The 246,254-nt window shown below is 42.2% G+C and overlaps 1 protein-coding gene across 8 annotated transcripts; it reads left to right on the plus strand.

Annotated features, from left to right (window-relative positions):
- Positions 1-27,394: 27,394 nt before the first annotated feature.
- On the plus strand, positions 27,395-134,653 carry ARHGAP12 (Rho GTPase activating protein 12). 8 transcript variants are annotated; one of them, XM_057730827.1, is made up of 20 exons: positions 27,395-27,548; positions 42,262-42,300; positions 43,952-44,706; positions 45,142-45,198; positions 82,301-82,564; positions 90,340-90,420; positions 97,466-97,591; positions 100,714-100,788; positions 101,116-101,130; positions 110,204-110,265; positions 114,712-114,793; positions 119,730-119,831; positions 122,134-122,232; positions 125,144-125,246; positions 126,737-126,853; positions 128,521-128,619; positions 130,405-130,482; positions 130,586-130,720; positions 130,954-131,056; positions 131,896-134,652. In XM_057730827.1, exons 3-20 carry the CDS (start codon positions 44,023-44,025, stop codon positions 132,068-132,070), a joined length of 2,457 nt encoding a protein of 818 aa, XP_057586810.1. In that variant the 5' UTR covers positions 27,395-27,548; positions 42,262-42,300; positions 43,952-44,022; the 3' UTR covers positions 132,071-134,652. The 8 variants fall into 8 exon arrangements, with proteins under 8 accessions (XP_057586810.1, XP_057586818.1, XP_057586816.1 ...); XM_057730835.1 differs by lacking the exon at positions 45,142-45,198 and adding an exon at positions 89,038-89,178; XM_057730833.1 differs by lacking the exon at positions 128,521-128,619 and having other exon boundaries at positions 131,896-134,653.
- Positions 134,654-246,254: the final 111,601 nt, after the last annotated feature.

Consider the following 246,254-nt stretch of genomic DNA (forward strand, 5'->3'; position numbering starts at 1 on the left):
GTGGAACGATGTCTGGTTTTTATACCCAGGCTTATGGATTTATACATTTTAAAGTATCTTTTATTTTTATTGTAAAGCTGCTGCTAAAGAAAATTGGCTTTGATAAACATTCTTTTGATATAGGACTCCGTCCTCTTTCTTTTCTTCCTTGGAGATTATTTTAAGCTTTTCATCAGGGAGAGGTACTTAGGTAACCTACAAATACAAGACATAAACAGATCTCAAAGACAAAGTCGTGTTGACCTTATAGGGATCTTCACTTCATGAAGCTCTGTTTCAGATCTTTTAAAGGAGTCAGAGGAAACTTGGCAAAATGATTCTTTTTAACCTCAAATTACAATTGAAAACCTTATGTGAACCATGAAAAAATTAGAGGAACAGTCCAGGACATAGCCAAATAACATAGTCTAGACTTCACCTAGCTATAAGATGCTGTAATTGCTGAATCTTGATTTAAGATTTGTATTTAGTAAGATGCAACACAGCTTCTATAAAGTCAGTCTATTTATAGATAAAAAATAATATCCCATCGTTTCATCTAGGGAAGAAAAGTTCATTTTCTTCACATTCAACAGAAAATATTCAAACATATGGCAGGAATCACATATGACATTTTAACAGATTCGTTTGCCTGATCCTGTATGTATTTGTCTATTTTTGGCCCTTTGTACATAAGAACATAAATATTACCTCACTGCACCAATCCTCATGTATTAGTTACTTATTGCGTTTAACAAGTTGCTCCCAAGCTTAATGGCTTTTAAATGAAAATGTCGATCTTTCAGTTTTTGTGGGTCAGGAACCTGGGCACAGCTGCGCTGTCAGCCAGGTCTGGGGTCTCATCTAAAGACTAGACCTGGTTGGGGTGTGGGGAGGAGCCGCTTCCAAACTCACACACCTGGTTATTATCAGTCTCAGGACATCAGGACTTCCAAGCTCACTCACCTGGGCCTCTCTACACGGCTGACTCGAAACACGGTCACCGGCTTCCCCGAGTGAACCAGGCAAGAGAAGGCCGGAAAGAGGGCGTCCAAGATGGAACCTGCAGTCCTTTGTCACCTAATCTCAGAATTGACGCCATTGCCTCTGCCGTATTGTTTGCTCTAGAAGTGAGTCACTAAATCTAGCCCACGTGGAAGGGAGGGGATTACAAAGGGTGGCAGGGATCAGCGGGCGATTTATTTCAGAGCCTCCTACCACGACCAGAATCAGGCTGTGATGACCTTATGGGGAGGAACTAGCGTGTTGTGCTCTGTTATTTTTATCTGCCTACCGTCGATTTGGGAGATGACTCCTTCCTCCTTCTCAGTCCGTGTGGCTCTGGAGACTGAAAGCTCCCCTCACCCAGGCTCTTGGTTGGGGGCAGCTATGGTGTACCCAGCCTGGTCAGGAACAGCACTTCGACTTTGTGGCCAAAGTGTGTGCTTCAGGGATGAACCACTCAGGGTCCTTTTTCAGGAACTGACACGGGTGCTGGGAGAAACAGGGTCTCCTAAAATCACAGGTGCTGTGAAACATCGAAAACTGGAATTCTTCCATCTTCTATGTCTATATATAGGGCTCCTTCGCGCCATGTGAAAAAAAATGCTTAGAATAAAAGAGAGCTGAGAGATGCAGAGTGAGTGAAACACACCAAATCCTCATAACATCTCCTGCCTCTCTGTGCCCAGTTCTGCCTGGAGTTAGGCTTAACTTTTCTTTTTGTAGTTCGTTTGGAATTGAGTTTTTATCACTTGCAACAATAACAACGAAATGGTTCTAATATATCCAGATGTTATGGATGTGGTCCCAAATACTCTACCTTCGTTTAATAAAACCATCACAGCAGTGCCTTTTATGAAATTATCTAAACACTTTCATTGTGTTTACAAGTTTCAACCTTATCAGCATAATGCTTAGAAAATCAAGTTCCATGTGTTTCCTATTGTGTGAACTACTTCCTTTATTCACCTTGAATTTACTTTTCTCAAGATTCAGGAAATGTCTTCTTGTTCCATTTAAGTTCCCTAAGAGCAGGGAGAAATGCCTTCTTAATTATTATTTCCTGCCCAACTTGTAGCACAATAGCTGGCCACAGAACAGATCCTCAGTAACTGTTTAATGAATGAACGAGTACATGCATCTTTCAAGTATCCTTTAGCTTACTGCTCCCTAAGTTCAAGCTTTATTTTTGCCCATATGAAGACCAGTTCAGTATTTTCAGGTTAACTTTCTATATACTTGATTATATTCCTATAATCACTGCTCCAATTAATTCACAAAAGCATTAAAGAAGGGACTTCCCTGGTGGTGCAGTGGTTAAGAAGCCGCCTGCCAATTGCAGAGCACATGGGTTCTATCCCTGCTCCAGAAAGATCCCATGTGCCTCGGAGCAGCTAAGCCCGTGCACCACAACTACTGAGCCTGCAAGCCTCAACTAATGAGCCCGCATGCTGCAACTAATGAAGCCTGTGCACCGCAATGAAGAGTAGCCCCTGCTCATGGCAACCAGAGAAAGCCTGCTCGCAGCAACGAAGATCCAAGACAGCCAACAAATAAATTAATTAATTAAAAGAAAATTAAATGAGACTAATCATAGGGGAACACCACTGTTTACACTTCTTCCTCAGGAAGTGCCCTGAGTCCTAAACTATTGTTTCTTGTCTCTAAGCAACTACCCTCTGCATCACCCCAGTCTCCATCACACCACAATGACTCAATTTTTAAAATAGCCTTTTGTGTAGAGCTTTGTGAAGGGCTTTTTGACTTAATGGACACCATTCATGAGCTTTTGTCCATCGCATATGTGCCTCCTACAAGAGCTTTGTTAGATCGATGAGGCCCGATTTCCTCCTGGGAAACCATACGATCCCCTCCAGCTCCTTCCTTGCCTCCCCCAGCTGGGTCAGTATAGAACTGTCTTTGCTCTTCTCTGTGGATCTGCTTTGATGGGCCTTTGATCTTTGTCAGGTATTGTAGAATAACGTAGAATAATGTAGGGCAGAGATTGCCAACCTCACACTCTCCTAAAAGAGGTGAATAGCCACACTTAAGTTAGCATGTTGAGGGAGATCAACTTGATGGTGGGTGATGACTCAGAGGGGTGGGATAGGGAGGGTGGGAGGGAGTCGAGGGAGGGAGGGGTTATGGGGATATATGTATAAATACAGATGATTCACTTTGTTGTACAGCAAAAACTGGCACAACAGTGTAAAGCAATTGTATTCCAATAAAGAGCTTTAAAAAACAAAAAGGGACTTCCCTGCTGGTCTAGTGGTTAAGACTCCATGCTTTCAACACAGGGGTTGTGGGTTCGCTATCTGGTCAGGGAACTAAGATCCCACATGCCGCACAGTGCGACCAAATGAATAAGTAAAAAATTAAAAAAAAAAAAAACACAAAAAGTTAGTATGTTGAGGTCAGAAACAGGGAAATAGGGGCTCAGGTGTGGTCAGTCTGGGCAGGAAAAAGGAAGTTAGGTTAGAAATATAGGAAGTGGATGGTGGCCAGTCAAGGGTCAGGAATGTCTCAGGTGCTTTAGGAATTTGAGCGTGTTTCCCCTTCCTTCAGGCTTCCATCCTGGCTTGGAAAAGTTTCCTTCTCAGTTGTTCGCTGGAGACTTTTTTTTTAATAATTTTATGTATTTATTTATTTTAATAATTTATTTATTTATTATTTTTTAAGCTCTTTATTGGAATATAATTGCTTGACACTCTTGTACCAGTTTTTGAGGTACACCAAAGTGAATCAGCTGTATTTATACACATATCCCCATCTTCCCTCCCTCCCGCGACTCCCCCCCATCCTCCCCGTCCCGGCCCTCTAAGGCATCACCCATTGTTGAGTTGATCTCCCTTTGTTACACAGCAACTTCCCACTGGCTATCTATTTTACAGTTGGTAGTATATATATGTCTATGCTACTCTCTCATGTCATCCCAGCTTTCCCTTCGGCCCCCGCCCCCCCAACCCCCATGTCCTCCAGTCCATTCTCCGCATCTGCATCCTTATTCTTGTATTTATTATTTATTGACTGCATTGGGTCTTTGTTGCTGTGTGTGGGCTTTCTCTAGTTATGGTGAACAGGGGCTACTCTTTGTTTCAGTGCATGGGCTTCTTTTTGCAGTGATTTCTCTTGTTGCGGAGCACGGGCTGCAGGTGTGCAGGCTTCAGTTGTTGTGGAGCTGGGGCTTAGTTGCTCTGCGGCATGTGGGATCTTCGCAGCTCAGGGCTCGAACCTGTGTCCCCTGCAATGGCAGGCAGATTCTTAACCACTTCGTCACCAGGGAAGTCCCCCCTGGAGACTCATTACGTCTCTTTAAAGTGATTGTTTTCCAGGTTGCGTCCTTGGTTTTATTGTGTCTCCCTCTACATGGTCTCCATTGTCAATTTCATGTCCTTCCTTGGATTTCAGTTGTCTGTTTATTCTATAGACTGATAGAAATATGAGTCATAATAATAATACATAAATGCGTAAATTTGGGGCACACACTTCTCTGAGCTTCAGGTAAGTCTATTCACCTGTCTAGTGGACTTTTCCATGTTAATAGTCCACAGATGCTCCAAACCTGTGTCAGAAATCAAAGAACATCTCAATATGTCCAAAATCAATCATGATCTCTGTATAGTTTAAGGCCTTTTTTTTTTCTCCCTTGGCTGAACCGTGCAGCTTATGGGATCTTAGTTCCCTGACCAGGGAACCCATGCCCCCTGCACCAGAAGTGTGGAGTCCTAATCATTGGACCGCCAGGGAATTCCCGAGGCCTTTTTCGTTATAGGTGACCGAAAGAAACGAACAAAACCTCACCATATTTCATGGAATCTAAGGAGAATCTGAACAGGATAGCGGTACAACGTGGCTCAGAAAGACCTGGAAGCAGGACCTAAAGTCTTGATGATTTCTCTCTCCAAATTATACCCCTACATTCCCCATGTATCTGTTTCATAGTTCCCCTTGATACAGACTAAATGCTTCTGCTTCTCAGTCTACCTGGTGGGAAACAGTGAAGATTTCCATTTTCCCTGCTTCAGTCATGCAGAGCAAGACTGACCTGATGCTTTCTGGGTCTTCAATTCAAAATCCCAAAGAAGAAAGTCATTGGCCTGGCCAGGGTCAAGGTGATCACTCATCTATCAATCAACTTTGGCCTCACATACAGGGTTACGATGTACATAATTTGAAGTTTCCTGTAGTTGACTGATGCTCTGCTTGTTTTGCTTTCAACACTTTTCCTCTGTGTGTTCCATTTTGGAAAATTTCTATTACTATGCTTTCCTCTCTTTTCTTCAGTTGTGTCTTAATCTGCTACTAATCCTCCAGTATATTTTTCACTGTAGATATAGTATTATTTTGTGTCAAGAAGTTGCTTGGTTTTTTACTTTATTCCATTTCTATACTTAATGTGCTTAATCTTTTGTTTGGATTCTTAAATGTATGGAATATATAATTCATATATAATTATTAATATAATAACTATTTTAATGTCTTTGTCCTCCAATTCTTTTTATTTGTTTATTTTTGGTTTTTGGCTGCATTGGGTCTTCGTTGTGGTGAGTCAGGGCTGCTCTTCATTGCAGTGCACAGGCTTCTCAGTGCAGTGGCTTCTCTTGTTGTGGTGCACGGGCGCTAGGTGAATGGGTTTCAGTAGTTGCAGCACATGGGCTCAGTAGTTGTGGCACGTGGGTCCTAGAGCGCAATGGGCTTCAGTAGTTGTGGCGCACGGGCTTAGTTGCTCAGTGGCATGTGGGATCTTCCCGGACCAGGAATTGAACCTGTGTCCCCTGCATTGGCAGGTGAATTCTTAACCACTGTGCCACCAGGGAAGTCCTCTAATTCTATCTTTGCCTGATTTAATGTCTGTGTCATTTCTGGGTCTGTTCCTATGGATTGCTTTTCCTCCACATTATTCATTGTATTTTCCTGCTTGTTTGCATGCCTGGTCATTTTCCACTGGATGCCAGATGTTATAAAATTTACCTTCTTAGGTGCTAAGTACTTTTCTATTCCTATAAATGTTTTCTTGAGCTTTATTCTGAGAAGCAGTTACATTATTTGGAAGCAGTTTGATCTTTTCAATGCTTCTCCTAAGCTTTGTCAGGCAGGAGAGAACAGCCTTTATTCTGGAGTTCATTCTGCCATTCCGCTGAGGCAATGCTCTTTTGCATATGCTACCTGATGCCCTGTGATTTACAAGGTTCTTCATTCCAGGATTATTCCCTCTGGTCCTATCCTTGAGTAGTTTCCCATACTCAGGGGCTGATCAGTACTCAACTGGAGGCTCTTGGGGACCCTCTGCAGGTCTCTGGAGCTCTCTCCCTGGGCTGTGCTCCCCTCCTTGCAATGCTGCCTGAGATCTCAATGCCAGGACCTCCCCGGGCACCCGGACTCCACGTGGGCTCCCACTCTCTAAGTTTCCCCCTGGAAACTCTCCAGGCAGGATGCTGAGACAATCACAGGGCTCATCTCATTTGTCTCCTCTCTCTCAGGGATCGATGTCCTTTGCTGCCTGATGTGCAGTGTCTGGAAACACTTGTTTTCTGCATTTGCCCTCCTTCTGAAATTGTTTCCATTAAGAGGAGGGTAAATCCAGTTGCTGTCACTCCAACTTGGCCAGAAGTAGAAGCCCAGTTGAATCTTTTGGAACTATTTGCAGCTTTTTAAAACTTTGTGCTCTTGGGACTTCCCTGGTGGTACAGTGATTAAGACTCCATGCTTCCACTGCAGGTGGCACGGGTTCCATCCCTGGTCAGGGAACTACGATCCCATATGCTACACGGCACGGCCAAATAAACATTAAAAAATAAAACTCTGGGCTCTTGAATGTCTGTACTTTTTTTAAAAAATTTATTATTAATTAATTAATTTATTTATTTATTTATTGGCTGCTTTGGGTCTTTGTTGCTGTGTGGGGGCTTTCTCTTTTTCTCTAGTTATAGTGAACGGGGGCTACTCTTCATTGCTATGCATGGGCTTCTCATTGCAGTGGCTTCTCTTGTTGCAGAGCGTGGGTTCTAGATGCTCCGGCTTCAGTAGTTGCAGCACATGGGCTCAGTGGTTGTGGCACATGGGCTCAGTAGTTGTGGCGCACAGGCTTAGTTGCTCCGCGGCATGTGGGATCTTCCCGGACCAGGGATCGAAACTGTGTCCCCTGCATTGGCTGGAGGATTCTTAACCACTGCGCCACCAGGGAAGTCCGTGTCTGTGTACTTTTATGTCCGTTTGAAATGTCCTTCCTTTCCACCCTGTCTGCCTGGCAGGACTCAGCTCTGGCTTTGGCTCCTCCCAAACCTTCCCAGAACCCCCACCCTGTACCAACGTCCCTCCTCTGTGTTTCACAGCATCACTCATACACCTGCAGGCTGGGTCCCCTCAATGAACTCCAAGCCCTGTGTGCACAGATCAGAGCTTATTCATCTTAGTATCTTGGAATTTAACACAGCAGGTGCTCAACATATGCTTGGTGAAAGGAATTGAAAACTGTATATAATTATACCCAAACAGAGAATAATCTTCACTGTTTATTTCACAGTATTTTATAAGCTGTTACCTGTAAAAATGGGCTATCACTTAAGCATTCCTATATCCTGAAGTTCTGATATTGCATGTCTTTGACTCAAGTGTGTCATTAGCAAACTTAGCCATCAGACTGAGGTGATTCTCAACGAAAGCAGTTTAGTTAGAAGCGTGTCTCTGAAGCCCTCCTACTGAGCAGGGTGGCAGACGGCTGGCATATGTCTGTGCATTTGGTTTGTCGCTTATGCTGAACATGAGATCTTTTCAGTGTGTCACAGATTTTGAAAAAGGGCCTGTGTATTTACAGCTCATGCTGAGCAGAGTGCAACCGCGAACGCCAAGCAAACAACCTCATCATTTGCTTCTTCGTGTGGTGAAACCCTTCCCTAACTCAAAACAGAGTCACAGCACAATCTCTAGCAGAGCGTTAGAGCCTATGGGAGTGTGATGGCTGCTCAGCGGAAATAGATGCTACGTTTGCTATTAGATTTGTCCGGAGTTAGACCTCTGAGAGTCCATCATGGGCCCTTCGTGGACTACACGTGTTCTCCTATGGTAAAATCCCCCTACTGCTCCCTTCCCAGACCTCTAGGACACTGTGTGGTTTGAGCTTAAACCTTCTTGAGGCCTCGATGCTTTCTTTTCTAACATAAATAAAAAATTTACTGGGACTTCCCTGGCGGTCCAGTGGTTAAAGACTCTGCGCGTCTACTGCAGGGGGGCTGGGTTCAATCCCTGGTTGGGGAACTAAGATCCCACATGCTGTGCAGCGTGGCCACGAAACAAAACGAAACAAAATAAAATGTACCTGAAAAATAACTGACATCAATAGGACACGTTCACTGTAAAAGAAACAAAATATGGGACTTCCCTGGTGGAGCAGTGGTAAAGAATCCGCCTGCCAATGCAGGGGACACAGGTCCAATCCCTGGCCTGGGAAGATCCCATATGCCATGGAGCAACTAAGCCCGTGCGCCACAACTACTGAAGCCCATGTGCCTAGAGCCGGTGCTCCACAGCAAGAGAAGCCACTGCAATGAGGAGCCCATGCACCACAATGAAGAGTAGGCCCTGCTCGCCGCAGCTAGAGAAAGCCCATGTGCAGCAATGAAGACCCAATGCAGCCAATAAATAAATAAATAATTAAAATAAAATAGATAATCAACAAGGACCTACTGTATAGCACAGGGAACTCTACAGTAAGTCCCCTACATATGAACGAGTTCCCTTCCGAGAGACCATTTGTAAGTCTGATTTGTTCGTAAGTCCAACAAAGTTAACCTAGGTACCCAACTAACACAATCGGCTGTGTAGTACTGTACTGAATAGGTTTATAATACTTTTCACGCAAATAATACATAAAAAACACAAAAAATAAAGGAAACATTTTTAATCTCACAGGACAGTACCCTGAAAAGTATGCTGGTGCAGTACAACAGCTGGCACACAGGGGCTGGCATCGAGTGAACAGGCAAGAAGAGTTACTGACTGGAGGAGGGAGGGGAGGTGGGAGAGGGTAGAGCTGAAGGATGGTCCGCAATAGGACACGGAAGGCAGGTGGCAATTTCACTCGCGCTTGATGCTGATGGAACACACGTTCACATCTTTGAAAGTTCTCAACTTGAAGGTTCGTATGTAGGGGATGTACTGTACAGCTAATCTGGTCCCTCTCCTGAGTCAATACTCTTCTGAGTATTCCACTTAATATTTATTAGTTAAGAGGTTTTCATTCTGGCTGGAGGTTTGATCTCTGAGGAGTGTTCCTCCTCAGGTAGTACTTTCTCTAGCCTCAGGCCGTTTCCTCAAGGAATGTGCAGATCACAGCTCAGCTGAAGACCCGAAGGGAACCCTCTGCAGTTCCCTAAAGCTCTGTTTTGTAGGGCCCTTTGCTCTCCAGCACTCAGCCCTGCAAATTCTAACCACTTTTACCTCTATTCTGTCATTTTCAACTCTGTTTCCTCAACTCAAAGAATCCCTTGGGTGCCATTTGAGTTTCTCCCTCCTTGAGCTACAGCCTGGAAAGTGTAGGCAGCAAGCTGGGACGACGGTAAAGCTCCCCTCACGTGTCTCCTTCTCTGAGGGAACACTGTTTTGTTTTGTTTTTTGGCCACTCTGCCCGGCTTACCAGATCCCAGTTCCCAGACCAGAGATTGAACTCTGGCCCTGGCAGTGAAGGTGCTGAGTCCCGACCACTGGGCTGCCAGGGAAGTCCCAGGAGCATCGTCTTAAGATTCCTGTGGGCCAGTATCTGTGAACCAGTGTTTCATGTATTTTGTCCAATTTCTCAGTAGGTAAGGTAAGATTCCTACTCTACTCCATTGGTTAAGAATCCGCCTGCCAACGCAGGGGACGCAGGTTTGAGTCCTGGTCAGAGAAGATCCCACATGCTGCAGAGCATCTAAGCCTGTGTGCCACAACTACTGAGCCCACATGCCACAACTACGGAGCCCGTGCATCTAGATCCAGTGCTTCACAATAAGAGAAGCCCACGCACAGCAACAAAGACCCAATACAGCCAACAAGTAAATAAATAAATTTATTAAAAAATAAAGTTTTTTTTAAAGACTAGTCTCTTCAGTCTTTTGGGTCCCAATTTTTTATTTTAAAAAATGTGAAGCCTATGGAAAATTTTTAAAAAATTGAACAATGGAAATCCATAAGCCCTTCATCTCGATTCACAAATTATTAATATTTGATACATATACTTCTTTTCTCTCTATTTTTCAACCAGTTAAACGTAAGTTTTACACCTAAATATTTATCCTGCCTCTTCCAAGAAAAGGACATTCTCTTACCTAACAATAGCATTATCGTCCCTAAGAAACTTAACACTGATACCATCATGCTAGCTAATATATAGCTCCTATTCAAATTTCTCTAATTACGCTTTTTCCAGAATCACAGTCCAATCAAGAATCACTCACTGCCTTTGGTGATTATGTCTCATTAAGCTCTTCTTCTCTGAAACAATCCCCCTGCCATTTTTGTCTTTTATGATGTTGACAGTTGTGAGGCGCTCAGGCCTGATATCTTGTTGAATGTAGATTTTTATAAATTAGAATAGTGTTAGTACATTTTATGACAACTTGGGAAAAAGAAATGCCTCACTATTTTGGAACTATATTCATCCTGTCACTCTGAAGACTATGCTAAATTTTGACTTGAACAAATCTCATGTTAAGAATTAATGTATCAGAAAATTGCTCAGTGACTCAAGTGTGCCATTACAGAACTTAGTAATGGAAGCTATGTGACACTGCATGTCTCCCTGGCGAAGGGAAAGGCAATTGAGACATTTTAGCTGTTTTGTCATTTTCTGTCTAACAGTCAGGGTTACTTAAAAAGGTGGCGCAACTTTTTCACAAGCACTGTTCTTGTGATCATTATAGAAAGTCAACACTTTCATCTCTTGGAGCTGAACTTGTTGCATACTCCACCCCCCGCCCCCCCACCATGAGATGGAATAGAAAGTACTTGTTTTATTACTTTTTTTAATTTTTATTTTCTATTGGAGTATAATTGATTAACGATGTTGTGTTAGTTTCAGGTGTACAGCAAAGTGATTCAGTGACACATATACAGTTATACATAGACAAGTATCTATTGTTTTTCAAATTCTTTTCCATTTAGGTTATTACATGATATTGAGCAGAGTTCCCTGTACTACGCAGCAGATCCTTGTTGGTTATCCGTTTGGTTCAGTGATGAAGACTTCACCTTCCAGTGCAGGGGGTGCAGATTTGATCCCTGGTCAGGGAGCTGGGATCCCACATGCTTCAGGGCGAAAAAAACGGAATATGGAACAGAAGCAATATGGTCACAAATTCAACAAAGGCTTTAACCATGGTCCACATCAAAAAATCTTTAAATAAGTAAATAAATAAAGCCGTGTCGACATGTCAATCGCTTGTTGTTTTGGAACCTCAGAATATGCACGAGAGAAATGAATGTATTTTTCCCTCGATGAAAATGACTCCACTTTACTTCCGGAAATTTCAAAACTACCATCTGGTAGCCAACCCTGTTTTTCCACCAGATGGCAATAATCCATAATGGCTGAGCACGATGAATGGAATGTACACAAGGGCGTGAGCACTGAAAGGGCTGTGAGCTCTCAACGAGTAATGTGAGAAAAATAAGTCCCAGGAGAAGAGGATAAACAATGGGTTGCTAAGTCGGGCCCGCTGGGGGCTCACACCCACCATCCTACAAGGGACCACGTCATTCATCTTTAATTTATTAGGGTCGAATTATAGACGGAAACTTTTCTTTTTTTGTTTCCAGAATCACGTAATAAAGAACAGCTGATGGAGCAGAGAGATGTTGATATTTAAGTAGAATTCATCACATTCAGGGCCCAAAAGACGTTGCATTTTTCCTCACAGAAGTCACAAAGTCAGGGAGGGTATTTTAAGAAAAAGGAGGAGGAAAGGAATTTGCAGGAACTGCTGATGAAACCTGAAGGCCATTTCTCTGTCCTGCTGACGCGTCTTCGCTGGTCTTTCAGAATCTGTGTAGTCAGTATATCTACTTGTTTTCCATTTTAGGTGGCATCAAAAAATCCAAGCCAACACAAAAATCCAAGACAACTACACAGTCTCACGCAAATAATCCACGGTACAATTCTATTCCTTGACAGGCCTTATGTGGAGGGACTTTCCCCCTCCCACTGAATATCTGTCATTTTCTCCTCCTCTGGGTTCTTTGTTTCTAAGTACTGGATATTCCTCTGATAAAGGCCATGCTGTTCTTTCTGAAGACTAAATAGTACCGACTTTTATCATTGTTTTTACCATTTTCCTTTTTTTCTTTTTGAACAATAACAATATGGTCATAATGAAATTTTAGAAAGAAGTTCTGGCTTGTGAGCCGAGATGAGAATTTTAGAGTTCATAGTAAACTGGAAAGAACTGAAACAAAGTCGTATTTCAGGGCACATTCATACAAAACTTCTAAAGAAACTGTTAGGAACATTTTGTTTTGGTTAACAGATTATCTATTTAATATAGGTGAGGATTGTATAGAAATCAAAAAGGAAAAAGTAATAGTTATGAGAGATGTGATCCAGGGAAGTCAGTTTTTCCTTCAGACAATATGTTTTAAAGGGGACTATACTGAAAAATGTTAAGCTTTTATCTTTTGTTTGCTTGTTTTTTGGCCACACCATTAGGCATGTGGGATCTTAGTTCCTCAACCAGGGATCAAACCTCTGCCCCCTGCATTGGAAGCGCAGAGTCTTAACCTCTGGACTGCCAGGGAAGTCCCAAGCTTTTATCCTATCTAAAAAAATACTTTTATCATTATGAAAGGTCCCAAGTGATCAATATGAAACTATTGAAAATACAGGAAATTAAAGAGTTACCAGTTTGAAGACAACCCCTATTAACATTTCAGTGACTTCTTTTATTGTTTTTCTAGAAATGTTTTTTTCTTTTTTTTTCTTACTGTGCTATTTTAAAAAAAAATTATTTCTTTGTTTAATTATTTATTTATTGGCTGTGTTGGGTCACTGTTGCTGTGCACAGGCTTTCTCTAGTTGTGGTGAGCGGGGGCTACTCTTTGTTGCGATGAGCAGGCTTCTCAGTGTGGTGGCTTCTCTTGTTGTGGAGCACGGGCTCTAGGCGCGTGGGCTCAATAGTTGTGGCTCACTGGCTCTAGAGTGCGGGCTCGGTAGTTGCGGTGCACAGGCTCAGTTGCAGCATGTGGGATCTTCCCGGACCAGGGTTTGAACCCATGTCCCTTGCATTGGCAGGCAGATTCTTAACCACTGTGCCACCAGGGAAGTCCCAAGTTTTTTTTTTCATCTTTAAGAAAAACCTATTTGTTTTCATGGTTGTTTCATGGTTTCGATGACCTAATTTCTCACATTACATGATAACATATGTATTTTCCTACGTGATTAGAAACACAATGTTAATTGCTTCACAATGTTTTTGGTAAGGATGAGTCATACCTAAGCAACCTATTATTGGACATTTATTTAGTGTCTCCTTTCTGGTTTAATAAACAGCCCTATGACGAACACATTGGTGTAGACAAAGTGGTTTCCATATTTAGATTTTCTTAGAATGGACTCCCAAGAGTGGAATTACTAGTTCAAAAAGTATAACATATTTTAATGCTTCAATTTTAATTTGCATCACTGCCAATTTTCTTTTTAACAGAGCTAAATTGGTTTCCACTGCTACTACCAATGAGCAAGAAAGCAGCTTTCACACTGATGCCAGTGCGGAGTATTATCATAAACAACAAACAACCAAGCACTTCGCTAAATGGTCTCTCATTAGTGTGTTAATTTGCATATCTTTGATTGCTAGTGACATGGAACCTTTTCCCACTGTTTGTCAAACAGCTGAATTTCCTCTTTTGTGAATTGTTGACTTATGTCCTTTGTCTGTTCATCGCTTGGGGTCTTTGTTATCCCTACTTACAAAGAAGACTAACAAGCACTGCCCAGAGAAAGCCTTTCTGTCTGCGACACTGTCAATTCTGCCCCTTTTAAGTCATTTCAGACTCAGCATCCGAACAGTGAGTGAAGGGGAAACTGGGAAGAGTAGGAAGGATACGTGATACCTTTCTCTATGCTGTACCAGGGAAATGAAAGTTCGTGTTACCGTGATGAAAAAGGCTCTGTTCCTTCACAAACCCAGTTCTCACTTTAATACTGCATTCTACACATTTTCAAATATCGTGTTACGTATATTATAGAATACCAGGAATATGTCTCAGCATGAGTCACTGTGAAGCCATGGTGGCTCCACAAAGTGTCACCATTCCAGGTAGATTTTTAAATGAGTTAATTAGATGCTATTTAACTTAATAACTTGGAGTGGCATCCTTTGTTTTGTAACCACTTCCTGAAAGGCGGGCACTTCCGAGTATTTTTCTTCCCTGGATGCAACTAGAGCAAGTACAAGACAGGGTATAAATACAGACTCCTTGGCTTTGCAGTGATGGGACAGGAGCCGAACTATTTATTCTCACCTTCAACTGGTGACTGTTGAGAGCCAGCCTCAAAAAATATGCCTCTGGGGACTTCCTAGGTGGCCAAATGGTTAAGAACCTGCCCGCCGATGCAGGGGACACGAGTTCGATTCCTGACCCAGGAAGATACCACATGCCGAGGAGCAACTAAGCTTGTGCACCACAACTACTGAACCTGCGCTCTGGAGCCCATAAGCCACAGCTAGTAAGCCCATGTGCCGCAACTACTGAAGCCCACGAGCCTGGAGCCCGTGCTCCACAACAAGAGAAGCCACCCCAATGAGAAGCCCGCGCACCACAATGAAGAGTAGCCCCTGCTCCCTGCAACTAGAGAAAGCCTGTGCGCAGCAACGAAGACCCAGTGCAGCCAATAATAAGTAAATAAATAAATAAATATATTTAAAAAAAAAATGCCTCTGACCAGCAATGGCAGAGCTTTAAGACCAGTAAAAAGGACTCAGATGCTGATAATGACTCTGAACTCCTGATAATAATGGTTCCTCTTTATTTATTTATTTGGCTGCACCGGGTCTTAGCTGCATCAGGCTGGCTTCTTAGTTGTGGCTCGTGGGCTCCTTGGTTGCAGCATGCATGTGGGATCTAGTTCCCTGACCACGGATCGAACCCCGGTCCCCCTGCTTTGGGAGTGCGGAGTCTTAACCACTGTACCACCAGGGAAGTCCCAATGGTTCCTCTTCTTACCCCAGGAGTATTTTAAAGATTACATTATATGAGAAAAATATTTTGAGGTTGAAAGGAAGAGCATTACATGTTATTCTGTTGCAGTGTTATTTTAAAATTTAAGACCCCCAAACGATTTCCTTTGTCAAATATCTTGAGGTCATGGAGAGAAACCAGGAATACTGGGGACGAATAGCATCTTAGAATCGTCCCAGCCAACTGAGGAGGAAACTGAGGCTGTGAGAGGAACTATCCAAGATGACACCTGTATAAAACAACACTGCTAATTAATGACAGAGCTGGAATGCTAATCGAGGAGTCCTGAATTCCCTCAAGAAATCTTTCTATGGCCTTCCCATCCCCCCCCACCCCATCCAGTGGGTAGAAGGTTACTAAGCCCCATCAAGTAAAGAATTCAATTTGCTGTCCTTATCATCTTTGATAGAAACGGTTTCCAGTCCCCTTTTTATTCTCTGAGACCTACATTTTTATTCCTTGTAAAAATAATTACTTCACATAGGCTAAATTATGGTTATAAAGATTTCTGACAACAGAATGCGAGTTTACGTAAACGTAAAACATTGTATGTCTAACTTTCAGAAACAAGCATCAAAGAGCAGATTGTAATCAAACTGAAGCCTCTTTTGAGACTCCCACTTGCAAGGCACTAACCTTCTCTATCAACCTTTGCAGGACGGCAAACACCCAGGAGAACGAAGGTCACTGAAATGAAGTGGAACCAGTTTGGCAGAGGGTGTGCAATCTCATTTCACCAGGTTGATTAGCACCAGAAGAAATAAATTTGCTAGCTACTCCGGAAGAGGGCTGTGGAATCTTTGTGGTTTAAGCAAATACCTCCTTCTTTTCAGCTCATCGTTTAAAGAAAAGTGTGTGAACTCTTTTCTTTAAAAGAACGATGTGGATTACCATAAGGAAATTGAATGTCAGTACATCAGAGAATCTTCTACATTGAAGACTGGATGGACAGGAAACAAGCTGGTTTATTTGTGTGATGCTATGGGAAATTGTGTTGGTAGATACATTCAAATGGTCAAGAGTTGACACATGGTGCTAACATGCTTAGAGGGAGAACTGAGACCATCTGTCAAATCGCAGGAGTTTTTTTCTTTTTCTCTCCCAATATCTTTAACTATTAAAGAACTGTCAATTTAATTTTGTTATTTTTTAGTTGAAGTACAGTTGATTAACAATATTGTGTTAGTTTCTGCTGTAGAGCAAAGTGATATATATGTAACTGAATCACTATATATTCAGTGAACTCAAACACTCTATAACTGAATTCAGTATGTAACTGAACCATATACATATGTATATTATATATATATATGCACACATTCTTTTTTATATTCTTTTCCATTATGGTTTACCCCAGGAGATTGTATATAGCTCCCTGTGCTATACAGTAGGACCTTGTTGTTTATCCATCCTACATGTAATTGTTCTCATCTACTAACTCCAAACTCCCAGCCCATCCCTCCCCTTCCTCCCCTCCCCTTCCTCCCCTCCCCGCCCCCACCTTGGCAACCACAGGTCTGTTCTCTATGTCTGTGACTCTGTTTCTGTTTTGTCGAGAAGTTCATTTGTGCCATATTTGAGATTCCACATATAAGTGATATCATATGGTATTTGTTTTTCTCTTTCCGACTTACTTCACTTAGTATGATAATCTCTAGGTACATTCAGCTATTAAAGAAATTTTGCTTTCTTTTTTTTTTCTTATTTATTTATTGACTGCGTTGGGTCTTCGTTGCTGCACGCAGGCTTTCTCTCTAGTGTGGCGAGTGGAGACTACTCTTGTCTCGGTGTGCAGGCTTCCCATTGCAGTGGCTTTTCTTGTTGCAGATGGACTGTAGGTGCTCGGGTTTCAGTCATTGTGGTGCACGGGCTCTAGAGCACAGGCTCAATAGTTGTGGTGCACGGGCCTAGATGCTCCGCGGCATGTGGGATCTTCCCGGCTCAGGGTTCGAACCCATGTCCCCTGCATTGGCAGGCAGATTCTTAACCACTGTGCCACCTAGGAAGTCCTCCCACCATTTTAGATTCTGTGATGTTATACCAGGAAATGAAGACAAAAAATACCTCATTTTAGCCATCAGTTTCAATCTTATCTTGCTTTCAAACAAAACTGGTAAGGCAGCAGAAAGAACCATTTTACTTTCTCACTGATCTTACAACCAAAAGATGAAAATGAAAAATATGTTGTAAATATGTAAAAAAAAAAAGGGGGGGGCGGGTAGAATTCTCTGGGATCCAGAGGTTAGGACTCAGCGCTTTCACTGCTGAGGCCCGGGTTCAGTCCCTGGCAGGGGAACTAAGATCCTGGAAGCCTAGAGGCATGGCCCCAAACAAACAAACAAACAAACAAACAAACTACAGAAAACACACCTGCAGCATGTTATTTAAAAAAAGAAAAAAAGAGTATGTTTGCCTAAAAGGCAAAAAGAAAAGTAAAAACTGCCCATCAGCACAAAGTGAAAATTTGTCTCAAAATCAATGAAAATAGACTTTATATAGAAATATGTAATGATGCCAACACCTTGCTCTTGTGGAAAGTGTCACAGATGACACAGTGGCTGTGTTTTATGTCTCATATAAGGGTGCCTCTACAATGCTGAGTGAGAGCTCTGGTATTTTCCTGACTCACAAGGACAGGAGCGTGCCACCCGCTGAGTCATCCTTCTTGCTTCCTGGGGCGCCTGGATGTTCCAAGACACTAATGGAGGATTAAATTCTGGTTACCATGACAGCTACCTAAATGCCATCAGGATAATATCAACAGATGTAATACAGTGTTCCCTGAAAGTTGAATTTTTTTTCCCCTTTCAAAACCTGAATAATTTCAATCACTGCAAGTGCTTCAATAACTAGGCAAAGCTGATCTAAGGAATTGGTAATGTCCTTTTGCTTAACTAGCTCTATTAAGATTACAGCTCACTTCTTTACTTAAAATATATTCCTTCTAGTGAATGGTGACTGACATACGATGGTGCTTATTGTATTTTTGGAAGTTAAAATGAGTAGTATCTAAGTAGAGATAAAAATTAAAAGTGTAATCAACTGCCTTAAAGTTATAGAAACTCAAATTTGAGAAAACAAATCCGAATACCTAGAGCATCAGCTGGCATCTTGTGGTAATGGGCTGGTTACCTGTGCCAGTACTCATGTAAACTATGACATATAAGCACCTGATGGTGGAGACTGCATTTTTGGTGGGACGCTGTTCTGTTTCTCTCCTTCTATTCCAATGATTAGAGCCATCCCTGAGAGCAGAGAAGCAGCCATAGAGGTTCCTAGCGAACCTGTACTTTATTTTAAAAATCTCCCTTTTGGGAGGTTTACAATATCTTTTAGGAGGATTGCCTGAAGCTTCAGCTACTGAGGAGCACTTAACAATCCTCCAAATAAACATCATAAAAAGGTCAGTGACTTCGAGGGTTCTCGAAAACCTTTACTAAATGTTTTCAAAACGGCTTGAGCACTAGTTGCTTTTTTTCCCTCTTTTTATATAGTGTTTTCTCCTTTCATTTCACTTACCCTCAGGATGTTGGTGGCTATTATTATTATTATTATTATTATTTCGCTGAAGTATTCCTTGGAATCCTTCTAATTTCAGTGGCACAAAAAATTACCAAAGGTCTGCTATATTTCTTTTTGTCTTTTATTTTCTTTTTTGGCTGTGCCGTGCACTAATGGAAATCCCAGTTCCTTGACCAGGGATTGAACCCTGGAGTGAAAGCCCAGAATCCTGACCACTAGGCCGCCAGGGAACTCCCAGGCGTGTTATATTTCTCAACTGTTCCTGGTTTAGGAAGACAGTTAACCAAATGTACCAGCCAGGGTCCTATCAGGAAAAGGTCCACCTAAATGAATTTAATGGAAGCAAATTCAGTGATGGAACTATTCCCAGAGATAGGGGCAGGGATCAGGGAACAGATAAGGGGGCGGTGAGGCCCGCAGACATTAGTACAGCCAGGAGCCCTTCCCAGGCCTGGGACTCTAGGTGGAGGAGGAAAGATCAGTATTCCAGAGCCCAGAGAGAGCAGGAACTGTGACGGGGGCTGGGGGAGGGGGGGTGCTTCCTAAGGGAACTGCATTCATGGAGGGCAGCAGCTACTTTTCCACCAGAACCTTCCAGGCAGGGAGTCGAGAGGAATGAATACCCTGACCTTTCTCTCTTTCCACCCTCTAGCCTTTGTCAGTGCCTCCCAGCCAAGAGCCACAAGGCAAGGAAGACTGGTTGTGATGCAATTCCAAGGGATTTGCCTCCAGGACAGAGAAAGGTGGAGGATGCATCTGGGAAAGGTGGTTGCGATGGAGGATAACCAGCCTGTTGAACTCAGAATTTTGCATCGAGTAAAAGTTTTGTGCAAGCACTATGCCCCACCTCAGTGCTGTCTCCCGCCTACTTTTTTTTTTCTTGTTTTTTGGGTCTCAGCTATTTGGATAGTTTATATTTGCCAAGATATCTGATTTGTAGTTGATTTGATTTATAGGTTTTTTTTTTGAATATTTATTTATTTATTGGCTGTGTTGGGTCTTTGTTGCTGCACCGGGGCTTTCTCTAGTTGCGGAGGGCAGGGGCTAGTCTTCTTTTCGGTGCACAAGCTTCTCATTGTGGTGGCTTCTCTTGTTGCAGAGCACGGGCTCTAGGCGTGCGGGCTTCAATAGTTGTGGCACATAGGCTCAATAGTTGTGGCTCATGGGCTCTAGAGCACAGTCTCAGTAGTTGTGGTGCAAGGGCTTAGTTGCTCCATGGAAGGGGTCTTCCTGGACCAAGGATCGAACCCGTGTCCCCTGCATTGGCAGGAGGAGTCTTAACTGCTGCACCACCAGGGAAGCCCCTGATTTATAGTTTTGTAATCATATCATCACATTTAGATTGATGCCGGGAAATGATACGGTTCTACTTTATGTAGCAATAAAGATGACAATGTGCATTTTATTTTTTAAAATGTTTTTAAAAAATTAATTCATTTATTGGTTGCATTGGGTCTTCATTGCTGCGCGTGGGCATCTCATTGCGGTGGCTTCTCTTGTTGTGCAGCATGGGGTCTAGGCATGTGGGCTTCAGTAGTTGTGGCACACAGGCTTAGTTGCTCCGAGGCATGTAGGATCTTCTTGGACCAAGGATTGAACTTGTGTCCCCTTCATTGGCAGGCGGATTCTTAACCACTGTGCCACCAGGGAAGTCCCAACAATGTGCATTTTAATATTCAAATATTTTTAATATAATTCTGACCACACAAAAACATATTACTTCCTTTTTTTTTTGTTTCTTTTTAAAAAATCTTTTTTATTTTATATTGGAGTATAGTTGATTTAGAATGTTGTGTTAGTTTCAGGTGTACAGCAAAGTGATTTAGTTATACATATACCTATATCTATTCCTTTTCAGATTTTTTTCCCATGTAGGTTATTACAGAGCATTGAGTGGAGTTCCCTATGTTATACAGTAGGTCCTTGTTGATTATCTATTTTATACGTAGTAGTGTGTATATGTTAAGCCCAACCTCCTAATTTATCCCCCCCCAAAAAAAACCAAAAACCAAAAACAAACAAACAAAAAAATCTTGTTACTTTTGAAGTGTGGAACTGAGAAAAATTTCCAGGATTGATTCCTCAAACAAACATCATACATGATTATAAGGGTGAACTGGCAGTACAAAGGCTGAAGTAATGTAAATTTCACAGGCTCAACTAAAAGTGGCTCAGGCCTCTGCTATTGTGGAGGTCAGGACTCACCCAGCATCTTCGGGAGAATACGATTATGATGGCCAGCTCCATGTGCACATATGTTTTGAAAATCTCACAAAATTAAGTTTGTTTTTGAGCTTAGGGCTGCTCAGTTGTATTTGAAAATAAAAGAAAGGTTATTCTTTCTTAGCTCTCGGAATTTCCCTAGTGGGATTAACCTCCAGCTGCCTGCAGGCTGGATTCAGCACCTGGGATTGACTGCCTTCTTCCCTAACTCACTTCCTCACTCCCCATACCTGTGCTCCCATTACCTCCCAAATAATCTTGCACTTTAATAATCCTTGCCTCAAAGTCAGCTTCTGGAGGAACCCAAACTAAGAAAGAGGTATACTTTCATCTCCTGCATAAATCTGTAAAGGTCTGTCTTCCATGACTTTATAACAAATTACTGTTTTACTAAGAGTCGAGAAACCTTTAACTTCAGTTTTATCATTCACTGACCACCTGCAAATGTCAGGTGGCACCAAAAGGGCTAGGTGCTTTTATCTCCTTTCATCCTCCCACCTGCCCTGATATACCTATCATAGGGATTTTAGTAAAGTGATTTGTTTGGCTGTTTTATCTATTATACCAAAGTATATAAATTTACATAAAGTTTTATCTGCAAATTTACTTATCGCCAGTTACTTGCTATAACCACCAGTACAATGTTGACTAGAAGCAGTGAAAGCAGATATCCTTGCCTTGTTCCTGAAGTTAGGGAAGTAGCTTTATTTTCAGGAAATATTATTTCTACGTTAGCTGTGTTTCACAATGAAACATTGCACTACTCTCTAGTTGCGGCAAATATTAAAGGTTGTTCATGCAATGTAAATTGGCTTAAAAAGTGAAGTACTGATTATTGATTTTTATCAATTTTAGGGTCATTTTCTTACTGCCTTTTTCTAAGTTGGAGTTATATATATAAAAGTGAAATGAATGCATATTTTATTTAAAGGCTATATGCAGAAAAAATGATCAATAAATATATATCTGAATTATTGATTGGCTGATACTAGTTTAAATTTTAAGGCCAACCACTAATTTTCTTGTCTTAGAAAGCCCTGTCTATATGATTTTGAAAAAAAGCTCTGGGTGGCAATTTTTCCTTTGAGTTCTAATTATTCACGCCTCTACTTGTTTTTTTTTTTTTTTTTTGGCACACGGGCTTAGTTGCTCTGTGGCATGTGGGATCTTCCTGGAGCTGGGATCGAACCCGTGACCTCTGCATTGGCAGGCAGATTCTTAACCATTGCGCCACCTAGGAAGCCCCTCTACTTGTTTTTAATGGGTAAAAAAATTGATCATGTAAATTTAAATAGTGAAAATGGTGAGATTTCACAAGACGATATTAAGAATGCTCTTAGGTCCCTCCCATCAGGAAGCATGCACAAGAGTCCTCCACAAGAGAGCAGACAGCAGTATCAAGCAGTATCAGCAGTATTTCATCTTGTGGAACTCAAAACCACAGCCACAGAAAGACAGAGAAAATGAAAAAGCAGAGGACTTTGTACCAGATGAAGGGACAGGATAAAACCCCAGAAAAACAACTAAATGAAGAGGAGATAGGCACCCTTACAGAAAAAGAATTCAGAATAATGATGGTGAAGATGATCCAGGACTTTGAAAAAAGACTGGATGCAAAGATCGAAAAGTTTACCAAAGACCTAGAAGAATTAAAGAGCAAACAAACAGAGATATGTAACACAATAACTGAAATGAAAAATACACTAGAAGGAACCAATAGCAGATTAACTGAGGCAGAAGGGCGAATAGGTGACCTGGAAGACAGAATGGTGAAAATCACTGATGCGGAAAAGAATAAAGAAAAAAGAATGAAAAGAACTGAAGACAGCCTAAGAGGCCTCTGGGACAATGTTAAATGCACCAACATTCGCATTACACGGGTCCCAGAAGGAGACGAGAGAGAGAAAGGACCTGAGAAAATATTGGAAGAGATTCTAGTTGAAAACTTCCCTAACATGGGAAAAGAAACAGCTACCCAAGTGCAGGAAGCTCAGAGAGTCCCAGGCAGGATAAACCCAAGGAGAAACATGCCAAGACATATAGTGGTCAAACTGACAAAAATTAAAGACAGAGAAAAGTTATTAAAAGCAACAAGGGAAAAATGACAAATAACATACAAGGGAACTCCCATAAGGTTAACAGCTGATTTCTCAGCAGAAACTCTACAAGCCAGAAGTGAGTGGCAAGATATATTTAAAGTGATGAAAGGGAAGACCCTACAACCAAGAATACTCTACCCAGCAAGGATCTCATTCAGATTCGACGGAGAAATCAAAAGCTTTACAGACAAGCAACAGCTAAGAGAATTCAGCACCACCAAACCAGCCCTACAGCAAATGCTAAAGGAACTTCTCTAAGCAGGAAACACAAGAGAAGAAAAGGACCTACAAAAACAAAAACAAAACAATTAAGAAAATGTCAATAGGAACATACATATCAATAATGACCTTAAATGTAAATGGACTAAATGCCCCAACCAAAAGACACACACTGGCTGAATGGATACAATAACAAGACCCATATATATGCTGTCTACAAGAGACCCGCTTCAGACTTAGGGACACATACAGACTGAAAGTGAGGGGATGGAAAAAGATATTCCATGCAAATGAAAATCAGAAGAAAGCTAGAGTAGTGATACTCATATCAGATAAAATAGACTTTAAAATAAAAAATGTTACAAGAGACAAGAAAGGACACTACATAAAGATCAAGGGATCCATCCAAGAAGAGGAGATAACAATTATAAATATCTATGCACCCAATATAGGAGCACCTCAATACATAAGGCAAATGCTAACAACTATGAAAGAGGAAATGCAAGGTAGAAATAGAGACAGAGATGTAGAGAACAAACACATGGACACCAAGTGGGGAAAGTGGGGAAGGTTGGGGGGGGGTGAATTGGGAGACTGGGATACCAAATTGTACACTCTAAATATATGCTGTTTATTGTCTGTTAATTGTATCTCAATAAAAGTTCTTAAAAAAAAAAAGAATGCTCTTAAAATCCTTAAAGAGATGGTGTTATGTAAATTTGAATGCCATGCTTATGATTATAATTCCCTTTGATATGTCTGGAAATTAAGCCTATAAATAAATACAATTAAATACTGAATCATATTAGGCAAAATAATTTACAGGGTATCTCTGTAACCTGTGGGAAGAAGGACGGAGTTGACATTACAAAGTGGGCAAGCAAACAAATACACACAGAAACACGTGCCTTCAGTGTTTTTTCTCGACCTCAATTAGGAGGTGAACAAATGGTCCAGAAAATTCTAATTTTATTGTTTAAAAGAGAGGGTCCAAGTTGTTAAAACTTCAGTAAGTCCCCACTTTAAGAAAAATAAAGCACTCTTGAAAATGTACCTATATTTGATAAGATGTATCCTAAGCCTCAAACTGAAAATAGTGATTGGATATTTATTTATTTATGAATTTTTGGCCGTGTTGGATCTTCATTGCTGTGCTCAGGCTTTCCCTAGTTGTGGTGAGTGGGGGCTGCTTTTCATTGCAGTACGCGGGCTTCTCAGTGCAGTGGCTTCTCTTGTTGCGGAGCACAGGCTCTAGAGGCGAGGGCTTCAGTAGTTGCAGCATGTGGGCTCAGTATTGTGGCTCATGGGCTTAGCTGCTCCGTGGCACATGGGATCTTCCCAGACCAGGGATCGAACCCCATGTCCCCTGCACTGGCAAGCGGATTCTTAACCACTGTGTCACCAGGGAAGTCCTAGTGACTGGATCTTAAATTATTATAGTAAAGAACAGATATTGGAACCTAATGAAAATAACTCTGAATTTTTAAAAAAGGTTACCTGATATGTGTACTAATTTACCTGATATTCTAACCAGGTAAACTTTGATAAAATAGATGAAGCCTGAATATTTTAATAGCAAAGATATTGGAAAATTTTTAAACATTTAAATTTGTTTGGATGACTCCTTCTCATGGTTTGAATATCAAACAGTTTAAATATGCATACAGTGAAAAGTCCTTCCTATGCCGGATTTCTCATACCTCAACAGTTACTTTGTCCCAGTCTGATACATATACAAGCCAATATATTATTCTGTTCCATTTTTCTGTTTTATTCACTGAGCAAAAAAATCTTGGAGATCTTAATATTAAAACATGAAGAACTTAGTCTTTTTTTTAACAGCTACGTAGTGTTCAAATATATGGCTATAACACAGTTTAACTACTGTTTTGTTGATGGATATATTTAGGTTGTTCCCAAACATTTGCTATTCTCAGCAAAGGCTAAGAAATACCTTATCACTTCTCCTGTGTGGAACTACATCTGTGGGCTAGATCCCTAGAAGTGAAATTGGAGGTTCAGAGTATGCACACATTTGTAATTTTCACAGATACTGCCAAATTTCTGTTTCTGTATATTTTAGCCAAAGCAGTGATGCCAGATATAATTTTATGCTTTTTTCACTTCTTTCAGAAAAGCACAGTGAAAAGTGGGTTACCTATTAAAGAATAAGGAAGAAAGCAGGACAAGTTTATTTGGCAATTTACAGAGTACATTTTCACTCAAAAACACATTCAACAGAAAATTTTGGGCATCTACCACATGCCAAGTGCTTTTAGGCTTTTGGATATACACATCTAAACTAACCAAACTCAAATCTCTGCCTTTGTGGTGCTTACATTTTGGAACTCCATGCTACTTCTTAAGAAGCAAGTTAAATGTCAATATCCTGAAACTGATCTGTTGAGATCCTGAAACTGATCTGTTGAGATCCTGAGCACAGGCGCCAGACATATGCTACTAGCGTTATTTAAAAACTAACTAGAGACAATGTTGCATATGATTTCATAGTTCCATCAGGTTCTTTTAAACAACACACTTGGGCGAGAGCTCTTTTTATCTGAGTCCATCTGCTGTTGGTAGTGATCAACATACTGTGGGCATTGTGGTAGCATCTGAGATTGGGTTGTGAAATCGGAAGTGGAGTTACGGGCAGATCAGCAAGTATGTGCAACCTGTTTAGTTCTACCTCTGGCTGAAACCAAGGGTGTCCAACTCAGGCTTAGGGAGTAGGAAAGATAAGGTTATCAGCACATTCCCATCAGGGCAGTTTCCTTTTTGCTGTCTGTCTCTGTTTTGGTTCTAGAAAGAGATCAAAAGGGATTTTATGGAAAACAGTGTCAGAATCATACAGCAGCAATACTCTGCTGAACAAGGGCATGGAAAAGGTTGTTAGAAACTGAGGGAGAAAAGACCATTGATGCCAAGGAAAGGGGGTACAAAATGTATTGTCAGAGATACAATAGGATGGTCTCAGGGGTATGCATCTTTTCTAAAATGAGAATATCTTACAACTTTAGCCTCTCATTAGATTTAATTTTATAAGGAGGTAGCAAACTACAGTCGTTAAAGTCTTTAGTGGGTTCTTTGCAATCATTACAGAACAATTGGGAGTTCAGCTTGTGACAAGGAAGCCAGACACGACGGCATCGTCAAGCATGAAGTAAAGAATAGAAAAGAGCCAATTCCAGGGAGTGGCTCTTGAATCATATCCTGGCCCTTTTTCTTTTTGTTGTATTATTAAAATTTCATCCTGGCCATAATAAACACGATCAATAATTGGTTACTAATGAATGGTTTCTGCAGTCCTAATACATCTCTCTTATTTTTCTCAGTCATTTAATCTTAGAGTTTAGAAGGAGCCTTTGGAGTTGTCAACATGCTCCTTAGACAGCTGAAGTCGAGAAGAGGGAAGGGACGATGGCGGAAGCCAGGTCTCTCTCCAGATTCCCTGTCCAGCAGAACTCTCGCCCCAGGATCCCCATGGGAAACCTGTTATGCCTCTGATTTCTGGATTCTGAGCTGCCTTCCTGCAAACGCTGCAAGCTGGCGTGACTCTGGGCAATGACACCGTGGCCCGTACAGGGCTGACACACTGCAGGCCCGTGGACCGCGGGGTGCGGAGCGGGCCGCCCTGAAGCCGCCCACCGGCCCGCGGAGTGTGCGCGCTGGCCCCGCACTCTGGCCGGGTGGTCCCGGCGAAGGCCGGCTCCGCAAGGACCGGGTCACGGATCAGGGTCCCCAGAGTTCCATTTCGCCCGGCTGAGGCCGCGTGCGGACTTCTTCCGAGCCTCCCCGCAGGGTTTCTGGGCCCGCGAACGGCGGACCGACGCCGGCAGCGCTCGCAGCAGGCCGAGAAAGGGGGCAGGCGGGCCGCACTCCCGCCACCTCGGTGCTCGGGCCGTCTCCCGTCCGCCCGTCCCCGGTTCACCCCACCAGCGCTTCCTCCCCGTTTCCCGCTTCGCGTTTACAAAGCGCCACCGCCCCCTCCGCGCGCAGCTCCAGCGCCCGCCGAGCCCCTCGACCCCTCCCTCGGCCGCCCCTCCTCCTCCCGGCTCCGCGCCTGTCCCCCCCGCGCCCGCCGGGCCGTCACGTGCGCCGCGCCCCGCCCCGCCCCCGCGCCGGCGCGCTCCGACGTGCCCTGGAACTCACCCTCCCCGGGAGAGCCGCCTGCGGGGACGCGCCGGCCGCGGCCGCCGCCGAGTGAGCGCCCTTCGGGCTCGCCTGGGCGCCCCGTCGCCGACCGAGCCGGGCCAGGAGGGAGCCGTCCCCCGCGAGGCCGCCGGGCCCTCGGTGAGGTGGGGGGGGCCGCGGGCGGAGGGCAGGTCGGGGCGGCGCTGCACAAAGGCGCCCGGGGCTGGGGCTGCGGGGCCGGGGGAGGCGTGTGCGGGCGCTCGGCGGCGGCGGCGGCGGCGGCGGCGGCGGGGTGCGCGAGGTGCGGCCGGGGGCGCGGCCGGCGGGGTCCGGGCGCGGGGCGGGCGCGGGGCGCGGGGCGCGGGAGCCGCTGCGGGCCGGTCGGCCGACGGGGGCGACGGCGTTTAAATGGCTGGAAGTTGTGATTTCTCTGCCCCCCGGGTTTCCTGACTTCCTGTGAGAGGGCAGTGCCCGGCGCCCCGCCCCGCCCCCAGGAAGGAGGGTGTCGGGGTGTGCGTGTGTGTGTGTGTACAAGGCTGGCGGTGCCGCCCTCCTTCCTGGCCTCCCGCCGCCGGCGTGCCGGCTCCCTAGCCGCTGCAGGGGTGCAAGCCCCCGCCCCCCCGGGAGGCGACTTGGGCCTCCAGTCGAGGACCGGTGACCTCAGGACGGTGCGCGCGGGGCCCCGCAGCCCTCCGAGGTGCCCCGCCCCTGCTCGGCGGGCTCCTGCTCCTCTCCAGCCCTTCTGCGGGGAATCTCCTCCAGGTCCTTGAGTTTAAACACTCGTCTGCGCTGTGCTTGGGGGGTGGGGGTGGGGTGGGGTGGCGGATTGTTTTCTAAGAATGACTGTCCTTGACGTGGTGCGTCTTCACTGACCGCAGACCCTTTGAGACGAAAGGGCCACAGGGTCATCAGCCGAGAGAAAGGCACGGCCTCCTGGCGTTCTCGAGGCGTGTGATGCTTCGCTTCTGACTGCAGCCGCAGTTTTCAGTGCACTCGCGAGGGCGAAAGCAACAGTGTTCAAAGCGTGGCTTGATGAAAGTTCTAACGTCTTTGCAAGCGAAGTGTGTGTTGTCGGTAGAGGCAGTGAACGCTCGTGTTGCTTTATGGTTCATCGTGACGCGAGGAGGTCGATTTTATGGAGCATTTAGGCTCGCGCTCCTAAAGGGCGGTGACGTGGAGAGGAAGGAGCTTTGGATGAGGAGTCTCTCGGGTTGAGATTCCGCCACCCCCTTCTAAAGGTGAGACCTTGGAAGACTCTGGAAGGCGGTTAAAAAGTGTCCAGCTCCTAGCCACGCCTCTTCCATAATTAAACGCGGGGAAACAGTGACCTAGAGGTCTGTTTGTCCATATGTTGTGTTTCTTACCTGATTCGCAGCAGGATGCGTTACAGGATGGGGCATCTTTGTATCTTTCGGTCCGAGTAGACAGTCTGGCTGCTGATGCCAGTATTTGCTCTTTTTCTCTCTGTTTTCAAAATGCCTTGGAAATGTTTCAGAGCAGGGATTTGGGAGCCCAGAGCAGCGACCCGGGCTCCGAAGACTTGACCCTGAGCGGGGCAACCCAAAGAGCCAGAGAAGCTGGGCACGTAGGTGTGACCAGTGGTTGCAGGTAGCTCTGCTGCTCTGGAGGGGTCTCTCTGTGGGGAAAAATGAGTTAAATACAGTCTAATGTACCAGAATACGTGTGCATGCCCCAGTATTGGGTGATAGGTTTCTGTTCCTACTTGATCAGCGACAGACGTTGGAGAAGTTTGCTAACTCATTCATTCTTAATATGCCGTCTGTATAGAACAGTTGTTCATATATAGTCAGTATTCTATGTATCTGATTTTTTTACTTACACACGTTGTGAGGCACAAGCGAAAATATGTGAATGCTGCAGAAAAACAGTGTAATATTTGTAGTCAATCATTTGGCTTTTCTTTAATTAGAAAGTATTTGCTGAGTGCTTTTTTAATAGGTTGACAGAAAATGGGTTTTACGAATGTAAGTTCTTTAAAACGTGCAGTCGACGTTTCTGAGCATAAAAGGGTAATGAACAGTTTAAGTTAATTAAAACTGAATGTGGTGATATGTAAAATTAAGTGGTGGTACTAATTTTTGCTTATCTGAGAAAATTGGTACTAGGAAAAAGCAGCTTAAGGTAAATCTGCCTGAAATAGGCATTACAGTTTTATAATAGTAGGAGAGAAAAGTGAAATTAAACTTTTATGTTATCTTCTATATAACAATTTTAGTCATAATTGCAAATGTGCACTGTTTTGTAGAATGAATCGGATGTGAAAAGGCAGGATGGTACCACATAGCATCATTGTGCTTCAAATCATGCTTTTCAAATCATTCTCTTGAGCAACCCATTAGGCCACTATCTTTGTGGTTTCTTTTCTTCAATTGTTAACTGTTTTAATTGTGCCACATCCTCATTTGTGGATGGCTTTGCAGTGATTCAGCTATTTACCTATTTTATTGACTTAATATTTTGCAGTTTCAGTTTGCAGTTGACCAGCTTTTTATTTGAACTGAACTGCCAGATCCTGACGTCTCTAAGCACCCCTTCTGTTGTCGATAATCTAGTGCTTCTCACTTTTCTATGTGCATGCGAATCACCTGAACTTCTAACAAGCTCCAGAAGATACCAATGCTGCCCGGACCTCGACTATGTCGAAATGTGATGCCAGTCACCTGTGTAAATTTCAAGTTTTTAGTACTCAAGTAAAAAAGAAAGAAACCATGCAATAAATTTCACTGTCATTTTGTCTACATGATATCTTCAAAGTCTCCTGTGTATTTTACAGTTATAGCATGTCTCCGTTTAGATTAGTCACATTTCACATGCTCAGTAGCTACATTTGCCTACTGTATTGAACAGCATGGTTCTGGAGTCTAGACGCCATATCAGTGCTGGTCTAAGTGTGTATTCAGATTGGCCCTATCAGCAGCCCTTGGGAACTTGTTAGAAAATGTACATTTTGGGACCCCACCTCAACCCTACTTTCAATAGAATATGTAGGGTTTCAGTAACTTGCAGCATATGACTGCAAAATGTATATGTGGTGTTTTGGATGGGATCCCAAACAGAAAAGTTCATTAGGGAAAAACTAAGGAATATGGACATTATTAGGTATCAGCATTGATTGGTGCATTGATTGTGATGAATGCACCTTACTAATGGAGGATGTTTGTAGTAAGGGAAGCTGTGTGCAGGGTATGTGGGAACTCTGTACTACCTTTGCAGTAATTCTGTAAATCTAAAATTCATCTAAAAGAATGTTTTTTTTTAAAGAAGATCTCCAGGTGATGCCATCTTTCACTAAAAGTGAGAAGCAGTGATCTAGATCATTAATATGACCTGCACTGCTGCAGCTTGGGTGGGCGGGATGGAGGGTCCCATTAGGTCTTGTAGGTTACTAATAGTTGGGGGGTGGTGGTTTGTTTTTTTTGGCCACACCTCGGGGCTTGTGGGATCCTAGTTCCCTGACCAGGGATTGAACCCAGGCCTGGACCACCAGGGCTAAAAATAAGAGCTAAAACTTATAAAGAACTTGCCATGTACCAAGGATTATACCAAGTGCTTTACACATATTTACTCATTTAACTCTCCCAGTGTGTGATACGTACTATTAATAAGCTCCCTTTCACAAATGGGAAAAATACTGAGGCTCAGAGAGGTTAGGTAACTTGTCTTAGGTCACACAGCTAGTTGAGAGGCAGAAACAGGGACATTTGAGGAGGGACTAATTTTTTTTTTTGTTGTAAATAAATAAATTGCCTGAGTTGGGTCTTCGTTGCTGCGCATGGGCTTTCTCTAGTTGTGGTGATCGGGGGCTATGCTTTGTTGTGGTGCCCGGGCTTCTTATTGCAGTGGCTTCTCTTGTTGCAGAGCACAGGCTGTAGGCTCAGGTTCTTCAGTAGTTGCAGTGGGCTCAGTAGTTGTGGCTCATGGGCTTAGTTGCTCCGAGGCATGTGGGATCTTCCCATACCAGGCTGGAACCCGTGTTCCCAGCATTGGCAGGCAGATTCTTCACCACTGTGCCACTAGGGAAGTCCCAGGAGGGGCTTATTTTAAAAGCAGTCAGTTCATTTGTGAGTGTTTCCTTCTCTGTGCGGTTTGCTGCTTTGAGTAAGCGATGATTAATGTGGATGTTCTGTATCATGTCTTGTAGCTTACAAAGTACCTTTTCCTCTTTGCATTTTCACAAGGATCTTTTGAGGTTTGTATTGTTTCTTTTGTTTTACAGGTAGTCCATGTGCTGAGGGCCTGAAAGCTAATAAATGGCAAATCCTAATTTAAATTTCAGTACTCTGACCCTGAGTTCTGTGCTCCTTTTACCACAGGAGAATTCAGAATATGTTTACAAGTTAGAGTGATATCATTAAAAGTTAGCTGAGAATTACCTGTATTTTGCTGTATATCACTGGTTTGTTTGAAAAAAATCACTTTTATTGAGTTAAAATGTACATACACTAAAATAAAACACTCAACAATCAAATGGGGTGAACTGCAGATACGTACAATGATGTCGATAGTCTCAGAAGCTTTGTTCTCAGTGAAACAAGCCAAACCTGAAAGGGTACATACTGTCTGTATATATGCTTTTCTGTCTCCATTTGGCTTCCTTGAGTAAGCTGTGATTAATGTGATGCTTTTTATCACGCTTTATAGTTTACTAAGTACTTTTCCATGTTTCCTCTACCCATTTTCACAGGGATCTTCTGAAGTTTGCATTGCTTCCTGTTTTACAGATGAGTGTGTGACAGTTAGTTGAGGCATTCACCAGTTGATAGGCCTCTAGGTCATTTCCAGTTTCTGGCTATTATGAATAAAGCTGCTATGGATGTTCATGTAAGGCCTTTGCAAGGACTGCGGTTTCATTTTTCTAGGGTAAACACCTAGAGGAGGAAATGCTAGATCGTGTGTTAAATGTATGTTTAACCTTATAAGAAACCCCCAGAATGCTTTCCAAAGTAGCTGTACCACTCTGCATTACCACCAGCAATGAATGAGAATTCCAGTTGCTGGTATCCTTACCCTACAAAATATCCTTTATGTATATATATATATATGTATATATATATATTTAAAGACATTTTAGTAGGGAAGTAGTGATATCTGGTGGTCTTAATTTACATCATAAGGGTTTTAACAGCTTTATTGAGGTATAATTGCTGTAAAATAAACTGGATGTATTTTAACTGCGCAGTTTGGTGAGTTTGGACATATGAATAGGCCTGTAAAATCATCACCATTATCAGGATAATAAACATTTCCATCACCCACCTCCTAATTTCCTTGAGCCCAAAGGTAATTTGTTGCCCTTGTTCCCTGGTAACTACTGACCTGCTTTCTGTCACTATGCATTACTTCATTTTCTAGAATTTTATGTAGATGTAGTCATATAGTATGTACCCTTCCTGTCTGGATTTTTTTCATTCAGCAAAATTATTTTGAAGTTCAGTCAGTTTGTTATGTGTGTCAGTAGTTTGTTCCTTTTTATTGCTGAGTGATATCCCATTGTGTGGATATTACACAATTAGTTTATCTGGTCGCCTGTTGGGGGATTTTGAGTTGTTTCAAATTAGGGATTATTACAAATAAAGCCACTGTGAATGTTCACATACAGGTCTTTGTGTGGACACGTGTTTTCATTTTCTTTGGTGAATACTTAAGGGTAGAATCCTTGGGTCATATGGTAGATGTTTATTTCAGGTTTTTAAGAATCTGCCCAACTTTTCCCAAGATGGTTGTACCATTTTACATCCCCACCAGCAGTATGTGAGAGTTCTGGTTGCTCCACATTCTCAGAAATACTGGTATGGTCAGTTTTTTTTTTTTTTAAATATAGTTTTAGTCATTCTAGTAGATGTGTGGTGTTATTTTTTTGTTTTTAATTTGTATTTCCCTAACGACTGAAGATGTTGGGCATCTTTTCATGGACTTATTTACTATCTGTAGATCTTTCTTGGATATGAATACTGTCCGTTCGTATCTTTTGCCCTTTTTTAATTGGGTCATTTGTCTTATTGACTTGTACAGTTATATATGTTATAGATATGAGATCTTTGTTGGACATAAGTTTGTGTCTGATACATTTGTGTCTCTGTTGGTGAGGGATATTGGTCTGTAGTTTTTCTTTTTTATAACATCTTTGGTTTTGGTATGAAGATAATGCCAACTTCATAAAATGAGTTGGAAGGTTTTCCATCAGGTTCAATTTTCTATAAGAGGTTTGTGTAGAATTGGTATTATCTTCCTTACATTTTGGTAAAATTCACCAATGGAGCCATCTTGGCCAGGAGTTTTCTTTGTGAGAAGATTTTTAAAGACGGGTTCAATTTATTTAATAAATATAGAACTATTTAGGTTATTGGTTTCTTCTTAAGCAAGCTTTGCTAATTTGCCAAAGGAATTTATCTCGTTCATCTAAGTTGCTGAATATATCGACATAAAGCTGTTCATGATATTCTTTTATCTTACTTTTAATGTCTTTAGGATCTGTAGTTATATCTCCTGTCCCATTCCCAATGCTGGTAATTTGTGTTTCTTTTCTTTAGTTCTTGATCAGTTTGGCTAGAGGGTTGTCAGTATTACTGATCCTTTTGAAGAACCAGCTTCTGGTGTCATTGATTTCCTCTAACATTTTTCTGTTTTCTCTTTTACTGATTTATGCTCTGATCTTTATCAAGTCTTTTCTTCTGCTTGCTTAGGGTTTAATTTGCTCTGTATCTGGTTTCTTAGAGTGCAAGTTTACATCACTGATTTGAGACCTTTTTTCTTTTCTAATTATGGGTATTTAGTATATAAATTTTCTCTAAGCACTACTGTAGCGGCATCCCACAAGTTTTTGAGCTGTCACCTTTTTGTTTTCATCTGGTTCAGATTTCCTGTTTGATTTCTTCTTTGACCTCTGAGTTACGTAGAAGAGTGTTGTTTAGATTCCAACAACAAATTCATGGGTTTTAAGATATCTTTTTATTAATTTATAGTTTAATTCAGTTGTCAGAGAACATTCTTTGTGTTATTTCAGTCCTTTTAGATTTATTGAGATTTGTTTCATGGTCCAGAATATAGTCAACAGAAAATGTATGGTTAGGGACTTCCCTGGTGGTCCAGTGGTTAAGACTCCATGCTCCTAATGCAGGGGGCATGGGTTCCATCTCTGGTCAGGGAACGAGGATCCCACATGTTGCACGGTGTGCCTCCCCCCCCCCCCAAAAGAAAAGGGAGAGAGAAAATGTATGTTTATATGAAACTACTGAACTTCCTGCTTGTACCATTTAGTGCTTCCATGAGCACTGAGTGTGTCTCCATTTGTTGGTATCCTTGTCAGCACTTAATATTGTCTTTGTTTTTTGTTTCTATTTTTATTTTATAATTTTTAGTTGGTGGGTAGTGATATCTTGTTTTGGTTTTAGTTTGCATTATTGGATATTTAATATTTTGTAAAATAATTTAAATTTGAGTAAAAATTAAGAATCATGGAGTTTTTGTTGTTGTTTTTTCTTTTCCCCAGTAGAGGACAGGGACCTCTAAGGGATTGCCAGCAGTAATAGTTCATCATTGTCTATGTGCTACAGAAGTGGTACTTTTCAGTTTTCTAAAAGGTTGAATGTTTATTTGCCTTTTAATATTTACTTTGAAAGAGGGTCTGTAAAAGCTATGTGAGGATTTTAGTGATTTTTATGGTTTTGGGGTTAACAGGTATAACATGCTTTAAATTGTATTCTCCATTTTACTTTCTCAGGAGCATTGCACAAGAATTGCAGTTTCTCTATATCCTCACCAACACTTTTTTCTGTTGTTACTTTTACAGTAGCCACCCTAATGCGTGTGGAGTGGTGTCTCGTGGTTTGGATTTGCATTCGATTTGCTTATTGGCCATTTGTGTATCTTCCTTGGAAAAATGTCTATTCAGGTTTTTGCTGACCTGACTCTGCTTATCACAATTTAATTTGAAGTAGATTGGCATAATTTAAGCATTATAATGAGTACTTTTTTCCTTTTTTAAGTAAGTTACTGATGTCTGACTAGAACTTCGCAATGACCAGACCATAATAATCACTATACTTGTAGCTCGTGTTTGTTTTGTGGGCTATGTCTTTTTTTAAAGCATGGCATTAGGTAAAGGTTTGAAAGTGGTTGAATGTAAATAGTTATTTCAGAGATTAAGAGGGTAATGTGTATAGTTTCAGAGGAATATCTGAATGGGTTGGGGTGGTGGTTAATGTCTGGGTAACCAGTGGAGTCGTGAAGTGAATGGAGTATTTCTTCTAAAGTGAATTATTAGAGGATTGGAAATCCTGTTAAACTTCATAAAGACCAAGGTTATGTTTTTCTCCTTAATGCATAACAATTTGAATAATGATGTGGACTGAGACCTTGGGCGTGGATGCTTCCCCAAAGGAAAATCAGGGTGTTGTTACAACAAGCAGGGTGGGCCAGATGCCACAGAGGCAAGATGAAAATTATGTGAACTGTAAAAATGTTAATTTCTTTCTTCTGGGTTTTTTTTTTAAGCTGATTATTTTATTTTAGTTATTTATTTTTTTTGGCCATGCCGCACATCAATCCGTGAGCCATGGCAATGAGAGCCCGGAATGCTAACCACTGGGCCGCCAGGGAACTCCCTTAGCTGATATTTTAGAAAGTTCTTAGTGAGAAATTAAAATATGGGACTCAGGTGTTGAGGATGTAGGAGGAAGAATCCATTGATTAGAGTGTGTGTAGAAGGGAGTAAAGAGCTGAAAAATGTAGAAGCTGAATGATGATCATAGAAGGCTAGTTTTAAAGGTTAATGTGAAGCTGTTGGTGTAGGTAGCTTTTGATGACATAGAATATGAAGGAAAAGGAAGTTTAACCTATTGGCTCAGGAAAAAATTATTTTCGTTCCTTAGACTTTTTACTAATTATGCATTTTTTTTACCTTTAGGCTATCTTCTTAGTGTCCTACATCATCTCAAAACTCTCAGTGTGTGCAACTGTATTGAGGGGTTTAAAAGCCATTTTAATGGTTTTTGGTCTGAAAGGGCTTGATCAGAGCTATGTACTAAAGTACTGAATTTGTGAAAATTTTTGGAATACATAGGCTCCCTCACTTTCTGTTCTATGTTAGTTGGGTCAGTAGTTACATTTTCATGTATAAGAAGAGATCATTCTAGAATGATTTTGAAGCTGTGACAACCACTGATAATGGAGAACTCCTGATACCTCTTAGATAATTGTAATTTGTATTTTGTTGAGAAAAGGAGTGTGTAAGAATAAAGGACAAAAGATACCACTTTTAATTTGAGTGATAGTTTAAAAAGACTGTTGTCTAATGATAGGAAGCATTTAAATCAAGTGCTTAAAAACCAGATGGGGATGGAGTCAGCTCCAGGTTCTTCTTGTGTATTTTCTGCCCCACCCTTTGAATCCGGCATTTCTCCAGAGAGCTTTGGTTCCTTTATTTGGAGAATGGCATTAGAAACCAGGTCTGGGTGCTAGGTGTGCTTGTTGCTGCTAAGGTGTCATTTTTACTGACAGCAAGGATTTATGTGTGGTGTCCTCAGCAATGTATAGACATATATGTGATAATTCTTTATGTAATCATCTGTATCAGTGGTAAAATAAAAGTGAGTTCATATTTCTGTCTCCAAGTCTACTGTGTTATCCCAGGACCATTCTAGCCTTCTGCCTTGCATGTCTGTAAATTCATAGTCCAACACTGGGAAACTTGGTGCCCACCATCTACATTCTGTGTACTTAATTATTCACATACAATGTGCGAACATGTGTAATAGTATCAGAATTTTTAGTTCATACCCCCATGGGCAATGTTTTTTATGTGTTAGAACGTAGTACTTACATGTAGTTCCTTTATATGTATTCTCACAAACTCACTTATTTTCATAATAAGTGAGGCCAGCTTCTCCCTCCATCCCCTCTCCATACAGTGAGGTCATTCCTCCATGTATTTGTAATACCGTTAGACTACCTTGTCACATCTGCTTTCCATCCTGGGATTCCCTCAAGCTCCTAAATGATTGTTTAGAATTTGCAAACACTGAAGTTCATGCTTGTGTTGTAAAGATTAATGGGTTTTGACAGGTGCTTACTGTCATGTGTCCACCATTACAGGACCATACAAAATAGTTTATTGACCTAAAAGAATCCCCTGTGCTTCACCTATGGGACCCCCCCCTTCCTTCCTCCCACCCGCAGCAATCACTGTCTCTCTGGTTTTGACTTATCCAGAATGCCATGGTATAATCATTCCATATGTGGCTTTTTCAGGCTGTTTTTTTCTTTCACTTAGCAAAATATATCTAAGATTCATTTCTGTCTTTTTATAGCTCAGTCGCTCTTTTCTTTTTATCACTGAATAGTATTGTATGTCTGGCTCTCTCACAGTTTATCTTTTCTCCTGTTGAAGGATATCTTGGTTGCTTCCAGTTTGGGGCAGTTATAAAGCTGCTCTGAACATTTGCATGCAGGACTTTTTGTGGAAATAAGACTTCAGCTCATTTGGGTAGATACCTAGGAGTGTGATTGCAAGATTGTACGGTAAGACAGCATTTAGCTTTGTATCAGTATAAACTGTTAAACTGTCTTCCGAAGAGGCTGAACCATTTTGCATCTCCATCAGCAGTGAGTGAAAGTTCCTGCTGCTGTATACGCTCATCAGCATTTGGTGGTGTCAGTTTCTCTGGATTTTAGCCATTCTAATAGATGCACGGTGGTATCTCATTGTTTTAGTTTGCAGTTCCCTCATGACATGATGTTGAGCATTTTTTCATGTGCTTATTTGTCACCTGCATATATTTCATGGTGTGTCTTTTCAGATCATTTTCCATTAAATAATTTGGTTCTTTCGTTGAGTTTTAAGAGTTCTTTGTATATTTTGGATAAAAGTCCTTCATCGGATATGTATTTTACAAATATTTTCTCCTTTTTTGTGGTTTGTGTTTTCATTCTCTCAGCACTGTCTTTCACAGAGCAGAAGCTTTTAATTTTAATAAAGTCCTATTTAATTTTTACTTTCATTGATTATGCATTCGGTCACTCTTGTAACAATCCAAGAAAACTTCATGTTCACCTCATTTTTTTTTAAAGATTGATTTTATTATTTATTTTATTTTTGGCTGCATTGGGTCTTCGTTGCTGCACACGGGCTTTCTCTGATTGTGGAGAGCAGGGGCTACTCTTTGTTACAGTGCAGGGGTTTCTCATTGCAGTGGCTTCTCTTATTGCAGAGCATGGGCTCTAGGCGTTTGGGCTTCAGTAGTTGCGGCATGTGGGCTCAGTAGTTGTGGCTCTCGGGCTTCTAGAGCGCAGGCTCAGCAGTTGTGGCGCACGGGCTTAGTTGCTCCACAGCATGGGATCTTCATGGCCCAGGGATGGAACCCATGTCCCCTGCATTGGCAGGTGAATTCTTAACCACTGTACCACCAGGGAAGCCCCTGTTTACCTCATTTCTAGGAAGGACTTGATGGCGCAAATCTTTCTGAAATACCCCATGCAAATATTGTTTTTATTAAAATATGCTTGCTCTCCCAAGTACTTTTTTTGTTGTTTCCTCATTTTTGTTTCATATTTAAATCTGGTTTTGAATTTCCTTTAACAGTTTATGCTTGACTGTGTTCTACTGCTTTCCAGTTACCTGATTATTTCCTGTATTCTTTCTTCTGTTCCTATTGCTATTTCTTTATGACTAGAATAGTTTATAATAGCAATCAGTATATTTTGCTTCTCTTCTATCAGCCTAAAGAAATATATTCTATATATTTTTATTCTTAGAAAACAGGAATTATGCATTAAGGAAAAAATCTGAGGTGCCCTATCATGGCCTATGATTTCTTGTTAAGTGTACAATCTACAAAATTATTTGGTGGAATAATTTCTTACTCTGGAACTTATGCTGGAGTTGTTTTTAACTTTTTTGTTGTGCTCATTAAGTTTAATTGATTTCTTTAGTGAAGGGCTGTTTAGGGAGTGTTAATTTTAAACAAGTACTTTTAAAGCTACTGGAGGATCCTGTGTCAAGAATTGATGCTTGAATTGTGGTATTTTTAAGTGGGTTAATATATGTGGGAGGCTATATTAGCATTTTGTTGTTCATGGTATTAGAATTGCTAAATATTTTGTATATATATGTATCAGACTTAAATTGTAAGGTCATTAATTATGGATATATTTATCACAGTCCTCTTAAGACTTTGTTTACTTGTTTACTTTTTGACATACATACTTGGTAAGGATCTCATGCTGTGAGGTGTAGTTGATTAAAGCAGATGTCCTGGGGGAGGAGGATAACATTTGCTGAGCTGTGTAATTTGTGCTAGGAAAGAAAATGAGAAAAATTGGTAGACAGAAAGGAGGAGGCCATTAGATTTTAAAATAGCATGGTAGAAATGAATCTTACTTGGGGGGGTGGGAGAGAAGTAAAAGCTGTAAACAGTTGTGTGTCGCCGGGTGTGTTTGTTCTTGTTGAAACATGAGGAAGAGGACCACTGGTAAGAGGCTTTTCATGCCTCAAAAGCAGTGGTTGTTACTGAACAGTAGATGTACAAAAACTGTATTCTGGTGGTTGGTACAGTACTTAGTAGTTGTGTGTGTGATGAAAAAAGGTGGAGGAGTGTGGTGGTGAGTATAGAATATATTTCAGTTGGAGGAGTGTTGTGCTCAAGAGGGCGTTGTGGTTGAATGAGTAAGACTCTAACCGAAATACTTGAGAGGTTAAGATAGCAGGACAACATTGCTCAACCTAATCTAGAGAGAAGAATCCGCAGTGGGGAGAGGGATAAATTAGGAGACTGGGATTAACATACACACACTACTCTGTATAAAATAGATAATCAACAAGGACTTACTGTATAGCACAGGGAACTATACTCAGTATTATGTAACAACCTATAAGGGAAAAGAATCCGAAAAAAAAGTATATATATATAACTGAAGTGCTGTGCTGTACACCTGAAACTTACATGATATTGTAAATCAACTATACCTCAATAAAAAAATTAAAGAATCTGCAGTTTGGGGAATAGATGAAGAAATAAACCAAAATTAAACCTACAAACATTTGTTTTTTTTTATTTAAAATTTTTTTTCTTATGTATTTATTTACTTATTGGCTGCATTGGGTCTTTGTTGCTGCGTGTGGGCTTTCTTTAGTTGCGGAGAGCGGGGGCTACTCTTCATTGCAGTGCGCAGGCTACTCTTCATTGTGGTGCGCATTCTTACTGCAGTGGCTCCTCGTTGCGGAGCTTGGACTCTAGAGCGCCGGCTCTGCAGTTGTGGCGCAGGGGCTTAGTTGCTCTGCAGCATGTGGGATCTTCCTGGCCCAGGGATCGACCCTGTGTCCCCTGCAGTGGGAGGCAGATTCTTAACCACTGTGCCACCAGGGAAGTCCTGTTTTAATACAACTTATGTTTTTAAATAAAAAGAGGCAGTGTATGTTATTCACATATTTGCAGGTAAATTTCCCGTACATGCAAGTTTTTAGAGCTACCCATAATTATTTTAATTTTATTTGGGTCTGTAGCTTATAATAGGGCTTTTCTCTTTATATTTATTTTATCCAACTTTTCCTAGACCTTGGATTGTAATACGTCATTCCTGCTGTGTGACTTTCTAGAAGTTTACTATTTTAATCATCTCGGGGGCTTCCCAGTTCATTCCCCCCCCCCCGCCCCCCCCGCCCCACATCCCCATATTAACTAGAAATCTTTCTCAGCTCCTGGTACCCTGTGCCCACTCTTGCTCATGTCATCTGCCTTGTGTTTAACTACCTGTTCTCTCTGGATGTCTTTCTTCTGCTTCTCCATCTTTCTTGTCCTCCCAGTTCTCCTTTCCTTTTATGAAAACTTTAGTTTGGGTGTCCTGTGTTGAGCGTAGTGAAACTGACATCATTTTCCCTGACTCTTGCTCCTTCTTATCTCTGTAGTCAGTGGGGCGGTGTGGTTGTAAGGCCTGGCAGTGAGAGGCCGCTAACCCCTGTTGGATTCCACCCCATGGCCCCTCCTCTGCTGCTGTGAAACCAGGCAGTTTACTACTTACTCTGCATACTTCCCTTTTCTCCACTCCTGGGGACCAGTGTCTGACCAGTGCTGATAACACCTGAGTTCCTGCAGCCTTCTGTGTATTCCCTGACTCCTTTCAGTGTCTTCAAAGGTGTTTCTTATTTTATTACTTACTGGAAAGTGAAAGAAAAAAACAAATCACCCGAGGATAAGTATTTCAGTATGGAATTTTGAAAAGTTGTAGGGAAAAACTTTTATGTAGGCAAAAGGATTAAAGTTCATAGTGACTAATGCCCTGGTAATGCCTGAAAATAAAGGCTGAGCGCCATGCAGCTTAGCATTTCTATTTACTGTGTCGGGAAGGACCAGGCAGGTTAGGCAGGGCCGGGGTAGATTTTGGTACCTGTTAGAATACTGAGTGGATTTGGTTGTTGTGTGTCGGTAGTCGGCTTTAATCTACAAGAATCTCTCTCTTTCATTTTTCATGAAATTGATTTTTTGAAGAGTTCAGGTGTGTTTCTCATAGGATGTCTCACATTCTGGATTTGTTTTTTCCTAACAATTGTACAAAAGTTGTTTCTCCTGTTATTAGAAGTTTGAAAAGATATTTCTGTTAGGATAAAAAATAAGGGCGGAAATGAAGTTGAAACAAAGTAGAAATGAAGTAGGAGGGACAGTGGTAAAGCATAGTTTGTGTTTGTACATGTTTGGAGGGTGGCCTGGAGTCGGTAGTGATGTGTAAAATTGTACTGTATTCCTTATAGCTGTTGTAAAAAAGTGACGCTTCTAAAACTGCAAGCAGCGTTGCATTCTTAGCCTTCTTTATGCAATCCTGGTTAAAGTTAATGAACTTTGTAATTTTTTTTTTCCTTTAGGTTTAAATGTAAAACTGGATGTTTAGTTCTCCTCCTGAGGTAAGTTTTAAATTTTTATTATTTTTTGAAACAACACTGTTGAATTTATTATTCAAGTAGTTTGTCTAGAAAGTAAATTGTAGTTGCTGAAATTGGATGACTAATTAGTTATCACCTGGGCTTTATCTGTTTCAGAGGATTTTGTCCTCAGGGGTGTGGTGGTTACTGCACATGCAGGGTAAATAATGTCATGCCCAGTACTTGGGTGCTGAGGAAAATTGATACGTTACGGGACCTTGTGTAAGCATTTCTGGTCCTCTCAATTGTCAGAGTTCCTCTGGTTTGCCTGAGGGTCCTTGAATGTTGGGTTGAGTGTGTTCTCCTAGGGTTGCTGTAACAAAGTGCTACAAACCTGGTGACTTAAAAACCACAGAAACTTATTCTCTCACTGTTCTGGAGTCAGCCCTCTGTGCTCCCTCTGGGACTCCAGGGGAGAGTCCTTCCTTGCCAATTCCAGCTTCCAGGGGTTGCTTGCAGTTCCCTGGCTTGTAGCTGCTTCACCCCCCGTTTCTGCCTCTGCCTGCACGTGGTCTTCTTCCCTCTGTGTGTCTCCTCTCCTTGTCTCCAATCCCCCCCCCACCCCTTATAAAGACACCAGTCATTGGATTTCAGGACCATCTTAATGAATGTGAACTCATCTCAGATTGATTGCATCTTCCAAGACCCTAGTTCCAAGTATGGTCACATTGACAGGTCCTGTGTTAGGACTTAGACATACCCTTTTGGGGAACACAGTTCATCCCATAGTATTTCAGGCTTGACTTGAATGGTAGCAAAATCGAGAGGCTGTGACCATTTTGAAGCTTGAATGCTGTGTTTTATGAGGTACTAAATTGTTTGGAATTGGTGAAGAAATAAAAGTGAATCCTAGGTTTCTCAATCCAGTGTAGGGCTGTTTCTAGTAGACTTTGAATGGTGTGTGTGTGTGTGTATGTGTAATTTATTTTTAACATTTACAAATAAAAAGACTGGTTATTTGTTGGGATTTGTGGGATTCAACTTAATGAGGATTGTTGTCCTCCTAGGGTGGATGTAAGTGGAAACAAACATAAACTGGCAGTTTCTTTTCTCTGTGTGTATTTTGCCTAAAAATAACAATGCTGTTTTTTAATGTTTATATTAGGAAATGAAACATATATTTGGATAACTTTTTTTTAAGTTCACTAATGCACTTGATCATTTTAGAAAACAAAGAATACAGGGTCACTGAATGAAATTGAGGGTCATTGCACTTCAGCCTCAGTTTCAGAGAGGGTTTTAGGTAAGGCATATGGTGAACCTAGTGCAATGTTGGGCCTTGGTAAGTGCCTAATATGTATTAGTTATTGTTAGTAAGCCTTTCCAAGAAAGCAAAGGAGGTTTGAGGTGGTCAGGAAAGGAAGGGGAGTTCCTCTCGCCTCTTATTTTTGATAGTCATCTGTCTGGCTGGTTAGCGTATTTACCGTTCCAGTCATTGGTTTGGTTTTGGTCGTAAATGACTGAGAGCATCTGTAACACAGGACAGTACATACGATACTAGACACAGGTTTATGTTCTGGGTTTGAGATTTGAAGGTGATGTTCTTTATTCTTCGGTGCTTGTGAGTGGATATTAAAAATCCAGACTGTGGTAACTGTTTTCTTCATTGTCTTCCTCCGTGTACATAAAATAGCCATATTGCTCCAACAAGCCACAGCGCCATAATGTGGCAAAGCGTCCTTCTTGAGAGGTGAATATTACAGAATGAAAATGGCTGACAGAGGTGGGAAGATTGTTCCAGGGCAGGTGTATATTGAAGTGGAGTACGATTACGAATACGAAGCGAAGGACAGAAAGGTCGTGATAAAACAAGGGGAGCGCTACATCTTGGTGAAGAAGACCAACGATGACTGGTGGCAGGTCAAGCTGGATGAGAACTCCAAAGCGTTTTACGTGCCCGCCCAGTATGTGAGGGAGGTCGGCCGCCGCGCCCTGATGCCACCTGTGAAGCAGGCCACGGGGCTGCCAAATCATGCTGTGAAAACGCTGCAGGGCCTCCACCTTCAGAGGTCAACAGAAAACGTGAATAAGCCTCCCGAGCTTTCAAGTTTCGGAAAGCCGTCGCCGTCTGTTCAAGGAACCGCTCTCATTCGTGATGCCAATCAGAATTTTGGACCAAATTATATTCCCGGTCAGACTCTCAACCTCAGTCTGGACCTGACCCATAATAACGGAAAGTTCAACAGTGACTCGCATTCTCCCAAAGTTTCTGGCCAGAATAGGACACGCTTATTTGGTCACTTTCCCGGTCCGGAGTTCTTGGACGTAGAGAAAGCTGGCTTCTCCCAGGAACAGTCTTGTGATTCAGCAGGAGAAGGCTCGGAACGGGTACCTCAGGATTCGGAGTCCGGCGATGAGCTCAGCAGCAGCTCTGCTGAGCAGATAAGGGTAAGATTGAAAGTGGATGATGGAACACTTGTGTCACCTTCATAACCATTGAATTATAGGTGTCACTATTTTTTACTTTTTTAAAATTTACTTTATTGAAGTGTAGTTGATTTATAGTGTTGCATTAGTTTCTGGTGTACAGCAAAGTGATTCAGTTGTACATATATATACTTTTTCATCTTCTTTTCCATTATGGTTTATTACAGGATATTGACTATAGCTCCCAGTGCTATGCATTAGGATCTTGTTTATCCATCCTTAATTATGGGTTTTATTTTAATTAAAATCTTTGTAAGACCTAAGAATTGTTTTCCTTTATGTTTTCGGAGTACGTGGGTTTATCGTGACTGAGAGAGACAGAGAGTATGTGAAATAACTTGTGGGATGATGGAGGTTCACTTTAGGGTTTCCCTAATTCTTCTTGTTCCTTTATAGGACTGGAGCTGCCGGAAGTGTGGACCTCCCCCCCACCCCCCATCGATTACCCATAAGGTGGAAAGGATTTACTTAGTTTATCCAGGGGTGATTTTTTTTTTTATTAGAAAAAGTTTATTTTCTAGCTGTACTCATTTTGACTTTTCACTAAGTCTTCAGGTAATAATGGATATAAGAGGAAAAATGTCACAGGAATATTAACTAACTCTTGTTCTTTGAAACTTGTTTATTAAGCGTGAATATTAAAAAATGTATATTTACACCGAGAGAGAATGCACAAACCTTTACCTCTGTTCATGCACTTTTGTGTCTTAAGTGTCTTGCATTGAATATTAGCCTTGAAAAAATTTTGCATCTATGGTTTGATTTTTTTCCCCCTCCTTGCCTAACTTTATTTTGAGATTAGTCTGTGTCAGTTTATTTGTCAAGTAAAGTGAAGTAATTTTGTTTCTTTAAGTGTTTATTTATCTTTAAAAATATGTATTTAAAAAAAGTGTGTGTGTTTATTGGTTGTGCAGGGTCTTAGTTGTGGCACGTGGGCTCCTTAGTTGGGGCATGTGAACTCTCACTTGGGGCATGCATGTGGGACCAGTTCCCTGATCAGGGATTAAACCTTGGCCCCAGCATTGGGAGTGGGGAGTCTTAACTGTTGGACCACCAGGGAAGTCCCAAAGCAAAGTAATTTTAAAAGCACGTGTGTGAAATTGAAACTTGAATGTATTTAGAAAAGTTTAATTTTTAGTGAATTTGATAAGTTTTGGGCCTAAAGCTCTGTTGTGAGATTTATTCATCAAATTAAGTCAGTGAGGCAGCTTTTAGGTGTGGTCTGATTGTAACAGAACTAGTATGTTCTTTTTGTTCTGTTTTGTTTTCTTTCATAGGTGTTAATTTTTCTTGTGACATTTTGAATGGAGACAGAAAAAAGGAAAGTTTCTCTAGAAAAACTTCTGATGCTTGAGATCAAGGCTGTTACATGAAGAGTGCTGTCAGTTTATCATCATTTGTCATAGTCTTTTCTTCAGTCCTTACTTAGTACTTTGATGTAGAATATAGTGTGTCCTGGAATTTTTCTGTACGTGGCTCCTTATTGTTCTAGTTGGACTTGGGAAAGATATGTGTTTTCTTTTCCGTCTGGCCATCACCACTGTCTCACCCTTGAAATTATGCTTTATGTGGGTACAGTAGCAGCCCTGTGTTCTCTTCATTGTCCTCATCTTAAATTCACTGCGTGAAGGTCGTGGCTCCTAACCTCTCCTGGACTGCTGGGAAATCCTGTTAGATTTCTCTAGCCAGACCTCATCCTGGCTCTTCATGGCAGCTGTTTCAAACCTTTTGCATTTAATTCAGTTCTCTCATTCACCTGCTTTTCCCTGCTGTCTTATCAGATAGTCTTGCCTTCTGTTTCATGGCAGAAATGAAAGCCATGGGATGGGAACTACTTCTCCTTGGGGAGCTCGTATGCACAGCAGTTCCTTGAGCTGACTTTAGATTTGAACCTGGGTCCATATCACTTACCAGCTGAGTGATTATTGGGGCAAATTACTTAACTTCTGTGTGTCTCAGTTTCCTCCTCTTGACATGGGGATCACAAGTGGGTTACTATGTACCTAACATGCTTAGAACTGTGCCTGACACTTAAGTACAGTAGGTATCTACTGCTGCTTAATAAATAACTCTCAGGTCTCCTGGCTTAAGACAGTAAACATTTATAATCTCACAGTTTCTGTGGGTCAGTCATTCAGAAGCAGCTTAGTTGGTGGTTTTAAAGGCTTCGGGTCTCTCACAGGGTTGTCATGTTATGAAGGCTTGGCTGGGCAGGAGCAGCTGCCTCTAGGATGGTCACTCATGCGATGCTGGCTGGGCCTCTTTGCAGATGCTTGAATGTTGTGACCAGCTTTCCCCCAGAAGGAGCCATCCAAAAGGGACAGGGTGGAAGCTGCATTGTCTTTTATTGCTCATGTTGGAAGTTGCACACTGTTGTATCTTATCACACAGTTCAGCCCTGCCGTATGTGGGAGGATATAGTACAGGGTGTGAATATCGGGATATGGTACATTGGGGGCCACCTCGGGGGCTGGCTATCGTGGTACACACTCAGTACCATAGAGCTGTCTTACTGTTGTTGTTATTTCTATTGCTGTTACTTCCACCATGAAACCTGCAGGTGCACCTGTGTCAGCAGTGATCTCCCCGCCCCCAGTACAGGCAGTGCAGGTGTGGCCTCTCATATTAGAGGGTGGTCTCTTCATATTTGCTTCTCCCACTTTTCCACAAACCTTTTGTTAAACATTGTATAGTGTTGTGCTCATATGGGTTTAAACTCATGATTTACCAAGTTTTTTCCTTCAGGATGTACATTTGCTCATGTTTTCCTATTTTAGTAAAGCTCTTCAGCAATACCTTCCCCTCTGAGTATCACCTTATCACTCTTTACTGGCAGCTTCTGGAAAGAGTTGCCCGTATTTGTTTCTCTGTGTTTGCTCATTTCCTGCTCATTCCTTAACCTGGTCTCGTATGGCTTCACCCCCTCACCTCAACAGGTTCTGCTAAGAGCTGCCCATGGTTTCATTGTTGATAAATTTACAGACAATTAAAAAAAATTTATACATAATCATACCATGATTACAAGTGAGCAAGATTAATAATCAGAAGGCAATTTAAAATAAGTGTTCATTGAGGCATAGCATATAATCAAGTGTGTAAGTTGTACTAATCTTAAATGTATGGCTTGATGGATTTGTGCTTATGTACAACCATGAGTCCCTTCCCAGTCAGTATCCACACCCCTGCCTCCTGTGTCTCTGCTAGGAGATTTACATTTTTCTGGCCTATTGGCATTGATCAGTGTTTAATTAAACTTTTCCTTTTGAGATGATTATAGCTTCATAAGCAGTAGTAGGAAACCATATGGAGGGATTCCCTCTGTCCATTTACCTTCAGTGGTAACATCTTGCAAAACTGGGCTTTATCACAGTCAGGATGCTCACGTTGGTACCGGCGAGATGCTGAGCATTTCCATCAACACAAGGACCCCAATGTTGCCCTCTGATGGCCACTCCCACTCCCCTCCCACCCCCAACGCCACTTCACCCCTCGCTACCACTAATCTGTTCTCCATTTTTATAATATTGTCATTTCAGGAATGTTATGTCAGTGAACTCAGAGCCTATTTAGCTTTTTGGGATTGGCTCTTTTCATTCAACATAATTCTCTGGAGGTGGATCCAGATTGTGTGTATCAGTGTTTGTTCTTTTTGTTGCTGACTAGTATTCTATGGTATGGATGTACCCTACTTAAAAATAATTCACCTATTGAAGAATGTCTGAGTTTCCAGTTTTTGGCTGTTGCAAACAAAGCTGCTACATATAAACATTTCTGCACAGGTTTTTGTGTGTATGCACCTTTTTATTTCTCTGGCATAAATGCCCGCGTGTATAATTGCTGATCGTATGGCAGTTGCATGCTTAATTTTTCAAGAAACTGCCAAGCTGTTTTTCCAGAGTGGCTGTGCATTTTACATTTATATCAGCAATGCTTGTGATCTAGGTTTCTCTATATGCTCACCAGTGTTTGGTGTTGTCACTTTTTTACTTCAGCCATTCTGATAGGTGTGTAATAATCTCTCCTGATTTTAATTTGCATTTCCCTAATGGCTAATGATGTCGAACATCTTTTATGTGCTTATTTGTCATCAGTAGATCCTTTTCATTGAAATCTCTCTTCATGGCTTTGGCCATTTTTAATTGGACTTTTGTACTGTTGAGTTTAGAAGAGTTTGGGTGTTTTTAGTATAGTCTAGATACTAGTCATTTGTCAGATATATAATTTGCAAATATTTTCTCCCAGTATCTTTTCATCCTATTAACAGTGTCTTTTGCAGAGCAAAAGTTTTTGATTTTAATAAAGTCCAATTTATTAATTTTCCCTTTTATGGATCATCTTCTTGTGTCAAGGCTGAGAACTCACTGTGTAGCTGTGTTAGTCAGGGTTCTCTGGGGAAACAGCAGCAACAAGGCGTGTGCATACGTGCGTGTGTGCGTATATGTATGTGTGTGATTGGAGAGACTTATTTTAAGGAATTGGCTTATGTGATTATACAAGCTGGCAAGTCCAACACCTGCAAGGTGAGGTGGCAGGCTGAAGACCCAGAGAAGAGCCAGCGTTGAAGGTCAAGTCCGAAGGTTGTCTGCAGGCAGAATTTATTCTTGCACTGGAGGTCAGTTTTCTGTTCTATGCAAGCCTTCATCTGATTGGGCGAGGCTCACCCACTGCATTGGGGGGGGCTGCCTGATTTACTCACAGTCCACCGATTTAAATGTTAATTGCATCCATTTTACAGTTGGTAGTATACAAAACACCCTCACAGAAGCATCTAAAATAATGCTCCACCAGTTAGCTGGCCCAGCTGAGCTGGCACGCAGAATTAACCATCACAGTAGGTTTAGATTCTAAATATTTCCCCCATGGTTTTTTTTCCTTACAAGTTTATAGTTTTACATTTGAATCTGTGATCCATTTTGAGTTTAATTTTTTTATTTGTGATTCTCAATAAAGAATTGCTTTAATAATTTCTATGCTGACCGGCAAAAGTAAATTAAAATATCTTTTTTTTCTTAATAGCATTCTTTTTTTTTTTTAAGCTCTTTATTGGAATATAATTGCTTTACACTCTTGTAGCAGCTTTTGAGGTACACCAATGTGAATCAGCTGTATTTATGCATATAGCCCCATATCCCCTCCCTCCTGAGACTCGTCCCGCTCTCCCTGTCCTGGCCCTCTAAGGCATCACTCATCATCGAGTTGATCTCCCTTTGTTATACAGCAACTCCCCACTAGCTATCTGTTTTACAGCTGGTAGTGTAAATACGTCTATGCTACTCTCTCACCTCGTCCCAACTTCCCCTTTGCCCCTCACCCCAGCCCGGTGTACTCAAGTCCATTCTCTACTTCTGTAACTCCACTCTTGCCTGTCACTGTTTTCATCAGTACCATTTCTTCAGATTCCATATATATGTGTTAGCATACAGTATTTGTTTTTCTCTTTCTGGCTTACTTCACTCTATATGACAGACTCTAGGTCTATCCACCTCATTACATATAGCTCCATTTCATTCCTTTTTATAGCTGAGTAATATTCCATTGTATATATGTGCCACATTTTCTTTATCCATTCATCTGTTGATGGGCATTTAGGTTGCTTCCATGTCTTGGCTATTGTAAATAGTGCTTCAGTGAACATTATGGTACATGTTTCTTTTTGGATTATGGTTTTCTCTGGATATATGCCCAGTAGTGGGATTACTGGGTCATATGGTAGTTCCAATTTTAGTTTTTTAAGGAACCTCCAAACTGTTTTCCATAGTGGCTGTACCAGCTTACATTCCCACCAACAGTGAGTTTAATTTTTGTATAAGGTTAAATCAAGGTTCATTTTTTTGGCCAAGAGTTACCTAATTTACTGCAGTACTGCTTGTTGAAAAGCTATCTTTCCTTCAATAAATTGCTTTTACACCTTTGTCAAAAATCAGCTGGCCATACTTCTGTGGGTCTCCTGTTTCACTCATAGATGTGTCTTTCCCTCCTCTAATACCATGCAGCCTTAATTACTGTGGTTATATAATAGTCTTGAAATTGAGGAGACTGATTCCTCCTACTTTCTTCTTTTTCAAAGTTGTCTTTCCTGTTGTAGGCTTTGCACTATTTGGTGGATATTTTTCAGTATCCACCAAAGATATCAGGTCCTAATCCCTGGGTCACGTAAATGTTACATTTTAGGGGGAAAGGTCTTTATTTTAATTTATTTTTTAAAATAATTTTTTGTTTACTTATTGGCTGCATTGGGTCTTCATTGATGCACGTGGGCTTTTTCTAGTTGTGGAGACTTTTGCTAGTTGTGGAGAGCCGGGGCTTCTCTTGTTGTGGAGCACGGGCTCTAGGCACAAAGGCTTCAGTAGTTGCACCATGCGGGCTTAGTAGTTGTGGCTCTCGGGCTCTAGAGTGCAGGCTCAGTAGTTGTGGCACATGGGCTTAGTTGCTCTGAGGCATGTGGGATCTTCCCAGAGCAGGGATCGAACTCATGTCCCCTGCGTTGGCAGGCGGATTCTTAACCACTGTGCCATCGGGGAAGTCTGGGAAGAAGGTCTTTGCAGATATGACTAAGGTAAGGATTTTGAGATGAGGAGATTACCATGGACCCTACATGCAACCACAAATGTCTATAGAGAGGCAGAGGGGTCCCACATAGGGAAGATGTAAAGATGGATCAGAGGGAGGTTTGAAGATGCCAGCTGGAATTTTAATAGCGATTGTCTGTAGGTTGAATGGGGGAGTAATGCCATCTTAACAGTATTAACATTTCTTGTAAGCAGGTCTGGGAGTGCCGAATTCTCACGTTTTGTGTGTTCAAGAAAGTGCTTATTTTTGCCTCATTTTGATGCATGATTTCTTTAGATACAGAGTTCTTGGTGGTGATTTTTTTTTTTCTTTCAGCACTAAATATTTTACCCACTCATTTTTGTATCTATGGTTTCCAATGAGAAGTATGCTGTAACTCTTGTTCTTCAGTAGTTGTGTTTTTGCTTCTGGCTTCTTTCAAGATTTTCTCTTCATCTTTGGTTTTCTGTGTGTGTTTTTTTGGTATTTTGGTATTTGTGTAGGTTGTTGGTATTCTGCTTTCAGTTTGGGAAATTTCTGTTGACATATCTTCAAGCTCATTGATTCTTTTTCCAGGTGTGTCCAGTCTACTGATCATCACATGAAAGGCATTTTCTCTTTCTGTTACAGTGCTTTAATTTGTGGCATTTCTTTTTGATTCTTAGATTTTCCATCCCTCTGCTTGCGTTACTCATTTGTTCTTGTATGTTGCCTGTTTTTTCCTTTATAACCCTAAAGATATTAATAATAGTTATTTTAAATTCCCTGTCTGATAATTCCAACATCTGTGCCATATTTTGATGCTAGCTTTCTCTCTTTAGGTGGTTTTTCTTGCCTTTTGCCAGGTGTCTTAGTTTGTGTTGAGAGCCAGACATGTTTTATTGGGTAATATGAACAGCAGTAGATAGGCCTCTAATGTCATTGTTACGTTTAATCTGGCTGGAAGGTGGACTGTGCTTAATGTTTGATGTAGTGGTAAGTACCAGAGGCTGTAACTTCTTCAAGTATCCATTTTTGGGGCCTTTTTGAAGGGCTCCTCATTAGTGCCTGGCTCCCTGCTGCCTTCCTGGGAGTGGGGGTGGGGGGGCTAAGTGCCTCATGACTCACGCACGTGACCTCTTCTGACATCCTGGGCAGCAGATGGCCTCCTTGCCGCTAGGCAGCGGTGAAAGTTCTGGCTCCCCACTGAGCCTCCTCTGTGTGTATGTACATGTGTGTGGGGTCTTGTGACTGTCCTGGTTCATCCTCTGCCTTCTCTGACACCACCCTGACGGGGGTTTTGGGGTGCCTGTTACAGCGCTGCTCACACCGCTGGTGGTCTGTGGGTGGAATAGTTGGTTTGTTCTGTGGCATGTGGCTGGACTAGAGTGGCAATATCCAAAAGCTTTCAGTCTTGTTGTGGTCTTCCCCTTTTCTGGTTCTTAGGCTAGATCTAGAGCAGGGATTTGTTGGGGCTTTTTTGGTCTGTGCCTGTTGGGGTTTCTGAGTTGCTGACTTCTCTCTTCAAACTTGGGATGTAGGAAGCCACAAGTAAACCCAGGGAACTCACCGGAATGTTGTTCATTGGGTCCTGAGGTCACAGTTGGTTTACCTTCTCTCTGCCTTTCAGAGTCATCTTCTGTTTGTTTCATACTTTATATCCAATGTTTTTATTTATAGCTAGTGTGAGGAATAGGTATAAAAATGGAAAAAGGAAGGAAAAACTACATTTCCTCCTTTTTCCCAGAACTGGAAGTGATTGGAAAGTTTTTAATGCTGGTTTTTAAATATTCATTGTCTTGACCACTTAGCAGTCTCAGCAGTCCTGCTTCTGTGGGCGGGGTGGGGGAGGGGGGTGGGGTGGAGAGAGTCCTCCCATCATAAGCTTCCATCATGCCTGTCCTCTTCCTTTGGTGTACTCATCACACTGATGATTGTTTTCTTTCTTCTCACTAGTCAGTCTGGTAATCTCCAAGGCCAAGCTATCTACCATGACTTGTTTATTTCATATGTCTGGTGCCAAGCACAGTACCCTGGCTGGTATAGGAGATGTGCTAAATGCTTCTGAAATGATGACCAGTGTTTAGCCACAGATACATGGAGGGGGAGACCTTGATTAATGTCCCATCAAAGATGCATGTTTCTGTTTGAAAATTAGTCACCCAGAAGTGCTGTGACCCTTGACAAAGCATAGGCTTAATGAAGAATGTTATTAGAGATGGAGTTGGGGGTAAAAAACTGTATTGCAATATAGAGATTCCAAAATTTGAGTCCAAAAAATCATAAAATTCAGCATACCCCTGCCCCCCAAATGGACACATTATATGCAGTGTCTTTATCAGAGCAAAAAGTTTTTAGGTCATTTCAAAGTTTATACTGATGGTTGATATGAAGGTGAAACTGGAACATCTGTGCTAGTTCAGAGCTCCAAACCTTAGAACAGCTTTAAAAATTATATGCTTTGCTCTTGATGCCCTAATTTTCTCTCATGATCTCATTAATGTTCCTTTAATACGTGTGTTTTAAAAGCCTTGAGAATCAAGTTTCCTGGTTCCCTGTAGTTATAAAGTGAGGTCCAAAGCTGGAGAGTCGAGACGGTAGACTTTTGTCTGTGAGGCTGACAGGATGTGAGAAGGAGAAGTGATGACTTTAGGAAGAAGGCCAGAATACTGTAAAGCTTAGAATCGTTATTTTAAAAACACAACATGAATATTTATGATGACTATAAATCTAGAAATGTTTACATTATGTTTATACTAGCTTTTTATGTTGGCAGATATATTTATAGAAGGTTTCTTCATTGACAATGCTAAACCAGTGTATTTCTGGCATTTGAAGTCTAATATTAACTTAATCTGGAAAATTTTATATATGGAACAATTCATCAACATTTCAAGGTGTTATTATAGTGTACTGGGTTCACAAAGTCAATTCTCTAATTTGTTATAGATTTAAGCTTTGTTTTTAATTGAAAAATATTTAAAGATTTCCTTTCAGTCTTTATTCCCAAGTTATATGGACTGTTAATATAGATGTTTATTGTATTTAAAAACACAGATTTTAATTATACAATCATACATAATTCTGTGTATTTACAAAGTAAGAATCATATTGTATGTGCAGTTTCACCATACAGAGTATTTTAAAAATACCTATTATGCAAACAGAATATTTATTAAACAAAGAAGAATACTGAGATCTGTAATTTTTCAGGCTAATTGGGTTTTCTGGTTAACTCAGGATTAGGTATAAAAGGTTTCAGTGTTAGAGATTTTCCTAAATCTGTTTCCACAAAGATGGTGCTGAATCTAAAAACAGATATAAATTAGCTTTGTATAGCGACGGCTAATAATGTCCCCTTTCATCCAAATCCTTGCTCTCTGTTGGTAGATCTTTTTGTTAAGTCCTCCCCCTGCCGCACTGCTGGAACCAATGGAGTCATTACTTAGTGTTCTTAAAATTCTCTAAGTGCTGCTTTGTCACCTGCTCAGACTTACCACAAGCTTCCTATTTAATTTCTTTATTGCTTAGAGCAGTTCCGAAATTAGAGATTTTAGGAATTTTAGGAGATTTTTATATAGCTTGAATTAAATTTTAGTGAATTTGTCTGAAAACCTAATCTTCAGCATTTATATCATAATTTTTTTTGATAAGGTATGAAGTTCCATGTCTTACTTAGAAAGCAGTTGGAATTGTCTCTTGAGTAATGGTATTGTTCATTTCACTTTTTAAGTTTAGGGCAGTGTGGCGTCTGATCTTCAGTTAGGGCAGATGTGGCTTCTGAGATTTGAGATCTGCTGCTGCGTAGTTGTGTGTCCATGGACAAGGCACCTAATCTCTGAGCCTCAGTTTTCTCACCTCTGAACATGGAACTGAGAGTAGTTGTTGCATTTAAATGAAATGCTGTGTGAAAGTCCTCATGTATCTGGCATGAAGGGAAGCCCCTAGCCACCTGGTTCTCACTGCTGGGGGTCTTAGAAACTGCTGATATTAGAAAGTAAGTGCTTTATTATCTATCCTTAGCTTCCTTCTGCAACAAAGAACCTGCTTTACTTTAGCATCGATGTGTTTATCAGGCCCCTTCCTCTTTGTTTGGTTGTGACCTCTCTCAGGAGCTGGTGAAAGCCGTAGACCATCTTTCCAAGAGAATGCCTGCATGTGTATTCATGCCTGTGATGCCACTGGGCTCATGGTCCACATAAAACTCTTCATGTCCACTTCCCTTTCACCTCTTTCCTGACCCTTTTCTCACCTTTTCCTTTTCTAAGACGAGTTGATCTCTTCCTTAACCTTTCTTCTAAACTTTACCTGTCCTCCTACCTCATGATTCCTAGATGCATTTGGCTTTATTTTACCTTTTTCTGCCTTAATTCCTGTCTGTTTGTCAGAACTTAGTGGTAGGAACCCAGCTATGCCTAGTTTAGGCAGAAGGGAATTTATTGGCTCATATAACCAAACTAGAGGACGGGTTTATTCATGCAGGTGTTAGGGGTGCTTGGAACCAGGGTTTTCTCATTGTCAGGCTTCCTGTTATTCTTTCTCTCTCTCATCTCTGAGTCCCTCTCCATGACTCTGTCATTCTTCCAGACAGACTTCCACATGGCTGTAGACAAGTTGCTGCCAAGTGCTAGGGCCACACCCTTAGTTTTTGTATTAGAGCATCTATTTTTCCTCCCTTAGTGGCATCAAAACCGAGTCCCCTGCAGTGGAAGCTTGGAGTCTTAACCACTGGACCACCAGGGAAGTCCCTTTTCTCCCTTAGTTCTTTTTTTTTGCTCTTGAATATTTATTTATTTATTTATTGGCTGCATTGGGTCTTCGTTGCTGCACATGGGCTTTCTCTAGTTGCAGCGAGCGGGGGCTGCTCTTTGTTGCAGTGGCTTCTCTTTGTGGAGTATGGGCTCTAGGTGCACGGGCTTTTAGTGGTTGTGGTGAGGCATATGGGATCTTCCTGGACCAGGGATCGAACCCATGTCTCCTGCATTGGCAGGCGGATTCTTACCACTGCACCGCCAGGGAAGTCCCTCTTCCCATAGTTCTAAGTCAGAAAATCTTAGAGAAGGAATTGGCTTGGCTTGGGATATGCTTATGCTTATGACTAGAGGCATGGTTGGCGCAGACCCAAACTGCATAGTTGGAATTTGAGGGGAAGTAGTTCCCCCAAACTAGCAGACATGCTGTTCCCAGAATAAGGGAGAGGGGCCAGGCAGGCAAATAATAGTTGTCGACCATATCCTCTTCTTCTGAGGTCTTCCTCCTTCACACCCATTCTGTGGCAGGTCAGTCATCAAGTGCCATGAAGACCAGGGGGAGAGCTGGCCGGGATGGGGTTACCACACTGATTCTAGTTGAGCATAGGAAGAGCAAAGTAATATTCCCTTTGTAATTCTTCAGATTGTAGTCTTTGAAACCAAAGATTGTATCCTGCCTATTTCTGCCAGCAAACTTCTGACAACAGATAATATAGTAAATAATCTGTATAGTGAAGACAGTACTGATTTTTTAAAAAAGCAACTTAATATGCTTAATATGATACATCTGCAGTTGATAAGAGGTGAAGTTGTGATGGTTAATTTTATGTGTCAGTTTGACTGGACCATGGTGCCCAGATATTTGGTCAAATGTTATTCTGGATGTTTCTGTGAAGGTGTTTTTTTGGATGAGATTAACATATGAATTGGTGGACTTTGAGGAAAGCAGGTTGTCCTTCATTATGTGGGTGGGCCTCTTCCAATCAGTTGAAGGCATTAGTAGAACAGAGACTAGAACCTCCCCTCGGTAAGAAGGAATTCTGCCACCAGACTGCCCTTGAACTTGAGCTGCTATATTTCCCTTGGTCTCCAGCTGACCAACCTGCAGATTTTGGACTTTCCAAGCCTTCAGCATTGCATGAGCCAATTCCTGAAAATAAATCTCTTTCTATATATATATGTGTGTGTGTGTGTGTGTGTGTTTTCATATATGTATATGTCTTGTATCTGTTTCTCTGGAGAACCCTAATTGTATATTATAGTCACTGACTGCTCCATGCTTTTATCATCACAATTAGATCCAGAAGAAAGACCTGAAGTTCATATGTGAAATCCTTTGCAGGGACAGCTCACCTTAGCTTAATTAAGTCTTGTACTCATCTCTGGACCAGTTCCTCTGGCAGGTAGGTTGGGCACTCTGATATGTCGGAACTGTACTTATTGCCAACCCCATGGCAAGAAGGTGTGAGGTGTGCGGGGGAGTATGATTGGCAGTCCCATCAGAATCGCATCATTTGGGGGAGGGCAGATAACCAAAGGAAGGATGGTGGTGGTGCTAGTACCTGGAAAGGGGGCTTGCTTGGCAGTCAGAAACAATACATGTTCCTATGGCACAGTTATTTGCTACACTTTGGAATAGAGCTGTCTTTTGGAATATGGAATGAATGCATTCTTTATGTTTTAGGATTCTTGGATACTGTGTAAGGTCGATTGCATGTAAATTTCTTCACACCTGTAGACCGATTCTGATAGACTTTAATGCCTCAATTTTCCAGTCTATTTCTTTCTTTCTTTAGACTTATTATTTTATTTATTTATTTATTTTTGGCTTTGTTGGGTCTTCACTGCTGCGTGCAGCCTTTCTCTAGTTGTGGCAGTGTGCGGGCTTCTCATTGCAGTGGCTTCTCTTGTGGAGCACGGGCTCTAGGCACGAGGGCTTCAGTAGTTGTGGCACTCAGGCTCAGTAGTTGTGGCTCGCAGACTCTAGAGCACAGGCTCAGTAGTTGTGGCGCACGGGCTTAGTTGCTCCGTGGCATGTGGGATCATCCTGGACCAGGGCTCGAACCCCTGTCCCCTGCATTGGCAGGCAGATTCTTAACCTGAGCCATCAGGGAAGTCCCCAGTCTATGATTCTAAAATGTCTTAGACATTGTGTTTAAAGATTTAAGTCAGAGTGTCAGTTGACTTCAGATATTGGAAATTTCTCTCTCTGTCTTTTAGATATATGTATGTATGTATATATACACACACAACACAATTTTAGTATGATTATAGTAGAGTAGCAGTAGAAAACGATGGTTAAAAAGGTGACATTTTAAGAGTCATTAAAAAATGTGTACATTAAAAATGTTCTGTGTTTTCACCCTGTTTTCTTGCTAGGAAAGAATTTGCTAATCTAGGTGACATAACAACAAAAACAACAGATGTGGAAACATTTTTGCACTTTGGTTGAGAAAAACCTCATCTGTATGCATAGAATATCTTTAGCAGTTGCTTCAGTAAATGCCAGGCAGATGGTTTAAACTCAGAATGACTCTTCAAACAGTTTTATCACAACAATTATTTTGAAGTGTGTTATAATAACACTCGAGCTCACATTTCTGGAAAGTCATGAATGTAACTGGGTACATTAAAGGAAGAGGGAAAGGACTAGCTTCTAAACCAGAGAAATTTGTGTCTCAGAGCCTTTCTAGAAGATGCTTGACTTCTGAAGCCCTCTTTCGTAACCTCTGGTTAAATACTACGCCTGTTTTTCTGTCTAATAGAGTGGAATTCAGTAACTTAAAAGTGGTTGGAAAGTGCGTAACAACTTGGTTATAGATGAGAAATAGAAAAATAAAGAACTAGAGGGGATTCGTTAGTACTAATATTATAGTGAGAGAGAGGATGGTGGAAGGCACTAACCACTGTTAGTTGAGCATCTTTACTGTGTCAAGCACTGGAATAGAAAGCCTTTATTTATAGGTTCAGGGTATACGTTAGTGGTTCAGGGTTTGGTGATGATAAAATTTTTTGGTGAAATGTTTTAAAATTTGGCCACATTTTGGCTAAACTCTATTTTAGTTAGAAAGATGAATTCTTTATTAAAATCTATTATTGGTTAATTTAATAAGCATATAGTCAGTGGTCTTTCAACAATGCATAGAATTAAATTTAATTTTTTTATTGTAAACATATATGCAGTATTATGTACTATATTAATATTAAAAAGTTGGAAATTTCTTGCATTGCAAATAGTTTATACTTATATTGAAAATTATGTATAGTATACATAAAGTCCCATCCCCACATGGAGGGCACAAAATAAAAATACTCAGTTTCAAGATCTGAAAACCTTGAATATGCAAAAATAGAAGTGACAAGAAGTGAAAGACTTGTGTCTCTAGTAAGGCTGGAAATGAGGAAGGGAAGATTTCCTGTAGTCTGACAGTTTTAATTATTTTTTTGTGCTGAAGATAGAAAATGGAAAGCTTACAAAAGGGACAGGGGGAGGGGGAGGTCTGCCTTGTGTACCGGTTTTTCCTTAGGTATGATACACAGAGTGAGAGATGCCTCAGTCAGTGGTGGGATTGTGTCTTAGTACTTTCATATAAGATGAGTTAACACCATTTCTCTTCTTTTAATCTGTTTAGCTTGTTGAACTAAAACTTGAAGCAAGCTTGGGCAAGGAGATAATTAATGTGAGTCTTAGGGAATAAATATATGTTTTTTTAGTGCAGTGCAACCTCAGTCAGTTTTTCTGGGGGATAGACATTTTTGCCTTATTGAATATCTAGTGTATATGTTTCATTCACCACCTATTAAAGGCTTTCTGTGTGCTAGAACAGATGCCACGTCTAGTGTCGTTTCTGCCTTTAAGGAGCTCATAGTTTACTGTATTTCACTCTGCTCTTCAGTAGTAGTAAAGCTAGTGTATGAAAAATTATTGAACCTTTCTTTAAAGAATTAGACTTTTGTAGTCATCATTATTATTACTATTAGTTGTCTTTATAGTAGTATATTTGTTAGTTTGTAGTGTCTCCAGGACATACTCAGTGTTACTTTTGGAGAAAAAAAATAATTGTACTATGAGGTGTCATTTGTCTAATTCTGCTAAAGTGAAACTGTTGAAAAATTCCAGGTAACAGTTTTGGTTAGATAGGCTCTGACTACTAAACCGAAAAACAGCTTTCTCCTACTCTGTGATCTCTTTATTTCTGTGTTCTTTATTGTGACATTCATTTAAAAATCCTATGATGTGAACTTATTTTGGTGACTCTACCCTTTGAATTTTACTTATCATTTTGGCTTCTTAATGAGAGCCCAGAGCATATGTCTTGGTCTTCTCTGTCTTTCTTTGTAGTAGCTTCTCAACAGATGAAGACACCATAGTCGTGTTAGAGTCTCAAATGTAAGTACCCAAGCACATAATGCGGCGGAAGGTGCTCGACCTCTGTCTCTTTGAGAAGCTAGTTGAGTGGGAGGGTGTCCCGCCCCTGGCTTTGGGAGAGCAGGCAGGTGTAGCACTTGTAGGCAGAAATGTATGTGAGGGTCATTAAAAAAAAAAAATTGGTGGATGTGTCTTGGCAGTTATTGTATAATTCTCAAGTGATTGTGATTTTTTTTTTTTTGATCACTTCGAAATACTGAAGAACCATGAAGGTGAATCTTGAGAACTATTTTTTTTTGCTTAAAACTAACTGGTGCTCCATATTTATAGGTGCTCAGTGACTTGAGGTATTGAGTCAAGTAATCTGTTTCCTAGTGGACACACTTTCTCACTGTTAATCATCCTGCTTTTACTTTGCATCGCAGAGTTAGCTGGAGAACTGCCAACATTTTGAGCTTGGATTTTTGGTAATGGCATGGTGCAGCAGCCATACTTTCCAAACCAAAAATGACAACATTTGTTCTGATGAGTATAAGTGAGAATGTACTTCTGGGGATGAGTGGGAGGTAATATTTGAAATCTGAACTGAGTTGAATGTTGCCATGCTCATAGAGAGGAGAGAGTTATTTAATAAGTTAAAATATTTATTGATTACTTTTTGCTGTGACAGGCATGATTTAGAAGTTATAGAATGGTATTCTCAAATCTTCACTAAAAGATAGCAAAATGAAATTAAAGTGGAATAACATAGCACTTAATATTTCTTGTTAGTGTTTTTCTGTTCGTAACTTTAGGGAGAGAAAATGTGTCAGTTCTTTGAAAATATTTTATACTGTGGTAATGAGTATTCATTAAACACAGCTGTAAGATATGATTACTGTTATTTGTACTTGGTAGGGACAGTATAGGTAGGGAGTAATAGCCTGGACTTTGAAATCAAACAGACCTAGTTTTAAATCTAGGTTCAGCAACTTCCTTGTGGGCAGGAATCATGAAACTCCCAGGTGCTGAGAACTTTAATGAGATGAGTAAGTGCCTCGAATAGAGTATACTTAGTAAATATTCATTGCTATGTAGTACTTTTTGTTATTGCTAAAGGAAAATTTTATTTAAAAAAAGACAGTTCTAAACTCTGTAGGTTTCTATTTGAGACCTTTCCAAAGAGATTTTCTAACTTTTAAGGAGGCAAGCAAAAATTTTAAAGAAATGCATAGTTGGCACATTGGTTTAGAATCAGCTTTTTATTTGGATGTGTGCTTTATGTACTTTGTATACTGTATTGGGCCTCTTGTATTTGTGGGCCCAGGACATTAATCGTGTTTTTCGGCCTATAGGGATAATGTTACTGTCTTAGGCAAGTTTTTTGTGTGTTTTGTTTTTGTTTTTTTAACATGACGTTGGTCACTGCATTTATATTTGATAATCCTTTGTCAATTTTAATGTTCTTATGGAAAACTGGCATGTTATAGTTTGTGGGGGGAAAGCCTATGATGTAAAGTCTGGGAAATACACTTTACTGCTTTGAGCCTTGCTTCTCATTCCTGAGTTGCAAAGCTTGTCAAGGACAGGGATTTGTCTGTTACTTTTTTCTATCCTGTCAATCAGGGGGTATTGAACATTTTATGAATTACAAGTAAGTGAATGAAGGAGAGCATAAAAGGCTCTAGTTAAATCAAAAGACATTAAAGAATATGACTTCTCAGTTCTGTTTCTCAATTAACATGTGTTGTGAAACAGAAGCCTTATTTTATTCACTGGCACAAGTCCTTTTCTTGCTTTTCCAGTTTAGTGTGTAATGTACTTCCAAAGGAGACTTGAATTTTTGTGTGGTTTACGTTTTATAGCTTATAACTGTTAACCCTTTCTAAAAATTCAATATTATATTTATAACTTTAATAAAATTTTTACCCATTAAGGAAGTGTAGAGGCAGCATAGTGTATGAGAGGCAAAGAGCAGGTTGCCTGGGTTCAAAGTTCAAATCGATCAGCTTCTAGTTGTCTAAACCCAGACAAATACTCAAATTTTTCTGAAACTATTTCCCCATCTGTAAAGTGGGAATAATAATAGTACCTACGTCATGAGGTTTTTATGAAGATTAGTTGGATTTATATAAGTTCTTAGAATTAGTGCCTAGTCCACAAATATAACTATGTAAGTGCTTTCTATTTTTATTTATAGATGTACTCTTATTACTTTGATCTCAAACATACCCATAGCACTATATATTTTTGACATTTTAATTAAAAAAAGAAGAAAAATAGCAAAAGCCTATTTTAGTTATGTAGGAAATAAAATTTACTTAGGTGAATGGATGAATATGTAAGTCATAGAAATATAATTATCTGATCGAAATATTAAAGGTGGAACTTAATTACTGGGGTTATTTGATGTAGATACTTACATATGTATCTATATTTGGTTCTTTTCTGTGGAGTGATGTAAGAATTTTTCTACATAAGAATTTTTCTGAGGCCATAATAAGGCAGGATGTTTGAAAATAGAATCTGCAGTGTCTTCCCTGTATTTCAGAGAAGTTTAGACACATCAAATTAAATAGTAGTTTTTTTTCTCTTGCTGTTGTATTGAGATATAATTGACCTACAGCAGTGTAAGTTTCTGTACAGCATAATGATTTGACTTACATACATAATGAAATGATGACCGCAAGAAGTTTAGTGAATATCCATCATCTCATGTAGATACAAAATTAAAAAAAAGGAAAAGTTTGATGAGAACTCTTAGAATTTACTCTCTTAACTTTCATATGTAACATGCAACAGCATTAATTATATTAATCATGTTGTGCATTACATCCCTATTACTTATTTCTTTTAACTGGAAGTTTGTACCTTTTGACCACCTTCATTCCAATTCCTCCTCCCCCCAACACCCTCTTCCTGCCTTTGGTAACCACAAATCTGATCTCTTTTTCTATAAGTTTGTTTGCTTTTTGAAGTATAATTTTGACCTACAACACTATGTTAGTTTCTGGTGCACAACATAGCAATTTGATATTTCTATACATTACATAATGATCACCACTAAACAGTAGCTTTTTAATACCCACTGTAAGCTGTTGGCTTTAATAGAACTGTTAGTTTTTTTTGTACATATTTGTTAAATATTTTAATCATTTTTTATTTAGAAAGGAAAACTGATGGAAAAGAATAAAGCAAAAATCATAACTTTAGATTTACTGGAATAATTAAATAATTCATGCATTCACTAAATATTTGTTGAGCACAAGCTGTGTGCAAGGTTCTGGGGATTTGATGGCGAGCACAGAGCATATCTTGTAATAGAGCCCTACTGTATGAATGAATACAGGATACCTATGTTGAATACTGGATCATTTCTGTTGCTTCCTGTTATCTCCCATAAGAACCTGCTGTATAGCATAGGGAGCTCAGCTTGGTGCTCTCTGGTGACCTAGATGGGTGGGATGGAGGGGGAAGGAGGTCCAAGAGGGCGGGGATATATGTGTACATATAGCTGATTCACTTCACTGTACAGCAGAAACTAACACAGCATTGTAAAACAATTATACACCAATAATCAACTAAATGCTTGGTGATGACCTGGAGGGGTGGGATAAAGGAGGGTGTGGGAGGGAGGCTCCAGAGGGAGGGGATATGGGGATATATATGTATAAATACAGCTGATTCACTTTGTTGTACAGTAGAAACTGGCCCAACACTGTAAAGCAATTATACTCCAATAAAGATCTAAAAAAAAGAAGCCTTGTAGAAGTGTGTAGGAGCCATTACTGTAACCATGGAGGAACTATGCAGGAGATTCTAATATGACTCTGGTAGTGCAGGTGGTGGTGACTTTAGTTAAGGAATTTATTTGATATAAAAACTGCTAGCCCAGTGTCAGTCTGTTAGTCTGTATTGACTTTTTTTTTTTTTTAAACTGGAGCCAAATGTGAGCGTGATTTGTGGGGGTGCAGGTAATTAGTAGGATAAGGCAATGAATTGGGTAATACAAGATAAAAGGTAAGAGGAGAAATACGTGGGGAAGGATAAGTTAAATAAGTTGGACAATAAACAAGCAAGCTAGAGATTCTGCACTTAATTTTTGTGACTATTTGACTTAGGCTAGGTTCTAATGAAGCTTTATTTTTTAAATAAAATTTTCCTTTTTTAAAGGAAACCACTGAAGTTCTCTGTGATAACTGTTTATTTCCATAGCTAAGGAAGAGAAATTTTCTTGTTTTTGAAATAGGTATTAAAACTCACATGTGAATTAAGAAAAGCCGTTGAAACTCACTGTCAACATGGAAGCGACACTTTCACAAAGCTGAAGATTGCATTTTCTGTTCATCCTTTCTGAGGTTTCTATAGAAGGAGAATGTTCATGTTGAAGGAATCTAAATTTTGTAATTATTTGAAGTAATTACTTTGGAAGAATGCAGCACAGTGCATATTCGTCTAACTTTTGTATACTCGTTTTGTTGTTGTTTTTGTTGTTTTGTTTGTGTTTTTTGGGCTGCATTGTGTCTTTGTTGGGTCTTTGTTGTTGCGTGGGCTTTCTCTAGTTGTGAGTGGGGGCTACTTCATTGCAGTGCACGGGCTTTCCATTGAGGTGGCTTCTCTTGTTGCAGAACACAGGCTCTAGGCACACAGGCTTCAGTAGTTAGAGCACATGGGCTCAATAGTTGTGGCTTGTGGGCTCTAGAGCACAGACTCAGTAGTTGTGGTGCGCGGGCTTAGTTGCTCTGCGGCATGTAGGATCTTCCTGGCCCAGAGATCGAACCCATGTACCCTGCATTGGCAAGTGGATTCCTAACCACTGTGCCACCAGGGACGTCCCTGTGTACTTGGTTTTAATAAAATCTAGTTTAAAATGGGGAGGGCATTTTCACAACAGTTGGTAAACTTTTTCTGTAAAGAAGCAGAGAGCAAATCTTTTAGGTTTTGTGATCTCTGTGGTCTCAGTCACAAGTGTCAACTCTGTGATCGTGGCATAGAACAGCCAGAGAGAGCGGGAACAGAGGAGCTGTGCTTCAGCTGAACTTCATTTACAATAATAGGCAACAGACTGCGCTTGGACCCAGTTTGCCTGTCCCTGTAACTATAAGGAAATAGGGAAATGGTACAGTTTTTTTTTCAATTTTAATATTTTTACCTTATTTTAAAAAATGTAAAAATACACTGAAATACTGAAATACAAAACTGCAGAAGTATTGCTGTACAGATAACATCTGAGGCTTCTGAAACAAAATTGTTGGCATTATTTGCTCAAAATGTTCATCAGCCTGTATAAGACAGTTCAAATGTTATGTATTAAAGGAAGCTTAGGAGTTTCATTATGAAAGTATGGAAGTGCAAGATGTTTAAAAAAAGTTAAAAATTCTAAGCAAAAAGTCAAAGCCTGCTTCTATTATGATTACAACTTTATTGGAAATATCAATAGCTTATACTTGAGTAGATTTCTGGAAGTTTCTTTTTTCTTTTTAATTCTGTTCTCTAGTTTCCATTTTTTTAAATAAAGGGAAGATGGATTCCTTTTTTGCTTTTTATGTCTGTATTTTATAATTAAAATCTAATATTTTGTGCCTTTTATTAGTATATCACTTTTCTAGCCAGCAAAGTGCGGTTTTAAAATTTTATCAGTTATCTGCAAAATATCTCCCTTGAGTATGTAAGGTTTCCCTTGACTTGATTTATTATGCTTACTATAGAAAAGCATTGCAAAAGACCTATGTCATGTGGATGTTATTGCTAAATATTTAAGTAATGTGACATATACATAGAGATTAAAACTTTTTGTTTCTATAGAAAAACCATCTATTTCATGTTTCAGTTAAAGTAATTTTTCTCATCGACAGTTTTGTTACTATAATTTAAATGAATTTATGGAGAAAAAACAATCTGTTTATTCATCAGTTACAATAACTTAATAGCCAGCTGTTAAAGAACACGACATAATCGAGTAGGGAGGAATATGATCTTTTTATCTTTTTAGATACAGCTTTAAAGATTTAAATAAGAATTAATGTCTCATTGTTCCTCTGAAAACTAAACATACTGTAATTAGAAAAATGGTGTGGATACTCTTAAAGTAGTTACTTGCTCTAGTATGTATGTGTCATAGATTTTTGTGTTAGTGCATTCACCAAAATAGAATATGGAGCCTGAAAACTGTGATAACTAGACTTGTTCCTTCCTTTGGCTAACCTTTTCTTCTAGTAAAAGGAACCAGGCATCTTTATGCCACTTTCAGTATGTTTCATTCTGAAGAGCAACAGAGTCCCGAAAGGATGAACTCGGCAAAAAGTTAGTAATTATTTAATTCTTTTAGGTCTCTGCTGCAGATCTTCTCATTTGTCTGTTTTTGTATGTAGAGACTTCTGAACCTTGAATGAAAACCTTTTATTTCTCCTGTCAATGTTCAGATACCTGACAAAAAGGAACAAGCATATAAATAACTGATTTGGAATCAGAGGGAGCCGCCATGTCTCAAGTGAGCCTGGGAACAGGGTAGAGTAATTGTGAGTCTTTAGATGAGGGTTGGGGTTAATTTGACTTATGGGAAGCATGTCTTGTATTTAGGAATCTTTTCTGAAAAGTCTGAACTGAGAACTAGTTGTGATGAAGAAGAGAGGTTGGAAAGGCCCTGAAAGGAGACCAAGAATCTTGGAAAACAAACTTCAGCTTTGATGAGTATTAACTCTCTGTAGAATGGCGTACATTTATTAGGTGGATTTCATGTCCTGCGCTTTTAAGTATAAGTGGAATGGTTTACATTTTTCTCCCTGGGAATGGGGCTGTATGAGGAGGTCGAGAGAAACAAAAAGAAATTGCTTTTAAACTTAGTTAGGGATTGATTTTCCCACCTCTTTTGGATTAATGGTCTGCAGTGTCTGGAAGGTGTTGGGGCATGGAAAACGTGTAAAGTATCCATGTTATTTTTAAGTAATGACCTCTAAAGGCAACCGGAAGTCTTACTTAAGCAGTTTCAAGAGAAAAGAGCTCTGGGTATAAATCTATCAGTCAGGGTTCTCCAGAGAAACAGAACCCACAGCATGCATGCGCGCGCACACGCACGCGCACACACACCCCCCCACCCCCCTACGTACATATATCAGAGCATATTTATTATAGGACTCGGACTCATGCTGTTCTGGAGGCTGAGAAAAGTCCCACAGTCTGCCGTCTGCAGGCTGGAGAACAGGAGAGCCGGGAGCGTAATTCAGTCGAATTCAGACACCCCGAGACCTGGGGCAAGGGTGGCATGAGGGGGGTGTCTCGTGGTCCAAGGCCCGAGAACCAGGAGAACTGTTGTCCTAGGGCAGGAGACGTGGAAGTCTCAGCTCAAGCTGAGAGTGAATTTGCTCTTCCTCTGCCTTTTTGTTCTGCTGAGGCCCTGAGCTATTGGATGATGCCCACCCTCCTTGGTGAAGACAGTCTTCTGTATGCAGTCTGCTGATACAAGTGCTGATGTCTTCTGGAGACACCCTTACAGACACACCTAGAAGTAATGTTTTACCGGCTATCTGGGCATCCCCTTAGCCCAGTCAAGTTGACACATAAGTAAATCATCACGATACCCAAAGGGATTGAAAGCAGGGACTGCAAGAGGTACTTGTATATCCATATTCACAGCAACATTACTTACATGATAGCCAAAAGGTGAAGGCAACCCAAGTTCCATCGATAGATGTATAGATAAACAAAATGTTGAATGTACATACAGTGTGATGTTACTTAGCCTTAAAAAGAAGTAACCTCTGACACATGCTGCAACATGGGTGAATTTTGAGGATGTTATGATAAATGAAATAAGCCATTTACAAAAGGAGAAGTATTGTATGATGCCACTTTTATGAGGCACCGAAAATAGTCAAATTCATAGAGACTGAAAGTGGAGTGTTGGTTGCCAGGGGCTGGGATAGAGGGGAATGGGGAGAGTATTGTGTAATGGGCACAGAGTTTCAGTTTTGCAAGATGAAAAAAGTTCTGGAATGGATGGTGGTTGCAAAGAAAGAAGAGCTAGGAATGATTATCCAATGTCTAGACAGGCCTCAGCTTGTGAAACTTTAGAATGAACGGCTCAAGGAGGTGCTAGACTTTTGACTACTGTCATCATAGAACAATCCCATTCTACACGTTCCCCAGCCTACCCTGCTTTTATCCATCAGCTACTTGGAGAACTTGCTAAAGGGAACTGTATTCGCATTGTGGCTTATTATGAAGATCGTAATTCTAAGCTCAGTGACTACATATTTTACTTAAAATGAACCTAAAATATCTATGATCATGAACAAGCCCTTCCTCCTTGCCTGCTCTAGATTTTCTGGGTAAACTTCAAGTATTGAGTATTGACCTTCATGGATATCATAAATGTTCTTGACTTTGTACCTTAGGCTGTAGAACTTCTTTAAGGTCATTCCAGAATTGTTTTGTGAGTTTAAAACTAATAGCCTTTTTTCTTCCACAAATTTTTAATCTTGCTTCAAAATAAATGTACTCATTGAAGGATAAATTAAAAAATGCAGATAAACAACAACAAAAAAGCCAGCCATAATTCCATGAAATAAATTGCAAAAGCTTACGTAGTCTTCTTTCATGCATATGTCTATGTGTGTGAATGTATACATGTGTTTTTATATTTATAAATTCATACTATATGTATTTTTAAATACTTATTTTGAATGTTTTTTTAAAGGAAATTCAGGGCTTAAGTATTTCTGGGCAGTCAGAATGATGGAAATCATTTAGTTTTTATTCACTTTGTATACTTAGAAGGTGTTCAATATAACTTTAAGAAAGTAATACTTTAAAACTTATAACTAACACTCAGTTTGGAATTAATATAATAGATTATCCAAGGAGTTGAATTCAGTGTTTTCGTGCAGACTTGTTAATGAATTAGGACATGTGGTAAGTTAGAAACCCATTTATTTAGTTGTGTTTATTTGAATTAACAATTTATAAATTCTTTTCCTTAGATAATGAAAGTTTTTCAAAATATTTTATTTTTGAAAAAACAAAAGGAATGGTCATTTATCAGAAAATGAGAGAAAAGATAGTATGTCAACCCTTTACATTTGTCCCATATTATTATGGATTAATTTTGTATCTTTTTGAAATTATTCTATTTTTTGCAGATACTTCAGCTTTTAAGTTTAGATTTGTACATGTAGTACATGCTTTCAGTAATTAAACACAGATGCATTTTTTTCCCTTTGTAATTGTACCGTAAACTTTTACCCTCTAGAAATTTCAGCAACAGAGTATTCTTTAGTCATCCCCTGGGTGCTGATCGTGGAGTTAGCATTCAAGTCCCCAGGGAGGGAGATTTGTTATAATGACTGACAGTGCACCAGGCCATTGCACCCTTGCTTCATCAGCATAAAATAGTCACTGAGTCTCATTATCTCAGCATAATGTCCTGTTGAGGAATTTTGTTTGCTTAACTGACCAAGGACAAGCATCTCTGGTTGAATACTTTCAACACAGATTAATGATGAAGTTTCATCAATAAATATTAGCATCTAGCAACTATCTCCTTTACCTTTCTACTTAAAACATTCTGTGGACTGGGAAAGCAGTTACTGGGAAAATAGAAATCATTAGAGTCTGAGATTAGGGCTTGAGAAGGGCTCTTCAGTTATAGACTTTGAAAGCATATGATGACTAAGACGTGGTCTTGCTCTGAACTCTTCAGGGGCCTACAGTTTACTGTGAGGCAGAAGAATAACAACTAATTACTATGTGACGTGCTGGGGAGAGTTAGTGCAGGTGGATACGAAGTGCTGCAGGTTGGCCCTGTTCAATCCAGCAGCCACTGGGCAAGTGTGGTCATTGAATACTTTGAAGGTGGCTAGTGAGGCTGAGGAACTGAAATTATTTTATTTTATTTCAGTTACTCCAAGTTAAAATTTTAAAACTAATACTTGGTTCATTTATTGGAAAACTTTTAAGACTGTTCAGAATCACTTGAGTCTGTGAATCTACTTTTCAATTGTAAATTTTATGAGCTCTATATAGAGATCAAATATTTTTGAGGAAAGTTTAGCATCTGAATTGAGATGTGCTATGAAACATGCTGGATTTTGAAGACTTAGTCCAAAAAAAAGAAACCTCAGTAATTTTGATATCCATTATACAGTAAAATGCTAATATTTTGAATATTGGGTTGAATGAATATACTATTAGAATTCATTTCACCTCTTTACCTTTTTAATGTGGCCATTGGAAAATTTTAAATCACCTGGCTTATATGATATTTGTGTTAGTGCTGCTCTAGATGCACAGGAAATCTACGAATTCTACCCTTGAGGACTAGAGGAGCATCTCAAACAGAAAGTGACCTTTGGGCCAACTCTTTATGGTTTATATGTGGTTCACAGGTTGGTGGTTGGGGACAGTATATCGTAGATAGAGGGATAATGATTTGAAGGTGTAAGAAGGGAAAAATAATGTGACATTAATAATTGTGAGTAACGGGTTTTGGACAAAGAATGTAAAAACTGTGACAATAAAAGACAGAAAAGATGGTTTGGGACTGAAGTTTTTAGGAGCCTTAAATTCTCTGCTGTGATATTTGAACTTCTACAGTCAGTGAAATATTCATTGATGTTTTTAAAGTGGGTGAGTAATAGGATCAGATTTGTTCTCAGAGAATAACTCTTGGGACTGGAGGATCAGTTGGATGAGGTGGAAAAATGGGGCTTGTCCTCATTCAGCACAAAGTGGTCGTCTCGGGATAGGAAAGGAAGGAATTCAGGATAGAGTAGGAGGAAGAGTTAGTAGAAGCTCACTGGGGCAAAGAGAAGAGACTCAGGGTGACTTTGAGGTCTCCCTCCGAGGAGTTCATGATGACGTTGTTTGAACTGGTGAAGATACTAGGACAGTGTGTTACGGGCAGAGGTGGAGGCTGAGGAGGTGATGAGGCTGAGTGTCTGTGGAGGACCCACACTAGTAGGTCTTTCCCAGCACATCTGCTGTTCAGGGACGGGCGGGGGCGGGGTTAGGAGCGGGTGTTTGAGAGAGGGTTTGATTTTATTGAAGCAGTGGAGTCAGTTAAGATTCCCCAGGGAGGCTGTAAACAGGAGTAGGAAATTAACTTCAGTGCATGGATTTCATGGTAGCTTCTTTAGTTCCATAAACGTGATTTTCCTTCAGGAACATCCTGAGTGCTTTCCGCACGCGGGTGCTGTGCTTGGCGCCCAAGAGGGGAGAGACGAGGCAGACGTTTCTGCCGGAAAGGGGATCAAGCTCCCGGGGGAAAGGCCCACGGTCCCTCTGGAATGACAGTGCAGTAAGTTCACCATGACAAGCTGCAGAGTAGTCAGGCCCAGGAGGGACACACGTGGGGACAGCAGAAACTGACACTGGAGAGGGGTGGGCTTGATCTCCAAGGGGAAATTTGTCATTTGTCCCTTTTTGGCAAATCTGTTACTTACGCTAAACCTCCCAACTGTACACACACCCCCTCACGACTGTGTATGTGTTGGTCCCTGGGACCCCAGGCTCTTCACTGTGGTATCTGTCAGCTCCTCTCTACCCACACTGTAGGTCCAGAGTCCTGAACCACAGTGATTTTTGTTGATGGCCTGGCCTGATTGCTCGGTAGGCAGTGGTTACTGCAGAGATGGTGGCACAGGAATGACTCCATCAGTGTCTGTGTGGTTCCCAGAAACGAGTATCCATCAGGCCTCCCCGCTTTCCTGCCTCGTTTATGTCTGTCCGGGAGGAGGCAGAAAGGACAGACCTGTGCCATGGTGTGGAGGGGTCGTTCAGGTTGTTGGCTGCGGTGATCAAAGCAGGGGGAGGAAGAAGCCTGGTGAAAGTGGAAGCCTTTAGTAGATGGATGTAAGGCAGCAGGCTGCGGAGGAGTTAAGCAGCCTTGGGTTGCAATAACTAGAAAACCAGTAAGAAAAAGAATTTATTTACCATGAAAATAATATCTATGAAAGCTTTTCACAGCACTGAACTCACTTAGCTACCAATTACGTTTCATTACTGAAAGGCTGCGTTTCATTTCCTTGTGTTATGTCAGCTTAAAAACCTAAGGCAGCAGGTGTACCTGGAGGGTCCTCACCACTTCTCGGAGTCCCTGGCTTCCTCCTGCTTTCCTTAAAGATGCAGTTAAACTTGCCGGGAGCCTTTTCCCGACCACCCCATCTCACCTTCTTCTCTCTGTTTAATGCTGCTTCTCTGTACAACACTCAGGTCCTGTCCCTGGAGTTGTTTTCTGCCTGTCTCTTCTTTGCTAGGTTGCTGGCCCTGAGGACAGGGACCGTCTTATGTTCATCTCTCGCCTGGCTCATAATTAGTTCTTAAATGATAGTTAAATAAGTGAGTCACAGGAAATATCAGAATACTGTATAGAGCTTGAAATCTCAATGAAGCCTTTAAGATATGAACACTACAACTTGCAAGTTTTTGTACTTAAAAATTATTAAACAAAAGGTAATGTATTTCTCCCCTCCTTCTAAAATTTGACTTTAAGTGAGAAGATTGTTTTTTGGAAAGTTACATTTTCCAGTTTAAAATTGATGAGCAGTTTTCAGTTGTGAAACTAAAACAAATTTCAGTCCTATTTTAACTGAATGGCGGTTTGTTGGCAATATTTTTTCTTTTTGTCCTCATTGTTAACTGCCCCAATGCTGTTATAATTAGCAGTTATGGTAAAGCAGAGTTTAAGCAGGTAAATTACCAAAGACACATAAATGTCTTTTTCCATATGAATTAAAATAGAATTTAAAAAGTAATTAAAGTTTCATTTTGGAATCTGATACTCTGGTGAATATTCTTTTTCCCATAAATCTAAATCTAAAGGTATGATTATAGGCTGCAGGGACTTACACTGATTATTCAGTAATAGAAAGATAATTTGACATTTATGGTAAGGTAGTTATAATACTGAATACTTAAGTATTGGTACACAGTAGCATATGCTAATTAAGAAACGATGCGTAGCTAATACATATTTTGTTGTTTTCTGAAGTTTATTTTAGAAACGATTATTGAACTAATGTCAAAAGTAAAGAGGATAGGACCTTCCCTGGTGGTCCATTGGTTAAGACTTCCAGTGCAGGGGGTGAGGGTTTGATCCCTGGTGGGGGAGCTAATACCCCACATGCCTCTGAGCCAAATAACCAAAACATAAAACAAGCAATATTGTAACAAATTCACTAAAGACTTTAAAGAAAAATGGTCCACATCAAAAAAATCTAAAAAAAAAAAATAGGACACATCTCAATATTTTTGGTATTAAAGTAAGGATTCAGGTATAATCGAAGTTTAAAGTTACCTCCTTTTAATATGGTTCCCCAATTTTTCCTTTCTGTGGATAGTGGGAAGAATATTTTCGTCTATGTATGGATAAAAGTGGAACAGGCCACGTCTTTTTTTAAATATTAAATTGGGTCATGTGCAGAGGTACTGGTCCCAGTTCAGTTGTTAATTAATGACAGATATGACCCATAAAATTAATTTTGTTTCTTTGTTCTCCTTTTAAAGTTTTTTTTTTTTGTATGAAAAGTCCACTTATTTTTGTTGGTGACAGTTCATGAACAAGGCTGTTCAGTGAGGTTTATAATAGTTTTATAGATATTTGAAGACTAATTTTTATTTGATTCATATGTTAGAAGTACTTCTTGTTGCTTATTCTTTTAAGTCTTTTGAACTGTGTATAGAGTAAGAAGCAACTGGTGGTATGGACTTAAGAATTGTCTTTAAGTTTTTTATAATACAAATAACAGTATGTTGGACTGAGGGACCAGTTTGCCCTAAGTCCATTCCGAAAGATTGAGTTTTATCAGTATCTTCCAAACAGTAGTATACATAAAAATCACATAGGGTACTTAAAAATACAGATTCTTGACTACCCACCATTACTCTCCAACCTCAGGAATAAGACTTAATCAGTACCCCTAGATGAGTCTGTTGTAATGATCTATTGACCATCCCTTAAGAAATACTAATTTTTATAGTGTTAATACTATTGCTGTCACTTTGTGAGTCCAGTGGACCTGGCAAGTGCCCCAGATTCTTGTCCTAATCAGACTCTGGAGGTGATAATTCTCATTGTGATGAAATTGGAAAATAAAACACATAGAAAAAATATCCCATTATGCAGAGAAAACTGATTTTTTAAAAAATTAATTTTTATTTTTAGATTTTTCTTCCAGTTTTAATGAGATACAGTTGACATAGAGCACTGTATAAGTTTAAGGTGTACATTGTAATGATTTGGTTTACGTGCATCATGAGGTGATTATCACAATAAGTTTAGTGAACATGCATCTTCTCATAGATACAAAATTTAAAAAATAGAAAAAAAATTTTTTTTATGATGTCAGGATTTACTCTTAACTTTCATGTATAACACACAGTGCTGTTAATTATGTTTATCATGCTGTACATTGCATTCCTAGTACTTCTTTATCTTTTACCTTTGGACCACCTTCATCCTATTTCCCCTGCCTCTGGCAGCCACAAATCTCATCTCTTTTTCAATGAGTTTGTTTATTTGTTTTTGAAGTATAATTGACCTACAAGACTATGTTAGTCCTGTTACACAACATAGTGACTCAGTATTTCTGTCTGTCTGTGATCATTTTAAGTTGCTGATCTCTTAAGTTCAAACACATTTAAACCTTGCATTGTTACTCCCCTGACGTTGTATTTTATACCTTTTTGTTTTTTGTATCACTTAATTACTGACTGTGGATATAGATGATTTTACTGCTTTGGTCTTTTAACCTTCCTACTAGCTTTATATGTGGTTGATTTATTTACCTTTTACTGTATATTTGCCTTTACCTTTTGTAATCTTTATGTTTCTAGTTGTGGCTTTTTTCCCATAGAGAAGTCCCTTAGCATTTCTTGTAAAGCTGGTTTGGTGGTGCTGAACTCAGCTTTTGCTTGTCTGTGAAACTTTTGATCTCTCCATTAGATCTGAGTGAAAGCCTTGCCAGGTACTCGTAATGTTTTAGCTTGTTTTTCTTCATACTTTAAAATTCTAAGTTGGAAGTTAGATGAACTTTTGTATTTTGCTTTTCTCATTAACCTCGTAAGATTTTTTTTATCATGTTAAGAAATCATTAACATTTCATTGCTTTTATAGTATTGCCTTGTATATTATATCATTATTTACTTAACCATTATTCTGTTGTTGGATATTTAGATTGTTTCTAATTCATTTCTGAAAAATAACATTGGAATGAACATCTTTGTGGGAAAAGTTTTTTCTATGTATAGAATTTTTTTCTCCCCTTTCCCCTAACAATATTTTTAAAAGCTTTTGAAACATACTGTCAAACTGTTTTCCAGGAGGGTTCAGCTAGTTAAACTTAACAGCAGTAAACTAGTTGACATTCATCTTCACCAGCATTGTGTTCATTTAAAAAACCCATAGTTTTGGTTCACTAGACAAAATGGTATATAATTATGTAACCATCTCTTGTGGTTAGCACATGTTTTGTGTGTATGTAAAAATGTTTGATATTTTATGCTAAGTATTTTTTCTACCAAGAGTTTAAATTCTTAAGAGTTCTTGAGGAAACTCATTAGTGATCAGTGGTAATTCTCTTGAATTTTTCTCAGTGGGTTTAGCAGTTGATAATAAACAGGGACAGTGTCTTTTTGCCAGAGATCAGAATATTAAAACTAACAAGTCCTCTTCCATTCTCTTTTTTACACATTTTGGAAATTGAAGGTTTAAGCGGGTCTTAAATTTGGAGTTAATTTACTCAGAAAACAGAGTTCTTATTTCTATTAGAAGCTATTTGTAACAGCAAATGAGCAACATTTCAAATGAACATGTGTCCAAAAATTTAGTGATAAGTGTGAAATATTAAAGTTTTACCATTCATCCATCATCAGTAAACCTCTTCTAATTGTATGTTCTACTTAGAATCATTGTTGTATCTCTTGATTTCAGACATAACTCTTGCCTCTATTTCTTGATTGATCAATTTTGAAGATTCCCTGATTGAAAAAAATTATGGGCCATTCTGTTCTCCTTTCCCTCTCTTCTCAGTGTTTGATATTTATGTAAGTATTTTCATTTCTTGTATAATTTCCTTTTTTACTTTAAGTAATAAATGAGAGCCTGTATCTCTCTCTCTGTTTCTCTCTTTCTCTCTTTTTTTTTTAAACTTTTTGGCCGCACCATGAGGCGTGCAGGATCTCGGTTCCCTGACTGGGGATTGAACCCGCGCCGCCTGCAGTGCGAGCTCAGAGTCCTAGCCACTGGACCCCTGGGGCAGTCCCATGAGCATGTATCTCTGTTAGGTTACTCACTGAGATTTGTAGACCCTGGGTTTCCCCTTGTGCTGCTGATTTCTGGGAAATGCCTCCAGGCAGAAGGGCTGGGGGTGGTGGGTGCCCATCCTTTGTTTCTTCTCTCTCAACTGCTTGTTTTGTGATGCAAGGCCTGAAAATACTTGTTTTCTATATTTCATTTACTTTTCTAGTAGTTTACAGCAGGAAGGTAATTTTGGATCCTTGTGACTGGAAGCTGGAGTCTTTTAATGTCTTAACTCCTGAAGTTGTTTCATGGCTCTTGTGTTAAGTCTTCACAGTGAAACAAGTTCCTCTTCCTTTGAAATTTTCCGTCTCCTTGACTTTTTTTAAATACCATCTTTTCCTGTCAGGCTGTCTACTTCTGACTTTGTTTCCTTTACTAGATCCTCTTACTTTGTTTGGTACCTTAATTATATCAATTGCATCAATAATTGTAATAACACCACCAGAGGTCACTGTGCCAGACCCCATGCTAACTTTATACCTGTGTTCTCACTTTAATTCATAAAGCAACTGCTAGTATACTCCAGGGGTCTGTTTTCTCCCTTCTCTCCTTCTGTGCACTCTCTGAATTTTTTGATCCCACATGTATGCTGATCACTTTTATATTTTTAGCACTGATTTCTATACTGAGCTCCCAATCTGTGTACCTGTTAGTCTGGACATTTCCACCTGGACTTCAAAAGGAGTTCCAACCTACTACAGTCTAAATGGAACTCGTCTCTGTTCCTCTCTTTATCCTCTTCTTCATCTTGACATTATTTAACCCATGGTTAAACACACACACACCAAAAACCATGCTTCACATAAACAAACACACAGTCTGCATGTTAATTTAACCTTCTGTTTCTTGCATCTGGCCCTGCTTCTCCATTCCTGCTCTCCTTGTCCTGCTGCCCTTCTTATCTTCTGTCTCTACCGACCTCCTAACTGATTGCTGCTTCTAGTTGTGTTCATCTAAAATCAGCAGTATTTCTAAATTTTAAATCAGAATGTACTTCCTGGCTTAAGTTCTCCAGTAATTCCCTAGATGCTGCCTGGTAATGTCTGCTTCTGAACATGACATGCAAACTCTCCTTGTTCTGGCATTTGCTTCTTTGTACATCCATCTTTCTTGTACTGCTCCTTTTACCTGGCATCTCAGTTGGCATCCTTTCCTGACTGCACCATGCTTTTTTCTTTCCCAGATGTTTGTTCTGCATCCTGTATCCCCAGCTGTGAGCTGGCTAATACTTAGTATTCATTTCCGAGGCTCATTCCCTTGTTTCCAGGTCTCTTCGTTTTTGCTCCCACACTGTCCCAGGTGCAGCTCTAGCATTATGTCTATTACGCATTTAAATAACCTTTGTTTCACTTTCTTTTGTTATATTCTGAGGTCCTAGAAGACAGTACTAATCTTTCAGTTCATATCTGTAACCTTAGCAGTGCTGAGAGCTTGACACTAAGTCCGCTTTTACATGGTTCCTGTCTTAAACGGGGACACAGTTGTCCATCCTTGGTTCTCAGACTAGAAATCTGGGTGTTTTCTTAGTTTGCTTTCTTCATCACATGTAACAAGTTCCAAGTCCTTCACTTTGCTTTTACTTGGGTATATGTGTTTACCTTCTTTTGTTTGTTTGTTCATTCAGCAAATTTCCTTCAGTGCTACTGTGAGGTTGTGAACTAACTATACTGTGTGCCAAACATTGCATTGAATTTGTAGAATTTATAGGTTAAATTTTGGAGAAGGAACACGTTTACAAAATTAAGATTTTCTGTTTAGGAACAAAGGTTTATCTATTCAAGTATAATTTTAGGTACCTGAGGAAAGTTTTATAAGTATTCTTCATTTTTTTAAAAGCTTATTTGTAAGTGTTTTAACAGTTCTCTTTTTTTTAAATTAATTGATTAATTTATTTATTGCCTGCATTGGGTCTTTGTTGCTATGCGCAGGCTTCCTGTAGTTGTGGAGAGCAGGGGCTACTCTTCGTTGCGGTGCTCAGGTTTCTCATTGCAGTAGCTCCCCTTGTTGTGGAGCACGGGCTCTAGGTGCGCGGGCTCAGTAGTTGTGTCTTATGGGCTCTAGAGCGCAGGCTCAGTAATTGTGGCACACAGGCTTAGTTGCGAATAAAATTTTTAAAGTTCTGTTACATTTTCTAATTTGTAACAGAACTTTAAAATTAAATTTCATGTATCAGAAACTGATTAAATGATCTTTTTATCTGGCCAACTTATTAAACTTCTTAGTAGTTTTCATGGACTTAGGTTTTCAAATATTTGTTATGTCAGTGACAAATATCAGGGTTGTTTTCCTACTGGGGATTTACAAGTTAACTCATTTTTCATGTCTTAGTACATTTCGTATCTTAGTATTGTACATTTGTTGAATAAAAACAGTGATACGTGGCATCTTGGAATTATTTTTCTTTTCGACTGTGCTGCATAGCTTGCAGGATCTTAGTTCCCTGACCAGGAATTGAACCCAGGCCCTGGCAGTGAAAGCTCCAAGTCCTAACCGCTGGACTGCCAGGGAATTCCCTCTGAAATTTTTCTTGACTTTAATGAAAATGCTCCTATCAGTGTCTTGCTGAGTATGATGTTTATTTTGAATAATAATTTAAAAAATCAATTAAAGAGACGTCACCTATTCCTCACTTGCTGAGAGTTTTATCCTGAATCCATGCTGAATTTCCTCAGTAGTTTGGTTGGTATCTGTGGAAATGATCAAGTTAATTTTAAAAGATTGTATTAACATTTACATTAACATGTAAAGAGTTATAATAAGAGATTTCCTGAAGACAGACTCCCTTAACATTTCTGCTTTTTCCTGATTTATTTAATACAGTGCTAGGTTTGAGTGCTAATGTTTTATTTAGGGTTCATTTACGTTTATAAGTGAGATTGGTTTATACTTTCCTTTCACTTAACTCTCCTCTTTTGTTTCAGAATTATGCTAGCCCTATAAACTTCATTAAGGCATTTCTGTTTTATTAAATTGGGAAAACTTTAAATTTGAATTGTTTAAACAACAGGAATTCGTTATTTCTTGGAGCTCCAGTAGAATGTGTCTATAAAATCGTTTAAAAAATAGCTTTCTTGGCATCTTTATTTCCCCAAGTCTAGTAAAGTATCAGGAGTAAAGAACTTTAACACTTGTTGAATTCTCTAGGTAAGGGCCTAGGAAATGATTTACTATATAGAATTGTTTGTTATATTAACAGTTCATTTTAGTCAGAGGCGCATTGTTACCCAGCTCATTCATCAGGATATGGAATTAGTCTGAAAGAGAGATACCTGGAAATCTGTCTTCATGGACAAATTTTCTTCATAGAAAAATGCTGTTTGGTGATAGTCTAAATTCAAAGCTAACATTTATAGGAAAATGGTCTAATTTGTATCACTGAGTACAGTATTTACATAATTACCATGTTTAAAAAGACCAAAGGTAACGATTTTAAAAATGTATTCATGTCTTGGATTAGTTTTACTGTTTTCTTTTATAAAGCTTATTCTGTGATTTAGATTCATTTTAATTAATTTATAGGCAAATAGTATTTTAGAATTTAGAAATACTTTAATCTCAATAAAACGGATTCAGTGTATCCATCCACATTTCCCTTTTTTAAAATTAATTTTTATTGGCGTATGGTTGATTTACAGTGTTGTGTTTCTTCTGTACAGCAAAATGAATCAGTTATACATATACATATATCCACTCTTTTTTAGATTCTTTTCCCATATAGGTTGTTACAGAATATTGAGTAGAGTTCCCTGTGCTCTATAGTAGGTTCTTATTAGTTATCTGTTTTATATATAGTAGTGTGTATATGTCAATCCCAGTGTCCCTGTGTATCCCTCCTCCCCTTCCCCCTTGGTAACCATAAGTTTGCTTTCTACATCTGTGACTCCATTTCTGTTTTGTAAATAAGTTTATTTGTACCATTTTTTTAGATTTCATATATAAGTGATATTGTATGATATTTGTCTTTCTCTGTCTGACTTCACTCAGTATGACAGTCTCTATCTAGGTCTGTCCATGTCTCTGCAGATGGCATTATTTTGTTCTTTTTTATGGCTGAGTAATGTTTTATTGTATATATACACCACATCTTCTTTATCTACTCCTCTGTTGAATTTAGGTTGTTTCCATGTCTTGGCTATTGTGAATAGTGCTGCTATGAACATTGGGGTGCATGTATCTTTTTGAATTAGAGTTTTCTCTGGATATATGCCCAGGAGTGGGGTTGCTGGATCATATGGTAGCTCTATTTTTAGTTTTTTAAGAAACTTCCATACTTTTCTCCATAGTGGCTGCACCAGTTTACATTCCCACCAGCAGTGCAGGAGGGCTCTCTTTCCTCCACACCCTCTCCAGCATTTGTTGTTTGTAGATGTTTTGATGATGGCCCACATTTCCCTTTTTTTAATTCAGTGTTTTCAAGTGTTCATAAAACTGTGGGTATATTACAGAATTGGACATCTGAATAATTCTAGGACTCATATGGCAAAGCAGTAGTTCTCAACCAGGGGCAGTTTTGTCCCCACGGGACATCTGGCAGTGTCTGGAGTCTCTGATTGTCACCGTGGGGGGAAGCCACTGTCATCTAGTGGGTAGAGGCGGGAGATGCTAGTGGACATTCTACAGTGCACAGGATAGCCCCCCACAAAAAGAGTGGTGTGTCCCCACATGGGAATGGTGCTGAGGCTGAGAAACCCTCTCGTGAAAGGAAAGGTACATACACAAATACAAACACACTATTAAAAAGGCATTCTCAGAAGTGCACTTTTTCTTTCAGCAACTGTAATTCTAACTTAATACAGTTTACAGTGCCCTTACGCAAAGTGTATAAAGAGTATTCTGCTCTTGACTGACATCTAGTGAGGCATTTAAAAATACAAAGTAAAACTGAAGGTGGAGACTAAATAAGCATGTAAATCAGAGAATTACTACTAACTGTTTTTCCATGCTTAGGAAATTCTCAAATAAATAAACTAGGAAGAGAGTAAAGATTTGTTTATGGCTACTGAGAAATTATTGCTGAGAAGAAGTAGTATGTGGTAAATTCTTAGCTGAAGTATAAAGTATCTGCTTTATCTTTTACTTATATTCTTGATTTAATGTTAGAGCTTAGGATATGAAATCTTTCTTTTGATAGTTTTCTGAATAAATGCTAGCTTACCCATGTGTAAGACTTTTTATATTTTAAAAATTGCCTAAAATCATAGAATTTTAGAGCCAGTGGGGACCTAGGCGGTTTACTCCACTTTCTTCACTTACAGAGATCAAAACATTAAGTTTCAGAGGGATGAAGTGATCTATTCCACCATCTTACAACTTGTTAGGCCATATGTTGAACTGGAACCCACAGCTCCTGACTTCTAGTCAAGTATTCTTTCAGGGTGAGGGGAAGTAATTTAAGCACAACTTGGATTCTCTTTAAAGGTTTTATGTTGTTTTCTAACTATGAATATTAAAACTGTTAAATTCTTACTTTCAAACTATAAATATTAAAACAAATTCTTATGTCCTTAAAAATGAATATATACACCTGTACATACGTTTTAAAATGAATTAATGTTTATGTTTATAAATCTCATGTTTTATTCAGTTTGTAAGTGTTACGCCAGTTTAAACATGGATATTTCACATTTTTCACAGGCGACAACACCTCCAAATCAAGGGCGGCCAGATTCTCCTGTCTACGCCAACCTGCAAGAACTGAAAATATCCCAGTCAGCTCTCCCCCCGCTCCCTGGAAGCCCAGCAATTCAGATTAATGGAGAATGGGAAACCCATAAGGATAGTTCAGGGCGTTGTTATTACTATAACAGAGGAACGCAGGAAAGAACTTGGAAACCCCCTCGTTGGACTCGAGATACAAACATAAGCAAAGGAGATTCCCAAAGTCCAGGAGATCAAGAGGTATGAGGAGTTGGGGGTCAACCAGTGAGTTACTGAGCTTTTTCTCTTTTTTCATTCCTCAAAGAATTGTGAATAGGTTTGCTTCTTATCCTTGAGATCTCTAAGATACTAAATCTTCTTTTAAGTTTTATTATATTACTGCTTGTTGCTTCCTAATCTCTAACTAGGAGGCAGCGGCTAGCCTTGTAGCATGCTCACTAGTTCCAGAATTAACTGGGTTAATGTTGCCTAGGGCCTGTGGTTTCCCTCACGCGTGGAACATGCTAATTCAGTCGTCGTTATTGCCCAAGGAGTGACATTTTTTAGAAGAAGAAGGAAAGAAAATACGTGATATGATTTAGCCAAACAAATAAAACCAAAATGAGTTAACTGATACTTTTCTTTATGGTTTGGTGGAGCTAGCAAGAGACGTGTCAGTTTTGGTTAGAGATACAAGATCACTGTTTATCTCTGTGTAGGCGAAATGAGTGTAATATATAATTCCTTTGCTACAAATGGACCATCCTCTATGTGTGGCGATCACTCTAAAACCATTATTTTCTCTAACAAGGGTCCATGCCATGTCCCAACCCACCTTGGTTTCCCCACCCTCTCGGAGGGTGGTTCGGTAAATTGGCTGGCAGTGTTTTGAGAAACACTCATCTCTGAGCCCCGGAGAGACTCCTTGGGATTGTTCCGATATGCAGGAGAAGCTTGGGTAGGATGGATAGAACGGAGTTAAAGCCTGCTGTTTGGTAGATGGCGGCCCTTGCACTCGCATAGGACACCTGCTTTTAGAGAGAGCGGCTGGCCTGTACAGTAAAAAGAATTCCAGTTAGGTAGGAGCTGGAGAAATCAGGTAACATATCCTGTATTTAGCAGAATCTGAAAGTTTTTTATAGTTAATAACCCTCCTTCTTGTCCTATTTCTCAGGTGGCTATTTATAGCTTTGCTTTGGTGGTAACTTGTTCTTTTAGTGTTCAGGAATGAGGTGGAGGATAGTGAGAAATTGTTCATGTGTTACTATAATAAGGAAATGTTAGGAAAGTTATTTGAATTTGTGTCTAGAAAAATTTGAAAATAAGTTGTCCTGTGTCAATAATAAAGTAAAATCTGATAATTTGGAAGAATTAGGGAAAGGGCTAAATTATAGAATAATTTAAAGGAATTTAAAGTACACATGAGAACTTTAATAACCGTTCTTAGCTTTCTGTTTGTGACTAGATGGGAGTGATTTGTATATCAGAGTCTGAGCTTACACCACTGACTGCACGTATTGTGTAAAAATAGGTATTTCCACAGTGGCTGGAGCACATCTTCCACTGCCTTCTTGAGAAAGGTTGCATATGGGAGGTAAAATTGAGACTTTGTGTATGAAAATGTCGATATTCTGCTCTCATATTTAATTGATAGTTTGCCCAAGTGTAGAATTCTAGGTTGGAGATAATTTTTTCTCACAACTGCAAGGCATTTTGAACTTGACTGTATTATGGTGATCTTGGTCAGCTGCATGTTAGGCGTCTCCAATATTGGAACCATTTGGTCTTCCCTTTCAGACTGACCAGTACCCGTAGAAGTCTTGCTACCTGGACAGTAAGGGCCACCTGGGTCTTGGTAGCCAGCATTTAGTTTGCACACAGTCCTTTCGTCTCCACTCTTTTCGTTGGGTACCAGTCATGCCTGTTTTCTTCCAGCTGAGCATCTCTCCTGAGAGGGAGTAAATCCCTGCACTTCCACTGGAATAAGGGAGGGGTGCACACCTAGTGGCCAGGCATGAGAAAGGGGATTCTGGCGATTTTAGTCCTCAGTTTAGTACCCTGGGTTCCAGGAGGACCTGGTACTGTCAGTTCCTGAGCAATTTGAAGATTTTGCTCCATAAACTTGTTGAATTTCATTTTCCTTCCCCAGCCCCCACCCACCCACCAGTTTAGATTCTGCTTTCTTTGTGGATAATTTAGGTTTTTGTTCATCTGTTTCTCAGCCTCCAGAGTTTTGTGGCTGTTGTGTCCTCTTGTGTTCTCCCTGTTCTTGAGAGTTCAGGTCTTTTTAAGCTTATTCAGTACTTTTCAGTGCGTTTGAGAGGGAGCAAGCGTTCGCTCTTTCATCCTAACTCAGAAGCTTGTTATTTTAGTGGTTGTCCTAGAACAGCGGTTCTCACCTGGGGCAGTTCTGTCTCCTGGGGGACATTAGGCAATGTCTGGGGATATTTTGGGTTGTTAGAACTTGGGGAGGGCTACTGGCATCTCATGGATAGAGGCTAGAGAAGCTGTTGAGCATCCTGTGATTCACAAGACAGCTCCCACCATGAGGAATAATCTAGCCCCAACTGTCCATAGTGCTGCTGCTGAGAAACGCCGCCTTAGAAGTTGTAACCAGCGTACTTATCAAAGTCTGCGATTAATCAGCATCTTCTTCTTCTTCTTTTTTTTTTAGCTCTTTATTGGAGTATCATTGCTTTACATTGCTGTGCCAGTTTCTGCTGTCCACCAGTGAATCAGCTGTATTTATACATATACCCCCACATCCCCTCCTTCCCAAATCAGCATCTTCTTGCTCCTTGAAACCATACAAGAAATATAAGTGCTGTGGTGCTGTTATTGTTTATTTCTGTTTTTTAGCCCCCTCACTACTGTGACTCTTAAAAATTATTCCTCATATTTATCACTCTTTTTTTTTTTCTCATTTCTTAGGCAAATTAAATTATCTTGGATAACTTTTTATTGTCTTAAGTACATACTTTTAAATTTCCTTAGTGAACGTCTGTTAGCAGTAGAATCTCAGTTTTCATTTGCCTGGAAATTTATTTTTCATCCTTATTTTTCAAGAATATCATTACCTGGTACACGGTTCTAAGCTCATTGTTTACTTTTTGCTTTTCCCTTGTTCATTGAAGACTTTATTTGCATGTTTTCAGGCTTCCATTGTTGATGTGGAAAATTCAACTTGTAGGTCTCTTCTTGCAGGCAGCTTTGAGCATCCTGTGTCTGTAATTTTGCTATGATGTGATTAGGTGAAGTTATCTTTTTTATTTCCTGCTGGGACTTTGTTGGGAATCCCAAATTTGAGGAGCTTTGTCTTTGATTAGTTCTGGAACGTTCTTAGTCATTGTCTGTATATAGCTCCTGTCCCATTTTCTCTTTCCTCTCGTTTTGGGACATTGACTACATGAACATTTAATCTGCGTACTCCATTTGTCATGTCTGTTGATTTCCCTTACACTTTAACATTTTATTGCTATGTCTCCCACTGCTTTGTTCTCAGTCATTTCCAAGTCAGCTTCCTGTTTGCTGTTTTTCTCTTCATCATGTATGTTTATTTGATATTAAACCAACCCTTGAATTTAAAAAATGTGTTATTTTTAATTTGTTTGGGGGAGCTTCCCCATCTTGTTACTTTGAAAAGTTTGAGACATACAAAAAAGTTTGAAACATACAAAAAAGTAGAAAGAATAGTATAGTGAGCTTCCATATGCCAGGTACCTTCACCTGGATTTACAAGTTGTTAACACTTTACCACATTTTCTTTACTTCTTTCTTCCTCCTTTCACCTTTCTAACTCTCCAGTAATTTTTTTTTCTTAATCATTTGGACCAGACAACATAATATTTTGTTCGCTAAGTATAAGGACTTTTTTCCAGCAAAATCTTTTTGTGTGTGTGTGAAAAATACATTTATCACACTCAAGCAATTTAATATCAGTATATTATTTAATACAAAGTTAATGTTCAGTGTTTCTCACTTGTCAACAAATATTTTTTTTAATAAATTTATTTATTTATTTAATTGGCCGTGTTGGTTCTCTTTTGCTGTGCGCAGGTTTTCTTTTTAGTTGCGGTGAGTGGGGGCTACTCATCGTTGTGGTGCGCAGGCTCCTCGTTGCCGTGGCTTCTCATGTTGCGGAGCATGGGCTCTAGGCACGTGGGCTTCAGTAGTTGCAGCACATGGGCTCAATAGTTGTGGCTCACGGACTCTAAAGTGCAGGCTCAGTAGTTGTGGCACACAGGCTTAGTTGCTCCGTGGCATGTGGGATCTTCCTGGAGCAGGGATCGAACCTGTGTCCCCTGCATTGGCAGGTGGATTCTCAACCACTGCGCCACCTAGGAAGCCCCAACAAATATCTTTTATAGTTTTTTTCCTGCAGTGAAGGATCCAGGGAAGGATCTTATATTGCATTTACTTGTTATATCTTTCTTAAGTTTTATTTTCTACTTTATTTTTGATAATTTCAGTATAATAATATCTTTAAGAGTCTGAACATGCTGTTTTTCTGCTGACTCCCACTCATGGTGTTTGTTTCACATCGTGTGTGTGTGTGTGTGTGTGTGTGTGTGTGTGTGTGTTTTAATGTGAGATTACAGTTGTTGGAAATTCATTAATTCATTTATAGCAAGTCTTTAATGCTAAGGTTGAAAGTTAGTTCTGTCAGAGAGGATTTGCTTTTGTTTCTGCAAGGTCCTTGGGGAAACTAGTATCCTAGGAACATTTGAAACTGGATTTTCAGTTTTAGTTTTCACAGGCCCTCTAGATGGTAGTAATTTTGGGTTGTGTGAAGCCTGGCTTGTTGGGATCTCCCCCAGTTTCCCCCAGTTATTCCTGTGGTTTTCCTAGTGTGGAATAAAGGGACAAGATTTGTTTCTGGTTCACCCCACAGTCTGCAGGTGTAATTCTTTGGGGTCCCATTTCTTTATTGTGGGGCATCCTCTTAGACGCCCTGCCTTAGGTGGTTGTGAGTCCTGTTCCTCAGCACTTCTGCATGGCCTTGAAAACGAATGTTCTAGTTCAGGGTTTGGCAGATGCCTTCAAGGAGGAAGCTGCCTTTTCATTATACTTATTTACCTTGCTGGATTCTTGCTTGTACTTAGTTTTTGTTCCTGAGTATTTCTTAACCTCTTGCTCCTTGAATGATTTAAAAATATTTTTTAATGTAATATGATATGAAATTTGTATATATTGCAGAAATGATCACCACAGTAAGTCTAGTTAACATCTATCACCATACATAGTTACAGAATATTTTTTTCTGGGGATGAGACCTTTTAAGATCTATTCTTTTAGCAGCTTTCAAACCTGCAATATAGTATTGATAACTCTGTAACCATGCTGTATGTTACATCCCCATGGCTTATTTATTTTATAACTAGAAGTTTGTGCCTTTTGATTCTCTTCACCCATTCCCTACATCTCTGGCAACCACCAATCTGTTCACTGTATCTATGAGCTTGTTTTTTTTTGTTTTCAGTTTTTTTTTCTTTTTTAATTCCACATATGAGTGAGATTGTTTGGTATTTGTCTTTCTTCTGTGAGTTATTTCACTTAGCAAGATGCCCTCAAGATCATCCATGTTGTCACAAATGGCAAAATTTCATTCTTTTCTTTTTCCAATGGCTGAATAATGTTCTCCTGTACAGATTGCCTTCTTTTATTCTGTTTCTAAAAGATTTTATTGTACCTCTCCTATATGAGCTTACATTTTAAGTGGTCTCAAATTAAAATAAATCTTGAATTTTGAATTAGGTTTTCCATTTTTAAAAAACATTACTGTTAAAGCATATACAGCTCACTCTATGCAGAGCTTCTTTCTGTGAAGTTGTCTACCAGTTTTTGTGAACATATTACTAACATTAGGATGTTTACGTCTGTTACTTTTACAACATTGAGAATCCACACATCTTAGTGTCTTAGAGCAAATTATGGTAGAAAATCCAGTCTGATTGAGTAGGTTTAATTGCAGAAGCTGTTTTACCTGAATGTGACCCTGGAAGAATCATTTGCACATTAGAGTTAGCCTAGTAAATATTGCGTACTAAATTTCTTAATCTTTCTGTATTGTGTTCAGATTTTCTCAGTATTTTTTGTTCTTTCGAAGTGTAGTTTTGCATAGTTTTAAATAAGCATTTGTTTGAGTTAGGAAAACTTGACAATAAATTAGAACATAAAATATAGTGTTACAAAGCTAGGGTCTTTTGCCCCCCCCCCCCCCCCCCCCCCATCCCACATGTTTTAAAAAGGTAGTTCAAGATACATTTATTGAGCATTTGGCTAGGAACTTGAGATAAATTAGTGAGAAGTTTCTAGAATCTCAGTCTAATGAAGTGCCCTCACCTCCTACTTTGTTACACATAGATGTACGTACATACACACAAACACACATAAACCCTGTCATTTTTAAACCTGATTTCAGTTCAAAACCAGCAGTAAATAGAAGGTAGCATTTTGTCTCTCAGTCTGAAAGCATTGTTCTTAATTTCATTATAGTGAATTTTTCTTGGCTTGCATTAATGTGATAAAGTAACTTATTAATCTCACCTCACCACTTACAGTGTACCATTAAAAAGACTAAACAATTCGTTCTGAAAATTAAATATTTAAATATATTCAAGATATATTAGTACATATAGCCAAATAAAGTCAATTGCTTAGGTTTTCAGCTGCTGCATATATATATATTTTTTTTTCCAAAGAAGAAAAATCCTTATGTTTCTGACTATTTGTAGCTTTTTTCATCAGAAGAAAACTACCACAGCATTTGTTACAGCCAGTCAGATAGTCAGTGTGGTTCTCCTCCAAGGGGTTGGTCAGAAGAGTTGGATGAACGTGGGCATACCTTATATACCAGTGACTATACTAATGAAAAGGTACTTTCTTTTTTTCTCATCTAGTTTTCTTGGTAGATTCCTCTCAAAATCATTGTGTACTGAAGCTTTAGCAGTATTTTAAAAACTCATGAAAATATTTTCTTGTAATTCTGTAATCATGTCAACTGACAGTATGAAAACTCAATGTAACTACTGATTCATGGTTTTAAACTGCTTCCAGTTACAGTAATTTTTGTGGTGTCAACCTGTTTAAGACAGACCCTTTGAAGAGTAGACCCTTTGAGTGTCAGTTGGCTTATACTTCTTCAGTAAACATATTTGTGTTTTTCTTGGGGAATACTTTTTTGGAAATAGTTTCTCAACATGCCGTTATGATATACCACCTCACTTCCTACACTCCTTTTTCTTTTATAACCAAGTTATGTAAAACAAAAAACCATGAATCTAGTATTTTATGATTAATTAACTAGTTTGAGAGTGCATGTTGGAATTTTATGAATTTATCGTCAGAGAAGGTAATTGATTATTGAGCTAGTTTAAAGAATAAGACCCTTGGGAATAAATGGAGATAGGTTTTTACTCCTTATTCTTGCTTTAATTAGTTACCACTAGAACGTAAGGAAGCAATAATTTTCATTTATTTCACAATCAAGATCATATGTTTGTATCTTAGTCTTTCCTCCTCATATTCACTGTGTTATATTGTGTGACATTTTGTTGTTGATGTTATTCAGCTCGTATTCAGTAAGCTGTATTGGTTACAGGAGGTAATTCCTAAGGGTTTGCATGAAGTTTGGCGTAAATCGTTTAGTAGTTTTATCCTTAAAGATTGAAGAAAAATTCTCTTTTGTTAATTTCTCAACCCTGTTTTCAGGGTGGGTGTGGCCCTGTTGTATAGTGCATATATACATTTGTGTATCTTTATGTTATACATTTCTTGTTGTTAAGTGGTGATTGAATCACTAGCTTGACATTGGATGAAAGAGAGAAAATAAATTTACATTTAATATTTAGTTTAACTTATTTTTACCAAACTTAACACTGCAAGTCTGTTAGTATAAATTTGTTTTATATTTCTTTTGCAATGTTCTTGAGCAAATAGAATAAAATTCATAAGAATGTCTTCTAATATCTCTGGTTATATAAGCTTAAACTCAGTTTTATTTACATTTCAAATTAACACCTGTTTTGTTTCCTTAGTGGCTCAAGCACGTTGACGATCAAGGTAGACAGTATTACTACAGCGCAGATGGATCTCGGTCAGAATGGGAGCTGCCGAAGGTAATAAACCTTAACACTGAATTTCTATTTAAAATAGTAGACGAGATAATAGCTGAAAATGCTTAACAGCTGATTTATTTTAAAATTTTTATTCAACTTTTAAAGAGCAGCAGTTCTAGTTTTTTTCAGAATTCATTGAGAATTCTTTGCCTAAATTATTCTAAGACATGCATTATCTTATAGCTATATAATACTGATAATCCCTATTTAAAAATTCTTTTGGTTTAACTTGAAATCAGTTTTTCATTGTTCCTGGAAACAGCGTTCCCTTCAGTGCCAGTAATGCCAATGGTTCTCTTGAATATATTGAGTTTCTACATGAAATTGGTCTTATATTTATTTTTTTAAAGAAAGAAAAGCAACTCAGTATTCAAGTTAATTCTTACATGTAGATGTGTGCTGTAATTGAGTCAATCATTAGCAGCTTGTGGCAAGATCTAGGGTCTCACTGGCTCTCTTCAGATAAGTGTACCAGGGCTGAATTTATCCAAAGCAGTAGGTTTCAAAGTGGTCATATACTTATCACTGTTAGTATTAAGATAATTTTAAATAATATCTGAGCAAACATTTAAGTTTTAATTGATAAATTATTTTAATGTTTTAGAAGACAACTGTAAGTAGCAGACATATCTGTAGTGTCAATTATCAGATAGACTTTAGTTTTTAAAGGAGATTTTTTTTGTCCCAGAGTAAGTCAATTTAAAGAAAAATATTAGTATAAATATACATGGATAAGAAAAAAATCATTGAAATTGCAGTGGATAGTGTAAACTATAGACGGAGGGACAGGAAGGTAACAAATATTAAAGCATAGTTAAGAGAAGTGGAAGATGGCTGAAAAGTTTCCTATATTCATATATCAGGAATTCTAGAAGAAGAAAATGGTAGGGAAATAGTATTTGAAAATATAACTTCTGGCAGTTTTCTAAAACTAAAGGAAGGCATGCATTTTTAACTGGAAAATATGCCTTCAGTACTGACCAGAAGAGAGAAAAATAAATACACATGTTGACAAATTTAACTGGATCTGTGGAACTTCAGTAGAGGAGACAATCTTAAAAGCCACCAAAGGGTAAAAAACCACTTTGCATATGCTGGGATCCATTCCTTACCCATTCCTATATCAGTGCTCTTTGCTGTGTACCTTTGTAGCAGCCTCCCACTGTGGATGGGGGTGTATAGTCCTCTGTTACCATGACTGAATCCGGTTTAGTTATGTGACTGGCTTCCACTGATGGGACTTGAGCAGATGTGTCACAAACATGGTATTGAAATGGGCTTGTGCACCAGGGCTTGCTCTTCCACTTCTGCCACTGTCATGCACCAGGCTAATGTCCTGGTCCTACGAGGAGTAAATACATTTTAAGAAAATGAACAGAGCCCCAGAGATCTGTGGGAAAATACAGAAGATCTCACATTCATTTCATCAGAATTCCAGAAGAAGTGGAGAAGGAGTGTGAGGCTGAAAGATATTTGCAGAAGCAATGTTTGAAAACACCCCAAATTTGACAAAAGACAAACCAAAAGATTCAGGAAGCTGAGTAAATACTAAACAGGATAAACTCAAAGAAATCCACATCCAGACGCACTGTAGTCAAATTTCTGAAAACTAAAGACTTCCCTTTTTCCCCTCCAAAAAAAATCTTGGAAGCAGCTCAGTGAAACAACACAGTACCTGTAGGGTAATAGTGATTTGAATGGCAGTGGATGTCTTATCAGAAACCATGAAGCCAGAGGAAGTGGTAAAACATTTTACAAATGATGAAAGAAAAAACTGTCAACCCATAAGTGCCCATCCAGCAAAAACATCCTTCAGAAATGAAAATAAAATAAAGACATTTTCAGATGAAAGTAAACTCAGAGATTTATTACCAGCAGTCTTGTTCTCAAAGAATTGCTATAGGAAATCCTTAAAGCGGAAGAGAAATGATAAATGAAGAAAACTTGGAACATTAAAAATGAAGAAAGTATAACGGGAAGGGTGAATATCTGAGGAAACTTTTGTCCTGAGTTTTGTTTTGTTTTTTGAATATTTATGTATTTATTTGGCTGTGCCAGGTCTTCCTTGTGGCATGTGGGATCTTTGTTGCCGCATGTGGGGATCTTTAGTTGCGGTATGCGGGATCTAGTTCCCAGGCCAGTGATCGAAGCCAGGCCCCCTGCATTGGGAGCGTGAGTCTTAACCACTGGACTACCAGGGAAGTCCCTTGTCCTGAATTTTAAGGGGACGGAAAAAGGTATTCCATGCAATTGGAGATCAAAAGAAAGCTGGAACAACAATATTCATATCAGACAAAGTAGACTTTAAAATAAAGACTGTTACAAGAGACAGAGAAGGACAGTACGTAATGATCAAGGGATCAATCCAAGATGAAGATGTAACAGTTGTAAATATACATGCACCCAACATAGGAGCACCTCAATATATAAGGCAAATTTTAACAGCCATAAAAGGAGAAATTAACAGTAACACAATAAGAGGGGGGGACTTTAACACTCCACTTTCATCAGTGGACAGATGATTCAGACAGAAAATCAATAAGGAAGCAAAGGCCCTAAATGACACGTTAGACCAGATGACTTAACTGATATCTATAGAGCATTCTATGCAAAAGCAGCAGACACACATTCTTCTCAAGTGCACATGGAACATTGTCCAGGATAGATCACATACTGGGCCACAAAGTGAGCCTTGGTAAATTTAAGAAAACAAATCATATCAAGCATCTTTTCCGACCACAATGCTATAAGCTTAGAAGTAAACTATAAGAAGAAACTGTAAAAAACACAAACACGTGGAGGCTAAACAATATGCTACTAGGCAACCAATGGATCACTGAAGAAATCAGAGAGGAAATCAAAATTATGTTTGACCTTTAAAAAAAATTACATTTTTGAAGAAGTACTCATCGTAGGTAGAGATGATATTTAAGACAACTATCAATATATTGTAAAGAGGGGAGAGTAGTGTCATGTAATTGTTGGTAAGGTTTCCACATTTCACTTGAAATAGTAAAATGCTGATATTGGTAGACTGTGAGAAATTAAGTATATAAATTATAATCCCTAGGGCAAGCACTAAAAAACTGTAAGGAGAGATAGACTCAAGAAACTATAGGTAGGGACTTCCCTGGTGGTCCAGTGGTTAAGACTTTGCCCTCCAGTGCAGGGGGTGTGGATTCAGTTCCTGGTTGGGGAGCTAAGATCCCACGTACTTTGTGGCAAAAAACCAAAACATGAAACAGAAGCAATGTTGTAACAAATTCAGTAAAGACTTTAAAAATGGTCCACATCAAAATAAGCTAAAAAAAAAATTTTTTTTTTTCAGAATGACCAAGTCCACGACCCAACTGCATGTTGCTACAAAATGATCACTTCAAATATAATGATATATTACATCATGTTAAAGGTTATTTATCATATAATCTACAGTAAATCTCACACTTCACAGTGTGATTACAGGAGCTTTGCCAACAGAGTTAGGGCCTAGGCTATAATCTTCCCGTCAGTGTTTCTATTCAACAATAAGAAAAGAAAAAAAAAGAATTGAAAGGTAAAATTGTTCTTTTGATTATTAGAAAATCAGGAGATTTGGCAAACTCAATACTGATGATGGTTCACCAAGGTTGCTGGACATAAAATCAGCCTAAAAACTACCCATTTCTCTAGTGAAAAGTCAATTTAAAAATGTGATGGGAATAAAGATCTTTTTTACACTAGCAGCAGCAGTAGCAACACCAAGAAGAGTCGTGACTAAGAATACTCCTGTAGAAGGTTTGTAAGATCTTAATGAAGAAAATTTCAGAGCAGAATTGAGGGACATAAGAGATGACCAGAAATGGTGCAATACACTGTTATGATCTTGGATTGGGAAGCTTAATTTTATAACAGTGTCCCCATTGATCTGTAAATTCACAGATCAGTAGTAAATTTCCACTTACTATCCCCAGTTTTTTGAACTAATGCTAAATTTTGTTTGCAAACAAAGGCCTATGAAGAACCAGAATATTCCTGAGTAGGGAGAATGTGGGGGAGGAGTGGAGTTCCTGCGGTAGTGGTTACGTTGTGGGCACATGTGTAGAGAAGTAGACCAGCAGAGCAGAGTATAAAGCTCAGATGTGGCCTCACAAATCCCTGGGTAAAGTATGGACTGTGCAATAATGCTGTGAAGATTATAGTTATTCACAGGAAAAAAAATGAAAGAAACGTAAATGTTGACTTCATACCTAGTGGTTAATTCCAGGTAGATGACAGTTGTAAATGTAGTTAAGTAAAACTTTAAAGGCTGTAGTTTTATATCAAAAAATATCTTTGACCGCAGAGTGAGGAGGATTTCTTAAACAAGACTGTAGAAGGAAAAACTATAAAAGGAAAGATTGACAGATGTGACTACATAAAATTCAACAGAACACCTTCTAATACAAAAGCTACCATACACAAAAGGGAAGAGATGAGCTTCAGATTCAGAAAAGATACATTCAACTCACGTAACTTATGACACCTTAGAAGCCAAAATATCAATATACAAAGAACTTCCTGGTTCTTTCTGTACACAGTATTGAGAGATAGAACCGAGTCAGAAATAGGCAAAATATATGACTAAGCAATACAGAGAAGAGGAAATACATGAAACAAGTACCTGAAAAGATGTTCATATTTTAAGTAATCAGGAGAATGAAAACAATGAGATAGCATTTCACCCTTCAGATTTTAAAAAATGTGTGCATATGTACATACATTTGTTTTATATACACAAATGTATATAAATTCAACAATAACCGAGTAGGGTAGTCCAGAGTATTATGTTCTGCTGGTAGGAGTGTAATTAGTACCACCACCTCGGATATGTCCACTTATAGTCGGACGGTTAAATCATGGTATCCGCATGTAATGTAGTGTTACATAGAAGTGAAACATACGTGAGTTAGAGCTGCACACTCACCAGTAGGGATGCAGGATGTTTTTTATAAAAACATATTGAGTGAAAAAGCAAGTTGAAGATTGATGCATGTGATATGATTTTATTTATATAAAATTTAAAAGCCCACAGGTACTATGTATTTATAGACACATGTACTAAAGTGTAAAGTGCATGAGAATGGTGAGAACTGAGCTATGTGGTACTGCTAGGAAGGCAGGGAGAGGAATGGAATCTGGAAGATGTATTCACAGGACTCTAATATTTGATTTCTTTAAAAAGAAAAAGGTACCTGTTTTATGTTAGATGTGCTAAAGCTTGGTTGCTGTTATTATAGTCGCTGTTCTTTTTGTATGTTTGAAATAATTCAAATAAAAATGCAATTAAAATTCTTAAAAGAAAAAAGTTGTTTTTAAAGGATTTGTAAAATGTTGTTTTAGCCATCTTCTTTAACTAGATGTGTGTGTGTATTGTAGCTGTGGTGTTCTCTTATTTTTCTTTTCTCTAATTATGTGACAGTTTTTTTTTGTCTTCTGTTTACACTAGATTTTATATATGACATTTTATTTGTGCTTTATTTGCTTTTATGTACATAACTGTCGCCTAGTAAAATTATCAGCACCTTTAGAATTGTGACTATTACCCAGTTTAATTTTATACTATTTTTCTTGCCTCTTGGAAAGGATTTCTCAACAATTGTAATTATAAAGCTCAGCAGCTAGTGTGGGTATCCATTAAAGTTCATACACAAGCTTACACACAACTACACATTTTAATTATTGCTAACGATGACTGTATGGAAGGGAAAATACAGCTCTGCTTAGTAACCAGGTCTCTTTTCACTTAGAGATTTACGACATAGAATTTTGGGGGGGAAGCCTTGAAGCTTCATCTTTGGTTATTCTAAAAGTGATCCCTTTGTGAACTCCTGTGACAGATCTTAAGATTGCTGTTTGTTAAGTAACAATGAATGAAAAACACACCCGTATGTGATTGCCTGGCTTTGGCAAATTTTAATGTAAAAAACAAAGTAACAGCTTTGGGAAACAGTTTGGGGGACTGTCTGGACTCATTTTGGATAGTAAAGAAATGGCATATTGTGGAGAAAGATGTTGGAAGCTTTTAAAATATTAATGACAATATAAATAATATATTGAAATTTAATATAAATATATCATAAAATAATATAATTTCACTGAAATTATGAGTCATTAAAATTTAAGACACACGGCTTTTTAGAGAAGAAGATATTAGGTATCCTTTGGTTTCAGAAGAGGGATGTATCCCTTAAAAAGTAGATGGATTTTCTTTTGTCATTTTATTATAATTCATTATTTATAATTTATTAAGACTGCCTGCATAAAACAGCATAACTCTTAAACCTAAGATTTCTCAGATGTTTATGTCTGGTGGTCTACTTGACATTTCAAACACTGGTAGGACTTAATACCTTATTGATAATGTGTTCTTAATTTTATGTGTAATTTTCATTTGACCGTTGTTACTTATCCTTTGTACACAACTGATATGTTCAGGTTTGGTGTTTGGAACTAGTAACCATCTCTATCTTTTGACTTGGTTATGTTTTACCATTTCAGAGAAACAAATAATAGTGTGTTTGGCCTATAAATGGAAAGTAAAAGTAAAAACAAAAACCCCTTTAAATGTGAGAATACTGTTGTATATGAAAGCATCATTTTAAAAACCTAAACCAAAAATTGAATTCATGTGGAATTTTGAAGTAGAAGGAAACTTAAAAAAATTAATTTGGTGACCTCATTTTATAAATTGTAATAACTAATATTTATTAAGAACCCATCAAGGCAACATTTGGCACTTTTTATTCTGTTTAATCCTTAGAACTTTATTTCCATTATATCTGTTTTACAGTTGATGAAACTTAGACTTGGGGAGATTAAGTGTTTTGCCAAAGATAACAGTAACTTGGTCTCTCCAACACCCAAATCTGTGATCTTCTTGACTGTGCCTCAGTGCTGGTCAGAAATGAGAAGACTCATGACAGTGTCACATGGTGAACTTTGCTGATGCCATGTGTCACTTGGAGCCAGCATGTTTAGATTCCACTTTTGTTTCTGTTATTTATGAGGTATAATTTGTTTTCTTTAGTATAATGCTTCATCTCAGCAGCAAAGAGAGATTATTAAAAGTAGGAGTCTGGACAGGCGGCTGCAAGAACCAATAGTGTTAACAAAGTGGAGACATAGCACCATTGTGCTGGACACCAATGACAAGGTAGGACTCTCTGAGAAAACCTGCCGAGAACTTTGGCACATTCCTTATTCTTTATTTTCTCCTCGGCTGAAGCTCATACCTTGGTGATGACTGTTTTATTGTGTGTCATATCAGTTTGTCCCAAGTGGGGTTTGGTTTTGAAGTTTTTTGATCTTTGCACAATGGACTGACTTATGTGTGGCATAATGATGTGTTCCATGATACATTTGGGCCTAGTAGGTGACAGGTAAAGTCGCATATCCATTGTTGTTTGTCTGTGATCTCTAGGAGATCTAATGGTAAAGGCGTTTAATTAACTTTCCCTTCCCAGGGAATATTGGAGCCCTGCTCCTCCTGTTTCCCTAAGTGCCCTCCGCACAAGTGCTTCTGAGAAGTCGTGTTCTCTGTTTTAAATTGGAAATGGATTTTGATGCAAACATGCGATTGGAAAAGCCATAAAGTTTTAAACTTCCTTGTGGGTTACATCTTCACATTATGGCTTCATTTTGGGGATAGACTAGGAAATTAGTAACGAATATGTAGAACATCAGACACACTAATGTTAAAATGTGACGGTGGTGGTAATACCCTAGAACTAAAATATTTGTCACTGGGGACGCTCTTTTATTTTACCACCAGAATGTTAGGTATGTTAGTGAAAACAGGATGAACTCTCCTGAGGCGTATTTCACTGTGTTTGGATACTTTCAGTCTTAAATTCCTTTATAAATTATCTCAATCTGTCAAACAACTACTTCTAATTTCTATTTGTAAAGATGTTATGTGAGAGCATATTAAAGGAATGAAATTTTGGAGTCTGTGCTATTGAAGAATGCTTGAAAATATATTAGCATTAAGGTTAACCTGTGTAGTTAAGTCCTAGAGATTTTAATAGAAAAATTCATTTAACTCCCAGAACCAGATTATAGTTGAGTGTGTACAGGAAGCTCCTATACTGTATGTAATGAAAGCTCCAGTGTAAAAGCTGTTGTTGAGCCAACTCTACTGCCTCTTCATACTAGGACAAAAACGATGGTAATTTTGGTGACGTGGACTTAAAATTTATTACTCCTTTATAATCTTTCTTGAGATTCATTTTCAGTCTGTTATTAGAATAACCTGCATGAAGTTCTTATTTCATATCCTTTTTCACCTAATTGTTTGAGAGTGTGATAACATGATTTTCTTGAGACCAGAGCTTTGCTTATTTTTGGTAGAAATGTCCTTTTACCCCTCACCTTTATAAATGGAGTCATAGATAACAACTTCACCAAGTAAACTCTTCTGTTTGTCATTAACTAGTTTATATGTTTTTAAGATTTGAGATTATAAAAGAGGGACTATTCCAGAACAAACTAGCTAAGATATGATAAGGGGTAAAATGTGTATAACTTGAAAGGTAATCAGAGAAACCTAATACTATGTAGCAAATGTTGTTATGATGATATAGGTCCTAATTCAGTTGCGTGACAACCTTGGAGGAGGTAGGGGTGGGTGTGTGTGTGTGTGTGTGTGTGTGTGTGTGTGTGTGTGTGTGTGTGTGTGTGTGTGTGTGTATCTTTGTTTCTGCCTATGTGTGGTTTTTACTAAAACCTGCTACTTGTAGACATTTAAGATGTATTTAAATATGCATATACATTTATAAACATACATAAATAAGTATATAAATGTAAAATTGTTTCTGTTTATTATAATTGTTGTGTTTACATTATTACTACATTTTCTGTGGTTTTCATTTCTGTAGTACTGATAATGCCATGAAAAATAGATTGTAATTACCATTCATTTTATTCAATTACTTATTTTCTAGTTTATGGGCCATCAGATCTTTGCTCTTTTTCCCAGACTGTTTTAATATTACATACTCTTTTAGAAGTCAAGAAATTGAAATGTAAAACATCTGAGGCTGTCAGAAAAAAATACTTATGAGGCTAAACTGACATTAGGGCATTAAATGTAATTTCTTTTTATGAAGATATATTTGATATGATTTTAATGTTTTCTCCACTTAAAGAGTAGGCCGTGAATTTTGATTTTAAGGTTGTATCTTCAAGGATTTTCCCTGTAGTTTCACTGCTACCTGGTTTCTGTATTTATGAATTATATAGGATATAAACCTGAAAACTTTTTTCTAAGTGAATCGGTTTTATTAATGGTTTTTGTATTGTGATTTAATACAGATTCTCAGGCTTGTTGACAGTGCATTATCCAGTTTCATAAGTATAGAAAAGTAGATGATACAGATGTGAAGGTGAATGTCCACATAAATTATTTGGTTTTATAGGAAAATTAATAATAGATATTGGTGTATGATTTTCCTAATTCTCTTTTCCCGAAATTATTCAAAGCTTCTAGGCGAACAGAGAAAATTTAGATGGAGGTTGGCTGTTGGTACCAAAAAATGTTTTTTCAGTCTTATTCTCCACGAATAGTCTTACAGATATCTGAGTTAGAAATCACATACCATGTTTTAATACTGACAAAGCAGAATTGCTTTAAAAATGCACATTATTGGTTTGTTCCTATTATATTCTTGTAGGCTTAGACATTAAAACATTTCTTTGTTTTTCCTGGTGAGTTATTAATCTGCAAATCTGAGGTTTCTTCTTTGTATTTTAAACAATCTTGCTTATTTCTAGTAATTGGAAAGTTAGCTATAAATTACATTAAATATTAATAGCAATTTAATTTCTTAATACAAGTGCCCATTCTGGCGGTTGCCAAATAGTTCCTGTGACTATTTTTTGCCTAACCCTACCTGGATTCATACCAAGAGCAAGTTAGTGTGGGGACTGTTACATTTTCATCTGCAAGTGTTCAGATTTTACTTATTTTAAATGTGGTTAATTTAAGCTGATGCAGCATCATGATTTTAAGGTAACATGCATCATTTCTTTTGAGTAATTCTGTATGTGGTATTTAAATTTACTGTAATTGGTATAACATATGCTGTATTTCATAAACTTTATGACATCTGTAGTTTTCACATCTGTACCATATTAGTTTCAGAGCTGAATATAGAAGGGAAATAACTAGGAAAACATTTTTCTTAGCCTCCCTTATTAAGCTCTCCCACTGTGAGTAGAGGGAGGAATATAATTATATGAAATAGAGTAACATTTCTCATTACTTATTTCTTGTAGGAATCTCCAACTGCCTCAAAACCCTGCTATCCTGAAAATGAGTCTTCTCCCTCTTCACCAAAGCACCAGGATACAGTTAGTATGATAGCAGCATATAGATAATACAGTCCAATTATTTCAATCAATTTCAGTAAACTAATTTTCTCTGAGTGTAATGTTTAAGTATTTCTTGGGCTTCTATTAAATTTCATTGGTCTTTCAAAAAATAATCAGATAATAAGTTTAAATTAAAAATCAGATTTTATTGATTTAAAAATTCCCCCTTTTGTGCAAAATATGGTACCTTCGTGATCAATTTTTATACCATATTTGTAAGCGATGAATTTATGTTTGTTTTTTAAACACAAATATGAAAATCCCTGCAGAATGCTATCAAATTACACTTTACCCTTCCTTCCTCAGGCCAGCAGTCCAAAGGTAAGATGCATTTCCCTCCTCCTTAATGAGTTTAGATGCCCTTTTCCCCTCTCTGCTGTCAAATGCATTGCCCAGCCAAGGCCAGGTAATATTGGTCCTACGTAACTGAGCCTCAGGTTTCCTCTAAGCTGGAAACCGCCAGGACTTCTCTTTAGTCTTCACTTTGGAGGAATTCTGCTTGATCTCGGTGTTTGCAGCCCTCCCTACCCCCCCCTCCCCTGTGATTTGCTGCTCCTGCTCTTCCCCTCCAGTGGCTTCCCTCTCCTTCTAAAAGGAGGACTCAACTTTGTGATGAGGTCTACGAGACCGCGCCTGTCCCGGGGCCTCATCCCCTCTCCGTGCGTGTTCTCCTCTCTGCGAAGGAACCTGCTCTTCAGCTCCAGGCCCTTCACGCACTGAAACCTGTCTCCCCCTCATCGTTGCCTGGTCAACTTCTGATCATTCCTTAGAGCTCAGTTCAGACTCAGAATTTTCTTCAAATCCTCTAGATTTGGTCAGGTTTCCCTGTGATACTCTTCATAGCATTTAATTATGTGTTATTTGATTCCATAAAATCTAGTAACTCTTCTCGTTTCTTATTTCTTGTAGGATTTTCCAACCCTCAGTTAATGTCTTCCCCACTAAACAAAGAAAGGCTTCCTTAGAGCAGGACCAGAGTAACCCCAGTGCCTAGAGTAGTTGTTCCGTGGAGTTTTGCTGAATGAAGAAATGAAACTTTTAAAGCTTTCCAGAAGACAGACTTTTATTGCTACTTCCTTGATATTGAGGAACTATAATAGACTCTTGTTTGTTAGGATACCTCTGATTTCTAGAGGCACACATTTTCACAGATACCGTTTTCCTTTTCTGCCTCTTTTCTCTATCCCCGGGGCAAATCCTGTCTTGGTTTATATCATGAGTTGCCCATCTGTCCTGACATTGTTTAGGTGGTTTCCCTGCCTGCATGGTCCTTGGCCTTTCTGCACCTGCAGTCAATCCTGTGCTGGCCTGTAGGATGACTCTATAGGGCCTGCCCACACTCACCTCAGCGTAATAACATCTCTTCTTTTTCTCTCAGCTCCCAAGTCACTGATGGCATCAGTGGTGAGAAAGTTACCTCGTGTGCCCCTCAGCTCCCTGCTAAGGTTTTAAACTCCGAAGGGACTCATAGGGATAGATAGGGGCTGCTTTCTAATACTTTTTATCTTTTGCATTATTTAACACAGTTCTGGATACATAAGCATTAAATAAAGATAAAAGCGAATATGATTTTAGTGGTTTTGTCAAGAATTACTGTTTGAATGTAAGGTGCTATTACTGTAGTACTCTTAATCTATCCATCCATCTAGAAAAAAAGCAGAAGCCTTTTTTAACTTATTTTAAAATGGGTGATATATAACTTCTGAGAAGACCTTTTATAAATTATTTACATTTTGGTAAAAGGGAACTTCTAGGTAATCCTAGAAACATGAGTTTATAAATGTTCCACGTGGAGTTACAGAAGGACTGTTTGCAAATTATTTCCCCAAGCAGTTTCCTCTTTCTCAGCAGTTTGCCAGTAATCTGACCACTCTGGACTCAGGGTCCTCTTTGATGGCCGTGGCAGGGAACTGCCTCAGCAGCATTCTGTTTCATTCTTTCTTTACCTTCAGGTGGGAAACAGGAACAGCTCTGTTAATTCTGCTGAGGCTGCTCTGTTTTCCCATAAGTGTGCAGGGTCCTTTCCCCTACCCACAACCCGGCCCCTCCCCTCGAAGGCCTCTGCTCCCCTTGAACCTCTTCCTCCCTCAGCCTCTGCTCCCTGATCTCCACTTGCCCTGTTTCCACTGAGTCTCTTGCCTGTCTTTCCCACTCTTACCCAAGCAGATATTTTTTTAGTTTTTTGTGAGTTAAGATCTGATTGGTATAAAGCCATGGTGGTAAGAAAAAGGAAGCTACAAATTTAGACATGAAACTGACATCATAATCAATGTTAGTTACCTGATGTCATCTTTAAATCTCTGCAGATTGCCTATCTACCTCATGAATCTCTTTTTTTAATTAAAACTGTATTGAAATATAACTAACATACTCTACAGTTCACTCATGTAAAGTGTACAGTTCAGTAGTTTTTAGTATGTTCAGATAATTGCAACCATCATTACAGTCATTTTAGAATGTCTTCATCACTTAGAAAAGAAATCCTCATCTGCTGTCACCCCATCTACTTCCACATCCCATCAAGCCCTAAGCAGCCAGTAATGTACTTTTTCTTGTCTTTTCATTTCTTTTCAAGAATATATATATACACACACATGTATATATATTTATTTATTTGACTGTGTTGGGTCTTTGTTGTTGTGTGCAGACTTTTCTCTAGTTTCAGAGAGCGGAGGCTATTCTTCATTGCAGTGGCTTCTGTTGTTGCAGAGCACAGGCTCCAGGCACCCAGACTTCAGTAGTTGTGGCACATGGGCTTAGTTGCTCTGTGGCATGTGGGATTTTCCCCAACCAGGGATTGAACTCGTCCCCTGCATTGGCAGATTCTTAACCACTGTGCCACTAGGAAGTCCCCCAGTAATGTACCTTCTATCTCACAAGATTTGCCTCTTCTGGACACTTCACATGAGTAGAATCATACAACACATAGTCTTGTTTGACAGGCTTTGTTTACTCAGCATATGATGTTTTCATTCAGTCTCCTCTAATCAAAGCAGATGAAAATTTCATCCCTTAATATAAATTTTAAACATGTTCATTTTTTCTTATTTTATTTCCAGTTTTAAAATGCATTATTATTTTTCATAGTCACTTCAAGTCCTTATTTGAAGTCGTATATACATTTTTTTAAATTGATAATATTTCTCTACAACATGACTACGACATGGATTAAATAGAATTTTGTAGGCTGATCGAAGAACCTCATCTCTGTTTGTCCCAATGTGCCTGTGAGGATATGCATTTTATTTTTATTTTTTTAAGCTCTTTATTGGAATATAATTGCTTTACACTCTTGTACCAGTTTTTGAGGTACACCAAAGTGAATCAGCTGTATTTATACTTATATCCCTATATCCCCTCCCTCCCGGGACTCCCTCCCACCCTCCCTGTCCTGGCCCTCTAAAGCATCACCTATCATCAAGTTGATCTCCCTTTGTTATACAGCAACTTCCCACTAGCTATCTATTTTACATTTGATAGTGTATCTATGTCTATGCTACTCTCTCACTTCATCCCAGCTTCCCCTTCGCCCCCCAACCCAGCCCCATGTCCTCAAGTCCATTCTCTGCATCTGCATCGCCACTCTTGCCCTGTAACTGGGTTCATCAGTACCATTTCTTCAGACTCCATATGTATGAGTTAGCATATGGTATTTGTTTTTCTCTTTCTGGCTTACTTCGCTCTGTATGACAGTCTCTAGGTCTGTCCACCTCATTACATATAGTTCAATTTCGTTCCTTTTTATGGCTGAGTAATATTCCATTGTGTATATGTGCCACATCTTCTTTATCCATTCATCTGTTGATGGACATTTAGGTTGCTTTCATGTCTTGGCTATTGTAAATAGTGCTGCAGTGAACATCATGGTACATGTTTCTTTTAGGATTATGGTTTTCTCTGGGTATATGCTCGGTACTGGGATTACTGGGTCATATGGTAGTTCCAATTTTAGTTTTTTAAGGAACCTCCAAACTGTTTTCCATAGTGGCTGTACCAACTTACATTCCCACCCACAGTGCAGGAGAGTTCCCTTTTCTCCACACCTTCTCCAACATTTATTGTTTCTAGATTTTTTGATGATGGCCATTCTGACCGGAGTGAGGTGAAAGCTCATTGTGTCTTTGACTTACATTTCTCTAATGATTAGTGATGTTGAGCATCTTTTCATGTGTTTGTTAGCCATCTGCATGTCTTCTTTGGAGAAATGTCTGTTTAGGTCTTCTGCCCAATTGTGGATTGGGTTATTTGCTTTTTTGGTATTAATCTTCATGAGCTGCTTATATATTTTGGAGATTAATCCTTTGTCCATTGCTTCGTTCGCAAGTGTTTTCTCCCATTCTGAGGGTTGTCTTCTTGTCTTGTTTATGGTTTTTTTTGCTGTGCAAAAAAGCTTTTAAGTTTCATGAGGTCCCATTTGTTTATTCTTGATTTTATTTCCATTATTCTAGGAGGTGGGTCAAAAAGGACCTTACTTTGATATATGTCATAGAGTGTTCTGCCTATGTTTTCCTCTAGGAGTTTTATAGTGTCTGACCTTACATGTAGGTCTTTAATCCATTTTGAGTTTATTTTTGTGTATGGTATTAGGAAGTGTCCTAATTTCATTCTTTTACATGTAGCCGTCCAATTTTCCGAGCACCACTTATTGAAGAGGTTGTCTTTTTTCCATTGTATATTCTTGCCTCCTTTGTCAAAGATAAGGTGCCCATATGTGTGTGGGTTTACCTCTGGGTTCTCTATTCTGTTCCGTTGATCTACCTTTCTATTTTTTGCCAGTACCATACTGTCTTGATCACTGTAGCCTTGTAGTATAGTGAAGTCAGGAAGCCTAATTCCACCAATTCCATCTTTCCTTCTCAAGATTGCTTTGGCTATTCAGGGTCTTTTGTGTTTCCATACAAATCATAAGATTTCTTGTTCTAGTTCTGTGAAAAATGCTGTTGGTAATTTGATAGGGATTGCGTTGAATCTGTAAATTACTTTGGGTAAGATAGTCATTTTCACAATATCGATTCTTCCAATCCAAGAACATGGTATGTCTCTCCATCTGTTTGTATCGTCTTTGATTTCTTTCATCAGTGTCTTATAGTTTTCTGCATACAGATCTTTTACCTCCTTGGTTAGGTTTATTCCTAGGTATTTTATTCTTTTTGTTGCAATGGTAAATGGGAGAGTTTCCTTAATTTCTCTTTCTGCTCTTCCGTTGTTAGTGTATAGGAATGCAAGAGATTTCTGTGCATTAATTTTATATCCTGCTACTTTACTAAATTCATCAATTAGTGCTAGCAGTTTTCTGGTAGAGTCTTTAGGGTTTTCTATGTATAATATCATGTCATCTGCAAAAAGTGACAATTTTACTTGTTCGTTTCCAATTTGGATTCCTTTTATTTCATTTTCTTCTCTGATTGCTGTGGCTGAACTTCCAAAACTATGTTGAATAATAATGGTGAGAGTGGACACCCTTGTCTTGTTCCTGTTCTTAGAGGGAATGCTTTCAGTTTTTCACCATTTAGAATGATGTTGGCTGTTGGTGTGTCATATATGGCTTTTACTATGTTGAGGTAATTTCCTTCTATGCCCATTTTCTGGAGAGTTTTTATCATAAATGGATGTTGAATTTTGTCAAAAGTTTTTTCTGCATCTATTGAGATTGTCATATGGTTTTTAGGATATGCATTTTAAAGTTCTCATTTACTAAATACTGAATACAGTTTTAAGTATAAACTTTGGAAACTTGAGCTTTTGACCTTGTGTTTCCAATTATGGTATTAAAATACTTTACCCACTTTGGAGAAAAGGACATTTCACTTCTTTAACAGAAGTGTTTAGTGGACAAATGGCTGATTTGTTTTCATTGAGTATTACTATTCTAAAGCCCCTTTTAAAAACATGATTTAAACATTAATTTTTTTATAATGCCAGTTCTTTAAACATTTTTTTAATTAGAGGTGAAATTCACATAATGTTAAATTAACCATTAGCCATTTTCAGTTATATAATTCAGTGGCTTTAGTGTATTTACAGTGTGTGCAGCTGTCACTCCTGCCCAGTTTCAGGGTACTTTGATCCTATCAGAGGGAGACCCCTACCCATTAAGTAGTCACTCCACCTTCTCCCCCCCCCCCCCAACAGCCTGTAGTTTGAAGATCTGTATGGATTTACCTGTTCTGGAAGTTTCAGCACACTGGTTCTTTTTCAACCTTATGTCACTGGGCAAGAGTACTCTATATATAAAGAATCTTTTTATTACATGATTATAACATGATTAACTGAAGATAAAGATTTTAATGGGAGGTATTGATTTTGATATATAATAATTATTAGCCAAAATTGGGAAATGCTTATTTTACTAAATGAATGCAAAATCGGTTAGAAATTCTGGAGCCTGCAAGGTGATTGTGAACCTGTGGAAGTTTTCCCAGATTACTCAGTAGAACTGACTTTTTTTTTTTTTTTTTTTTGGCACACGGGCTTAGTTGCTCCGTGGCATGTGGGATCTTCCTGGAGCTGGGATCGAACCCATGACCTCTGCATTGGCAGGCGGATTCCCAACCACAGCACCACCTAGGAAGCCCTAGAATTGACTTTTTATTGTTTTCTTGTCTTATTGGGATAGGACAATGTTTTTGGCTAAAATTTAACCATATTTTGCCAGTTCTTATTAAAACATTCCTGCTTATTTTCAACATGAAGTTTCCTTTGGAATATCGACATGTTTAGAGTAAGAAATAGTTGTGTGTGAGTATGGGCAATTTTTACAGGACTGAACAAGGTATTTTTTTGAAGTTATTTTAGTAAGCTACACAAAAACATTGGTTGATTTTCAATCATATTAAGAAAAGTACACCAAATAAAGTGAAATAAAAACCTGTCTGAATTTACACCCCCCCATCCCGAATAGCCAAGCCTGTATCTGCCTGCTTGTCACTTTTATGTCACATTCAGAACTTCAGTGTTTTCGAGTTAAAGCGTTAGTTTCTCCATCACCGCCCTTCTCTTACACTAGGTAGTAGTGTGATAGCACAGCTGCTTTGTTGGTTAATTACTTCAGTAGATATTTGCTGAGCCCCAGCTCCATGCTGGCCGCTGTGCTCGGTGCTGCCATACGCGAAGAGCGCAGCAGATGTGGTCCCAGCACACAGCCTGACTGAGTGGACGGTGAATAAAAATGTGTAATTCTGCTTTGCGTTAGGTGCAACAAAGGAAACAAACTGGGGGCCGTTGTCAGTCATTGGAGGGCGGAGGAGCTCCTGCTTGAGGGAACCCCCCAAGCGTGGGAGTTTCCCCAGATCTCCCCTCTTACCTGCCATCCCTGTCGGTTCTGTCTTCTGAGCCGCTCTCATGGTTGTCTCCTCTTCACTGTCTCAGGGCTGCTGCCTTGGTCCAGGCCTTCAGCATCTCTTACACTGATAGAAATTATTGGAATAGCGTCCTGGTTGGTTCCATGTTGCCCACTCCTACTTCATTCTCTCCACCGCCTTGCTTCTTGCTGCTTTTCCACCCCGCTCCGTACGTTGAGGGAACTTAAGGCTCTTAGAGATGATGCTCTTCTAGTTTCTGTGCCTTTACCCGTCTGTCATTTCCGTCTCCTGTGTGTCGGTCTAGCTGACTGCTGTTCCTCACTCCTGGGTCCGAGTCTCCAGGAAGCTTCTCTTGCTCCCTCCTTCCTTCTCAGGTGGAGTTAGGTATGCCTTTCTTACAGCGCTTCTCGCACTGTGTGGTAATGGTTGTCATACGTTTTGGATGTGGCACGTTTTGTTCTTCGTTTACGTTCATGTTAGAGTACTTACTACGTAGAGCGTTAGTGCTTGGCTCTCGGTCCCTGTGAGAGTTTCGTGAGAGCTCTGGGCCTTTCCCCTGAACGACGCGTGTGCATGGCCGTCTGTCACTGCTACTGTCCCTTCCGCTTTTCTTCCTGTTTTGATGCTGGCATTTTCTTCCTGTCTCTGCTTTTCACCCTGCACAGTTCCAGTTTTCGTGTTTTTAATAGGCTTATTCCCACCTCTGCCCTTCCAGTTCTTCTGCTCGCATCACCCGTGCCCATCCTCTCAGATTAGTGTTGCTTAGTTCCTGGACCATTGAGAGGTTTTTCCTGCCCTCCGTGCTTCTGATGGTAAATTGGGAATGTTCTTACTTAACATCCTGTGCATATTTATCACCGTGTAATTGATGTTTTCATTGAGAGGCAACAGAGCACTCTTCAGAGAGGTGTCAGACTTGAACCTCTAAGGAGATCCAACCTGTGCTTTGTGAAAAAATTACAGGAATAGGGATATTCCCGAAGTTCCCAGTATACTGAAAGTGAATAATATAACAGTTTGTCAGCTTTGTCTATAGATGTGGATTATTATCAGACCAGGCAAAACTTTCAAACATTATCTTGTAGACATTAGTGGGAAAATAATACTATGTCTATCTCCCATACGAGAAAGAGTTTTTTTTAAAGTATATTGAGAAAATAGCTGAGGTGTGAGTTAAATAGTTAGAAATAAATTCTGAATTGAGACTATTTTTTCCTGTATGTGTGTGTATTGTGTGTGTGTGTTTTAGTGGAAGTAAAATTGAGTGCTTTGTCGTTTTCATACAGTGCTCACTAATGATGATTGCTATAGGCATGAACTCATTTTGTGTAAATTCATTTGACTGTAGGAGACTAGAGCAGTGAGAAAGTGCCTTTTCAGTTCTACCTGGAAGAATTTTAAGATAACATTTAACTTGAGGACAGGGGCTTTTGCCTTCCTAAGGTTTGGTAATAAAGCTGTGTCACTGTTTTTTACATCAGCTGACTAATAGATCTAGTTTGTCTAGAGCCCAATTCACCATCTGATAATATGTTTAATGAAGCACATATTGAATACTTTATGCCACATTAAGGCCAATTCTATGCATAGTACCACTTTTAAGTAACTTATTAAATACAGTCACTGCATTTGTTCTGCCTAGTTATTTCCACACTCTATGTGGGTTGGTATCTTAAATAATTTTCAGACTATACTGTTGTAAAATGACAGCAAAGTAAATGATTCCGTTTTTGTGGTGTTTGTCATTATAGCAGTGTATCACTTGCTTTGATCAGGAAGTCATAAATCATTTTTCCAGTGCTGACTTGTGGCGTTCATCTGGAAATCTAATTTGATTTTACCTTTTGGCTGTTATTACTTGAGAAGACCAAGTGTTTAATTATAAAAATAACTGAAAAAAAGTTTACAGAAGTATTAGGAAATTATATTCTTAACGTATTCTAGAACTAGATGTATTACATACTGACTAATCTTTTCTTTTAAGCAAATTTTTAGGGTACCAGATCATTTTGATTCAGTCATATGTAAGAATTTGGACCTCGTTGTCTATATGAATGATGTTTAAACAGTAACATCTCTGTTCCATACCATAGGGTCAAGAGAAATATGGATTATTAAATGTAACAAAAATTACTGAAAATGGGAAAAAGGTTCGGTAAGTACACAAATCATTAAAGTTCTCACACATTTCATCTGATTGATATAAACAGAAACTGAATATGATTATATTCTAGTAGAAGTGATTAAAAGGGTCAAAGAATTCCCAGTGTATTTTTCAATATGATTGTATATAAGATTGTCAGGAAGTGTTTCTTTGTCTTGACTTATTTCTTAAGGTAAAATTAAACTCAGAGGTGATAAGGCAGAGGATTCTGAGCAGGTAGTAGCTTTATTAAAATTTTGTTTTCAATAAGTAATAAATGCACATGGCAAAATACAAAAAGTCAGTCACCAGCCATCAGTTTCCCTCCCCAGAGGCATCTAGTTATGTCTAGTGAGATGTACTGTTTTCCTCCAGAGATAGAAAATAGATTTATTTGTATGTACGTAGGGTAATTTTTTAACACAATCTTTTATTTTTTTAACAGTTTATCTTGGAGATGGTGCTGTTTCATTGCACGTGCAGCTGGCACGTTGTCTTTAAGGGCTGCATAGTTATATGTTGTATGGCCGCCTCATAGTGTATTTAACTGTTACTTATGTGCAAGTATGTAAATATGCCTGTCGATTGGTAGACATGTAGGATGTTTACATTTGCTGCTGTTAGAAGCAGTATTACACTCGGTGTTTTGCAAGTATGTAGATATGCCTGTAGAATAAATTTTATGAAAGTAGAATTGCTAGGCCATATGCAGTGGTCATTTTGGTGAATTCCAAATCATGCCCTAAGCCCTCAGTCAGTTCCAACCTCAGGAGCCTCAGATTTCTCCACACCTTTGCCCATTCAGTATGTTTTCAAACTCTTTGATCTTTGCTAATAGAGATTAGAGAGAAAATGGTATTTTTATTTGTGCTTCTTTTTAGTGAGGTAGAGTATCACAAGCCATTTATATTTCTTATTTGTTGTTGTTGTTGAATTATCAGTTTATACCCTTTGTCTCTCTTTCTCTTGGGTTGTTGGTTTTTTTGGTTAATAAATTAAGGAAATTAACCCTTTGTAAGGTAGGTTGCATTTTCCCCAGGTTTAAAAAACTGCTGAAGTGCTATGGTTTAATAGCTAAAATGAGATCAGTCTGTTGTTTAAGAAAGAGTTTAAAATTTACATGTAGTTTAGTTTTTTAGATCTGCTTTAATTGAACTGTCTTTGTCAGATTGTGGTACTTGGAAGTTTTTCTTTTAAGTGTTCTGAAATAGCTTTACAAATACTGCAATTAGCTGCTCCTTAGGCTGTTCCTTGGTAGAGGTCATGTGAATTGGATCTCTTTTTCTTTTCTCCCTTTTGGGCATATGTAGTGCAGATAGGTCTTTGGCCACTTTCTCTGTTTTCGTTGTTCCCATTTTTCCTGTGATGATTAGTCTTTTAGATTTTCTCCTTCTTTTGAAATACTTTTTGGAATACTTTTCCTAAGAATATCATCCATTTCATTATATTTGAATTTATTAGAGTTGAGCAAAATGGTGTTTCAGTTTTCTGTATTTTAGTGGTTATCAAACATTTTGCTCTGAGAACCCCTTTAAACTCTTAAAAATTACTGGTTACTGCAAAGAACTTCTGTCTATATAGTTTATATCTAGAATTATTTACTGTAAGAAATTAAAACTGAGAAATTTTAAGGATCTTTATGAACTCTTTAAAAACTAATAACCTGTCACATGTTAACATGAATATCATTTTTTATGGAGAAAAACCCATGTATTTTCTAATGCAAAAGATTTCCATGAGAAGCGTGGCATTATGTTTTCAAAAATCTTTACTATTTGGCTTAATGTAAGACACCTGGATTCTCATCTCTGCTTGCAGTCAGTCTGTTGTGATGTATTATTTGGTTGAAGTATATAAAGAAAATTCTGCTTTACATGGATAAAGTTGGAAAAGGGAGGAATATTTTAATAGCCTTCTCAGATAATTGTGCATATTTTTTCGGCTAAACCAAAACTCCATAAACGTTAGTTGCAGTGAAGATTCTGAAAAACTACCCTTGAACTTTTTGTATTCAGTTACATTAAAACCCATGGGTCTGTGTTGCATTTTGAATGAGTCTTTACCCATACATAATTTTGTAGCATCTTGTAGGTCATTTGGAAATGCTGGTTTACTAAGGTTTGCTGATATTTCGGATGTTGGCACATTTTATTTTATAGTATCAAAGAATCATAAATCAGTAATATCGTCAAAATCACTAAGTTTTGGTATATTGTCAACCTCACAGTGGCAGATGTGCCAAGTTTTCCAAAATTCTGCTTTCTGTTTGAAAGCTTCAATTTGTTATTGTGAACATATACTATCATTTATTTTCCTTGAAATGACAGGCTCACGTCATTTATTTTTGAGATAATGTCTGCCTGCCAAATAGGCAAGTCTAAATGATCACAGAGTATCCGCCGGTTGTTCTTTCAGGAAAAAAATTGGTTCCATGAAAAAAATATGACTAATTCTGCCTGCAACTCAGTCACACAGCCCTTGAGGCAGCTGTCATTTTTTCAGTATTCAAATATTCAGTATTTGTTCTGAGATACACATATTCTACAGTTTTTTTTTAAATTTTGAAAATTAAACTCAAAAAGTTTAAAGTGGAAATATATATATATTTTTAAAGTGGGAATATATTTTAACATTTTTCAGAGTAGAGACGTTAGATATTATCTCAAGAAATATGATTTTCTATAAAATAAATGTACAAATGAAAATAAAACCTTCCAAAATATCTTGAGATCTACACAAAACAAAATAACAAAATAAAATGAAAATATAACAAAATGATGACAGAACAGGTACCAGACATATGTGTCATATCAGTATTATAAATATAAATGCACTGTATTCATCTCTTGAAAGAAAAAGGTGCTCAGACTGAAGCACAAAGCAAAACCCAACTCAGTAGTACATACGAAAGAGACATCTGAAAAGTGATTCAGAAAAGTTAAAACAAATGAAGAGGCATATCAAAGGTATAAAAAGTAAAGCAGCAACAGGGATCTTAATAGCAGATAGGTTTAACTCAGGGGCAAAGCACTAAGCATCTTTAAAATGATGAGCTCTGTGGATCAGTCCACAGTGAAGATCTCATCATTAGAAATAGCCATTTACTGAATAAGTAGTGTTAATGAGCATAAGCAAAACAACGGCAAATAAAAGGAAAAATAGAGACTCAGTAGGAGTAAACTTTATTTCACTTTTCAAGTTCAAGCAGACATAAAAAGTTATAAAATAATAAAGTAGGTCTAATTGATAGTTATTAAATTCTACATTCTGAATATGGAGAGTAAACCTTTTTATTTTTTAAATTTTTTATGTATTTTTGGGGAGGGAGCACTGACTGTTTATTGGCTGTGTTGGATCTTCATTGCTGCTCACGGGCTATCTCTAGCTGTGGTGATCAGGGGCTACTCTTCATTGCGGTGCACGGGCTTCTCACTGTGGTGGCTTCTCTTGTTGCAGAGCGTGGGCTCTAGGCTCACAGGCTTTAGTAGTTGTGGCACATGGGCTCAGTAGTTGTGGCTTGAAGTCTCTAGAGCGCAGGCTCAGTAGTTGTGGCACATGGGCTTGGTTGCTCTGTGGCATGTGGGAATCTTCCCAGATCAGAGATCTAACCTATGTGCCCTGCATTGGCAGGTGGAATTTTAACCACCATGCCACCAGGGAAGTCCTGGAGAATAAACCTTCTTTTGAATGCCTGTAAAGTTTCCACAAAACTGGCCATATGTTTGGCTATAAGGCAAGCCTTAATAAATTCCTGTGGAAGATATATTTGATGTTCATTTTAGCCTGCCAGCAGTTAAATTGCCTTATAAGGTGAACGTTGGTTACCTCTGGAGTGGGGATTGAAGGAGAAGAAAGGGGCCTTTTTCTTTATACATTTCTGTGTTCAGAGTTTTGATATAGCATGTGTGTTGATTTTGTAGTTCAAGAGAGGTTTTTTAAAAGCCTCATTTTGGTAATAGTAGCCTTAGTGATTGATCAGCATGTAGTTTATACTTAGAATGTGCCTACTATCTACTGCTCACCTAGTGTAGCCTTATTAGGGGAAGGAAGATAACTAAGAAATATAAAACAATCTGTATCTACAGAGAATGAGGTAAGATAAGCATGTTTTTGTCTAATTTTTAATTGTGAATAAGAATTCTTGCCAAATGCAATGTTCGGTTCATGTGACTTTAAATTAGTGCCCTTGATCACGGATGTGCTGGATTACTTCCATGCAAACATAACTAGGTGTGTAGTTATTCTGATAATTTACATCTCTAATTTACTTCATTTGTTTTGGGGCTATAAAATGATTATAATTTCCATTAGAATTACATCCCCAGTAAAAACAGTTAGAATGTCAGTATGACTATAAATTGTGGACAACATTGATAACAGCTACGTAGGCTTTAATTTTTTAAATTTGGTTGGAGAAACTGGATACGGAGCTTTAATTGGCCATCTTTATCATTACAGAAAAAACTGGTTGTCTTCTTGGGCCGTGTTGCAGGGTTCATCTTTACTCTTTACCAAAACTCAAGGAAGTAGCACAAGTTGGGTAAGTACTTCTTTTCCTTGGAGGCTTTCTACATTTAAATTATGTGGACAATGTTGCACCTGAACTTCACCAAGTATTCCAGAGTCCTCCTAGCTACTGCTAGTGTGCAAATAAGAGTAAATGAGGTTTTCTTAGTTAAAGATGTTTTGACTCATAAGAGAAAGAAAAGGGCTACTTAGAAAAGTCCTGACTCATATTGTTAAAACCAACCAATTCTATTTTATGCATTGAAAGGTGACCTTACTGTACTTGGGCATTAGAGAACAAATATATTTCTTGGTTTGTCTTCAGGATGCCAAAGCTTTCCTGTGATTGTGGTCTGGCTCTTTCAGATATTTTGTCAGAAAATAAGTGGTCATGTGGCAAGCCCCACCTTGAATTGTGATCCAACCACCCCTTGGATACTAGTCAGGTTTCCATGTCTGTCTATCATATCAGTCAGCTTTTAGAAAAAGAAAGAAATGTCACTGTTGCTTGTGGGACTTTGAAGCTTTTCATATGTTTGAGTGTTTACTGTCGTTACTCCTTAGTTATTTGTAATACAAATACCAAAAATTATAATTTGTGACATATCATAATAGCTAACATTTTTTGAAAGCTGAAAGTGTGTTAAGTACTGTTCTAAGTGTAGGAGGTGGTATATATATTATCCTCTTAACTCTGGGAGAGTACTGTTTATCATCCCCTCTCCCCCTGTTGGAGATGAGAAAATTAAGTGTAAAATAGCTCCGTGACTCACTCAAGATCTTATAGCTACTAAGTGACAGACCTGGCTCCAGAGTCCATGCTCTGGGTATTTCCAAAAAGGCTTTAAAATGAGATTAATCTAATGTCTCTACTCTGCTTTATACCCTACTGAAACCAATATTTCTCACAATCACTGAGTTGCTTCAAAATTAGTAGGACCTATTGACCTTACGTTCGATAAAAGAGAAATCTGTTTGTAAAATTCAAGCAAATTTTAGCCATCTGCATTTACAGTGCAGCCATGTAACACTGTTTTGAGCTAGGAGTGCCACAGAGCATGTTAGTCCTCAAATACTTTGATATGACAACCCCCAAAATCTGCTGGATTGAGCACAGATATGAACATTTTGGAACGTTTCTTCTCTTTTGCTTCACTGATGCTTTGATTTGCTCTCCGGTCAGCCAGTAGAGTGGAACTGACCTGTGATGTGCTTTCCACATTAAAAGATTGAAATTTTTGTTTGACTTTGTCGTAAAGTAAATTGATAATTATTTCTCCTTTTTCCCCTGAGGTGAAGTATATGGTACTTCTTTGTTTATATTAATGCATTTCTAGATGATGATGCAGTTATTTCTTCTTCCTACTCATGGCTCAGTTTTTATTTGAAATTGAGTGAAGGAAGTGAATGAAAGAAAAGGAATGGAGAAGCAATTAGAGATTAAAATAAGAGAAAATTCCTGAAGAAAGCTGGACAGTGGTTGGTTGTTTGATAATTACTGATCCCTAAAGATTGAAAGTTGTGGTATATACAGATACAGCGAGTAGATAGATCACTGTGGTAAGTGAGGCATCGTTGAGGTAGGCAGATGTGTATGTGATTTAAAGGAAATGAAAATTTCTTTTTAAATTTGAAGATGTTACGTGAATACCCCAGCACAGAACCATTAGTACAGGCTGGTTGCATTTTATGAAGGTCTTTTGAAGACCTTGCATAATGCAGAACTCATAATTAAAACTAATGCCAGCAGAAGGTGGGGTATTCTGTTCATGAGCTAAAGTTGTATTACTGTATTACCATGTGCTAGTATGGTTCTTTACAGATTAGTGCAAAAACCTTTACACTTAATGCAAAAACCTCTACTGAGATATACTGGAAGAAATAGCCAGTTCAGGTCTTACACTTACTCCAGGACACATACTCATTGACAGGCACTGAGCAAAATCATCCTTACTACATGAAGCTCTGCTGTTAGAAGACCATTCATGCTTCGTGTTTATCTCTGGTTTTACGGATAGTTAACATTGAGTGAATGAAACGTGCAGACGCTGCATGCAGCGCCACTGTAGATGACTTTACACAGATGCTGTCATCCAGAATCCAGCGAGCCTGTCCTCCTCCTTCCGGATAGGTAGGCGTCACTTGTTTCCTGGAAAATATTAGTTATCCCCCAGGTTGTTATATCAGTGACTAAAATTATCCTTGCCCTTTTCTTACCTCCTTCACCTCATTTGTTCAGCAGATATAAAAGCCTGCTCTGTTCTGGGCCTGGTGTTAGGCTTGGGGGTTCAGAAGTGAGTTATGTGACCCCCGTATTTAGAGCTTACCCTGTAACGGGAGACCAGCACGTGCAGGTCACAGGATGACACAACATAAACTATGTTCCTTGCAGATTTTGTTCCTCATATTCCTTGAGTATTTCAGGAGTCACCCCACAGATATTGGTGGCTTTTCAAATTCGTTTATATGGTGCTTTCAAATTTCTAAAAATAGTCGCTTCTTTGGACCAGATAATACTTTGTTGTGGGGACTGTCTTATGCGTTGTGGGGTGTTCAGATGACAGTAGCTCCCCCACCTCCACCTGAAAACATCTCCAGATGTTGCCAGATGTCCCCGAGTGACAGAATCGCCTCTGGTTGAGAGCCCTGTCCTAGAGGAAGGGGCAGGCGAGCTGGATGGCAGGGCCTCTCCCGAGAGAGGACGAAGACAGGGACCAGAGGATGTGGCCCCGCAGGCCACAAGGGGGAGGCTCAGGGATTTGTGAGGAGGGGCTGAGTGGCTCCATCCCCCCAAGGCTTTCCTTGTGAATATAAGGGGAAACAAGTCTGTTTAAAGTAAGTTGTGTAAAGCATTCATCTGAAAAATAAAACATGAATTTATAGAATAACAAAGTCAGAAAATATTCTAAGATAAACTCTAGGGCCTTTGAAAAATATGTTGGAGATGCAGCTTTGCCTGTGTTGTGTCTGCTTGCAGAGTCATATTTTTGTCCTCTCTGGTTCCATTATGGTTTTCTCATGTATGTCATTTTGCCATTGTGCACTGTAATGACATCGTCATTTTCTTCCCTTTTCCCATCAAGTCATTCTGCCGGCAGGGCTCAGTCTCTGAGCTCCTGCTCTCGCTGCTTTCTTCTTGGAAAAACTCTGTCAGCCGCCGGCCTGCTGTCGCATATGTAAAATCTGATCCTGTTTCCGCTGTCACTGTATGTGTTCTTGTCGCATGTCCTTTGCCACTATAGTTCTATTTTCTTTGCTATGAATGCGTTGAAGCAATGATTACAGTAGAGAAAAGCAGGACTAGATTTTGAGAAATAACAAACACAAAATTTTGCCAACCACATTGAAGCATTTTTATAGCATTTCATGTCATGTGATTGTATTTGGTTGCTATAACTTATTTGATTGGTTTTTATATCTTAACTTATAGCTAACTATCTACAGAGCATGTCATGATGACAAGTTAAATTGATTTTTATCATTTTGTTAAATGTGTCCATTTAAGTTTTGTAACTTTTGAGATATACCACATTTGCTCAGAAAGTTATCTGTGCCCATCATAGGTTTATGATTAATTACATGTCTTTTGAATGACAAAAGGCACTAAGGAAGGCAAAGACTTTGTAGAATTGTTAAACTTTTTGTTGTGGTTTTTGTTATGATTCCACTAATAAAATCCATGAAACATCCTAAATTTTGTTTTGATTCCACTAATAAATTCCATATAATATCTTAAGTTTTGTGTAGTTATAACAAGTATATTATTTAAGTCCACACTGAAAAGATGAAGTAAAAGGGAACAGATGAAGTCAAACCATTTATTAAATGTGAAACTACAGAGCAGTCATTGATGTTATAAATAGTAAGTTATCACAAGGTTGGTGGGTAAGATCCATTTCCAGTGATGAACATAATTTGAAAATATTTTAGCAAATGAAATTTCCTGTAACAAATCTTTATGACTTTAAAGATTACAATTCATCAGCCCTTAAAGGCTTTAAAACCCCCAAATCCTACAGTAACATAGGAATGCTATTTTCTATTCTCAGTTAACAGACTAAACAGAAATTTGTTATGATGGCAAGATACAGAGTAGGTGTATATTTAATATAAATTCTCTGATCTTTGCTAATCTTCTTATCTGGTTAACAAAACATAATAGCTAACTAGGTGCTGCTGCTTCTCAAACCACTCATGTCAAAACTGTGTTCCTGTTCACCGTTCCTCATTGAATTGCTGAGGCTCTAGAGCATCTGGCTCTAGTTTTTATTTCTAACAGAGGCTGAATAGAAGAACATGGGGCTTAGGATTTTGTTCTTAGAAGTTATTGTTAGTTGTTAACAACATAAATAGTTGATAAGGAAATAACCCTCGAAAGCACAAAATCAGGATTAGAGAATATTTATTAGGTGGAAAAGAACTTGGTTTTCTGCCAGATATTATTTAAATGTATATAAGAATATTGCCTTTTGAACACATCATTTTACCTAGTCATAGATAGTTTAGAATAAATTCCAAAATATAGAATTGCTAAGCCAAAGGATACATGTATTTATAAATATATAATATAGTATTACCAATTTTTCCTCTCTAGGAGCTCCAGTTTATACCCTGCTTGCAAGTGAGGGCCTATTACTCTACAGCCTCACCAATGTAGTTTTTCATCAAACTTTTGTTGTTGTTGTTTTTGCACTAATGGGTGAAAAACAATTTTAATGTGGCTTTATTTTGTATTTTTCTTATAATGATGGCGGTTGAGCCATTTTGTTTCCTTTTCTATGAATTATATATAATCGAGTCTTACAGATGTTAAGTTTCAATTTAAAGTAGGAATTGTTATAAAAAGAAGAATTTGAGGTAACCACCCATTTGGTTTATTGTTAATGATATAAAATTGGTATTAATTCTTTTTGGATACACCTCTGTACATGAATATAACATAAAGGTTTCTCCTTTTTTCTAAAATGAAGTTTGGGAGTAATCAGTCCAAACCAGAGTTCACAGTGGACCTTAAGGGGGCAACCATTGAGATGGCTTCAAAGGATAAATCCAGCAAAAAGAATGTTTTTGAGGTAATAAATTATTTTCTAAGTATAATCCACATTCTTAACCATAGTAATTTTATGTTCTGAATTATTTTGGGAAATAGTCTTTCATTGTGACTAGTTAAGGCAAAGGTAGTCATTAAGTTAGTTTGTATCATAATTTAGGGAGAAAAGCTGATATAAAAATCTGGCTTCATTTGCGTAAGTCATTGAATCTCGGACTATATATTACAAGCCTTTGTCCCACAAGTCTTGCCTTTCCCCAGCAACAATAAAAGGGTGTGGTTCCCTTTACCTACCAAATCTAATATTGAAAAATAAATTAAAACCTTCTCATTTGCATTAAAAGCCCTCCACAGTGATTCTTGATCCTGTATCAGTTACTTATTGCTGCCTAATAGAGCACCCCAAAACTCAGGAGCCTACGAATAGAACCGTTCTGCTTGTTCGGTTTGGCCTGTGTGGAACTGAGTGGTTCTTCCAGTCTCACCTGGGCCCGGTCACCAGGCTTCAGTCGTCCAGTGGCTTGACTGGGACTGGATGGTCTAGTTCCCATGTCCGGGTTGGTGCCAGCTGTCGGCTGGGCTCCTTCTCACTGGGTCTGTCCTCCTCAAGGAGGCGACCCCAGGCTTCTTCTCATGCCAGGGTTTCCAGGAGGCCAGAGTGGGAGCCACAAGGCTTCTCAAGGGCTGGGTGTAAGCGTCGGACACCAGCGTGTGCTGTGGGTTAAAGCAGGTCGGGAGGCCAGCCAGGATTCAGGATCCCCTGCCGATGCGGGAGCAGCGGCCACGCTGCACAGGGCTGCGTACACAGAGAGAGAGCAGAGGGGTGTTCAGACCATCTTTACAGATAATCTCTCCTGTCTCAGGCCTTTCCTACTTGTTGTCTAGGCAGGTTGAAATGGTTGATATTCCCTGCGTGGAGCCCAGGTTTTCCTGTCTTGATGATTTTCACTCCTGATGAATCTGCCTTGAGTACCAGTGGCTGCTCGTCTCCGCTGTCAAATGTTCCCTCTCTTCCAAGACCTGGGAGAACATTACCACAGCACAGATGCTGCTGCTTTATGCTTTTCAAATAGCACTTGTTTTCATGTACCTGGAGTTATCATCATCTGTAAATTATTCCTCCACTAGATAAAAAAAATTTTTTTTTCAAGCAAAGAGCCTGCATTTCCCCCTTATTTATAAGTGAGAACCTGCAGCAGTGTCCACCTGCAGTGTATATTCAATATTGGTTGATTGCTTGGCCTGCTCTCTAGAAAGAAATGCAGGAAAGGAAGTCAGTGTTACCTGAAGTGGCCTTGTTTCATTCCAGAACAGAGAGATTTGGGAAATAGTGTGTATTTTATTCCTCTGTTAGGAAGTCACAGTGTACCCTGGAATATCAAAACTCTGAGAAGTCTTGAAGGACAGAGTCTTATTTAACTCGCTTCAATCCAGCGTTTCCCACATTAGCATCACACAATGAATTCTTTGTTTATTATTTGAAGAATGCCTTTTAAAACATGACTTCTGGAACTGTTTGAGGAATATATCTCAGAATGTTGTTGGGGAAACATTGCCATATGTTCCTCTAGGAAAAAAGAAAACCAAACATTTAACAACAGAAAATAGAAGGAATGCTTTCTATAACTACCTCGAAATTCTTCCTCAGTCAAGTGTGAGGAACTTTGAACCAAGGAGAGCATACCTGAGTTGGTTATCGCGTACGGGTAGAATCATATATAGTATCCTTACTTTTGTTAGTTCATGATTCGACAATTCAGTGATGTTTCTGTCCAGAGGGGTTGTGACATCTACTGTCTGTGCCCTCTCTTTGTCCTGAGTCATTATATTGTCCTATTGAATAGGAAACATTGGAAGTCTAACTCTTGTCTATTCTCCTTCTACATTTTTTTAACCAGAGAACACATTTCTCAAATTTATGTAAGAATATCAGATTTTATTTCTTTACAAATTATGTTTCAATTTTCTCATTTAAAATGCACAGCTTAGCTACTTGAACTTACTTTTTAATGATAAAGTATTCTGGATTTCAGCAAGTTTTATGGTGTTTGTGTGATGGAGTTTGGGATACTAAATTGTTAGATTTTCATTGAGAATTTACTGTGAGAAAAACATTGTTTTGTAAAATAATCCAGCTGGTATTCTTATATGCTTAAAATAAAAGACAGTTTCATCACTGGGGAGTACTATAACCTTTCATCACTATTATACTGTATGGCATATAATCTTCTACTGGTAGTTTTGTAGGCTTTAAATTAAATGTATTTATTTACTTGATAAAAGCACTAACCATAATATTTTTCCCCCCCTTCTTATCTCTAAAGCTGAAAACCCGTCAAGGAACAGAACTGCTGATTCAGTCTGATAATGACACTGTTATCAATGACTGGTTTAAAGTTCTTAGTAGTACTATCAGTAATCAGGTATGTGTTCGACTTAGATACTTTTTTTTTCTAACTGGTTATTGTATATCTATTTTCCAATTTTATATGTGAAAAAATACTTTTTAAGAGTACATACATTGACAGAGGTAGGAAAGACAGTGATCCGTTTGGCAATTCCCAGGGGCTGATGAATGATTTAACATTGTCTTTTATAGGATATTTGCCACCAGTAGATTTCACATACCTTTCACTTGAGGCATTGGTTCAAAAAGAAAATAGCTCAGGAGGTAGGGACAGTCTAACTGTGCCAAATACGTAGTATTTACTCATTGAGCGAATGCATTGGAAATTGTACTATTTGGTGGAAACAAGTACTGAGCAAAATGGTGAGATGCATGAAGCTGCTGTCTCGTCATTAGTACTTTTTCTTTCCTAATGACCTTTCTACTCACAGTATCCTCATGTTCCTGGCGGATTTCTTCTTGTATGTATTACAGCCAAAAAGAATCTCACATTTATATTCAGAAACTGTGTTTGTGAGAGCAATAATAAACAAGTAGAGGCTGTATGTTCTTAGACTGTATTCTTACCCGTCACCATATGGGGACGTGGCTCCTGATTACAGGTCGTGTGACAGAAGTGAAATGAAAGTGAATACTTACAGGAGTATGTAATGGTTTTAAACTAAATGGAGATGGAAAAAAAGTTAGGAAATCACTGGCTTTAGTAGAGATTGAGAAGTCTTTCAGAGACTTTGTAGGTGATGCTTCATTATTATTAATAAGGTTTGTGATCACATCGAGGTGTTCTCCTGTGGGTCTTCACTTATAAAATAGATTGGACTGGATTGTCTCTAAGCATCCTTTTAAGCTTCAAAATTTTATGATTCACCCAATTCAAAACACCCAGATTTGGAATATGAGTATTCTTTAACTCTTCCGCCTCTAACTTCTACCTCTTCTAGCAAATTACTTACCAATCTAGATATGAATTCTTTCTTTGCAGTTTTTAATATTGTGTGATATTTCTGAAGCTTGTTCCTTTCTTTCCCTTTATTCCTGGAACCATGGACAGGCCTTTCGATGTTTATACTAAGATAAGCATCACCTCCTAAACAGTTTTCCCATTTCATCTCATCCCTTACCATCCATTCATAACACCACTACCATATAAACTTCCTAATGTCACTGTTATAATCCTTCCCTGCACAGAAACCTTGTGTTACTCCTATTAAAATTCAACAGCCTGAGCCGAGTCCATCTTTTCAGATGTACCTTCTGCTCTGCCCAGTATGGGCTTTCAGGTCTAGTCACTGTAATCTGTTCGCTATCCCTTGAAAGCAAGGATGCCTGCGTTCATTTAACAAACATGTGAGTGCCTTACGCACTGGGGTATAGCAGTGCAACTGGAGGCTACACCTTTATGATTGGAGCTTACAGTCAAAGATAGAAGATTACTGAGGACAGACAACTGAACAGTTAATATAATGAATATATAAAAACTCTGATTAAGTAGGGGCCAACCTAGTGTAGGGATCAAGGGAGGCCTTGCAGAGAAAGCAGTTTTCAAAAATTAAGGCCTAGGGACTTCCCTGGTGGTCCAGTGGTGAAGACTCCTTGCTCCCCATGCCGGGAGGCGGGGGTGGGAGGGCAGGTCAGGGAACTAGATCCTGTATGCCACAACTAAGAACCCACATGCTGCAACTAAAAGATCCCTCATGCCACAACTAAGACCAAGCATAACTAACTAACTAACTAACTAAATAAATGTTTTGTAAAAATAATAAAATTAAGGCCTGTAGATTCAGGGAATAAGCCAACTGACAAAAGTGGAACATATTACTGACTAAAAAATTTTAAATGTATATTATTTACAAAGTGGCAAAAGATACCAAGGGCAAGAGATGGGCAAGACTTCTTTAGGGAGAATTACAAAACTTTATTAAGAGACATTGGCAAAAACTTAATTAAATGAAGTATATCATGTTCATAGATTAAAAGATTCAATTTTGTAAAGATATAATCTTCCAAATGATTTATGAATTTGTAGCTTTGAGGTTTTTGAATCTCATTCAAAATCTCAGTAGGTTTTCTGGTTGAACTTGACAAGCTTATTCTAAAATTCATATAGAAACGCAAAGGGCTAAGGATATGCAAGACACCCTTGCTGTAGCATATGTCAGGACTGTATAAAGCTATGTATCCATAATGGGATAGGTACACACACCTGTGGAGCAAAATAAAGATCCTGGAAACAGAGCCACGTGCCTTTGGACAGTCTGCCAGATGGGGCACATGCGGGGTCAGCTGGATGTCCACAAGGAAATTGGAGCCTTTCCTTAACATGTGCACAAAAGTAAATTCTGGGTGGAATAAGGACCCCAGAGTGAAAGGCAGAGCAGTGTTTTTAGCTTTGAGAATTCAGTCACTTTTTAACTTGTGAAAGTGACCTTAGTTAGGCTGTAAATGAGTTCTAGGATTTCTTTCAATTCCTGACATCCATGGGTCTGTGAGTAATGATTAACTATTGACACAGTGCAATTTTAAAAGATTGTTGGTGGAAGCAGTTAAGGTACCGTTGCTAGTTAGCTTTATCTGTCCTGTTATCAGCAATTTAGCATCAACCTGTTCTGTCACCACAGGTTGTAGCCTGACCTTTTAACTGTTATTACTGTCACTTGATCAAAATGAGGCAAGATAGCATCACCATCAGTACAAACCCATTATCCTTGTGAATTATTAGTAATTTTTTCTTTGTTGAAATTCAGATTTAGTGCTATCAATGGGGGGAAAAAGTGTTTTTAAAGATTTACCAAATATCTAAATCATACATCCTGTATACTAATTGGTTCCCTAAAATCATTTGGAAGAGTCGATTACTGATCATCCTGAGAACTACATCTAAAGTAACAGCAAAAGTAATATGTGTTTGGAAAATCTCTAACCAACAGCCAGTAGAACCCGACGAAGCAATTGAAGAGGAGGTACCAGATTCACCAGGAATAGAAAAGCACGATAAAGAAAAGGACCATAAGGATCTGAAGAAATTGCGTTGTAAGTTTTTCTTTCTCTGTTTTGCTAGTGGTTCGAGTGAGCTTATTCTTTTAGCTCTTTAGAGGTTTAGAGTAAATATATAAAAGCTGAGTGGACTCTCCAGTGTTACAAGACTTGTAAGATTAAGTAGTTGCAGTCTCAGTGTCTCTCTCCTCATTAACTCAGCATCATTTTTCAGCCTAATTGTATCACCCGGATGGTATCGTATTAATTTTAAGATATTATGATACCTTTTCAAGAGAAAAAAATGCACACAACAGAATGTGCTTATGTTGAGGTCTCTAGGAAGCTGAACTTTATTGATTGAAAAATATATAATTACCACTTAAGATTCTTGATAGACTCTTAGACATTAAGAAGGCAGAAGTCTTGGGATGTGTCCCATACTCGATGCCAGGCAGCCACCTCTGGCCGGGCTGTATCTGCATTTAATCTCCAGACCACATACGTGTACAGGACCAGAGTGACGACATCAGTTGTAAGGATTGCATTTTCTTTTTTTTTTAACCATCTTTTTATTTATTTTTTGGCTGCTCCACGCGCCATGCAGAATCTTAATTTGCCATGAGGGATTGAACCTGTGCCCCGTCAGTGAAAGCCCATAGTCCTAACCACTGGACCGCCAGGGAATTCCCAAGGATTGCATTTTCTAACACAGGCCTCCTGTGAATTAGGTGTTTTAGATAGGCCATTACCCGTGACTTGAGCTTTGTTAAATCTAGTTTAACAAATCCACATTTAGCTGAGAACTTTTATTCTCCCACATTCTAATGAAGTTTAGCCCTGTTACTGCCACCGCCACCATATAACAGTGTAAACCATGAAACTTTTGCTGTAATTCTTCACTCACATATTGTTTGTACTCTCAGTTTTCTTCATTCATAGTTATTGTTAAGAAATTTATTTTTCAAATTTTTATCATTGTAACCCAAAGAGAAACCAGGTCTGTAGGCAGTGTAGCAATCTGGGTGGTCCCATCCTTAGCTCAGAGTAGAGATAATTAGGATGAGTTTTAGTCAGCTTGAAGTAAAATCATTGTGATAAGTGGGTATACATGTATACCCCTGACTCCTAGTTGAGTAAGGGTGGGGAAGGGTTTATGTTTTATGGGTTGGTTGCTTTATTTTTTGCTGGTCATTTTACCTTCTAAACCTGATGAGTTTAGAGAGTCCAAGACTATAAGTAGAATCATTTATGAAATAATGAATATAAGAATAACTTACAAATGTCTTGGCACATATACTAAAGAAGGCAGTTTGCAGTCAGTGTTGAGTGATAAAAATGAAATGTTTTATATGGTCTGTCGCTTTGAAATTGTGTGAGTTTGACTCTTCACGTGTTACTCTTCAACCGTATTAAAGTTAAAATAACTGAATTTATATACTGTGACTTTTTATATATGAGATTAATATGTTTTGATGCTAGGTGGAAAAATTTTCATCAAAAAAGTCTTGATTTTTATAAAATGCTTAATGTCTGTCTGTCTTAAGCCACAAAAGTATCTAGCATAGATTCTTCAGAACAGAAAAAAACCAAGAAAAATTTAAAGAAGTTTCTTACACGACGCCCCACTTTGCAAGCTGTTCGTGAAAAAGGTTATATTAAAGGTAGGTAAAAGTGATGTTTATGGTAATGAACTTTGGCCCAAATCAGAAGTAAGACATTTTACATTAAAAGCTGAAAAATTTCCAAACAATAACAATGTTCTCATTCTTTATTCATAAAGTTATCAGGTTCAGTGATTAAAATACATTTGAGTAATTAAAATTGATTTTTTAAATGCACACGAAGAGTTTATTTTTTACTAAAGCATTGAACAGACATAAATATCAAATTAACTTTTTAGATGCTCTGTACCAGAGGAACTACTCGGATGTGATAGGTTGGGTGGCAGATTTTCAGAATGACAGATTTTTAGTTTCGAGATGCACAGATCAGAAGAAATTTTGAATAAATAATCACTAGCGGTAGAAAGAAAGAAGAGAAATAATGTAAAATTTTATTCTTGATTGTTTGCCTTCAGTTCTCATTTAAGGTAATTTTAAAATTAATATGATTTTTTTTAACTAAGTTTTACATTTTATTTTCATGTATAAGAACTATAATGTACTAACAGAATCTTTTCTTAATAAGAAAACATTCTTTAAAATCACATGTACTTGTATATAGCTTTAGTTCTTACAAGCATGTTTAATTCCAAAGATAAAATTTTTTAATACCTGACTCAAAACAGAGACATTTGTTCATAAATAAAAATATAGGAAAAGGTAACATAATATATACCTTATATGTTATACCTGTCTTTGATTGTGAAGTTTGTAACAAAGACCATTGCTGAAACATCTGTTTGCAAAGCATCTAAATTAAAGTACACAAATGAGTTTCATTAAAAAGATATTTAAATCTTCTAGGAAGAGTTCAGCTAATTAAGTGATTCAAATTAGCAACCTTAAGAGTTAAAGGTAAACAGATACCCCAGATAATGCACGTGAATTTAGCATATTGAGCTTAGACAAATAAATGAATAGAAACTGCTGCTCGTTTGTTTGTCAGACCTTTTCAATGAGAAATATTAACTCTTGCCACTTTCTGGTTTTGTTCATCCACTTCAAATACTGTATTTTATTTGTTTGTTTTCCTGGATATTTAGTACTAATGTGGAATTTCAAAACTATTCGGTTGAAAGATTGCTAGACCAGACTTGGATATATTTTGTGAAATCATATGTTGGCACGTGATGGGCATGTTTTAATAGTTTAAAAAAATATTTGAGTATTTGCCAAGTGGTGGGCATGAGCCTTGGTGCCGTGAATACCTATTGGCATTCAAGAATTAGAGGGTCCCTGCCTGCACAAAACTTCTACAAAGATGAGAGATGGACAAAGTAAATTAGAATACTGGTGACTTCCATGAAGAATCTGACATAGTGATAAAATAGAGAGTGACTGGAATTGGGTTGCCTTAGGTAGGATGGTCAGAGGCTTCTTAAAAGGAGGTGACATTCTAGCTGAGACTGGGAGTGATGAGAAGGAACCCTGTTTGGGGGAAGATTGATTTCTGCCCAGGAGAAGGTAAGAAGGGAGCCAGGCAGGAGTGAATGAGGGTGTTCGTGGAGCTTGGAGTTGGAAGAGGTAGGCAGAGTGCAGATTAGGACATGCGTGCATCGTGGTGAAGTGTCTGCCCGCAGGGATGTCTTCTCTTGCGCTGTGAATGGTTTAGCCATTTCATGAACTAAAATTTAGCAAGGTGACTCATTTCTTAAAATCTCTTTCAGATCAGGTATTTGGAGCCAATCTTGCTAATCTGTGTCAGAGAGAGAATGGCACAGTGCCAAAATTTGTGAAATTATGCATTGACCATGTTGAACAATATGGTAAGAAAATGATTTCTTCATTTAATGTTAAGCACAGCAAACCTATTGTTTTGCCGTCAAAATCCCTAGGATTTTTATGATTTTGAGTGTTGCAACCAAAAGTTCTTTACACTTGTAAGTTGTCAAGAAAAGCATCTTTTTGGCAAGAAAACTGGTATTTTTGTATTGTTTGAAATTAAGACCTTTGCAGTCATCTATTGAATATTCGTTACTTAAGGTTGATTAAGCATATGGTTTTCCTTGAAGCCATTTGGAGTTGACATTTGCTTAAAATGAGGGTGGTGATTATGAAACAGTGTTTATTAAGAAATGATCCGACAGTGTAGGAGATATGAGGAGACAGAGTTTACTTACTAAGAGAAAGTTTCTTCTGTTTATAATAAAAATGAGACGACATTCCAAAACTGCTCAATCAACTGTAAAGTGTCCAAATAGACAAATCCTCTTTGTGTCATTTCCTGTAATTCTGAAGACTTGAACTATAATTTCTGTTTTGGTTAATTTTAACATGTTTATAATATTTATACTAGCTTTTATTTTTATTTTTTATTTTTTTAAGAACTTCTATTGAAATATAATTGACATACAATAAACTGCATATATTTAAAGTGTACAATTTGATATTTGTTTTCTTATTAGTAATGTATGTATGGCAATCCCAATCTCCCAGTTCATCCCACCCCAGCTCCCTCCGCTTTTCTTCCTTGGTGTCCATGTTTGTTTTCTACCTCTGTGTCCCTATTTCTGCCTTGCAAACCAGTTGATCTGTACCATTTTTCTGTATTCTACATATATGCGTTAATATATTTGTTTTTCTCTTTCTGACTTACTAAGTTTCTTCTGTTTATGATAAAAATGAGATGACATTCCAAAACTGCTAAATCATAGTAAAGTGTCCAAATAGACAAATCCTCTTTATGTCATTTCCTGTAATTCGGAAGACTTGAACTAATTTCTGTTTTGGTTAATTTTAGCATGTTTATAATATTTACACTAGCTTTTAAAATAACAGTATCTTGACTGCAATCACATTAACTTACATCAGTTATCAAAAATATCTTGTGTAATTAAGATATTTCCATAAAATGTAATTTCTGCCAGTGACAGATCTCTTGTCTGACTCCTCCAGCCTTATAGTAGAGACGCCATCCTGCTTGGCTTTACTGGAAGTTAAATGAAAAGCACTTTAGATGATGTTAAGTGTGTGTGTGCATCATTGTTGTTTACTGAATATTTGAATTTTTTGGCTTCGTTGTTTGAATTTCAAATGATTCTATTCCACATATAAAATAAATTAATAACTATATTAAATTATTGTTACAGAACCATTATTTTAGTTACTGGCTTGTATTGTTTATTTATTAAAAGCACTTAATAGGACAAGCACTTTTCAGAAAGTGCCTTAACGTGTACATTTAGAATATCAAATGACATGCAAAGAAACGGGTGGGCTGATTTTATCTACCAGCTTCCTTTACTTTCCGAATTATCCTCAGGTGTTTGTCAGAGTTTACCTTAAATTCTAGTATTTCAGGTTGGAGATGATTTCCTTGAGATGGTGACCCATAGTCTACATGATAACGTAGATTTGTTGTTGTTTACCAAACAGTTCAGGGTGAATCCACCCCTCTCTCCCTGCCAAGCATCTGTAAAAAGCCTTTTAGAGGAAAAGAGTAATTTTATTTTAGGCTAATGTTAATAAATAAGAATTCTGAAACATGAAAGCATCTTTAGAGGAGGCCAACAAGAACTTTAAACATAAAATTACTGTTGTTTGTCTCTTAGGGTTGGATATTGATGGGATTTACAGAGTTAGTGGCAACCTTGCAGTGATCCAGAAGCTGAGGTTTGCAGTCAATCATGGTGAGATCAGATTCCCTATTGTTATATACAGAATAATCACTCTTGACTGTTAGAATTGATTTAAAATAATTTCAGAAACTTTCCTATTCCTCCTGTTTTCCAGATGAGAAATTGGACTTGAAGGATAGTAAATGGGAAGATATTCATGTCATCACTGGAGCACTCAAAATGTTTTTTCGAGAATTACCAGAACCTGTCTTTACATTTAATCATTTTAATGATTTTGTTAATGCAATTAGTAAGTATGTAATTCCACTCAGTTTTTCCCCTAGGTGTTGAAAACCCTTTACAGATTAAGCTGCTACAATACTGTTTGAGCTTATTTTAAACAAGTTTTTTCAAAGGATTGTTTTACTCCAGAAATTTTAAATGTGACCACCAGGTGTCACTGTATATTACCAAATACCAGGTTCCAGAATAATGTCACTGCGTTCAGTTTCATGCACTCTCAGTGTCATTGTCTTTTTTCAGAACAGGAACCAAGACAGCGCGTCCCTGCTGTGAAGGACCTAATCAGACAGTTGCCAAAGCCAAACCAGGACACAATGCAGACTCTGTTTAGACATCTCAAAAGGTAAGAGTCTCATCACAAGAGAGAAGGAGTGATTAGGGGGAAAGGAAGGTTGGAGAAGCGCACAGGTATGAGCTGTGGTGTAGGACCCCCGGGGCCAGGGCCACGCAGACCTAGCTTCGAGCCCAGCTGTGCTGCTCCATGTCTTTGTAACGTGAGAGAGAGAACTTCTCTGAGCCCCAGTTCTTCGTAGGTAAAATGATTTGGTATAAAGAATACATTAAAGTAGATTTTATATGTGAAGCATTTATATAATGTCTAGCACATAGTAAGTGTTCAGAAATTTGTGCTAAAGTTAATTATTACGAAGATGATATTGATTATTAAGTGAGGAATATTCAGTTACCTTGAAGTCAGGGTAATTAGGTCTAAGCTATTACATAGTCACTGTGAATTTCTGATAGGAAGAACACGAGATTACTAAAATAGGTGATAACAGCATGAGAGGTTTTAAAAAAAAAATAGCATAAAATGAGTAAAATTCAAAGTTTAATCTCTGTGCTCTAATGAGATTTTCCCCCTGTCACCCTAGCGGGGGAATAATCATTGTTACCTAAATTGTAACAGGTATTCAAGTCTATGTCATATTTTAAAAACTAAGCTGAAATACCACATTTAAAGTTTGTCAGAATATGTATAATTGTACCTTTCAGCTGTGTTTATCCATAAGGATGCTTTACATGCTATTCAGACTGAATTCTGTTTGGTTAAATAGTTTATATGTACCTTAGGAAAATGAGCATTATTTCTCTTTTCTAAATGCAGACCGTTTATAATACTACTGGAAGAATTTCTCCTATTTTAAAATTTTCTCCTTTAACAATTTTTTTTTTCCCTCTTAGAGTGGTAGAAAATGGAGAGAAAAACCGAATGACCTATCAGAGTATAGCGATTGTTTTTGGTCCCACTCTGTTAAAGCCAGAGAAAGAGACTGGTAACATAGCGGTTCATACCGTCTACCAGAATCAGATTGTAGAGTTAATTCTTCTCGAGATAAATTCCATCTTCGGACGTTGACTCCTACTGAAGACAACCTGTGGAATAGAAGCCGGATTTCATCAGATTCCAAGTCCTTACACCTGACGTATTTTATGTTTGGACCAAGCAGTGACTCTTTGATTTTGCACTTTTCTGAGGGATCAGAAGGGAAGGGGAGAGTCCAGGTGTGTTAGGCCCTCATATTTGCTGCTTTGTTGCAAGTTGATAGAACTGTGTGTACTTTTGGATTAATTTTATCCTGAATGTTTGCATTTCATACTCTGAATTTCCGTAAAAATCAAAACTTGCGATTCTAACCAGTCATATACACTGGATAATTTGGTAAGAATACTACATTTTTTTTTTCTCCTCAAACTGGATAATGTAGAATTTCTTCTCATGATTCAATAGGTTCATGACTCAATAGAACAATACTTACTGTCAGTTATTTTGAAAACGCTCCTGGGCATTTTAAACTAGATGACGTGTAGCTGTTTGGAAGCCTGTGTGTTTCTCTTCCAGGGCTTCTGCGTGCAGTGGCAGTCTGAGTGCTAGGCCCCGTTATAGCCCAGATACGACCCCTTGATGAAGGCTTGCTGTCTTTCCCGTGAGCACAGCGGCGCACTAAGAGTATTTAAAACACTGTGATAGACTGGAGTTTAATTTAGCATTAGCCAGTTCAGGGTATTTTGGGGCTGTCTGTGCTACACTGACTTGTAGCTAACAATCCTAATTCTGTCTAGTGCCATACTGAGTTCTTGGTATGACCCTGTGGAAACCAACGTTATTTGATGTAAATACAGGCTAAAGACTCACTGTCCGTTAGCTTATGTATATAACTGTGTTGTATAGTCTCAGAGTACATTCTAACCTCTTGTTTCTAATCACGATATTGGTAATTCTTCTCCGTGAATGTTAGGTTTCCTCCAGAGATAGGCCGTTATTTGAGAACGTTAACTGTGTGCACTTTTAGATTTTAATCACATTTACAGGCAAATCACTGTAATGCAAATGGTACTGGAAAAATGCTGAATAGACTTGCTAAATGGTAAATGCACTACAAGAGGAACCTTTTAGATTATTTAATATGTACAGAATACATTAGAAGAAAATTTATTACAGAATTCTAACTCTGCAATATGAATAGTGGAAACCTATATGTAAAGTAGATGGATGTCAGATCGAAAATGACATTGCTAAATTTGAGAATTTCTTTTTACATTACTAATGTAGATTGGTTTGTATAATAAAACAGGGTTTGGAAGGTTTTGTTACAGAGAGCATGGTCTGCTAAAGATTTTTTTAAATGTATTTTTCTAGATGAACTGCTGTATATGAAACGTCTAATCTGAATAAAGAAAACTATAAGAGGTTTAGAGATTTTTCCATTGGAAATGTGCATTTTGGCTTTTAATTTTGTCTTGTTTTTGCATTTACTGGCACGCTCTTATAATACCTCATTTTTTTTTAAAAAGTCAACTGAGTCCAATATTTCCTGTGGCAAATATGTTTTCCTCATTTCATACCTTTTCTGCTCCCTGCCATGCGAGTGCCTCTGCCACCCACCCCACCCGCCCCTCCACTCTTTATTTCTTCATCAGTGTGTGAAAGCGAGTGATTGGTTAACAGAGACTCTTTTTCTTAGGATTGCATTTATAATTTACAGGTTGCTTTTCTTGGGAACAGATATTTTTTGTATGACCTGTCTAAAGACCTCTCACCCGAGCTTTGTGGTGGAAATATTGTTTGCTGTTGTGATAGTTAAATTGATAACAAAACCAAACTACTTGACAGCGATGGGAAAGCGGATTGTTTGGGGCAGAGAGAAAAAACCCCCAAACGAGAATGTTTATATTTGCCTAAAGATGTCCTTAACAATATACAGTATGCTTTAGGCCTGGCCTATATAGTGATTGTACGCCAGGAAAACAATTAGACTCAAACCAGTGACGTTCTTTCTCTTGGTAGTTATGACGTATCAAAGATTAAAATTGTCCTGTGTTTCTTGTTTCAAAGTACACATGTATGTATGTGAAGTCTTAAATGTTTTAATAGTCCACAGCTAATCAGCTTATTGTAATACTGTGTGTACAATATCAATGTCTTGTGTTTTCATCCTTTGTGAATTAAAAATTCCCACTTGTTTTTTGTCATAACAAAACCAGTAATACCTTCCTGTCTTGACAGCTTGATTTTTAGTAGAAAATATATTAAAGGCTGAAACAAATTGTCAGTGGAATTTCATTTACTAATAGGCTTTCCTTCAGAATGTCATTAAAAAAAAAAGATGGAAATTGAAAGAAAAAAGTATATTCAAGTATGTTATTATGTTCCAATAGAAGGAAAATACTATTTAAATTTTACAGCAGTAAGAAATTTTACCTTTTACTCTAGAAAAAGTTAATTATGAACTACTTCTGGGAAAAAACTGTTACATTTCAGACAGAGGCAGATCTATAGATTTTTTCTATGTTAAAAGCACAAATGGAATAATTCAGCCAAACTTTGGGCTTAGGTAGTTGTGTTATATACACATATGCACATATATGTGTATGTAAATGTGTGTATGTATTATGCTTACTTATAAATGAAAACTTATCAATAATAATCATGGCAGATACCTGGAGACCTTTGTACTATTTTAGTTTTATCCTGTGCTTCTTTGTAAGTCTGTAATATTAGATATTAAGATAGCAGTGAGAGGAAAAAAAGTTATTGCAGAATTGCGCCAAGAAATTTTTTCCCCAGTTCATGGGAGAGGCTTCTGATTAAATGCTTAAAGTAAACATGCAGTTTCCCATGACATTGATTTCTTCAACATCTTTAAGCATTTAAAAAAAATACACAGAGGAGCCCACAACATGTCATTTTACTAAAAAAGAAATGAGAATAGTCAAATGGGTGTCATCCTCTCACTTATAAAAGTCAACTGCTCAAATATGGCATCTATATAGAGTTGAATATGGGTAGAAAATAAGATTTTGTTGAGTTTACTGGTCTCTGAACTCAGGCCCTGAGCTCGAACGGTCCTCTTTTCTAGAAGGCACACCTCTGGTTTGAGACAGAGGTGTCTTAATTAGTGAGTTCAGCCCGTATGTTACAGTCTTGGAGGCAGGGCATCGTTTCTGCCTTTTTTTTTTTTTTTTTGCTTTTGTTTTAAAGAGTTTTCCAATATAACTAATACAGTTGTGTTAAATGCAACTTTAGTTTGAAACAAAACAAACAAACAAAGCAAAGGAGCTGCAAAACCAAACCATCAGCCTTACAATGATGGGGATTAGAACCTGTTGGAAATTCACAAGCCGTGAACCCAGGCCCCGCAGAGTCAGACTTGGCCTTCTAGAGAAGGGGAGGCCCAGAATGCTAATGAGACATCCTGTAACTGCCGAAGGCCCGGGGCTCTCCTAAGAATCTCAATTAGGCTCCTCAGCTGAAGTTCTGTGGACCGGTGGTGGCTGTAAACGTATTCAGAGGGATTGAGCTTTTACAAATTAGCCTTATGTGAATGTGGCACTTAAATGAACTCTTTCATTTCCCTCATTGCTTCCCTTCTCCCACAGGAAAAAAAAAAGAGAAAAGCACTTTCATGGTACTCAGAGCACTTCCAGAACAAGGTAACTGTTTAACAAACCACTACAATACGAATTTAGGAAAGTTTGGTTTCTTCCTTTTTCTCATCAACCCACCCCTCCCTTTGTTTTCCTTCCTGTCTCCACATTTTCAGAAGAGCAGTCTTTGGTAGAGATTTTTCCCGGCGGCCAGATCTTCTAGGTAGTTCTAATCGTTGTGGCTCGCACTGCAAGTAGCACCGAAGCTTGTAAAGTTGTCGTGCATGAACCGTGTAATGTTGATGAAATCTGTACTGACATCAGAATGACGTGATGCTGTGGAAGCTCATATCAGCAGGGGCTGTGCGGAGGTAGAAGTCAAAACAGCTGTCAGGTCAGGGTCGTGACTAGTGGAGTTAGAGTATGGCATTCGGGGCCTCCTTCTGTGCATTTTGAGAGATTGTTTATATATATAGTGAAGAGAAATGGGAATGTTAACAGTCAAGCAAAACTGAGTCTCTTTGATAAAGCAGGCCAGAACCACGGGGACCCTCACATTCCTGAGTGTGCCTGCAATCTGATGGCCAGTTAGAGCTCAGAAGCCTAAGGGAAGAAACGTCTTGATTAGTTATTTCTGTTTAAAGTTTGTGATGGAGACTTCCCTGGCAGTCCAGTGGTTAAGACTCCACACTTCTACTGCAGGAGGCTCAGGTTCAATCCCTCATCCCTGGTCGGGGAACTAAGATCCCACATGCCAGATGGCGTGGCACAGATTAAAGTTTGTGATGAATTTAAGTAAAGCATATTGTGCCATGTTCACATAATATCATTTGAGGAAGAAACATGTAGCTTGTCTACCTATTGTGGGCATCTGTTTTCAAGCTACATTTTTATTTATGGGGCGTATTGAAACTTCTCTTTTCTTTATGTGTCCTGTACATCTCTGATAAATAGGGAGGTGGCCTGTCTCAGCCCTTGCTGTTTGCCTTGGACCGTCAGATGCGTGGCTACTCACACAGGCCGTATTGAGGCTTACTGAGGCCCTTGTGTCCACAGTGTCCATGTTTCCTGGCGAGGGTGGACTTAAAGAGGAATCAAAGGCGTCTAGGGAAGCCAGCACAGCTGTGTTGTCCCCCTTTTATAAGGGGAATCCCGATATCTTCAGTTCTGACTGTGAGGCTCCCTGAATTCAATGCCTTATGTTGGGAACCAGATCAGATGTGACGTTTCTGACACCTGGCTGCATCACGGTCCTCTCTGAACACAGCCCTGACTCTCGGCCTGTTTCATTAGCCAGACTGATTGCCTGAGCAAGGCCAGTACCAACAACTCAGGCTGCTTACCCATCTTAACACTCTTGGGGGCAGCTGGAGCATATTCAGTGGGCGTCAGTGGTTCCACGAAGCCAGCATCAGACAATATGAAACTGCCACTTTGAATAGTGGGTAGTGCTGAAACATTTCTCACTGAAGAGTTTGGGAAGAACGTTTAATATAAACAACCTGCCAAGATCCCATTTATTCATTCAACAAACTTAGTGACTTTGTTTCAGGTGTTTGCCCATGGTGTTAACCTCTAGAGGTATAATGGTAAGCGAAGGAGAGTCCCTGCTCTCGTGTTTATTTTTATTTTTTTGAAGTTTTTTTTTTTTTTTTTTTTTTTATTGGCTGCATTGGGTCTTTGTTGCTGCACATGGGCTTTCTCTAGTTGTGGCAAGTGGGGGCTACTTTTCATTGTGGTGCCCGGGCTTCTCATTGCAGTGGCTTCTGTTGTTGCAGAGCACAGACTCTAGGCACGCAGGCTTTAGTAGTTGTGGCATGTGGGCTCTAGTTGTGGCTTGAGGGCTCTAGAGCACAGGCTCTCGTTGCTCGGTGGCACGTGGGATCTTCCTGGACCAGGGATTGAACCCACATCCCCTGCATTGGCAGGCAGATTCTTTTTTTTTTTTTTTAATTTTATTTATTTACTATTTTTTGGGGGGTACACCAAGTTCAGTCAACTGTTTTTATACACATATCCCCGTATTCCCTCCCTTCCTTGACTCCCCCCACCTCGAGTCCCCCCCACCCTCCCCTCCCCAGTCCTCTAAGGCATCTTCCATCCTCGAGTTGGACTCCCTTTGTTATACAACAACTTCCCACTGACTATGTATTTTACAGTTGGTAGTATATATATGTCTGTGCTACTCTCTCGCTTTGTCTCAGCTTCCCCTTCACCCCCCGCCCCCTCCCAAACCTTGAGTTCTCCAGTCCATTCTCTGTATCTGCTTCCTTGTTCTTGTCACTGAGTTCATCAGTACCATTTTTAGATTCCGTATATGTGAGTTAGCATACAATATTTGTCCTTCTCTTTCTGACTTACTTCACTCTGTATGACAGACTGTAGTTCTATCCACCTCATTACATATAGCTCCATCTCATCCCTTTTTATAGCTGAGTAATATTCCATTGTATATATATGCCACATCTTCTTTCTCCATTCATTTGTTGATGGGCATTTAGGTTGCTTCCATGTCCTGGCTATTGTAAATAGTGCTGCAATAAACATGATGGTACAAGTTTCTTTTGGGATTATGGTTTTCTTTGGGTATATGCCCAGCAGTGGGATTACTGGATCATATGGTAGTTCTATTTGTAGTTTTTTAAGGAACCTCCAAATTGTTTCCCATAGTGGCTGTACCAGCTTACATTCCCACCAACAGTGCAGGAGAGTTCCCTTTTCTCCACACCCTCTCCAACATTTGTTGTTTCCAGATTTTGTGATGATGGCCATTCTGATTGGTGTGAGGTGGTACCTCATTGTGGCTTTGAGTTGCATTTCTCTGATGATGAGTGATGTTGAGCATCTTTTCATGTGTTTGTTGGCCATCTGTATGTCTTCTTTGGAGAAATGTCTATTTAGGTCTTCTGCCCATTTGTGGATTGGGTTATTTGCTTTTTTGGTATGAAGCTTCATGAGCTGCTTGTATATTTTGGAGATTAATCCTTTGTCCGTTGTTTCATAGGCAATTATTTTTTCCCATTCTGAGGGTTGCCTTTTAATCTTGTTTATGGTTTCTTTTGCTGTGCAAAAGCTTTTAAGTTTCATGAGGTCCCATTTATTTATTCTTGATTTTATTTCCATGATTCTAGGAGGTGGGTCCAAAAGGATCTTGCTTTGATGTATGTTATAGAGTGTTCTTCCTATGTTTTCCTCTAGGAGTTTTATAGTGTCTGGCCTTACATGTAGGTCTTTAATCCATTTGGAGTTTATTTTTGTGTATGGTGTTAGGAAGTGTTCTAATTTCATTCTTTGACATGTTGCTGTCCAATTTTCCCAGCACCACTTATTGAAGAGGCTGTCTTTTTTTCCATTGTATATTCGTGCCTCCTTTGTCAAAGATAAGGTGCCCATATGTGTTTGGGCTTAATTCTGAGTTCTCTATTCTATTCCATTGATCTTCCTTTCTGTTTTTGTGCCAGTACCATACTGTCTTGATCACTATGGCCTTGTAGTACAGTTTGAAGTCAGGAAGCTTGGCAGGCAGATTCTTAACCACTGCGCCACCAGGGAAGTCCCCCTGCTCTAGTGTTTATAGTTTTTGAGATTGGTATGACAACCAGTGTATGTTTAGTTCTGACGTAAACCCTTATTGAGTGGGTGAGTTGAAATTGGTCAGTCTCAGTAGTTTTATTACAAATGTGCCTTCCCAGTCAGCTACTAGTGTTGTGGTCAGGCCAGTTTGATGAAGTTGAACTAAGATTTATTGCAGTGTGATTGGGTAGCATGAGTTGAGAGTGACATAATTCTTGAGAACTTGTTGAGTTGAAGTCAGGCAGGTTTGTCAGGTAAATACAGGAAATGTTGAAGGCTTTGACGAAGCCTTGTTTCAGCGGATGAGGCCTGGTTTTAAACAGCAGATGGATCGTCATGTCATGAAGCATAAAATGTGAAGTGGAACATTCTCAGCTAAAGTGTCAGGAAAAGCGTGGATTTAACACCATTGTTAGTGGACACACACAAGTAATCCACATCACACCTCCTGTACGGAAATGAATATGTGCAAAGGATTCTGGGAAGATGGTGGCAGTGATGGCGTTTTCCAGTTCCCACATTAAAACAACAGCATAATGACGTTGACAGCAAAACTAAGTAACGAGATATCCTCAGAGCCCCCAAAATATGAGCAGCTGGGAATAAAGTACCACCAGCTCCAAGATCTGCAAGGACACGGTATCTGTGAGAGGAGCAAGAAGGAGGCAGTAGGGTATCACATGATAGATCCCAGGTGGGAGAACCACAGCATAGCCACCAGGACTGAAGGGGCTGAGTCACTGTGGCCTGGTAATTCTCAAATCCAACTTGCCAGAGATCCCTTCAGGATCAGGCCTCACACTGAAGAAAAGTTGCAGGGAGTGGAATCCGAATTGGGCAGGATAGGGACAGTAGATAAAGGAGGTTGTCTAGATCAAGATGGGCAGGGGAGGTAGAGCCAGGAAGTCCCAGGAATCAAACCCGCGCCCCCTGCACTGGAAGCGTGGAGACTTTACTGGACCACCAGGGAAGTCGCTAGCTGCCATACTTTTTAACATGACTCAGAGACAACACAAGAATGAATTTGTGAAGTTAATGAAGCTTTCCTAACTCCTTAGTCCAAAAGTGCAGGATAATTAATTTTACATAAAAATGAGCAAAATAACAGCATCAAGACCAAATCCTATATGAAATTATAAGGGAAAAGAATTAGTAAAATAACATCCTTATGGAAAATAGGAGCATTCCAGAAACTTGTGCCCATAAAAGAAAAATGTAATTTTCTATTGTGAAATGAACTCAGAGTTTTTAAGGAATAGTATAAGACACAAAAGAACATTAAATCAGAATTATAAGATGACAGAACTCAGGAAAGAGAAATATTTCAGAATTGTAAATAGAAACGTAAGAGCAGATAAAACAGATAATGCATTAGAAAAGTAGGTGTAAATTTTTTAGTCAAAAATGAAAAATTTAAAGATATTTTAAAAGATTAAAAAGTGACACTGAAGATAGAAAAAGAAGATCAAATATAGAAAAAATAGGAGCTCATAAGAAAACCAAGGCAAGTAAAAGACATTAAAAATATTTCTGGAGTACTTTCCTGATATTGGGAAAGAAATTATGTATTCAAAGAGCATACCAAATAACTAATATTGACCTAAAATAACCATCAGCAAGACATATTCTAATGAAATTACTGGACTGTAAGGAAGAGCAGATCTTCTGGGCATGTGTTTGAAATGGCATGTGACTTGTAAAGGAAATTATTAGATTATCAGAATTTTTAACAGTAATACTTTATAACAGATGCAAATGAAAGCAATATATTTAAGATTCTCAAGGAAAGTCAATCAAGGATTTTCTATCCAATGAAACGGACTTTGAAGTATAAAATGCACAAATTGTTATCAGCGTTTAAGAATTCAATAAAGACTCTTCATGATCCCATCTTTAAGAACTGATTATAGAAGTTTACAGATTACAGTTTCAGGCTACGAAAATGTCTTGGAGACATCAGCGTAAGGACTAATTGTTGAGAATTTTTTTTTTGCAAGTGCCTTTTTAAGTCTTATTTTAATTACAGGTAAACAGTGTAGAACTCTGTCTCAAAAGCATTTTGATAAATACAAATATTCATTATCTTAATACTATATAAATGTGGACTTTCCAAAATCAATGAAGGATATTATATCACCAGAGTATATAAAAGTAAGATACAGTTTTAAAAAAAGATCCAGAAAATGTGTCAAATATTATACCTTTAAACCATACGCAGAAAGTTCAAATGGAAATTTGCCTTAAATTTATATAATTTCCAGTTTACCCTAGAACCATTTTATAAAAGACATCAATCAGTATTTATAATTATTACACATTACAATTAATATCCTAAAGTTAAAGCTCCTTAATTAAAAAAATTTAATTGAAGTATAGTTGATTTACAATGTTGTGTTAGATTCTGGTGTACAACAAAGTGATTCATTTATGTATATATATTTTCAGATTCTTTTCCCGTATAGATTATTACAAAATACTGACTGTAGGTCCTCGCTGTTTATATGTTGTATATATAGTAGTTTGTATCTGCTAATCCTGAGCTAAATTATCCACCCCCCTTGAGTATTAAATATTTAATTGCTTATAGAAATAAGACTGAGCACCAACAGGGAGGATATACAGTCCTTAATGACTGCATTCACCCTTCCAAATGAAGATTTAGTACCATTGTTGCAAAGAATGGGGAGAACATATGCAAAATTTAAAACTTTTTAGTAATCGTATTGGTGGTATTATTCTGATTGTTGTATATGTAATAGGAGATTAAACAAATGAATACTTCTGGGATAACCTAATTCTGTCATCCCCTGAGTCCTTGAGAATCAAGATTTTCAGAATGGAAGAAAGGAGTCACAGCCATAATAAGTAAAAACTCCATAGTCTTTGATTGAGATTAGGAGTATCAGCACGAAGTCATGAGCTAGTTTATGTGCACGTGTGTGGGTAATCTAACAACTGTCCGCTGAAAGATTTAAAAGAAAACAACCCACCCAGGGAGCATCTCTAGCACCCAAATTTTGACCCTGAAATGTAATTTCTTATTAAAAGAAACAAAGGCTTTTTAGAGATGTGGCTGATTCCAGGTCTGGGACAAGAAATGTAGAAGATGACCCTGGAAGATCTTGTCCTAGCAAATAGCAAAGCAGCTGTCAAAAATGACTAGGATCTTGTCAAAGGGCAACTTGAAGAGGACTCCACTGGCCGAAGATAGGGTAGCATGAGCTTCAATGATGAGAATAATCACAGTGAACTGAGGCCCGGTAATATGTTTTAAGCCATGAATTCATGATGGTATTTAAAAAGATAATCATCTTAAGAGGATGATCGGGAATCAATTAGTATTTTCTAGAAAACTGGTAAATGGAAAGAAAAATTTATCCTCTCTTTGCTGTATGCACTTGACCACTGGGAAACGAGACGGCAGATGAGGAAAAGTATATGTAAAAGTATTTCAACTAATGGTTGAAAAAGGAACGATATAATATCACCCATTTTACACCCCTGTCGAGTTAATAAACATAGGTGTTAAGTGTCAGTGGCTACTAGCATCATAAAAAGAAGTAACTCGATGTTTCATGTCTTCTGACGAAAGAATACAGACTTCTTACAGTCTTGTCAAAGGAATTGAACTTTGAATCTGAGTCAGGCTCTGAGTCCAGCTTTCAGTTTGCAGGAAAAACAGAGGATACAGAACTACATCATGAATATGAAATCAAGAAATTCCAGGCTGTGAGAAGCTACTAGTCAATGGGCCTGAATTCTTCTATAAATAACACTGTAAGGAAAAGGGGTGGAGAGGGACCCTATAGATTCACACATCATTTGTTTTGTTTTGTAAGTTGAAATGTGGGCATCATTTAAAAACAAAGACAATAGCCAAAACTTAGCAGTTCTTTATTATTTTGTTACATTTTACTGTTACCCATGTTTTTAAGGTTATATTTTATCTGTGTGGTGGAACTACTTTAGAATAGTGTCCTTCACACATCTTTTCCCAATTTTACATTCAATAACATCGCAGTAATCTGAAGCTCGCCATGATGAAGACATTTAGACTGAGAATTGATTTATTGTTTTGTTTATTTGTCTAGACTTAAGTGATGGAAAAAATACCAATACAAATTAAACTTAAATGTCTTGTGTCTGTAGCCATGACATTGTGAATGACACAAAAAATTGAGGAAATAATCCTCCAAGATTAAAGAAAAAAAAACTATTATCCAACTCAGCAAAGAAGGCAGATACATCATGGACACATGAGTGAACTTCTTACGTACGTGTTTAATTGTTCACTTTTGTCCAACTCATTAACGTAAATGAAAATGTCAACCAGTGTTCATACCAGATTATACTAATTTGTCAACTTGCAATCAGAGGATGGCTGCAAGAGTTTGCCAAAAATAAAACATTCTTTGAGAATAAATTGGTATGTGGAATTTCCAATAAAGAGTATTCTATATTTTATATTGTCTATGTCAGTAAAATTTATAATAAACATATGTGTATGTGTGTCTTCTTTCTTTTCTGTCTTTCTCAATATAGTTGATTTACAATGTTGTCTTAGTTTCTGGTGTACAGGAAAGTGATTCAGTTACTTTATATAAAATTTTCAGTTACTTTATATACTTTATATAATATAAAGAATGTATATTCTTTTTCAGATTCTTTTCCATTATGGTTTATTACAAGATACTGAATATAGTTCCCTGTGCTATACAGTATGACCTTATTTTATATATAGTAGTTCATATATGCTAATCCAGAGCTCCTAATTTATCCCTCCCAGCTTTTCCCCTTTGGTAACCGTAAGTTTATTTTCTATGTGAGTCTGTTTCTGCTTTGTATGTAAGTTCATCTGTATCATTTTTCAATTTTCATGTATAAATATATCATATGATATTTGTCTTTTTCTGTCTGACTTGACTTAGTATGATAATCTCTAGGTCCATCCATGTTGCTGCAAATGGTATTATTTCATTCTTTTTTTACGGCTGAGTAGTATTCCATTGTATATATGTACCACATCTTCTTTATCCATTCATCTGTTGATGGACACTTAGGTTGCTTCCATGTCTTGGCTGTTGTGCATAGTGCTACTATGAACATTGGGGTGCATGTATCTTTTGGAATTATGATTTTCTCTGGGTATATGCCCAGGATATATGCTGGATAATATGGTAGCTCTAATTTTAGTTTCTTGAGCCACTATGTTCTCCATAATGGCTGTTTGTGCCAGTTCTTAAACAGTTACCAGCATACCACTGGGAGTATGGTACGTGTACAATAAATGTTAATTTTTATTAGTAGTAATAGGTATGGCAGTAACAGAATGATGGGTACCTGGGAGGGAATGATGTTCATAAACACCAGAAAGAATGTTTGGCAGGAAACTAAACTCATCAAGATGGTTTAAATTAAATTTTCAAGGGAGTGACAAGAAAGCCCTTGTATAACCACTGAATTGAAAGTAGGAAGAACTTATGTAACAGAGAGAAGCACCATGGTGGTCGCCTACATAGCAAATCTTTGCAATAAGGGCTGTTGCAGACTAGCATTTTGCTTTTGGGTATCTGTGATATACAGAGTATTAAAAAATAGGATGAACATATTTTGTCATAAGCTAAATATAATCCTGTACACATTGCAGAGGTTTACAAAAAGAATTTACAGAATTCATAACCATGAAATGACGACAGATGCATTACATTCAAATGCAGTAGATGAAGTTGGACAGGCAAGTTGTGATACTTAAAAAAAGACATTCATTTGCAAGGAAATACGTGAATGTGAGGATTGGAATAAGTGAAGCTAAAGGAAATCTGTGGCACTTTAGGATAATTGTATGATGCCACTTACCTGTTTGGTGATCCGAGTGATGTCTGCTTAATATGGATTGTATAACATACACAGAAATGACCCATCACATTAAGGCCCTCGGCCATCCTGACATCTGCTACAAGTGAGCCTGGGGTCGAGTCCCACCTTGCGGACACTTTGAGGAGAGGAACAGATGTGGATAACTACATCCCTGAATGCTTTTGCTTCTTGAAGAACTTGTAGATGGAACCCAACAACACATGTCGGTGATGTTTCATAGATAATAGAGAAAATATTTGAAAGTCTCAAAACTGACAATTTTCCCCCCAAGGGGAAGAAAGGTTGGTCGATGAAAGGACTGCTCTACATCCAATCTTGCATTCAGCAGAGTCCTTGGTGAGATTGCACACAATGTCCTGTGGATAAAGAGAGAAAAATAAGTTAGCTTCTGGTACTTTTAGATAGTGAGAGTGTTGATAAAGTTGCTTGTTGGTATACTACAAGAATATCTTTGAGTGACCTAAGACCTTGTCTTAATACCCTATTGTTCAAAAATTCTTATTAATGACTTAAAGCATAAAAACCTGCAGATAATATAGAACTGGGAATAGCAAGCAATAGGGCTGACGTAACCAATATGCAAAATTATATTAGCAGACTTATGCTTCTGGCTGTGGCAGATGAATCCTCCAGCTGAGAACAACTGGAAAACCTGGTAACATTTAAAAAATCAACATTATTGAGGTACAATTTACATACAATAAAATATGCCCATTTAAGTGTATAGTTTGATTAGTGACAAATATACATGCCTGTGTAAATCATTAGCACAATCAAGACAGGCCATTTCCATCACCCCCAGAAGCTCCATGGGCCGCATTTTGGCCAATATCTATTTTCCACCCCTGGTCCCAAGCAAATACTGATGGGTTTCTCTATAACTATAGATTAGATTGGACTCTGCTAGAGTTTCATATAAATATAACCATTATGCAGATTTTTTTTTTTTAATATTCTTTTCTGTCCAACTTCTTTGATTCAGTGTAATGTTCTGTGATTCACCCAGGTGTTTGTAGGTCTTTTTATTGCTGTGTCTCTATCACATTTTTTATACAATCATCTCAATATTTATTTTGTGGGGAGAGGGAATTGGGAAAGAGGCCCGAGGAGTGATCAAATGTGCCATATTTTGATAGGTGTGGGTAATGTGTTTGTCGCATTTCCCTGTATGTAAATTATGCCACGATAAAAGAAAGGCAGCGGGGCTGGGGGGCGGGGGGCAGTGTGTGTGTTTAAAACTTTTAAAAGAAGCTTAGCCTCCCTGTGGGACCAGAACATCCACCACATCTAAGTCACAATTTTTCATACACAGTGTTTGGCATTCAATTGAAAGGAAAAAAAAAAAAAAAAAAACCAGAGAATAAAAGCAATAATTGACCAAAATCAGTAGAGAGAACAGACAATACAAATAGTTACATGTGAGTTCCAAATATTGAAATTGTTCTATTTTACAAAAGCCGTGATTAGTATGTATAAGACAATGAATGAAAAGATCAAGAATTTCAGCAAACAACTAGAAATTATAATAAGATTCAAATGGAAATTCTGGGGCTTAAAAAATACAGTAACAAATTAAGAACACCATAAGTGAGTTTACAGATTAGACACAACTAAAGAGAGAATTGTATCAGGAGATATCTCAACAGATAATATCCAGACTGAAACCTGGAGAGACAAAAGGATAGAAAAGAAAGAATTGGACATAAGGGTTATATGGGAAATGGTGAAAAAAAGTTTAACACCCATGGAGTAGGGGTTCCAGCAAAGGTGAGAGCAAATAGGGCAGAAGCACTATTTGAAGAGAGAATGGCTGGGAATTTTCCAAAATAGATTGAAAATCGACAAACCATAGACTGAGGAAGCTCTATAAACACTCAGGAAAAATATGAACAAAACCACATCATTGTAGGGATATCATAGGGAAACTGCCAAATGGTAAAGACAAAAGAAAATTGACATGTTACCTTCAAATGAGCGATAATAGATTGGCTACTGACTTCGCAACAAAAATAGTAAAGCACTGAAGGTAAGCTGCCAACCTAGAATTCTCTGCTTGCATTATTGTGATTTATAAGAAATACATATTTGGTCATTCAGATATATTTTGGTCATATATATTCAAATATATATGAAAAAATGTTTTCCGTATGTATTTGGCCTTTGTCAGCAATTCCTGGCTCACAGCTCCCCAAAACCCTTGAAATTTCCTGAGAGGTAACAGCAGCAGGAGCGTCTTTTGTTATAATATTTGGTCTCTTGTCCTCAGCTCCTGGAAATGTCGAAGCCGTAAAGGTGAAATGTCTCCCCCTCCTTTTTAGGTCTTCTTATGACTCTGGTAGTTTTCAATATTTCACTTCTCTTACTGTAGCTATTAGCTGTATATTCTTTTACTTTTTTTTTTATGATTACTATGATCTGTCATAGATGAAGAAATAATCTCCCTAATATTTAAAGAGTTCTTAGAAATTAAGAAGTAGAAGACCAATAATCCAGGAGAAAAGTGAACAAAAGAAGAAAGAGAAGAGTAGCCATGAAAGTAGCAAGCAATTCGTCACGACGCATCAGTGGATGCTGAACCAGCAAGTGGAGGGTGATGAGCAATGCGCTGTGTTCCTCCCTCTTGCAGTCAGACCCCATACTGCAGGTGCTGTGGCATCTGCAGGCTCTAGCCCTCGCTACAACTCATCATTTTTTGTTATTGTTATTTCTACTATTCTCCTCCCCCTCCTCTTCCTTCTCTTCTCATGTCAGCCCTCAGTGTCTCTGTGGTACAAGGAGATATGATTGACCTTATTATTAAGCCTTAGAAACTGCCTTTTACCGTCTTTTGGCACTGATGTTCTTGCAATGACTATCTTTCCACTTCTAGGAAGACACTATCTTGAAACTGAAGCTTTTCTCAGATTCTCAGCTGCTTTGTTTGGTAGCTGGTTATAAAGGCCATAATGCTAAAATTCGGAAAATTGAAATTACATTTGAAGTATAAGGAATCTACATTTTTTCAAAGTTGTATTCCGTGATTTTTTTTTTCAAGACAGAGCATTGGGAAGAAAAATTTCCCCATATGACAGGGATATTTGTGTGTGAGGCTAATCTCAAACAATGTACCTGTTTTTGAAAACTCAATTTCTGAAAAGTCCGGTAGGCAGGGCCAGCTATTAAGACTCTTGGCATCATTTTTTTGGATGAGTTTTCACCTGGGCTTAGGGCACCAGAGCATGTGTGATGTTTCTTGATAAATCCCATATTGACATAAGACTTTTAACAGCTTTATCCTATGTTGCTTTGGGTTGGGATAACCAACACAGAACTATCAACTCATTTAAAAAATGACTACATTTTGTGTGACATTCGAAAGGGAAGGAGACAAACATCTTTCACTGAGTGGATATGGAAGTTATTTGTGTGGAGAATGCCCCGTTTCCCTTCATTTCACCTAAATGGAGTGATAAATCTGCATGGTTTCCAGCTGTCACAGCGATCATCAATAAAAGGCACATGGTCTCTTTCTCCAAGTAACTGAGTCTGCTTGAAACTTTAATAGTGCTATTTTATTAGCTGAACTGCTTCACGTTTTTCTCTTAGAGAACGGTTATATTTTATTGAGAATAATTGTGCTGCCAGGTAATGGAAAATAAACATTAAACACTGATACTATCATCCTCTTGACTTGTCTAATTTTCCTGGTTCATAATGCATCGCGGCTAGGCTGGTGAAATCAAACCGTTAGTGGTAAATTACCCGTCAGCCTGATTTGTCTACTCTGTTCATTGTCTTTGTGAAAACACGGCTGAGATGGGTGTGTGTGTGTCTGTGTGGTGTTTTAATTTCCTTGAGCTTGGAGTAGGAGTTGGAAATGTCTCTTTGAAGAAAGTAAACTTAGTATGTGTATATTTAAAATAAAATAGCTACCCACTCATAACCTACTTAGATGTTCAAAATATAATTATCAAGCTCTTACTGTTTTGACTTTTTCTTGTTTATAGTCATTAATCTTAGGGCCCTAGAAAACAATAATGGAAACTCTTCTGGTTGTCACTCTTTAAAAAAAAAATTTTAAATATTTTTTTCTGGTTGTCACTCGTTACTCATGAGACACACTGAATGCAGAGGGTTTTTCTGCTCCTTGGGTGACTGACATTGAAAACAACTTTGCCATAAACACAGGAAGGCCTTCCAAAGAGCAAAATGGAAGCTGTAAACTGATTCCAAAGTGGACTAAGTGCGGCACTAGTCGAAAACTTAGGAAACGGTACTTTTGGATCTGGAGTCAGTGGCAAAAATTTAAAGCTGGTTTTTGTCTTAGGTTGAAAGAGCACTTTTAAAAAACCTTTTGTAAATTGAAAAAGAACTTCCTTTAGTATCACCCTCTCCTTCCACCATCTTTTAGACACTCAAGAGCTGCTTGAACATGCCTGTGATGGGAGGGCAGGGTGAGTGATTGTGAACTGAAGCAGATCTGGGGCAACACGAGGCCAGTGGCCCCCTTCACCGAAGTCAGGGAGATTCTCCACAGAGCTGGGTGTCCCCAGGAGATCTGGGTTCTTGCCTAGCTGCCCTTATACTAGGGAATGCTGTGCTCTGGTGACTCTAAACTTCTCCTAGTGAATTTGGGAAGGATGTGGAAAGGAAAGACCCTCTTGATTCCAGCCAGCTGGATGGTCGGTTCCAGGGCAGCGCTGAGCGAGGGGAAGCTCTGGGAAGACCCCAAGGCTGGGGGTCAGGAGAGTATGGGCCCTGGGATCAGAGAGACCTGAGTTCCAATCCCACATTTCTCAGCTGAAGTCAAAGCAAATTTCTTGAACTTTTAAGGACTTCAATTTCTTCACGTGTAGGATTCAGACAATCTTACCTTCTTCACAGTTTTTAAGACAGGGATTAAATGAGATGTCTTGGAAGCACCTTGCATAGTGCCTGGTTTACAGTAAGTGCCTAATCAGTGTTACTTACAGAGCAAAATATGATATTACCCCAGCTGCAATCCTATAATAAAACTCCTTACATTTTTCATATATTGTGTTTCATTTGGTTCTTAGAAGAACCCCAGGAACTGTGATGTTTAACAGACACCCTTGCAATTTAAGATGACACTTTTAAAATAAAATCTCTCCTGATGATGACTTCAGCCCTGACACTCCATGGGAGAACCAGCAGGACCCGTAGCATCTTATCTGCAATTGACATTCTCTATTGTAATTTTGTTCCTATTTATTTTTCCATTTTTCTTTTTGTTTCACTGGAAAGGAAAGAGGAGGCTCAGTTTTAAATGTTGCGTACAAGTTGCTTTGTTAACTAAATGTGTACACACACAAAATAGGTTGTATTAGTCCATTACACGAGAGGGGAAACTAAATTTCAGCAAGATCGGTGGCTGACAAAGGGCACGAGGCAAGTGGCAAAGTTGGGACAAACCCTGTCTTCCGAGCTATTAGTTCAAAAACGATTTTGAGCCCTTCCAATGTGTTAGACGTGGGAGTTATGATGAATGTGACCAGATATGTTTCCTGCTGTCAGCGTGTGTATAGACTAGTGGGGGATAGGGTATGAATCAAATCATCCCAATAACGTATAATTCAAAAGTGATTTAAGTGCTCTGAGAGCAAGGAACCAGGTTTACAAAAGTGTATTTACAAAAGGGTTTAGACGTGGGGTCAGAGCAAGCTTCTCTGAAGGAATGCCTCTGGGGCTGAGGTCAAAAGGATAAGTAGGGTTAGGTGGTCGCAGAGAGAAGGTCCAGCCCGTGCGGGTGGTTGGGGGGTAGGGCAACAGACCAGGGGACTCCCAGGAAAAGGGAGGAAGCCGAGCTGCGGACAGAAGAGGGAGAGGAGGAGGAAGGGGCGTGGAGGGGGTGACGGGGAGGCCGTCATGGTGGCGGGCCTGGCTGCTCGCACCCCTTTACCTGTGTCTGCTGAGCAGGCGGGGCCCGTCTGGGACCACCTGACACCACGTGCTTGGCTCGAGTTTCCCTGTGAATCAAGGCTGCCAATCCAGTCTGGGGCCAGTGGCCAGACCTGGGTCGTCCGCTCGCCTTGCCTTGCTAGCTGCCAAGGCCACTGTCACGTGGGCCGCTGCAGTGTGTGTGCTTCTGGGAGGAGAATGGGCGTAGCCCTGCCGGCAGGCCTCCCTGCGGGGAGGGTCTCTGGCTGGGTGCCCTATCACGGTGGTGGGGACACACCTTGATTTCTATTTCTTTGCCCCAAGAGGCTGTTAAAGCTAAAACCCATCAGTTTGCCCATTTTAGCAACAGCTGTCAAGGTGAGAGCGGCTGAGGTGCTCAGATGTTCCGTTACCTCTCTAGCTGGTCAGCATGTTGATGCTTCGAAGGACCTTGGTTCTATTTTCTTAGTGTTGTTTTTCCAGTGGACAGCGTGGTCGGGAAATCCGGCGTGCCCTTGCGGAAGTCAGAAGTCCACCTGCCGCTCTTGCCCGCTGCTTCTCTCCCAGCCTGTGGACGCCTGAAGCAACCTGGGAGTGATGTGGGGTTTTCCCCCCGAAGAGCTAAGTAACTGAAGAATTTCTTGTTCTGATTGTGGTAAAATATACATAACGTAAAACTGACTGTTTTAACCATTTTAAGCGTACAGTTCAGTGGCATTAAGTATATTCACAATGTTGTGCAACCATCACCGAAATCCACCTCCAGAACATCTTCACCATTCCAGACAGAAATTCTGTCCCCACTGAACAATAACTCTCCACCCCCTCCCCCAGCCGCTAGTAACCCCTCGCCTACTTTCTGCCTCTATGAATTTGACTCTATGAGTATGATGCCTCGTACAAGTGGAATCATACAATATTTGTCCTTTTGTGACTGGCTTGTTTATCATAACATCCTCAAGATTCATCCGCATCGTAGCATGTGTCATTTTACTTCCTTTTCACGGCTGAATAATGTTCCATGGTGTCTACACTCCCTGTTCACCATCCACTCATCCACCGACGGACACTTGGATTGTTTCCACCTTCTGGCTGTTGTGAAAAATGCTGCTGTGAACGTGAGTGTAGAGGTATCTGAGTCCCTGCTTTCAAATTTTGTAGGCATATGCCTAGGAGTGGAATTCCCGGGTTAACGTTTTGAGGATCTGATCATGTATTTTTTTAAATTGAAATATAGTTGATTTACAATATCATGTTACTTTCAGGTGTACAGCAAAGTGATTTGGTTATACATATGTATGTATACACCTGTAGTCTTTTTTTCAATTCATTTCCATTATAGGTTATCACAAGATATTGAACATTGTTCCCTGTGGTATACAGCGGTTCCTTGTTGGTTATCTATTTTTTTTAAATAAATAAACTTATTTATTTATGTATTGGCTGCATTGGGTCTTCATTGCTGCACTCGGCCTTTCTCTAGCTGCGGTGGGAGGGCTACTCTTTGTTGTGGTGCGTGGGCTTCTCATTGCGGTGGCTTCTCTTGTTGCAGAGCACAGGCTTCTAGGCGCACAGGCTTCAGTAGTTGCGGTACACGGGCTCAGTAGTTGTGGCACACAGGCTCAGTTGTTGTGGCACTTGGGCTTACTTGCTCCACAGCATGTGGGATCCTCCCGGACCAGGGCTCGAACCTGTGTCCCCCGCATTGGCAGCCAGATTCTTAACCACTGTGCCACCAGGGAAGTCCTGGTTATCTATTTTATATATGGTAGTTTGCATCTGTTAATCCCATATACCCAGTTTATCCCTCCCCGCTCCCCTTTGGTAACTGTAAGTTTGTTTTCTATGTCTGTGAGTGTTTCTGTTTTGTAAATAAGTCCATTTGTACTATTTTTTTAGATTCCACATATGTGATATCATATTTGTCTTTTTCTGTCTGACTTTCTTCACTTAGTGTGATAATCTCTAGGTCCATCCCTGTTGCTGCAAATGGTATTATTTCATTCTTTATTATGGCTGAGTAATATTCCATTGTATATATATACCACATCTTTTTTATCCATTCATCTGTTGATGGACACCTAGGTTACTTCCATGTCTTGGCTATTGTAAATCAAATCATGTATTTCTGGAAGTCAGTTTTTATGACATGAACTTCATGCCCTGGGCCCCTCCCAGCACAGGTCCTCAAACCTAGTCCTCTCTGCAACAGTGTCCTGCCTGTGTACTCCTGGAACCCCTACACTGGCCCTATGACCACACAGAGAGGACCTAGGTGCATCTCCGGTGGGTTCCAGCAGGGTGAGGTCTGTGTCTACTGGACACGGTTCCTGGCAGGCTGAATGAATTCTTTGATGGCTATTTTATACTCTCCCTTTCAAGGGTTGTGGACATGGCCTCTGAGAACTGTTTCCCCGTCAACTAGACTTGGTGCAGATGCAGCGTGGTCTGAGTGCTCTGAGCTCAGCCCTGACCTGACTCTGGCCCTGTGGACTTGGCAGCCTTGGAACTGCCCTGGCTTCTAAGGGTGCAGGCAGAGGGTGCAGCAGGGTGCCTCAGATCGAGGCATGTGCATGCCAGGTACCACTCACCCGCCGGGGCTGGGAGCTTGGCTGGGCCGGCCCTCTGGGCTCAGTGCTGTTCCAGGCTTGTGGGATCTCTCCAGAGGCCAGATCTGGAAACCATGGACCAGTCTTCTCTTTATTCCCATTAGGGGTCTCCCCCATTTTAAAAACTATGGAAAAGTACACAGAATGTAAAATCTACCATTTTAACCCTTACGTGTCCTGTTCAGTGGTGGTAGTGCACTCACAGTGTTGTGCAGCTTTCCCATCCGTTGTGGAAAGAACTTTGTGCTCAAAAGAGTTTTTGCCTTTCTAAATGCTAAAGGGTTTTACCCCAGGAGGCAGAGTGCCCCCCAGCGTGTGTGGTTCACTGGTCCGATGAAGAGAGCGTGTGGGGCACAGAATGGGCGGGGCCATCTCCCCTGTCACCGCATCTTGCCTCTCCTTCCCCCCACTTTGTTTGCACAGTATTGGAAGTCTATGTTCATCTCCTCCTGAGGCTTCAGCATCTTTGAGAGGCAGCAGGAACAGTGCTGCTCTGTGAATAGTAGTGATTAATTCCTGCTTTTGTCTGCAGGAGGTGGTGGGGGTGGGGAGGGGGGAGGCCATGGCAAAACTAAAGAGCTGGAGCTGAAGGCTTCCTTATTTTTACCAAACAATCACTATTTTAAGCTATAAACCTGTTCGCTTTCATTTCAGCATCATTGTTTCAGAGCCCAAGTGCCATTTCTGAGATTAAGCCGCCACAGAATGCAGCCTTGTTGCCTTGGGCACCGGGAGGGCCACTGAGGGGCCTGGGTCCTGCTCTCAGCTTCATCCTTAACCTTGGGCACGTCCGTGACATCTCTGCAGCTCAGGTCTCCTCTTCTGCAAAACACAGCAGGTGGGCTCAGCACCTGGGAGGGGGGTCTCTCCCTGCTCTGACGTGCTGGGACCATCTTCCTTTCCACTGGGGGAATCTCTGCACGGTCGTGGACTCAGAACTCAGAACTGGAAGGGTCAGAAGGAACTAATCCTGCACCCATTTTGCAGATGAGTTCATTGTGGTTCTCGGGGAGAACCTTTTAGCTGCTGCAGATGCAGTAGCAGAAGTAAATGCCCCCGAGGGAACCAGCACACCATCTCCCCAGCAGCTGTAGGACTGTCTGCACCAGTTTGGGCAGCTCTGGGCCCAAGTCAGCTGCCCCAGGGGTTCTATTGCCAAACTGAACTTGGGTCCACTTGCCCTCCATGCAGCAAAGCCAATGTACTGACAATGGGTTGTGGTGAAGGAAGGTACAGGGTTTACTGCAGGCATCAAACAAGGAGAATGGGCAGCTCATGATCAAAAGATCCAAACTCCCTGATGGTCTTCAGGGGAGCATTTTTAAAGGTCACATTTGAGGGGAGGGCTGCAGGATGCATGACTTTCTTCTGATTGGTTGGTGGTGAGGTAACAGGGTGATGCTTCCAGAATTTCAGTCTTCAGCGTTCTGGTTCCAACCAGTCTGGGGTCTAGTGCTTGTGGTCAGCATCCTCCACCTGTGGGCAGATGTCCTTAGTTCCTAAAGAACAACTAAAAGATACCCACCAGATTGTCACCCATATCCCTAGAGGAGGAACTAGGACCCTGCTTTTTGGGTTTTTTTTTTTTTTTTTTGGTGGGGGGGGGGTGGTGCTGCTGTGCCATGAGGCATGCAGGATCTTAGTTCCCCAACCAGGGATTGAACTGCAGTAGAAGCTCAGAGTTTTAACCACTGGACTGCCAGGGAATTCCAAACTAGGACTCTGTTTTATCTCTGAACTATTGTCATTACTTTTGTTGTTTAACTGCTTTTCCTTTGTTTCTGCATTTCCTCACTTCTCTAATTAGTAAGTGCTTGAGTCTGCTCTTTGGAACTCAGGGAAGGCCTAGAAGACTAAAGCCTTTTTTTCTACAAACAAGAAACGGGGACACAGAGGGGTTTTTTAGCTGGGGGCCCCACAGGGTACTTATTGGTTTCAATCCCCCCTTTCCTTTGACACGCCACAATCTTGAGGGGAGTAGGTGTAGGACAAGAAAGGGAATAAGGTTTTGGATAGAGAGGGTAATCATAAAGCCAGCAGAGGAACCTGGTCTTAGGGGGATTTGGTTTCAGTTCAGAGCCCTGGGATTCTCTGAGGGGCTCAGGACTGGGAGATTGGGGACCTCTGGGGTTCTTGCCCGACCTCTGCCCTCAGGGCCCTGTTCTCAGTGTTGGAGGACAGTCACTGACCCCTTCTTCCTTCCCTCCCCCGCCTCTTTTCTGAGGCAGGAGGCCTGTTTGGGCCCCGGGCTGGCAGGAGTCTTCCCAAGACTCGGGCCTGTTGTTGATTTACCGGGACACGGCTCCCCTGTGTGCCGGGTGGCATCCCTTAATGAGATCTGTCACCTTCCCTAGCCGCCACGCATCCCGGGGGCCGGGGCAGCTGCCGTCTGTGCCTCTGTCTCTGCTCCTACCCGCCCAGCAGCAGCCCCTCTCCTCCCTCCGGGGATGAGAGCTGACAGCCCTGCCCACCAAGTGCTCGCTGTGCACACAGTTTACGAGAGAGTGACGGTGTGCAAAGGTCCTTCGTAAACAGAGAGTCGTGGGTGGTAGCATTAGCTCTTAAACATCATAATCAACTCTCCTGGTGGCCTCTTAAATTTGCGTGGGGCTTTTCTTCTCCGCCATAAAATAGGAGGAGACCCCAGAGCTGGTGAGAGTGGAGAGCACATGTGTGGCCTTTGGTGCCTCAAACTAACATACAATCCCCGACTCTGGCCGGTGAGAATCTGGGTCCCCCTTAACATACACACTGTCACACACTCACACTCACATATGCACACATACACACACACAGAGCACATTCACATATGTACACACACACACACACACACACACACACAGTCCCTCACATGCATCTCAGTGGGCTGAGCTGGGGGCCCGCGAAGCCGGTTCGCAGGCCGCGGAGGCTCATGGCAGACTCCCCTTACTTCGCTCCATCCCGGCCCTCCCCCTCCTATCAAATCCCAGAGAAAATCTGGTATCGATTGGGAAGGCCTGGTCCGGGGACTGCGGTGCCGGGCAGCGCCGCGGGGGTCTGGGTGAGAGTGAAGTCTCACGTGTCTCTGAGAGTCGCCTGCCCCACTGCTGCCCCCGGTGACCACGTGCCACGCCGGCCCATCTGCCCTGTCCTCGGTGGGCGCCAGAGTGGACCTTGGGACAGAGTTCACGACAGGCCCCCGAGTGACCTGCCGCCTGGTCAGAGCAGCACTGCCTGGAGGACGGACCGCAGGGTCCCCAGGCACAGGCGCCGGCCTCACAGGTCCGGCTTGCCACTTCCAGGCTGCGAGCCTTCGGGCGACTTATTTATTCACCTTCCCTGAGCCTGTTTCCTCCTCTGTAAAAGTGAGGATGAAAGAGCCTGCCTTCCCGGGGCTGCTGCTGGGATTGACAGACAGCACGTGTGTGAAGGGCCTGTGGTCCAGGGCTCAATAGACGGCAGCTGCCATAAATAACATCTTCAGTTTCTCATCTCTCTGGCCCCAGGCTTTGCCCCGGGAAGAGGCGGCACCTGTCGGCCCCACAGGCTGCGGGGCCAGTGGAGCCTCAGCTTTCAGGTGAGAGTCTGAGAGGGAGAAAGCCCAGGCCGTGGGGGGTGACGGCAACTCAGGGCCCCCGGCTCACCCCGTCCGCCGCCCAGTGGGCGCTGGTCTGGAGGGGGAGGGGGCGCGGGGTGGGGCGGGGTCTGAGGCCACGGCCAGGGACACCGGGTCGCCCCAGGCATCTGCGCTGGGCTCCTGCCAGGCCTGGAGGGCCTCCCAACGTAGAGGTCAGGACAGAGGCCGGGTGTTCGCATCAGCTGTTCGAGGTCAGTCTGGGCTGGAGGCCAAAGAAAGCCCGACTGCAGAGGAGGCCTGCGGCTGAGGGTGGGAGGAAGGCCCACGTGAAGAGGAGGCCGGGGTGGGGGTGGGGACTGGAGGGCTGAGCAGACCCAGGGGGAGCAGGGAGTGTGGGGCCGCAGCCCTGGGCCAGGAGCTTCATGTTTCCCACATGCTGACGCCTCACGTGTGCGTCGCTTGTGAAGAGCGACTCTCGACTCTCGCCTGACTCAGGACCCAAACCACGTTGTCGGACACGTGAGGCCAGGATGTGACGTCTGGTGAGGTCCCCTCGGAAGAACCGTGTTAGACTAGCACAGGTCGTTGCTAAGACCAAGCTGGCAGGCACCCTGCCTGCCGGGACAGGGCTGGAAGCTGGGAAATGGCCCCCCGCCGTGCTCCCCCTTCCCCGGCACCTGGTACCCGGCCAGGCTTCGGGCAGCTCCTGGCTCACCTGTGCTGCATCCTCCATCCCCCACCCATCCCCCAAGCACAGAAGCTCAGCTCTGCTGCCCGTTCGCCCCCTCGTTCCCGTGAGGACGTGGGCACCCCACATCCACTTAGCCCTGAGGGTTGCCAGTCGACACAGGTGCTGACGGTGTGAAGCATGTGCACCCTGCCATTTATGTGAATAAATGTCACGTGTGTATACACTTTTTCTTTCTAAATTTATTGAAGTATAGTTGGTTTACAATGTTCATTGTACAGCAAAGTGATTCAGTTTTATATTTATATATATATAGGATATTTTCCATTATGATTTATTACAGAATATTGCATATAGTTCCCTGTGCTATACAATAGGACCTTGTTGTTGAATCCATTCTATATATAATAGTTTGCATCTACTAACCCCAAACTCCCACTGCATCCCTCTCCCAATCCCCTCCCCCTTGGCAGCCACAAGTGTGTTCTCTATGTCTGTGAGTCTGTTTCTGTTTTGTAAATAGATGGGTTCATTTGTGTCATATTTTAGATTCCACATATAAGTTATATCATATGGTATTTGTCTTTGTCTGACTTACTACTTCACTTAGTATGATAATCTCTAGTTGCAACCATGTTGCTGAAAATGGCATTATTTCGTTCTTTTTCATGGCTGAGTAATATTCCATTGTATATATGTGCCACATCATCTTTATCCATTCATCTGTTGATAGGCATTTAGGTTGTTTCCATGTCTTGGCTATTGTGAATAGTGCCTGCTATGAACATAAGGGTGCGTGTATCTTTTTGAATTATAGTTTCATCTGGGTATATGCCCAGGAGTGGGATTGCTGGATCATGTGGTAGCTCTACTTTTAGTTTTTTGAGGAACCTCTGTACTGTTCTCCATAGTGGCTGCACCAATTTACATTCCCACCAGCAGTGTAGGAGGGGTTCCCTTTTCTCCACACCCTCTCCAGCGTTATTTGTAGACTTCTAATGATGGCCATTCTGACTGGTGTGAGGTGGTACCTCATTGTGGTTTTGATTTGCGTTTCTCTAATAATTAGAAATGTTCAACATCTTTTCATGGGCCTGTTGGCCATCTGTATGTCTTCTTTGGAGAACTATTTAGATCTTCTGCCCATTTTTTGGATTGTGATGTTTGTTTTTTGTTATTGAGTTGTACGAGCTGTTTATATATTTTGGAAATTAAGCCCTTGTTGGTTGCATCATTCATAAATATTTTCTCCCAGTCCATAGGTTGTCTTTTAGTTTTGTTTATGGTTTCCTTTGCTGTGCAAAAGCTTATAAGTTTGATTAGGTCCAATTTGTTTATTTTTGCTTTTATTTCTATTGCCTTGGGAGACTGACCTAAGAAAATATTGGTATGTTGTATGTCAGAGAATACATACATGTTTTGCCTATGTTCTCTTCTAGGAGTTTTATGGTGTCCTGTCTTTATTTATTTATTTATTTTTTGGCTGTGTTGGGTCTTCGTTGCTGCACATGGGCTTTCTCTAGCTGCAGCGAGTGGGGGCTACTCTTCATTGTGGTGCGCAGGTTTCTCATTGTGGTGGCTTCTCTTGTTGTGGAGCACGGGCTCTGGGTGCGAGGGCTTTTTAGTAGTTGTGGCACATGGGCTCAGTAGTTGTGGGTCGTGGGCTCTAGAGTGCAGGCTGAGTGGTTGTGGTGCACGGGCTTATTTGCTCCATGGCATGGGGGATCTTCCTGGTCCAGGGATCGAGACCATGTACCCTGCACTGGCAGGCAGATTCTTACCCACTGCACCACTAGGAAAGTCCCTTTATTTTTTTATTTTGGTTGCGCCAGGTCTTAGTTGCGGCACACTGAATCTTCGTTGTAGCATGCCTGATCGTTTTAGTTGTGGCATGCATGTGGGATCTAGTTCCCCGACCAGGGATGGAACCTAGGCCCCCTGGTGTAGGGAGCGCAGAGTCTTACCCACTAGACCACCAGGGAAGTCCCATGTCAGTGGGATTTGTCGCTTCAAGTTATGGTGACATTTTAACAATGAAAAATAATGGTTTTTGAAAGAAGTAGTGAGAACATTTTGATTTTCAATGTTAGGCGATTTTATTGCTGGAAAAAAGTACAATTATCTATAAATACTGTCCTATTTGCTCACTTTAAAACATGAAAACAGAATTTTCTAACTTGTTCAAAGGTCTTCCCATGAAATTCTTAGTGTTTTGCATGCATTTGTTAAAAATATTTTAAAAAGGTAGGATGGATTGATTGACATCATAGAAGTTGGAAAACTTAGCCCAATTCCAGTACAAATCTCTGTATGCATAGTATATAGGAATGAACAATTAATTTGATTTATTGTGTGCCCAATTATGCCTTTCTCCTATTTGTATCTGCCTTCATAAAAGATTATTTTCAATGATGGCAGCTTTATAACCAAGCAGAGACATCTACTGAAATTTCAACAGTTGCATCACAAAGTGGTAACTATGATTTTAAGAAATAATTGAGCATGTCCAAAATCACATTGCTCTCTCAAAGCCTAAATATTGCTCTGGTATGAATGAATAAAATAAAAGTTAGAAAATTAAAATATTGCTTAAAATGCCCATATCGTATGTTTTTAAATATGCATAACATTTTTAGTGCCATAGTACCCACATACAACTTATTATAAATAAATCCACATTTATTTATCAGGCTGTGTGCTCACAAATTATGTTTGCTAGGGGTCTGTAACTGTTGACTCAAAGTACAGGAGACCATTAAATCCCCTGTGACTGGGCACTTAGGTTGTTTCCCATTATTTCTGTTTGCCATGTTCCTGGCTTATTTTCTGGGGATGGATTCCTAGAAGTGGAAATGCTTGTTCAGAGAGCCTGTCCATTTTAAGGGAATGTTTTATATTTATTTGTTTATTACAGCTTGCCTGCAGAGACGTAGGAAATCCGTAATAACTGATGTGCTCAATGGCATCCGTGAGGGTGTTTCTCCCCACCCTGGGTTTCTTGTCATGTGATTTCATCTGCCTGCTGGAGGGGGGGCGGAGATCTGTCTTGGGCAGTCATGGAGCCCAGGGGCCCTGGCAGAGGCAGTTCTGGGCGGGGAGCCTGGGTGACCTCAGACAATGGCCACCAAGAGCATCCTTTGCCTCAGGCCCGTCCTCACTGCCAGGATGAGGGTGCTGGCCCCAGGTGGTCAGAGGGGTGGGTACAGGATGATGTGGGGATGAGGTCACCTCCCTCAGAGGCGGGAGTGGGGTCAGCCAGTGAGATTCTGTTTCTGGAAACTGTCTGTGGGATGATGATTGTTTACACGCTGTGGTGTCCAGGGATCAAATGCAGGGGGAAAGAAGCCTCCTGCACTCAGACCATGTGGAAAACATTTCTCCCACTGGACTCCTTGCAGGAGAACAAAAGTAGACCTTGCCAAGTCTTTGGGCCCTGTCTATCTCTCTGTCTCCCTTTCTCTCCCTCTCCATCTGTCTTTTTGCTAACAGAGCAGAGTGGGACTTCCCACCAGAATCCAAAAAGCCAGATTTCCCAAGCAGTGTGGTCTCACAGCAAAGTTGTGACATTTTCTTCTCCATTTCTTACATTGTTCCGCATCGAGCTTGCTTCTCTGTCTGGAGGCCCCGTCAGTGCAAAGGGACAGCTGATCTGGCACAAGATTCAGACCAAAGTATTGAAAGCGGCTCGTGATGGAAGGTGTCAGGCAGGTGCCTGGAGGCCTGGATGCGCTGCACAGGGGCAGCCTGGGTGGTAGGGGACGATGATGCGGTCAGAGAGCCTTTGGCACCGCCTCTCACTGCTCTGGCGTCCACCTGTGTGCAGGGAGGGTCCTTGGGAATCCAAGGATCAGCCTTGTGGTTGGCGTGGGGGTGGATCCTGCTTCCATCTTTGTCTCTGGCCCCACAGGGAACCCTGACTGGGGGTCTCAGCAGCCCACACCCACCTTGTTTCTTCCTGCGTTCTCCGAACCCCGCCGGGGCTGGAAAGGACATTGGGGGAGGTGGAAAGCCTGGGTTCCCAGAGCAGGGTGGATGCAATTGTGGGGTCTGAAGAGAAGGTGATTTATTTGCCCTCTAGGAGCAAAGCACTTGGGGGAGATTGTGACACTTGCTTCAGGCCACTTACTTAGGTCTCCAGGCAGCCAAAGAGCCTGGAAGGCAGACTGAGGGCTGTCCCAGAATAAGCAGGCAGCCGCTTAAGAGGTGAGATCAATTTCTCCACTGGCGCTCTCGCGCCATCGCTTCTCCCCTGGGACCCTTCCCCAGCCACCTCCAACATGCCCTCATTCACTTTCTCTCTCCACACACCCACATACACACTCCTTCCATCCTTTCATCCACCTCGCTGACCAGAAAGCAATCAACTTGTTTTCTCATTGGTTCATTCAGCAAACATGACAGTGGTTTAAAGCAGAGGCTGGTAGGAAAGAGGGCTCCAACCCACTACTCACAGGACCTCAGAGGCAGGTCTTTGAACAGAATCTAGTTCATGGCTTTGTCTAAGAGACTGATTTCCAAACCTGGATGCCCAGAAGCAATTATACCCCAGCTAGACTGTGTGGGATAACCGGCGCCTCCCGGGGCAGATTGAAATGCAGAAGGGCATGTCTGCTCGAGGCGGCTGCATGGACTTCTTCTCATGCCAAGAAGATGCCTCTCTGGATAATGCCGCAGGAGCCCACAGCAGCCACAGCGGGGTTTACACACGTAAATCAGATCATGACTCTCTGCTGCTTAACCCTGCAAAGGCTTTTCACTGGACTTAAAATTCCAACTCCTCACACTGAGTACGAAACTCTGGGAGATCTGGCCCTGCATCCACTCTGAGCACTTGGCTTCAGCTATGCCTCCCTCCTCTCTGCTCCTGCACCGTCCAGCCTGAACCCTGAACGCTGTCCTGTGCTGGGAGCCCAAGCCTGTGGGTTCTGTGAGGCCTGGCCTTGCCTGTCTCATCCGCCAGTGCACCCCCAGGGCCGGCACAGAGCCGATGCTACAAGTGTTGGTTAAATGAAGGAACGGTGACAGTTAGTGATGGGGTAGGCTCTGCTTTGAACCTGGTGGTAAAAGATTTTGGGTTTTGCTCTGTAGGGTGGAAAGGGATACATTTTATTTTATTTTTTATTTTTATTTTATATTGGAGTATAGTTGATATACCATGTTGTGTTAGTTTCAGGTGTACAGCAAAGTGATGCAGTTATAGATATACATATATCCATTCTTTTTTAGGTTCTTTTTGAAAGGGATGCATTTTAGCCCGTTGCCTTTTTTTTCCTTCTTCTGTTCCTTCTCCTCCTCTTCCTTCCCACCCCACCTCCCTTTTGGTTAGACATCGTGATCAGCTTCCAGCTTCTATGCAGGTGGTGAAACAGTGTGGCTGACTGCTGTTTGGCTGTCTCAGAGCAGCACTGGACAAACTATGGAGGCAATTGGATTTCAGGAACCAACCAGAAAACTAGGAGAAAACCATAGGAAGCCTAAAAAGTGTCCTGAATTGGCCCATGTGACGGGAAGGCAGGAGGTGGGCAGAGGCAGCGGGGCAAGGATAGACCTGGGAGGCTTCTGAGATTCTCCCCTTGTCTCATAAGTGCTGAGATTGTATTGGAGCTCAAGAAACACCTGACGCTGGATAAAGGAGGTTGCCCAAGATGACAGGGAATGAGCTGGATTTAGTGAAATAAAGCAGTCTATTCTGGGATGGCTGCAAGACTTCGCAGGTGCCCAGTCCAGCGCATTCTCTCTTGTGGATTTGGGACATTTGGGAAATAAGAGGATCTGCTATACTGCTGACCTCCAACACTCTGCTCTTTAAGGCTTCGAACGTTTGTGAAACCAGCTGCAAGTCCTGTAAAGCTGAAGCCTTTGTGTTGCAGAATCACTGGAATTTTCAGAGCTTCAGATTGTAGCCAATAAAGCCTCTTAAAAAAAAAAAAAAAAAGAATCCACCAGAAACTCAGCTTGCTCCTGGCCTCTGAGGTTTCAGGGCTGGACTGTATGTTGCCAGTTGTTACTGGACAGTGTGCGAGGAAGAGGAGGAAGAAGAGGGGGAGGCACACCTAAAGGGGGTCACCATGTGGCCACACCAAGTTTACCATGTGGGCCAGAGCTGTCCATGACGGTGTGGCAGAAAGGACAGTGATTTTCACCTGGCCCTGACAGCTGGGCGGCCTTGCATAAATCCCCTAGAGTCTCTGGGCCTCAGAATCCTCATCTGTAAAGCCAGGGGACTGGATGGGATTGTTTACGGCCGCTGTGGGCTCTGGCATCTGACACTTCTATCAATCCTCAGCTCAGAGCAGTCCCCCATCTCCTCGGCTTAGATGGGAAATTCATCTCCCTTGCAGATTAAACACCTATTGATTTTCCTCCGGCAAAAGGGAATGAGACAGCTATTTCTTTTCCTGCAGACAGAGGCAAAGAAAAAAACCGAAGTTAAATCAGCCTCACATTCCGTGCTTCCCTGTTCAAGTCTGAACGCTAAACAGCATTAGCTCCCGGCGCGGGGCCGGGGGCGGGGTGGGGGGGTGGGGGTGTAACTCAGACTCTGAAGCTCAGAGAAATCGGGAGTTGGAAGGGTCCTGACAGACTATGCAGTCCTTCTCTCTAAGCTGAGGAAACAGAGGCCGCCGATGGGAAGTGACAGGGAATTAGGTAGTGATGGAGCCTGAACTCCAGTCTAGACAGACAGTCCAGGATCAGCGCAATCTGTTGGTTCTCCGCACAGACACCTTTCTAGGGCCGGTCATTAGGAGCTGATCGGGCTCTCGGATTGCTGCCTTATATGTACGCGATCCTGCTCGCCTTTTGCTTCTGCGATTGGAGTTTACGTTAACCTCAAGCCATCAGCCTAGGTTTCGTATACAGAGCACGGCTTCTGGCCTGAGGTGTCTCTCCACCCTTTGTAAGAAGACGTGGCCGGTGATTGGTGGCTTCGGGGAGCGCCGGGGCGTGCGGCCAATAGGGAGCGCGGGGAGGCGGGGGCTTCCCGGGGCGTGGCGTGATCGCGGGGCGGGGCGTGATCGCGGGGCGCTGGGGCGTGATCTCGGGGCGGGGCGTGGGGGTAAGGCGTGATCGCGGGGCGGTGGGGCGTGGTCGAGGGGCGGGGCGTGGCAGGGCGGGGCGGGCGCGCGGTCGCCGTGGTTACTGCTCCCGCTGCGCCGCGCGGTGGACGCCGGTTCTGCCTCCGCCCTGGTGTCAGGCTGCGTGCTGGAGGCTGAGAACGCCTCAGCCCCGCCCGGACTCGGCTCTGGTTTGAATTTCACGGCTCCTGTCCTCGAGTCTGTGCGAGTAAGTCTGCATCATGTGCAAGGCTTCCCGACGGGACTTTGACGGCTGTTGCTCGAAGGGAGGCTGCTTTCTCGGTCACAGCAAAGCCTCCTCCACAGGCCGGGTGGGCGAGCCCTGCTGGAGCAGGAACACCGCTTTCTGTGTGAGGGCCGTGGTCGCCCACCCGGACGCCCGGTAGGGATGCGGAGTCGGGGCCTCAGGTAGAGCCCCACCCCCTGTGCCCCTCCTGTTCTGCCATGGCCACGCCCACTCACGCGCGCAGGTGGGCGCTCACCTCCCCCACCCATAGCCCCTCCCCGGGGGCGGGCGCTGAAAGGACTGGAACCGAGCCCCTCGGCCGGACTTCAGCGGGCTTGTTTCTAAGCCTTGTGTGTTTATGACGCTGCTGACCCCTGGGGCGAAGGCCGCGCAGCCAGCCCGTCTGGATGCTGAAGGTCAAGGCAGTGCACGTTCCCCAAGACTGTGGCTTCACAGTCCTTGTTCTCACGACAAAACCTGGCAGTCAGTATTTAAGGAGATTTCCCCTCATATCTTCCGGCGGCTGAGAGAATAAAACACGGAAAATAAAACGACCCCGTAATTAGAGTGTAGACGTCAGTCTCCCGTCACCTAGGACCTGTCTTCCGTCCTCAGAGTGAGCGCTGACGTGAGGCGAGTTGGTCGGCATCCTCTGCTTTCAGGGCTTGTTTTCCTTCAGAATTTTAGAGAATTTCATTTTTTCCACTAGCTCTCATGACACAGTCTAACTTATGAATTGCACCAAGTAGAAAATGGACCCATTTCTAATACATCAATTTTGTAATTTTATTGTATTTTTTAACTTTTTTTGGCCCTGATGCATAGCATGTGGCATCTTAGTTCCCCAACCAGGGAATGAACCCACGCCCCCTGCATTGGGTGCTCAGAGTCTTAACCCCTGGACCGCCAGGGAAGTCCCAATTTTGCAATTTTAAATTTCACTGGACTGGATGGCCAGGAATAAGATGTGTGAGCCTTTCAGGGCCCTGAACCTCACCTCATTCCCACCCTGGGAAAAAGTGTGCTTTCATCATTACTTCTGTGCTGAAAAACCTAAGCTGATCCCTGGTTTTGCCCTCAAGTACCAAAAACACAGACTCCTGCCTCTACCACTTGAGGTTCTAATGAAACCAGGCAGACATGCTATGATGTCCCACTTCCGCGCTCAGCCCCGCCCAGAATCCCTTCCCTTCCTCCCTTGATTCCTCTACACCCTGCAAATTCTCCCTTCTCCATCGGCACCTGGTTAGTCCCATAGTCCGGCCCTTAACGGCCTTTGCCTCATTAAGTATATACTAGAAGAAAGGGCCTTTCTCGTGGGAGGGTTCGTCCAGTCCTGGGTGAGAGGACTCCAGTTCCCACAGGGGCTGCCTCTGCCCTTCCTGTGGTGCTGGGTTTGGGGAGCAGCAGGAAGGGTGGAAGAGGAAGAGATCCGTTTGTCATCCGTGAACAGCTGTGAAGGTGAGATGGGAAAGTCCAGGGAGGTGGCGGCCTAGGTTAGCATCCTTAACAGCTGAGACCTGTTTGGGGTTTGTCCCAAGCTCCATAATAACCCTAGACAAGACACCAAAAGAATTTGGAGAGCTGGGTTTTCCCCTGTCAATTTACGACTGGCTGTGTCTGGCCAAGAAAAAGGAGCTGGAGGAAGCTTGCCAGGAGCGCTTTTCCAGCAGGCTCTGCGGCCAAGGCTGAGCCTGAGACCCAGCAGGGCCAGAAACTGCAATTAACGTGGAAGGGAAGATCTTTTCAGAAAAGAAAACGACCCCAGGGTAGGTTCCCTCTTGCCTCTCCCCTCCCCTGGCGCTCACCCAGACGGCCCTGAGACGGCCCTTAGACGGCCCTTGGGCTCACAGACCAGCCTCCAGGACCAGGGGGAGTATCCCCCACCCTCACCTGCTCGTGGAGCTGCTGTGGGCCTGTGGCCGGGGGAACCAGGCCCTCAGACTGGTGGGAGGAGGAGGGTCTGCTCCCCTGGGGTCCTTGTACTTTTGGCTAGGGTTTGTAGCAGCATCCCCAGGAAACCCTGTAGCTGAATCGTACAGAGTTTAAAACAGCATCTGGAGACCATTGGCCACCTCTTCGTGGGATGCTGAGCTAACGTCAGAGGATGCAAAGTTTTTTGTCCTTCTTGGCGGTGAAGAGGCTCAGGTATTTTTTCACTTTCATCCTCAATTTGCTGGTAGACTGCGGGTGCCTTATAGAGCAGTGGGTGAGCTGACTGGACAGCTCACCGCCCCCCCACCCCTGGGCACATGCCCTCCATGCCTCCCAGGCCCTCCCCCTAATTAAGTACTGGGGTAACAGGTGATTGTGAGTGGGCTCTAGTCAGCTTAGGGAGCCCCCCACCCCCACCCCAGGAAGCCCTCCCCTAAGTCCAGGAAGAGAACGAGGTAGGTGGCTGTGTGGAGTAACAGAGGCTGAGAGAAAGGCAAGGGTTTTCTCGGAGCCGGAGCCGGAGCCGGAGCCGGAGCCGGCAGCGGCATCAGGGCGGGCCGGCACGGCTTTCTCCTCTGGTGGAGCTGCCCGCCCAGCCCATCAGGTGTCCCCCGAGAGCCGCCAGGGGGGACCTGTGGGCCCAGTGACCAAGCCAGACTTCCTCCTGCTGGCCCAGTGCAGAGATCTGGCAAAACCAGAGGGGTGGGGCGGGAGGGGCTTCTGACCAGGTCAAGCTATGGCCACAGAGTGAATGGGTAGCTTCCCTGATGCCAGCCCAGCAGGACAGGTCCTTGTGCTCATCCAGCTGTGGGCAGCTGCTTAAAAAGTACAGGCTTCTTGTCCCCAGATGATGGGCCATCTGGGACTGGGAGTTAGACAGACCTGGGGTGAGTGTTGATTCTAGCATTATTGTCTGTGTGACATTGGGCTGTTCTAACATAAAATGAGGAAAATGAGGTCTAAGGAGACAGGGATAAAGTGAGGATTAAATGAGATGACGCCTGTGATGTGCCTGGCGTTCAGGGGTCCGGCGAGCCGCAGCGGAGTCTGTCAGGGTCACATGCAGAAGCCGGAATGGTGTTTAAGAGCTCCCTGGGGAAGGCAAGAACCCAGCTGGGCATCTGGAAACCTGGCTCCGGCTCGGGTGGGTCACGATCCGGGAAAGACTACCCGCCTCGAGACTGGTCTCCTCCAGCTGGATGGAGGGGCTTGACCTCTGTGACCCTCTCGGTGCTTTCCAGCACCGATATCCTGTGATTTGTGACTCTGAGCAGAGATCATTTTTAATGCGGCTCCACTGAAGACAGGAAATAGCAGGCAAGGGCCTATCAGATGTCACGAAGCAGGTTTCAGAGGTTTTCCCCAGAGTTGGGGGGGGGTGTCTTTTTTTTGGGTTTTGTTTGTTTTTTGTTTTTTGGCTGCATTGGGTCTTTGTTGCTGTGCACAGGCTTTCTCTAGTTGTGACGAGCAGGGGCTGCTCTTCATTGCAGTGCATGGGCTTCTCAGTGTGGTGGCTTCTCTTGTTGCGGAGCACGGGCTCTAGGCAAGAGGGCTTCAGTAGTTGCAGCACATGGCCTCAGTAGTTGTGGTGTGCAGGCTTTCAGGTGTGTGGGCTTCAGTAGTTACAGCGAGTGGGCTCTAGAGCACGTGGGCTTCAGTAGTTGCAGCCTGCAGGCTCAGTAGTTGTGGCATGAGGGCTCTAGAGCACAGGCTCAGTAGCTGTGGTGCACAAGCTTAGTTGCTCCACAGCATGTAGGATCTTCCCAGACCAGGGATCAAACCTGTGTCCCCCCATTGGCAGGTGGGTTCTTAACCGCTGCACCACCAGGGAAGTCCCATGGTGGCGGGGGGGCATTTTTGTGTCGATGCACTCTGCCCTTGGAGGAGCTGTTGGTTATTTATTTTATATATAGCAGTGTGTATATTTTGATCCCAAACTCCTGATTTATCCTTACCCCCCTTTCCCCTCAGTAACCATGTTTATTTTTTATGTCTGAGTCTTTTTCTGTTTTGTAAATAAGTTCATTTGCATCTTATTTTTTTTAGATTCCATATATAAGTGGTATCATATGGTATTTTCTCTGTCTGGTTTATTTCACTGAGTATGATAATTTCTAGGTCCATCATGTTGCTGCAAATGGCATTATTTCATTCTTTTTTATGGCTGAATAATATTCCATTGATATATGTACCACATCTTCTTTATCCATCCATCTGTGGATGAACATTTCGGTTGCTTCCATGTCTTGGCTGTTGTGAATAGTGCTGCTGTGAACATAGGGGCGCATGTCTCTTTTCGAATTATGGTCTCCTCCAGATATGTGCGCAGGAGTGGGACTGCAGGATCGCATGGTAGCTCTAGTTTTCGTTTTGATCCGTCTCCCCAGGTGATGCTGACAGCTACACGAGGACGCACATTCGGGACGCCCTGGAGCACCACCGTGTCTGAGAAACACAGGCTGTGTTAGTAGCAGGACAGAAATCACCCCTGAAGTGGCCTTTGACTCAGAGTGTCCTGCCTGACAGGTGGGGGGGCGCTGCGACCAGGCGGCGTGACTGCATAGCAGAGCTGGCTGGGGAGCACTTCTGTGGCACAGCCCCCAGTGGGGCAGAAGGACGAGTCAAAGGCAGGAAGGGGCTGAATCCGTTCACAGTGGCACAGGCGGGGGTGGGGACCTGCGGGGGGAGCCTAAACAACAGAAATCCATCTCCACACAGTTCCGAAGGCTGCAAGTCAGAGATCCAGGGGCGGGCAGGGTAGGTGTCTCCTGAGGCCTCCCTCCTTGGCTCGTAAACAGCCGCTTCCGAGCCTTTCACGTGGTCTTCCCTCTGTGAGCATCTGTGTCCCGTCTCCTTTTCTTATCAGGACACTGTCATATTCGGTTCGGGCCCACCTTCACGGCCTCGTTTTAACTTGATGACCTCTTTAAAAATCCTGTCTCCAAATACAGCCATGTTCTGAGGTGCTGGGGGTTCGGGCTTCAAGCTATGAACTTTAGGGGGACGTGCTGCTAGCCTGTGGCAGGAGCAGCCTGGGGAAGAGGTGGGGCCGTGTCACACTCCCTTCCTCGGGTCCCAGATTTGTCCCGGGGCCCACCTGGCCTTTCCTGTGCCCCGGCCTGTGAGGGCTCACCTTCCCTTGGAAGGGAGCACGGGGCTTGCTGAGCCTTCTCCTGGTTCCTCTCCCATGTGTCCTCCACAACCATCCTTTGAGGCAGGCAGGGCACGTCTGTCTTTATTTTTCAGGGAAACAGAAGTTCAGAGAAGTTAAACAGTGGATCCGAGGATGCTGTGATTGGCACCCAGAATACTTGTCTTTCCGCGGGCCCACTGGGCACCTGCTGTGCCTTCTGCGTCCTTATCCTTGGCTTTCAGGACTTGGGTGCAATGTCTGAGGACAGCTGAGAGCTTCAAGGGGCCATGCAGGAGAGATTCCACTTCTCTTTTCTCTGATCACCTCTCACACTCCTGTCTCTAATGGAACTCCTGGGAGAATTAAGCCCATTCTGTGTCTGTGGCTAAGTGTTTTTCCCTTTTTGCCCTATTAAAAACACGGGGCTTGTCTCATTCATTAAAAATACATGTTCCATTTGCTGTGGTGTGGATGCTGAGATGGCTGAAGAGCCAAGGAAACCAAGCTGGCGCAGTTGGCTGGGCCCCAGGGGCAGGACCTCAGGGGGTGGATAGTGGAGCTGGGGAGCAGTGAACCACCTGGAGGATTCCGTTCACCCCACAAGCGCTGAACAAGTGCTCTCTGTCCTAGGCCACAAACAAGCACCGCAGCTGCTGCTGTCCTTCTTAGAACTAGAGGGGGAAGCAGTCAAGTAAACAGAGGTTGACGTGGCAGCAGTAATGGGAGCAGAGTAATGAGATGTGGACATCAAGGTCCTCAGTAATGGCAGCGCGGATGGGACAGCAGACAGGGAGGAGGAGGCAGTCGGGGAATTAAGAAGGAGCTGGGCAGGGAGTGATGCTTAGCCCAGCTGTGTGTGTGTGTGCGTGTGTGTGTGCATGCAAACACACGCACACACTCCCGCTGGCTCTCGTGATGCCTTAGCGTGCACGCCCTGTGTTCCCTGGAGCCTGAGCCGTGCAGAGGGGAGCTCTGTGTGATTCACAGAATTCCCAGGCTGCCCACCTGCCCTCCGAGGGGGCCAGTGGGGGGTGCTGCAGGCAGCAGAGGAGCAGCGGGCGAGGTGACCAGGACTGAAGTGTCTGGGGCTCCCCGCCCTGTGCTCACCTAGTTGACAAGTTCCTCTGCCTAGGAGTTCTCCTGATGCATCTCTGAGTCCCCGGGGGTGGGAAGGAAGGTGGAGGCGTAATCTGCAAAACCCCCCAGAAACCAGCAGCGAGTGGGCAGCCCTGATTCCAAGCCAGCAGCCTGGGCAGGGCTTGTGAGCGCAGTGTGGCCGACTCTGCTGTCGCACCCTGACCTGGGGACCTCCCCAGAGGCCCGTCCCTGACTGCTCAGACCCTCCGGACAGGACTTTCTCCTAGACATGGGTCCCGGTAGTCACCGGGGATGAGGTTCCTGCAGTGACAGCGCCTGGAGGTCAAGGTCGGCGCCACCTCCCCTCGCGCTCACTGCTTGCTACGGTGCCACCATCAGCCGTCGCCTGGAGAGCTGCAAACCCCAGGTTGCCCGAGAATCTTGGGCCACAGAAGAATCTGGGCCCCTCAGTCAGTTTATAAACTGCTCTCTCTGGCCAGGCCAAGGGCAGAACTGCTTGCTTGTTGATTTTAACATCCTTGTGCTAATCAGGGGGTGATGATAGACATTTACTTACTTCCAACCAGGCTCATAGAAGCGGGTCTGGATCCTCCTCGACATAGTTTTCATCCAAAAGCCAATTCAATCCGCCCCCCCCCCCTTGCTCCCAGGACCGGATCCCCGCCCCCTGCTTCCCCGTTTGGTCCTGGTGCTTTGGCCAAGGGCAAGGGAAGAGCTGAGCAGGGCGGGGGTGTTGCTTCTTCACCAGCTGCCAGGGAGGCTCCAGATTGGTGATTTAATGAGAGGGCCCCTCATTCACCTGTCACTTGTGTCCACAACCCTGTGACCGCCCCGCCATCCCTGCGTCAGACCAGGCTGGACGGGACCCTGCCCCGACCTGGCTGGGGCCCAGAGCTGCACGTCAGAGAGAGGCCCGAGGTTGGGGGCGGGGGTGCAGGGGACCCGGGCAGCCTGGACGGCCGCCAGCAGACAGCTTTGTTTGTGATGCTTCTCTTTCCTGAGACGCCAGCTGAGGGGGGGAGGGGAGAGGCGACAGGCATGAAAGGGATGGGGTGGGAGCCAGGCTTGGCACAGCTGCCGGGTAGGGGCTGTCCCCTCGGAGCTCCTGCATCCGCCCTTCAGATCTTGGGGCCAGGGGAGCAGATGTCCTGCCAGAGAGGCTCCCGATCAAGACCCCCCCCTCCCCGGCCCCCCCCACTCCCTGAAGCCCAGCGGGGCAGACGCCGGCCTGAGGGATAGCCTGCCAGCTGTTGGCTCGCTTGGGCGCTGGCCTGGCCCTGCTTTGTGTGTGCCAGGCGGCAGGTGCTGTGCAGGGGGTGCTGCACCCTGCAGCTTGGGGAGGGGGCTGGAGTGTGCAGGGGGCCCCCGGAGGCGGGGGTCGCGGGGATCAGGGGCTGCTCAAGGGGCAGCAGGCTGTTGAGACAGAGGGCAGCTGCCTCTTCAGGATTCAGGCCTGGAGGGAGTCCGGAAGGTCCCCCACCAGCAACAGCTCTGACACAGACTAAATACTAGGTGGACAAGGGGATCAAGTCTTGGCCTAAACCGAAGAGGCCACGTCATTCCCTTTGCACTTGAGAAAACACCGCCTTCCAACCGTGGTCCCTCCCCAGGCCTCAGACTTTTCCTGGACAATGAGACACAGAGGGGAGCCTGTGAGTGCCCGCAAAGCCAGCTCGAAGCGGTGCCTGAATTCTGCTGGGGCGGCAGGACAGGCTGAGCAAGTGGCCAGGGTTTCCCGAGGCTTCAGGCCTCTGCCGGGACCGCCCTGGCCCGACCTGCATAAGAGGCCCTTCAGACACCTTCCCGAGGGTGGGGACCGAGGCAGCTGCCGGCTGTGAGGTCACCATGGTGACAGGCGACCGCCGGCAACCCCTGCCTGCAGACCCCCCACCTGGCAGGCCTGCTCCCATCCCCCCGGGAGCCATGGGGCTGCAGGGCCTGCCTCCCGGCTGCCTTGGGGCCTCTTTTCAGCAGGAGCTTTCCCTCTGGCAGCGCCAATTCAAAAGCAGGCTTCTAAGTTGAGTCAAATGGGCATAAAAGTGTCTCTGGAGGAGAACTGTACGGCTTTCCAAATGTAAGCCGTTGTCCCTGTTATAAATAAAATCAAACTCATTACTCAGGTGATAATAAAAATTACAATGTTAGAAGGAAGCTCGCCTGGTCAGAGTAGCCTAATTTTCCTCCTGAGGGTCCCCAGGCCTGGTGATTTGTTCGTCTGTTTTCTGGTGTCCTGCTGAAATCTGTGCTTTAAGATCGTTTACTTTCATTCTGGCTGAGGTGCAGAATGACTGATAAACTCCCTTCTCAAAAATCTTCAGCTATTTTAAGACCAATCAAATCTCCTCTTCCTTAAGCTAAGCCACCCCAATTATTCTGACTCATGTTTTTAACGACTGAACGTCTTTTTTTCTTACAGGATGACACTGACATATCTGCTCAGTAAATTAACATCAGCTGACTTATTTGGCTCTTGCAAGTCCTCTTGCCCATAGGAAAAAGGGAGAGGACCTGAGGATTAGAGGAAGGGGGAGGGAAGCCGTCTCACTGTTTATCAAGGTAAGAGGACCAGCACCCGTTTTTTTTAAAAAATGCATTCCTCAACCTTTTTTTGAGAATGTATTTCTCATATCTTTAATCATCTCTATTGCTCTTTCCTGAATCCCCTGGTTCTCAATGTCCTTTTGAAAGGATGTTCATCAAAATTCCCCATTATTCTGATCAGGGCTCAAGGAGCTACATCGACTCATAGAAGAATTACTTTCGAATCTCCGTGAGTCATACAAGCATCCTTTATTATAGCCCAGGTATCAGGCTAGCTTGCTTTCACTGCATCTAGTAACACTAACTTGTTACTTCACATTCAGCTTGTGGTCAACTGGGGCCCCTGGGTTTTGGTTTTTGTTTTCTCTCTTCTATACCTGTGCCTAACTAGCAAGGGTTTTTGTGTTTGTATGATCCCTCTGCCATTGTATTTAAAATATTTTCACTGAAGCAGAATAAACACACGCAAAAGCGCTCTATTACAACTTTATAACTTTTCACAAACAGAAAGAGCCTGTGTAATCAACATTCGGATCAAGTGACGTCACAGTGTCAACAACCCAGAAGCCCTTCCTGTGGTGCTTCACCACCTTTCCCCCGTCGGCCTATGTTAACCACCCTCCTGGCTGCTAATGCCGTGGATTCATTGCGCCTGTTTCCATTCCGTATAAAATGCAGTCAGAGTGTGTGCTGGTCTGTGGCTCGTCCATTCACGTTGCCCTTTATTTCCACTCTCCTTTATTGAAATCACCCTTCTCATTTGTAGGCCCAGAAGGATCTAGGGACCTGAGGACCAAGGCATTTCAACCTCAGACGTAGTCCCTGTGACACACCAGAGTTCGAAATTAGAATTTGACTTGAACCATTTACTGGTTATTTTGTCTTTCTTCCTCAAACTCAACTATCTCCTCCCAAGCCATACTTTTATGTCAGGGTAATCTCAGAAGACACTGTGTGTGTGTGTGTGTGTGTGTGTGTGTGTGTGTGTGTGCGCGCGCGCGTGCGTGCACACGTATTACCAAATAAAAACCCAGAACAGGGATTTTAACTCTATGGGGAATTATTTCTGCTACTGTGAGGGGAATGATTATGGAGAATTGAGGCTGTGTTTAGGGAGGTGTTTAATTCAGGGATTCCATTTGGCGTTTAGTCCCTACTTGTGGTTTGTCTAGTATACTGCAAGCGGGGCAGGTGTCAAGGAGGGGAAATGAGGGTCCCTGATCTTAGGGCAGAGCTTCCCCACCTTTCCCACAACATGGCACCATAGAAGATGATGCTGTTTACATGGAAAACTGGGTACACGAAGGAGATATTTTTGTAGTAGTGGGTGACAAAATGCAATACAGTGTTTTACACCATTCAGATATTTACAACAGTTACATTTATGTATATATTTACATATAAACAGATATATTTAAATATATTTAGTAAACATATGTAATATGTGTATTTCTATTATTATATGGATTTATATTTAAGAAATCTAATAGCTCCTCCTTCTCGTGACATGTATAACGTTGACTTTAGTGTAGGTGATGATGTGAATAGGATTTCAAATCCAAGCTAATTTATTTCCCATCCACTGTTTTAGAATACAGCAGTTCTAGTTTGCAGAAAGAACATGCCTTCTTAGAGTGACGCTTCATCAGTTAGCTTAGACATGACTCAAAGGCATGTCACCCAAAAGCGCAACAGAACTGTCCAATATAAGTGACACTGGCGGTTGAGCTGCGCCTGGCCGGAGCCCCTGCCCACCCTCACAGGACTTCTCTGGGCACAGGGAACACAAAATCCTCCAGTGGCTCACGGCCAGGTGGTGGAGCCACAGGTGCAGGGCGTCGCTCTTGTGTGCATACCTGCAGGACCATGAGGCATGCCATCAGAACCCCCCCTCCCCCACCAGCTGCCCATCCGGGGGCCTTCGGTGACACTGCTCCAGCCACTCAGGTCCTGCCCAGCTGCCCTGGGTCCTCTCCGGGGGCCTTCCTGGAGCTTCCAGTAGGCCCACCATTTGGGACCTTCTTCCTAAGATGTTTCAGTGACTGATCCCAGTGCTCCAGAACACTTGGCTCGGTCTGTCCAGGCTCCTGTAACAAAGTGCCACAGACTGAGTGAATTTATTTCTCACAGTACTGGAGGCTGGAAGGCCAAGATCAAGGTGCCAGCATAGTTGGGTTCTGGTGAGGGCCTCTTGCAGTTTGCTGACTGCCAACTTTTGGTCATAACTTCATCCTCATATGGCAGAAAGAGAGGATGCAGCTCTTGGGAGCCCTTTGACAAGGACCCTAATTCCATTCATGAGGGTACCACCCTCATGACCTAATCACCTCCCAAAGGCCCCACCTCCATATGCCATCACATGGTGGTTAGGATTTCAACATACGAATACTGGGGGGACACATTCAGTCCATGGCACCCCTCCAGCAAGCAGGCTAGTGTTTGAACCAGTTGAGACCAGTAGAGCCTCGTTGGACAGCTTCCTGATTATCTATTCAGAGGCTGGTGAAAAGTGTCTGAATGTGTGTGGGGCTGAACACCTTTACCCAGGATACAGACAGGTGAATCATGGATTTACTTTAATTGGAATAAACCCTCTGCTGCATTTTCTTTGCACTTAAAGAAATTTTTTTTTCCTGGTCTTAGGCAACACGTGATCTATGGTAATGAGTAAGGCATTCTGTAGGGAGTGAGGGTGCTGGCAGTGGGCTGTGATCATGGAAAGCAAAAACTTATGTAGACTATGTGTGTGTTCATACAAGGGCGGATGGCTGCCCCCACCGTGATGGCAGGGACTCAGTGTCACCAACCTGCCACCAGGTGACTGGCTGTTCCGTTTAGGAACTAATACTGTATTGGGACCTCAGCACTGACCTGTGCTAACGGCAGCAAGGCACTCAGCAGCGGCGCTGCTCAGGTAGGTCTTGGTGAGGTGAAATCCATGCTGTTGAGACTAGCAGAGTTTCCATCCCAGAGAGGGGTGGGGTAAGCTACTTTGCACCTGGTCCCAATGATTAAGCCGCAGTTTGCCCTCTCATAGGCACTCATGTGGAACACAAACATCTTTACATTCTGGTCCCATTCAGTGAAGTCTATCCATATACCCTTCCAGTCCTCCTTGTCACCAGTCTTCCAATCTTGTTCTTTTTAAGTCTTTGACTAGTTGGCCAACCCAATAGTCTCTGCTCATGAATCGGTGTAGATCTGTACTTTAACTGTTTCCCTTGTAATGGGTCAGAGCAACATACCCAAGTGCAGTGTGTGTTATCCCCCAAAACCCACAGGTCTACCAAATACTGGATCTCTTTCTTTGTATTAGGAAGTGCACTTCGTCACTCATACCAGACATCTTTCAGACCCTTGGGTCCCTAGAAACTTCATAATATGGAATGCCTCTAAACTTTCATGGGATTTATCCCCTGTCCCCTGAAATGCATGTGTCTTACTAAGGCACCTAAAGTATTTGCTACTTCCTGCTCACCAGGTCCAATTCACACAATGTCGTGAATTAAATACAGTGATGTTCTCTGACAATCAAGATGATCAAATGCTTGTGGACTGTAGTACAACAGGGAACAAGGCAGCTGATACAGCCCTGATGTAAAGCCTCAGGTGAACGTGTACTGTTGTCCCTGCCATGTGAAGGCCATCACCTTAGCTGCTTGGAATTGAAGAAAAGCTTCCTCTAGGACGGTAGCTTCATTGCAGGTGCCGGGGGCGTTTTTGATTTGTTCTCCTAAAGACACCCATCTGGAACTGCAGTTGCTCGTGGCATCGCCGCGTGACTGAATTCTCCGTAACCTGTAGTCATTCTCTGTGATCTGTCTGGGCTTTGTACCGGTCAGACACGAGTTAAACGTTAATGCGGTCAGAAAGCCACCACTGCTGCATCTTTTCAGTGTTTGATGGTTACCCTCACCGGTGCGGTTCTCCCAGGGTGGTGATATTTCTTTGGGTTCACTGTCTTGGCAGCGGGGGTGGGGGAAGTTCCACCTGAAAGGAGACCGTTCCCACTTGGTCCTTCCTGCCATGATGGGCTTCGGTCCGTGGGTCAGGGAACCACCGTGAGATTGTGTTAGTGATGTATCTATTACTATTATACATTCTGGGGAAATAACAACAGGATAGAGCCTCAGTCCTGTTGGACCCACTGAAAGACAGGCCAGGCCTGATCTCCATGAGCTCACACTCTGACTCGGGGACCACGGTGGAGATTTGAGTCTCCTGTGGTTAGCATGAGTGTAGAAACAGTATCTAATAGTCCCTGGAAGGTCTGGATATTTCCCCTTCCCTGTTCTGTTCAATGGTCCCAGGTCTCTTTTAGGGAGGACTGGGGAAAGATTCACGGTGTAGACCTATGGCTGCACTGCACCTGCTTGCTCAAAGAGGTCCTTACTGCCACCTCCAAGTCAAGGGATTCTGGACCTTTGGGTCCAAACACTGGATAAGTGTTGATTCTCCACTATGATTTTGCCCAGCAGACCCAGAGTTTTTCTGCTTATATATGTCAAGCAGCATCTTAATAGTCTGCACATCTACTGCAGGTCTAGGGACCCCATGATCAGTTAGCCAGTGCTGCAGACCCCCCGAGGCCCAAACATTCCAACTACCACTGCAGTCCTGCCTTACTGTAGTTGTGCTTATTGTGTCTTTAAGACACTCAACCCCTCCTCTGCGGGGATCCCACTGTTCCCATTAACTTCAAGGAGGCTGATTCCATTGCAGCCTCTCCCACTGTCATTTCCTGCCTACAGAACACAGCCAAGAGGAGCTTTTCAAGGAGGCCTGTGAACACTTGACAAGGGAATTCTTCTGGCCTCCTGAAGGGAGTTATCCTCTGGCCCTCCCGGGGAGTATGGTTAGGCGTGGCTATGATGTTGTAGAGAAGAGACCCCTCCAACTTCCTGAGGCTTCACGTTTCCTTTCCTTCAGGATGCTGGAAAAGTCCTCCTTCACTGCCAGGCACTGTTGAGCCCCGTGCAGCTCCGAATGCCCCTCCCGGGGGCTCACGCCAGCACATGAAGTCCTGAAACTTCAGTGAGCACGACTGTATCATTACATTCTCTCCGACCCAGTTTTAGATTTTATCCATCTCCACCCATCCAATGCCCTTAGAACTCCCTCCAATAGATGCTCCATGGAGTCCTGCTGGTTTCCCTGCTAACCTTTTGGCGTACAGATCTCTCCTCCTGTGCCAGTCTTGGTCCTTCTCCATCTGGGCCGCCCTAGGATAAAACTCTGCTTACGGACCTGGAGACAGTGCAGGGTGTGGGATGGGCCCTGAGGTGACTTGGCAGCCACATCAGGGTCCCGTCTTTCGCAGCCAGTAGAAAATGTAAGAAATCTGTTGGGGTTAAAAATCAAATTGGCTCTGTATGTCTGTCGCCTGGTCCCCTTTATAATCAGTTCCTGGGCATGTCTGCCCAACAGGAGATCAGTGACTCCCCCAAGGCTACCCTGGAGGATTTGGGGGTTTCCACCCAAGTTCCAAGTTGGGCATTCAGGACCTTCTCTTTGTCCCTTCACTGTGTATAGATGGTCTCTGGGGCTGTCAGAAAAGCCGTCTCACACCACACACCTGTAATCACCATTGTTAGCACAGCCAACCTGTCCATCTGCATTCTTCCAGTGCACCACTGGTGATAATTTGAAAAACTTTGATGGCACCATATTTTATAGAGTACCTGCATTTTATTTCCCTCTGGTAAGGGGATCATCCCTGTACACCTCCAGTATGTGAGCAATCCCATCCTAGAATCTCATATGAGAGTTATTTTCCTCTGGGGCCATCTCTGGTACCAATGACTTCATCAGTCAGGGTCCCAGCGGAAAAGGGAAGGCACTGTGAAGTGGGGTAATTGAAGAGGGTTTTTACAAAGAGATGTTTACCAGGTGTGAGCAGGGTTAAAGGAAATCAACAGGGTGTGGTATAGCACCCTGGGGCTGGAAAGAGCTGGGCTCCCTTGTCTTATATAGGTCTGAGTGGTCCCCAGAACCTGGAGAGAGAGCTGTAGGTGTAGGAAGAGGCCACACAAGAGGATCTGTGGTCTAAGGAAGAGGAATGCTGTTACCCTCAATCCTCAGCTCAAAAGGGCGAGATTCTGGGAGGAGGACTGCGATGCTGTCAGGCCTGGGCTGGGGAGGGGATGCGGAGGGAGGGGGACCAGCCTTTCATCTGCATGTTCTTCTGGGCACAGAAAACCTAGGGGACTCCCACCAGCACATCACCCTGGAAATCCTCAAACTCTGTCTAGACTAGTCATCTCAAAACTGGCAGTGCACACTTCCTGATTTTAAAAAAGTCGCCTGTGAGAGATCTTTGGGGGGAAATTGGGGAAATTATAATTAGGTAATGTTGAAGATTGAAGTCTTCATTAGAACGTCTTTAGAAGATGTTGAAGATGTCTTGTTGAGTGTGATGATTTCTTGTGGATGATAGGCAAATGTCCTTAATTTTTAGGAGCAGTTTAAAAAATGTCACTGTCTGTAACGTACTTTAAGATGGTTTAGCCAAAAAGGAAAATATGTTGATGTAAATATAGATGCAGCAACACTAGCAGTTCTTTAATCTGGGTGTTGAGTCTGTGGGTGGTCATCGATGTAGTCTTTTTCTGTATGTTTGAAATTTTTCAAAATAAAAAGTCAACAGCATGTAGGGCGTCTGTGGCTTCCCATATCCTCAAAGAAGTGGAAGCAGATGGAAGCATTCGACAGCTCACAGCTGTCCGGCAACACAGGTGGGGTGGCGTTGCACACTGAGGTGTCACTACACCAGCCTATGTACAAATAACAAGGGAGCTGGATGAAACGCAGATTCCTGGGCACTGCCTGCCTGAATCAGATTGTCCTGTGGGTGGGGCAGAGGCATCTGCACACGTAACAGATTCCCTAGATGAGAAGCAAAACAGTGGTCACTCAACCAGCTGAGGGTCAAGAGCGTAACATTTTGATTCTGTTTCCCACTAAATGGCTGTGTGACCTTGGGCAATTTGCCTAACTTCCCTGAGCCTCTGTAGTGTCATATGCAAAGTGGTGATCTTACATAAAAGCTACCTTCCCTACCTCACTGGTTAGTTTAATGCCGTATAGTATTTTTCTTAATGCTTTCTAACATGCTGTCCAGGTAAAGGTGATAAGGTAGGCGGTGTGGAGGTGTCATTTATTGAATGCTCATTATGTGTGTTTGTAAGCATGGCGTGTACAGCATTGGGTTTGGTGCTCATAACAGCAGGGCAGGACACAGTGATGACCCTCTCTGTCCAGATGAGGAAATGCGCATGTCCAGGGCTGTGTCAGTTTCCTGCCGCTGCTGTAAATTGCCACAAACATGGTGGTTTAAAACTACACAGATTTACTCTCTTACAGTTCTGGAGGTCAGATGTCCTAAAATCAAATTCCACAGGGCTGTGTTCCTTCTGGGGGCCCTGGGGGAGAATCTGCTTCTTTCCCTCTTCCAGCTGCTAGAGACAGCCGGCACTGCTAGCGAGGGCCCCTTCCTTTATCTTCCGCCCAGCAGTGCAGCATCTTCACATCTCCCTCTTGCTCTCTCGCTGACCTTTGCTTCTGTTGTCACACCTCCTCCTTTGACTGTGACCGTGCTTTTCCCTTAAAGGACCCTCTAGATTACACTGCCCCCCCCCCCCCCCCCCCGATAATCCAGGTATCGTCTCACCACCTCAGAATCCTAAATCACAACTGCAGAGTCCCTTTTGCTGTCCAAGTTGCATCGTATGCTAGGCTTACACTTTAAAATCAAAACGTAAAGCAAAAATCCAGTACAGGTAAAATTAACCTTGGAAAAGACCCTTAAATCAACCTTTATTCATTAAGCCCACTGGAAGCTCCAAGCTGAGAATTAACCATTTGTAGGTCTCTTTGTTTTTCAGCTGTAACTTCTTTCCCCGGGGCAGTGGGGAAAATATGGTTGACTAGGAACGGTTAATGGAAGAAAGACATTTTCCTCCCTCTCTCCCTTCCTGTTTCACTTCCTCTCCATTCTCTCCCTTCCTTCCTCGGATGTCGTTAAATACACAACCGCTCCATGTTGGGATCTCTCCCCTAGATGGATGCTTTGAAGGGTAATGCCGAGACAATGCACGTGCCGCGGGCATCAGCGGCGCGTTCTGTGCCCCTCTTCCCACATCTGTGATGAGCCTCAGCGGGTGCAGGTGCATCCTGACAGCGCCTCCCTGGGGCCTCTAGATCGCTGTCCTGGGGCTCTTCTGAAGCCTTGGCGTGGGCAGCCGCTGTGAGCTGCTTACAGCCCTGGGTGTGCAATCCAGAAGTGTCATTGCCTAAGAGGCCACTTGGACCTGTGGCGACGGCATTTGCAGGATTGGGTACCAGCATCCACATCAGGAGACTTGCTGACACATCCTCGGGCTGGCTTCCCTCCCTGCCTGTTTCCAACCCCGTGCTCTGCACTGCTGCTTCCTGGGAACACCTCCAAGCCAGCCGTCTTGGGCTCTGCTTCGGGTGAGACAGGCTGGGACATGGGACCTGGGACCCTTTACTGCAGGGCTTGCACCTGGACAGACATCTCCTTGAGTAACAGAATGCAAAGAAACTGTATGAGACTAAAAATAATTGCATGCAGGTGCAGTCAGGGCAATTATGAACAATAAGATACAAAAAGGCCACAAACCAACGGCCACTTCTGAGAGCCTGGGAGCAAAACAGGGGGGTCCTGCCATGATCCCTGCACACAGCATCACCAAGGGGGTGGAACGACCACCTCCTCCCCACCCACCAATCTGCCCCTACGCTCACGCCATTTAAAGAACGAGCCCGTGCTCCTCGCGCGTGAGCAAGGGCACCGGTTACTTGCTTCCACTCCCTCCTGCTGCAGCACGAGTCCCTGTAAAGTCTTGCCTGAATTCCTTGTCTGGCCTCTTATCCATTTCTGTTAATTAAAGAGTCCAAGGACCCATGTTGGTAACACAGAGACACCCAAGGCAGACTCCAGGTGTGCCCTGCTAGCAAGGTGACAGGGGTGGTCATCCTCCCTCTTCGAACCTCGTGCATCACCCCCCTTCTAATCTTCAGTAATGGTTACGCAGAACAAGGGACCCTCACTATTATCCAGACTTACATTTCTTTCACTGATAGTGAGGTTGAACATTCTTTGTCCGTGGAAAGATTTTTTCCCCATGTTATGTAATTCCTTCTTTTATGCTTTAATTATTGAAAGTATACTTATAATTCTGGGGTTCTAATCTCACTGCTAATGGAGAATTATTTTTTCATACATGTTGTAATTCAGATCAGGTACCTTGCATCTGGCTGCCTGGGGGACCCTCAGAGCAGAGGAGGTATAATTGACGTATAACATTATATTTGTTTCAGGTGTATGACATAGTGATTCGATATTTGTATATATTGTGAGATGATCACCACAGTGAATCTAGTTCTTGACCCCCTCCACCCTTTTTGCCCTGCCCCCACCTCTACCTCTGACAACCACCAATCTCTTCTCTGTAACTATGAGTGTTGTTTTAGTTTAGTTTTTAGATTCCACATATAAGTGAGATCATATTGTACTCATCTTTTTCTGTTTGACATTTCACTTAGCATAATGCCCTCAAGATCTATCCATGTTGGTACAAATGGCAAGATTTTCTTCTTTTTTATGGCTGGATAATATTCCACATTTTCTTTACTCATTTATCTGTTGATGGACACTTAAGTTGCTTCCATGTCTTGGCAATTGTAAATAATGATGCTGTGAACAATTGGGGGAGGGGTGCATATATCTTTTCAAGTTAGAGTCTCTTTCAGATAAATAGCCAGAGGGGAATTGCTGGATCACGTGGTATTTTTAATTTTTGGAGGAACCTCCATACTATTTTCCATAGTAGCTGCACCAATTTCCATGCCCACCACCAGTGTAAAAGGGTTTCCTTTTCTCCACATCCTGGCCAACATGTTGCATTTCCATTTTCATTTGTCTCAAGATTTTTAAATTTCTCTTTTGATTTCTTCTTTGACATGTTGGTTATTCAGTAGCATGTTGTTTAATCTCCACGTATTTGTGAGTTTTCCAGTTATCTTCTTGCATTTGATTTCCAGTTTCATACCATTGAGGTTGGAAAAGATGCTTGATACAATTTCAGTCTTCTTACATTTATTAAGACTTGCTTTGTGGCCTAACATATGATCTAGCCTGGAGAGTGTTCCATGTGCCCTTGAGAAGAGTGCGAGTCCTGCTGCTTTTGAATAGCAAGTTCCATAAATGTCTGCTGTGTCCATCTGGTCTAATGTGTAGTTTAAATCCATGTTTCCTTATTGATTTTCTGTCTGGATGATCTGTCCATTGTTGGAAGCAGGGTATTGAAGTCCCCTGATATTATTGTATTTCTGCCTATCTCTCCCTTTAGGTCTGTTATCTACCCCTTTAGAATATAAGCTCCATGTAGGGAGGATATTCTCTCTTGTGGTCATTTCTGGGGCCATAGCATCTAGCCTGGTATGTAGTCTGCACTCAATAAATATATGTTGAGAGAGGGAGGGAGGGAGGAAGGAAGGAAGGAAGGAAGGAAGAGAAGGAAGGAAGGCAGAAATGTGAGTTCCCTGAAGGGTTCAGCATCCTCAGCTATCACCCTGGCTCTCCAGCTCCTCTCTCTCTCTCTCCAGCCTCCTCTCTCTCTCCAGCCTCCTCTCTCTCTCCAGCCTCACTGCCTCCATCAGCTGCCTCCCCATCCTCCTCCCACACCACTTTCAGGTATTCTGTGTTCTCTGCATTTTCACTGAGTCCACCTAACTCACCTCTGGGAAGGTTCAGGACCAATCACTGTCTTGTTAATATCATGCCTGCCACTGAAACACATAAAACCCAAATTTGCTGTGACTTAACACAGTAGCAGTTTATTTCTCACTCACATTCTCATCCAACGTGGCCATGTTTATAGGTGACTATAATGTGTTGAACCATGGCCTTCAGAAAGGTGTGTTGAAGTTCTAACCCCTGGTCCTTGTAGGTGTGACTTTATTGGGAAAAAGGGTCTTTGCAGATATAATTCAGTTAAGTAAGGCTCTTGAGATGAGATCACCCTGGATTAACTGGACAGACCCCCAGTCCAATGACAAGTCCTTATAAGAAACATGAGAGGAGAAGACACAGAGGAGAGGGCCACGTGAAGATGAAGGCAGAGATTGAAGTTATGTAGCTATGACCCTAAGAACACCTGGAGCTACCAGAGGCTTGAAGTTGCAAGGAGTTTCCTCCAGAGCTTTAGGAGAGCATGCCTTGATTTTGAACTTCTGGCCTCCAGAATGGTCAGAGAGTGAATTTCTATTGTTTTAAGTCACAAGCTAAGTGGCCCTTTGTTTCACAATCCTAGAAAACTAACACAGTGATCTTCCATGTGGTCTCCTGGGACCCAGGCCCCTTCCATCAAAGGCTGTGCTTTTCTCTAGCTACACAGAGTCCTCTCATTCTGCCACTGTATGGGGAAGAAGACCACAGGGAACGTACCTTGATTTCTTAACCCCTTTAGCCTGGAGGCAGCATGCAGCCCACCTACTCTCCTTCATTTGGTAAGAACCGATCTGTCCGGGTGCAAGGCCATCTGGAGAACAAATTCTTTGCTGGGCAGCCACTTCCCAGTAACTGCTTGTCACCATGAAAGGGCAGCACAAATCTTTGGTGGTAACTTAGCTGTTTCTACCAGGGTTGCTTATATTTATTGTACATTCGGATCAGTGTTTAACCTTGGCCTCAGCTATTTGTCCTTTACTGTTTAGCCTGATTGGAGTGTGTCTCCTGTTAAGGAAATTGATGGTAGCAGCAGGCAGCTGGATGAGGAAGAGTCCTTGAGGGCTCTTCCTCTGGCCTCTGCGATGTGAACAGGAGGATAACAGGTTAGAGCAGTTGTCAAAGGCAATCTTGAAAGGGGGAAGGGAGTATCTCAAAAGCCCACCTGAGCTCGAGAAGTTTGTGAAAGGGGAGGAGGAGGACAGCCCCGCTCATGCAGATCCAGGGACCATGGTCTTGGCTTAATACCACCTCCCCTCTTCCCGAGAATTAAAGTTCTAGTGTTACTTGGTGCAGCTACAGGGGACTCAGGGCAACTACTGGGACCCTTCCTGGCCCAGGGCTTAAAGTGGGAGGTGTCGAAGACTCGGTCATTCCCATCACCTCCCGGGGGGCAGAGGCAGGTGCCCGCCCACAGCTATGGTTGTGTAACCACTGCGTTCACAGGCAGGACTCATGGGTATATTCACAAAAGCAATTCTGATTTTGCCCCCGCACTGTTCTCTGAGCTTGCTCACAGCCAGTATCCTCCTTCTGCCCTGAGTGAAAAATTCCGGTGTGTGCCCTGACTTTTCCGAGCACTGTTAGACCATTAAAATTGCTGTAATGAACTTAAGTCCCAAACAGAGCCTGGGTTCAATAACTCCTAGAGGAGACCAGTCCGGAACCCGGAACAAAACTCCATCTCCACCATCAGGTCAGTCTCCCCTCAACTCCCTCAGGAGGTGGCCTCCATCCCAACGGCCTCCTTTTCTTCCTTGATTTGCACGTCTTTTTTCCCCAGCTTGGTGATTCTGCTTCTGCCCCCTCCAAGGTTGGAGGCGAGAAGGGTGGAGAGAAGGGGGCCTGGAAGTTCTTACTCTGGTGGTGCCTCTGACTCACTGACACCACCTCTCTGGCTTTTCCAGGCCAGAGTCAGCACCAGTCCTGGGCCCCCAACTGCTGGGTCACATAAAGCTTCCTGATGGTCCCATCAAAACCTATCCTAAGGCAAAGGGCAGAGACCTCCCCCCTACAAGGCACCCTTGGGATGAAGATGGGACCCTACTCTTGCTGTGAGTGAACGGATTCAAGGTTGGGTCACCAGTTTTCAATTATCTACTTTAAGATTCTGCAAATGGTCTAGGATCTCCTTGATAAATGTAGCATTTACTATAGCTTGGTGCCTTGGCTTAAATGTCCAATTTTACATTCCATTAAGATAATCACCATATCAAGGTGCTACACTAGGGATTTTAGAAGCTTATATCTTCACAACCAAATTTTGAAGTAAGTGTCGTTATTCCCAACTTACAGATGAAGAAACTGAGGCTTGGGAAGATGAAATAATTTCCTCCTGGTTCCTCAAAGAGCCAGTGCCAGAGTTTTAAGCCTAATGTCTCCCGCTGTGTGTGCTCCTTGATGTGCCGCACCCCTCAGAAGGGGTTGAGAGGAGGACCGACCCCCGCACCCCTCTGATGAAAGATGAAATGCACTTATCACAATTGCCCTTAATTATTTATGTAATCATTTGCTGATAATTCATTATCCTGCCAGAATGTCAGCTTCATGAGCTTCCCCCCTGGGTTGTCTGTCTCTTTTTTTGTTTTTTGTCTGCGCCGTGCAGCATGTGGGATCTTTAGTTCCCCGAACAGGGATCGAACCTGTGTCCCCTGCAGCAGAAGCACGAAGTCTTAACCCCTGGACTGCCTGGAAAGGCCCCTGGCTCTGTCTCGATTACAGCTGTTTCCCCAGCCTGGTCCGTGCCTGGCAGCTGCGGGGGGCTGCCAAAGTGTTTGTTCTGTATCAGGCAGGTTCTTAGAGTGGAGACGGGCAAGGGTGGGTTCACGTGGGATGTTAAGGAATTGGAGGAAAAGGGGAGAAAGAAGAGAAGAGAGGGCATTGCTCTGTGAGAAGGACATTGGGTTGAAAGAACAGAGGGGAGGGGACTTCCTAGGTGGCGCAGTGGTAAAGAATCCGCCTGCCAATGCAGGGGACACGGGTTTGAGCCCTGCTCTGGGAAGATTCCACATACCATGGAGCAACTAAGCCCGTGCGCCGCAACTATTGAGCCTGTGCTCTAGAGCCCATGAGCCACAACTATTGAGCCCATGTGCCGCAACTGTTGAAGCCCATGCGCCTAGAGCCTGTGCTCCACAACAGGAGAAGCCATTACAATGAGAAGCCCATGCACCACAATGAAGAGTAGCCCCCACTTGCAGCAACTAGAGAAAGCCCGTATGCAGCAACGAGGACCCGACACAGCCAATAAATAAATAAAATAAATAAATAAATTAAAAAAAAAAAAAAGGAACAGAGGGGAGGGAGGATTAGTTTGCTTGGAGGAGAGGATGTGTCACCAGCAGAACTGGGAAGCAAAGCCTGGAGAGAAAGGTTGGGTGACAGTGGGAGAGACCCTCGTTCCAAGGTCCAGCTCCTCCAGAAACCGAGGCTCGGAAGGGGCACCTGGGGTGGGAGCGTGGGTTTCCCAAGACGGAAACGCTTTGGGCTTTTCTCTGGGTTTTACAGCCATTAAGGGTGAAATCAACAGAGGACAAGCAGGGCAGCCCATGATCTGTAGAGACTGTTATCTCTTGGAGATCCTGAATGAGATCCGCCCTGATTTTCTTTTTTTTCGACAAAAAGCCTATTCAAGGCCAGCACTAGAATTCTTCTTAGGGAGGGAATTTTTTTGTTTGGGAAAATATCTTGACTAAGCTCTTTGGGACACAGAATGAGACTATGAAAAGCATGGTTTTGGCAGAGACCCAAGCATTGAAAGAGCTATTTAAACCAGACTGCAGGAGAAAATGAAGAGAACTTGATCTCAGTGTTAGAGGAACAGAGAAGAGAGGAGAGGACTCTTGAGTTAGTGAAAGGCTGTGTGGCCACAGGAAGCAGGAGGTCTCTCAGAGTGGCTGGAACATGGGAGTTTAAATGGTCTCACCTGAGGAGGGGTCCCCAGGTCAGGGATTCTGGAGGACCCAGCCTCTTCCCGTGTCTCTGCCCCACTGTCCTCAGCGTGGGGACTCTCCCTCCTGGTTGTGCCGTATCTGACCAACTCTGGGCAGATGGTCCTCATGCAGCTGCATTCAAAGGCAGGGCAGAAAGGGGAGAGGGAGAGAGCTTTTCCTTTCATATCTTATTTTCACCAAGAAGGAAAGTATGCTCCAGGAGCTTCTAGGAGACTAGCACTGGATAGCTCTGATTTCTCTGGTTTCATGAGCCCACACCTTTACCCATCCCTGGCCAAGGTCAATGGGATTGTCAGGCTCACTCAGGCCCATCATGGTTGACCCCCGGTCCTGTTGAAGGGCTCACCTTTGGAGAGCAGGGCCCCCATGCTTGAATAAAAATGGGATTTCATTAGCTGGGAAAAGGCAGGAGGTGGCTGTTAGGAAGACATCTAATGGTGTCTGACGTGCGTGAAGAGCTTGTGAGGAGGGGGCCCTGTTAGGGGCATAGCCACAATGACTTTTCCAGTAAGAATGATGATCTAAGATCGTTTGGTACACAAATGAACTCTCCTCTCAGCTGTCAACAATTTGTAAAGCATGCTACTTACCAGCGCCTTGTGTGAGGACTCTGCCTCACTGGTGTTCAGCTGGTAGCCGTGGTGGGCTCGCCCTGATGTTAACAGCTGGCACCTACTCTGATTGTCAGTGCCTGTGCCGTGATGGGCGGGTATGTCTAGTGTCACCCTGGGTGTATGTAAGTCAAGGATGGTGTGACCGTGATGTCTTGATCAGAAAGATGTGAGTCCAAGATTTCAGGGGTGGAGGCAGAAATGACATGACAACTGAAGCCTCCAAATGCATGTATGAAATCTCCAGGAATGCTTTGAACACCTGTGAGTCATGGAGAAGAAGTAGAGTCAATCTTATCTAGCTTTTTTTTTTTTTTTATCTAGCTTTTAAATGGCCTGAAAATTTAGCTGACATGCAGGTCATGACTACTCACCACTAAGTAGGAAGTACAGGCTGAGGGCAATTTTCAGAGAAGACTCAGCAGGGTTTCCCAGGTGTTAACAGTTTAAGTACACCTTCCTCATCTCTCTTTACTTTTTCTGGATTCTTCTTACTCCTTCTCCCCAGAGTCCACCAAGGTTTGGGGGAGGTGTGTGCACCTGCAGCCCCTCAAGTCCCATCAGCCGCAGCTTGGAGAGGAGTTGAATCCTGTTTCCCTCTCCCAGCTCTGGAAAGAACAGTGGCAGCTTCCACTTGGAGGGACCCCCTGAGAGTGTGGAGGCAGGAATCAGGGGTCCAAGGCTGGGAGGATGCTCCTGAGGGTGTCAGATGGGCGTCCCTACACCAGCGTGTTTCCCGTGAATGGGGCTCCCTGTCTAAAAAGAATTTTCAGGCACATCTGTCCTCCCAAATGAGCTTCTGGGGCATAGCTGCATTTGATTCTCTTGCATGTAGAGCCAAGGAATTACTTGAGAGCAATTGTGAGGAGCTCTGAATAAGACCTACAAAGACAGTTATTAAACTAATTCAGGATAAAGGCAAAAAAGGGTGTTAACTGTACCTGGCTTGTGTTAATTGTACCAGACTAACATCTCTGGCATTTTTCTGCAAGTTGAAAGTGGGTAGGAGGTCCAGCGGATGCAAAGAAGAATGGCATCAACAACAGCTGATGTTGCTACTTTAGGAGATCTGCATCTCATCCCAGCCTTTGGTGGGAGGAACCTTAGCAAAGAGGAACCCAGATACCTCTCCCAGCAGGCAGGAGGCAGAACCTCCCCTGAGGAGGCCAATACTGGGCCTCCACCTTCCAACCTCTTCTCCTTTTTGGTGGCCCCAGATTCACACGGCCTTTGGGGGAGTTGTGCTCACCCTAAGGTTAGACAGCTACCTGGGTTCCTTATAGCTTACTGCTTCACTGTTTTGGGCTCTGGTCCCGAAGTTTACCTCATGGCCCAAGATGGCTGCTTCAGCTCTAGCACTCATGTCTGCACTCCAGCCAGCAGGAACAAGAAAAGGGGAAGATATGGGCCTGTCTCCTCCTTTCATGACATCTAGAAATTGCACGCATCCCTTCTGTTAATATCTAATTGGCCAGAACCTAGTCTCGTGGCCCCTCACAGCTGTAAAGGAGAAGAGTTTGCAAAATGGGACAAAGAGGCACTTGAGAGTAAAAATTATAATAAATGACAGAGGAGTCAGGAGCAGTGGGACAGAATAAGCACAGGACCTGGGGGTAGAAGGCAGCAGGGGCTCTGGGCTTAATAACAGCATATTCTTGGCCCATCCAGACCTGGCCCTGGGCTTTCTAGAGGTCTGGGAAGCAGAAACTGAGGCGTGAAAGGTGTTCCCTTCCAGAAATGGGCACCTGACATCAAGGGTAGGTTGGCAACACCTCTTTCTGCAGATTTCATGATTAGAACTTTTGAGGTAAGAGCATATAATTAGGCTAATCATATAAACAGTTTTGTTCTGAAAGCTTTTCATCATAAATGATAATGTTACCAAGTCCAAGCTCACACTGCTCGCCACATGACAGGCTGATAAATTGAGAGATAAGCTGTTGGGGGAATGAATAGCAACTTTATTCTGAAAGCAGTAGACAGAGAAGATGGTGGACTAGTGTCCCAAAGACCCATCTTGCCCAAGTTAGAATTCAGGCTTTTATACTAAAAGGGGAGGGGGTGTGATAGGTTGTTGCAAACTTCTTGGTGCCAGAATCCTTTGTTCTTGCAGCTGTCCACATAGGTCAGGTCACGATGTGCCTATAAACCTCCAACAAGACAAATATTATTCTCTGTTCTGCAAGTTTTTAATCTCTGTGCCAATGGAAAAGTGTTTTGCCTTTAAAGGTCAGGACCTTGAGAATGAGCTATCCTGTATGTTTCAGGCAATAGGAAACATTCTTATAGCAAAAGCAATACAATACAAAAATTAAAGTAAAAGAAACAGCTCTAATATGGAGTCAGATTTGTTTTTCCCTTTTGCGATAATGCTACTGGCAACCAAGTTATACCCTTCATGGTGTACCTCACACTCAGGAGGCAGAAACATAAAGAGTTGTTTCCAGAAACGTTTCACACAACACTTTCTGTGTCCGCTTCCTCTCACAAACTCCACTCTCAGCATTAGTGCGTCTATTGCCAGGTGTGTGTGTGTGGTGGGTTTGTGGGTGGTGAGGTGTTGCTAGAAGGATCTCACTTCCTTAAAGGCTTCACATCTGTTCTTGGCATTATCTCCACATGATGCTGTAATAGTGTTGCATTCATGTATATTTTTGTAAGTAAAGTACTTGTTAAATGTTATTATATTTGAAAAATTGCTTTGGCATTTCTTAATTTTTTCTTCGTATGGAGAGGAAAAATGGAAGTGACTCATATCTTCCTGTGTCCACCCTGCTGGGTGTATCTTGGCATTTCCTCTCTCTCTGACCAGCACCATTGATCAATGACCTGGATGGAGTACCTGCCTCTCAGCAGCCCTGTTCCTCCTGCACCAAAGAGTCTCTGCCCTTCCCTTGCCTGTTTTCTTTCCACCTTCATTAGATTTTGATGTCAGGGTTATGTGATTTATTAAGTAAGTTAAGTAACTTTCCTTCCACTTTTTTGTACTTTCTGAAAAAGTTTACGTGACATTGTGACATAGGAGTGAATCGCACATTGACAATTTAAAGAAATCTACTAGGAAATCCATCAGAGTTCCCGGTCTGCTCTGAAGTTGGTTTCTGCATAACTTTCTCAGGTCTTGTTCTTTTCAAGCCTTCTACATCTTGTTGCACTGATTTGCATTGCAAAAACATTAGTTATTTATATTTTCAAGGAGAAGAACTTTTTTTTTTTGGTGGAGATTTCCAAATTTATTACCATAAAATTGTGAATAGTTTTAATCTCCTTTGTACCTTTATCTCAGATGTTTACTACTTTCTCATTTCTAACTCATTAATTTTTTGTTAAAATTGTTTTCTTTATTATATTTGCCTAATGTTTATAAATTTTGTTTCTTGTCAAAGAACCAGGTTATAATTTACTTATTTAATTCATTTTTCTACTAATTTATTTTTTTCTGCTTTTATGTTCATTTTAAGGATAATTTTCTTTATTAAATTAAAAAAATAATATTTCAGGGTATGATGTTTCCTTTGAGTTTAACTCTTTATAAAAAATTTTTTAGAGCAGTTTTAGGCTCACAGTAAAATTGAGTGGGAGGAGGCATCCTAGGTGGCACAGTGGTTAAGAATCTGCCTGCCAATGCAGGGGACATGGGTTCGAGCCCTGCTCCAGGAAGATCCCACATGCGGTGGAGCAACTAAGCCTGTGTGCCACAACTATTGAGCCTGTGCTTTGGAGCCTGTGAGCCACAACTACTGAGCCCATGTGCCACAACTACTGAAGCCCATGCACCTAGAGCCCTTGCTCCGCAACAAGAGAAGCCAGGGCAATGAGGAGCCTGTGCACCACAACAAAGAGCAGCCCCCACTCACCACAACTAAAGAAAGCCTGTGCACAGCTGCAAAGACCCAACACAACCAATAAATAAATAAATAAATAAATTTCCAAAAAAAAAATTGAGCGGGAGATACAGAGATTTTCCATAAACTCCCTTCCCCAACACATACATAGCCTCCCCCATTATCAACATCCCTCACCAGAGTGGTACGTTTGTTACAATTGTCTAACCTATGTTGACACATCACAATTACCCACAGTCCATAGTTTACAATTAAGTTTGATGCTTAGTGTTGTACATTCGGTGGGTTTGGACATGCAAAATGACATGTATCCATCATTATAGTATCATAGAGTATCTTCATTGCCATAAAATCCTCTGTGTTCTACCTGTTCATCTCTCCTCCCCTTTCATCTCATCTTTGAGGCCAGTTGGTTTCAATAGTGATCTCATTAATGTTTTTTTTCAAAATAGTCTGCCATTATATTCTTAAATTTCTTAAACCATTGCTACTTTGAGGAGTATTTTTCAATATCCAGGTGATTAGGGTTTTAAAAATCATTGTTTTAGTGTAAAACATAGAATTTTCAATTTTATCATTTAAAGTGACAGAAGATAGACTGAAAATTTTATGACCAAAATTTTATTAGGAGATTTTTGGTTAATTAGCATTTTATCAATTTTATAGCTGTTTCACATAAACTGCAAAGAATGTGCATTATGTATTTTTAAGAGCCATCAAATAAGTCAACATAATACTATTGTGCTCAGAAAATACACTGTGTATTATTTTAGTCCTTTGATGTTCATGGAGACATTTACTGCCCAGTTTGTGGTCTACTTGATGAATGTTTCATGTACACTTAGAAAGAATGTACACTCTAGAGTTGGGAGTTGTGTTCTAAAAATATTAATTAGATAAAGCTAATTGATCATGTTGTTTTAGTCATCTATATTTTTACTAGTAGTTTTTCCTACCAATTATTGAAAAAAGGATGTTAAAAAATCTTCCATTATCTTTGTGGCTTTGTCTGTTCTTCCTTTAGTTCCTTTGATTTTTAAAATGTGTTTTGAAGCTCTCTTATGAGTTGCATACATTTTTCTTCTTGATGAATTAATTCTTTTGTTATTAAGAAGGGATCCTCTTTAGTAATACTCTTTGACTAGTAATACTCTTTAACTTAATACTCTGACTTAAAGAGTCAATACTCCTCGACTTAAATACTCTGGTAATACTCTTTGACTTAAAGGCTTCTTTGTTTGATAAGTATATAGCCATACCAACTTTCTCATGCTTAAAATTTGCTTGGTATGTTTTGTTTTCCACCCTTTTACTTTTAACCTGTCTGTGTCTTTATATTTGACAGTATGTATTTTATCTTGCTTCCATATTCAGTCTGTCAAACTCTGACCCTTAACTGGAATGTTTAGTCCATTTTCATTCAATGTCATTATTATATGATTGGATTTATGTCTCCCGGTTGGATTGGTTATTATCCATCTCATTAGTTCTTTATTCTTTTGATTCTTGTTTCCTAACTTAAAAAAACACTTTATTGAAATATGGTTGACATACAAAAAACTGTCCATATTTAATCTACACACTTCATAAGTTTGGAGATAAGTACACATCTGTAAGACCATCACCACTGTCTATGCCTTAGACCTATCCATTACCTCCAAAGGTTTCTTCCCACCTTTTCTTTTCATCTTCTTTTTTTTTCTTTTTTATTATAGGAACATAACATAAGATCTGTACTCTTAGCAAATTTCGAAGAATATAATCCAGTATTATCAACTGTAGGTTCTATGCTATACAGCACATCTCTAGGACTTATTCACTTTGCATACCTGAAACTTTGCACCCTTTGACTAATATCCCCCATTTCCCCCTCACCTCTATTTTCTGCCCTCTTTTGGGGTGTGGGTGAACTGTGTAATGTTTAGTATTCCATTTTATATCCTGTATTGACTTTTTATATCTTCGTGATATTTCTTGTACTGGTTGCTCATGGTCTACCTTCTAATAATACACTACTTCATGAGCTATATAAGAATTCCATTTGCTCCAGCCCATGTTTTGTGTTCTTATGCTATAAAACCCATGATACATATTATTATTTTTGGTCTAAATGGTCAATAATGTTTTCAAAATTATTTTATTTATTTTTTCAAATTTATTTATTTACTGGCTGTATTGGGTCTTTGTTGCTGCACACAGGCTTTCTCTAGTTGTGGCCAGTGGGGGCTACTCTTCATTGTGATGCGTGGGCTCTTCACTGCGGTGGCTTCTTTTGTTGTGGAGCACAGGCTCTAGGCTCTTGGGCTTCAGTAGTTGCAGTACACGGGCTTGATAGTTGTGGCTCACAGGCTCTAGAGCTCAGGCTCAATAGTTGTGGTGCATGGGCTTAGTTGCTCCATGGCATGTGGATCTTCCTGGAGCAGGGTTATAACCCATTTACCCTGCATTGGCAGGCAGATTCTTAGCCACTGTACCTCCTAGGAAGTCCCTGAAAATTATTTTAAAGTATTACACACATGCATGCATATACATACATGCATTGCTACAAAGATGAAGTCTTTTATATTAACTATTTGCACTGATATTTACCCTTCCTGTTGGTCTTCATTCCTTCCTGCAGATCTGGAGTTCAATCTGTTCTATCTGTGTGTTGCTTCCCTTCAGAAAGTTATAACTCTTTAAGTCTTAAAAGCCTTTTACCATTTCTTGCAATGCAAATATGCCAGAGACAACTTTTTAAAGTTTTTATGTGTCTGGAAATACCTTCATTTTGAATTCTTTTTTAAAAATTATTTTATTTTTATTATTTATTTTTTGGCTGCATTGGGTCTTTGTTGCTGCATGTGCAGGCTTTCTCTAGTTGTGGGAAACAGTGACTACCCTTAGCTGCGGTACATGGAGTTCTCTTGCTGCAGAGCACGGGCTCTAGGCGTGCGGGCTTCAGTAGTTGTGGCATGCAGGCTCAGTAGTCATGGCTTGTGGGCTCTAGAGTGCAGAGTCAATAGTTGTGGTGCATGGGCTTAGTTGCTCTGTGGCACGTGGGATCTTTCTGGACTAGGGATTGAACCCGTGTCCCCTGCATTGGAAGGTGGATTCTTAACCACTGTGCCACCAGGGAAGTCCCTTGACTTCACTTTTGAAGCAGCTTTGTATTGGGTATAGTATTTTAGGTTAGCAATTTTTTTCATTCAGTATTAAAAAAAGATATTATTCCATTGCCTTTTGCCCTCCATTGTTTCTGATGAGAAATAATATGTCCTTTCTCTCTAGTTGTTCTTAAAATTTGCTCTTAATATTTGATTTTCTGTAGTTTGATCATGATGTGCTGAGGTGTCGTTTTCTTTTAATTAATCCTGCTTGAGATTTGCTGGGTTTCTTGGATTTGTGGATTTGGAAGTTTACTGACCATTGTCTGACCAAATATTTTTCTGCTCATTTCTTTCCTCTTCTTCTGGGACTCCAGTTACATGTATATTATATTAAAATGTTTGCTATTTGATATTGCCTCACAGATCTCAAATTCTTTGTTTTGTTCTTTTCACTCATTTTTCCTTTTGTTTCAGTTTGAAAATTTCTATTGCTCTGTCTGTAAGTTTACTGATTTTTTCTTTGTTGAGTCCAGCCTGCCATGAAGGCCATCAATTGAGTCTTTTATTTGTAATGTTGTATTTTTTAATTTCCAGCATTTCCATTTGATTTTGTTATAGTTTCTATGTCTCTAGAAATTCCTCATCTCTTCATGCATGTTTTCCACCTTCAGCATTTCTATCATAGTTATTTGTTGTTATTGTTGTTTGTTTGTTTGTTTTGGCATACAGGCTTAGTTGCTCCGTGGCATGTGGGATCTTCCTGGAGCAGGGATCGAACTCATGTCCCCTGCACTGGCAGGCAGACTCCTAACCACTGCACCACCTAGGAAGCCCTCTATCATAGTTATTTTAAAATCCCTGCCTGAAAATTTTAAAATCTGTGTCAGAGATGACTATCTGTTTTTATTCATTATTTCTTCTTTTTTATCACAACTCATATTTTCTTGATTCTTCAGCTGTCTTGTGATTTTTTAATTGATGCCAGTCAGTTTGTATAAAATAACAACAGAGAGTGCAGTAAAGAATATTTACCTCCAGGAAGGGGTAGTAGAAGAATCTAGGGGCTGAGTTAAAATATGTGTGATTGAGTCTGGGTTTTATTGCAGATTTATCTGATTGACAAACAGATGAAAATATTTTGAGTTTACAATCGGGACTTTCCCTTCTCTAGGCCTTGGGGATCTGAGCACTGGTAAGATTCTGAGAATTGTTTGTTCTTTACCACTGGGTGACCAGCTTTCTGAGCCATAGGAGGTATCTCTCACTGCTTTACAGGTTGTCAGAATTTTGAGTTACAAGGCGTTCCCTTTGCTCTCTGCTCTTGCCCCAGACTTTCTATACCTACATAGAAAGGTATACCTAGAGCAGTTTCTCTTAGCTATCCTTCCCTGCCTCCATCTCTTGGCAGCTGGAAACCCAGAGTACCTCATATTGATTTTTCTCAGCTTTCCTACTCTGTTCCCACTCCACCTTCACAGATTGGTTGCCTTGAACTTGGTGGGGGACCCACATACTTCAGGTGATGTCTCTCCTAGATCTTCTGTCCTGCCTCTCATCCTTTGGCATATTGCTCCTGAGAACTCAGTGAAATCTGTGGGAAAGCATTGGTGGTTGGGAACAGACTTTGTGGCTGGGACTCCCTGGAATTCTGATCTGTGATGCCAGTCCACACACAGTTGTCAAAAGGCTTTTACAGTTTCAGCTGGTTTCTCTTTATCCACAACTATGGAGGATTCTTCCTCCTCCTGACCTTCACTAGAGACCAGGAATGAGAGCAGCTGTAGGTATCTTATCTCCCTCAGATAGCTTCTCATTTTTTGGTGGTTGAACTCACTTAGAGTACTTTGCATCCTCAGCTCCCTGATAGGTTCCAAAAAACTAGGGTTTTGGAGTTTATCCAGGTTGTTTTGGTTCTTAGTGTGAGAGTGAGAATCTCTAGCAACTTTTTACATCCTAATCATAAGCAGACTCAATACAATATATTACCATTATTGTTTAAATCTGTCTTTCAAATTACTTTATCCACTATTGGTACATCACAGATCTATTGGAAGATCCCCTAGCAATTGTGCTTCTGTCAATATGTATTTCTAGTTTTGTTTTGTTTTACATTATGTAATTTGTTTCCCTATTTGGCAAATAAATGTTCAGATTGCTTTGCTCAGAAAGCAATGGAATGAATAAATAAGCCCCAGAATGGTTCTTTGGCACACCCCTAAACAAACAAATGAAAACCCATAAAAATACATAGTTCTCTGGCAAATTCAATTGATTTTACCCTTGACAATATAAAATTATTTTGATTTAATGATTTGTCTTCAATTCTACTTTTTTTGCTGTCTTAATATTGCCAATTCTCTTTTCTCTGTGCTCATTTTTCTTTTTTACTTTTGATTACCACAGTCTTTTTATATTAGCACTTTGAGGCCATTTATTTTATGTTTTAGATATGACTCATAAACAGAAAAATTTTAGATTTTGCTTTTTGGTTTAATCTGAAATTTTGGAGGAATTTAAGCCATTTATATTTATTGTCATAATTTGGTGCTTAATATGACTTTATATATTTATAGAACACCTTTATTTATTTACTTAACACCTTTCTGGAAATAAACATATGAACAAAGCAAACTCCTTGCATAAAGGAGTTTTGGATCCTGTACTCAGTGTACCATGTTGCTGGAAGAATAATTTTATCTTTGCAACCACTTGGATCATCTCAATGTTATTTCAGTATAATGTTTGCTGAGAGGTTGAGGATAAAGTATGTTATAGAATATTATCTTGTAGTCCAGTGCAGTGTTTCTACCCTAGAAAGGAATAATATTTTTTTCGAGTGAATGAACTAGTTTCCATCAAACAGTTAAGAACTTTTTGATTTTGGGAGGGGGTCTGAGGAGAGAAAAGTTGAAATATAATTACTTCAGAAAATTTGCCTCTGAAGATAGAGGAAGCTGTCCTTTGTAAAACTGCTGGCCAGCTGGGTTAATGGGAGGCCTAGAAGGAGATGGCGTCTGATCCTTTAGCCTAGCCTAGAGCAGTGGCTCTGTCACTGTGTCTGTTAGAAAGGATGATGGAGAATGCCTTTGCTCTGGACCTTTGTACTAAAAGTCAAGGATGAGTAAGTGTGGTGGCCCTGAGTCTGTCTTCTGACAAATGCCACAGAGGCTGTCTTGGAATTCCAGCTTCTGGACTCAGGACTCCACTGTTTTTTGCAGCTGGAGAGGACACTGGCAGAACTCAGTCACTTTGCTGAGGGCAGCTGGCAACTCAGACAGAAAAAGGAACCTGTTTTTCCCCAGTCTGTCGCTGAGCCCCTCTTTTCTGGGATGAACAAATCCCCTTTCTCCCCATTCCCAACCCCCCATGACTGTCAGTCAGGCATGGTGGCTGAACCCCGCCTTCCTTGTCCTCCTCAGCCCCCTCCACCCATCAGACCTAGGGTCATTCAGGTGTTGTATTAAAAAGAAACCAAATGGACGCTGCACATTGGAGCCAGCACCAATTTAGAGCTTACAGTTCACAGAGTGACCATACGTCCCAGTTTGCCTGGGACAGTCACCGTCTACACTTGGTGTTTCAGCATAATTATTAATAGCTTTCTTTTTCACTCCCAACAGTGTCCAGATTTAGACAACAAATGATACAGTTACTCTAACTTCTCATCTGTGACAAGACCCATTCTTTGGCTTATACTGACACCTGTAGGCATGCAAGATGGCTTCGAAGAAAATGAAAAAGTGGCAGGCTTTCCCCATCCTCAGTCTCCAGGATTTCAGCCCACCTCCTGAGTATGCTGAGAGCCCTAACTCTGGGGCATGTTCTAGAAAGGGGTCCAGGCAGGGAAAGAGGTCCACTTGGAGATGCTGCACACTCTGCTGCTGTGAGCATCCAGGGTTGTACTGACACTTGGAGTAACATTTTGATCACTCCTTTTGGTGACAGGAGTCACCCTCAGTCTCAGGTGAAAATAGAAGCCCAAATGGTTCTATGAGCTGTGACAGACGTTGCCTGGATTGGGAGGTGTGATACTCAAGGCCGATGAACCTTGAGGCTGCAGGTGTTCATGGCTGGGGAGGCTTGAGAGGAGAATGTAGGCGGGTCAGTTTCAAGGCCCCCCACTCATCTGTTGGAAATGAGGTGACCCTGGGTCTCCCTGGACCAAGAAGACACGGACAGTGGAGGGCAGATGTAAGCTGCGGTACCTGAGGGCCTTACACTCTCATCTCCCTTAGGCCCCATTTTGACACCTGGATTCCTATCTGAACATCAAAAACAACACAATACACTTAAAAAAAATTAAACTCAGAAGTCAGGACTGCTTTGGGCAGGACTAATTTGGGTGCTTGGCTATCACAATGATGGATTTGAGACAGATTGAACTGTGGGATCCTGAGCCCAAAAGCCCTGTGGAGCCCCCTCTCCCTGCGTGAAACTGCCTTTGAGTGGGGCCCCTGTCCCCACAGAGGCTACCCCCTCCTGCTGCCTCACAGCCCTGAACCAATGGCTTTTGAGCCCGGAGAAGTGAAAATAGACCGTTGCCAAGATAAGAAAGGAGACTTGCAAGTGTGTTTGCCCTACTCGGAGTAAATCAGGATGAGGAAGGGAAACACCGGATGTCTGACTTCCGGGTATTCTTGTAGGATTTTACTGGAGTTCTTGTTTTTGTCTTCTTCTTTTTTTTTAAGACACTAATGTTGTAAAGTCCCTGGCAAGATAGAAACCTTGGGCTTCACCACTTCTCTTTGAAAGAGCTTGCACTGGATTCTTCCAGGCTGTGTGAGAAAATCCTGGCCGTGCCCCCTGACCTGCCTCTCGGGGGTGGGGGTGGGCCGAGCGGGCTGCCTTCTGGCTGTCACTTGCTGAATGAACAGACCATAATGAGTCAATTCTCTGCCGTCTGCTATTTAAAACAACGGGTTCCTTCCTGTTTCCTATGCACTGACTGAGGCTTCTTCTGTGTTAGGGGGAAAAAAGGAATTCAGGGATAAAGCGGGCCCTCTGAGACTAAATGAGCCATACATCGTGGCTTGTGGTGGCACAAAAGCTCCTAACTGTTTTATCTGTACAGATGGCTCTAATTTGGTGTTGGTGGCATGACTCTGTGAGCTAATTTCCCAAATACTTGGTTCATTAAAGTGGAAGAAAAAAACAAAACAAAAAAAAAAACAAAGAAAATAAAAACCCTCTAAGCCAAGCGAGACTCCTCCAAGAAATAGAAGTGCTGAATGTTTCATTGCATCGTTGCTTCCGACAGGGCAGGAGGGGAAGTGAAAACCTCTAGGCCACAATTGAGGATGCCCTGGGCTGTGGTTCCTTTGTCCCCCACCCCAGGGAAGTCTAGGCACCCCCTGGGGGTGAGCCCACCCTCCCCCCCGACCTGCCAGGGGAGCTGGACCAGGGAGGGATGAGGGTGGTCTCAGATGGTGGGCTGGGGTCTCAGTGATGCCACGTCAAGGCCCAACTTAGGCTTTTTATTTCCCCAGCCAGGTGTAGGGGATGTTAGGAGGGGTCTCAGCAGCTTTGCCTCCCAGGGATGCCACCCAGCCACTGCTGGGGCCTAATGGGCACTGAGACTGTGTCACCTCCGGCCACGCACAGCTTGGTATCTCTGGGGCTGGGGCCTCCTGGAGGCAACAGAGAACCTCTGAGAGGGCCCAGAACACTGTGGGGACATCCGATCCCTTGCTCACGCAGCAGGCACGCAGGGCCCCTGTACTGGCTGCAGGACACGGAAGATTAGTGATTCCTGCCCCCACCCGAAGGGGCTGTCATCTCCCCCCCACCCCCACCCCCAGGCAGGCCTGTAAGAGATGCATCGGGGTCTTCCCTTTGCCCAGGAAGCAGGCAAGGTGGCACAAAGGAGGCGCTGCAGAGCCAAGTCTTGAGGAAAGGGGGTGGGACCACATTAGGTGGAAAAGCACAGAAAGCGTGAGTGTGATGTACTTAAGAAATGGTGACAAGGGTCAGTGTTGTCTTCCAAGTGCAAGTGGTTGTCATTCTGTAAATAATTGTACACGTGGAAGGAGCAGATGCGCGTGGTCTACACGTGTGCATTTGTGTGTGCACATATGCACGTGTGTACTTGGGTGTTCATGTGGGAGGCGGCGGGGGAGGAATACATGGCTCAAGGCTTTGCCAGGTAGGCAGGGACCAGACTGAGAAAAACCTGGTGGCAAAGAAAAGCCTAGAAAAGTTTTTAAAGTCTCGAAATAGCTAGGAGTTGGTTCGAAGGAAGCAATCAGACAGGTATTCCCAAAGCTCACTGTGGACCCTGTCCAGGAAAGGACTGGAGGGGCACTGATGGGGAGGTGGCCGCTCGGGCTGAGCGGGGTGGGGGTGGCCATGGAGAGACATCCAGAGGCCGGGCTGGAGCTGGAGCAGCGGAGGGTGGGGAGGACAGGGTCATGACCCTCAGGCCCCTGGCTGTGGCGGGGGGGGGTCCGGACCACGCACTGGGTGCTGAACGGGGAGCAGCGGGCTCAGGGAAAGCAGGCGAGTTCAATGTCATTGCGTCGAGGTTCTGAGGGGCCGCAGGACCAAGCCCGTCCTGTGGTCGTCGGGCCTTGTAAACCCAGGGGAGGGTCAGGCGGGGACCCGGAGGCGGGGACCCGGAGTCAGGGCAAGGGCTCAGCAGCGGGGACGGGGAAGCCAGGAAGGAAGCAGGGACCGATCGAGGAAACAGACGCTGGGACGGGGCAGGGAGGGGTGGGCGCAGAGTCCGCCCAGTGTGTGGAGGGGCAGGTAGCTCAGGGCTCCCAGCCACGGCCACGCGTCCCTCCTGCTTCTCAGCTCGGATTTGGATCTCTGGACTCGGGGCTGGCGGAGGCCAGGTGGGGCTGCGAGGAGGGACGTGTGTCCCCCTGGCATGCTCACCCACACTCGGACCCCCGGGCCAGGTCTGCATCCCAGGCCTGTGCTCTGGCTCCTGATTTCAGGAGGGTCCCCCTCGATGGGGTGGGCGTGAGGGTTGGTGGCCCCTGTCTGCAGGGAAGGGCAGGGAATTTCCTTGGTACCAGTAGCATGAGAAGGTTGGGCATTTTCTACCATGACCTTCTCAGGGCACAAGGCTCCCCTGTTCTCAGGGGCATGGAGCACGGGGTGTGGGATTCTCACAGGGAGAGGAGAGGGAAGAAGATGGTCGTTTGGACAAAGCAGAATGGCCCAAACCAGTGGGAGCCTGGAGCCAATGGTTCTGAGTGGGAAAGCATCCCTTCTCTGGTCCCACTGAAGGAACGCAGGCCTTTACAAGCAAAGGGAACCTGAGAGAAGACTTGAAAGAAGAAAAAGAGGACAAATGACCCAGGTGGGGTCTCTGCTCCCTCCCCTCGGTCATCCGGATGGGCCGCTGTGTCTGCGTGAGGCAGGACCACCTACTCTAGCATAGGGGTGTCTTGGAGGAGGTCAGAGGAGGAGGCAAGGGGCAGAATGGGTGGAGGGGTGCCGTCCAGAGGTGATGAGAGAGAGAGGCCATGCTGGGATTACAGAGGAACCAGGGCTGGGGCGTCAGGTCTGGGCCACCCCGGAGGAGTCTTGGGTGACCAAGAATGAGGTCGGGGATGGGCCGGTGGCGAGGCAGTCAGGACAGTCTGAGGCGTGAGCCAACAGCCAAGGGTTTTGTGCCCAGGGAAGGGAGCAGGAGCCAGTCTCAGGACACAGCTGTGGGTGGGAGTACCACACCGGATTCACTGGCGAGCCACAGGGCACCAGAGACTCTTGCCTCCTTCGTGGTGGGGAGAAAAGAGCAAGCAGCTCTAGCTTGGTCTGGGGGGTGAATCAGGATGGAGCTGGAGTGAGATCAGAAGAGCCATGAAGCCAGTCAAGCCATGAGGCTGGTGCCTGTTGGTGACATGGGTCCCCACACTCTGAAGAAAGTAGCTTTGTCGCCTAAGCGACTCACTGAGCCTGTGCTCCCTAAATAACACCCTGCAGAACGGGGGGACCCTCTGCTCCAAGCTTGTGGTCTGCAGGAGGAACCCTCGATCCCTTCAGAGAGGCTGGGGGCGCTTCCCACCCCAGGTGCTGGCACCCGATGAGGAACCAGCACCAAGGAGGCCTGTGCGGGGGTTGGAGGTCACGTGCTCCTGGAGGGGCAGCCACAGTGCAGGAGGGCCACCCAGACCGCCTCACACATACAGGAGCACAAAAGGTACCCACATCTCAGGGGCTTTTAAGCTGTTTTGTGTGTGTATGTGGGGGTGCCCTGGGCTACTTTGTCGATTTGGTGAAGCCTGTAGATTTCTTCCCAGAAAGGTGTGTGGGTGTGTTTTTTTAATCAAAGGGCATCTTTTGTGTGTGTATGTTAGTTTTAAATGGATAAAATAGGATACTAGATTAAAAGTCATACTCAAATACAGTTATTAAAATATAAAAATCGTGATAATGTACTATGCATACCTCTTAATTAACCCATTGTTAAATAATAGGATACAGGGGGAGGTCTCATAATCACCATCCTTTTGAAGTAATGATGAGTGTAAGTGATGTTTTGATACAGACAAAATAACTGTATCATGATGTGAAAATATCTGATTTCTAGTACAAGTACCGCCAGTACTAATGTGCCTTATTGACTACAATTATTATTGAAGAAAGTGCTAAGTTTAGAGAAAATAAAGATGTAATTTTTTTCCCATCCAGGTTCACAGTTCCCCTGAATTCTGTCTAAGGCTCCTGTGGGGAGGCTGGGCCTAGATTAAGACCCCCTGTATATTGTATAAAGCCATGGAGATTTGAGGGTTCATGTGTTCCACCAGCAGCTATAGCATTAATTACCCTAACACATTTGTGGGTCTTATTTGACCTGGAAAAGGGCACCCTCCCTATACAAGGAACTTGACCTTCACGTCATCTTATTGTGAAGGCTGAATAATGCTGCCCCCCCCAACGTCCACGTCCTCACGCCCAGAATTGTGAAGATGTGACCTTATATGGCAAAAGAGATTTTGCAGCTATGATTAAATTAAGGATTTTGAGATGGAGAGATTATTCTGAATTATCCAAACGGGCCCCACATTATCACATGGGTCCCTATAAGGAGGGAACCAGAGAGTAGTAGGGGTGTGATGACAGAAGCAAGAGGTAGGGGTGACGCGAGAAGAGGCCAGGTGCTTCCAGAGGCTGTGCAGGCAAGAAACGGGTCCTCCCCAAAGCCTCCGACGACACTTTGATGATAGACTTCTGGCCCCTGATATGATAGTGAATTTGTGTTGTTTTAAGCCACTGTGTGTGGTACCTTGTCACAGCAGCAACAGGGAGCAAATACGCTTATCTAAGACACATCTTCCCCCTTTAAGACATTTCATGGAGGTGCCCTGTGTGCGTGAGGTGCAGTGGTCTTACACACAAGCTTAGTGAGCTTCTACACTTTATACTCTGTGTAGCCACCCCCAGACCGAGATGTGGAGCATTCCAGCTCCTAGAAGGCTCCCGCGGGGTCCCTCCCAGGCAGCAGCCCCGTGAGACCCCTCTTCTGACCTCCGTCCCCCTGGATCCGCCATCGATTTGCCTGCTGGTGAACAGGTGGGGTCATGCCCTTCGTAGCATCTGCTTCCTTCACTCAGCGTCGCGTCTGTGGGATGGAGCCGTGTTGCTGCTTCTCACTGTCCACGTTCAGTTTAGTTCTTTTATCAGTTTGTTAAGAACGTCTTTTTTAAAATTAATTTATTTTTATCGGAGTATAGGTGACTTACAGTGTTGTGTTAATTTCAGGTGTACAGCAAAGTGATTCAATGATACACGCACATATCTATTCTTTTTCAGACTCTTTTCCCTTAGATGACTGTAAAATATTGAGCACAGTCCCCTGTGCTGTACAGTAGGTCCTTGTTGGTTATCTATTTTATACATCGGAGTATGTATATGTTAATCCCTAACCCCTAATTTATCGCCCCACCCAGGAAATTCTTAGAACCATGCCAAAAAATGGTGGCAATAAAGACACCGTCCTCTACTCCCCCAGTTTCATGGCTGCCCTGAAATGGCCTCCAACCCTCAGACCTCGTCCTCCTTTCTCCTCCCAGAGACCAGGGCCTTGCTCAGCGGCCGCAGGGAAAGCTGTTTGGACTTGGGTTTGTTTCTCTCCAGGACTCCTCCTGACACCGTTGCCTGAGCTTTTTCTGGTGAAGATGGTCTTCCGCACCAGAAGGTCCTGGGGACCTTTTCTCTGTCCTTCTTGCACCCTCTAATCTTTCACTTAGGGTAACTCTACCCAGCCCCCTGGAACTGCCCTCCACTCTATCCCCTCCACTCTGTCCCCTCCTCGTTTCTCTGCATGTCCATCAACCTCAATCTGAGTCCCCCACGGGGAGCCCCCAATCCCTCCCCACTTTGGCAACATTTCCTTAAGGCAACAGTCACCCTGGCCTTTCCAAGGATCCACCCAGAGGGTCCTTGACTGCTGAGAGGTGACATCTCCATTGCACTTGGCCAGGGAGACTTCACGGAGGGAATCCTTGTGCTGCCCCCTCGCCCCCCAGGGTCCTCTCTGGCCTTGGCTCTGCCTGGAGAGTGTCCTCTAAGGGCCATGGAACCACCCCCCCAAACCCTCACCCTGGGGTTTCTGGTTGCCAGTGGCTCAGCGGGGCCGGGCTGGGGGTGGTTGGCAGCACAGAGTAAGAAGTCAGCCTCAGGAGCCAAGGGGCTGGGCTCCGTGTCCCGGGGGCCAGGCCTCCTGCTGGACAGCCAGTCGCCCTCCCCCAGTCCCCAGTCACCCACAGGCAATTCACTGTTTCTGTTTTTAGGATTAGAATATCCTATCATTACTAATAAAGCTGATTGGAGAATTCAGCCTTCGCTCTGCAGGCAGGAGGGTTTCTAGTATTCCTCACTCCCTAGTTTATTTTATTATTTAATTTAATTTTAACCTTGTATTGGGCTATAGATGATTAACAGTGTTGTGCTAGTTTCAGGTGTACAGCAAAGTGATTCAGTTGTACATATACATGTATCTAGTCTTTTTCAAATTCTTCTCCCATTTAGGTTATTACAGAATATTGAGTAGAGTTCTCTGTGCTATGCTACAGTAGTTCCTTGTTGGCTATCTATTTTATGTATAGTAGTGTGTGTATTTTATTTTCTTTTACTTTATTTTGTTTTATTTAACTTATTTTTATTTTTTCCAGAAGCAAAATCCAGTTTTAAACCGTTTTTTATTGAAGTGTAGTTGATTTACAATGTTGTATTAGTTTCAGGTATACAGCAAAGTGATTCAGTTATACATACATATATATATATATACCTATTCTTTTTCAGTCTTTTCCATTATAGGTTGTTGCAAGATATTGAGTATAGTTCCCTGCGCTATACAGTAGGACTCTGTTGTTTATCTGTTTTATATATAGTAGTGTGTATCTGTTAATCCCAAATTCCTAAAAGAAATCCAGTTTTAAAGCTGTTGCCATAGAGTATTTTACATTATTCCTAGTGTTTTCTTAAGCACCTTTTTTTTTTTTTGTCAGCATTAACAAGGGTTTATTTTTAGTCTTTTTTTTTTTTTTTTGGCCACACCACGCGTCTTTGCGGGATCTCAGTTCCCTGATCAGGGATTGAACCTGGGCCGAGGCAGTGAAAGCCCAGAATCCTAACCACTAGGCAACCAGGGAACTCCTATTTTTAATCTTTAAAAAACTATTTTAAAATTTTTAATTCAATTTTAAAGGTTACTTTCCATTTACAGTTATTACAAAATATGGGCTGTATCCTCCATGTGGTATTGATATGATAATCCCTGAGCCTATCTCACACCCAAAAGTTTGTGCCTTCCCCTCCCCCACCCTGCATGGCCCCGCCCCCCACCCCACTGTAACCACTAGTTTGCTCTCTAGCTCTGCCTCACTCCTGCTTTTCGTTGAAATGACTCCCCCCAAACGTCCAACCTGCCTGTGTGAGAAAGAACTGCAGCCTGTGATTCGAGACTAAGGGGAGGGGGGCAAGGAGAGAGTCAGGGGAGCGTTTACAAGTTTCATTTAGGGGATGGTGGGGTAGAACAGAGGAAGGAATTCTGCCTGCAGGCATTTTTCCCTCACCCTGAGAACCCCCCACACCCCCCAACACCAGGACCGCAAAAACAAAGAAAACCCTGCAAGACAGTCTGCAGAGTTTTGTTCCAAAAGCTGCTCCCAGGCTGTGGACACAGGCGCCCACCTCCTCCTCCTGCTGCCCTTTGCCTCCGGGAAGCTCAGGTGCCTCGGCCTCATCAGGGTTTTAAATAAGAAAGATTCGTTGTCCTTGCCCTCATTTGCTATTTTTTTTTTCTTTAATAAAACTGAGCTCAAGAAAGAGGAGACGTCTGCACATAAAAACGTCTCTAGGCCAGGCTGGAGAGGCCAGGAAGGAAAGGTACCTACGATTCATTCTTATAAACATCATAATAAATAACACGGATTTCAACGGACGGCTATAAATAACATGTGATGTTTGCACTCAAGGGTTTCAGGCTCTCAGGTGATAGCCTGGGACAAGTGGCCGCCCGGCCCTGCCCAGCTGGCTCGGCGCCCGGTTACCTAAGCCTCCCTGTTTTCAGAGGTTGTTTTCTGCATCTCGCCTGCCAGACCCTCCCTTGCTTGGGCCCCAGGCCACACTGCCCCGGGGGATCTTGGGGACCTGCCTCTTGGCGGGAGGACGTCTGATGGAGAGGACGCTGGGTTACCGGTTTCCTTCCTCAGCAACTCACAGGCCCACGGCCTCGCAGATGTGCGCTCTGGGTTTGTTTTGATAGCTTCTTTGAAAAACAGTTCCTATCCACCAACTGTTCAGATAATCGTATTCCAAGTGGCAAGCAACTGCGATTATTTTGGTTGCTGTTTTCTCTAACCAGCACAGCCCAGCTGGAAACGCTGGGCCTGGGGGGAGTCCCCTTTCTTGCTCTTGGGATTGTCTCCCAGATTGGCTGTAAGGAAGTCTCCTTTTCAGCTTTTCTCCCTTGGGAACCTTGTGTTCCCTGGGGAGACGAGGAGGGGCAGGAAGCATCTTGGAATCAGTGACCCTCACCCAAAGTCGGACCTCTCACCATCAGCACCGGGACTTTGTGTACCCACTTGTGCAGGGATGGAGGGACGTCCTGGCTCAGGGGATGAGCTGGTTCTTTGAACTCTCCCTCCAATGGCCCAAACCTTCTAGGCCTAAAGTCAAACTTCCCATGTACCCACCCAGCCTGAGCACCCCTGCCCTCTTCCCTAAGTGTGCAGAAGGCACTCACTGCTCCCCACGCACCCAGACCAGGCCTACTGTCCCCCATAACCTCCAAAGTCAGGGGTTTGCCAGGCCTGGCTGGGACATTTTTCTCCTTTGCCTCTGTCTCTTCTTCTCTGCCTCCACCCACAGGTGCCCCATCACCATGGCAGGAACTTTCCCTCACTGTGCCAGCCATCTTTCCTCCTCTTCCACTGCACCCTCCCACTGCTGCCAGGCTCGGCTTCCCAAAGCTGCCCTCTGTTGTCACTTACCCGCTCAGACCCGCTGCCCACCGTGAGCAGCGTGGAGTGACAGGACCTCATCTGCTGCCCCAGGCCCTCCGCACTCTGGTGCCAGCTCCACCTTGGCGCCTGATCTCTCTCTGCTGCTCCATCTAGCTCCCTCCCCCGTCTTGTCAAGCTCACATCTGTGCTTTCCAGCAGGGCTGATTCCAGGGGGTGCCCCTCCCTCAATGGACTCCACAAATGCACTTCCTGGAGTTGTACGGCCTGTGAGACCAGAGGGCCTCCGGGCCTTTGCACGTGCTGCTTCCTTATTCTGGAGGGCCGTCCACTCCCAGCTACCTATGGAAACCAAACAATTCTTCAAATGTCTCTTCTTGCATGAAGCCTTTTGGTGATCACCATTGCTTGAAAGGGTGGCTCATGTTCATGGATCACGGAAAAAAATTGTACCTTGTGCTTATAATTTTCTTTGTATTTCAGATTTTGTTTAGAACACAAACCTCCATAAAGACTATTAAGTTCTTTCCTGTATGTCATTTGCTGTGACTAGTGCTGAGGCTGACACATGGTAAGTGCTTAATATGTTTTTGTTGGACACATGAAAGAATGAATGACTTATGTCGGTCTTGGCTTTGCCACATATCACAGTTACCCTCTGGTTGCATTTAAATTCAGGTACACGCCTCTTCTCATCCTTACTTACTACTAGAAGCAGAGAAGGACTGAGTCCAACCCTTAGGATGGTCCCTCCATTATCCAGGCTCACATAATGGTGAAGCGGGGATTCTCAGGTACGTGAGTCCACAGAACACTGACGTCCAGTGCTTTGCAAACCATCGCTCAGAGTCCCTGGATCCCAGGATTTGTCTTCAGGGCACAGGGGTCTGTGGGACAGAGGGCTGTGAGTGAGCAAGCGTTGGGCCCCTGCCGCACTTCAATCAGATCAGCTCTGCTTGTTTCTGTCTCACACCTTGAGGTCTGGTAGAAGCTCTATTCAACCAGAGGACAAAAAATTTTTTAATGAAAAACAGAAACTAAAAAATATGTATATAGTTCAACTGGGTAGGCATCCAAAACTCTTACAAGAAATGCCTGTCTAAACGTATTTGTAAGGATCTTAAAGCACATCCTGCAATGTCCAATCCAGAACACTCACCTAAACTGTCACAGGAGAGCCCCGCACAGAGTCATCAGGTCCAAATGACCACTTTGTCCCTGGAAGAGCAGGAGAATGGGAGTCGGTGCCAGGGTTCAGCTCGGCTCTGCTGTGAACAAGCCATGTAACTCGCACCAAGTCCTTTCCCTCCCTAGATGCTGTGGCTCATTTACAAGTGCACGTGCGGGGTGGCCCCAGATGGGAAGGCAGGGCTTCACTGTGGTTAGGGACATCCTGGGTGCCCCGATGGGGGGGAGCTGCTGGGAGAGGCGCACCAGGGCAGGAGTGCCAAGTGCTGGGCGCCCCAGCGTCCGCGGAGCCTGTTGATCTGGGAGGCCCGCTCAGATCCTGGCTCAGCTGGCAGCCGCGGGGCCCTGGTTGCCGGGGGAAGTGCTCTCGGCACATTTATTCTGGGTTTGGATATTTAAAGAGCTGGGTGTGTTGCACGACATTTCGGAAGTGCTTGGTGAGGGAGGGGGTTGCCGACCAGGGCAATTTTTTTTTTTTAAACCGTTATAGATATCCTGTCCTGATCTCTCGGTCCACAAAGACTGATTTTTCTTCCCCTAAGAATCTGACGTGGGTCCTGCCCATTGTGTCTGCCTGGCTGTGCAGCCCGGCAGGAAGCAGGTGGCCTGAGGTGGGATACGGGCCCAGCCCCCACCCTGGCTGCCGTGGGTCCCCATCCCAGTGCCACCCTGCTCCCTGGACGAGAAGCCTGGCGGTAGCCCTCTAGGCAACGGGAGGGAGGCAGAGCTGCGGTCTGGTTCCCTAGGGCACCTGGGCCCTGTCATGCTTCACCTGGGGTGACACGATGGAGAGCTCTGGGCCCTCAGGGGTCTCCGCATGGGTGGCAGCACAGGGCCCCTGGGGACCCTGGGAGCATGGGCTTCCTCTTCCGCTCTGGCTGTTTTCACTGGCTCAGGAAACTCTGGCTGAAAGCTGGGACTTTGTTTTCAATTCCCTGCGTCATTTTTACTATTTGAATGGCCACTTTGGGCTGCTTTTAGGAAGGTGGTTCTTTTGTCACTTTTCTCACTCAGGATGTTGTTGCCAGTAGATTTCCTCACAGACGCTGTCTGATGCCTTTGTTTTCCTTTCCAAATGCATATGGCGAAATCTTCCAGAATCGAGGCCCCATCAGTGAACTGCACCTGTGTGCAGTGAGTGGGCGCAGGGTAATTTTTCTCGCATGACATTTATTGTTTTCACTTCTGCTCACAGAGGTCATTTTGTCCACATCCTCGTGATAACACATTTGAGAAATAGAGGAAATAAATATAGGTGATATAGGAGGAAAATTAGTATCACCTGTAGTTCCGTGCCAGCCAGAGATCTACACGTGGCAATCTGATGTTGTTGTTGTTGTTGTTGTTGTTTTAATTGGGCTCATCCTGCACGCATTGTAAAGGAACCAGCTTTTCACACCCAGCACTGTTGCATTAGTGATGACCCCTCCCCTCGAAGTCTTGTGGGCGCAGTTTGCAAGCTTCTGTAGCTCTCCTTTGGCTCTGCCACCAGCAAAGCAACATCTCAGACATCAGCCTGAGTGAAGGAAGAAGGCAGGACAGGAAAGCTGCACAACATAATCCCAGTTTGTATGTAGGGCTGAGATGGGTGGGATTGTGGGGGAATTTTGTTCTATTATCATTATCTTCTTTCTCCTCTAGAGTTTGCACATTTTTCTGTAACAAACCCAGGTGTAGAGGCAGGTGATGGGATCAGAGGTGCAGGCTCAGTCCTGCCTCCAAACCAGGTGAGTTGCTTGGCCGCCCTGGGTCTTAGTTTCCTCATCTCTAAAGCATGGGCGCTGATGCTACCTACCTCACAAGTGCATTTTGAAGAGCAGGTGCAGGTGAAATGATGCACAAGAAGCCCAGTGAAGGCCCAGGAATGGGACCCATTGTGGCTTTACGGTACAATCATACAAATTCTAAAAGTTACGGGATTATAGGTAGAATTATGTTCCCAAAACATTCATCTGTTGACTCCCTAACCCCCAGAAGGAGCTCAGAATGTGAAAGTACTTGGAGACAGGGGTCTTTACAAGGGTAATTACATGAAAATGAGATCCCTAGGGTGGAGCTTAATTCCATGTGACTGGTGTCCTTAAAAGAAGAGTTGATGAGGACACAGACACACAGAGAGGGAAGATCAGGTGAGGATACAGGGAGAAGACAGTATCTCCAAGCCAAGGAGAGAGGCCTCCAAAGAAACCATCCCTGCCGACACTCTGACCTTGGACTTCCAGCCTCTGAACTGTGAGAAAATTAATTCTGTTTATTTATTTGGTTGCACCAGGTCTTAGTTGCGGCAGGCAGGCTCCTTAGTTGCGGCAGGCAGGCTCCTTAGTTGCGGCATGCAACCTCTTAGTTGCGGCATGCATGTGTGATCTAGTTCACTGGCCAGGGACTGAACCCCGACCTCGTGCATTGGGAATGCAGAGTCTAACCACTGCACTACCAGGGAAGTCCCATAAATTCTGTTGTTTAAGGCTCCAGCCCATGGTCCTCTGTTACAGCCGCCCAAGTGGACTGACACAGGTCCTTAATAGGAATATCCGTGTCACCTTTGTTCATGGTCTGAATCTCCACCCTGAGGTCCTTCCCATCTAAAAGCAGTGCTGAGAGAACTCATCTGAACAGAATGCAGCCCTGTTCTCCTTCCCGCCCCTGGAGCCCCTCATCTTCCCAGGCGCCCGGCGTTCTGGGGGTGTCCTCAGGGGGCTTCCTGCACTCCTGCCTCCCAGGACTGTTTCTGCCAGACTATGGCTCTTGCCCCCACTGGAGGGGACTTGCTCCTTCCTCCTTCAGGAGCCTCACTCGGCCGTTTCCCACCCAAGATGCCCCTCTTGAAGTTTCATCTGCCCTTAAAAGAGGAGGATTTAAAACTCCCCAACTACCCACAGACTGTGTTCATGCCTGCTCCACTGTGATCACCCACGCGATGGTCTCTTAGGGTGTGGTTTGTTTTTTAAATGTTTAACTTATTTATCTATTTATTTATTTTTAACTTTTAAAAATTTTGCCATAAGAACACTTAACGTGAACTCTACCCACTTAACAAAATTTTGTTTTTTTGTTTTTGTTTTTTTGGCTGTACTGCATGGCTTGTGGGATCTTAGTTTCCTGACAAAGGATTGAACTCTGGCCCCGGCAGTGAAAGCACTGAGTCCTTACTGCTGGACCACCAGAGAATTCCCAACAAAATATTAAGTCTATAATCCATTATTGTTTTTTTCATTTATTTTAATTTTTATTGACGTATAGTTGATTTGCAATGTTGTGTTAGTTTCTGCTGTATAGCGAAGTGCTTCAGTTTTTTATATGTGTATATATCCTTTTCCATTATGGTTCATAATAGGATGTTAGATATAGTTCCCTGTGCTATACAATGGGTCCTTGTTGTTTATCTGCTTTATATATAGTAGTTTGTATCCGTTAATCTCAACCTCCTAATTTATCCCTCATCCACCCCCTTTCCCCTTGGCAACCACAAGTCTGTTCTCTATGTCTGTGAGTCTGTCTCTGTGTTGTAAATAAATTCATTGGTGTTGATACATATCAGGTGATTGTAAGTGACCGCATCCGGTTCTGGTCCGTGATTGTGGACTGTTGGTACAGCGTCGTACAGCAGATCCCCGGAGCTTGTTCCTCTCACTTGCCTGAAACTTTAACTGTTGATCAGTAGCTCCCCATTCCCCCCTCTTTCCAGTCCCTGGCAACCAGCACTGCACTTTGATTCTATGAATTTGACTTTTTCAATTTCAGATACCTCATGTAAGTGGAACCATGTCTTTCTGTGACTGACTTATTCACTGAGCATCGTGTCCTCGAAGGGCACCCATGTTGTCCCATTTTGCAGAATTTCTTTCTTTTTAAAGTCTGAATGGTATTCTATTGTACATCTCTATCACATTTTCTTTATCCGTTCATCTGTTGGTGGACATTTGGGTCATTTCCGCGTCTTGACTATTGCGCAGGATGCTGCAGTGAATACAGGAGGACTGATACCTCTTTGAGACCCCGATTTCAATTCTTTTGGATAAATACCCATTAGTGGGATTGCAGGGTGGGATTCTGAAGACACGGAGAGGAGCCCGCTGAGGGATGCATGTGCTGTGCTTGCTTGGGTAATAAAAGCACCACTAGCCCTGCGCTGGGAGCACAGGAAAGTGGATGTCGGGTGAGGATATTTTTGTCTTTGCAAACTGGAGGCCAGCTCTTTCTCCTGGGCCAGGGAATTAACCAGTGCACCTCGTCTGCTAAGTCATCCCCTTTTCATCCCCTGTTTTCTCTGGAGACAGTCTTATAAATCTGGCTAATAACTCCCATTTCATTTCCCCAAACTCCATTAGAGGGAAATTATAATGAAGCTCAAATACTCACCAGGTTATTCATGGGAAAGACCTTTGGCTTTTAAAAAATGCATTTTAGATGGCTGGATTAATCTAGTGGCACATTACAATACGGCCCTGCTGAAGTTTTGCAGGAGATTCCTGGCACCTGGCATTGTGCCTTACACAAGGTTGCCAAGGAGCAGGAATTATCTTTACAGGAAGAGGCAGGAATTAATATGTCAGATGGAAAAGACCCATTGGCAGCGCCTGATGAAAACCCAGGACCCTTGTTCCTTGTCAAGGTTCTGCAAGGTTAGAGTCTTAATCACACGACTCAGGAGCAAGCCCCCTCGGCCAGCCTCTCCCTGAGAAGGGCACCAGGGCAGAGCAGCAGAGAATTTACGCACTGCCCACCCACCCCCCCGATCTGGCCCTGCTCACCCATAGCCTTGGAAAGAGGCACTTACCTAGATGCTTAATTTATGGCAGGCACATTGAAAAAAAACATGCTGATTTCATTCCTTTTATTACCTCCCTGGCACAGCAAGTTAATTAAAAGCAAAGTGTGATCTCTGCGTTGTGCTCACTTAAGAGGTTGATTTGCAATGTTAATATATGCATTTGTATGGTACATACATTAATATAAAAGTAATAATAATGATGATAGTATCTATCATGAAATGAGCTCCGGACCCTGGGGAAGGAGTCATGCACAGATTATTTATAACCCCACCAAGCCAACATTATTCAGTTCATTTTATTGACGGAGAAACTGAGGGTCAGAGTGGTTAAAGAACTTGCCCAAGGTCACACAGCTGATATGTGACAGGATTCAACCTAAGTTATAAGATAGTATTTGTGGCAGGGTGAACCAAAGCTTCTCTCTGAACACTCAGCCCCACCCCACTTAATCTTCACCAAGGTCGAGGGAGAAATTTGCACAGGAGAGAGAAGCAAGATTGACAGGACCCTCTTCATTGTTGTGTATGTGAGGAAGCTGAGGACTGTAACTGGGAGAAGACTTTATCTGCCTCCAAGAAATGCAGTGTTCTTAAGACACAAGTAGGTTAAGAATAAAAGGATGAAAAAAGATATGTTATGCTAATCACTAAAGAAAGCTGGAGAGTGAATATTAGTATCAGACAAAGTGGATTACAGAACAGATAATATATCAGGAATTTAAAAATGTCATTTCATAATGATAAAGGGGTCAATTAATCGAGGAGACATAACAACTGTAAATGTTTATGTACTGAGTAACAAAGCTTCAAAATATGTGAGGAGAAACGAATAGAATTGCAAGAAGAAAGAGACAAACCCACAATTACAGTCAGAGATTACAACACCACTCTCTCAATAATTAGTAGAACAAGTGGACGGAAGATCAGCAAGGATGTAGACAACTTGGACAACACCCTCCACCAACTCAGCCTGATTGATGTTTATAGGTCACATCACCCAACAACAGCAGCATACGTGTTCCTTGTTAGTGCACATGAAGATTTACCAAGATGCATCATACCTCAGTCCATAAAACAAGTCTCAACACATCTAAAAAGATTCAAGTCATACAATGTATGTTCTCTGACCATGGTGGAAGTAAATCACGAATCAGTAACAGAAAAGAGGGAAATCTCCAAATAATTGTAAATGGAATAATACATTTATAACTAACCAATGAGTCAAAGAGGAAATTATATGATTATCTCAGTAACCATAGAAAAAGCATTTAACAAAATCCAACATTTGTTCCTGATTAGAAAACAAAACTTTAGTAGTAGAAGGGAACTTTCTCAGCTGAATAAGAGGCAGCTACAAAAAAAAAAAAAAAAGAAAGAAAAAAAAAAAAACTGTAACTAACATAATGAATGGTGACAGGCTAAATCCTTTCCTTTTCTAAAGATCAGAAATAAGACACAAAGATACCTGCTTTCACAACTTCTATTCAACATTGTACTGGAGTTTCTAACCAGGGAAATTAGGAAAGATAAAGAGATAAAGGATACTCAGATTGGAAAGGAAGAAGCAAACCTCTCTTTCCTTGTAGATAATACAACCATCTACGGTCAACATGATCAACTAATAGCAGATTATTGCAAGCCTGCAGGATACAGTATCAATATACAAAAATCAAATTTGTTTCTGTATATCAGCAATAAGCAATCAGGAATTGGAATTAAGAAAAAATAATACCATTTAAAATAGCATAAAAAATATGAAATAGGAATAAATGTGGCAAAAATAGGCAAGATTTGTACACTGCAAGATGCAAGACATTGTTGACAGAAATTAAAGAAGATCTAAGTAAACTGAGAAATATACCTTGTTATGGGGTCAGTAGCCTCAATGTAGTTAAGATGTCGGTCCTCCCCACATCTGTAGACTTAATATAATCCCTACCAAAATCCTAGTAGTTTTTATGTAGAAATCATCCATTGATTCTAAAATTCATAAGGAAATGCAGAGGACCTAGAATAGCCAAACAACTTTGAAAAAGAACACTACCTGAAATCAGGACTTTCAGCTCTTTCATGCATCTCTTTTTTTTTAAGAACTTTTATCGAGATACAGTTAACAGACAATAATCTGCATTTATTTAGAGTGTAAAATTTGGTATTTTTTTTCTTATTAGTAATGTATATATGGCAATCCCAATCTCCCAATTCATTCCCCCCCAACCCTCCCTGCTTTCCCCACTCGGTGTCCATATGTTTGTTCTCTACATCTGTGTCTCTATTTCTGCCTTGCAAACCTGTTGGTTTGTACCATTTTTCTATATTCCGCATATATGTGTTAATGTATGATATTTGTTTTTCTCTTTCTGACTCACTTCACTCTGTGTGACAGTCTCTAGGTCCATCCATGTCTCTACAAATGTCCCAGTTTCATGCATCTCTTTTTAAGAGCAAAACCTTGTTCACAACTCCCAGAAGGCTTGTCATTGATTGGAGCGTGAGCACGGAGGTTGTGGGGAGGGTGGTTCCAGAGAGGGGGGAATGGGTAGAGGTGGGACAGGCAAAAACAACAGACAGTTGTTGCAGTGGGCCACTAGAATAAACAGAATTCAATCTGAGCCACTGTCACTGTTTTCTCTGGCAATTCCCAATAAAACACATGTGGCTTCAGGGGCTGTGTATATGCTGGGCAGGCTCCAAACCGCAGGGCCACAGAGCCCAGGAGTTAGTGGGGGGGGATCCCAGGAGAAAGGCCTTGATGAAGACGTGAGAATTTGAAATTTGAATTTGAAATTTCCCCTTGGCGCAGGAAAAGTCCAAGTGAGCAAATCTTCCACCTTTGTGTCTCCCCCAGAGACGTTACCCATAGAATTGTCCCCACCGTCCAGTGAAGAATTTCTCACATGGACCAGAGCCCGGGGCCTTGGCCTGGAAGAGGTGGGCAGGACTGTGTGGCCCATGGAAACAGGAGGGGACCTACTCCTCCCTCCTCCTGGGTCTAAGCCCCTCGGATGGAACGCGATGGGAAGGGTGGGCCTCAGGGAAAGACCAGGAAGCCTGGGCTGCCAGAGAAAGTCTGTGAGGGAGAGAGAGGGTAAGACCCAGCCCTCCAGTGATGCTGTGCGTTGGAACAGCCAACCTTCTGTAACAGAAAGGGCTGCTGCCTGAGCTGTACCGGAGTGATACACAGCAAAGAAAGAAACTCAGCTTCTCTCAGGAGCAGCTGCTCTGAGAGCCCATGGACCCAAACCTGGCCCCAGGACCCCTTTCCCGACCCCCCTTACCCTAGTGCACCAGCCAGGTCCACAAAGCCAGGGAAACTGTGTCCCCACCATTGGAAACTTCCAGGTGGCTGTCTCCTTGCTGTAGGGCCCAGGGAAGCAGAGAGGAGGCCCCAGAGAGAGGAAGACACTCCCCCTGCCCCCCACTCCAGCCTCAATTCTTGCTCCCATGTGACACAGAAAGATGCCCTCTTGTCCTTGGGCCTCTGGAGGCCTTCCCCAGCACACTGGGATGATGATAAGATGCAGAGTTTACTTTACTCCTCTAAGTGCTGTGCACACGTCGACTCTGGATGCCCACAGCCTCCCGAGGCCGTTACTGTCACAGTCCCCACAGTCAAGGAAATGCGCGTGGGCATGTTAGGTGACTGAGCCGTGATCCCACAGCCCGTGGGGGCAGAGGCTGACCTCTGAGTCCAGGCAGTCTGGCTGCAGAGCTCACCCTGATCCCACAGAACATGTGGTTCCAGGGTCAGGACATTCCAGACTCTTCTGTGATAAACAGCATCACATGTGAGATGGCAAATCTAACTCAGCCCTCCTGCTCCCATATCTCCTCCACAGTGAGGGGAGAAGCAGGCCTGCGTGTCCTTCCGGTCCTCCTTTCCATTCAATGCCATCTCCTTGGAAACCGTAAAAGACACATCTGGTGCTGTAAGAACAAGGCAATCCACAGGCACGATGTAGTGTAAATCCTGAAAAATGAGACATTTCTCCAAAGAAAACAACCATGCCGTGCTGTAAACACACACACTCCATTCATGTTACTAAGAGAAACCCTAACTTCCTGGTCTTTTCCAAATTACTTTACATTCAGTTTCCTCAATTGCTTCTTACTCTACTACCATCCGCTCATAGTGGTGATTTTTTTTTTTTCCAGGGAAAGGAATATTCTGTCCCAAGAGAACTTTGTATCTCCTTAGAAGACTGAAACTGTGAGAACTTTAAAAATGATAGTTTCTAACTACCAGGTGGGCAAGGGTGTGGGGGGTGTCAGGAGAGAGAAAGAGTGAGAGTCTTGAATTTCACTACAGAATTCTACCCCAGAGATTACCAGACCTAATATTAGAAACCAGATAGCTGCATTCAGACATCATCCCTTCTCTTTTAATTTTTCATTTTCAAGTAACTGTAGGTTCACCAGAAGCTGTGAAGATGGTAGAGAGAGAGGTCTGGTTTCCTCCAAAGGTAACATCTTACATAACAATGACACAATGTGGGAACTGGGAGATTGACGTGGGTACAGTTGTGTTATAGGTCAGTGCTGGCTTATCACATGTGCACATTTGTATAACCTTCCCTACAGCCAAGATCCAGAACTATCCACTGACCGCAAAGGTCTCCCTCCTGCCCCTCATCATTCCTGTCCCTGGGCAGCCACTCACCTGTTCTCCATCTCTTTCATTTTATCATTTTGAAAATGTGATTTAAGTAGAATCACAGACTGTTTAATGTAATTTTTGGTATGTTAGGGCTGAAGGCTGCCTTTTTATTTTTTGTTTTCTGTTCTTCATTTTTTATTTTCCTATCTTACTATTGGCTACTTGAACATTTTTTTAGGGTCCTGTTTCAATTTTCCTATAGTGATTCTGAGTGTATCTCTTTGTATAGCTGTTTCAGTGGTTGCTCTAGATATTATATTTTGCATACGAAATTTACAGCAGTTGACCCCTGTTGACATTTTACTAGTCTGAGTAAATTGCTCCAAACTTACCTCCCATTAAGTCCTTTCACTCTCCTTTGTTTATAATATAATTGTTTTAAGTATTTCCTCTATATACATTTAGAACCACATTGAACAATGTTATAACTTTTGCTTTGACCAAACACAAGTTATAAAACTTGAGAGAAGTCTACTGTATTTATTTTATTTTTATTCTTTCCATTGTTCTTCCTTCCTTCCAGATGGTCTAAGAATATATATGTACATACATAAATTATTTATTTTATAAATATTTAAATATTTATTTTGCCAATATTTATATTTATGTTAAACATTTTGATATACTTATTTATATTATTATTAAACATAAATTTATACATAAAAATACATATTCATTTCAGAGTTTTTATTTGTACTTTATAGGAGGAATAACGAGAAGCGTATGTACTCCATTTTGGTCCAGAGACCTAATCTTTTAAGAAAAGAAAGTCTGAGAAGGGAGAAATGGAAAGTTTAAGCACACCTCCGCCCCACTAGAGCTTTGAGACCTTTTGTATGGCAAACTGGGAAACCATTTCCCCAGCATTCCCACTCAGCCCTCAGGCGTCTTTTGGAGAAGACTTCGGGGATCCTGGAAATGCAGAGCAGGACTGAAAAATGCAGCAGGAAGTGGGACCTTGGGGGGTACCTGGGTCACCTTGTCTGCCCCCGGCGATATGGTCAACCACGCACAGAAGAGGTCTGAACTTGTGTCTTTGAACTCTGCAGGATGACAAACCAGGAAGTTACTGGCATCTAAAAAACAGTTTTTGATTCAGAATCCGACAGGCTTTCCTTTGATTGTCTACCAGGAGCTCTTGCTGGCGCTTGTCAAGAGACCTCACCACACTGCTCCTTCGAAGCCCACCTGGAGTCAGGGTATCATCCTGACTGTGTCCTTCATGCCCCCAAGGAACCATCTACCCCAAAGTACCAGGTGAAGGCTTGTGCCTGACGACTGCCAGGGCCCCGGCGGCAGCAGCAGCGCAGAAGACAGACCTCCGAGATGGGAGCGGGGATTGTTTGCAAAGCAGTGAGCTCCCACCCTTCAACTCCCATCACTCACTTGACCCTCTCAGCTATTTTACTTACTAGGTTTTATTTTAAGGAACTTTGGGTCATTTGCAAAAAATAAGCCCACTTTGCAAAAGTGAAAATTTGCTATTGTGTACAATTAAAAAAAAATCTTACTGACCATGAAGATGTTTCTAGGAGCAACTGTAGCACTGTTGCTGAAATGCATGCTGTCCTCCAAGAGACCTTGTTTATTTGGAGTATCACTTCTGAAGGGATTGTTTGTCAAACAAAACCAAACAAAAATAAGTCAACTTCCTTTAGACATAATCTCTCCCCTCTACCTTCAGTGGGTCATGGGGACTCCTGGGGGCTTCTGTATTCTTATGACTTCCTGGAGAAAGGCCAGACTTTGGTCTCAAATAAATCAACGAAAATGTGTTGTGTGCCCAGCATGGAGCTGCTGCTGGAAGCAAAGCATTGGCTTTATCCCAGAAGAGTTTCAGGACTCAGTGACCAGTTTCTCCTTCAAGTAAGTTCCCATCTCTTGTCAGTATGACAATTAATTACCAGGCACCTACAGGCTAAGTTTAACAAGAAGGGTAGCATTTCTGCTGTTTTTTTTCAAACCTTCATTCATTTACTCACTCGACAAATATATACTGAGCACTTATTTTGTTTAGGCACTCTTCTAGGTGCTGGAGGATACAGCACTGAAAAAAAAAGACAAAACCTCGCCTTCATGGTAGCTTACATGCTAGTGGGAGAAACATAAGATAAGCCTAATATTAATGAAATACACGGGCTATAAGAAGGTGATGAGGGCTTTTGGAGGAAAATGAAGTTGGGGAGGGACATAGGAAGTGCCTGCGGGTGGCGGTGCAATTTACAACGAGGGGAAGCCTCATAGAGAAGTTGATGTTCAAACAGGGACTTGGAGGAGGTGGGGAGTGAGACATCTGGATTCCCGGGCAAGGACAGCCCAGGCAGCAGTAATGGCCCTGAGCTGGGAGGGTTCCTGCTCTTTTCAAGGAATACCAAGGAGGCAAAGGAAAAGACTGCGCTGACAGAACTCCTTGTCAGGTCAAATAAAGACGAATCTTGCAAAGCGGGGTCCTCCAGGGAACCACCAGACGGGAATGAGAATGGGGTTTTGACCCTCTTCTGCCAGGATGCTGCGTTTTGCTGGGATTGAAGGCTGTTGGTTTTCAAGGCTACCAGGGAAGTGGGGAGAGGGGAGGAGAGCAAGGCAAGTTACAACACCATGAAACTCACCGTTCTTACTGAGATTCTGCCTTTTTCTTTTCCTGGTAAACAGCACCCCCCGCGCCGCCCCCCCAGTTGCTGCAAGCCTCTGGTTAATTTTCCAAATTCCACAAAAGTTGATGGTGATGATTTTTGCCATGGTTCTCGGAGAGGATGTTCAGAGGTCTTTATGCCATCCTTCCTGCCGACACGACTGTTGAAGGGACACTTGAGGCTGGAAACTGACGTAAATGAAGTAGACTGAGTGGGGTGCACCCAGAGTTTCCCGTGGATACGCAGTTGTGAGGGGGGAGCAAGATTTGGCTGGACCAGGGCTCCAGGCAACAGGATGGGGGCATAAAGGAGGATGGGAAGCTTGAGGCCGTATCCAAACAGGCATCTGAAGCTTTTGAGGAGAAAAGTGAACGTGAATCTTTTAGGAAGATTAAGCTGGCAGTGGGTCCAGGAGGTGAGCTAGACTAGAGGGAAGAAGACCAGTCACTTTAGTCCGGAGAGAATATCGTGTGCCTGGGAGAAGCAAGGACAGCTTGGATGGGAGAGCCTCCCCAAGGAAGCTTCAGTCAATGACGGGTTACTGGGGGGGCTTCTGAGGACTGTTATTGTTGGAATTATTGACAGTGAGACGCCCGCAGCCCTAAGTGTTCTTTTTGCCATCCCAGAAATTATGTGGCTCCCAATGGGGTCCTCTTGGCTCCACCCTTATACTGCCTCCCCCCCACCCCCCACGAAGGACCTCACATCTTGAATATCTGGGGTATCTTGAAGTTGATGGCCAGTCATTCCCCCAAGAGCGCTGCTCCCGGTGGGGACGCACAGCTGAGATCACATAGCCAGGCTCTACTGTAGATACACAGGAAGTTCCTGAATCCTGCGAGGACCCTCATTTAAGGAAATCAGTACGTTTGTCATCCGTTTGCTTGTGGGGGACACTGTGCAGAGAAAAAGAGGGGCTCAGCACCTTGCTTCTGGGGGATCACCGATAATCAGATCCTCTCTCGTAGGTCTCGCGGCCAGAAGGTCAGGGTGGGGGAGGGGAACACCTGAGACACGGCAGGTGCTGAGATGCCCTGTGCTGCAGTGTCTCCAGGTGGTAGGTCCAAAGCCTGCTTCAGGACACTTGGGTCTTTTTGGACAACCTCAGGTTCCAGGCCAGCTCAGGTCAACAGTGACCTTAAAAGTGGAAAGAATAATTTGGTCAGACACTCAGCGTTTCCCCATGAGTGTTTCCTTACGGAGAGGTCTACCGAGTAAGGAGACGCGTCAGTCTCCATGACCTTCTAGAAGCAACACAGAGCAGGTCAGCACATCAAAGCTCTGAGAAGTCCTGCAATAAAGAAACAGTGTATTTAACAGCGTTTCCTAGTGGCTACTGACCCCAGGGCTCTTTCTCCACCCCCTTCGGAGTGAGGCCTTTAACAAGGGCCTCTTCCCCCACCCTGTCTTTCTCTGGTCCTACAAACAGGGCTGCCCTTTCACATCGATGTCCAAGGGCCTCCATCAGCTCAGCATCCTTGAAAAAATTAGGATTTCATTTTTGGCAAGTCACTCACCCAGAGGTCACAGCCTCGCTCTGTCAGATTGTCCCCCCAAATCCTGAACAACTTCCAATTTCTTAGAATCTTGGAAGACCCCACCTGCTGTCTTTCCTCAGACCTTCCTGTAGCTTCCCTGATGGAAAGTGGGGTAAGAGGTGACCGTACTAACCTCCCGGGATTGCGGAGGTTACGTAACTAATGCTTCTTGCAGGTAACATGCTGGGAACGGCTGCGGCACCCAGCAAGCTTTCTGTGCAAGAAATGGCCCGTCGTCGTCATTATCGTGACATTACTATTGTTATGTGATGTTAGCATGGCTCTAGTACCTTTTTTTTTTTTGCATAACTGGTCAAATAGTCCAAAGTAGCAAGACATGATTGCAGGATGTGGGCAAACTCCCTGTCTCTGTCTGTCCGTCCTCCGTCCGTCTGTCTCTTTACACCCCCCCACCCACCCACACACACTCCTCCTCTGAATTCACTGACTCCTTTGATCCATGTCTCAGGCCTGGGGGCCCAGTTACAGACCCCCTGAGGTGTGAACTCAACATACGAGAGAACGTGAGAAAAGAGGCTTCTTTGGGGAAGAGACCGAGGAGGAAGGGGCGGAACCTGTAAATGTACAGGATTGTGGTTCAGGGAAGGTCCCGACAGTTCCACAGAAACAGCGCAGAGAGCTCTGGGCCGGCCCGGCCCACTGAGGGGAAGAAGCTGCTGGTCTCCATCAATGTCTCGAGTGTAAGGTATGTGCTAGAAAATATTGCCGCACACACAGGAGGATAAAGGATGTAAGCTCAGGAAGGACATTCTCCCTGGAGGTAAAGGCCAGGGAAGGCCCGGCTCCCTGCCTCCAGAGGAGAGGAAATGGTAGGCTTGGAAGTGCTCTGCGCCCCCACTCTTCTCCACCGCCCCCTTTACTGGAAGCAGAGAGACCAGCTTTCTCGTGTGAAAGCAGGCACAGGACTACGAGCCTTTTGCATTTCTGAGAAAGTTGCAGCCTCGTGGAGGAATGGGAGCAGGGAGGAAGCCCGAGAGGCCACGGCGAAGTTTCCAAATAGAAAAGGCCTGTCCTTGACTCTCAGAAAGCAAGAGCCAAGGAACCGCTTGGGGAACCGGGCTGCAGAGTGATGCATCCTGGTCTGCGCGCACTCGGGACGCTGGCCACCTGCCCTGATTTCACGACAAATAATACCCCCCCGCCAAATGTATGCCTCCATTTCCATCGTCACCAGGTAATGAATTAAAGATGACAAAGGAAAAACAAACTTCGGTGGCTGGCCTTTTCCCCGGGCAGGAGAGACGCTTCAGTTGGAATTGCTTTGCGCTGGAGATTTTCTCTTCTCTGTCACCCTGTCCCAAGCTCACCAGACCCTCATCAACGACTGGCCACCTGGGCCTGGAAGTCGGTCAGATTCTTGTCACCCCACCACCAAACAGAACGCAAGGGTGGGTCCCCTATGAGCATCTGACATCTGGCCAACAAAAAAGGGACAGTCCGACTGGAGGGCGGGCCCTGTGCCGGGGAGGCTCTGCATCGTCCAGACGCCTGCCATTCCAACGCGTTTACAGCCCAAACACTGCGTGCGGTTCCCAGGGCCTCTGGGGGTGCCTGTGTCCCCCCAGCAGGGTCCCAGGTCTCTCATTGCAGGGTGGGGGTGAAGATGAGCTCCTAGCTAACCTGGGTTTACTGCTGCTCTCAGGAGGGCTTGGCGAAGACCTCAAACTGGACCCCCACCCTGTCTCCACCAGCAGCCCCCACAGCCAGGCCCCCTGGCGCTGGACCGGTCGCCCTGCCGCCTCCAGTGGGCGGTCTGGTTTGCGCACGCTGCCCTGACTTGTGTCATTTGGTTCCGTTTGAGGAGACCATCCTCTCTGCTTAGGCTGCCGCTTGGCCTGGCAAGAGGGGTTCTGCAGGCTTCACCCCCTCCAGCCGGGCCTGGGGCTCTGCTCATAGAGGCTGCTTCTCAAGTCAGGGTGCGAATCTTCCATTTGTTCTGGAAAAGGCCCCCAAGGGCAACCTGGGTCTGCCCTAGGGTTTTCCAGCACATTCTGTGCCTGGTGACCACTCAGAGGCCCCAGCTGGGTCGGGGCTGAGGCTGGATTCAGGGAGCTTGGGCAGAGCTGTGATCTGCGGGCTGGAGACTTTTGTCCTCAGCATGGGCTGGCCACCTAAGGTAGGGCCCGTCCTCCCACTGCAGAGCTGCCCTGGGACCCGTGCAGACCTGGGCATCCAGGGACCAGGTGGACTCCCACCCACCCCAAGACCAAAGCCTCCATCCATATCACCCTTTATAAATAGCACTCACCTAGTTCAAGTACTAAATTAGATTATGCTTAAAATAGTCACAGAGGCAACACCTGGTTTACTGCTCCTGGTAACTAACAGCCCTCTCGTTGCTAAATGCTCATTTTCTGTGGCCAGTTCCCCTATTTCCAAAGCCCTCTTGAATGAATTGAACCCAAAGCTGTTTTTCTTTGGGGCCAGGTGTCATTCTATACTAGTAGGCAGGCCTCGTGGAGAACAGTTTGGTAACTGTTGGCACCTTGTGTGTATGCCTGCATCTCTCCACTGAGCGGCCCTGGAGACAGGAGAGCTGCCAGCTATTCCTCTTTGTCCCTGGCCACGTCCCTGTCCCTGTCCCTTGGTGCTCACAGTCACGATCTGTTCTAACTCCTGGCTCCACTCCCTGTAGCCAGAAGTCCCAATACTCAGGACTTGGTTTCAGGTCAACCTCCCCACTGTGATGGAGTGGCAGCACCAGGCCTGCCGACCACAGTGGGATAGCAGGACCCCGTGTACGAGGATGTACTTGGATTTTCAACAAACTGATTCAGTGTCAACTAAGTGTCAGGCAGTGTGTTATGTGCTGGGGAAACGAGGAAAGAGCCATGGCTCCTGCTCTCGAGGCATCGGAAGCTTTGAGCAAAAGAGGTAAAGCTGTTCTTTTTGTTTGTTTGTTTACTCATTCCAGCTTTACTAAGGGCCTCTCAGGTACCAGATTCGCCACGAGGACACTCCAGGTCCAACATGGAATGAAACTAGTCCCTACCCTGCAGGAGGTTACAGCCCACGGGCAACATTAGATTCAGCAATGCACACAGCCCCAGGGTACCACACACAATGGCCAAAATGTGCACAGTGGATGGGGGTGGGGGGAGGGGGTGGATGGGGACCCAGGGGTTGTCCGCAGCAGAAAACTCGGTCCAGGGTCCAGGACATGATGCCAGAGTGGAGTTTTCAAGAGCAGTGTGGTAGATCAGCGGTGGCCCCAGGGTCTTTGCACTTCCCTTACTGAGATGTAGACTCTAACTCTTCTGCCCTTGAATCTGCGAAGAGCTATCTCACTTGACAAGTTGGATGCTGCAGAAGTGATGTGCTGCAATGTCCAGGATTAGGTAAGAAAAATCCTTGCAGCTTTACTTCCTGGATCTTGGAACCTGTAAGCAGTCTGACCATCCTGAGGAGGTGACATGTAAGGGCTCTGACTGGCAGTCCCCACTGGGCCAGGCCTTCCAGCCAAAGCACCAGACATGTGAGGGAAGCCATCCTAGTCTCTCCAGACCAGCCTGTCTGCCAGCTGAGTAACACTGAGTTATATTACTGATACCAGAGGAACAGAAGAATTGCTCAGCTGAGCCCAGCCCAAATTCCTGAACTGCAGCATGTTACATGCAAGTACAAGGCAGTGAGTACTGCATGGTGTTGGGTATACGTATCTCTGTGATCATATTCATGTAACAGGGACACGGAGGGGGTTCTCCTTGTCTTCCTGGTCACAGGACTAGCGCAGCCTGCGCCTGGGCTCTCCAGCCTGTCCTCACATGGTCACCACCCTCCCCACCCTCCCTACTCTCCCTACTCCACAATTAGGCATTCTTGAATCCACTGACTCATTATTGATTTGTTTGAACTAGTTTGATGTCTGTTCATTACATGAACAGCATGTATAACCACTTGTCAGGCGCTGGGTTCAACACTTACGTGTATTATCTAATTTAATCCTCAGGACATGCCACCATGGGGCAGTTAGTACAGCCAGTTCAGTGATAACACTTGTTTTAAAAATGAAAACGTGTTTCAATGTAATTAACATATTAGGGAACAATTTGAGCATGATGTGAATTTTGCTTCTGTATGATTTTGTCCACACACACACACACAACTAGGTGAGCGCAGAAGACTGCACCCAGCGGTCCTGAGCTGCCCAGACACTCAAATGCAAACACACACACACACCCCACTGACACCTCCAGCTGCCTTGGTTCACTGCGAACAAGGAGCCACACCCATCCACGCCAGGTGCTACCACTGTCCATCCGCTTCCAGATAATCCTCCTCCACCTCACAGTAACTCACACACAGACACCCACTTCACAAGCAAGCTTCAGGTCTTATTCAAGGTAAGGCACCAGATTTATTTGTAGTAGTTACGAATTGATAAAGGACGGAACATGTGTAAAACAGTGCTGCCATTTTTATTAGCTTTATTAGCTTTTGGGTGTCCCTAACCCCAGTTTCCCCGTAAGCCCTGTGGTTTTCATCGTGCGATTTTGTGCAAAGCGGTGATTTTTAGGAACTCCAATGTTGGTTGGCGGTAGAACCTATTGTACCGTTACCTCCACTTTAAATACGAGGAAAGGGAGATCTAGCAGAGGCTGGTCCACGCCGGTAAGCGTGGGACCCTAACTCAAGTTCCTGGCTGAGACGCCAGACTCTGACTGGCCCTGTGCCCCTTCCCCCGCCCCCAGGTGCTGAGCCTCTGCACAGCATCCTTGCGATGGGAAACGCCAGGTGGGGGAGGAGCTCCCCGTAGGCTTCCTCGAGGGCCCTTGCTCCCAGCCCCGCCCCTGGCACAGTGGCTCCGCCCACCTGGCCGCGCACCTCTCGCGGGACTGGCAGGCCGGGCTGTCTCTCGCTCCCCTCCTGCGCCTCCGTGTGCTGGGCGGGGCCTGGCGCCTGGCCGGGCCTCATAGGTGTCTTTGGAGCCAGACTGGCCTGGAGAGGAGGCTTGGCTGCAGAGAGCAGGCGGAAGGAGATAGGCACCCTCCCCCCGGCACCGGGCAGCGCTGGGTGAGGCCGCAGGGCCCACGGCTGCCCCAGGGAATTCCTGGCACAGTCAGAGGCCGCCCCCACTCCTGCTCAGAAGCCTGGAAGACGGTGTCCTGTGACCTGAGGACACGGTAATCTCCCCCAAGGTGAAAGTCAGCCCCGGGCCCCTCCCAGCCCGCTCGTCCTGCACCTGATGCTCTTCACCCTCCTTTAAGGGGTGTGTCAGAACCCCACTACATTTCCATAGCTGACCCCACACTTCCCGGGCCTCCAGGGAAACCCCCACGTCCAGCCCCTGCCACCTGCAGGACCCTTCCTCTGTCTCTTCAGACTCAGTGGTTTCCATGCGCCTTTGGTAATGAATCTTGTCCACTTCGTGATGACTTGGCTTCCCGTGTACAGGCAGATCCCAACTTAGGAATGAGTTGTGTTCTCAGGTCAGTTGTACGCGGGCCCTTGGAATCAGAACACGTGTTCCCGCAGATGCTGTTAGGATGAAGGGTGGGCCCCCAGGTGGACCTATAAGGCCTAACATCCCATAATGTGGCTGAGGGGCCAGAGCAGGGTTCTGAGTGCTGGGGGGTGGGGGGGCATGCAGGAGGGAGGGGAGGCATAAAAGAGTTGCTTCTATCTGAGCAGGAGAGCAGCTGTCAGGAAAAAACCCCCAAACATTGTAAGGGTTGGATGTAAGCACCTACATGTCTCCTGGATCATCCTCCTATTTTCTGTCCTTTCCGAGGGCCCCAGTGTTGACACAGAAGGTACTTCTGAAGAAATGAAATGAGAAGCTGTGGGGAGTTGTCTTCTAGCAGGCATTTGGTTACCATGTTGAAGGGGGTTTCAATTTTTTCCCCTTCGTACGGTAAGGGACAGACTGGGGAGAGACAGATTTAGATTCAAATATCTGAAATAAGTTTATGGGGTTTTTTTCTTCTTTAAATTGAAGTGTAGCTGATTTAAATATTGTGTTAGTTTCAGGTGTACAGCAAAGTGTGCATATATATATATATATACACACTTGTGAGTATTTTCCAGATTATTTTCCATTATAGGTTGTTACCAGATATTTAATATAGTTCCCTGTGCTATACAGTAAATCCTTGTTGTTTATATATTTGATGTATAGTACTTTGTATCTGTTAATCCTATACTTTTTTAAAAAATAAATTTATTTATTTATTTATTGTCTGCATTGGGTTTTTGTTGCTGCGTGCAGGCTTCCTCTAGTTGCAGCAGGCGGGGGCTACTCTTCGTTGCGGTCCATGGGCTTCTTATTGCAGTGGCTTCTCTTGTTGCAGAGCACAGGCTCTAGGTGCATGGGCTTCAGTAGTTGTGGCACGTGGGCTCAATAGTTGTGGCTTGTGGGCTCTAGAGTGCAGGCTCAACAGTTGTGGCACACAGGCTTAGTTGCTCCATGGCATGTGGGATCCTCCCGGACCAGGGATTGAACCCATGTCCCCTGCATTGGCAGGCAGATTCCTAACCATTAAGCAACCAGGGAAGCCCTAATCCCATACTTCTAATTTATCTCTCCCACCCTCCCCTTCCCCTTAGGTAACCATAAGTTCATTTTCTATGTCTGTGAGTCTGCTTCTGTTTTGCATATGGATTCATTTGTATTATTTTTTAGATTCCACATGTAAGTGATGTCATATAATATTTGTCTTTGTCTGATTTGCTTCACTTAGTATGATAATCTCTAGGTCCATCCATGTTGCTGCAAATGGCATTATTTCATTCTTTTTTATGGGTGAGTAATATTCCTTTGTATAAATATACCATATCTTCGTAACCCAATAATCTGCTGATGGACACTTACGTTGCTCCCTTGTCTTTGTTATTGTAAAGAGTGCTGCTGTGGACATTAGGGTGCACATATCTTTCCAAATTAGAGTTTTCACCTTTTCTGGATATGTGCCCAGGAGTGGGATTGCTGGATCATATGGTAGCTCTATTTTTAGTTTTTGAGGAACCTCCATACCATTCTTCATAGTGGCTGCACCAGTTTACATTCCCACCAACAGTATAGCAGGGTTTCCTTTTCTCCACACCCTCTCCAGCATTTATTGTTTGTAGACTTTTTAATGATGACCATTCTGACCAGCGTGAAGTGATGCCTCATTGTGGTTTTGATTTGCATTTCTCTCTTAATTATCAACATTGACCATCTTTTCTTGTGCCTGTTGGCCATCTGTATGTCTTCTTTGGAGAGATGTCTATGTAAGTTTTCAACCCATTTTTTTGATTGGGTTGTTTGCTTTTTTATATTGGGTTGTATGAGCTGTTTGAATATTTAGGAAATTAATCCCTTGTGGGTTGCGTTATTTGCAAGTATTTTCTCCCATTCTGTAAGCTGTCTTTTCATTTTGTTTATAGTTTCCTTTGCTGTCCAAAAGCTTTTAAATTTAAGTCCCATTTGTTTATTTTTGCTTTTATTTCCATTACCTTAGGAGACTGATCTGAGAAAATATTGCTACAATTTATGTCTGAGTAAGTTTTGCCTGTGTTCTCTTCTAGGAGTTTTATGGTGTCATATCTTATATTTAGGTCTTTAAATCATTTTGAGTTTATTTTTGTGTATGGTGTGAGGGAGTGTTCTAATTTCATTGATTTACATGTGGCTGTCCATCTTTCTCAACACCACTTGTGAAGAGATTGTCTTTTCTCTGTTGTATATTCTTGCCTCATTTGTTGAAGATTAATTGACCGTAGGTGTGTGGGTTTGTTTCTGGGCTCTCTGTTCTGTTCCATTGATCCATGTCAGTTTTTCTGCCAGTACCACACTGTTTTGATTACTGTAGCTTTGTAGTATAGTCTGAAGTCTAGGAGGGTTATGCCTCCAGCTTTCTTCTTTTTCCTGAGGATTGCTTTGGCAATTCTGGGTCTTTTGCGGTTCCATGTAAATTTTAATATTATTTGTTCTAGTTCTGTGAAAAATGTCCTGGGTATATTGAAAAGGATTGCATTAAATCTGTAAATTGTGTTGGGTAGTATGGTCATTTTAACAATAGTAATTCTAAATATATGAAGGAATTTTAATGAACCCAGAACTGTTGGAAAACAGGGTGTGCTTCCTTCAAAGATGGCCATGTGTCCCTCACTGCTGTCTGCTTTCAGGAGGTGCTGGAGACTGAGGGTTATCAGTTGGTCAGAAGGTGGAGGGGGTGAGGGAGTGTTTTGGCTGACCCACACTGTTTAAAAAGTTTGAGCTAACATTAAAGTTTGGGAGATTTTACATAAATTATCAGACTTCTGGCGTCTGCCAAAAAATCGGGATATCAGCCAACACGAGGCCCTCTTTGCTTCATGTTGACCAGTCAACCAGAGCTAGTTGTCTCTTTCCCTTGACCCCAGGCTGTGTTCTCTAGTTCCTCAAAGTCTTTCCCACTCACGCCGTGAATCCTCTTGACCAGGTCATTTTGGCTCATTTCCATAGCCTGCCTGGCTAGTGTAGGCCCTGGAGATGACACCTCTGCTTTAGAGGAAACTCAACTATTAGACACGGGCACAGCATCCCCTCAGCCTCACCAGCCCTGCTTTCTAACGGGAGCTGCCCACCAGAGCCCCTGCGGCCAAGATGACTGTGTTTTGTTCTCCCACTTTGGACTGAGTGGTTTGGATTGCTGCCAGATACCAGGGCTGTCGGTTCACTGGCTGATGGTGACACGTAATTACACCTGTCCTTGGGCCTGGTGTGGGAAAATGTGCTGAGCCAGTCAAACTTGCCCTTTCAACTTTAAACACTGAGAAATACAGTGTGAACCAGCGAGTTGGCGATGGTTCTGATGCCAGGGAGAGGCCAGAAAGGTCACGGAAGGCTGTGAGCAAGCTGAAAGTGGGAGGCAGTTGGAAGAAGGGATTTGTTTTGGGAGGGATGGGAGGGAGTGTGTGGACAGAGAGAGGCAGAGATACCTTGAGAGAGAGAGCCTGTGGTCTGAGAGAGGCAAATCTAGTCACTGGTCCCCAGAGCTGCCTTGGTTTCTTAGAGTTTTTCAGCTTCAGACCCAGTAGGTGTGTTTTGCTATAAGAGTCCCATGTCCCTGCACTCAAGAAAAGCTAATCAGAGCCACTCTTCAGGCCTCTGCCAACTGGAGAGTCTGTGGTTCTACAAATTGAGTTTAAGGATTTACCTCCAGGGTATGCCCCCCACACTGTAGGCAGATAACACACGGTGGACAGAAAGCAGATGCATTAGGAATCAATCTCTAAGACTACTTCCTCTCCTTTTTTTTCAAGTTGACTTTTTTTAAAATTGAAATATCGTTGATTTACAATGTGTTAATTTCTGCTGTACAGCAAAGTGATTCAGTTATACATATATGTACATTCTTTTTTATATTCTTTTCCATTATGGTTTATCACAGGATACTGAATATAGTTCCCTGTGTTGTTTATCCATCCTGCATATAATAGTTTGCATCTGCTAATCCCAAACTCCCAATCCTTCCCTCCCCTCCCCTCTTCCCCTTTGACAACCACAAATCTGTTTTCTATGTTCGTGAGTCTGTTTTTGTTTCGTAGATAAGTTCATTTGTGTCATATTTTAGATTCCACATATAAGTGATATCATATGGCATTTGTCTACTTCCTCTCTTTTTGCTTCAGCAGCAAAGATATGCATACGATTTTCAAGGCATAAACGTGCAAGCATCTTAAGATCTAATTTGATCGCATTATCATATTCCCAACAAGAAAAAAAAAAGCGTGTAGGTAAAGCTGCTTACTTTCTTATATACATCTGTCAGCCCTAATCAGACAAACCCCACTCAAAGTGATAGAAAACTATTCAGAGGTTGTCATCATTCTTGTGAACCTGAAGAATATTTAACTTGTTGATTAAGTACTTAACATTACAAATGAATGCAAAACTGTCTGTCAGTTCTGGCGTGATTATTTTGGAAATGGTGTAAGTGTTTAGGTTGCCGTGACAATGAATGACCTTTGGGATATTTCAGGCTGCCATGTTGCATCAGCTTTTCTGTAGAATTGCCGTGTGAGTTCCAAGGAGAAGAAAAGAATGATGTGTATTATAACTCATCATAAAGTCGCTGATTTGTCTTTTTTAAGCAACTGCTGTCGAAGTGCGATGACAGAGAACTTCAGGCTGTAGCGGCCCCAGTGAAGGCAGTTGAGGAAGGGCAAAGAAAATATGTCATTGGGGAAAGCGGCCAACTGTGATGGCGTCTCCCTGGCACCAGCCAAACAATCTGAAACCTGAACAGTCGCATAGATGGGGGGACACAGAGACAAAACAGCTGGGGCATTGACCGAACTTTCCACTTGGTAGCCAAGTCTTTAGGCGTCATGGAGATTAAGATTTGACTGATCTCACTGGAAAGTTGTTCAAACCTTTGCTATGCTCTGTTTTCATAGAGACTCGTTTTGCATTCCCAGGGGAAAAAAAAAATCCACGCCTGCTTAATCATTTCAAACACAATAGATAGAGGCCATTTATTCCAAATTAGTGAAAAAAGCAATTGTTTCCCCTCTTCCCATTTTTTGCTAGAATTTCAAAGATTTCCTCTGTCAGAAAAAGGTGGCTCGGCAATTTCTAATAATAAAGACAAATTAACAAGAAAAACTGTCAGAGAGAGAACAAGTTTTATTCTCTTTTAAAATTTATTTTTAATTTACGTACAGGACAATACAGCAAGATTCACCCTTTTTGCTGTGCAGTCCTGTGGGTTTTGACAAGCCCATGTGTCCATGTATTGTATATCCGTGAGTATGATCATACGGAGAAAGTTCTAACAGCTCCATATTCCCTTCGGAGTCAGCTCTTCCCTCCATCCCCACCCCTGCCAATGCTAATCTAGCCTCTGCCTTTATAGTTTTCAGCCTTTTCCAGAACGTTATATAAATGGAATTATACAGTATATAGCCTTTTCATGTATTATTATTGTTTATATATATATTTAAAAATTTATTTTTTTGGCTGTGTTGGGTCTTCATTGCTGCGTGTGGGCTTTCTGTAGTTGTGGCGAGCAGAGGCTTCTCTTCGTTGTGTTTCGAGGGCTTCTTGTTGTGGTGGCTTCTCTTGTTGCAGAGCATGGGCTCTAGGTTCATGGACTTCAGTAGTTGTGGCATACAGGCTGAGTAGTTGTGGTGCATGGGCTTAGTTGCTCTGCAGCATGTGGGATCTTCCCGGACCAGGGCTTGAACCCGTGTCCCCTGCATTGGCAGGAAGATTCTTAACCACTGTGCCACCAGGGAAGTCCATCATTTATTATTATTGTTATTATTATTTTCATTTTTAAAATTTATTTATTTAATTTGTTTATTGGCTGCGTTGGGTCTTCATTGCTGCACTTGGGTTTTCTCTAATTGTGGTGAGCAGGGGCTACTCTTCGTCACGGTGCGCAAGCTTCTCATTGCGGTGGCTTCTCTCGTTGCAGAGCATGGGCTCTAGGCGTGTGGGCTTCCGTAGTTGTGGCACACAGGCTCAATAGTTGTGGCTCATGGGCTCTAGAGTACAGGCTCAGTAGTTGTGGTGCATGGGCTTAGTTTCTCCGTGGCATGTGGAATCTTCCTGGACCAGGGCTCAAACCCGTGTCCCCTGCATTGGCAGGCAGATTCTTAACCACTGAGCCACCTAGGAAGTCCCCATCTTTTGTTATTAATTTATTAACTTACTTTTGCTAAAGTTTTCCCAGATGTTCTGTCCAGAGAGAAGAAAAATGGGAAAAATATTTGGGGCTGGGTGAATCCTGGAAAACAGTTACAAGGAAGTGGGGAGCCTCATCTACAGAGTTATCTTCATCTTTGCAAAGAATGTGTCTTCAAGGTGATGAGAACCCACCACAAAGATTTGGGCATCCCAAGTCAGCCTCTGCATAGAGCTCGAAGGAAGAATCCGTGAGCTTAGCCTCTGACTGACTGTAACCAGCGCTGGGACCTGACCCAGGGCTGGGTAATTAACATGCGTAATTAGCTCCTGTTTAGTTATGAGGGCAGTTGTGGTGTAGGCAGCATCAGGCTGGTAGAGAAAAGCGCAAATTAGCTCTGCCGTTGTGCTCGGGAGCCGCCACCCCTATTATGCTTTATCAACACGGCAGCTGGATTAGCCCCGCATTCAGTTTGCTTTGCCTCATTACGATAATTGCCTTGTGAACAATGGCGTGTGTCAGCGTGATCCTCCTTACCAGGGGACAGGGTTTGATTGCACACGTGAACCTGCTGGCAGGGGGGGCAGCTGGCTGGGCTAATATTTGGGTCTTGAGGTTGATATTAAGTTTTTTTTTAAGAAACCATTTGAATTCAGGGTTGAGTTTGGGGAGGTGACTTGTATCAGACGTATATTCAGCCATCCAGTCATGTGACGTACACTGGTTGAATTCCTGTTGGGAATTGCGTGATGTCCGGGGTCTGGAGTCAGGGGGCTGGGGCTTAGGTTCTGACTCTTCCATGCATGTGCTAGGTGGCTTTAATCCCTCTGCTCTGTAGTCCTGAATTTTAATTTTTATTTACTAAATTTTTTTTTTTAATTTAGGTATAGTTAATTTACAATGTGTTAATTTTAAGTGTACAGCAAAGTGATTCAGTTATATATATATATAAACATATATATTCTTTTTTTACACTCTGTTCCATTATAGGTTATTACAAGATATTGAGTAGACTTCTCTGTGCTATATAATAGGTCCTTGTTGTTTATCTATTTTATATACAGTAGTGTGTATATGTTAATCCTGAACTCCTAATTTACAGCCCCCCACACACATCCCCCTCTATCCCCTTTGGTAACCATAGTTTGTTTTCTGTGTGTCTATTTCTGTTTTGTAAACTAATTCATTTGTGATATTAACTTGTGAAAATCAAGTTAGAGCTGCTCTGCTAGGGATTCTTGGACGGCTCGCTGTACATCAGGCCCTGTGCTGGGTGTATCCACACACTTATATATGATTAGCCCCATTTTTCAGGTGAAGAGATCTGTGTCCCAAGGACTCCCTCCCAGCCTCTCTGCCCCTCAAGGTTTCCCCATGTCTGTGGGCTCCGGATGCTGTTGCCCTTTCAGGAGCTTTGACAGACACTCTATGAGATGGTCACCGTGGTGACCGGCTTCTACTCAGAGGCGATGATGCCTTCACAGGAGTCACACACTATGTTTTGTCAAAATCCATCCTCCCAGGAAACCTCCCGAGAGCTTCACAACCACCCTCTGAAGTAGACTAAGGGCAGGGAAGCCACGTCCCTTGAACTCCTTGGAGCCTCTTCAGGATGGCGGCTGCCCCAGCCTCTCCATGGGCGCCTCTGTCTGTGGTTTGCAAGGGCGTTTAGGAAAGATGGCTGAGCCCTCCACCATCCTAGCAAACAAGGGAGTGGCCCCACCTCAGACTCTCCAGGGGCCCTCCATGCTCATAGCCGTGAGTGACGAGCCCCTGCCTGTGCCACTGCCTGGGGGTGGAGGTAGGGGTCAGGGAGCTGTCCCCAGCAGTGTCTGAAGCCCCATCAGTCTCTTTGCAAGCGGTTATTTCACGAAGACTGTGTGTGTGTTTGTGTGTGTGTGTGTATGTAAAGTGGGAGGGTGGGAAGGTACAAGAAAAGGGGAAAGACAGTTCAGTCTGTTCCTTGGAAAGTTTGTTGGGAAACAAAACCAGTCATCTAAAACATGGTGACATTAGTCCTTAGGGTGGACACATCCCCACTGGGCCAGATCCCCCACTGGGCCAGGTTGTAGGAGTGGTGGGAGTGACCTGGTAGGAGACAGAAAGCATAGGCTCTGGGGTCAGGGAACTGTGGTCTCAGTTTCTGACTTCCACTTATGCTCTGTGCGCCCTGAGCAAGTTCCCGTAAGCCTCAGCTTCCCCATCTGTAAAGCAGAGTGTGGTATGAATACCCTCATAGGGTTAGTGTGATAAATAAAATCATGCCCCTAAAGCTAATCAACTGAAGACCATTTGACTCCAAAACCCACGCTCTTAGGCACTGGACAGATACCTACGATTTCATGCATGTGTGTTAGGTAGATGACCCAGTGTGCGTGTGGGTTTCTATGAGCTCAGCTGAGAAAGAAATCCATTGAAGTTTTTTCAATTCTGAGGGTCCTAGGATAAAGCCAGGAGGCTGCATGTGGGCGTGTAAGGCCTTTTAAGAACTGCCAATAAGTATTTCAAGTACAAGACTGCACCTTGGCTTCATTGAGGATTCTACCTACTAGGGCTGAGAGAGAGGTGGTCTGTTGGAATTTTGTGATTAAGTGGTTTCTTGGGCAGCAAGTGGTGAGCATATAGTGATCTGGACTGAGTATAAAAGCCTGATTATGGAGGGATTATGTGCCCTGGTTCCAGCTCACTATTATCTAGTGGGTTTATTTATGGTTAGTCAAGTGAGAATGACAACACAGAGAGCCACCCTGGAGGTGATTTGATGTGGGCAGCGGGGTGTGATCTGACACCCTGTGGGCACCTCCCGTCCCGAGGCTGTACTACAATAAAACCACATAGCAATAACCAGCAACGCAACATACACGTCTTCCCTAAACCATGCCCCCACACCTGCCAAAGAGACCCCTAAACTGTGGGTTTGCAATACTTGTTTATAAGAAACCTGCCAGATGCTCTTTTAAAAAAGAATATTAAAAAATTATCCAAGGCATATGTGTTTATTGCAGAAAAATGAGAATATGGTTAAGAAAAGGAAGTAAAATAACAGTCACCTACAAGCCCCCTCCTCCTCCCTGCGAGGTAACCGTGGCTGACATTTCGGTGTGTGTCACTTCAGGATCTTTTAAATGTGTGTACACATGTACACAACACACGTAGAGCCATGTGCGTATGTTTGTTTATCAGAATGGGGTTGCTCTACACACACAGTTTATAAGCTGAATTCTTCACATACTGTCTCGTGAACGGCTTCCAAGTTAGGAAGTCTTTAAGGTCCTGTGTCTCTTTATAAGGGGAGCCCCCTCCAACATCAGACATGTCCCTACGTTAGATTGTGTCCTTACAGAGCACGACCTTCCCGGCCCCCGTGTCTACCCTTCGGATGGAGTGTGAATTCAGGGAGTTTGCGTTGGCTGTGGGAGCCCCACCTGCAAGAAATCAGCTTCCACAGACACTGACTTAGAACCAGAGTTCCAGCAGCTGCTTCCTAAGAGTGGACTGGACAGCCCAGCCCGCAGGCACCCTGGGCCACGTGTGCACATTTGCAATCCAAATAAGGCATCAAATCCTGAGCAGAGAATGGGCGACAGAGCCTGCGTGGCTGGGAAATGCTTCCTTGTCACTTCTTTGGCAAGGGATCCGGTCTTCTTACCTCTGACCTACCCCAAACCTGCAGCTCGTTTCCCTCTGCAGGAGACCTCCAGCCTGTGGACCCAGGACTGGAGCTTGACTTGCTAGCAACCTCTGTATTCGTTTGCTCTTTTAATTGAAGTACAGTTGATTTACAATATTATATTAGTGTCACGTGTACAACATAGTGATGCAGTATTTTTGCAGATTATACTCCATTATAGATTGTTACAAGATAATGGGTATAATTCCAGGTGCTGTAAATATATCCCTGTAGCTTATTTTATACATAGTAGTTTGTGCCTCTCAATCCCCTACCCCATCCTGCCCGCTCCCCCCCCCCGCCCCCACTTTCCCTCTCCCCACCAGGAGCTACAGGTTTGTTTTCTGTATCTATCAGATTATTTCTGTTTTGCATATACATTCATTAGTATTATTTTTTAGATTCCATATACAGTGATGTCATGCAGTATTTTTTTTCTCTGGCTTATTTCACTAAGCATAATATTCTCTAGGTCCATCCACATTGCTGCAAATGGCATTATTTCATTCTTTTTTTACAGCTGAATAGTATTCCATTGTATATATGTATCACATCTTCTTTATCCATTCATCTGTCGATGGACATTTAGGTTGTTTCCATGTCTTGGCTGTTGTGAATAGTGCTGCTATGAACATTGGGGTGCATGGATCTTTTAAAATTATGGTTTTCTCAGGATATATGTCCAGGAGTGGGATTGCTGGATCATATGGTAGCTCTATTTTTAGTTTTTTTGAGGAACCTCCATACCGTTCTCCATAGTGGCTGCATCAACTTACATTCCCGCTGACAGTGCAGGAGGGTTCCCTTTTCTCCACAGCCTCACCAACGCTTGTGATCTGCAGACTTTTTGACGTGAATTCTTCTGCTCTCAAGGGCTTTCGTGCCAGGTCAGATCAGTGCGTCTTGGTGCCCTGATTCTGACATGAGCTAATCCTTGAGATTCGGTAGAAGAGGGTTCTGATGTCATTTCAAAATGAAATTAATGGAATTAACCATAACTTAGGAACCAGCAAAAGCTAGAGATTTCAACAGTTCTCGCTAACAGGTAAGGGTGGACTGCTTCTGAGATGTAGGATGTTTGCCTGGTTCCTTGCAGGGGTTCCTCCAGCCTCCCCAGGGGCCGGGTGGGGGGCTGCCTTCAGCCGGCGGCTCAGCCCCACAGCCGGCGATCCTGTTCCCTGTGCCACCGCGCTGCGTGCTCAGGGCTCCTGGTGGGCAGTGACGCTCGGCAGCACCCGCCGAGGCCTGAGGAAGAGAGAATATTCTGGGGGCTTCGTGCACGGGAGCCATGGGAAGGGTGGTGGTGCGGGTGGGCCCCGGATGGCCTCGGGGCCGTGGGCTGTGCCTGCTGTCTGCTTCCTGCTCTCCTGCCCATTTCATTCTCTCCACAGGAGCATCTCTGTAGCGTCTGCCAAAGGGCCCCCGGGGCTCGGGGGTGTGTCCAGCTGGCCTGGCTGGGGTCCCACGCCCCCAGAGGGTGGGCACGGGTCCCATGATGGCAGCCCCCCACTGCCTCGTGGATGGAATGCAGGGGAGGGTCACCTAAAGGCAGTGACCCTTTCTCAGAAGGGGGCAGATAAAAAAGGAGATAGACCCAAGCCTTCCCATCCCGCTTTATTTTTCAGCTCTGTGAGACAGAAGCCATCCTCACACAGTCTCTCCTGGGTCCCCCTCGTCGTCCTCTGACCACCTCCGCTCACTTGCTCTTGTCTACACTGGTTCCCAGGCCCAAACGCCTCCCCTCCTCCCTGCTCATCCAAATCTGGCCTGGTACCCGAGGGCTGCATCTCATCAGGCAGTGAGTTCTCCCCCACCTCTTCCAGCCTCCTGTGGGTCTCCTTTCCCCACTGGGAGGGATGAACTGCCTTGCGTTCTCCTCCCTCTGCTGTTTCCCGAGTCCGTCTCACCTTCACAGCCCTCGCTTGGCCCCTTCCAGGGAGAGCTGACCTTGTTCTAGCTCTGCCTCCTCATTTCCGACACCTTTAGCTAGTCTCACTCTGGGAACTCTTTCTTTTCACCCGCAGACTCGTCCCTGGCATCCACCCTCCTCGACAGCCACCTTTTAGTTTTTATCTCACTTGACCTTTCAGAAGTGCAAGTTTTCAAGCAAAAAGCTTACCACTCTTTCTGCCTTAAACCCTCTCTTCTCTGGGATTTCATGACACCAAGCTCTCCTGTTTCTCAGTCTTTTTTGTTTTTTTATTTTTTTAAAAATTTACTGGAGTATAGTTGATTTACAATATCATGTTAGTTTCAGGTGTATAGCAAAGTGATTCAGTTTTTTAGATTCTTTTCTCATAGAGGTTATCACAGAATATTGAGCAGAGTTCCCTGTGCTGTACAGTAGGTCCTTGTTGGTTATCTGTCTTATACATAGTAGTGTGTGTGTGTTCATCCCAAGCTCCTGGTTTATCCCCCTCCCGCCCACGTTTCCCCTTTGGTAACCTTAAGTTTGTTTTTGATATCTATAACTCTGTTTCTGTTTTGTAACTAAGTTCATTTGTGTCATTTTTTAAAAATTAGATTTTTAAAAAAATATATCACGTGAGTGGTATCGTATGACTAACTCAGTCTTCTTAAAAAAAAAAGATTCCTTGTCTTCTCTGGCCAAGGCTGCTGCTCTCTTTGTCTCTCCTCGCATCGCTGTCACCATTTCCGTGGTTTGACATACCAATTACGTGCCCTTGACGCCCACATTTACACCTCACCTGCCTCTTCTGAGCTCCAGACGTGTGTATCCTGCTGTCCAGGTGACGGCTCTACCTGTGTGTCTCACGAAGGACTAGTGCGATAAATAAGACTGCTCTGCTCAAGGTAACCAGCTGACTAACATGCTGATCTCAAAGTTAAGATGTCCAAAAATGAACTAATTTCCCCCAGAAACTTGGCTCTTCTCCAGGCTTCCCCATCTAAGTAATGGTGCCTCCACATGCCCAGCCGCTCGTGCCACAGCCTGGCTGGACAGCGCCCTCCCCCGTGGTACCCGAGCCCATCACCACGTCCCAGCTCTGAGCTGTATCCCGTGCACCTCCTTCTCTCTTTCGTCACCACCATCCTCTTACTAAGCTCTGACTCACCTGTTTCCTCCCGGGTCTCCCTTCCCACCCAGCAGCCAGGGGTCTCTTCCCATCATCCCTCTGCTCCAGTGGGGGAGTAATTGCTCCCAGAAGAAAATCCCAGATCCAAACCCTGTCCGATTCAGAGCTGATTAGATGCCAACCTCCTTTTCCAGCTCTATTTCCACACCAGCCTCCTGCCGACACTCCCGGCCACACTGACAGTCTTTGTGTTCCTTCAGCCTCTGGGTCCTTCAGCCCCAGGCCCTTCCTATGGTTCCTCAGTCTGGAACTTTCTTTCCTCGCTCTTTGCCTGCGTCTCTCAGGCTACAGCTCAGGTCACTCCTGAGAGAGGCCGTCCCTCACATCCCCAGACTAAACCAAGGCCGTGTATGATACGCTGTACAGTACTTCTTTCCTGTGTAATGTGAGTGACTGTTTTCATTCTGTGTTCCTTGTGTGACTGTTTTATCATTTATTACTTGTGTGTCCCACCAAATGGTCAGCGTCACGGAAGCAGGGAGTTGGTCTTGTTCACCACTGTTTCCCCAGGAACATGGTGTCTGCACAATGAAAAAGTATTGAATGAAAGAATGAATAAATAAAACGAGATTTGAATATCCCCCAGGGACGGAGTGGTTTTTCATTCTTTTCACCCTCAGCCAAGAGTTTGATAAATATCTTATTGACCTCAATACTGTGTTGTGAAAAAAAAAAAACCAAGAATAACAACAACAACAGTGAGGACAAGAATTACAGCGTTAGAAGTCTATGTGTGCGATTGAAACTCATGGGCTCTGATATAATTAGTCTCGGCAAATGAGGGACAGGATTGTACCCACAGGATCCCTGAGTTTGTGAAATAGCAATGTGCTTAATAATGTGAGCTTATTATGTTTGGAAATAGCAGATGAATTGGACACACATCTGGATGTTTGGCATTGCATAGACAGAAACATCTGGATGATTGGCCAAATGCTTCAGCTTAACTAATGTGTTTTGGAGCTGTGTAAACAGTCACAGAATGACTCTGAAATTATGTTTCTTGGGAGCTGGCCACGTGAGTAAGTGGAGAAGGGGCGTTCTCGCTCCAGAAAGATGATGGACTAAGAGACCTGAAATCCCTCCTGTCCCAACACACAGGCATTCTGGATGCATGTGACCCTTGAAATTGCACAGCTGAGCTCACGAGTCTCTGGAACGAGGAGGAGACTGAAAATGAGAGCAGTGTGGGCTTGGGCTTTCACACCCATTTGAGGACAGGAGACAAGGTCTTGGAATCCTGAGAAGTATAAGTCAGGACGTTTGAAGCTGAACTCTCAGTGGAAAGGGGGATTAGAAGAAATCTGGCTCTTGGCACAGGGAGGAGACGAGGGAAGCTGCCTCAGCTCGAGTTGAAGGAAACAGTCTCCCTAGAGAAAATTAAGCCCTGGGCTTGCCCTTAGGTTTTGGGTCCGAAACATGTCTTTACTCCACTCAGAAAACACGCATATATTTCTGCAAGGTTCAGGAAAACTCCAAGCAGAGAAACAAACGTAACAGTCTGTCCCAGAGTGGACACCCCTGGAATGTCTGCCATCCTGAATCACCCAGCAGAGATACTCCAGCAACACTGGCCTCACTGTGCTTTCTCAGAAAATAAGCCTCATTAACGATGAGCTCATGAGTTTAAAAAATTAGGAAACATACAATGAAATAATTCGCTGTGAGCAAGAGCCAGCAGACACAACAAACAGCAAGATTCCAGTCCCATGAACTTGAGCTAATAAAGGCACAATCAGTGAGGGAGGGGAAGTATGCTAAAAATGCTTAAAACCATAATAGAAGGAATCAAGTCCTGGAGGAAAGATCAAGATGCTGTAAATAAAGAAGGAGGGTTTGCGAAATAACAAAATAGGCCTTCTAGAAATGCGAAATATACTTATGGAGTGAAAATCTCAGTGGATGGATGAGACACTGAATTAGCTCACTGGAGGAGAGGATCGTTAAACTAAAAATTAGAGGCTGCAACCTAAAACAGCACAGAGAGAAGATGGAAAACGTAAAAGGAGTTTAAGATAATGAAAATGTCTAATACAAAGCTAATAAGAGTTCCAAAAGGAGATAGCAGAGAGAGAGAATCAGAGGAAATATTTGAGGAGAAAATAGATGATAATTCTGAACTGATCATTCTCTCCATCTTTTTAGGTCATCTTTAATTTCTCTTGGCAGCGTTTCATAATTTTGGGTGCATTGGTCTTGAACATTTTGTGTTGTGGTTAGATCTCTCCCATAATATTTCATACATTTTGATGCCATTATAAATGGTATTGTTTTTCAGTTTCAGTTTCCAGCTTGTTCCAATATTTTGTATGTCGACCTTTATCTCTAGCAGCTTTTTTGTAGATTCTTAAGTTTTTCTCCATAGATGGTCATATCGTCTCTATGCATTTTATTTCTTTTTGTTGCTTGGTTGCTTTGGCTAGGTACTCCAATATAATAATGAATAGAAGTAGTAAAAGTGAACGTTATTGTCTTGTTCCCAATCTTAGGGATAAAGCATTCAGTCTTTCACCATTACAGGTGATGTTAGTTGTAGGTTTTTATATACGTCCTTTATCAGGTGGATGAAATTTGTGTAGAATGGGTACTGTTTCTTCTTTTAAAATGTAGTAGAGTTCACCAGTGAAGCCATCTGGGCCTGGAATTTTCTTGTGAGAAGGGTTATAACTACAACTTTATTTAAAAACAAACAAATATTGGGCTGTTCTGGTTATCATAGTTTTTTGGTGGGCTTTGGAAATTTGTGTATTCCTAGGAGTTTGTCTATTTAATCTAAGTTGTCTAATATATTGGTGTAAAATTGTTCATAATATTTCCTTATTATCTATTTAATGCTGCTGGATCTATAGCAATGGCTTCTCTTTCATTCATGATATTGGTAATTTATCTTTTTTTTTTCTGCCCAGTTTGGCTAAATGATTGCCAATTTATTGAGCTTTTAAAATGACCAGCTTTTGACTTTATTTTCTAACTGTTTTTAAATTTCCTTTTCCTTTTTATTTCTATTTCATTGATGTCTGCTCTTACTTTTATTTCTTTCCTTTTGCTTACGTTGGGTTTAACTTGCTCTTGTTTTTGCTTTCTTAAGGTAGATACTTAGTCAACTGATCTGAGACTTTTCTTCCCTAATGTAAGCATTAAATGCTACACATTTCCTGTAACCACTGCTTTGGCTATATCTCATAAATTTCATTATGGTGTATTTTCATTTTCATTCAGTTCAAAATACTTTTTCTTTGACTTACAGGTTATTTAGAGGTGTGTTCTTGAAATTTTGAGTATTTGATCATATTCCAAATATATTTCTATAGTTGATTTCTAGTGTGAAATTACATTGTGTTCAGATAAAGTACTTTGCATGGTTCCAATCCTTCTAAATTTATTGAGACTTATGGCTCAGAATTTGGTTTATCTTGGAGAATGATCTGCATACCCTTTAAAATGATGTGTAATCCTGCTGTTGCTGGGTGCAGTATTCTATAACTGATCAATTAAGTCAAGTTGGTCAATAGCATTATCAAGTATTCTAGATAATTACTGACTTTTCTGTTTGTTCTAACAATTACTGAGAAAGGAGTGTTGAAATCTCCAGCTCTAATTGTGTACTTGTCTGTTTTTCCTCTCACTTCTACTAATTTTTGCTCCATGTA

This window comes from Hippopotamus amphibius, chromosome 4 (assembly GCF_030028045.1).
Source record: "Hippopotamus amphibius kiboko isolate mHipAmp2 chromosome 4, mHipAmp2.hap2, whole genome shotgun sequence".
Classification (NCBI taxonomy): Eukaryota; Metazoa; Chordata; class Mammalia; order Artiodactyla; family Hippopotamidae; genus Hippopotamus; species Hippopotamus amphibius.

What these genes read in the sequence shown, in the direction of transcription:
- ARHGAP12 (XM_057730835.1), top strand. Translation starts at nt 44,023, where the DNA reads ATGAAAATGGCTGACAGAGGTGGGAAGATTGTTCCAGGGCAGGTGTAT. An exon ending in GTAGTACTATCAGTAATCAG is followed by an intron (nt 122,233 to 125,143) that starts GTATGTGTTCGA and finishes TCTAACCAACAG; the next exon opens with CCAGTAGAACCCGACGAAGC. An exon ending in TGACCATGTTGAACAATATG is followed by an intron (nt 128,620 to 130,404) that starts GTAAGAAAATGA and finishes TTTGTCTCTTAG; the next exon opens with GGTTGGATATTGATGGGATT.